At 42.0% G+C, this 244,064-nt stretch overlaps 1 protein-coding gene and 1 non-coding gene across 4 annotated transcripts; both read left to right on the plus strand.

Moving 5' to 3' along the window:
• Positions 1-75,354: 75,354 nt before the first annotated feature.
• On the plus strand, positions 75,355-242,977 carry STAB2 (stabilin 2). Of its 3 annotated transcripts, XM_020982366.2 has the most exons (69): positions 75,370-75,752; positions 82,142-82,275; positions 83,068-83,183; positions 88,763-88,848; positions 90,831-90,900; positions 91,630-91,725; positions 93,603-93,728; positions 93,958-94,154; positions 95,221-95,354; positions 103,899-104,032; positions 105,951-106,033; positions 107,621-107,770; positions 109,308-109,451; positions 111,660-111,716; positions 111,812-111,937; positions 119,324-119,377; positions 120,216-120,296; positions 121,915-122,067; positions 126,540-126,602; positions 127,276-127,371; positions 127,658-127,744; positions 128,947-129,058; positions 131,789-131,969; positions 136,206-136,296; positions 136,699-136,857; positions 139,061-139,156; positions 140,882-140,977; positions 145,953-146,000; positions 147,852-147,988; positions 148,996-149,110; positions 150,392-150,469; positions 156,345-156,443; positions 156,537-156,644; positions 157,906-158,037; positions 159,231-159,359; positions 162,194-162,247; positions 167,837-167,932; positions 170,304-170,499; positions 171,706-171,801; positions 175,725-175,770; positions 177,579-177,655; positions 179,906-180,031; positions 182,210-182,283; positions 184,795-184,866; positions 190,079-190,198; positions 192,709-192,756; positions 193,077-193,160; positions 195,061-195,207; positions 196,571-196,711; positions 197,430-197,489; positions 202,168-202,344; positions 206,287-206,376; positions 207,855-208,001; positions 209,531-209,587; positions 211,348-211,474; positions 212,428-212,577; positions 215,355-215,459; positions 216,826-216,933; positions 217,878-218,071; positions 219,215-219,356; positions 221,281-221,414; positions 226,472-226,637; positions 226,857-226,963; positions 229,174-229,293; positions 231,874-232,014; positions 232,367-232,477; positions 234,041-234,169; positions 237,794-237,910; positions 242,124-242,977. In XM_020982366.2, the coding sequence occupies exons 1-69, from the start codon at positions 75,672-75,674 to the stop codon at positions 242,169-242,171; spliced, it is 7,656 nt and encodes a 2,551-aa protein (XP_020838025.1). In that variant the 5' UTR covers positions 75,370-75,671; the 3' UTR covers positions 242,172-242,977. The 3 variants fall into 3 exon arrangements, with proteins under 3 accessions (XP_020838027.1, XP_020838026.1, XP_020838025.1); XM_020982367.2 differs by lacking the exon at positions 237,794-237,910 and having other exon boundaries at positions 75,367-75,752; XM_020982368.2 differs by lacking the exons at positions 217,878-218,071; positions 219,215-219,356; positions 221,281-221,414; ... (6 more) ...; positions 237,794-237,910; positions 242,124-242,977 and adding an exon at positions 217,264-217,871 and having other exon boundaries at positions 75,355-75,752.
• Positions 132,554-132,659, plus strand: LOC144455266 (U6 spliceosomal RNA). The gene has a single exon (XR_013483987.1). It is a non-coding gene; the product is annotated as a U6 spliceosomal RNA (small nuclear RNA).
• Positions 242,978-244,064: the final 1,087 nt, after the last annotated feature.

Genomic DNA, 244,064 nt, shown 5'->3' on the forward strand with positions numbered 1-244,064 from the left:
CAGAAAAGCAGGTGGGACAGATCCAGAGTGAGAACAAAGGATAAACCAAGGACAGCTCCCATGGTCAACCAATAGCCAGCCAAACAAAGTCACAAGAGCTAGAGGAAAGTCACCAACAGATTGGGAAGAACCAGTGTGGAGGATATGGGGAAGAATCATCGCTTTATTCAGGTTTCTTCCCCACTAAATCAACTCCAATGGTTCCCTCGGATCAAATACAAAATCCTCCATTTGATGTTTCAAGCCCTTCACAGGTAGTATCCAGCCTAGTTTTCCAGCTTTTATACATTATCATTTCCCGTAGCTACGCCTTGGCATTGGCTACTGTCTTCCATACCTAGAATATCTTCCCTCTTCATCTCTACCTCTTAGAATCCCTAGTCTTTTTCAAGACTTAACTCAAGTATCACCTTTCTTGACACCCCCCCCAAATGCTAATGCCCTCTCTTTAAGAAATAATTCATTTGGACCCCTACTCTATTCCAATCAGCATCAGTCCATTTGATACTTTACATAAATCATGTAAGAATAATTAGGTAAGATAGATTCTTATAGTAGGCCTCAAACTTTAATGTAACGTTCACTACTTGTTTACCAGTTATGAAGCTCACTTGCACAATCAGAAGGATGCTGTCAAAGATATCTCCATCCTGTTTTGCTCAAATTCCATGTCCAATCCTAGTATGCGTGACATAGTATGGAAAGTCCCCAATTTGTTTTTGGTATCTCTGTAATGTTATCACAATTTTGGAATGGTGACATGGCTAGGATTTAGATTCAGCATATGTCCATGCAAAGGGTGAATCTGGAAGCAGAAGACAGAGGTTTGAAATTCACAACTGCCACTAACTAGCTGTGAGACCTTGGATATGTCACTTCTGTACTGTAAAGTACACATCTGCTCTTGCTCAACATGAAGAATCTTATGATCAATTAATCAGTAGAGGTATCCCATACTTTTCCCAATGCTATCTGATATTATGTCCCCTTCTGCTGATATGCCATTTTTGGCCCTCAAACCAAGGTCTATCAACCAATGGGATTTTGTATTTTGTTTTAGCCTCTCCTGATTGTCCAGGTATCAAATCCTATAAAAACAAGGTCCTGGGATCATGAGGAGGATCTGAAGTGCACTTCATCAGAGGGAGCAATGGACCTTTTTATAAAGTGCTTTTGGCTTGGAGCTCTGCCTCAGTGGTTTTTCTTGCATCCCTCCCTAAGTACCTTGTTCTGTATGTGCATGGCCTCCTCTGATAGGATGGAAGCTTCTTGAGGGTAGGGACTGGGTATTCCCAATACCTATCACAGTGTTTGCCATATGGTAAGTGCTTAATAAATGCTTGTTGACTGTTGACTGTTGACTGCCAGGATAAGACAGCATGGGTGAATTCCAGTCTGGGCATGGGGGTGGGCAGTGTGGTGAGAGGGAATAAACCAGAACAATGAAATCACAATTCAAAGGATAGAAGTCATAGTAATTCACTCCATTTACCCAAACTGTTAAAGGGAGGTTACATCCGTAATCCCAGTCCTAGAGGATTATTTTGTATTTTATTTACTTAAAAAAAAAAAAAAAAGAATGGGATTAAAGGAGAGAAAAAGTGCTTGAAAGCTAAGGACCTGTGCTAAATGAAAGAGTGTAGTAAATGCAGTTGATACTCTCCTCCACTAAAAGCCTCCTCCAATGCCTCATAGGGATGGGACAGTATGGAGGTAGGGGAGTGTGGTACAATGGAAAGGGCATTGTCTCTACAGTCAGATGACCTGGGTTCAAATCTCACCCCTGATACTCACTACCTGTATGGCCCTGGACAAGTCACACTGTCCCCAGGCCACAGTTTCCTCATTTATAAAATGTGAAGGGTTGGACTAGATGACCTTTGAAATTCCTCGCAGCTTGCAATCCATGATCCTTTCACCACCCTGGGCCTAAATCTCCTGTCTGTAAATGAGGCAATTAGATTAGGTCTCTGAGGTCCCTTTGAGCTCCAGGCCTAGGATTGTGTCACCTCTCTGGGCCTCAGTTTCCTTAACTGTAAAATGAGGGGATTGACCAGATGGCCTTTGAGGTCCCTTCCCATGCTAGATTTGGGATGCTGTGATCCCTCAACTCTAAATCCAGTGTCATTTGAATTGTATCACAGGAGGGATGAAAGAGTTAGTCTTTTCCAGTTGAACTCACTCAGTGGGACTCAGAATGAGGTTCAACCACAAAGCAGCAATGTTATCCAAGAAATAATGAGGCTAAAGCAGTGCCTGGCTTTGGGGGAAACAGGCCAAAGAGAAGATATTCAGAGTGCCATGGATCAAAGGCAGCAAACAACCTTAACTGAAGGCTTGGTCCAAGATCACAAATCGGTCAGGAGGAGATAAACAGAATTTGGGATCAAAGGCTAGGATTAGTGAGCAGCAACAGCCATGGATAAGAGCAATATGTTATGCTCAGTTTAATGGTGTGTGGCCCTGCCCTTTGGATCTAGAGGGCTCAGAGCTAGCCAAACCATCCCATTTAAATAGATGAGACTTGGCTGTGGTCGCTGGCACCTAAATGGTACCATGGATAGAGCACTGGACTTGGAATAAGCCTGAGGGTAAAGCAAGTCCTACCTCCTAGCTGTGTCACCCTCAGGCAAGTCACTTAACCTCTATATACCTCAGTTTCCTCATCTGTAAAGTGGGGATAATAATAGCACCTACCTCCTAGGGTTGTTGTGAGGGTAAAACAAAATAATATTTGTAAAGTGCTTTGCAAATCTTAATGCACTATAGAAATTCTAGCTACTATTATTATCTTCCTTATCTGTCTTGCCCCAATACTTGTAATATCCTATCTTTGCTTCCTTCCTTGCATTAAACTGCAAAATGACAAACATCATAAAGGTCAAAATCTACAAAGGAATGAGGTTCCCAGGTAGATTTCCCAACTGTGACTGAAGGCAATCCCAGAGGAGGAATTCAAGGACTATAGAAACTTGGATCCTCAGAGAGACTCTAGTGGTCCCTAAAAATTCTACAGCCATGATAACAAGACTGAAATTAGCACTTAGTCCCACAAAAAAGGGATGGAGCTTTTTTCTTGTTGGCCCTGAAGAGCAGAACCAGGCTCAAAGGATGAAACTGACATGAATGAGAATTTGAGCTCTATGGACAAGCACGTGAATTGGAAGAAATCGCATTAGATTCCCTAATCTAATCTGTAAGAAAATGGAAATTCCCCACCTTACAAAGCCCCCTGTCATCCATACTCTTCTGCAAGCTTCCTGATGAGGAAGAAACCACTATTTCCCAAAGCAATTCATTCCAATTTTGGATACCTCTAATATAGAGGCAAATCCAAATCTGATAGAGATTTTTTTTCCCTTCATATTCAGACTAAATAATGGATGATTGAATAAAGCATTTATTAGGGATTAACTGTGTGCAAAGCATTGTGCTAAGTGCTGGGGTTACAAATAGAAAAATAAGACAGTCTATACTTTTAAGGAGCTCAGATTCTAATGGGGGAGACAATGTATATGGAAGATTCAGCTACAAATTAGATGGGAAAGTTCCATGGTCCTCAGGGTCCAATGGCAAAAGTAGATTACCAATCCAACAGTAATGCCTCTTCTTCAGTGTCATTTCCATTGATAAAATCATGTAAGTTTCTGATATTGATCCATGTGACAGTGCCAAAGACTATAGTGGCAAAGATTTTCACTTCTAGGTCTATGGTTGTAGCACCTGCAGGAGTGGTTGCCAGGCTACATCTCCATGGTGGTTGCTTCCCAGGATGAAAGCTTTAGGTACTGAGCTGGATGCACTGCTATTCCCCAAGGCTTTTGGGTTCAGGGTCCTGGGCTTTCCCCATGAGGATCTAAGAGGAGATGGTAGTCAAGGTTGTGGTGATGATTTTACTTGCCTGGCAAATGCTTCCTCCTATCTCACACTCAGAATGCCCACCTGCTTTGGCTAGGCTCAAAAGTGGCTTGCCTGCTCTGTGAGTAGCAGTTGGTTACAGTTGGTATGGGATGACTGTCCCCTTCTGGGTGGGTTCCTTTGACGATGTTCTTGCAGGCTGAGATATATACATATATCATGTATCTGTATTGTATATATGACAAATAAGCAGATGTGTTATATGTTTTATTACATAAAACACATACATATGTATGTATTGTGTATACTTGCATGTTTAAGAAATGGTGCTTCAGATGTCTTAAAAGAAACTAGGGATTCTAAGAGATAGAAGTGAGAAGGGAGAGATAGGATATACACACATATAGACATACATATACATATATACACCCATACATACATACACATGCAGCTTTTAAACAGAAGATTTTAAAACTATAAAACACTTTACATGCTATCTCATTTGGTCTTCACAGCAATCCTATCAGATAGGTGCTAGTATTATCCCCATTTTACCAATAAGGAAACTGGCTGAGAGGGAGAAGTGACTTTTCAAAGGTCCCCTTCCAAGTACTGGAGACAGCTTTAAACTCATATTGTCCTAACTCTAAGATCAGCACTATCCATTTTGCCACCAAGCTGCAACTTCCAACCTCTATTTCTTCCCACACACACACACACCATTAATAATATTTTATTTTTCCAATTACATGTTAAACTAGTTTTCAATATTCACTTTTATAAGATTTCGAGTTCCAAATATTTTTCTCCCTCCCCAAGACAGCAAGCAATTTGACATAGGCTATAATGTACAATCATATTAAACACGTTTCCACAAGGGTCATGTTGTGAAAGAAGAACCAGAACAAAAGGGAAAGAAAAAAACAGAGAAAATAGAGTACTTCGATCTGCATTCAGACTACATAGTCTTTCTCTGGATATGGACAGCATTTTCCACCATGGGGTTTTTGGAATCATCTTAGATCATTGTAATGCTGAGAAGAACCGAGTCTATCCAAGTTGGTCATTGCACAATCCAACCTCTGTTTCCCCGGAGTGCCTGAAAGAATAAGTTTAAATCCTCTTTCATGTAGCATCCCTTCAACTTCTTCTAGTCATCAAGTCTCCAGTGTTTTCTTCTCCAGACTAAGCATCCTCAGATCCTTCAACTAATTCTTATCTCTAATGATCTTACAACCCTTCACCATCCTAATCACCTTCCTCTGATAACCACATTCTACTTTCTTGCTGGCCTTCATTAAATGTAGCATTTAGAACTGAATTCAATACTCCAGATGTTATCTGACCAAGGCATGGTACGGTGGGACTGTAACCTTCATAGTCATGGACGTGATGCTTCTCTTAATAAATATTGCCTATAATCATGCGTGGGTCGTTAGGTGGCACAATGGATAGAGTGCTGGACTGAAGTCAGGAAGACTTGAGTTCGAATATGACCTCAGACACTCACTAGCTATGGCACTGTATGCAAGTCACTTAATCCTGTTTCTCTCAATTTCCTCACCTGTAAAATTAACTGCAGAATGAAATGGCAAACCACTCTAGTATCTTTGCTAAGAAAACCCCAGAAGGGGTCATGCAGAGTCAGACATGACCGAAATGACTAAGCAGTAGAAATAAGCATGCTTTCTCTTTTGGTTGCCATTGTATTTGAAGCAACATACCCCTAACACTCCCGGACAGTGACCTAGGATTTTTTTCACACTGTCTCTCCCCTCTTGTACTTATGAGCCCTCTTTCTGTAGAGGTGGTGATCAGGGGCAATTCCCAGGGTAAGAACCATCCTAGAGGACTTAGTGTGACAGTTTGAGTCCTGACCCAAGATGGATAACAGGATGAGACACCAGGTCAAGCCAGAGAATACAAGGTAAACAATTTAGGAGACTGAAGCCATTGGCCAAAGCCGATAGTTGGGCATGTAGAGTAGATGGGGAACCACATTGAGTGTTAGCATAACTTCTCTACCCAAGGTACCATTTCTTAATAGTAACAGCTTGCTGGCCATGTTGTGTCTCAACTCTTCATTCTACTGCACTGACACCATCAGGGACCCAAAAACAATACAAGGAAAAAATGTCTTCACAAGCCACTTATTGCCTGTGTGACTTTCATAATATTACTTCTTCCCCTGAAGAAAAATGAAATAACCTCTAAGGTCCCTTCAAGTTCAAAATCCTATCCCCCATCTTATTACCTTCTTACCTATCATTCTTATCTCTCCCTGAATCATTTGTGAAATACGTAAAGTTATTGATTGGCATCCAAGAAACTTAATACTTTTATGTCTGCTAAATGGAAGAAGCACTTCTTGTTAATTTTCAGTGAGCTAGACCAGTGGGACCAAAGACAAAGTAAGTACTCATCTGTGACAAATATAGGGGGTTAACAGCACTATGCTAGTAAGCAATTCCATTTCCAGGCAGTAGCATCTAGAATCCTGAACAATGACAAATGGGAGAATTTTGGTGGGCTGGAACTCAATACAACAGACCCAACTCTTTTCAAGAAGTAGTGTGGGGAATTTTAAGGAAGAACAGAAGTCTTAAGGAACTTTGGGGAAATTGTCCAACTGAATGTAAATCTATCCAAAATGACTTGTAAAAATTGAGAAAATAATTTTAATTCTTAACCCTAAAAATACAGACACATAAGCATTCCTGGAAGTAGGATAGAATTAGATCCTGGTCATCCAATTAGTTTTAAATCCACTCAACTTTGGTACTGATCACAGGAAACTGAGAGGGATAGATAAGAGGTGTCATAACCAATCAAAATGCAAAAAGATTCTGACAGGCATTGTAGAAAAAATATTGCTTAAGTGCCTAGGTTGGTTTTTGTAAGTTAGTTAGTTTTTCCTGAGAGAGAGAGAGAGAGAGAGAGAGAGAGAGAGAGAGAGAGACAGAGAGAGAGAGAGAGAGAGAGAGGCTATCCCTAGCTTTGATTGGTTCGGGAGGCTATGACTCCAGCCATTGATGCAAATTTCTGATTACCTAGGGCATAAAAAGGCCATCCCACCAGGAGTCAGTGCCCTTCAGACTTGATGGATGTCCCACTGTTAAGTGAATCAACCCCTTCTGACCAGACATTTCTGAATGGAGAAGAGGGGATGCCCCATCTGGCTGAAGCAATGCTATATCCTTGGTGAGTATCCTTGCCCTGTTTTATTAAGGAAACTTCTTTACACTAAGTATTAAATAGCCTACTAATGTTAAATTTCATTTCAGTCTTGAGCCTGATCCACTGGACCAGCCCCGCAGTTAAGCCTGTACCATAATACATCAGAATGAAGCTAATGAGATGAAATTTAATGGGGATTAGATTCCTTCACTTAATTTAATACTTTGAAGGGCATGTGATTTCATCAATGTGAGTTGTATCCACTTATGTAAAATGCCTGCCCCTGCCCACCCCAGTCCTAAGTCCAAATTTAGCCAGGCAGGTTCTCAGATAAGAGATGTACAATCAGAAGATACATGCTTGCAGTTTTTAATCAACTCTACAAGGTGAGGAGGAAATGATGACAACATTGTATAAATATAGCATCCTTTTAAGGAAGGTAGTATTCATACTCGACCTCACTCTGATCAAACCAAGCATCGAGAATTTTGTTTAATTCTGTGGTCACATTCGAAGAGTACCTTGGACAGGGAATTTGATCGTGGGATCATAGATTTAGAAATAGATAGAACAGAAGAGGAAACTGAGGTTCAGTAATGCAGAGAATGTAGGGTCACACTTCAAGTTAAAGCTAGAAAGGAAGTTGGACTTCATGAAATCCAAACCCCTCATTCTATGGAATGAAAGCTCATTGAAAGTAGGGAATGGGACTTCCAGGGCCAAGATGGCAGAGTGAGGAAAGAACCCTCTAAAGCCATCCCAAATTCCCCTCCAGAAAACCACCTCAGAATTGATCTAGGATCAGGGAATCAGCTTACCAGCACAGCTAGAAAGGTCTGTCTCACTGGGGTGAGAGGGGGACAAGGTACAAGAGTAGCAGCAGCAGCCAGCCTTACTGCAGGGGCTTGCAGCAAGGCTCCAAGCCTGGGGCAATCCACTAGTGAGGACCCACCCTTCTGAAAACCAGCAGCCCCTTAGGCAAGTGAGCAGTCTGTGCAGGCCAGCAAGGCCCCACACTCATGACCCCATGACCAGCACAAGCCACCAGTGAGGTCTTGACTCCACTCCTGACCACTGCTGAAGCCCTACCCCAGGGCTGACAAACAGCAAGACTCCATCCCTTCGGCTTACCAATAGACAGGCCTTGCTTCCATAACACCCCAGCAGCATGGCCCCACCCCTGGGACAGGCCAGCAGCTAAACCCAACCCAGAGGGAGGTCAGCGGAAGGTCCTACCCCACCCCCAGTACAAGCCAGAAGGGAAGCCTACCCTCCAGAGAAAGTAAGCAGCTAAACCCTGAAGCCCAGTGAAAGCTAGAAGTAAGACCCAGAGCCCCAGCACGAAAAGCTTGGGACAGTGCAGTACCACAGCCCAACCCTCACATAAAAGCCCCAAGTCACAAAAAAAGGCAGAAAAATGAGCAAAAAACAAAAAGAGCTTGACTATAGAAAGTTACTATGGTGATAGGGAAGATCAAGGCATAAACTTAGAAGAGGACCATAGTGTCAAAATGACTACATGTGAAGCCTCAAAGAGAAATGTAATTTGGTCTCAGGCCCAAAAAGAATTCTTGGGAAAGCTTTAAAAGCTTTTAAAAAGCAAATTAGAGAAGTAAAAGAAAAACTGGGAAAAGAAATGAGAGTAATGCAAGAGAATCACCAAAAAAAAGCCAATAGCAAGGGAAGATATACAAAAATTTACCAAGAAATATAACTCCCTAAAAAATAGAATTGGCCACATGGAAAAAGAGTACAAAAGCTCAATGAAGAAAATAATTCCTAAAAATTAGAATTGAACAAATGAAAACTAATGACTCTACGAGACATCAAAATATGATTAAAAAAATCAAAAAAGTAAAAAAAAAATAGAAGAAAATGTGAAATTTCTTATTGGAAAAACAACTGACCTAGAAAATAGAACCAGAAGAGATAACATAAGAATTATTGAACTATCTGAAAGCCATGATTAAAAAAAAAAGCCTGGACAACATCTTTCAAGAAATTATTGAAGAAAATTGCCCCAATATATTAGAACCAAGAGGCAAAATAGAAATTGAAAGAATTCACCAATCACCACATGAAAGAGATCCCAAAATGAAAACTCCAAGAACATCATAGCCAAATTCCAGAGCTCACAGAGTGAGGAAAAAGTATTGCAAGTAGCCAAAAAGAAATAATTCAAATATCGTGAGCTACAATCAGAATTACAAAGGATTTGGCAGCTTCCACACTAAAGAACCAGAGGGCTTGGAATATGATGTATCAGAAGGCAAAGAGTAAGAATTACAACAAAGAATCACCTACCCAGCAAAATTGAGTATAATATTTCAGGGAGAGGGGGGAAATGGACATTTAATGAAATAAGCAGACTTTCAAGAATTTCTAATTAAAGACCAGAGCTGAATAAAAAATTTGACTTCCAAATACAAGACTCAAGGGAAACATAAAAAGGTAAAAAAGAAACAAGAAAGAGAAAATATAGGAAATTAAGGTTAAACTGTTTACATTTCTATACAGTAAGATGATATCTGTAACTTTTAATAACTTTATCACTATAAGAGCAATTAGAAAGAATATATGTAGATAGAGGGTGTGGATATAAGGTGACTTTGATGTGATGATACTTCAAAAAACAAAATGAAGGCATGAGAAAGAAAACTGCACTGGAAGAAGGACAGGGGAGATTGAATGGAGTAAATTATCCTACATAAAAGAGGCATGAAAGAGCTATTATAATGGAGGGGAAGATGGAGGGGGGCGCAAAGCTCAAACCTTACTCTCATCAAAATTGATTCAAAGAAGAAATAATATACACACTCAGTTGGATATAGACATCCATCTTACTGTATAAGGAAGTGAAAAGGGACAGGGATAATAGAAGAGGGAAGGTAAATGATAAAAGGAAGGGTATATTGGAGATATAGAGAACATTACAAAATGTAAAATAGATGATTTTGATTACATAAAATTGAAAAATTTTTGCACAAACAAAACCAAAGTAACCAAAATTATAAGGAAAGCAGAAAACTGGAGAGGGGGTGGATTTTGCAATAAGTATCTCCAAAAATGCCTCATTTCTCAAACATATAGAGAACTGAGTCAAATTTACAAAAATACCAATCATTCCCCCATTGATAAATGGTCAAAGGATATGAACAGGAAGTTTTCAGATGAAGAAATCAGAGCTATCTGTAGTCATGAAGAAATACTCTAAATCACTGTTGATCAGAGAAATGTAAATTAAAACACCTCTGAGAATAGAAGGTGCTGTGCAAAGCTCTGTGCATGAACTGAGGACTTTCGTTGTATCTTGTTGGAATTTGTTGCTCCTGGAGATCTCCTTTAGAAAATGCTTCTAAAAGCTCAGAGAGACAGTGTGGTACAATGGATAGAGTGCTAGCTCACCTCACACCTATCAGAGTGGCTAATACGACAAAAAAGGAAAATGTTGGATGTCGGAGGGGATTGGGAAAACTGGGACATTAATGCACTGTTGGTGGAGTTGTGAACTGATCCAACCATTCTGGAGAGTAATTTGAAACTATGCCCAAAGGGCTATAAAACTATGCATACCTTTCGATCCAACAATACCACTGCTAGGTCTGTATCCCAAAGACATCCAAATAAAGGAAAAAGGACCTATTTATACAAAAATATTTCTAGCAGCTCTTTTTGTGGTGGCTAAGAATTGGACATCAAAGGGATGCCCATCAACTGGAGAATGACTAAACAAGCTGTGATATATGATTGTAACGGAATATCATTGTGGCACAAGAAATTACAAGCAGGGAGATTTCAGGAAAACCTGTAAAGACTTACATGAACTGAGCCATAGTGAAGTAAACAGAACCAAGAGAACACTGCACACAGTAACGGCGATATTGTTCGATGAAGAACTGTGAATGACAGCTATTTTCAGCAATACGATAACCCAAGATAATCCCAAAGGACAAAGCATAATATCTACCTCCAGGGAAAGAACTGATATTGATTGAATACAGACTGAAACATGCTATTTTTCTATTTCTTTCTTGCATTTTTTTTTCTTTTGTTCAAGTGTTCTTGTACAAAATGACTAACATGGAAATGTTTTATGTAATTGCACATGTATAACCTATATCTCATTGCTTACTGTCTCAGGGAGGGAGAGGGAGGATAGAATTTGGAACTCAAACTTTAAATGAAAATGTTTTTAAAATTAGGAAAAAATGAAAGTAGGGAATGTTTTATTCTTTTATTTATCTCTCTGGTGCCTAGTACATAATGGTCACTTAATAAATATTTTTTGATTGATGCAGAAGAAACTAAGGTTTAGAGGGATAGAAGCATAGACCAAAAGGGGACCTTGGAGGCTATCCAGGCCAATGCTCTCATTTCATAGAGCAGGAAACTGACCCAGAGAGGTTTAGTGGTTTGCTTGATGTCACACAGGTAGATGTCCAAGGTGAGTTTTGAACTCAGGCCCTCTGATTTCAGAGCTGGGTCTCTATCCATTGTACCACACTGCCTCTTAAAAGAAATCCACAAAAGTTTTGATGAAACTGAACTCAAAGCAAAAGAATGTCCAACACTGCAGCCTACAAGCAAGTGAACAAAAGAAAAGAAATGGGGGGAACCAGTTGAGATTGTCCCTAGTCCAGAAGCTTCAAGCACAATCCTTTTCCCCCATGATAAACACACTTACTTGAAACCCACTTGAAGAACAGAATGGGAAGACTTGAAAATGGCAAGCCTTGAAAATGTTACATATTATTCTTCATTTGATGTTGAGATATATTAGAAAAAACCATTCAAGTCCATAGATTTAGAGCCAATCATCTACTCCAAATCCCTACAGCTGAGGAGATTAAGGTTCAGAGAGTAAGAAAATAAGCATTTATGAAGTACCAACTTTGTGTGAAGCTAGTCATTCTACTGTCTTGGGCCAAGGGTCTCCAAATACTTGAAAATAGCTACAATTTTCTGCTTTTCATCTCTAGGGTAAACTTGGCCAGTTCCTTCAAATGATCCTCACATGGCATAGTGCCTAGTCTTCTTATAGTCCTGATTGGCATTCACTCTGCCTACTCTAACTCATTAGATTCCTTCCTATAATGTGCTGCCCAGAGCCAGAGGCAGCATCTAGCCTAGTCTGGGGAGAATACAATTTCTATCAATGAATTATTCTGGATACTAGGCCTCTCAATACAGATTAAGATCACATTAGATTTTTTTTTTTTTGGCTGCCATGTTCAGTGTTGACTGGTATTGATCATGGTGTTAAAAATTAAGAGCCGAAAGGATCTTAGAGGTGATCTTGTCCAATCCCTTCATTTTCCCAGTGAGAAAACTGATGCCTGTAGAGGTTAAGCAGGATGCCTAAGATTGCAAGAGCTTAAAATCCACTAAGATCCCAATTAATTCAGCAAACAGTTCTTATGTGCCTACTGTCTGCTCACTTAAATCCAATTCACACACAAGTCAAGCCATCACTCTTTGGCCTTCTTTGAAAATGGAGCATGAACAAAACTGTGTGCTGGGTGCTATGCTAGGTACTAGAATTATAAAGACAGAATTGAACATATTCCCTGACCTCAAGAATATTAAATTCCATGAAGAGGTTAAGAAGAGAGTTAGAAGAGCGAAAAGGAGGTACCTATTGTAGATGGCCTTCTCAAGGAGTTTAGCCACAAAAGGCAGAAGAAATATAGGACAATAGTTAGTGGAGAAAGAAAGAACAAGGGAGGGGTTTTGGAGGAAGGGAGAACATAGATGTGTTTGCAGGGAAGCAGCCAGGAGAGAGGGAGAGATTGAAGATAAGTGATAGAGTGGAGATAACTGAGGGGGCAATCTATTGGAGGAGATAGGGTATGAGGAGTCCTGTGAAATCAGTCTGTAAAAATTGTTGGAGCCAAATTATGAAAAACTTTAAGTAGCAGGCAGAAAAGTCTAAATACACATAAGTAAATTAGATAATAATTTGAGGGAGGAAAATAAAATTGGAGGGGACAGGTAGGCTTCATGAAGATGGTAGTACCTAAGGAAAAACATGGAGATAACAAGCCATGACACATATTCAAGGCCCCTATGTAGATGGAGCACAAGGTACACAAAGAGGAATAGTGTGAGGTCTCACTTAGAAGCATGGAGAATCAATCACTCGACTTGCAGTTCAAATTCTGCCTCAGAGACTTACTGGGCAAGTCACCTAACATCTGTTTGACTCAGTTTCCTCATCTGCCTCTAAGATTATTGTGAGGATTAAATGAGATAATTGTAAAGTACTTAGCACAATGCCTGGCATATGTCTACCTTCTCTGTCCCTCAGTTTCCCATCTGTATAATTGAGAACATAATCATACCTATCTTGCAATGTGAGAATCAACTGTGGCAACATGTGTAAAGTGCTTTGCAAACCTTAAACGGCTGGTTGCTATGATCACCACTATACAAGTGTTAGTTGTCATTATTGTTGTTGTTATCCTGGATATTGGGGCTTCTTTGTACATTGTGCTCCTCTAGCTGCCTATCCAAAGCAGAACTTCAACTCAGGTCTTCCTTCCACTAAACCAGCTCTACCCACTACACACCGTGCTGCCTCTTATATCTACGTGGACTTTCTTCTGTATTTACTTTTCTATGTACATATTGTCCCACACACACACTGGAATATAAACTCCTGAGGGCAGGGACAATTTCAATTGCATCTTCATAGCCCCAGAACCTAAAACAGAACTTCGCACATAGTATGATTTAATTAATGTTTGTTAATTGATTTATTGATTTAGAACTGGAAGGGACCTTGGAATCTTGGAACCCAGGCTGTTCATTTTATGGACGAAGGACTCAAGGCCAAAGCCCAAGGCCAGAGAAGTGACATGACCTTCCCCAGGTACCAATTTATACCTCTTGTTACCCTTACAAATCATAGACTTTGGCAGTCATCTTTTCCATTCTCCTCATTTTACAATTCAGGAAACTGAGACCCATAGAGGGGATTTAACTTGGCCAAGGATACACAGCTTTTTACAGTTGAGGAAGCTGAGGCCCAGACAAATGAAATAACTTGCCCAAGGTCACATAGAAGAGCTGGATTTGAACCTGGGTCCCAATCCAGTGCTCTCCACTATACCATTCTGGCTCTCCAAAACATCGTCTGGAAAAGGATCTTTGCTTCTAGGTTGGACCTTTTCATTGGCAGTTCCATCTCCTTGCTCTTCCCCCTAGAGCATGGGGACAGGCATGGTATGGAACCAGACCAGTTTCCATCACTGCTCCTGAAAATCATGCAGGACTTTTGATGAAAAGAAATTGAATTCTTTTCAAGCTTAAAGGGAAAAAATCTACTTAATACCTTTATTATATATTTAAAGAAATAGCAAATTGTATATAATAGATTTGCAAATTCCCATGCAATCATCTTTTTATGATGCTATGTTATGGAAATGCTTGTTTTATTCCATAAATTAAAAATAAAATAAATAAATGTGAAAAATAAAATAAAATACTGTTGAGTTAAAACAAAAGAATCACAGGATCATAGCTCAAGAGCTAGAAGGGAACTGGGGGATCATGGGAGTAAAGTGACTTAGCCAACATGACGCAGGTGGTAGGTAAAGTAAGCAGGATTTGAACTCATGTCTTCTTGACTCCAAAACCAGGGTTCCTTCTAATACACTGATTGGACCAGAACATTTTGAAATTCTCTTGCAGCTCCAAATCCTCTGGCCATATGATATTGTAAAAAAATAAAAACCATTCAACACCATTTCCTGGAAGCTCTTTGCAGGGAATAATGGAATAAGCTGTTTGGGATGGTCAAGAGGATGATAATCATTCCAGGAGGGCAAGGAAAAAATGTAGAAGTCAATGGATAGGCAGATTAGGAGGTGAGAGAGTGAACAGGAGAGGGGAAGAAGAAAGTCTGGCAAAGGGCAATATGGATTTGAAACCAAAATGGAAGGAGATGAAATTTTCTGGAAGAGAGAGAGGAGACTAGAAAGATGGAGAGAATGAGACAGAATCAAAATAAATTAATCAAAGTTTTTTAAAAACCAACCACCATTTTTTTATAACCAATGTGAGGTTTCTCCAGTTTCATGGATGAATATGTTAAAATTCTAACTTCCCACCAAGCCTTGAGTGTGTGTTGTGTGTGTGTGTGTGTGTGTGTGTGTGTGTGTATGTGTGTGTTTCTAACTTGTCTTTCCTCCACACTTCGGTTTTTTTCTCTTTCTCTCTCTTTTCCTTGAGGACCAAGCAGGGCCCAGCCAGCGCTATCTCATTTACGGGGCTGATCTAAATGAATACTCCAAATGGGTTAGGGCCCTTTGAGAAACTCATTATTAGACACTAGACGAGGCTAATGCTTCTTTTCTCATTGTAAGTTTGCACAGCGAGGACCCGAAACAAGTTTGAAAAATACAACGGGCCACTATTATAAGCAGCCGGGTACATGCGGCGTAACTTCCACACAATGGCTCGGCCTCCTCGCCCTTCTTTGTGCCTCCGAGCTCCCCCTTTTGTAACTCCCAGGTGTTTGTGGCCGAAAGCCTACCGGGGAAGAGTTTATTGTGAAGAGTTCTTTCTTTGCCACTTGTCCTAAACCTGTTCGAAAAGTGCTACATGCGTTAGACCCAGCTCTCTAAGAGCGAGAAACAAGCAGGCCTCTGTAAGCTTGGCCCTGTAGTTACACTATGACATCAGTTTCGGCAGCTCGGTGACCCTGTATTGTCTGGGCTTCATTCACAAGTCCTCCTCTAGTCCCCCCACCCCCCACTTCTCTCTCTTCATTCTTTAAAAGAAGGCATTTTATCTACTGTAAAATAAAAAGGGGGAGCTTTTTTTTTTAAAGCACGCTATGGGGCAGCTAGCTGTATATGCAGTTACTGTAGCAAGGACTTCCAAAACCACCTGCAAAATCAAATGCAGTTACCATAGCCAACCAGGGGGCTTGGAGATCTTTTTTTTTCCCTCCTTTACCCTTTTAAAGAGCTCTCTTGCTATAATACGGCAAGGCGGTCCGTGAATTTATGTGACAGCTATGAAGTTAGTATTAAAATCGTGAATAGTGGCTAACAGTTTTTTTTTGTGCCCTCCCGAGAAGCCTCCCCCCCTCCCCATTTTGCCACACAGCCTTGAATAGGGTAAAGAAGGGCTTAGGCTGGGTGGGGAGAGGGGGAGGCGGGTGGGGAGAGAAAGGGGAATGGAGGAGGAGATGAATGGGAGGAGTGTGTATGCGAATGGGAGGGGGGCAGGGTAGGCACCAGGGAAGAGTGATTTATTTTTGAAATTCCAGGAGAGAAAGGCTGAGTGAAGCCACCTAAAAGATGCTAAAGCAGAGGGGACACGAGATAAATAATATGTCTGAATACATTTATTCTGTGTCAATGCAAGCTCCAGAAGAGAAGGCTGGAGAGGTTGGGGGAGGCTAGAGGGGTGGCAAGGGGGAAGGGGGGAGGTGAATCTATTTCTCTGGCCTGGGAGTGATTGAATACTTACTGCCAGCAGGGAGCAGAGTGGGGTGTGGGAAGGTGGGGGCTAGGGGGAGGCAGTTGGACATTTATCCCAGCTTTCCCAGTAGAAATAAATCATTTGGCTGGAATAGGGTCGAAGCTTGAAAAGGAGGCCTCCCCTCTGTGTATCTGGAGGGGGAGGTATTTATTAACACCAAATCAGTGTTATTGGAGTCAGGAAAAGTATATGAGGCTGCCAAAATTCCAGAGGAAATTTGTCAGTCGCCCACAGTATGAACGCCTTCTCGCCCCTTAAATTGTCTCTGGCTGCAAGAAGGGAAGGCCGAGGTGCCTGCTTGGGGGGGAGGGCCGCTCTGAGATCGATCTGGGGGTCTCATTGTCGCAGCCGCGCTCGCCTCCGCAGGGGACCATCTGCTCCCTGTCAATGCATCACCTGCTCGTCTGGCCCGTTGCTCCGGCAACAGGGGGATGGAGGGGGAGGGATTAAGGAGCGTGTGTCTCAGTGGGAAGGAGATGGACGGAAGGGCAGGGGGCTTCTCGAGTAGGCACTCCCCCTTCCAGCGGTCATGGAAGGAGCCGGGGCATGGAGCCAGAAAGGGAGAGGACCCTAGTGGAGGTGGGAGGCCAGCTAGGACTGGGTTGTGGAACTTGGGGTGGACATACCCCATGCAATAGCCTCAAGTTTTTCAGTGACTTTCAAGCGTCTCTCCATCCCAGCAGCACCTTGGGTTGGGGAGTAATGTGAAGGATGGAGAGGGACTGGTCCAAGGCAGCAGAAGTGGAGCATCTTTCGGACCAGAGAAGAAGCACAGAAAGAAATGGGGCAGGGTGCAAGAGGAGGAAGACGCCCAACATTCTCTAGCACTAAGAAGTGGACAGCTCCCTCGCGCCTTAATCAAACTGCACCCTTGGGCCATTGGGCAGCAACCAAGATCATTCTAGGCAAACCTCGGTGTCCTAAGGCAATTCAAATGACGCTAAAGTCCAGTTGAGAGCGCTGGTGATCTATGCCCTCCCCGAAAAAGTAACAGATCATTTAAAAGCTAGCAAGCAATGTGGGTTTTCTTTTCTTCTCATTCCTTTCGACCTTTTTATCTTTATCACCAAACAATTTGCTTTGCACCATTTGAACACAGACTTAGAGCTGGAAAGGATTTTAGATACTATTTAGCCCAGGACTCTTTTTTTTACATTTTATATTTCCTTTATAATGTGTGATTTTATATTTATATTTTACAGAGTGAAATTGAGACCTAGAAAAGCTAAGTGACAATAAAGGGGAGAGGCAGGATTCAAACCCAGGTCTCCCTTCTTTCCATCACCTCACACTGCCTTTCTAGGCAGTAGAGATGGGGTAGAGAGTGGGCCTGTGATTTCACTGGCAAAGGGAGCAATTGTTAAAAAAAAAAAAAACCCTGTCTCTGCCACTTGCACATCAGCCCTCTCTGTGCAACTCCAAAGTTGTCCAAAAGTATCAGGTACTTAGTAATTGCTTTCAGAAGGACAAATGAATCATTTTTTTGGTGAGGCAGTTGGGATTAAGTGACTTGACCAAAATTACACAGCTAGTGAGTGTTATGTGTCTGAGGATGGATTGGAACTCAGGTCCTCCTGACTCCAGGGCCAGTGTTCTAACCACTTTGCCACCTAGCTGCTCCTGAATCAGTTTATTAAGAATCAAAACCTGGGGCTGCTAGGTGGCACAGTAGAGAGAACACTGCCCTTGAAGTCAGAAGAACCTGAGTTCAAATCTGGCCTCAGACCAAATGCTTGACACTTACTAGCTATGTGACCCTGGGCAAGTCACTTAACCCCAATGACTAAAAGAAAAAATCAAAACCCAGACTAAGTGCTTCCTGAAAGCCTTTACTGCAAAATTTTGGTAACCTCTTTTTCCCTCCCTTTGCAAACAGAATAGTGCCTATTCATTGGGATTCTGATGTTTTTCAAGTCCCAAAGATCCAGGGACATTTTGAAGACCCTTGATTCCTGCTGACCACCCAATTTCTGAACACTGAGGAGTCTCAGCCCAGTAGGGGCAGCAGACAGTAGGGGTGGGAGGCAAGGAGAGAGAGATTTTTGCCATGGAAAATGGACATCAACTCCCAAAGAACTTAGAAATACCCTTTTTGACTGAAGAAATGTAATAAAAACTGATGGCTTTAAAACTTCAGGAAAGAGGGAAAGAGCCCTCCCTCTTGATCTGAATCTTCCATTTAGCAGCACCGACAAAGAATGGATATGTAGTTCTTTGTAAGGAATCTCAGAAGCATTGGACAACAGCAGTCCTCTACATGGCTTCTCCACCATGAGATTTATATCCATGACTCCCACGTAGGCAACAGTGATGAGGGGAATGAGGACAGTCTGTCCTTGGACCAAAACTGGAGAATTTGTAGCTAGTTTCCTTTCATTGTAAATGGAAAGGAACCTCTCTGGGGAATCACCCAATGAGAAGGGCCCTCAAAAGTTGACCTAGGGCCCCACACTCATCACAACATGAGGCTGGCCCACACCAAAACTGTCTCTAAGCAGATGAGAATCTAGCCTCTTTTAAAGAGCTCCATGATAGGAAAGTTGGGAGTCTTTGTCTGAAATGAGTTTAAAATCCTGCTTTGGACACTTTCCAGCTGTCTGTGGTCCTGGGCAAGTCACTTAATCTCTCTCAGCCTCAGTTTTCTTATCTCTAAAATGGGAACAGAAGGGACCTTAGTGACTTCTAATCCAACCCCCCTCATTTTATAGAGGGGGAAAGTGAAGCCCAGAGGAGTGTAGTGACTTTCCCACAATTGGGGAGTAGAAAAAACACTGCTGGATCTCGAGATAGAAGACCAGGGTTCAAGCTGCTGTTCTGTTCTTTAGAACCTCTGTGATCTGAGGCAAGCTGCTCCTCTTGTCCAGGCCTCAGTTTCCTCCTCTGTAAATGAGGGGGCTGGATTAAATGACTCCTACAGCTCTGGATTTATGATCATGCTGGGGGTGGAGTCAGATGCTTACAGTTCTGCTGCTGGGAGTGCTGAGGCTGGTGAATTACTCATTTGTAAACATCATCATGATGATGATATGCCGATGCTGATCAAATGCTCACCATAATGAGCAAATATTATTGTTATGAGCAAATTCTCATTAGCATTTATATAGTACTTTAAGGTTTGCAAAGCTCTTTACAAATATTACTTCATTTTATCCTTACAATAACCATGGGAAAAAAGTGCTATTATTATCCCCATTTTACAGATGAGGAAACTGAGGCAGAACAAGGTTAAGTGTCTTGTCCAGAGTCACACAACTGTTAAGTGTCTGAGGAAAGATTTGAACTCAGGTCTTCCTAACTTGAGGGCCAGCACAATCCACTGTGCCTCCTAGTTTGGCAGTTCAAAGCTGCAATGGGCTAGTATCAATCCCGTGTCAGCACCAATATGGCAAGCAGCCAGCAGCAGAAGCCTCTAAGGTTGCATAGAGAGTTAACTGGCCTACATCAGAAATAGAAATAGATCAAAGTTCTTGTGATGATCAGCAATAGAGTTGGATGCTTGAGTAGCTGGGGTGCTACCAGCCCAGGGGAGAAAGAGGAGACCCAGCCTCAAAATATAAAACACAACACAGCAAGAAACTATGACCATAAGGGGTAATTGGTACTGCTCCATAATCCTTCAAACATCACCATATAATGTTCCATCACATTTGTGAAAGATTCCTGGTGGATAGCTCTGGCAAAGGTGACTTTGCCTCTCTTCTCTAATTCAGAGAAAGGAAAACAATGAATCAGCTACATTTTCTGACTTGAAGGAAACTAGAAATGATGGAGTTACCTGGCATGAATGATGATTTCTGGTGACTTGTCAGTTGGTTGCATAAGGAAGAAATAATAAAGTAGAAAAAAATTTAAAAATCTAAACTAAATTAATTCAATACATATTTATGAGTGTCCGCTATGTGTCAAGCACTGTCCTAGGTGCTGGGAACAAAAACAGTTCCTGCTTTCAAGAAGCATCTATTCTAGGATCTTGGGTTTAGAATTGGAAAGAACCTGAGAGGCCATTTTACAGATGGGGAACTTGAGGCACAGAAAATAGAATCGATTTGGGCTCACAAAGCTAATATTAAGGGACCTCAAAAACCATCTAGTCTAATCTTCTCACTTTCCATGTTAAAAAAGAGACCTTGCCCAAAGTCGCCAAGTTGGTAAGTAATAAAGAAAAGTTTCAAGTCCAGTACCCTTTCCACTATTTGTACTAATTTAGGAGTTTCCCTTATTAGTCTATGTGCTAAATAACTAAATTTGTAATTGAGAAGGCCTGGGTTCAAATCTTGTCTCTGACACATAGTAACTAAGCAATCCTGGAGTAACCACTTAACTCTTCTATGCCTACTTCCTCATTGGCAAAAGGGGAGTGGTAATAATACCACTAACCTTGAAGGATCATTGTGATAGCCAAATGAGAGAATATATGTAAAGGTTTTTCTGGAAATCTTAAAACACCATATAAATGTTAGCTATTGTTATAGATTTAAACTGGAATGGAACTTAGAGTTAATGATACATTGAGTGCAACCCTTACATTCTATGGATAAATGAACTGAGCCTCAGTGCTCTTTCCATATTACACCATCCCCTGAAATATTTTAAAATTAATCTAAGTCACCAAAGGAAAATCAGAACCTTTATTTGTTACTCAAGATATCTCTCTGTAATTCTTTATTTAAAAAGAGAACAAACATCCTTCTTTATTTTTATTTTTTAAATTTTTATTAATTTTTATTCAAAATTTTATTTTTTAATTTTTTATTCAAATTTTTATTCAAAAATAGTTGCTCTGATATGGTAGTGTCTGTCCCAAACTGGATCTTTATAAAATGCTGGAGGACCACTTCTCAAATGAATTAAGCCATGTTCAGATATGAATTGGATTACCTGATTAAGGAGGCATCTTCTATGGCATAGTGGAATGAGTGCTGCTGCTGGATTCAAAAGACTTTGGTTCAGATCACTACCTCTATGAGCTTGGACAAGTCACTTGCAGACCTATGCAAATTAATTGGAGCAAGCATTCATTTTGATATGGTTTCATTCTATGAAAGCAATAGTCAAATGAATGTGTTTCTACTATCATGAGTCTGACTGAATATCTGATCATGACCAGATGAGAGCAGATCAAACTAGTTTTCCCACCTTAGTTCTCCGTCAGTTGAGTGATGAATTTCATGACATATACATGTGCTTCATTGCTCTTTCTCTTTTGTTGTGTTTTTAATTCTGTGATTTTTTAAGAATGAATGTTATTCTAAGGAAATGTGCAGAAGTTGTAGCTCCGAGCAAAAGTTGTAGATCTTAAAGAGCACTTTTCAGGGACTGTTAGAGATATTGCAGTGGTTATCAGTACGGAGAAGTCGAGCATTTCATAGATCATTCAAGGCTGCAAAGAAGATCAGTCACACCAAAGGGCAGACCTTAATAGTTAAAAATGGAAAGCAATGCTAGAAATTGAATATGAACTATTGCACCACATTCTATTTTGTAGTATATTTGGTGCTCTTATCTCCCCAATGAGATTTTAAACTCTAGTGGAGTTGTGGGGAAGGACTCATGCTATAGCAGAAGGAATGTTGAACTGGCAATAGAGGAGTCAGTTTTGAATCCTGGAGGAACTGCTTACCACCTGTGTGATCGTGGGCCAGTCTTTTAACCTCAACCGGCCTCAGTTTCACTGCTGTGAAAAGGCCCAATTAATACTCAGAAAACAAGCAAAGACCTTCAGCGGAATTCAATGAAACTTGCTTTTTCATTGAAGGTTGTACCAAAATCATTGCCAGAATTCTATGTAAACCTATGAGATCTGGTCATTGATATCAGACTTTAAAACATCTTTTTTAAAATACTTGTTTGGTTTTTTTACCTCCATGGAGCAGGGGAAGAGAATTTGACTAAATAACACCTAAAGAACCTTCCATCTCTAAATCTATGATGTTACAACATATTTACGTGACCTCAGGCAACTGGCAATACTTGACTCTCTAGACCTCAGTTTCCTCACTGGTAAAATGATGACCTCTAAGATCTCCTCCAGCTTTGATCCAAAGTAAATATCCACAAGAAACCAGAGAATCTCAGAGATGCAATGGCCTACAGCAACATCTACTGCAATGAATACCCCCCAAAAGAATCCTCTCTATAAAATACTGAACAAGTGGTCATCTAGTCTCTGTTTGAAGTCACCTAGAAAGGGGAAGCCACAGCCTCTTGAGATGGCCCATTATACTTTTGGAGATCTGTCATGATTAGGAAGTTTTCCCTGACATTAAGCCTGTTTAAAAAAAAATCAAAATAACTGGCTCAGTCCCTTATTTAAGTTCTTAGCTTAAAAAGTCATCATCAGTGGGACTAGGGTGATTTAAAGTAATCTCTGTCAGTGATAGGTTTGGGGGCAGTGAGGCAGGGGGATGACGGGTGGAGAGAAAGACAATCTATAAAATAAACTCCTAGAACTGAGGAAGCAGAGTAGAGAAGGGAAGGAGAAACAACTCACATTATGAGGATCTCTGGCAGAAAGCCCAAAGTGAAAACTATAAATATTAATCAGATGAGAATCAGTGTCACTTTATTTCAAAAAGCCTTAGCAATTAAAAGGCTGGATATCTCATGGAGTATGTTAACACCACTCCCACCAATAACACAAGCATGCCAGCAATCCCCTGGGTGCCAAGGAGAGACAGTGGGCATAGACACAGACTGTCACAATGGCTGTTGTTGGAAAGTTCACAACACAAAAACAGCAGGCATTTGAAACCTGTTCAGATGATGCCTCTATGGAGATGGAAGGAGGAAAATCAAACCCTCTACATTTTTGTGGGTGTTTTAAAGGGACATGAAAGAGTCAAGTATTTCAAGCAAAATCTGTATGTCCTGATTACTGTTGTCAGTTGTTTCTGTCATGTCTGACACTTTGTGACTCTATTTGGGGTTTTCCTGGCAAAGACACTGGAGTGGTTTGCCATTCCTTTCTCCAGCTCATCTTACAGATGAGGAAACTGAGGCAAACTGGGTCAAGTGACTTGCCTAGGGTCATACAGGTAGTAAGTGTCTGAGCTCAGATTTGAATTGAGGAAGATGAGTCTTCCTGACTCCAGGCCTGGCACTCTATCCACTATGGCACCACCTAGCTGACATGTCCTGATTAGGGTCTGTAATAACATGGCAAAGGCACCATATTCTACCTTGTAATATATCTAGTGCTCTCATGTACCCAATGAGATTGCAAACTCAGTGGGCTAGGAAGGAAGTAGGAACATGTGGGAAGGGAAAGAACATGAGACTTGCAGTTAGGGAGTTCAGGTTTAAATCCTGGCTGCACCACTTCCTACCTGTGTGACCTTTAAAATGTCATTTCACTTCTCTCAGTTTCAGTTTCTTGATCTTCGAAAGGAGGCAGGTTGAACTTGATCTCTATGCTCCCCTTGAGCTCTACAGCTCTGCTTCTGTCTGCATGTCTTTGGGCGAGTGACTTTCCCTGCCTGGGACTTAGTGCCCTTAAATAGGATTTGAGGGGGTTGGTTGGCCTCTGGCATCATTTCCAGTTCTCCATCTGTAGATGCTAGCTCTTACCAATGAGGCCCTAGGTAACTCTCTTAAGCTCTTTACCTTCAGGGTCCTTTTCTTTAAATAAAAGAGCCAGACTCAAGGAACTCTACCGTCCCTTCCAGGTCTACATCTATGGTCCTGCTTTCTGCTTTCTTTCCCAATTATCTAATCATTTTATAATATAAATTTTGGGGAAAGGGCTTGGACCCCAAAACAGAAATAACTTTTATATCTGCCGAAGAAGAGAAATGTTTCTTGTTGGTTTTCAATGAGGTAGGCCAGAAAGCTTAGATAAACTTGCCCATGTTGCAGGGTAAGAGGTTCCAGGAGATCTCATTCCCCCTTTATCTGTTCAAATTCATCTCAGCTCTCAACTTTCTATTCATGAGACTATATGTCTTGCGTGAGCAGCTAGGTAGTAGAGTGGATAGAGCATAAGGCCTGGATTCAGGAAGACTTATCTTCATGAGTTCAAATCCAGCCTCAGGGATTTACTAGCTGTGTGACCCTGGGCAAGTCACTCAATCCTTTTTGCCTCAGTTTTCTCATCTGTAAAATGAGCTGGGGATGGAAATGGCAAACCAATCCAGTATCTCTGCCAAGAAAACACCAAGTGGGGTCACAAAGAGTTGGACATAACTGCAAAATGACTGAATAACAACAACAAAAACTTAGCACAGTGCTAAGTAGTAGATGCTTAATTTATTTTTATTGATTGACATTGAAAGAGAAAGCAAGACAAGCAGATGAATTTGATTTCACATATCTTGGCCATTTATCCTTTTTTCTGAGCAATTCAAGTCAAGAAGCCTTTAGCAAGCATACACCAAGCACTGCGCTGGGTGCCATTCTTTCCTTTCTTTGGTGGGGAGGCTGCTGGGAGAGGGGGACCAGACCTATAATTTCACTGGTGTAGGGAACTCACAATATGGAAACTCTCTCCAGCAAGGCAGATCTGTAACTGCTCTGCAGCACGGAGTCCTAGAGAGGGGCCTGGGAGCACCAAGAGGATGACTTGCCCAAGGTCATTGAGCAACTAAATCTCAGAAATAGGACTTGAATCAAAATCTTCACTTTTAAATCCCTTCACAGCCACCTTCATCATATGTTACCTCCCCTTCCACACTCTGCAATACAGCTAAATTTGTCTTCTTTTGGTTCCTTAGACACTACACTCACTGTCCCATCTCTGAGCCTTTTCATTGACTGTCCTCCACACCGTGCAGCACTCCCTCATCATCTCCGTCCCATACAGTCCCTCTCTCCCAAGCACCACCTTGCACATGAAGCTTTTCCTGACATCCTCAATGGCTACAGTTTTCCCTTCTTCTAATACTATTGTATTAATAATAATATTGATCATAATAACTACCATTGGCATAGCACTGACTGTGTGCCGGACACTGTGCTAAGCACTTTTTTACAACAGAATTTCATAAAATGCTCACAACAACCCTGGGAAGTAGATACTAGTATTATCCACATCTTACAGATGAGAAGACTGAGGCAAACCTAAGGAAGAAAAGAAGAAAGGAAGAGAGGAAAGGAGGGAGGAAGGGAGGGAAGGAGAAAAGGAGGAAGGGAGGGAGGAAGGAAGGAAGGAAGGAAGGAAGGAAGGAAGGAAGGAAGGAAGGAAGGAAGGAAGGAAGGAAGGGAAGGAGAAAAGAGGAAGGGATGGAGGGAAGAAGGGATGGAGGGAGGAAGGAAGGAAAGAAGGAAGGAAGAGAGGAAAGGAGGGAAGAAGAAAGGGAGGTAGGAAGGGAAGAAGGGAAGGAAGAAGGGAAGAAAGAAGGAAGTACTGACTTATCAAACACGTTCTACGTTCCGGGTATTTACTTTACTAAGCACTGAAGATAAAAATACAAGCAAAAAGAAATACAGTCCCTGCCCTCAAGAAGTTTATATTCTAATGGGGAAAATAACAGAGCAAAGGGAGCTGAAAAGTTGTGGAAAGACAGAGTTGGAGGTAGCTGGCATGAGGGCATAGTTTTGAAGTCCTAAGGAAGTCAAGAACAGAATGAGAAGGACAAAATGAGTCAGCTTCCACATGTTCACAAAATGGAGGCTGTGGGAGGAGTTTCCTTGGTCAGCGGGAGAAGAGGGACCCCCCCTTGCAGAGGGATGTCCCATGGTGAGTGCTGCCCTATGAATCATGAGCTGTTTCAGAGCAAAGAGGCCTCAGGCCCTGAGGGAAGTCCCAACCCCAGAAGCAGAGCAGGTATGGTATTGAACTATAAAGGCAGGCAGAGCCAGGGCCACGAGGAGGATGAAGGAAAGCGGGTAACCCAACAGACAGCACAGAGGATGCGTAGATGGTGCCAGATGCTGCTGTCCTAGATTCAGTCAAGTTTGGGTCCAACTATGAATCCCCTTCGGCTTAATGCTATCAAGATGCCATGTGCGGCTCAGCCATTTGTACAGGACACAATAAGTCCGAGCAGCGCTTTTGGGCTCTGCTCCCTCCTACGTGCACATAAGAAGACTTTCCACCTCCTAATTTAATTTTGATCTTTAATCTTTCTAAACCCCTGGAGTTCGATGAGCAGAGGTTCCAGGTGGGTGGGTTATTTAGTTTTCCCCCAATCCTCTCAAAGCCACCATTTCATTTGGACACAGGGATAAAATTACAGAAGCACGTGCCCCTTCCCTGGGCCTCTTTGCTTTGTTCTTCGGGATCAAGAGAAGCAAGTGCATAGAAACTAAAGAAGAGTCAACTTCGGTGCCAAATCAATAATCACATTTCAGCCCATCCTCCAAGAGCTGAAGTTTGACTCTTCACTCATCCTCACTAACACACACACAGGTGCACACATGCACACACATACTCACAGGTACATACATGTACACATGCACCCACATGCATGCATGCACACACATACATGCACACCTACATACACTCCTTTTTTTCCCCTTTCTTGCATCATATCCATAGGTACAAGTTTCTAAGTCTCTTCTTATAAGTTTATCTTTAGAGCTAATATTTTAGCATCACAGCTGGTCTAGCCTGACTGGCCAGTGAGACAATCATGAGTATAAAAGGACATTCATCTCAACCCTTCAAGCTAGCATGCAGGCAGTGATGGGCTTGGACTCAATGACCTCTAGCTAGGTTCCTTTCCAGTTCTGGATCTGTGATCCTATGACACTCTGGGCCAGCTTCATTAGAGCAGGGACTTGAAGGTGGGGTCTTCTGACCTGGAATAATACAAGCACATTTGGAAGGTAGCACAGCATAGCAGGTCTCAGAGAGCTGGCCTTAAAACCAAAAGAACCTGGGTCCTAGCTTGTGTCCTGAGGCAAACCACAGCCTCTCAGTGGGCTAGGAGATTCCCTAAGATTAAAAGTTGGAACAAATGCAGACCTTCATTGGTAGAGGGAGTTTCCTCTCCCAGGAAGTAACACATCCAGTTACTAACCCCTATACTGACAGCTAATATTTGCATGGCGCAATAATAATCATATCAATCACCATAATAACAACTAACCGTTAGATATTACTTTACATATGTCATCACATTTGATCTTCCCAACAACCCTATAAGTAGTTTTTTTTATTACCACCATTTTACAGATGGGGAAACTGAGGCTGGGAGAAGCTAAGGCATACAGCTATAAGAGGAAGCATTTGAGCTCAGATCTTCCTAACTCTACTCCCCATTCTACCAACTACTCTACCTAACTGCCTCATAGAAACTGCGTGGAATGAATAGCTATAAAGATTTTTCATAAAGGTGGCCAATATTCACCAAAGACAGGAAAATATCTAAGACAATTACCATAGTCCAAAATGTCTTCTCCCCAAGAGGGTTTGATGCTCTCAGGGACTTGCAACAGATATTAATTATAAACTCTTAAAGCCATGTCTTTTGTTTGCATGAGACAGTAATCAGGAGTGAATAAGGAGTTATGTATTCCAGTGGGAATATGTCCCCCATCCTTATGTTCCTATTTCTGGTGAAGGAGCCATCATTCCCCTAGTCACCAATCTTCACAATCCAGGTCAAACCTACCCCTTCCTTCTCCATCACCCCCTCCCCACATCCAAACATTGACCAAGTTTTAGCAATTCTCCCTCCACAGGGTCTCTCCTATCTATCCCCTGCTCTCTAACTACATGGAATCTACACTAGTTTAGACCATCATTATGTCTTACCTAGACTCCAAAATATTCTCATAATTGGTCTCCTCAAGTCTCTCTGTTCTCCAGTCTGTCCTCCACAAAATGCCAAATTCATCTGTCTAAAGACTGTATCTGAACACATCACTCACCTCCCTATGGCCGCTAGCATAAAATGTAAGTGCCTCTGATTGGCATTTAGAGCCTGTCACAAGGATTGCTCTAATTTATGTTTCCAGACTTATTGCACATTATTCCGCCTCATGAATTCTACATTCTAACAAAACTAGCCAACATTGCTTCTCCTGGGCCATGATATTATGTCTCTCAATCCCATGCCTGTGTAGAGGCTGTCTCCTGTCTTTAGAATACTTTCCTTTCTCACTTCTTCATTGAAGACTCAGCTTAAGTCTCAGTTCCCATATGAAATCTCCCCTGGTCCTTACTCCCAGCAATTGCTTCATATCCTACTTGAATTGTGGAATATTTCATTTTTATAAATGTTGCATTCACCTAATTATTTCCATTGGTGCATCCCTTCAGGAAAACGTAAGCTCCTGGAAGGCAAGAAAGCTTTCATTTTTTTCTCTATATCCCAGTCTAGCCCAGTCCCTGGAACATAGTAGTATGTAATAATTGCTCATTGGATTGAATTAAACTGGGGCTTTTCCCCTGACAACCCCTTTCTTTGTGTTGGGTATTCGAAAGCAGCAAGAGAAAACTGTACATGAATCATAGATTTTTCCCAGGGGACCTTACCCAAGAACTGTCCACCAGAGGGTGGATACCTCACACAGGTTGTAAAGCTTCAATTGGATAATATATGTAAAGAGCTTTGCAAACCTTAAAGTGCTATGTAAATGTTAGCTATTATTACTATGGAATAAGTATATCAAACCACCAGATGGCCCTTCTAGCCTGAGAATCTTTTCCTTGTTTCTCATTTTTAGGATCTCCACTGTCCAAATGACCAGTACCTGGGATAGGGAGGCAGAGTAGACAGGGATGATAGACTATGTTTGACTATTCTCGTCTTTGGGGCAGAGACACAAGACACAAAGCAGCTGCCTTACACTTAGGAACGATTTATTGTTTAAAAACAAAGTTCAAGGCCAGCTTGTTCTTTCATATCAAGGCATGAGATTATTAGTGGAAAGTGACATATGAATGTTTCCTAATTTGCAACAGGGAGATGCCTTGATTTTTTTTTTAACTAGGAGAATGTCATGGCAGGTAAATACAAAGTATTTGGCACAAATCTAGCTTCGGGGAAGGAAAATGTCTTTGAAAGGCTATCTTGTGGGATAATTAAGTGGTAATGAATTCAGGGTCTCACTTGATATCCCACTCCAACACATTGGAGTTGTGTCTGAGCTTCTACAGCCAAAGCCTTCCACTGCTCCTGCCCGGGACAGGTGAAACTCAGAGTTCGGCCTTTGGGCAATCACAGCTGCAAGGGGATAGACATCATGGTGCCCCAATGTCTGATATTTCCAAATAGTCTTCGTTTGAACATCACAGTGCACTACAACACCCTATAGAAGGGGGAATATCGTTCATTAGGAGCCAGAGGGCAAATTAATGGAGCAGTAATCATTTGGATGACTTAACTTATGTTCTCTACTATTCTATCTAGACAGGATTTTGGCATGGCCTAGAAATCTGTGATTCTGTTGTTTTTAATCCTTAAAGAGATTGCTGAGGGGTGTGTGTGTGTGTGTACAGTAAGTTCCTTTACTACTGAGAAAATTGCTCCATAATGGGCCTCTCTACATGTATTCTCTCTGATGTCAATGGCTGCTCCTAGTCTGACAGAGTAGAAGGTACGCTGACAGGATTCAGGGAACTCGAGTTCAAATCCTGTCTCTGCTGCTTACTCCCTATGTGACTTTGAGCAAATCGGTCAAGTTTCTGAGCTTCCATTTCTTCATCAAGTGAGAGGTGGACACTCAGAGTGGGCCTCTGAGGACCCTTCCAGCTCTGGATCTAGGATCCAATTACAGTTTATTCTAAGGGAATTAAGTCATCATGACAGAGGATAAAAAGAAGGGATCTAGTGTCAGGAGTCTTGGATTCAAATCTCAGCTATCATTACCTGTGAACAAGTCATTTGTCCTTGTCCAATGACCTTGGACAAGTTATTTAACTTTCTTGGGCCTCAGTTTCCTCATCTGTAAAATGAGGGCATTGGACTAGATGGCTTCTGAGGTCCCTTCCATCTCTAGATTTATAACCCCATGAAATAAAATGCACTTGAATTCCAAATAAAGATTTTTTTTAACTAAACGTATTATGTTTGAAGAATAGCATGTCATAGTAGATAAAGGGCCAGCCTTTGCATCAGAAAGATCTGGGTTCAAGTCTTAACATTGACAAATGCTGTCATAGCAACAGCAAGATGACACAGTGAGTAGAGTGCTGGACCTCCCATCAGGAAGACTCAAGTTCAAATCTAGTCTCATGCATTGGCTATGTGACCCCCAACAAATCCCTTAACCCCTGTCTGCCTCAGTTTCTTCAGCTAAAATGGAAATAATATCACCCACTTCCCAGGATGTCATGAGGATAAAATGAATATTTGTCAACTACTTTGCAGAACTTGAAGTGCTATATAAATATAGCTAGTAGTAATAATAATAGTAGTAATACTACTCTGCTGATGACTATCATTATTACTGGCCATGTGATCTCATGAACAAATCACTTAACCTCTCATTGCCTCCAACTACTTGTTGTAGAGTTGTGTCTGACTCTTTTGTGACCCCATTTGGGGTTTTCTTGGCAAGGATACTGGAGTGGTTTGTCATTCCCTTCTCCAGCTCATTTTATACATGAGGAACTGGGGCAAACAGGGTGAAGTGACTTGCCCCAGGGTCACACAGCTAATAAGCATCTGAGGCTAGATTTGACCTGGGCAATTAACTAATCCTGTAATTTACAGAAGAATTACCGATCAGCATTAGAAGAAGGAGTTTTCACATACAGAACTTCCAAATACTGGTAAAACCACAGGCAGTCTAGCAGATCAAAAGAGAAATAAGCAAATATACAGATAGATAGATAGATAGATAGATAGATAGATAGATAGATAGACAGATATAGATATATAATGTTTGCAATAAACTGGTGTCAAATGTTAAGAAAATTGAGATTCTTTTGTTTTGAGTTTTTGACATTTGATTCTAAAATGAAAATGCTGGTCAGCAAATGTCTTAGGAACATTTGAAATATTTTAATAGTAATGCAGTGATCTGTAAATATGAAAACCTAATTTTCTTACTAAGACTTAATGAAACTTCTCATATGGCTCAGAATAACTAAGATTTAGGGGACTTAATTTAGATGTGGTATAAGTAAGGGAAGTGGTGATTTGGGCAAAGTAGAAGGATACAAGACAAAGCTTACCAGCTTCACCCCACCTCTCTAGTGAAGTTCCAGGGTAATTTGTAAAATTATCCTGGTGCTTACAGTCAGGGACATAATTGAATTTGAAAGCAATTTACTCACCCCATTGCAAGTAGCAAGCAGATTTGGGAGAGTTTTGATTGAGAGAGAAATGAAATAGTGAAAAATATAGATGGGATGTATGAGGGACTTTTTGTTCTGCTGACTAGGTGTGGTTGTGGGTCATACTCACAAAAGAGCATTAAACACTTCTTGCGGAGAATCAGTAGATGGCAGCAACAACCCAGTGGAGAAGTAACCTAACAGAATTAGGACTTCCAGTTAATATGATGTGGTTTTGACACATTCAATTCAACAAGCACTTATTGAACCTCAATATTTTTTTTTTGGCAGACACTGTACTAGGTGCTGGAGATACAAAGACAAAATGAAGACAGCCTCTGCCCTCAAAAACTTTACATTCTACTGCAGGAAGATAACATGCTCACAGGTAAAGAAATAAAAAATATATACCACACAAAAGCAATGTCATTTCTGGGAAGGGTGACGTGCCAACAAGTGAAGGGATCAGTAAAAGAAAGTAAAGGTCCCTAAGCTGAAAGGTAGTAGGAATTCCAAGAAATGGATGTAAGAAACTTGGGTCACATAACTTTATTTTGGCAGATAATATTTCAGACTAAAGACTATTCTTTAATTTTTATTGAAACTCTTTTCTTCTTTAATGTTAATGTCACTTTCTACTTTGCTTTCCTCTCCCATGCCCCTAAATCTATCCTACATCCAATAGAATCTTCTCTTGTACCGCTAGTCCACGACCTCTCTGTTGAGAGGCAGGAGGCACGCTCATCAACACCTTTCTAAAATCATGGTTGATGATTAAATTAATCAGATCTTCACAATGTTGTTTTCCTTTATATTATTGTGAAAAAAATAATCTTTCCATCATTTCCCACTGTATTTAGCTCTTAAGAAAATAAAAATTCTTATCTTGTGTGATCTTTACCAATACTAAGTACAATTTTTGAACCAGGAAACTCTTCATTATTCTTATACTTGAGAATCATGGTGAGGGGGTGGGGTGGGGAGAGGCATTCCTCTGGCACAGTTCACTGATTTATAGAATCTAAAAGCTGATAGGAACCTTGGATATGATATAGTTAATTTTTTTAATTGTCCCAAAGATAATATAATTCTGTGAATACTTGTTTTATAATTATAACTTAGAAGGATACTATTAGGTACTTATCTTAGTTTTTAGTTCTTTGCAGATTTAGTTACAGAGGTAGATTTTGGCCTAGCCTAACCCAAAAAAAAAAATTAGAGAGGGAATAGTGTGGGGTTTTTGTCTTTTGAGATTTAGATCTATGATTTCATTGGTGAAAGGAATTCCTGGTATGGAAATTCCCTACATTGCTGGAGATCAGCCATGTATCTGCAGCTTGTTGTCTTAGGGGATCATCTGCCTTGCCCAGAGTCACACAACCAATATGTCTCAGTGGTAGGACTCAAACCCAGGTCTTTCTGACTCTCATACCAAACCTTCACTCACTAGACACCTGGTCTGTTGCACATTACTTCTCCTTAGGCATTCTATGGTCTGGCCAAACTGGTCTTCTTATGACTCTCCATTACCACGCTCCATTTTTCTTCACTGATTCTCCTCCGTGCCTAGATTATTCTCCCTCCTCACTTCAATCTCTTTAGAATCCTTGGTTTCTTTCACAGTGTAATTCAAGTGCCATATTCTATATGTGACACTCAGGATCCCTGCCCCTAGTGCCTTTCCCCCTAAAATTATGAAGGAGTTATTTTACATCTGTTTTGTACAGGTCTATAAATAGTCATTAGTAGAATGTAAGGCCCTTCAGGGCTAGGACAGTTTCATTTTTGTCTCTGTATCCCCAGCTCCTAATACAGTGTAAGCAAGGGTGGGGCTTAATAATCACTTATTGATTAATTGATTGATTGATTGATTGGAGGTGTTCAAATTCAAACAGAAGGATATTATGGACAGGATTTATGTATTTAATAACAGAGCTTGGACTGTATGCCCTCCGAGATCCCTTCCAACTTTGATCTTCCATGAGTCTATGAACAGCATTCCATGACCCTTTCCATGTCAGTGGAGTAAGATTTCAGTACATCATTTCTTACTGATGTTCAGCCAGCCTTATGTCTAGCATTTAAGTCTGCAAGGGCCCTGAAGTCCTGATCCTCTAATAGCATCATCTGCTCCTCCTTGGCTCATCTCTCTATGAGTCCCTCTCAATATTTACCTAACATTTCCTGGCCTTTTAGTGAGTTCTACAGTGTGTAACCATCTTTGGACTCTGTGTTTACAAACAGTCCTATCGCTTGATGGATCTGGGAACATTACTTCTGTTAGTTCTGCTTGTTAGCAGTCATTCATCATGAGGCACCCTGACAGGAAGTGACCAGGGGCATTGTGACAGAGGACAGGGAGGAAAGAAAGCGCAATGTACTTAGCGAATTACACATTTCAAATACAGGAAAGTTCTTTGGGGGCCATCACTGCTTCTGCCACTCAGCTGACATTCACTTTGACAATTAACAGCGACAGGCTGGGTCTGTTGCCTGGGTTTAAATTACCAATCACCAATGGTATTTTAAAGGGAGAGTTTGCCTGTGATTAGCTGTCTTCACCAACTAGAATTTGGGACTGGGATCTGTGAAAGGGGAGAGGAATGAAGGGAGATACTTGAAAAGCAGGCTCATATTTTTCCTCATCTCTATGATTGTCATGGCGCCTTTGAAGAACATTCCCTTGAAAAGAAAAGGGTTACATCCCTGCTGCCTTTTTAATTCCCCCCTGAGGGCTTATAGGTCTCCCTGACCTGTAACAGGCTGAGATTGTAAGAGTGAAAAGAGTAGAATAACTCACACTATTCTCCATTCCCTTATTATTTACATTTGAGTTGAATACCATTGAAGGAGGAAAATCTGTTGACAAGAAGAAGAAAAAAAAGAAAGGCGTAGTGTGTGGGGGAGAGGGAATAATAAAAAAGGGGAGTTAAGAAATAAAAAATGGAAGATAGCAGAGAAGACAGGATTTTATTAAATTTGGCTTTTAAAAAAAACCCTACACAGAGTAATTGATACAAATTCACAGAGCTGGAAAGGAATTTAGTAGTCATCTAGTCCAGGGCTTCTTAAACTTTTTCTACTCACAACTCCTTTTCACATTTAGTGGTTTATTGGTGTTGTGTGGCCTGAGGGCATGCACAGTGCAAAGTGCGCATGATTTGTGTTCAGAACCAAGACTGCAGTGAAGTAGCCAATGCAACAGGGGCAAAGCTGCCAGAAACACCTCAGATTCATCATGAATTTAATTTTTAATTAGTTTTTGGTCATCATACATTCAGAAAACTTTTACTATTGCCAAATTTTTTGAGACTCCATATGGGTCACAACCCACAGTTTAGGAAATGTTGATCTAGTCCAACCCTCTTCATTTTATAGATGGGGAGAGTGATTCCAAGAAAGCAGAAGTGATATATGCAGGATCCCACGGGGAGAAGCATTATTCAAAGTAGGAGTAGGATTCAAACTCAGGACTTCTGACTCCAAAACCAGTACCATACTCTCTGAGGGGTAGAGATAAAGAAAACTCCACTGGAGTTTTATTTGACATTTTTTTAGTCATTTACAAATTTGATAAATGTGCCATCTATGTGTTTATCTGAATCATGGATACAAAAGTTAAGCAGAAAAGATCGAGGCACAGATTCTTAGAGGATTCCACTGAGGATTCCCTTCTGAGATGACACATAAACATTCCTTACTAATCTCTGCATTTAGCTATGTATTTGTGAACCTCAGGGCAGTTGTAATCTAGGAATTTAGGGATACACTACACATAGAACTATTTTTATTACCAGACAGATGCATACGCCATGGTATTTCATCAGGTTTGACATTAGATTTTTGCAAATGCTTGGCTAAAAACTAGGTAATTTCCTCCTGATTTACTACTAATGTAGTAACTATTCAAAAAAGAAAATGAGACATGACTTGATCTTAATGGGGCCATGATGGCTCTTTTTAACCACCATTCCCTTTTCTGGATCTTTATTTGTCATCCCTTTAACAATACATTCTAGAATTTTTCCTTGGAATTGAAGTCAAGTTCATTGGCCTATGGTTTCCAGATTCCATCCATTTTGGCAAGGAAATTGGGACAACATTTTCTTTTCTTCAATCCTGTGGACCCTCTCTCATCCTTTAAGATCTCTCCTATCCCTTTGTAGATCACTGAGGCTGAGAAAAAAATGCACCTGCCAGTTCTTTCTATACTCTAGATAGTATTTCATTCATACTAGGTGACTTTAATTCCCCAAGGACAGCTAGGTACCCTCCTAAATTTCCACACTTCTCTGAGGTAAATAAGTGGCCATGTTGCGTCAGACAGCAAGCTTGACAGGAATCAGTAGCTTGCTATAGCAGGCGAACAAGTTTGGGATGCCTAGAAAGGGGCCATTATTGTACACCAGCTTCTTCAGACTACACCAGGAGGATCATGTCCAGTTCTAGGTGCCACATTCTCACAAAGACATCAACCAACTAGAACGTGTTCAGAATGGGAACTCTCAAATAAGGATCTGTTAATGAGCATAGGAATTATTAGCTTGGAGAAGAGAAGATAGGAGAAATGAAAGGAAGAGGGACCGGACCTGTGACTTCATTGGTAGAAAGAACTCCCAAATGAGGAAACACTTTTTGCCAATGCAAGGCAGCACCTTCTCCACAAATTATACTCTTAAAAAGCTTTCTGGAATACTGAGAGATTGACTTGCCCAGGGTTACATAGCCACTCTATGTTAGTGGAAGAACTTGAACCCAGGTCTTCCTACATTCAAGACAAGGCTCTTTATCCACTTCACCATGATGCCTCTCCAAATATTTGAAGGACAGTCAAGTAAAAGAAAGACTGACTTTGTTCTGCTGGACCCCACTGAACAGAACCAGGAACAATATGTGGAAGCTGCTGAAAGGCAGATTTTAGCCTGAGAAGATTTTTTTTTTAGATTCTGACTTCATTGTCTAATATGTCAGGTATTCATCCTAGATTTATGTCATGTGGCACAGGTCTAGGTTTCTCTCAAAATAAAGTGGATGAATATAAGGAATTCAAAGAAACTTTGAAAGACTTGTATGAACTACTGCAGAGTAAAGTAAGCATAACCAGGTCACTATATAACAGATGTGTCAAACCCGCAGCCCACCCACAACACTCCCAGTGTGGCCCAAACCAGAATAAGAAGTGATTGGGAAATATTTAATGAAATAAAACTACAAGATTTAACAAAATAATTATGTATAATATATAGTAATAGAATACAATATTTAAAGAAATATTTATATTTAATAAAATAAAACTATACTATTTAACAAAATATTATATATAGTATATATATCATAAAATACAATATTTAATGAAATATTTATATATAATAATAAAATATTTAATATAATAAGACATAGCTAATATTACATTTTAAAACTAGGTCACTACGTTACCCACAGGGCTCCTCATGTATGGCTTAGTGGTCCCCATTTCTATTTGAATTTAACATCACCGCAATATACAACGAATATAATATGGTACATGAAAAAATGCAAACTGACAGCCCAGCTCTGATTAATTGTGACAACAAACCTCATCCCTATAGAACAGATAATGAAATATGACTCCCTCCCCTTGGAAGACAGGTGGAGAATTATAGGAGCAGAATATTGCATATGCTGTCAAACCCAGTCTTTTTGTCAATAGGTTTTATTTGACTGTTCCTCTCTGTTGCAAGATAGAAAGCACATCAGGGACTAACTATTATGCAAAAACAAAAGGCATTGCTATGACTTTAAAAATAAGCAACCGAATATTAAAAGGGCCACTAGGTGGTGCCATAGTGCACAGAGCCCTAGGCCTGGAGTCTGGAAGACTCATTTTCTTTAGTTCAAATCTGGCCTCAGACACTTACCAGCTGTGCGACCTTGGACAAGTCACTCAACCCAGTTTACCTCAGTTTCTTCATCTGTAAAAATGAACTGAGAAGGAGATAGCAAACCACTCCAGTATCTCTGCCAAGAAAACCCCAAATGGTGTCATGAAGAGTCAGACACAATGAAAACAACTGAACAACAAGAAATAAAAGCATATCCAAGCATCAAAATATGTCATAGAAGGAATAAGTGCTGAGAGAGGCCAGAAAGATCCTATCACGTGATCTGTGTGACTATTGACAAGTTACTTAATGTCCCTGAGCCTGTTTCTTCATATCTAAAATGAAAGATGGATGACATGGCCTGTGAGGTTCCTTCTAGCTCCAAAGCAATAATACTCCAATCCGATGACTGATGAGTAGGAGCCAGCATTTGGGGAGGCTTCTAAAAGTCAGGTAGGCAAGGAGAGGGGGGGAATAGGGGATGAAGAATATTGAGGAAAAAAGCAATGACATAAATTGAATTAAACAATATATCACATGGGCATCTGAGAATGAATGGAATCATGCTTTTGAATTGGATATCTCATACTCAATGTGTCTAAAACAGAATTTGTTTTCTCCCCAAACCAACCCCTCTACCTATGTTTCCTATTAGAGTCGGGGGGAGGACACCTTGGACAGCTAGGTGACACAGTGCTTAGAGCACCAGGCCTGGAGTCCAGAAGACTCATCTTCATGAGTTCAAATCTGGCCTCGGCCACTTAGTAGCTTGACAACCCTGGACAAGTCACTTAATTTTATCTGCCTCTGTCTCCTCAATCTGTAAAATGAACTGGAGAAGGAAATGGCAAACCACATCAGTGTCTCTTCCAAGAAAACCCCAAATGGGGTTACAAAGAGTCAGACATGACTGAAAACAATTGAACAACAACAAAGTCCAATCCCCTGCCAAAAGGTTAGAATACTAGTCATCTCAACCCCTCCCAACTAAAAAAATCACCCAATATTCAAAACCCATGAGACTATATATTTTCCTCTTCCTCTCCCAACTGTCAATAAAATATGAGTTTGGGCTTTGTTTGTTTGCTTGTTTGTTTACTTTCTTTGGCTCCAGCTAATTCCTGAGAATATGTAAGTCTGTAATACTGAAATTGCTCCAAACAAAATATTTGAAATGTACTGACTTCACTTTATCTAGTCCTATAATAGCTATGAAGTGCAGGGTGTTTAAGGACACTTGTTACTAACTGCTTTTGTTGCTAATGAAAATAACTCAGCTGTGCTCCAGCCCCTTATCAGCCCTGAAGCTATTCATTGCCTCAGACAGGCTCTGTGGCAAAAAATACCACTTCCTGGATGGACCATACCAAAGTGGAAAACAATCCACAGGTTGACTTCTGGCAACAGGAAGGGAGGTAGGCAATACATGGCAACATAGAGAGGGAGAATGGAAGATGATGTTCATAAATTTCAATGTCGTCTTAAATGTTATGAATTCCATTCATAAAAGCAACAGCTGCCCAAACCATTGCGTTGACTTTCATGATTACAACATGCAATTTCAAGGTATTTGTTCTCTTTTTAGAGTGTTTAACTCTGCTGTTAGTGGGACAGGGCAGGCTCTACTCTTCAGCATGGGGCTTCCGTACTTTGGGAAAGTGAAATTCTTTCTGATTGGCTCTGGAAGGCAGAATCAGGAGCCATGGGTGGAGGTGGCAAACAGATCAATATAAGCTTGATATTAGGAAAAAACTTGATGATGACTGGAATTGTCCCAGAGTGGAGTGGGCTGCCCCGAGAGATGGTGGCTGCCTGGTCCTTGGAGGTCTTCAACCAAAGGCTGGAAGACCACTTGTCAGGGATACCTTGGTAGGGATTCCCTTTGTCTATGAGTTAGACTGGATGACTGCCGAGGTCCCTTCCAATTCTCAAATTCTGTTCCTTGAGACTAGGGAGTGTTTTGTATTTCTAAAGAAGGGGAAGGGGAAGAAGATGAGGAGGAGGAAGAAGAAGAAAGAGGAGCAGGAGGATGAAGAAGAAGAGATGGAGGAGGAGGAAGAGGTTGAGAAAGAAGGAGGAGGAGGAAGAAGAAGAAAAAGAAGGAGGAAGAGGAGATAAGATAATAGGTAAAGATCTTCAGAGGCCATCTAACCTAATTCCCATATTTTACAGATCAGGAAACTAAGGCTCAAAAAGATTAAATCACTTGCCTAAGGTCACACAGGTAATAAGTGCATTTGACCCAGGTCCTCTGACTCCAGAGTTACACTATGCCTGTGCTCTCTGCTGCCTCCACAGAGGAAGAAAAGAAGACAAGGGTGGAGAGAGAATAAGAAGGAGAAAAAATGAGGAAAGAGGAAAAGAAAAGAAAGAGAAGAAACTCGACAGAAGACGTTCGTGGAGTTTTCCCGGAGGCGTGGCATGTCTTCGTTGGAATCCGACCTGTCAGCAGCACATGGAACCCAGTTGACTTATAAAGAGTTTGATGGGAGAACATGTGGCATTGTGTGAAGGAGGCAGAGGGCGGGCAGGCGGCCAATGTCGGGGGACAGGTCTGCCATCCTTTCACTTTCCCCGGCCTGCCACTGCCTCCCAGCAGGAGCTGACCGAGCCTCGGCAGAGGTTAACTCGCTCAGCAGCCAGCATTTGTGCTGAGTGGGAAAGCCCATGTGCTTCACCCCAGCTTTCCTTTATGAGGCCTAGGGAGTGGGGGCAGGAGCAGGGTTAGGGGCAGCTCCTCTCTGCTGCCTTTACGTTGGCATAGTGCAAGAACCTAATGGGGATCTGCTTTCAGACCCCCAAGGGCCTGTTTCCAGGCAGAGTTGCCAGAAGCAAGACCCAAGACATTGAAACCAGGTATTTCTAAAACTATTTTGCTCATACATCTTTGGATGAGTGTTAGCAAATAACCCCTTTACAAAAATGCCTTCTGCTGGATCTCAGGGTATCAGCTGATCTTTTGGGGTGGGGGGAGTCTCGGCTGATTCAATGAAGGGGTGTTTGAGGAGCTATTGTGAGTCCGTCATCTTGCCAATGTTTTCCCATCAGAGCTCTCATTATGAGGTATGTCAATGGAAAAAATTTGAATTGTCAAGGCAATGCTAGCCAGGAAAGGGAAGGGGGAGCAGGAGCAGCTCAGGCTACAAACAAAGCAGGCCTCCCACCCCAGCCCCCATAAGCAGATATGTTTGTCACAACATTTTCCCACATCTCCCAACGAGTCCCAGGGAACTGTTTCAAAAGGCTGTGAGACACAACACTGTCGAGCACCTTCCTATAAGAATGTAGAGGCACAATCTTTCAAGCCTGTCCCATTCATAATGAGGGTTTTGAATCAGATCATGGGGAAAAAGCAGATTGCAGATTTAGAGCTAAAAGGTGCCTTGGAGACAATCTAGTCTAATGCCCTCATTTTACAGATGAGAAAACTGTGTCCCCAAGAGCAAGCCCAACACATGGCCACACCTTCAAATGTAAAGAGTGTTGTACATGTGCGTTTATGTACAGAGACACTTGGCAGAATAACTTCTGTTGTTTAGTCATTTTTCAGTTGTATCCAACTCTTCATGATCCCATTTGGGGTTTTCTTGGAGCGGTTTGCCATTTTCTTCTCCAGCTTATTTTACAGATGAGGAAACTGAGGTAAACAGATTTAAGTGGACTTGCCCAGGGTCACACAGCTACTAAGTGTCTGAGGTTGGATTTGAATTCAGGAAGACAAGTCTTCCTGATTCTGGGTCCAGTACTCTATCCACTGTACCACCTCAGCTGTCCCAAAATAACTTTAATTTAGTGTTAAAAAATGGTCCATTTACTCTTTAACATTGAGGCTGGAGAGCAACATTGATAAGTTTAGTATTTCCACCAGTTGAGGTTCTTGTTTTATTTCCTTGATCAGCTCTTAACCTGAGTAATGTAAGGGCCTCCTAATCAGATTCCCGGCTTCATCAGTTACTTACTCGCTTGGTGACCTTGGGTGAGTCACTGCAACCGTCTTGTCCTCAATTTCCTCATCTATTGGACTAGATGGCCATGAGGTCCCTTCTAACTCTAGATCTACCATCTCCAGTCTTTGCCCTCTCTAATCCATTCTCCCCCCACCTGCCAAAATAATCTTACCAATAGAGAAATCTGACCATGTCACTCCATTGGCTGAAATGATTCACTGAATTGGGGAGAGGGGGATATATTTGGAAATTAAGGTTACATAAATGCAAAAGAAACTAATAAAAATAAGATTTTTAAAAAAAAAAAACAGGGTTTCAGAAAGTATATTTGGAAAATGAACAGCTGGCTGCAAGGATGAGATCTGAGAATACTATTTGGACTTCTCAACCTCTGGAAGCATCCTTGATACAAATGTCAAGCTGATATTACTAAAACATAGATCTTTCCACATCACTCCCCTAATCAAAAATCTTCAATGGCTCTCTATTGCCCCCAGGATAAAATGCAAGCTCTTCATCTTGGCCTTTAAAATCTATTAGACTCTGATTCCAACCACCTTTCCTGGTCTGCTATATGAAACTCCCCTTCACATACTCTTTTTTGTTGTTGTTCAATAGTAATTAACCCTTCGTGACCCCATTTGGGGTTTTCCTGGCAAAGATACCCAAGTGGTTTGCTATTTCTTTCTCCAGTGGATCTAGCAGATACATTTCATCAGGCAATCAGAGGTTAAGTGACTTGCCCAGGGTCACACAGCTAGGGTACATCTGAGGCTGGGTTTGAACTCAGGTCTTCCTGATCCCAGGCCTAGAACTCTATCTACATTTTTTTCCAGCATGGAGGAGATTTGGACATCTTTGAAGGCAGTGGGGAAGGAATTAGACTTAGTGAGATATTGAAGATAAGAGATAGAAAGACGTTGATGACTGAATAGGGCAATCTGATAGAGAAGAGAGAAGGGGTTGGGATCCAAGACACATAAAGTGGGGTTGTCATTGGTGAGGGAAAAAGATACTTTATTTTCAGAGACTAGAGGGAAGGAAGAAAGAGTGGAGGATGACTTTGAGAAGAAAAGAATGGGAGAAGGATTTCATGGTGGATGACCATAATTTTTTTCAGTGAAGTTAAAATAAAAACCCTCAACTCTAGGAAAGAGGAGGTGTGGGAGATGAATAGAGAAGAGAAGGCTTCAAACATCTCCTCCTGTAGTAAGTTGAATACAGAATATATTCTAGAGGAGTAAGAGAGCCCAGTTGAAACTAGATAAAAATCAATCCACAGTGGACCCAGTTGGCATGATCTTGTGACTTTCTTCAGCACTGTAAGGTGAGTAGGAGTTGAAGGGACAGGTGGTGGGAACAATCTAGACCTGGGGTTTGGCATGGGATGAGCAGTGATGGGACAGAGGAGGGGGCGGGATTGTGCAAGAGTAGAGGGCATTGTAGCATTCAGTTGGTTAACAACTGCGTCAAGCCTTGGAAGGGGGGAAAGTGAAGTCAGAGTGGATGTGATAGCCTCAGAAAGTAGAGAGGGACTGGAGGTCATGATGATCGCTTCAGGGGTCACTGGGTTCCCCTCACTAGAACTAGATGCAAGCAGGTTGACCACCTGTCCAGGATATAATAGAGGATTCTTCATCAATCAAGGGGCCTGTGAGATCCTCCTGCCTCTGAGATTCTGTGGCTCCATTCAAGACAGTAGAGTTCAACAAGCATTTATTTATTAAGTAACTACTTTGAGACAGCCCTTAAGATTGGCCCTGGGTTTACAAAGACAAAAATGAAACTGTCTCTCTCTTTGACAGTATCAAAAACAACATGTACACATGTAACAATTCATTAATAAATCAATAAGCATTTATTGAGAACTTACTATGAGCTTGGCACTGTGCTAGGTAATTGAGTCCCTTATGTTCTATTGGAAAAAACTTGTAATGTATAGCAATCCATTGATAAATCAGTAAGCATTTATTAAGTGTTCACTGCGAGCTGGGCATTGTGCCAGATGACGAGGATACAAAGTTAAAAATGAATCCATCCCTGTCCTCAGGGAGGTTACTTTCTATTGGAAACAACGTGGGCACACATAACAATGCATTGATAAAGCAACAAGCATTTATTAAGTTCTTACAAAGTACTTATATTTATTAAGTACTTACTAAGCCTGGTTCTATGCTAAGTAATGAGGATACAAAGTTAAAAATGAATCAGTCTCTGACGTCAGGGAGCTTACATTCTGTTGGAAACAACATGGGCACATACAACAATCCATAGAAAAATAGACAGGCATTTATTAAGTACCTACTCTGAGCCTAGCACTGTGCTAAGTAGCCCCTTGGAGATACAAAGTTAAAAATGGAACAATCCCTACTGTTTGGGGAAGCTTACTTTTTATTGGTGTTAATTTAACTAAGCGTATAAGTAAATAGAAGTCATTTGAGAAAGGGGGAAAAAATACTGGTCCCTCTATGAGGAGCTGGCTTCTAACATGAGCTTTGAGGAAGATAAAAGATTCTGAGACAGAGAGAAGATGGGAGGGGTATGGAATACTCTAGCCATGGGAGCGAGGAAAGCTATACAGGTGTACACAGACTACAGGAATGGAATGGCTTTTCTTTCATTAATCTATCATCAGTTGAGAAATGTTTGGGATGAAGAGAAAGGAGAAGGACTTGGTGACTAGGCCAGTTTGGTAGGAACACATTATGCGAGAGGGGGATTCATGGGAAATAAGAATAGACTGGGAGGTTAGAACCAGGGCCTGGCAAACCTTAAATACCCAAATAAGACGTTTGTCTTTTATCCTACAGTAAACTAGGGACCCTTGGAATATCTTGAGCATTTTCCATATCTTGCTATGCGTCCTCCACAGAAGGCTAACCACCTTGCTGGATGCAGGCCTCCCTCCGGTTCTTTAAGTATTTCATTAACACCAGTATGTCGGGCATTTGGGCTGTTCCCCTCTTATGCCCCCTCTGCTACATGACTGGCCAATGTCCTCTTCTGGCCAAACATGTCCTCAACACTGCCTTTCAGTTAATGAAGGTAAAATTGGCAGATTACTACACATGGCTACCGGGTCTGAGTGTAAGGACGACAGAAAGATGACCTAAAATATCATGGTTGAAAGCCAGGTACTGATGTGGTTTTGCCTTTATTTTGCCTCCTCCTTTTTTGTTGTTTTTGCCTTTCTTTTTTTGCACCGATAAGTCCAAACTTTATTTAAAACTATATTTTAAGTTTAAAGTTACTAAACAAATAACAATGAAAAAATTAAAAAGGAGAACAGTGTAGCAAGCCTCAAATCTAGGGAGGATCCTGTCTCCAACATGTGACCTACCTGGACAGAAGTGAGCATTACCTGTTCTAAAAGGCAGCAGGTCAAAAGCTAATTATATTTTTATACAGATGGAAACAAGCTTGTTTAGTGCCCATGGAAGATATGCATTGGTAGAGAGGGGCAAGTACTTAAGAACCTTTCCAAGTGGCAGTTAGGTGATGCAATGGTTAGAGCACTGGGTTTAGAATCAGGAAGATTCATCTTCATGAGTTTAAATCCAGCCTCAGACACTTACTAACTGTGTAACCCTGGACAAGTCACTTCCCCCTATTTGCCTCAGTTTCCTCACCTCTAAAATGAACCGTAGAAGGAATGGTAAACCACTCTAGCATCTCTGCCAAGAAAAGCCCAAATGGGGTCACAAAGAGTCAGACATGATTGAACCAAGCAGAAAACAACAACATAAGCCTTTCAAAGATTAAAAAAAAATACATTAAGAAGAGCACAGTCTTAGCACTTCTGACACAAGCTAGTGAATTACCAAAAAATAAACTGATATTGTCACTTGCAAATAGTTTGAAAAACAGAGAACACAATATACCCTACTTGTAGCTAAGGTATGTTGGGGAAGGACTCATTGTGCTTCTAGAATGAGACCCATGTGGTATCAATAATAGGATACCCTAAGGGAAAACTCTGGGCTTACCCTTGTAATTTGTCTCCATGGTGTTTTTCTTTTGATTCCCACATCCACATGGTTTAGTAAATGCCCCTTGTATTTATCTGATGACCCTTGGTACAATATCTGAATTCTCATTGGGACTTAAGTGCCCTCCACGGCAATTATTACAACATTCCTATGAAGAATGGAGGAACCAGTTATTCAAATACAAACCAAATGAGATTTTCATTCTATCCCATCACGTTCACTGGCGAAAGATGTCTTCCTGCTTTGTCATCTTACTAGATATGAAAAAAACATTGTCTTATAAAGTATTTTCAAGATAAATTAAGGAGAACACACTTCTCTTGATCCCTCTGAGTAGAATTCCTTCATCAATCAAACATTTATTAAGCACCTACTGCATACCAGGCACTGTGCTAAGCGCTGGGGAGTCAAAAAAGGCAAGAGACAGTCCCTGCCCTCAAGGAGCTCACAGTCTAATGGGGGAGGTAACATGTACACAAGCTACGTAGAGGATAAATAGGAAATAATTACCAGGGAGAAGGCCCTAGAGTTGAGAGGAGTTTGGGAAGGCTTCCTCTAAAAGATGGAATTTAAGCTGAGACTTAAACGAAGCCAGGGAATATAGTAAGAGGAGTTGGATAGTTGTCCAAAGTGCTGACTTCAGTCTCTACCAAGGCCTTTCCTACTCTCTCAGTCCTCTGTGTACCAGCTAATCTCTGGCTTCTCCCTCCTGGTGAGGTATAGCAGAGAAAGTGCTGGACTTGGATTCTAGAAAGATTTGGGTTCAAATCCCACCTGGAGTCCTAGACTTCTGCTTTTTGGTTGGTGAGATGTCACTATTTTGTGACCAAACTAGACCCACCACACTGATGCTTCCTGACCACCTTCATGCCATGAGGATGCACCCATGTACCTCTTCCCCCCATCCCATCTTCACATCTAGTTCTAGAAAAAAGTTAAGCAAATAATTAAATAAATGCTACCATTTCTAGAAAGCATGTGTCCATTAATTGCCTATGGCTCCACTCCATCCCTGTGATTTCTTTCACCAAAACACCCATGTCTGGCCACCACTATACCTATGTGTGTTATTAAAATGTAAGCTTCCTGAGGACAAGGAAAGGGTGTCTCATTTTTTGTATTTTTATTTCCATCATTCAGCATAGTGCCTGGCATATAGTAAGTACTTATTTTTTTTTTCATTAATCCATTACTAGCCATAAGAAGCTGGACAGATCACTTAACCTTTCAGCCTCAGTTTCCCCATCTTCAAAACGGGAAACAAAATAAAAACTGAATAAAATAAAACAAAACAACCATAAACCATCTCACAGAGTTGGTGTGAGGGTCAAATTCAATGATGTATATAAATCATTTAACAAACCTTAAAGGATATTATAAATGTTAGTTAATATGTATTAAGGCAAGCTATTAAGGAAATTCCTTTGATGGACAGTATTATTACATTAGACTGAGTATGTAGCTATATATGGAACTTTCCCCTTTGCCTTTCTGGTTTCTGGAGTATCTGCATGCTTAAGACCTCAGATAGGTAGGATTTTCTTCTGTTGCTGGCCTGGTGAGCAGATGGCATCCTCTACCATCTCAGCTTCCTAATGAACCAAAGGGTCAGCTTCTGTAGTACAAGAATTTGTGAACCAAACGAGGTAATTTGTGTCTCTGCTCACTTCCCTGTGTATCCATTCATACGAGTAACTCCACATTTCTCAAAATAAGCCATGTGGAGAGGATTCTCCACAACCCCAGTGGGGTTGGAGGAGAGAGCTACTGAAGCGTCTTCCACCTTTGAGATTCTATGATAATAAGAAATTATTATGAAAGTGATAATGACTAACGAGAGCTGATATCTGCACTGGAGAAGCACCTTCACAAATTACCTCACTTGGTTCATAAATTCCTGTACTACGGAAGCTGACACTTTGGTTCATCAGGAAGCTGAGATGGTAGGGGATGCCATCTGCTCACCAGGCCAGCAACAGAGGAAAATCCTACCTGAGGTCTTAAGCATGCAGATGCTCCAGAAGCCAGCAGGGCAAGGGAGAAAGTTCCCAGCCTTTCACCATCCTGTTCACTCTGCCCTAGATGCCGTGCCCAGAATAGAATACGCTGACTGGAGGGTAAAGAAAACCTTCTGGTTCAGTGAGGGTTCTTGGAACTTTGGACTCCAGTTATGTGAATTCTATTATGAATGTTTTGAAATAAAAGCTTTCTCTTCCCCTGCTTATCCATAACTGAAAAGGGGTCATCCAGAGGTTTGAATGGATGAACAAAGACTACACTGACTATACAGTGAGAAAATGGAACCATGAAGGCCATTTGCTTTGTGCCAAGAATGAAATTACAAACTTTGCTTACATGACAGAGGATAAGTTGATCAGGCTTGGTTTTTTTCTTTTAATTTAGAATTTTATTTTCCCCCAGCTACATGTACAAACAACTTTTAAAATTTGTTTTTAAATTTTTGAGTTCCAAATTCTCTCCCTTCATCCCTCCCCTCCCTACCCCCTCACTAAGAAGGCAATCAGTTCGATATAGGATACACATGTGTAGTCATACAAAACATATTTCCACAATACAAATGCTGTGAAAGAAAACATAGACAAAAATAAAGCAAGTAAAAAAAAATCTGTTTCAATCTGCATTCAGACTCCCATCAGTTCTTTCTCTGGGGATGGATAGCGCTTTTCATCATAAGTCCTTCAGAGTTGTCTTGCATCATGGTATTGCTGAGAATAGCTAAGTCATTCACAGCTGATTGTAGCACAGTATTGCTGTTACTTTGTACACAGTACATTTCACTTTGCATCAGCCCACGCAAGTCTTTCCAGGTTTTTCTGAGAGCACCCTGATCATCGTTTTTATATTACAATAATATTCCATCATAATCACACACCACAACTTGTTCAGCCATTCCCCCATTGATGGGCATGCCTTCAATTTCTTGATTAAGCTTGTTTTGAAATACTGTCTTAGGGATGTTCTAAGCCCATAAAGAACTTTTTCACTTTTTTCAAATCACAGGCCCCCTGGATGGGAAGGAACTGCAATTAATACTTCTACTTTTCCTATTTTTCATCTGAATGAAAACAACAACCTCTATAGATATGCATATGGCCTCCAAACAATAATGTTGTTTTATGAGCTCCCTTTGAAAGCTGGGGGTTTGATTTGGAATTAGTGGCCCTGGATTTAAAGGCTAGTTCTGCTTTTTTCTACTTGTGGGGTCTTAGGCAAGCCTCCTGACTTCTCAAGGACTCAGTTTCCACATCTGTAAAATGAAGGGAGTAGAGAATCCATTTTTTTGTGAGGCAATTGGGGTTAAATGACTTGCCCAGAGTCACACAGCCAGGAAATATTATGTGTCTAAGCCCAGATTTGAACCCAGGTACTCCTGACTCCAGGGCCGGTGCTCTATCTACTGAACCCCCTAGCTGTCCCAGGAGTAGAGAATTCTAAGGTTCCTCCCACCTCAGTATCTCTGATCCTTTCTGTGTGGCCTTGGTCACTGAATTTCTCTGGTCCTTAGTTTCTTCCTCCATAAAATTAGAGGGTTGGATTAGATGATCTCTAAGGTCCTTCCAACTCTAAACTTTTAATTCTAGGATCCTAAGCTTCATTACATGAAGCATCATAATGTCTGACTGCATTTCTCACCTGGTTGCTCTCAAGACTTCATCATTTTCAGAAATTCATCATTTTACAAGATGAAATCAACTCTAAAACTCGCATGTCCTCAGTACCCACAGCCACTGGGGTGCCTCCTTCCCTTTGGTTGGGGGAAGGGATAGACATATGAGAGCCCCTCCCTGACCTTCCATAATTTAAAGGGGAGCCCAGAGAATTCTCCTCATAATTCCCACATGGTTTCTCTCCTGGGCTTCACGATCTCCAGAAACTCACCACCCTGCAAAATGAAATCTGCTCTGAAGTGTTCAACAGCTTGGATCATTTCTCCCCCCAGCAGGAGGATTCCATCAAGCCCCCAGCTGGGTAACCTCTCCCTTGCTTTTCAGCTCCCTTTCCTGTGCTGTCTTCCCTCATGAGATTGTAAGTTCCTTGAAGGCAAGGCCTGCCTTAAGCTTTTCTTTGTATCCCGAGGGCCTGGCACACAGTAAATGCTATTTTAAAAAATTATTTTTCTTTATTTCATTAATTACTTCCCAGTTAGTGATACAGTGCATAGAGCACCAGGCCTGGAGTCAGGAAGATTTATTTTACTGCATTCAAATCTGGTCTCAGACACTGACTAGCTACATGACCCTGGGCAAGTCACTTCACCCTGTTTGCCTCAGTTTCCTCATCTGTAAAATGAGCTGGAGAAGGAAATGGCAAACCACTCCAGTATCTTTAGCAAGAAAATCCCAAATAGAGTTGTGAAGCATCAGATACCACTTAAAAACAACTCAACAACAATGATTTTCCAAATACATAGTAAGCACTTCATAAATATTTATTGATCCTGACTTTTTCTAACAAAGGTGTTCTTATCTCTATCTATCCCCAGAGATGAACTCAGGAAGGTGCTTTGATCCCCATTAGAGACTGAATCATCTGTCCAAGGACCAAAGTAGCTAACCCCAGAGAGACTCGCCACAAAACCACCAGGGGATGAATTCTTTAGGCATGGAATGAGCACTGGATCTGAAGCCAGAGGATCTCGGTTCAAATCCTAATTCTGACATATTCCTTTTATGACATCAGACAAGCCATTGAGCTTTTATGAACTTTGGTTTCCTCAGGTACAAAACAAAGGAGCTGGACCAGATGACCCCCAACATCCCTTCCAGCTCAAGAAGTCTACTTTTTGTTAAGTGTGTAACCCCTCCACTTCCACAGTGATGGCTCAGAGTGCCTGAAAAGGGAAGAGGGTACAAAAACTAAAACTTTAGTGCATATATAAAAACAAAGGTAACTGAAGGTCTCTATAAGGAAGATTTTATTCAGTGACCAAGTGGCATACTGTGGAAAGAACCAAGTTATACTGATATTGATACTCTCAAAATCAAATGAAACTAGAAGTCAATCAGCTGACTAGCATTTTTAAGTGCTTACTATGTGTAAAGGGGGCAGTGAGGTAGCACAGTGGATAGAGTACCAAGCCTGGAATCGGAGAGACCAGAGTTCAAATCTGGCCTCAGATGCTTACTAGCTGTGTGACCCTGGGCAAGTCACTTAACCCCAGCCTACATAAAACTGGAAGAGGAAATGGCAAACCGCTCCTGTATCTTTCCCAAGAAAACCCCACGGACAAATTGGTCCATGAGGTCACCAAAAGTCAAACTGAATGACTTCACCACAAATTGGCAGAGCATTATTAATTAATTTAAAATTAATTTAAAAAAAAACATTTCCTGCCCTCAAAGAGGTCACAGTCTAAACAAAAAGAAGATGAAGCTACATTCAAGCATGGCTCTGTAGAGTCTCCTTAGATAGGCAAACAAAGGAACTGATGAAGTTGGTTTTCATCTGGCACCCAAAGGCAAGGAGAACTGTCATTCCTTGGGGCATCCACTCACTTTGTCTTACACCATCCTGAACAAAAGATCACCTTGAAGGTAACTGCAGCTTATGTGGAGACACCTGTTACCAAGGACAAAGAGGTAAATTGATTAGGTCAATATATATTTTCATATTCAGAATATTTAATGTAAAGGGGCGTATGGGAGAATGGAAGAATTATGTTGGAAAATCAGGCTCGGGTTTGATAAACAAATTGGCCAAGAGGCTTGTGGAAGATTAAGGTGCTTCAAATCTATACGTCATGAATATTTCCTTCCTAAGAGTGTCAGAGGCACTGAACATGGTGATGTCATCATAAAAGGACTGGAATTTACTTACAATTTTGGTAAAAGTCAGAAAAAGAAGTTTTATTATTATAAGCTATGACAGGGAGAGAGCCACTGATTGCCAGAATTCCTCTGCCAGCCAAGAGAACTCTGAACACAATTTACTACCTACGTCTAGTATAAAATGAACCATAAGATGTAGGTTCAAATCTCACCTCTAATGATGACTTCCTGGGTGACTTCCTCAGGCCTTGGTTTCCTGATCTGTAAACAGAATTTTAGAGTGTGTCAGGCACTGTGCTAAGCACTGGAGATACAAAGAGAGGCATGAGGGTTGGAATAGATGATCTCCAAAGTCCTTTGTAACTCCAGATTGATAGTCTGGTAAAAGGAAGTGAATGAATGAAAATGGTGCCAAGAAGCCTGATCTCCTGCTCACCAGAAAGAGAGAGGGAAAGAGCCTCTGGCTTCATTAGCCACTGGAAAGAGAAAGGGAGAGACAAAGATAGAATGGAAGAGAGGAAAAAGGAAGCGGCCTCAGCATACCTTTGTCTTTAAGCCTATCTCCTGGTACTCCTCAAGCAAAGTCACATGCTAGGGTCTGAGCCCAGTCAACTCTGATATCTTGAGAATTGTGTAGCTGAGTGTGTTGGCACATGCTTCTCATTCCTGCCTCTTGGGAAATGCTGATGCAGGTGAATTCATTGGGCTCAAGAGTTTGGAGCTAGAGGTCTCTGAAGTCTCTTCCTTTATATCTATGAGTCCATGGACATTTTCTAAATGTTCACATATGATGTAGTGATACACACTTCTTCAAAAGCCAAGATTCTCCCCCTATTGCTTGGACTTTTCCCTTGATACAATGATACCTTCCCCATTCCTTCCATAATGATATTTCCAGCTCTTTTCAGGTCTCTGTCTATGACTAGGATCATGGTTTAGGATGGGAGTAGGAAAGGAGAGAGGATCAGTGTGGGGATCGGAGACCACATATCTTTATGTTCTTACCAATATGTATAAATTAGCTTCTGATGGTGGTCTGAGATTGAGGGGCCAATCCCCTTTAAGATCTGATGGTGTAGATTTGAAAATTTAGGGGATTTTTTTTAGTAATATTCTAAATCTTCAGTGCCACAACAGGCTTCTAAGAAACTTTTCCATTAAATCTATGAAATCAATAAAAGTATAATCAATAAAAACATTTTTTTTTTAAATTGGCATCACTCTTTCTAGAGCTATGAGAGGGAAGCATCAGCCTTCAGGTATTTCATTCTGGTGCTGCATAGGAGCTTACTAGCATTTGTAGGAAAGCTACACCAAGATTTATATGTACTGATATCATGGTATAATAAATAAAATGCTGAATTTGTAGTCAGGAAAACCTGCTTTCAAATCCCACCTCAGGCTACCTGTGTGACCCTGGGCAAATCACTTAATCCTGATAAACCTCAGTTTCCTCATCTCTAAAATGGGGATAATAACAGCACTTACCTCTCAGGCTTGTGAGGATCAAATGAGTTAACATATAAAGTGCTTTATAAACCTTAGAGCAGTATATAGCAGCTGCTATTACTAAAGTACACACCCCAAATGACTATTTCTCACGCACTTTTTAAAGTCTTTCTTTGTATCATGAAAGTGGGGGTGGGGAGGGGTTAGTCTGAATTATTGTCTTTTCCTTCATTGAGTTGAGTCTATGGAGAGAGCCAGGAGGCTGTAGGGTGAGGCAAACGCATTGGATTTAAATTGCATATTTAGATCTCAAGGGACTTTAGAAATTAATCAATCTAGTTGCCTTATTTTTAATTCGGAAAGGAAGCTCAAGAGAGTCTTTAACTTGCCCAGTGACCCCTAAGTAGTAAGGAGCTGAGTTGAGATGTGAACCCGCATTCTCTGACTCAGCCTCATTTTCCTCCTCTATACAACACAGGGTGGGAGAGGAAATGACCCAGATGGCCCCGAGGTCCTTTCCCACTTATCTAAAATGCCGTGACAACCAAGCCCAGCACACTTTCCACTATGCTACCTACTCAGAATATTGGGGTTTAGAGCTATTTCCTACCTGTGTGACTCTGGACAAGGCACTTTAACCTCTGTGGGACTCAGTTTCCTCCTCAGTAAAATGAGAAGATTGAATTAGATGATCTCTAAGGTTTCTTCCGTCTCTAAATTTTATCAGAAGTCAACCTGCTGGAGTTATGAAATGATCCAACCATTTTGGAGAACAATTTGGAACTGTGTCCAAAGGGCTCTAAAAATGTGCATACCCTTTGACCCAGCAATAGCACTTCCCAGAGAGCTCATACAAATGGGGAAAGGACCCACATGTACAAAAATATTCATAGCAGCTCCTTCTGTGGTGGCAAAGAATTGGAAATTGAGAGGGTGCCCATCAATTGGGGAATGGCTGAATAAGTTGTGGTATATGAATGTAGTGGAATACTATTGTGCTATAAGAAATGATGAGCAGGCTGATTTCAGAAAAACCTGGAAAGACTTGTATGGATTGATGCTGAGTGAAGTGAGCAGAACCAGGAGAATGTTGTACACAGTAACAGCCATGTTGCATGATGACTAACTTTGGCAGACTTAGCTCTTCTCAGCAATGCAAGGATCTAAGATATCTCCAAAAGTCTCATGATGGAAAATGCCATCCACATCCAGAGAAAGAACTATGGAGTTTGAATGCAGATCAAACCATACTATTTGCTATTTTTTTCTTCTGTTTTGTTTTGTGCCTTCTTGTGGTTCTTCCTATTGGTTCCAATTCTTCTTTACAACATGACTAATGTGATAATATGTTTAATGGAAATGTATACATAGAGCCTAAAGACCGCACGCCGTCTTGAGGAGGGGGAGAAAATTTAAAACTCAGAAGCTTATGCAAGTGGTTGTTGTAAACTAAAAGTTAATTAATTAATTAAAATGTTAAAAATAAATAAATAAAAAGAAGTCAGCCTGTGTTCCGGCCCCAGGTTTCAAGCTACGTGACCTTAGGCCAGTCTTGACCTCTTAGGGTTCTCAGCTTCCTTTCTTGTAAAACGAAGTGGTTGGGCCATAGAATGTAAGCCCCCTCCTTGAGAGAAGGGGCTGTTTTTGCTTTGTGTCTCTGTATCCCTGGCATCTAGCACTGTGCCTGGTCAATAACGGGATTAAAATGCTTTTTTTCAGATTGCTCGGAAATCCTCTGATTCATCGGTCAGATTGATATGGATTATGTGACCATTACAAGCACCAGCTGCCATAAAACTTCTATTTATATGAGGATTTTTGAGCAACTCACTTTCTTTCCCTAGGCCATAACTGGTTGGCAATAAAGTGAAAAGATTAGATAAGGAGAGCCCCAAAATCACTTTGGCTTTTGGGAGTCTGGCTTGAACCTGGGAGAATGACTTAGGTTTTGCTGCCATCTAGTGGCAAAAAATGGTTGAAACTACCATGAGGAAATAAGGCGGAATCCTTTGTATCAGAGTAATTAAGGGAGAAGTCCAAGCAATAGATGGAGATTCTTGGCTTTCAGAGAAGAGTTTATTACTAGGTGATATGAGAACATCTAGTGAATGTTCACAGTATCATAGGTATGGAGAAGGAAGAGACCTCAGAGGCCACCTAATTAAACTCCATCATTCTCTGGATGTGGAGATAGACACTTCCAGGAGGAAAGGTGCCATGTGTAATGGTTTAATCTGTCCCAGTTTACACAGGATCATAGACTTTGGAGCATTTAAAAGTTATATAATTCGAGCTCCTCATTTTACGAATGAGGAAACTGCGGCCTAGAGAGGTAAAGTTACTTGTCTAAGATCACAATGGCAAAAGCTGAACCCAAATCCTCTGACTCTCAAGTCCATTTTCTTTCCACTGTACCCCGATTATACCAAGCAAACTGAATTTACCAGCATATCAAGTCCCTTTACCTTTCTAAATAACAGCTCTCTCCTCTATTGAGATTGCTTCTAAGATCTATCCCAGCTCAAATGTTTCATAAAATCTATGAAGTTAGGATCATAGACTTAAACTGAAATGGGCTTTTAAAACCATAGAATCTGACCTCCTCATCTTACAGAGGAGTCAGTTAGGGTCCAGAGAAGTAAAGAAACTTGCCAAAGACCGCACTTCAAGTATCGGAGCTTGATCGAAACATGCCTTCCCAAATCACAAGACCACAGATCATAGAATCCAAGATTGTGGAAGATCTGGACTTTAGAGGCACTGAGTCCAAGACCCAACCAACCATTTGGGAAACTGAGACCCAAATGGGTTAACCCACTTTTAATCTCTACCATATTCTTAAGGTCATAGCTCTAGAACTGGAAAATACCATAAAAAGCACCTAATCCAACCCCCTCATTTTATTGATGAAGAAACTAAGGTATGGAAAGGTTAGATGATTTGCCCAAGGTCACCCAGATAAACAAATTACAGAACCAGAACTTAGGGGACTTAGGTTCTGGGACTTCAAATTCCATGCTTTTTCCACTCTACCACATTGCTTCTCCTAAACACTTTCATGTACTTCAGCCCTTCCTCCCGCTGCCCCAGGAAAACTCTCACTATCACCAGCCCTGTCTCACAAGTGAGGATTTGGGACTTCTGTGGTTTGTCTGGACTATGTTGGGACAATGAAGCTTAACTATTCTTAGCAGTTATCAACTGGCATCCTGCTACCTTCTAGCTATTTGGAAAGGGGTTGGATACCATAATGGCTGACTCTTCCTCCTCTTGCCTCATGCCACAACACAATCAGAAAGAGACTGTCTTTTTTTTTTTTTTAGGCAATTGGGGTTAAGTGACTTGCCCAGGGTCACACAGCTAGTAAGTTTCAAGTGTTTGGTCTGAGGCCGGATTTGAACTCAGGTACTCCTGACTTCAGGGCCACCTCCACTGTGCCACTAGCTGCCCCAAGACTGTCTTTTAATAACAGGACCAGAGGATCATTGGCCCAGAGCTGAAAAGGGCCTTGGAGGCCTGCTATCCACTTTATTTACAATATCTGTATTTGTGACCTCTCCAGTATAGGTATGGAAGTGTGGGAGGCATGTATCCCTCCAATGGGTATAGCTCAAAGCTCATTCCTGCTTATTAGCCTGTGTATTTCTGTTCATTAATCTCTGGGCTTGGAGTCAAGAAGACCTGAGTTCAAATCCCATGTGTAAAGCTTACTACATCTGAGATCTTGGCCAAATCACTTAATCCTTCTTAACTTAACTTGACTGACATGGTATAATGTAAGTGGACCAGGCTTGGAGTCAAGAAAACCTGAATTCAAATCTTGCCTTCCACATAAGCTGTGTGATCATGGCTAAGATACTAACAGTCTCTGAACTTCAATCAACTCCAGAGGTCATCTAGTCCAATTCCTCTCTTTTTACAGATGAGGAAACTGAGGTTGAGGAAGTGGAAATCCAGGAAGACTTCCCCAAAGTCATACAGGTAGGAAGTATCAGAAGCAGAATCTGAACCCAGGTCTTCTAGGACCTGAACCCAGGTTTCCCTGACTCTCAGGCTGGTTGACTGTCCACATCACCATGCCTTGGATAGATCCTAAGGAATTGCCTGACACAGGAATTAAGTGATTTGCCAAAGGTGCCACAGGAAGTGTTGAAAGTGGGGTTTGAATCCAGTTCTTTTAGACTACAAGCCCAATGTTCTATCCAGCACATTGGTGGAAAGAACTTTCACACCAGGAGCTCCTCATGCTAACCAAATCACAAATGCTTTGTGCATTCAAATATCTCCTTGACAAAGGTTCCAAAAACAACTAGCATGATGCTGTGCACAGAGTACACCCTTAACAAATGCTTGTTGCACGTTAAATTAATGAATGATGAATTCCTTGAAAGGGCCATTAAGCTGGCCTAATGATACTACAACATGAAGCTGAATGGTCTCCCATAAGATGCACCGCTCCCTTACAGAATATTGGCTATGCCATGCAAGGATTTCTCTGTAAAGCATGCCTGAAGTTCATTTCAAACTGTGATATGCCAAAAGCCAGCACCAATATCTGAGACTTAGAAACCACATGAAACATGCATGTGTGTCTCTCAGAGCCTGCACCACTCGCCCATTTATGCTGACATGCCTCCCAAGAAAAGTCTGCTCCGTCGCAGTTCAAATAGAACAGCCCCTTTGTTTGAGATGATTTCACCCTCTGAGATGCTCTTTTGAGAACAAGAACAAAAAAAAAGCTGGAGAGGCAACTCTCAGAGCCCTAATGTATGAGGGAGACCACCCCTTCCTAGCTGTCTACGTGGCCATCAGCGGCATGTGGCAGGGATGCATTCTACCCAGGGGGATCAGCTGCCTCTGCCCTCCACCTTATTACCATCCAAGTGCAGCCTGGATGAAATGCCTCTCTCCCTCACATGGGAGGCATTCCTCCGCAGAGCAGCTGCAGCTATATCTTAACCCATCCCATAGTCCTTTGGACTTAATTAGTTCTGATCCTCTCCAAGTTTAAAGATGGCAGCTGTAACACCACACTTTGGTGGACTCTTCCATCTTGGAGAAAGTCATCTCTAACTAAACTAAAACCCTACATCGCCAACTCTCTTAGGAATAATAATAATGACTGTCATTTCTACAGTGTCTTAAGGCAGGCAAAGACTTTTGCCTACAAGGAGGATGTCCATGTGGCATGGTGGAAAGAGCATGGGCTCTGAGGTTACAAGAACTCCATTCAAATCGTGCCTCTGACGCGTATTGTCAGTGTGACAGCGGAGAAGTGACTTCACTGCCCTGGGGCTCAGAAGAGGTTGGGCCACTGAGGTCATTTCAACTCTAGATCTGTGATCCTATGATCCCAAGTCCCTTCATCTCCTGGAGCCTCATCCCTTCATCTGTAAAATGGGTGGAAGGAGGAATTTGACTAGATGGACTTTGAGAGCGCTTTCAGCTCAAGATCTGTGATCCCATGAGGTAGGAAAGTTTCATCATCTCTCCATTTTATGAAAGAGGAGACTGAAACTTAGAAAAGAAAATTGGATTAGGGTCAAAGGATTTAGAGTTAGAATAATAGCACTAAGCAGGTATGTGGTACTTTATGGTTTGCAAAGCACTTTCCAAAGAGTGTCCCCCTTTGATCCTTGCAACAAGTGGTAGGTGCCAATATTATCCCCATTTTATAAATGAGGAAACTGAGGCAAACAGCTATTAAGTGACTTGCCCAGCTAGTAATTGTCTGAGGCCAGATTTGAACTCAAGCCTTCCTGACTCCAGGCCTGGTGTTCTATCTGCTGTACCACCAAGCTGCCCAAGTTACCTACAGGAAGGGACCCTGTAGAATAATTTATCTATCACCTTGCCTACGGTCACATGGCTAGTAAATGGACATTGAACCCAGGCCTCCAGATTCCAAATGAAGTAGTCTTGGGTATTTCATGACTACAGTCATTTATTCATTCAGCAAATATCCCTTGAATGCCCAAGGTCACACAGATAGTTAAGTGCCTGAGGTTGGATTTGTACTCCAGTCTTTCTGACTCCAGACCTGGCACTGTATCTATTGTACCAAGCACTCTACCTGTTATCTTATTTAATTCTTTCAACTGTTTCCCTGTTGGTTAGCATCCCCTTCTGAACATCTTTCTGGGTTTTTTTTCTGATACTTTTATATTTTCTTGATTATTTTGAGGAAACTGAGGTTCAAGCTGTGTGCTCAAGGCCACAGAGCTGAGTGATAAATCTGGGGCTCAAACCCCTAGTTTTCTGACTTGTGGCTGCTCTTCTACTTTCGGCCCTTACATATGTTCACTATCCAGTAGTGGGTTTCAGCCAATCTGATGAAGCTCCATGCAAAGCAAAGAGAAGATGGAAGAGCCCCGCCCCCCCCAGCTTCTATGGGAAGTTAATTATATTTCCCCCAGAAGATAAAGTTGAACCGGGGAGCAGGGAAGGGGGAGCTGACAGGCCATGAATCAGAAATGGGGTATTTGTCTCTGGCTACAGCAAAGGAAACAGATGCCATGCCTGCTGACTCTTGGACACAGAAAATACAGAGTGAGGACAGAGGGAAAGAGAGGAGCTAACCTTGAAATGCAGCATTCACAGAGGGGCATGAAACAGCCACACCTGGGCAGAGGTGGGCAATCAGGGGGCAAATTCAGAGAACCAAAGAGGGTCTGTTTCCCCTCTGAACACACCTTGATCTCTCACCTTGTGGGAGATGTCAGCATTTTCTCTTTAGCTCCATCTCAGAAAAATCATAGCATGGTGCCCGGGAAAGAGTACAGGCTTTGGAGTTGGGGGACCCAAGTTTAAAGTACAGCTCTGTTCTTTCCTATTTACAATATTGTGAGCAGGTCCCTTAACTTGTATGAGTTTCCTCCTCTAAAAAATGGGTCAAACAGACTAAATAATTACTGAGGTCCTTTGCACTTTTAAATCCTGTGATGTTACACACACATGCGCATGCACGCGCGTGCGCACACACACACACACACACACACACACACACACACACACACACACAAACAATGTTTTGTTGTTGTTCAGTAGTTTTCAGTAGTGTCTGACCCTTGATCATCCCATTTGGGTTTTTTGGCAGAGATTTGCCAACTAGTTTGCCATTTCCTTCTCCAGCTCATTTTACATTTGAGGAAACTGAGGCAAACAGAGTTAAGTGACTTGCCTAAGGTCACACAGCTAGTGAGTATCTGAGGCCAGATTTGAATTCAGGAAGATGAGTCTTCCAGACCCCAGGTCCAGCACTTGATGCACTATGGCGCCACCTAGCCGTGCCAAGCGACAATATCATCATGGAAAAAGCTTATATTCTAAAAGAAGAAAGTGAATCTGTCCCTTTTTAATTTTTGTTGTTGTTGTTGACACTTTATCACACCAACACTCCTGTCATCTTCCAGGTTCTTAGTTTCCTCATTTGTGAAAATGGTGGTAGTAGTACCTGCAGATTAGTAAATAGATCACTGACACAAAGTAAGGAGGGACTTAAAGCCCATTCTTGATACTTTCTAGCTGTGTTAACTATTGACAAGTTGCTCCCTCTCTCTGAGGAAGTCTTAGTGGAATATTGTGCTGAACCTACAGTCAGGTAGACATGAGTTCAAATCTAGCCTCTGGTTCTTACTAGCTATGTAACCAGAGGCTATATAACCTTTGGCTGCCTCAGTTTCCTCTTCTGTAAAATAAGATGAATGATACCTATAGTGCCTACTTTGCAGGACTGTCCTGAGGCTCAAATAGGATCATTCTACATAGCTCTCAGAGATGTTGTGAGCCAATGGAAAGAACACCAACTCTGGAGTTAGAGGCTCTCTGTTTGAATCCTACCTCTGATTCTTGCTATGTAACCTTGAGCAGTCAGAATAGCTAGGTGGCACAGTGAATGGAGCACTAGCCCTGGAGTCAGGAGGAGCTGAGTTCAAATCTGGCCTCAGACCCTTACTAGCTGTGTGAGTCTGGGCAAGTCACTTCACCCTGTTTGCCTCAGTTTCCTCATCTGTAAATGAGCTGGAGAAGGAAATGGCAAACCAGTCCAATGTCTTTGCCAAGAAAACCCCAAATGGGAGTATGAAGAGTCAGACATGACTGAAATGATTGAACAACAACAACAATACCTTGAGCAAATCACTTAACATCTTTGTGCCTCAGTTTCCTCATTTGTAACATAAGGGCATTTGTCAAAATGGGCTCTGAACTCTACAAGTTTCAACCTAAAGCACCCTATGTACTGAAAAGCCAATCTAAATATCAGTTGTTATCATTCGTACCTCCCAGGGGAGTCATGAACAGAGTGCTCTGGAAGTCTCAGAGCCCATAGACATGTGAACTATTATAATGTGTGAAAAGCTCTTGGCAAACCTCAAAGTTCTGTCTAAATGCCAGTTATTGGGATGAAGATGGTGAATAATGTCCTTAGGTATTTATTCTAGTGTTTTATCACCCAAATAACGATCTCATCTGGCAGCCCTTGGACAGGTGGACAGTGCCCTCTGGCTTTAAGTCAATACAGGGGGACAATACCTCTCCTAAAATAAATATCCCACTGCTTGCTTAAGGGATTATGAAATCACCAACCCTTTTGGTAAAGATGGGGAGCTTTCAGTCTGCAGGAGGGGTCCAGCCCTGGCCTCAAGGTCGCTGGATAGACAGCCAGAGCTGGAATTAGGAAGATGTGAGTTCAAATCTAGCCTCAGGCATTTACTAGCTGTGTGACCCTGGACAAGTCACTTAAACTCTGTTTGCCTCAGTTTCTTCATATGTAAAGTGAAGATAAAAATAGCACCTACCTTCTAGGGTTATTGTGAGGATGAAATGAGATAATTATAAAGCACTTAGTACAGTACTTGGCACATAGTAGGAGCTAATATAAATAGTTGTTGCTGCTGCTGGATAACGGGATGTAATCAATTCTGTGCCTGTTGCTATAAAAACTCAACAGGACTCTGGAAGTCTTCAGGGGTAATATCTTAAGCGGCCACAAGAGGGAGATGTTACTCTGGGAAGTCTGGTCCTTTTTCTCTAGAAAATTAATGCTGTGCCCTTGCTGAAAGAATAACTCAGTGAAAATAAGGAAGAGAAGGTAAGACTAAGGATCATAGCCTTAGAGCTGGAAGGGACCTCGGAGGCCATCAAGTCCAATACCCTCAGTTTACAGGTGAGGAAACTGAGGCCAATAGAGTGGAAGTAACTGACCCAAGGTCACACAGCTAGGCAGTGGTCTAGTGCTCTCCCTGACTCTAATCTCTGCCCACTCCAGTCCATTCTCCACTCAGCTGCCAAGGTGACTTTTCCAAAGTGAAAATCTGACTGTGTCTCTCCCCTGCTCAGTGAGCTCTGATGGCACCCTAGTACCTCCAGGACCAGATCTAAAGTCTTCTGTTTGGCATTTGAAGCTCTTCACACCATAGCCCTTTCCTGCTTTTTTTTTTGTCTCCTTACATTTTACTTCTCTCCCCTTGTCTTACTTGTACCTCCTCCAATAAGACACCATCTCCCAATCACACACCTTTGCATTTCAAACTCTCTGGAGCCTGAATTTTTCCCCCTCACCATTATTTTTTTTTAAATAACTGAAGGAAATGCTAAATTTCAGTCAGAGATTAGTGAAAACAAAGATGGTATTTTTCCTATCCAAGTCCATGGACCCCCTGAAATAGTGGGGATGCTTGTTTTAGATAAGAGATCACCTAATTTATTGCGCGTGCGCGCGCGCACACACACACACACACACACACACACACACACATAATTTACAGAAGGGGAAAGTGACATGCCCAGGGTCTCACAGGTAGAGCTGGGATTTGGATTCAGGACCAGAGACTCTAAGGCACCTCTCAAGGGGCTACAAAGGACTTTCTTTACAATTCTGTGGAGTAGGTAGGTAATGCAGGCATTATTATTCCTATTTTACAGATAGGGCAACTGAGGATGCTTAGAGAAGGTAAATGACTTGCCTAGGGGCACTTACTTAGTAAATCCCAGATGTGAACCAAGCCCCTTACATCAGTGGTCCTCATATTTTTTTAGTCTGTTATCCTACTATTTTGCTTTTGAACTTAACAAACATCAAATAAGATGGGCATGTCTGTATACACAGTAGAACAGAAAACGAGGATTGTGCATGAAACTGCAGCTCTGTTTTCTGTCTGCTGGCTTGTCTGTCCTGCTCTAGATATGCAAGAGGCATAATCAACATTTGAAGTTGGAAGGGACAGTACGGATGATCTCATCCAGCTCATTCATTCATTGGCAGAGCAAAGCCGCAGAGGGCTAATTTGGGATCGATGCCTTCCTGACAAACGAGGCTCTCTGAACATGGCATGAGCTACCTTGGAAGGCAGTGAAGTTCCCAGCTCAAAAGGCCCTCAAGTCAGGGGGAATTCCCAGTCAGTATCCTGTGGTTGTGGGACCAACTCTCTGTATGATCTTGCACAAGGTATTTCAGACCCTTTGAAGCTGTTTTCTCCTTGAGGTTAATGATATTTGCAATATCATCTTCACAGGTTTGTTGTAAAGGGAGTGGGATTTCAATGGGGACAAGACCTATAATTTCACTGACGTATTGAACCACCAGATGAGTGAACTGCCTTTGCTAATACAGGTTGGCATCAGCTCCAACCTATGGTCCTAGAGATTTGCCTGGGGCCCCAAGACGTTAAGTAGTTCAGCCAGAGTCACACAACCAGGCTGTAACATCAGCGTGACTTGATCCCGGGTGTTCCTAGCTTCAAGAGCTCCCTATCCATTATACCCCCCAGCCTCTCTGCTATTGAAATACTAAATTATTGTTATTTGAGGAATCAAAGTGTCCACAAAGCACCATGATGCAGCCCTGTCCTTAGAGGATGAGGAAACTAATTATATTTCTACAGGAGATGGTGTGTTATAAGGGTCAACCTCTGAAAGATTTATTCTTGAGGCAAATTATAGTAGTGTTTAGAGCAGTGGACTTGGAGTAAGAAAGGCTATTTGCCTCAGACATTTCCTAGTTATGTGTCCCAAGGAAAATCATTTAACTGCTCTGGGTCTCAGTTTTCTCAGATGCAAAATGGGGATAATAATAGAATCCACCCAGAATCATCCCAGAACCAATAATAAAATCAACCCAGAATGGTTGTGAAGATCAAATGAAGTAATCTATATGAAGTGCTTTGAAAATCTTAATGTGCTCTGTAAAAGTGAGTTATTATTAAAATAATGACAAGATAATACAAAGAATGAAAGGGCGTGTGAGTAGCTATCATAGTAGCAAATCCTCAACTATTCTGTAGGAGGAAAAAGAGAGAATCATTCCCAGGTTACTCCTCTCCTGTTTCCAGAGATGTAAATGTTACCAAAGTTGCCCTTAGAGGTTTGTAACTCTCCCCAGAAGATCTTTGTTTAAATGTATATTATCCGGAATGGTTAATACAGGAATTCAGGAACTGGGGATTCAGTTTCCTCCTCTGCAAAGTTAGAATGATACATGTCATATTTCCATGTCAGGGCTGGTGGGAGGGTCAAAGGAGATAATGTACATAAATCACTTTTGTTGTTGTTATTCAGTCATGTCCAACTCTTCATGACCCCATAGACTATAATACACCAGGCCCTTCTATCCTCTACTGTCTCCCAAAGTCTGTCAAAGCTCATATTCATTTCTTCCATGACATGATCTATCCATCTCATCCTCTGCTATCCCCCTTCTCCCTTTGCCTTCAATCTTTCCCAACATCAGGGTCTTTACCAATGAGTCCCATATTCTCACGATGTGGCCAAAGTATTTCTGCTTCAGCTTCAATAGTTGACCCTCCAGTGAATAGCCTGAATTAATTTCTTTAAGTATTGACTGATTTGATCTCCTTGCTGTCCAAGGGACTGTCAAAAGTCTTCTCTAGCACCACACTTCGAAAGCATGAATTCTGCAGCACTCAGCTTTCCTTATAGTCCAACTCTCAGAGCCATACTTTGCCACCGGGAAAACCATAGCTTTGACTATATGGATATTTGTTGGTAAGGTGATGTTTCTGCTTTATAGTTTGCTCTTCAGATTTGCCAAAGCTTTTCTTCCAAGGAGCAAGTGTCTTTTAATTTCATGGCTGCAGTCACCATCTACAGTGATCTTTGAGCCCAAGAATATAAAATCTGACACTACTTTCACATCTTCTCCCTCCATTTTCCAGGAAGTGATGGGACCAGTTGCTAAGATCTCAGTTTTTTCTATGTTAAGCTTCAAGCCAGATCTTACATTCTCCTCTTTCACCCTCATCAAGAGGCTTCTTAAGTCCTCTTCACTTTCTGCCATCAGTGGCATCATCTGCATATCTGAGATTGTTAATATTTCTGGCTTTTCTGATGAATTCTGATTCATCCAGACTGACATTTCACACGATGTACTCTGTATGTGAGTTAAATAAATGAGGTGACAGCACACAGCCTTGTAGTACTCCTTTTCCAATCTTAAATCAGTTGTTTTGTGTTCCGTTCTAACCCGCTGCTTCTTGAGGTTCCTCAGGAGATAACTGTGATGCTCTGGTACTCCCATCTCTTCGAGGACTTGCCACATTTTGTTGGGATCCGCACAGTCAAAGGCTTTAGTGTAGTCAATGGAGCAGAAGTTGATGTTTTTTGGAACTCCCTTGCTTTCTCCATAATCCAGCAAATGTTGACAATTTGATCTCTAGATCTCCTGCTTCTTTACAAACCAGCCTGCTCTTCTGGTAATGCCCAGTTTACATATTGCTGAAGCCTAGCTTGCAGAATTTTGAGTATAACTTTGCTAGTGTGTGAAATGAGTGCAATTGTTTGGTGATTTGACCATTCCCTGGCATTGCCCTTCTTTAGGATTGGGACATAAACTGATTCTTTCCAATCTAACGGTCACTGTTAAGTTTTCCAAATTTGCTGGCATATTGAGTGCAGTGCCTTAACAGTATTATCTTTTAGGATTTTAAAAAGCTCAGCTGGAATTCCATCACTCCCACTAGCTTCATTGTTAGCATTTGACTTCATTCTTCAGGACATCTGGCTCTAGGTCAATAACCACACCATTGTGGTTAGCAGTGATGTTAAAAATCTTTCTTGTATAGCTCTTCTGTATATATATATATATATATATATATATATATATATATATATATATGGTGAGGCAGTTGGGGTTAAGTGACTTGCCCTGGGTCACACAGCTAGTAAGTTGACAAGTGTCTGAGGCTGGAATTAAACTCAGGTCCTCCTGACTTCAAGGCTGGAACTCTACTACTACGTAGCTGCCCCTCTTCTGAACATTCTCGCCACCTCTTCTTAATTTCTTCTGTTTCTGTTAAGTCTTTTACCATGCCCACATGAAAATTTCCTCTAATATCTCTAATTTTCTTGAAGAGATCTCTTGTCTTTCCCATTCTATTGCTTTCTTCTATTTCTTTGCATTGCTCATTTAAGAAAACCTTATCTCTCCTTGTTAATTCTCTAGAATTCTGCATTCAGTTGGGTATATCTTTCCCCTTTTCCTTTCGCTTTAATTTTCCTTCTTTCCTCAGCTATTTGTAAAGCTTCATCAGGCCGCCATTTTGCTATCAAGAAATCCCTTGGCAACACTTCAAGAGCAATTAAAATTTGGGCCAGTGATGTTATTATTATAATAATTATAATTGGGACTTGTAATTTCATCAGACTAGGGAACCCCAAGTAGAGAAACTCTTTTACCAACGAGAACTCACTCAGTCTTTGCAAATTCTAATCTTAGAGTGTTGCCTGGGACCCCAAGAAGGGAAGAGACTTCCCTAGAGTCAGGCAGCCATTATGTGTCAGAGGTGACTCTAAGAGGTTGACTCTAAGGCCAGGTTTCTAGCCATATACCAGGCTATTTCTCATTATGGTATTATTATTGTGGGTATTCTTTCACTACCATCCCAGTAATAGACTGTATTTTCAGTCTAAGGACAAGCCACCTTCATTTTTACTGGGTCATGGACTTAGAGCTGGAAGTGACCTTAGACATTACAAACTTCCCCTCCCTCCCTGCCTTATAGATGGGGAAACTATATCAATGCAAGCTGTTATTAAAATAATGGCAAGATAATAAAAAGAAGGAAATGGCAAGAGTATAACATCTTGGACAGACCACTGCGTCTGGCTATCATGGCGAATCCCTTTATCACATTAGCTAGCTACCATCAATAGGAAGCATGAACCCAACAGTATAGCATGCAGGACAGTTAAGTTTCATTAAGTTGCAGGTGATATTGCAGCCCAGAACATTAAAATCTATAGACAGCTCTGGGATTGACAGAAAAATTGGGGAGCAGGGAAGTGACCTCTTTCACTTCTTTGCAGAGGTGGAGGGCTATGGGTTTGGAATAATACATATAATAATGGAGTTGGAAGACACACATTCAAATCTAAACCCAGACGCTTACTAGCTGTGTGACTCTGGACATGTCCCTTAAAAAAAAACACTCTGTCTTCCTCAGTTTCCTCACCTGTAAAATGAGGATAATAATAGCACCTAGCTACTGGGGTTGTTGTGAAGATAAAATCAGATAATATCAGTAAAGTGAGTTGCAAACTTTAAAGCATTACATAAATGCTAGCTGTTATTATTATCATTATTAATTGGTTAATTTTAGTGAACTATTTTTCTTCTTTTTTGTGTGTTATAAGACAAAGGGTTTCTAATCTTTCCTCTGTGATTGGACCCCTTTAGCAATCAGTCTAGTGAAGCTTCTGGACTCTTTTCAGAATGATATCTTTAAATGCATAAAATAAAATACAATAAGATTACAAAGGAAACCCAAAATATTGAAATACAATTACAAAAGTAATTTGAGATCATGGAAACACGGCAACAAAAAAAAATTTTTAAGAATTATTCTCTGGAAGGAATATATTAGGAAATGTAGGTGATATAGAAAACCAAAGATATTAATATAGGCTGACCCCTTCTTTTCCCGGATGAGGAAACTGAACCCCAGCAAAGGGAATCCTAGAAGCATCCACAGAGCTGACAGGCACATCAGAGATCAGGTAGCCTCTTTGGAAAGATGAGGAATTAAAGCCAAGTGAAGGGATTTGCTGAGTTTCACACAGGTAGGATCAGAAGTGGGATTTAAATCCGGGTCATCTGACTCTACACTCAGTGCTCTTCCCCTGAAACAGGTGATAAAGAGCGGAACCGCCCGGGTCCCCAGGGTACAAATCCAGAGCTCCACCTGCTGTCCCGCCCTGCCCACCACCCAGCAACCCTGCTGACTCACCTGTAGGGGAGGGGGGGGCGGTTAAAAAAGAGGGGAAAGAACAGGAAGCCGCATGGAAAGATCTGACCTAAAAAAAGGAAAAGGAAAAGCTCCCTGGAGCAGGGATGGCTCCGGGTGCCTGCAAACATCCTCCGATTTGGAACTCTGCTGCTGCCCTGTCTCCACAAATAACAAATGGCCAGTCTTCCTCAATGAAAAACAGAAAGCAACAGGATCTGACCTGTGGCCAGGAAGTCCCCAAGCCCTATCAGTTCCGAGCAAACTTTCGCTGCATTTTCCCCCCGCTGAACCTCATTGCGCTAGAGAAACAATGAAAGGGTTGCCCTGAGATGGTGCAAACACGGGAAACTAGCTGCTTAATCCCCTTAACAAAGGCTTCTTAATCTGGGGTCCAGGAACTTCTGTCAGATATTTTGCTAACTATATTTCAATCTAATTGGTTCCCTTTGTAATGCCACGTATTTTGCTTTATGCATCTAAAAATATTATTCTTGAAAGGTGTCCATAGGGTTCATCAGACTAGGAATTCTTCTGTGAAGTTTGGATTCAGTCGAAGGGCCACACCTGAGGACTTAGTGTGGCCTCAAGGGCACAGGTTCCCATCCCTGCCCCAGGGGGTCCAGGACACACAAAAAGTTGTGGACCCCTGCCCTAGGGAATTAAGTTGATTGAGAAATAACACCTGAGTTCAAAATCAAGCTACAGGTAGAGGAAAACATTTCACCCAAAATCAGCGTGAGAATTCTTAAACCTCACTGCCCGGCATTCGCCTTGACAATGGCCGTTAAAAAAGATTCTTTAAAACTTATGTGGAGGAATCAAAGGTCAAAAGAACCACACGTTTGGAACTGTACGGGACCACTGAGGCCAATAGTCCAGCCAGGGAAGTGGTAAAACTTAAATGAGATAGTGGATATAAACTTCGCAAATTTTCAAACGTTATATAAAGGCCACTTCTGATTGCTTACCATGTCATGGAGTGGGGAGGGAAGGGAGAGAGGGAGAGATAGAATTTGGAAATCAAAATTTGTTTTTTAAAAAGCAATAGATGTGGAGCAGCTAGGTGGAGTAATGGATAGTGCACCAGCCCTGAAGTCATGAGGACCTGAGTTCAAATCCGACCCCAGACCAAACACTTGATACTCACTAGCTGTGTGACCCTGGGCAAGTCACTCAATCCCAATTGCCTAAAAAAAAAAAAAAGCAAAAGATGTTAATTGTTTTTACATGTAATTGGGGGGAAATAAAATATTATTTAAATTTCTTAAAAATAAATTTAATCTGCATTATTAATGCTTTCTTAGCTCTAGACAATCAACCAGACAGTAAATCAAGTGCTGATTTGTCACAACTACCAATTTCTGAGGTATAAATGATTATAATGAAATTTTACTACCCCTTAGTCCAGCCTCCTCACCTTATGGATGAGAAAAATCATACCAAGAAGGGGAAATTATTGGTCCAAAGTCAAATAGCAACCAGAAGGTAGGGATTACTTCATTCTTTGTATTCCTATGACCAGCACCAACACACAGCCTGGAACATAGTAAATGCTTAAGAAATGGTTGTTGATTGACTTATACTAAATGGCATAGCTGGGCTCAGTTTCTTTATCTGTAATGAGGGGTTTGGACTCGATGGTCCCTTAAAGTTTTTTCTAATTCTAACTCTATGATCCTGTGATGGAGGACTGATCTCTTTGATTTTCTGGGCCTTGGATTCCTCATCTGTAAAATGAGAGGGTTGAACTACAAGGCGTCGGGAAGTCCCTCCTAGCTCAGCGTTTGTGATGGTGTGATCCTCTATGACTCACCCTTGTTCCCACAGCTAACAAGTGGCTGAGTCAGGATTTAATGCTACTTTTTGCAAAAAAAAACAAAAACAAAGACCCCAAGCTAGCTCTGTGTTCAGGAGGTCAGTATGTGAAAGAGATAAGCTAGGATATTGGGTGCTGCCCTTGATAATTTCTGTAGTCTTAATAGAAATAACTAACAGATTGTTCCAATGTTACAATTAGAAGGAAAAGGAAGAAGAAAAGTGTTTTGTACTTTCACCGAGCTATCATGGATTCCAGGAATTTGGTGAAATAAGTGGACAAAATGGATGTCTTATTAACTCTATTACCAAGCTATGTAAATTGGAAAAGTTGATTTATTTTAAAATACCTTCTCTGCATTAGACCAAAAATCTGAAGGAGAGAGAGCTCCAGCCCTCCCCAAGAGAAAATGATTCTAATGGCACTTGGAAAACCTAGCCTGGATGTCAAGTGCCTACAGCTTGGCCAGTACTTGGATTTTCCCACTGCAAAGGAGCAATTTCCATTGGAATCATTCTGCCCTACTCTAGCAAGAGGCTCCTCAGAGTCTGAGACAATTATTCACTCTTGCTCTGGAGTGAATCTGCTTCCAATAGCCTGATGAATTCTTTTGAGCAATATTCATTCATTCAACAAGTTGTATTAATGCTCTGGGCGTTGAGGATAAAACACAAAAAATAAAACAGATCTTATCTTCAAGGCATTTACATTCTATCATAGGAGATGTCATATATGTATCAATCAATCCATCAATCAACAAATATTTATTAAGCTAGTGCCAGGTACTATGCAAAGCACTGGGGGATACAAATTCAAAAAAAGGAACAGTTGCTGCTTATAAAAAGCTAACGTTCTACAGGAGTCATTACAACATAAACAAAAGACATCACCTTGTGGACAAAGGTCTGTAGGGTCAAAGTTGTGGTTTTTCCAGTAGCAATGTGGGGCTGTGGCAGCCAGACTATACAGCCGAGCACCACAGAATCGACACTTTTGAACCGTGGTGCTGGAGAAAACTTTTGAGAGTCCCTTGGACAGCAAGGAGATCAAATCAGTTGATATTTAAAGAAACAAATTAAGACTCTTCACTGGAAGGTCAAATGATGAAGCTGGAACTTAAACGCTTTGGCCACATAAAGAAAAGAAAGGACTCATTGGAAAAGACCTTGATGTTGGGAAAAATTGAAGGCAAAAAGAGAAGGGGATGGCAGAGGATGCAGTGGACAGAAGGAAAAAGCTGAATACTGTAAAATTATAATGACCAAGCTTAGTTCCAAAGAAGAAATGTGAGAAAGCATCTCCCATCCTGTCTTTATGGGTGTGAAACACTATCAATTATGTCAAAGTTTTTTCAACATGTTGGTTAGTTTTGCTGCTATATTTGGGGGAGGCATGTCTCTTTTTTCTCCTTTGTTTTAAAATATGAGAAGCAATTTGGCAAAGTTGCTAAAGAGATAGCATCAGAGTCAGGAAAAGCTGCATTCAAATCCCACCTTTCAGATATACTGGCTATGTGACCCTGCATAGATCATTTAACCCCTCATTGTTCTGGGCAACTCTCTAAGACCATCAGTTTTAGAGAAAAGGCTGACCTGCATTCATAGAAAGAGATTTCTCACCTGAAAGTACCCTATATGAATGAAATCACACTCTAGCCCTTTCCTGTTATAAGGTATGGCTCTCTCTAGAGAAAAAGGGAGGGAAGAAGATCCTTTGGGGAATAAAGATTGATGCAACAAAACCTATAAAAAAAAACACATTTTAGTTTTTAAAAATGAGAGTTAATTGATGACTTCAGAGAAAGTAGTTTAAGTCACGATAGTAGGGTTGGAAGCCAGATTGCAAAGGGTTGAGGAGTGTGAGGTAAAGAAGGGGAGAGAGTGAATATAGATGGTTCTTTTTGAAATTTGGCTATGAAAGGAAGGGAAAATTTAAAGCAATGGCTTCAGTTGTAGGGTCAGGTAATAATAAAGTGATAATAACTGGGAGAGAGTGATAACACTAGAGGTAGAGGCAGGAAAAGAGGAAGTCATGTAAGAAGTAGCACCTGAGTTGCACTTTGAAGCAATCTGGGCTATAAAGACCTGGAAGAGAAATTCCTGATGCACAAAAGAGGAAAATTACTGCTGATCTTCCCTTGATCTCATTCCCTCCTATTTGCCCCAAAATAGTGTTTTAGAAGCCATCCTACACATATATGTACGCTTGCCAAGGTTTGCAAAGGTACATTCAACTCATCTAAATCATCTCTGCCCATGGTCCCATCTCTTTCTTTTCCTGCCCTGAAATTATCATAACTGTGTTCCTTCCCTGACATCCATTCCCTGACTGTCACTTCCCAAGAGCCTCAGAGGCCTGATTTGCAGGGGAAGCAGGAAAGGTCACCTCTTTGGGGCTCGGTTTCCCTGTGTGTAAATATTTTTTAATTCAGATCTGTGATTTCATTGGCATAAGAAACCCAGTGAGACAGTATCTTTGAGAGATGCTTGGGTAAGTGATGTGACCAGGGTAATACAACAGGATGTATCAGAGACCATAGTTGAACTCAAGGCCAGTTCGTTTTGAAGCCAGCTCATCATCCATTAGCCCACACTGCCTCTCAGTGTTTAAAAAAAATTTTTTTAATTTAAAAACTAGGGTAAGTCATTAGCTGGAGGCAGCCACCAGATCCTGTTCTTCCACGGAGGCCTGTGAGCTGTTGTGAAATCACTAATCACTACAGGAAATGGGCCTTGGCCTCTGTCAGCACCCTCAACAGCCTTTGGCCAAAGGATGTACATCACAGCAAAGCTCTGGGCCCTTCTCCAGAAATAATATCAGGCATGATAACAGTAGGTCACATTTCTAAAACTCTTGCAAGTCTGCACTGAGCTCTTCCTATTATCACCCTTTGAGGGTGGGCAGGGCAAGTATTGAGTAGGCTTACCCACCCTTGAAAGAGTTAGACAGCAACCCTTCTGCAAGGAACCTGTGGATTGGACGGATCTCAGCACGTGGGTGTATTATTCTTCAGGGTTTGAGAGCCATGCAGTCAAAAAGAATTTAGAATCCTAGATTTAGAGATACAAAGTATCTCGGGGATCAAAGAGTCTAATACTTCCATTTTACAGTCAAGGAACTTGAGGCCAAGAGAAATAAAGTGACTTGCCCAGAGTTACCCAGACAGTATGCATCAGAGAGGACTTGAACCCAGATCTTCCCAACTCCAAGGGCCACAGTCTAACCACAACATCACTTTCCCTCAGAATTGTGTTATGTTTAGTTATTTTTCAGTCATGTCTGACTCTTCACGACCCCATTGGAGATTTTCTTGGCAGAGAAGTACTGGAAAGGTGTGTCATTTCCTTCTCCATCTCATTTTACAGATGAGGAAACTGAGGCAAACAGGGTGAAGTGACTTGCCAAGGGTAAGTGTCTGAGGCCAGATTTGAACTCAGGAAGATGAGTCTTCCTGACTCCAGGCCATATCCACTGCACCACCTAGCTGCCCTGCTTCAGAATGAATAGATATCTATTAAATTAACATTGAATTTAATCTAATTGAATTTTCAATCTGGTGTTATAATGAAATTTACTCCTTATTCTCTTGGGTAACTTATCTACAAGGGAGCTGGTGGGGCAGAGATGAAACAGAACACAGGGGACTTTTGACCCACCGATCTAAGCCCTCCAAATTCCTTCATGGGTTCATTTTGGCCTTAGGGTAAAATACACAATCTTCAGGTTGGCATTTAGAGACTTTTACAATCTGGGCCCTAGGTAGCTTCACATTCTTATTTCCTGTGACTTCCCCTCATGGATGCTGCTTTGCAGTCAGACTGACCTGCTGACCATTTCCTGTAGACAACATTCCACCTCCCACAGCTGTAACTGGGAGCCGGTGTCTCCCTTTCCCATCAAAAAGGCTCTCCCTGCTCATCTTTGCTGCCATAGAATCCTTAGCTTACTGCAGAGCACGGCCATGCCAACCCTAGTTATTAGAACTCCAGTGAGTTCTTGAAATTGCAATTCTTGAAAAGGAAACTCTTGAAATTCCTTTGTATAAACTATATAGATTTTGGATTTGCTTATTTGTGTACATGGAGGTGGGGTGGAACGATTAAAAAAAAAAGAATGAAATCTCCCTGGGGACCAGGACTGTGTCACTTTTGCCTTTATACTCTCTAGAGCACTGATTAAGTAATCAGTGATCGTTGAATCTAATTGAACTGAGTTGGCTTGAATTCAATTGAATTTGCTTGGTACAATAAAGTGCATAAAGTGTTTCAGCCACAGCATCATTTGAGTTAGGTAAAGCAAATGTTATCTCCAGCATACAGATAAGGATACTATCAGCACACTCCTTTGGCAGCAGGAAACAATTGAGCTTAGCACCAAGTTACCCAGAAACATTAACAGAAGCCACCAGGTGACTGACAGTAGTTTCTCCCCTCTATGGGAGACTGGTGTCCCAGAGTCTCCCCATTCTGATGTAAATTAGTTGGTCTTTTATTTTTTTTTGAGGCAGTCTGGGTTCAGTGACTTGCCCAGGGCCACACATCTAGTAAGTGTCTGAGGTCTCGGGTCCTCCTGACTCTAGGACCAGTGCTCTATCCACTGCACCACTTAGCTTGGTCTTTAAAAGGCTGATGTGAGGGGGAGTTTCATATGACGCTCACCTGGGCACCAAAGCTGCTAGTTATGACTCTGGCATCTAGGAAACATCAAAGCTGGGTTTAAACTGAAGTCCTTCACCGGCCATCTCCAGTGCTTATTCAATAGCAAAGGCTATGCTTTCAGCTTGGGTCCCATCTCCTCCAAAACCCCTTCACTGTCTTCCAAACTGCCTTCTCTGAACTTCTGTTACACTTGAGTCTTTCTTTGGCAAGTCACTGAGCATTCGTTCCTCTTCTACAAAATGTTGGTGCAGTGGGGAAAATGTTGGCTATGGAGTGAAATGAAAGCTTCTGTAGACTTCTTGTTCCCCTGCCATTCAAGGGGATAACATATGGATTTAGAGGTAGACAGGAATTTAGGACATTACTTTGTGTACAGTAAAAAGCAAGGTGGATCTGGAGGCAAAGGATCTGGGTTCAAATCATACCTTTGTCTCTTAATACCTGTGTGATTGTTGGCAAATCACCCTCCCTGGGCCTGAGTTTCCTCATTTGTAAAATGAAGGAGTTAGATTAAATGATCTCCAAGATCCTTTCTAGCTCTAGCCTATAACAATAATGATATGACCTCCGATGTCCTTTCCAGCTCAAGACCCTATAATCTTTTTAATTTTTTCCCAACAAAATTCAGAGACCCTGACAGTTCTTTCTTTCCCACATAGTGCCTAGGACAGGACCCTCCTTTTTGGCACTCACGTAAATGCTGACAAACTCCAAGTCTGGCCAGTTTTATTCCATTTGTATGAGCTGGCATGGAGCCCATGCCTGAAAGAGGGAGATGAGTTATGGGGTAGGCTCTAAGAATTGTGCCAGGGCACAATCACGGGGCAGGTCAGACAGGAGCCTAAGAGGTTGGGGACAGTTCTTAAAAGCTGTGGAGGGCACAGACAAGCCTTGCTGTGGCCCTGCCTCTCAGGATATCCTGTCTTTCAGCAGGGGTAGTGTGGATCCTCCACTGGAATGGTCGTTTTCCCTAAAATCCCATATTTTGGCATTTTTCCTGTCTAGGTCAGGTTTCCCATGTCTGTTGTTTCAGTCCTGAGGTTCTCCACAGGAAGAGAAGGCAACTGACTTAAAGGGGCTTAAAAGCAAGGACTGGACAGAGAAAGAGCTAGTTGGGCTAAGGGAAAGTTAATGAAGGGCAGCTGATCTCTCCCCCTCCACCATTTGGTCGTTAACAAAATTAGAGAATTCTGGAGAGAGGGTGGAAGGAGCAGATATTTCCTCATCATGAGAAAAAGCCTGAAGCCTTCTTTCCTCCTTGGTTTTATCATCCATATTCTCTGTTCCCTGGCTGAAACCCTAGAGCAGGTAAGACAAACTTTCTGTCTGTGGCAGGTAATAGTTCTTCCCCGGCCACCCCCACCCCCACCCCCACCCCCACCCTTCAGCCTTGTTATTTCATCAGTATGAGGAACTCACAGTGCAAGAAAACCCCTCCACTAATGCATATTGGCAATTCTTCAGTGATTGTCTGAGGTACTGAGAGGTTAAATGATTTGCTTATGTTCACACAACTAGGACATAGTATAGTGGAAAGAAGTCAGGGGAACCTGGGTTCACACCCGGCTTCTGTTGCTTACTGTATTACCTTGGATAAGTCACTTAAATTCTCTGCATCTTGGTTTCCTCATTTGTAAAATGGAGATGATAGTAGCAACTACCCCACAGGGTTGTTGTGAGGATAAAATAATACAGTATCTATAATACCTATTATAGATATTATATAAATAACATGTAATAATAATATAATATTATATATAATATATATCTTTTTGCATAATGAACTTATTTGGTGAAGTCTATAGACCGGTTCTCAAAATAATATTTTGAAATGTATAAAATACACAGGATAACAATGGAAACCAATTATGATAAAATTCAGTTATCAAAATATTTTTTGAATCTTCACAGACTCTAAGTTAAGAACCTCTGCCTTAAGCATATCTAAAATCATTAGCTATAATTATTATCTCTAAGGTGAACTAGATAGTCACTGGGTCCCTTCCAGTTTTAGACCCTAACCTCTGGCATCAGAGACGTGACTTCAACCCGGGTCTTCCTGACAACAAAGTCAGCCCTTTCTGCACAGTGACACATTGACGTTGGTTGCTTTTGTCATTCATTTAAGGCTTTTGTTTTCCAATAGAATTCTAAATATACAAGTTAGGTTTGATGAAAGAAATTTAAACTCAGAGGGAGGCTCTGTATTTTCAAAGCTTGTTACTACTTGTGGCTTAGAAATTATGACTATTTTGTATGCCAACATCTACTAAAACATTGTTTTGACATTTTTATGGATCAATGTGTTATCTGATTATGGGTGACCTTTCAGGATGCATTAATGGTCCATTTCTGGCATAGTTATTTGTCATGTTCTCAAGGATATTTTGAGGTCTGTATTTGTAGTTGCAAGGATTTGGCAACTGTTAGGGTTTATTGCAATTTATATTAGATCTTTTTATTTTAAATTATTTTTAACTTTTAAATTATTTTAATTGAATTTTTCATTTTAAGGTCAAATTTTATATTAATTTAAGTCAAATTGTTAATAAACAAAAATCCACTTTCTCTCCTTCCCACCTCTTCTCACCACCTCCTATTCATTGAAAAAGAAAGAACAACAAAATTCCTGTAACAAGCATGTATAACTCAAGTAAAACAAATTACCATATTTGTCATGTCAGAAAAATGTGTTTCAATTTGTACTTTGAGTCCATCCCTTTTCGCCCAGTAGGTGGGTGTTTTATTCATTTATAAAAGATTTCAAGCATCTGATATGTAATTGTGTAATATATAATCTACCAAGTACTCTCTTCCTAATATTTTGGAGGACTTAACTTCTCTAAATTAATTTTATTTCGAGGCATGTTTTTTGTTACACCACTGGTAGGGGGAAGAGAAAACCCTTGTTACAAATAAGTATATTGAAACAAAACAAATTCACAAAACAGAACAAATTCCCGTGATAGTCATGACTAGAAATGTGTCTAATTCCACTTCTTAGTCTGTGACCTGTCGGAAAGCAGGTAATAGTCTTCATCATCGGTCCCCTGGAATTATGATTTATCATCGCATTGATCAGAGTTAAGTTCTTCAAAATGTTTCATTTTTATAATGCAGATGTTATAGTATGGTGCTGAATTTGTATAGTCTATAGTGGTATGTTGCACTGTTTCTATCATAATCTGCTTGGTTAAGAAACTCAGGCTCCTAAAAGATAATCCTTCTATAACTTAGGTTATCATCATCATCATCATCATCATCATCATCATCATTTATCACTTCTCGTCTTTTTTTTGATGGGGTTCATATAGAAAGGATCCTAAAAAGTTTATGCTGCTATTGATCTTTTATATACGATATTCTGTGGACTCTTGCACAGATGGTAAAAAAAAAAAAACAAGTATTACTTTTTTCTTTTTCTTTCTTTTTTTTTCTGTAATTGACTAAAGTATTCAGATGAAGCTCATCTTCTGCAGGCTCACTGACAGCATCCCTGGGGCAACACTAATGGTACGAAGGGTACTATGCACCTCATTTTGTTCCCTTATGATTTTGATCTCTTTAGCCAGGTCTCTATCTTTTGAAAGTTTTTTTGTTCCACATAGCTTGGAGATTATAAGTGCTCAGCATGGTGATAGCTATTAAAAACATTACTCTTAAATACTTATGGATCCATTTCACATCCAGACGATTGTTAGAAATAGTACCATTTCAGATCATTGTCCTGTACTGGTATAGTTTATTTATTGAATTTTCAAGGATATTTTGAAGTCTGTGTTTGTAGTGTGGGAATTATCATTGTCATTAACACCACCACCACCACCACCACCATCATCATCATCATTGTCATTGTCATTGTTGTTATTACAAGGTTTGGGGCACTTAGTTCAATCCAGATCCCAGTGGCTTCAGCTGATATTCAAAGCTTAGTTTGCTGTTCCATTGTACAGAAGTGTCCAAATTTAGAAATACTATATATCAGTCAAATAGTCAGGGTTTATTAGATTCTTGCTCTGTGTCAGGTACTAGAAATACAGCAAAAATCTAACAATCCCTGCCCTCAAGGAGCCTAGAGTAAATAATACATGAAAATAAATGCAAAATATATTCAAAGTAGATACTTTATAATTGGGGAGGGACCACCAACAGCTGGGTAGATGAGGAAAGGTTTCATATAGGGTAGCACTTGACTGAGCTTTGAAGGATGTGAGAGATTCTAATAGGCAAAGTGAGGGAGGGAGTGTGCATTCCAAGAATGCGCACAGCCCAAGACACATGGGAAGTGGAATGTTTTGCCTGAAAAATAGCAAGCAGTCTGTTGTGGCTGGAATGTAGAGTGTGAAAAAGAGAGTGATGTGTAATAAATCTAGAAGCAGAGTCTGGAGACAAATGATCAAGGATGAGGCATAGAGGAGCACCACATTCAGACTTGGGCTTTAGAAATATCACTTTGGCAACTTTATGGAGAAGAGGTTGGAGAGGGGGAGAGACTAGACAGGGGGAGAGCAATTAGGAAACTATGGCAGTTGCCCAGGCAAGAGGTGCAGAGGGTCTAAGCTAGGTTGGGAGTCATGTGTGTAGAAAGAATTAATGTTCGTGCTTCCCTTCCAAGCCTAAGAATTTATGAATTTGCAAATGAGGTTCCTAAGTTGGCAGGGAACTTTTGAAAGCCAATGGCAGTATAAGAAGGGAATGGTAGAAATTTAATAAGTATGGAGAGACATGGAAGGGTGGATTGTGTCAAGTGCCATTTGATACAGTGATCTAAAGATTAAATGGTGGAAAAGCTTGTTTAGAAAAACTAGAATCTGACTTCAAGATCCCAGTTCCACAGATTGTTGATTGGAATCATTCTGAGTGCTATTGCTTTTATTCCCTAGAGATCAAAGGATCTAGAACAGGGGTGGGGAAGCTGCAGCCTCAGGGCAGCCTTTTGACTGAGTCTAAGTTTTACAGAACAAATCCTTTTATTAAGGGGTTCTAGATGCTAGATTCTAGAACTAAGAAAAAACCCTTAGGGATCATATAGCTTTTAGAGCTAGGAGGGACCAAAGCTGAAAAGGGTTGCATCTCCTAGTCCTATCCCCTCATTTTACAGATGAGGAAACTGAGATCTATAAAGAAGAAGAAACCCAAGGTCACAGAGGTCCCCAGGATTCAAACTAAAGTCATCAAAGCCAGTGCTCTTGCCACCATATCATGTATATTTCCATGGCTGGAGCATGTTTCTGTTTCAAATTTGAACCACTAGAGAGATGGACTTCTCTGACCTGTGCCATTCATTGAGATAACTTCACATACAAGCAGAACTAGAGAAGACCTTCAGATGATCTCATAGTAAAATGAAATGTGTGCTGGAATCTGGGGTCAGAAGACCTGGGTTCAAATCCCACCCTTGCTACTTACTACTGCCTGCCCAACCTTGGACAAGTCACTAAACATCTGAGGAGGGTGGACCAGATGGCCTTTGAGTACCCTGGACAGCTTCATCTTTGTCACTGTATCCCCATCACTCAGCACAATACCTCATACATAGTGGACACCAAAGAAGTTCTTGCTGACTTGAATTGAGGGATGGTGGAATAGTAGATGAAGCCTTGGACTTGGGGTTGGGAAGACCTAGGTTCAAATACTGTCTCAGATACTTATCAACCGTGTGACCCTGGACAAGTTACATAACCCTCCCAATGCTCAGTTTCCTCATCTCTCAAATGAGGGTTTTAGATTCAGTGACGTCTGAGTTACCTCCCAACTCCAAATATGTGATATGATTCCTTCTAGCTCTATATCTCTGATAATGTGAATAAAACATTTTTAAGCATCTATTATGTGCCTGGTACTTGCTAGATACCATAGAGGGAAAAACAACAGCAAAAGAAATATTCATTCTAGATCAAGGAGATTAGGCCATCAGAGACATGTGAAACGGGAGAGCTAGGCAAACTGATTCCATCATTCATATGATCATGGAGTTAGGGCTAGAAAGGACACCAAGAAACAATCTGAACTTCCCTGTGATATACTTTATTACGTGCTATATTATGTTGCTATTCAATAGATATGCCTTGTCTCTCCAATGAGATCACAAGCCTTTTGAGGGCAGAGCAATTATATGTCTTTAACTATCATAGTCTCTGGCATTCTGGTGGACATGCAGTAAATGTTCAGTAAATACATGTGGAACAAATGTTGGCAAACCTTTTGGACAACCATTGGTTGTGGTTTTGTAGGGGAGCTTTATTTAGGTATGGCTTGGACCAGATGACCTCTGCAGTCCCTTCCAACTCTGGGTCTGTGATTCTTGAGAACAGCAGGTTCTGCGACCAGTTTCCTTGGAAGATCCTAACTAGAATCCACTCTAATCCATCTTCCACGAAGCTGCCAAAATAATCTTTCTGAAGCCCACATCTGACCTGCTCAAAAATCTTCATAGGATCTCTATCACCTCTAAGACAAAATATAAATGTAAAATATAAATGTAAAACAAAATATAAGTATAGCTTGACATTTGATGTTATTCACAATCTGGCTTCACTCCACCTTTTCAGTCTTATTTTACAATGTTCTTCTTCAGCTAGCATTTATAATAATAATAGCTAGCATTTGCAAAGTATTTTGAGGTTTGCAAAGCACTGGACAGATATCTCACTTTATACTCATGATAACACTCGGAGGTAGGTGCCTTATTGTCCCCATTTTATAGATGAGGAGCCTGAGGCTGAGATTAGTGGCTTGCTGGGTGTCACATGGCTGGTGTCTGAAGCAGGATTAGTACTCGGGTCCTCCTGACTCCAGGCCCAGTATTTGGTATTTTTTCAATCTGGCATCTTCTTCTGTCTCTGAAATTTTGCACAGGCTGTCCCTCCAGACCTAGAATGCAACCCTCTTCACCTCTGATTCTAAGAGTGCTTTCCTCATTGTTAGTGCTTCTTCCCTCTTCAATTTGATCTTAGGTTTTATGTTTGGTATAGTAAGGGAAAACCTCCTGAATTTGGAGTCAGAGAATTCTAATTGCCACTTACCCTTAGTGTGACTGTAGGTAAGTCATTTTATTTCTCTATACCTCAATTTACTCATTTGTTTAAAAAAAAGGATCTTAATCACTTTGAAGGTCACTTCTAGCTCTAAATCTCTACACCTAGATCCCCATATCAAATTTAAGCTCCCCGAGGGAAAAGAAGGGGGTTTTTGTTTTTGTTCTGTTTTTTTTTTTCAGTCTTGGCTGTGTATACACAACATATCATGAGATAGAGGATAGGAAACTGGACTCAGAGTCAGGAAGACCTTGGCTCAAGTCTAGCCTCTGGCACATAGTCATGTGGAAAGGCCCTTACCTTCTCTACACCCTCAGGCAACTCTCTAGAACTATATAAAGTACTTACTGTCCCATACACTGATGAAATTACACATCTGGACCACAACAGAAATAACTAGCACCTGGTTCAATGCCTCACACATTGGTGCTTTTCAAATTCTTTTGGTGTTGAATTGAACTGAACTGAGCTGCATCAGACCAAGCTGAAACATCTCTCCAATTTTAAACAGCTATTTTGCAAGTGAAGTTTGTCTCAATAACCCTACAGCTGGGATCTGGCCCCCACATAAAAAGTTATTTAAATGACCATGATTGATAGTGAGATGTTCCCAAAAGACAGCCAGAACATGAACTGAGACTGTTTCATAACTCTCCCCAGGCAAATAGATGTGACAAGAAAACTCTGATTACCACCAGGACTGAGTGCCGATCGTGCAGTCTCAATCTTCGCATCAATTGTCCAGACGGTTACACTAAAGTGACCAATGGCTCCTCAGGAGTGCGAGACTGCAGGTAAGTACCATGGACAAGTCCTATTGCAGAAATTATCTACAACTGAGAGAATTTCTTTAAACTGAAACTGACCTGCCACAAAGTAGCATCCTGAAATTTTCCCTTATTCTTCTAATGCTACATCAAGAAATCTATGTGTCAAATCTATTCATGTGAATTTTCAAACTACTTATTGCTTTTGATTCAAATCTCATAAAACACCTGTCCTTGAAGGCAGAAAGCCCTGGGTTCAAGTCTCACCTCTTCCGCATACTGGTTGTGTGACCCTGGACAAGTCATTTATCCATACACTGCTTTAGGCAACTCACTGAGACAGGGTTGCAGACAAGGTGTGAACTTGCTTTGGTTGATGAAGTTTCTTCCAACTGTGAGTTCCCTACATTAATGACCACATTGATCTAGTTCTTCTCCTTTTCAAAAAAAAAAAAGTTGAACTTAAAAAAAAAATTAACTCTATTGCCTGTACTACCACTCTTTCTTTTCTCCTTTAGAAATTCTTGGGTTGTTTCCTCTCTACAAACAGGATAATAGGTTATGAAAATAGAATAAGAGCTTGAGAATATGGAGTGTTTCATTTGGGTCATTTTATCCCCAGCACCTAGCACACATAGTAGGTGCTTAATAAATGCTTGACTTACTGATTCAAGAAATAGTCCATCTGTGAGTTATATTCCTTTATCAACATTGGTTTATATAGGATTTCCTCTAAGTAGCTTTCTAGAGTACTTCTCGAATTTTTCTAATGTATGCCTAACACCCTCCCTCTTTTTTTTTTTTTGTTCTGTCTCCAAGATATTCCTTCAAGGTCAGGGATTATGCCCTGTCTCTTCCTGGATGCCGACATATATGCAGAAAAGAATATCTACAGCCCATGTGCTGCCCAGGGTTCTGGGGTCCAGACTGCATGGGTAAGTGCCTCTATCTTTACTTCAGATTTATGGACATTGCAAATGTCTTCCTGGGTCTCCTTCAGTTTTGTAGACAAACAAGCTTTGCAATCAGAAAACTGATGAGATGTTCTGAGCCTCTTCAGCTCAGTCTATCTGCATGCAGACACGTTTAAATTTACAGGAAGGATTTGCTTTTGTGCATGGTGTAATTGAAATAGGGGCAGATCTACATTCAAATCTCCCACCTGGTCATTAGAGTGACATCTGACCCCAGGCAAGTCCCTTGACCTTTATGAGCCTGTTTCCTCACCTGCAAAATGGTGTTAATAGTGCCAGGATTACAAGGCTCAAATAAGATTATATTTGTAAACTGCCTTGCAAATATTAGTGGTTCAGATCCAACATGCAATTTAAAAAAGCATGTTGGTTCGGAGATCTGAGTTCAAATTCTTTTTCTGACCTTTACTGCCTGTATAACCTTGGACAAATAGTTTGAGGCCTTTGAGCCTAGCTTCATCATCCATGAAAGTAGGTACCTTCCAGCCCTGAATCTATAGTCCTGTGAACATGTAACTTGCCCCTCTTTCTCTGACCTTTTCTTATAGTGTGATCAAGAGAATAGACACTATAAAAATAAGATGACCTGAAATCAGAAGCTCCAGCACATATTCTATCCTTTGCATTATGCTATATCTCCTGCCAAGCATAGAAAAGTTCCCCATATGAGATCAAAATGCTGACATCGGTGAAAAAGTTCTTTGAAAGCTCACTCAATTCCTTCTAATTGTTCAATTCAATAAGCATGCTTTGAGATCATGAGACTATGCTGGGTGCTGGAGATACAAAGATAAATAATAATAATAACAATAATTTGCATTTCTCTATAATGCTTTAAGGTTTGAAAAGCACTTTATAAATATTATCTAATTTGACATTCCCCCCAACAACCTTGAGAGGTATGTGCTATTATTATCTCCATTTTACAGATGAAGAAACTGAGGCAGGTTAAATAACTCATCCAGAGTCACACAGCTAGTAAACTAGTCTGAGGCTAGAGTTGAACCTAGTGCTTCCTGATTCCAGGTCCCAGGCTCTACCCACTGTATTACCTAGCTACCTCCAATAAAAGACCTTATTCTACAAGAGGCATATAACATATGCCCAGATCAGCAGGTTAGAGCACAATTAGAGTTAGGGTTAGAGTGCAATTAGGGTTAGGGTTAGAGGTAAGGGAAAATTTCCTTAGCATTTCTTTCCGGTATAAATGTTGGCAACAAACCACAGCAGAATTAGCAGTACCTGTGATTTTGTCACGTGTAGAAATGACAGATATTTTCATATCACATTATTCTTGTTGCAGATAGCTCAAAGCATAGTTTATGATCATCAACCCTATCTCCACATGTAACCGTCAGGTACCTAACCCAAACCCAAGGATATGCTGCCGCCAGCTCATTGTTAAATTTTCAGTGTGAGCATTTGCACCTCAGAGATCAACAGATGCTATAAATTAGAACTTGTTTTAATATTTTTTATTGTCTAGACTTCAGAAAGTGATAGAGAAAATGTTAAGGATGCAAATTAAGCTTAAAAGTGTGTCTAGATACACCCCTGCTAACCCGTCAGACACCTAACACTGATTCTGTATCTGACCTTAACCCATCAAACACCATGAGAAACTATTTCAAAATTACTATAGTTATTAGACTTGCTACTGTATCATACATCATTGAAGTCTTATTGTCTGCAAACCATTTCAGTTTAATACTATGTATCTTATTTTAAGCTCTCAAAACCATGATTCTAAGGAGTCTATAGCCTTCACCAGATTTGCCAAAAGGGTTTGGCGGGGGGGGGGGGGAAGATTTAAGAACCTCTGCACTAGAGAAGCAATTTTCCAATTTACAAACCATTTCAGTTTAATACTATGTATTTTATCTTATGCTTTTAAAAACATGATTCTGAGGAGTCCATAGCTTCCACCAGATTTGGTGAACAGGACAGGAAAAAAAAAAGTTTAAGAGCCTCTGAACTAGAGAAGCAATTTGCCCATCAAAAAGCATTTATTAAGTGTCTGCAGCATCTACAAGATAGGTAGAGAGTAAAGTAGAGCTAGCAGAGGGGAGAGGATGGAAGCAGTCAATCAGAATATTGTTGAAATATCCTGATAAATCTGGAGATCAGAAGAGCACACAGGGTGTGGGTGTTTCTTATGCCTTCTGTCACTCAGTTGAGGGAGGAAGAGCTAGAGAGCATACCCCTTATCTGCTGTTAGTGACATGCTGCATTTGTTAGAAAGGCTTCCTTCCTTCCTGTGACGTGTGGAGGAAAGAGTATCTCTCCTCGAAATTGACAAAGTGAGATTCTGGCTATCACTTAACATTTCCTGAAGAGATAAGGGTTCTGGGAGGGGGGAAACAGGGAAAGGGAAAAGAGCTTACATTTGGAGGAAGCATATTCCCAGGCTCTGCAGCTATAAGCTATGCCAGGCAGAATTCTCTTTCTTCTCAGTAAATCAACCAGATTGTCACCCAAAACCCCTTTAGAAATCGGGCACAAAGTCTGACCATTCACCCATGCAGCTGCCACCCCTGTGGTTCTAATGATTTTGCCCTTATTAAAACTGACAGGGCTAGAATACCTGAGTCTTCTTGGTTTTGCTCTTGTTCATCCTCATTCAGGAATACAGAACCAGAATTCTTTCATCTTGGGGATCATATCACACATGAACAACACAGAATTAACTAGGCACTTAGTAGCTATTTTAAGTCAAATTATGAGATTGCATTAAGTTATAGAATTAAAGTGTGTGTGTGTGTGTGTGTGTGTGTGTGTGTGTGTGTCAAGGAAGAGGGGAGTTTAGGGGGTACTTACATATTCATAGGACCCTACATTTAGTCCTGAAAAGTACCTCCTTTCATAGATGAGGAAGCTGAAGCTCAAAGGCATTAAGCTACTTGCCCAAGATTATACAGGAAATAAAGACCAGAGCCAGGATTTGAACTCAGATCTTTGGACTCCATAGCCTAAGGGAAATAATGCATGCACGGAAATACAAAATGTATTCAAAGTAGATACACTATAATTGGGAAGGGACCACTAACGGTTGGGTAGATGAGGAAAGATTTCCTACGGGGTAGCACTTGACTGAGCTTTGAAGAGTCTCTCTAATAGGCAAAGTTAGGAAGAGAGTGTGCATTCCAAGAATAGGAAGGGACCTTAATGTAACCCTCATTTTACAAAGGAAGAAACTGAAGTCCAAAATAATGCATTCACGTAAATACAAAATGTATTCAAAGTAGATACTCTATAATTGGGAAGGGACCACTAACGGTTGGGTAGATGAGGAAAGGTTTCCTACGGGGTAGCACTTGACTGAGCTTTGAAGAGTCTCTCTAATAGGCAAAGTTAGGAAGAGAGTGTGCATTCCAAGAATAGGAAGGGACCTTAATGTAACCCTCATTTTACAAAGGAAGAAACTGAAGTCCAAAGAGGTGTTGACTTCCTAGATCATCGACTCATAAGATCATAATTCTAGAGCTGAAAGGAACTTCAGAAGTTAGCTAGTCCTTCATTTTGCAGATGAAGAAACCGAGGCACAGAGCAGAAGTTATTAGCCCGAAGTCTGTGAACTTTTTTTTTAATATTTTTGACAAGTCTTTCCATATACTTCCTTTAAAATCCTATCAAGGTCTTTTTTTTCTTTTTGCATTTAAAAACATTCTGAAAAAAGATCTATAGGTTTTACCACACTGCCAAAGGATGCCATCACACACAAAAGGTTAAGAGAGGTCAAATGTCTTGCCTAGGGTTATGCACAGGTAGTTAAGTGGCAAAGGCAGGATTTGAACATAGGTCCTCCATATCTACAAGCAAAAGTATTTGTTTGCCTTTCATTCAAGTTCTTTGAAGGATAGATAGATATCAGGTATGTTATAAAAGGATTCTTTTTTTCAGGCATGCTCTGACACTGTGTGACCTCAGGCAAATCACTGAACCTCTCTGGGCCTCAGTTTCCTTATCTGTAAAATGTAGGGGTTAGGGATGGCCCCTAAAGTCCCTTCCAAAACTCTCAGATCCTATCTTGGTAATATAAGCAGGAGAATTGGTAATACTTCTATTGGAGAGCTGTTACCGAAGCGTCCCTGATGTTGTCAAGGTCACTGTGCTCACTTATCTCTCATCAGGATACACAGTTCCAACTGGGATATAAATGGGAAAACCCAGGAAACATTCCTATTATCTCAAAATCCAACCAGCAAGGTTTTGCACCCAGCCATTGACAATTAATTGGTATTTTCCTTATTTTTGAAAACATAGAATTCCTAGGAGGGCTGTAGCCTCATGCCAAAAGGAAACTCATTATCTCCCTCCCGAAAGCTCCAGAACAATATGATTCTTTGTTGAACAGCTGATAATGGCTTAACCTCTTCATTGAGAAGACCAGCCAAACAGAAGGCCACTTGGGGTCCTGGTGATGACTTGGGGGAAATGGAACCTCTGTGACCCAAAATAGCTTTCTCACTTATTTTCAGTACACAGTGCCCCCAGAAATGTGTCCTGGGAATGAAGGAAGACTATGTCCGATGATAACCATTGCAAATGAGAACTCTGAAAATTGCAGTTCTGGACATTTTATTAAATGAGGGCATGAGGAAAAGAACATAGGAAATTGCTTTGGCTAGCATGAGACATATGCCTTCCGCTGGTTTGTTTTTGGGGGTTTTTTTAGCTTTGATGAAAATGTAACTTGAAGCAGTCTGGTAGGTGCATTGGGCTTGGAACCAAGAAGGCTCATCTTCAAGAGTTCAAATTCAGCCTCATACATGTCCTAGCTGTGTGACCTTGGGCAAGTCATTTAACCCTGTCTGCCTCAGTTTCCTCATCCATAAAATGAGCTGGAGAAGGAAATGGCCAACCACTCCAGGATCTTTGCTGAGAAAACCCCAAGTGGGGTCCTGGAGAGTCAGATATGACTGAACCAACACAACAAAAAAACAAATACTGTGTGCCAGGCAGTGTGCTAAGTACGGGGGATGGTCGGTTACTGTCCTTCATTCCTGAAGAGTACCAAAATGACACCACTATACTAGAGTCAAGTTTCAGTGTGTTGACTGTGACTGCTGGGGATACGGAGGAAGGTAAAAGCCAGTTCCTGCTGTCCAGGAGCTCACGGTCTAATGGCAAAGATAACTGAGCTGGCCAATGATAGAGCAAAAGCTGGGAAGGACCTCAGGAGGCCATTCACTGCAACCACATCGTTTTACAAATGAAGAGGCTGAGGCACTGAGGGTTGCAGTGATTTGCCCAATGATATCTTGAATTTCAAAGGGAGGATTTGAGTCCTTTGACTCAAATCGGAGCCAGGGTTCATCCCGTGGTAGCACATCTCCTCCCCTTGGCCTGCGTTCCAGAGATGTTGGTGCCGTGTGTCTTGTGCAAATGAAGAACGACAGTATTTGTCCATTGAGCTGCTGTGCTTGGGGACAGCCCCCTTCATGTGACAGCCCTCCACCATTTCTGTGAGCATGGCCTTATTTATCATTGTTGTTGTTTGTCGGCAGTTTTCAGCTCTAACTTCTCCATCGTTTCCTCAGAATGTCCCGGAGGAGGGAAGACCCCTTGCAGTGGCCAGGGGCATTGTTCCGATGGCATCGAAGGAAATGGAAGCTGTACCTGCTCTGTAAGTTCCGGGATGAGTCTCCAAGTTTCACACTCTCTAACCTTGGCTACTAGAAGTTCCTCGTATCTTAATACTTCAATGGCTCTTTGACCTCATCAGTCATGGGAAGTCCTTCAATTTGTTGCAGGTCACAATCTATCCATCACTCTATCAGCCTAATTATAACATAGTAATGCTATTTGTAAGAGTACTGGATTTGGAGCCAGAGAAACTGGGTTCAGTCCTGGCCGGGACATGAACTACCTCTATGACCTTAGGCAAGTCACTCATGAGGAGGTCAGACTAGATGAGTCCATTCCATCTGAGGTTCCTTCCAGCTCTGGGTCTTTGATCTTATAATTCTTTGACCTATGAAATCACCTCTCCTCTCTGGGCCTCCGTTTCCTATGCTGTAAAATGATGGGATTTGGACTAGATAGGCTCTGAGGTCCCTTCTCGCTCTAAATCTCTGATAAAATCAACTTGAGCTTTACAACAAGCCTGTAAGGTTAAGTACCATAAGCTCCTTGAGGGCAGGGACTGTCTTTTCCCTTTGTCATATCCCCAGCACTTTACACAGTGTCTAGCACAGGGCAGGCTCTTAAATAAATGTATTAAGTACCTACTATATGCTAGGCACTGGAGGATACCAAGATAGGTACAATGAAGGCCCTGCTCTCCATCTAATTTTTAGTGTAGAACAGTAGATTTGAAATCAAGAGGACCCGTATTCGAATCCCACCTCAACAATTTGCAAGCAATGTGACCCTAGCTAAATTGCCTTATCTGTATGAGCCCTAGTTCCACCTCTTTAAAGTAAGAGTAAAATAAGGCCTTGATGGTGTCTCCAGCTTTAAATCTATGGTCCTGTGACTCCAGCCTCAGACTCTTACTAGTTCTATGACCTTGGGAAAGTCACTTGACCTCTATAGACCTCTACAAAATGAGAAGGGTTGGACTCCATTGGCCCCAAAGGTCCTTTCCAGGTTTACATCTCTAAGCCTATGATTCTAGTCGTATAAACCAGGTCCACACAGGCAGAGCAGAAAGAGCTGGCTTTACAATGAATGGATTTGGGTTTGAATCCTTCGCTGTCACTCGTTAGCTATGCAACCTTGGACAAGACACTTGAGCATTCTGGGTTTCAGTGTCCTCATCAGTAAAATGATGAGTTTGGGCCATATGGCTTTTGAGGTCCCATCTAGCTCTAAAGCTATGGTCCTAGATGACTTGTAGGAGATGGAGACTAGATACGTGATTTCATTGGTATAAGAAACTCCCTAGTGAGAAATTCCCTCCACCAGTGCAGGTTGGCACCTTCTCTAGCCAAGTGTCTAGAGCAGAGAGATGTTGAGTAACTTGCCAAGGTTACACAGCCTAAGTTCATCACAGATGGGACTTGAACCCAGGTCTTCCTCGATTCCAGTCCAGTCCTCTATCCATGCTGCCATATTGTCTCTATGTACAGCACAGATATGTATGATATAAGATAGAATGTATGATATATGATGGAATGTGCAAAGGAGAAACCCAGACAAAAGAAAATTTGAAGTGAAACTTTCAGTTAGGATGGGACATATTAGCAAAGCCTTCATGGTAGAGGAGATGCCTGAATGGGACCTGAAGGAAGAAAAAGATTTCAGCACCCAGAGATGAGGATGGAGTTAATGCAAGATAGGGGGGTCAAGGGGGCAGCTAGGTGGCACAGTGAATAGAGCACCAGCCCTGAAATCAGGAGGACCTGAGTTCAAATCCGACCTCAGGCCAAACACTTGACACTTACTAGCTGTGTGACCCTGGGCAAGTCACTTAACCCCAATTGCCCCCCAAAAAAAAGATACTGGGGTCAAGGTATACAAATGTACCGAGGTCAGAGAATGCTGTGTTTTCTCATACCTTTATCCTACCTCATCAATGAGAAGACACAGTATAGTAAGAGAGCATTCCAAGTGCATTGTGAATACTGTTTAGTCTAGTGACATGTGTTCTATTCTGTTCTGCAGGAAGGATTTGGTGGAACAGCTTGTGAAACCTGTGCAGAAGACAACCTGTTTGGACCCAACTGCACTTCAGGTTTGCCCAGTCACATGAAAGAATGCCTACAAAAAACTTTTCCAGCTTTAAGACATTACATAAAATATTAGCTATTTATTTTGTTTGATAATAAGGGGATATTTATTTTATAATAAATATTGTTTAAAAGGATGAGTCAAGAAGCAAACCAAGCCCTTACAAATAGATGTCTGAGGCAAGATTTGAACTCGGGTCTTCCTGACCCTAAGTCTAGCTCTCTTTCTAATACACTGTACAGGCTGCGTCTGTTTCTCTACCCCAAAAGGGAGCAATGCCCACAATATTTGAGCAGCTAGGTGGTACAGTGGATAGAGCGCCAGCCCTGGAGTGAGGAAGACCTGAGTTCAAATTCTGCCTCAGATATTTACTACCTATGTGACCCTGGGAAAGACACTTAACCCTGTTTGCCTCAGTTTCCTCATCTGTAAGATGGGGGTATACTAGAATCCCTCTGAGGTCCCTTCTAGCTTTAGCCCTTGGACCCTATGATCTCTACTGTGGCACTTACCATCTATGTCACCTTGGACAAGTCACTGACCTTTTCTGTGCCTCAGTTTCCTTATTTGCAAAATGAGGGCTTTGCCTCTCAGGCCCCTTGCAACACAAACCATAGGGCCCTGTGATAGGCACACATTCCCTACTCACCTCACAAGACTGTATGTTGGGAAGAAAGATGCATGTAAGTAGAGAGGGGCCATAGATGCATGGTGTGTTTGCTTCTCTCTCCAGTTTGCAGCTGTGTCCATGGCATGTGTAACAGTGGACTGGACGGAGATGGAGCCTGCCTGTGCTACTCTGCCTATTCAGGCCCCAATTGTGATGAGCGTAAGTGTGGACGTGGCCTCCAGAGCAGACAGGGGCTGGGGACAATGGGGGCTGCCCATGAGGATCAGGTGTGATTCCTGCCCTCACAGAGCTCACAGACTGCCAGATTAGGAAGCTTGGGAAGGGAGCAAAAAGGTGCAGGGCTTGCCACTGGGATGGAGACTTGCTTGCCCCTTGCAGGCAGCTAAGAAAGAAAGGTGTCAGATCACAGGACCTAAAACTGGAAAGAGCAGAACCAGGAGAACGTTGTACACAGTAACAGCCACGTTGTGCGATGACTAATATTGACAGACTTAGCCCTCCTCAGCAATGCAAGGATCAAAGACATCTCCAAAGGCCACATGATGGAAAATGCTAATCACATCCAGAGAAAGAACTACAGAGTTCGAACACAGATCAAAGCAGACTATTTGCTATTTCTTTTCTTCTATTGTGTTTTATTTCCTTTTTCTGGTGGTTCCTCCTGTTGGTTCTAATTCTTACAACATAACTAATGTGAAAATATGTTTAGTAGGAATGTATATGTATAGCCTATATCAGATTGCATACCATCTTGGGAAGGGAGGGGGGAGGGAGGGGGAGAAAAATTTAAAACTCAAAAGCTTATAGAAGTGATGGCTGATAAATCAAAATAAATTAATTTTAAAAATAAATAAATAAAACTAGAAAGAACCTGGAAGGTCATCTAGCCCAGAGGCAGCTGCGGGATGAGGAGGTAGGGGAATGGAAGAAGCCCTGGGGCTAGACTCAGGAAGACCTGAGGACAAATCCAGCTTCATACACCTACTAGCCATATCACCCTGGGCAAGTCACTTAACCTCGGTTTGCCTCAGTTTCCTCATCTATAAAATGAAGATTATAATAGTACCCTACCTGAGAGGTTGTTGTAAAGATCAAATGAGATATCTGGGAAGTGCTTAGCACAGTGCCTAGCACGTAGTAAGTGCTATGTAAATGTTAGCTATCATTATTATTAAAGGCAAAGTGATTCACCCTATGTGTGTCACTAGATGTATGCCCTTGGATAAGTCATTTTACTCTTATAGACTTCAGTTTTCCTGTAGTAATAACTCACATTTCAGGAGGGCTATGTAATTTACCAACTATTTTTCCTTGCAACAATTCTATGTGCTAGGTACAGTAGTACCAGTATTATTCCCACTTTTCAGAAGAGGAAACCAAGGGGAAATGATTTGTCCCCTAGCTGACCGGGACTATTTCATCCAAACTTTTCCTTTCATAGATAAAGAACCTGAGGTTAAATGATTTACCTAAGGTCACACAATCATTGTTAGGATTTGAACCCAGGTCCTCTGACTGTCAATTCCAAGACCTTTTGTTATACCCCTTACTAAGTATCATATCAGAGAGAGGATAGAAGTAGCCATATCAATTTCATCATGTACTTTATAGTGGGAGTTCTTTACCCTGATTGGCTTAGAATAAACATAAATAACAGAAACCTTGAGAGTCTTCCCCTCCCAGATCTATTTTTTTTAAAGAGGCCATTCTTTGCCTTATTTGTAAGAAGCCTTAACCACTGAATGGGTGTTGCCTCAGTTAAACTGAGACCTGTTAAAGACCTCAGCTTGAAAAGGCTAAGGTCCCCCTCTCCATCCTGGGTAATCTCCTGTCATCCTGATCTATATCTGGTTACTAGACCCAGATGGCTCTGGAGAAGAAAGTGAGGCTGGTGACTTTGAACAGCCCTTTCTCACCCAAATCCAATTCACTTGCATGTTATGGTATCACCTCCCTGATGTCATGGTCCCCTTTGAGAACGAAGGACAAACAGCATACTAGGTGAGATCTGGGGTCACTTTCTAAATCCCTTATACTAAAGCAGTCCTTGACCCATCTCTCTTTATTTATTTTAGCAATCCCAGAGTGTGATGCTTTGTTATGCCCAGAAAATTCCAGATGTTCCACTTCCAGCATAGATAAGTCCATATTGGAATGCAAATGCATTCCCAATTACAAAGGAGATGGCCGGCACTGTGAGCGTAAGTAACCCTAATGGGGACTGCTGAGTTGATGGATATATGACAATTTGTACAAGAGGCCAGAAATGTATTTTTCAGTGGCCTTACTCAGCTTTCCTGGAAAACTATTCACCAAGAGACCTGTCTCCTGGGCCTACTAATGTTCACCCACCAGTCCTCATAATTCAAATTCCTTGGCTTATGGCCAGACCTCACCAATCCATCCTTTGTTTTGTCTTTGTCTCTCAAGCTATCAACCCATGTTCGCAAAAGGTCTGTGACGGGAATGCCCATTGTACTTATCTGGGGCCAAATCGACATCGATGTACCTGCCGAGATAGTTACAAAGGGGATGGTCAAGTGTGTGTGCCTGTGGACCCTTGCCAAGAAGACTTTGGAGGCTGCCCCACTCAATCTACAGTGTGCCAATATGATGGCCCTGGACAGGTGAGCAGATGATAACATGGAAGGGGTGCTTCTTTGGATGGGCTGGCCCCAAATGGCAAAATTACGGAAATAAGGAAAATTCCTGTTTATAGAATCGTAGAATGTCAGAGCTGGAAAGGAACTTGAATACCAGCTAGGCCATTGCCTCATTTTAAAGAAGGAGCTGGCCTTAGCTATTTATAGGATCATAAATTTAGAGCTAATTTTGTTCATGAGCATTACTCTCTGCTTAGCTGGATGGACTCAAAAGTTTACAAGCAAGTGGCATGAAGCCTGAGTTGTTTCATGATCAGAGATAGAGAGCCAGAGGGACTTGTAGCCTAAATCCTCCCTCTTATGAACGAGGTAACTGAGATCCAAGGAAGTCCAAGAACTTGTCTGAGGGGCCCCAGAGGCAAAGCCCTCATTTTACAAATGAGGATGCTGAAGCGCAAAGAGGTTCAGTGACTTGTCCAAGTGACACAGGTAGTAAGTGGCACTGTAGAGATCGTGGAGTCCGAGGTAACAAAGGCAGTTAGCATTGGGGAAATTTCAACTCGGGTTCTCTGAATCCTGAGCCATTATTCTTGCACGTGCCAGTCAGATGTAGAGACCAGGCTGAGCAAAGTCAGAAACTATGACGCTAAACACTGAAAAAACAATTTTGAAAAATGGGAGCTCTGGCACTTAGGATTTATGGAAAGGAAGGAAGGAAAAAAGGAAGAAAACAGTTTCTACCCTCAGGAAGCTTACATTCTACAAGGTGAAACAATAGGTACACACAAAATAAATAAAAGGTAATTTTAGCAGTTGAGAAAATATTTGTAAGGTGCTTAGTACAGAGCCTGGGACATAGTAGGTGTTGTTCAAATGCTAGTTATTATTATTAATATTGTTGTTGTAAGATCAAGAAAGAGTCATTATAGACTAAGAGGGTGTTTAAATTGAGCTCTGAAGGTAGCTGGAGACTTGGAGATAGCTAAGAACTACATAAACCTTGGTATGATCATTGTGGAAGAGAAACATTCCTCAATTTCAAATATTTCACTGGATTCTTTTATTTTTCTCCCTCCATTTTCTATCCAAGTCCCACTGTGAGTGCAAAGAACATTACCAGAATTTTGTCCCAGGCCTGGGCTGCAGCATGACAGACCTCTGTGAATCCAGCAATCCATGTCACAAAAATGCCAACTGCACCATGAGGGCTCCCGGCCAAACAGAGTAAGTCTCCCTAATGTCAATCAGCTTCATCTTTCCCCAGAAGCAGATCATGGTAACTCTGGGACAACAGAGAACCTATGATTTTATGGGTATAGGAAACTCCCAGGTAAGGCATTTCCCCACTGCTAATGAAAAAAATCAGCAGTTCCTTTGCAACAGTCTTAGAGAGCTGCCTGGGTCACTGAGAGGTTTGATAAACTACCCCCCTCCCCCACGTCGATCACACAGGCAGGGAGTCAGGGACAGGACTTAATCTCGGGCCCTATGGCCTCAGCACTCACTCTCTGCCCATGCCACAGCTCTACCTCATAGGCATGGAATAAAAGTCATTAGCACTAGAATAGAAACTCCTTAGAGTCAGAAACCCTATCTCTTCCATCATTTTATCATGAGAGCATATATTTACAGCTGAGGAAACTGAGGTCCAAAGAAATTAAGTGACTTGTCCAAGGTTTGAATCAGGATTTGAACTCAGATCTTTCTGAGTTGCAATATAGCCCTCTATCCATTATACTGCAGGTGTCTCTCATTTCTGTCTGTCTTGGTCTGTGTATGTGTCTCTGTCTCTTTGTGTATGTGTGTATGTCTCTGTCTTTGTATGGTGTCTCTTGGGAGTGTCTTAGTGTGTGTATGTGTGTCTGACTGTGGGGAGGAGTGTCTGTGTCTGTCTGTATCTCTTGATCTGTGTGTCTATTTTGGTGTATGTGTATGTGTCTATGTATGTAAGTCTGTCTCTCTGCATACATTTCTGTCTCTCTTGGTCTGTGTGTGTGTCTCTCATGTATATGCATCTGTGTGTATGTATATCTCTCCGTCTGTGTGTGTATCTGTCTCTCTCTATAGGCCTGTATCTCTATCTCTCCGTGTACATGTTTCTTGGTCTATGTCTGTGTATCTTTCCATTTCTCGTGTGTGTGTGTGTGTGTGTGTGTGTGTGTGTGTGTGTGCGTGCGCCCGCGTCTGTCTGTCTATCCACCTCTCTTGGTGTGTCTGTCCATCTCTGTCTGTGTACACACCTCATTTAAAAGGCCCTCAGAGCCCATACCACGCAGCCCCTCCCTGACCCAGAATCCATTCTGCCACGCACTGGGGAGGTGGCTGTTCTGTCATTGCAGACAGACCCCCAGTTAAGACCCCCACCCCAGAGAGCCCACCCTCTTTGGGAGAGCTATCTCGGGCAGGAAGTTTCTCCTTGAATCAAGCCCCAAACTGCCTCCCTCCACTGGGCTTTCCTGCTCCCTACCAAGTTGAATTCAATTTAATCCAACAAACACTTATTAAACACTTGTTATATTTATGTCCCATTTCAGGGCACTATGTCTAGACATTGAGGATGCAAAAAAAAAAAAAGAGTTCCTTCAAAGAGCTTCTATCCTAATGAAGGAAGGAGGAAGTCAATATGTAAACAGATAAATGTGCGTGTTTTAATTGGAAAAACTAGAGGGATCAGGAAGCTTCTACCACCACCCCACCTCCCAGGACCAATGAAAACAAGTCTGATGCCTTTGCTCATGAAAGTCGCTCAAACCTTGAAGAGAATTCCCACATCCCAGCCCCCCCCCTCTTCCCCACTGCAGCCTTCTCTGCTCTCCAGCCTGATAACTGGCATTTCTAGTGTTTTAAAAGTCCCCATGATCTCCCCTCAGCTTCACAACAAACCTCTGAGGCAGATAATACAGGTATTATGAGCTCCATCTTACATCTAAAAAAGGGGGGGGGAAAAGAATCCTGAGGTTCAGAGAGGTAAATTGATTTGTCCTGGGTCGCACAGCCAGAAAGAGTCAAGGTTGGAATCTGACCTCCAACCCTAGCACTCTACTAGGTCACACTATGTGTTTTTCTTTGCCTCCCCAGCACCTTAGCACATAGTAGGTGCTTAATAAATGTTTTGGCCATTCTGCTAGTTCTGGAGTCAGTGAGCCTAGGTTGAAATCCTTATGCATAACCACCTATGTGGCCTTAGATGAGTCACTCAGGTCCTTGCATCTCAGTTTCTCTCTCTGTAAAATGAAAGGGTCCAATTAGACCTCTACAGTTTCTTCCAGCTTTAAATCTATTATCTTAAGATAATAATAATGACAATAATAGCTAATATTGATATAGCCTTACTATGTGCCAGGCACCATACTCAGTGCTTTACAATTATTATCTCATTTAATCTTCTCAACAACCTAGGAAGGTAGGTGCTATTATTATTTCCATTTTACAGATGTGGAAACTGAGGCAGACACAAGTTAAGTGACTTGCCCAGGGTCACAAGCTAGTGTCTGAGGCTGGATCTGAATTTGGGTCTTCCTGATTCCACATCTAGCTCTCTATCCCCTGTAACACCAGCTGTAGGATTATGGCCAAATCACTTAACCAATGGAAGCCTCAGTTTCCTCATCTGGAAAATAAAGGAATTGGACCAGTTGACTTCTAAGGTCCCTTTAGCTCTAAATCTGTGAACCAATGACCTAGTAAGTCATTTCTCTTGCCAGAGCCTCAGTTTCCTCATTTGTAAAATGAAGAGATTGTTACTGAAATTCTTTACAATTATAATTCTTTGACCCCCAATTCTTTCAGCAAATCCTCATGTATCCTAATCTCACAGCCCATCATCACCTTTCAGGTCATCATACTGCCCTCCCCCCAGTGCCTTTTAACCTAGTAAATCTGTGGATTAAGTGAATTAATGAGCCAGACAATCAACAGTGGCATCATTTACCCTGAGTACTAGGACACTCTGGAATATTGGTTCATGCTGCCCACGTAGGGGTAAGCAGAATGGCAGCAGGAGGAAACAGCTGCTGCTGAGGAAACATCTGTAAGGCAAGATTACAGGCCTGGACTCTATAATGTATATAGTTGTTTCCTTATTAGTGAAATATTGGACGTCTGCAGTACAAAACAAGACCAGGGAGAGTATATAAACATCAGTGGGACTTCCTGGAAATTGAGCATGAATGCAAAAGCTTTCATGTGTGCACAAAAAAATCAAAATAAAAATCAAAAAAATAGGGAAAGCTCTATGTGATGGTCTAGTGATCAGGACAAGCAGGGAGAAGGATGAAGAAGTCGGATCTGTCTTCATGCCCTTCATTGGTTTCTTGACGTACTCCTCTCTGCCTTTGCTGGATATTTACTTACCCAGCACTCTCATGATTTCTGCAAGTTTTCAGAATTCCCCCCGCCCTGGGGTTGCTCATCTTGGACAGCCTTTCTAGCCTTTCCTTTTCCCCATCCGCTGCCATCAAAATACATGTACTGCCAGCTAAATGGATCATGTCGTGTGTGCTCATGGAAGAGTGGGTGGTAGCAGGTGATGATACCTAGGTTAAAACATTTCCCCTCTCAGTAACATGTTTGAATTTTAACAAAAGCTTTCTGGAAAAGTTGTTTAAACCAAAGGCGAGACTTTAATAGGGGAGTAAGGGTAAGATTCAAAGGGGAATTGGCAGCACCATGATGAGCTGGGGTAACTAAGACAGTTTTACGAGTAGATAGAGTGATGCTTCACAGAAAAAGTCAGACCTAAATAATTGGAGAAATGTTGATTGCTCATGGTTAGGCCATGCCAATGTAATAAAAATGACGGTACTTTTTTTTTTTAAGTAGAGGAGATAAAGAGCCACTTATATGGCACATAATTCTAATGCACCATTAAAAAGTCCTACTTGCTAGCATGTCTCCCCAACTTGCTGCATGATGTCCAAGATTCTGTCATTAAAGCTTCATTCTTTTAGTTAAGGCTTTGATGTCTGTTTAAATATAAACAATTGTAAGAGGCTTCAGTCATTAACTCCTTAGCTTGAAATCCTTTCTGGAGAACAGATTTTAATAGGGAGAGTAAAAGCCACTGGGAAAAACAAAAAGCCCCGGCTACAAAGAATAGGAGATCCAAAGATAAATGTCACCTTCTTTACAATTTTTCTAAAGGCACACACATGATGGGAGGGGGATTTGGAGAACAGGGAGTCATTTTGGGACTACCCCCTCTTTATGACAAACTTAGATGGTATTATTATCCCCATTTGATAGATGAAGAAACTGAGGCTCACTGAGGCCTTGTTTGCCCATAGTCACATAGTTATTAAGTGTTGGTAGAATAATTCAAACAAGTCCTTCGCAGAGGGAGTTTTCGTCTTTGTTTGTATCCCTGGGGCCGCTAGAGGGCGCCATAGTGCACAGAGCACTGGACCTGGAGTCAGGAAGACTCATCCGGCCTCAGACACTAGCTGGGTGAACCTGGGCGAGTCAATGAACCCTGTTTGCCTCAGTTTCCTCATCTTTAAAATGAACTGTTCAAGGATGTAGCAAACCACTGCAGTGTCTTTACCAAGAAAATCCCAAATGGGGTCACAACTGAAAATGACTGAACAGCCATAACAGTTTGTATCCACAGCACGTAGCATACAGCAGGCACTTAATACATGCTTTCTGTTTGATTGAGATCTTCTGACCCCAAGTCCAGCGCTTTATCCACCACCTCTGAGCACGAGGCTCTGAGCAACCTCTAAGGCTCTGTCGGAGTCGAGAATTCTGTGTTTCTCAGGTTCACATTGCTGGCATCATCACAAGTACCACAGACATCAGTAGATGTGATCAGTCATAACAAAGGGTCTTTTCACAGATTCTCAGAGTTGGACAGGGTCTCAGAGGCCATCTAGGTCAGTCTGTATCCAAACAAGCATCCCCTGTGGCCTCAAGGCCATGTGTGGCCCTCTAGGTCCTCAAGTGCGGCACTTTGACTGAATCCAGACTTCACAGAACAAGTCACCTTAATAAAAGGATTTGTTCTGCAAAACTTGGACTCAGTCTAAAGGCCACACCCAAGGACCTAGAAGGCCACACGTGACCTTGAGGTCACAGATCCCTCCTCCTTGTCCTATGTAGTATCCTTGACCAGGAGGTCAACTGGCCTCTCTTTGAATGATGAGGGAGTCCTTGAGTTCTCAGAATGACCCATTTCATTTGTAGACCGCTGTAGTTGATAGTAAGTTATGCTTTTCTTTCTTTTTCTCAGCTCCCTCCCTATTCCCATTCCTGTCTATGGGGCAAATGAAATAGGTTTCCCCTCATCCCCACGACAGCCCTCCAAATACTGGAAGGCTGTCATCTTAAGTAGGCTCCTAAGTCTCCTAGGCTAAAGCTTCTGCGCTTCTAAGCTTCTGAGCTAAACATCCACCATTTCTTTAACCAACCTTCCCACGTCACGATCATGGGATCACAGAGCTGCTGGCACCAGGGCCCTCCTGGTTCATCTCATGTAAGACATTCACTTACAGACAAGAAAACCGAGGCCACGTGACTAAGCCAAGACCACACAACTAGTAAGTGCCAATGGTAGGCTTTGAGTGCAATGTTTCCGACTCCAGAGCCACTGTTCCTGACCCCATCTGAACTTCTTTGTTTTCTTCTTCGTATTGGTTAGTGTGCTATTACTGCTCTTTTCTCAGGGAGCTCTTTCCAATTCTAAGCCTGTTAACTTGTGCTCCAGAGATATATGTTGTTTTGTTATTGTTCGGGTATATGCCTATATGATAAAACTAAATCAAGAAATTGTAGGACACTAGAGCTAAAAGAGACTCAGAGGGCCCTCATTTTACAGATTGGGAAACTAAGGCCCAGAGAGATCACTAGGGTCAAAGAGCTGGAACGGCCCTCAGAGGCCATCTGGTCTTTGCCAAAAACTGAACTGTGGAGAAGTGTATCGGTCACGGGGTGGGGAGCCTGCAGTCTCTAGGTCCTCGAGTGTGGCCCGATTGAATCCAAACTTCACAGAACAAATTGTTTTGATTCAGTCAAAGGGCCTCGTTTGAGGACCTTGTTGGCCACATGTGGCTTCAAGGCCACAGGTTCTCCACCCCTGGATAGGATAATTATTCTTTGGGGAGAAAAGAGCGTGACATGAGTATTACAAGATAGTCAATGTAATGCTGGAAGGGACCTCTGAAGCCCTCTAGTCCAATCCCCCTCACTTTACATATGGGAAAACTGAGGTGACTTTGTTCAAATTCACACAGGTAGTAAGTAGGCAGTGTGGCATTTGAATCCAGGTCCTTTGATGTCAGAGACACCTCTAATCGCCTCATGACCCTGGCCAGTGGGATCACTAAGAAAAAGCCTCTCAAGAAAACATTAAAATTATGTTCTCCAGAAATTGGTTGATGCTGTGACCTACTTTCACGGAAAGAAAAGAAAAATCCCATGGAATGGCACTCAGTTTCTTGGTTCCTTTAGAGTTGGAGAACACAAGAATATTAGGACAGATTTTCTAGGCTCACTCACTTATTTCAGAGATGAGAAAATCTTCCTAAATCATTTGCCATTATTAGATAGCACAAGGAAAGTAACGCTTTGAAAGAAAGGACCTCTTTCTCCTTTGCCCTGGAAAACAAAGCCGTAACAAGAGTTGGGCAGTCAGTGCTTTTTCCCAGGGCGCTCACATAAAGTGGAAACGGGGCCGTTTTCTCTGGCTCACCTCCCATCTACCTCATGCTCCTCCACCAGCCTGTGCTAAGGATCATGAGCACCAATGCTTTTGCCCAGCTCAAGAACCCCTTACTATGGTACCTGCCTTCCCCGACCAATATGACCCTCCCGTTTCTCTGCTTCCTTCTGAAGTCAACAGACATGTCTTAAGGGCTCACTGGAACTGTGCTAAGTGGTAGGAATGAAAATACAAGCAGAAATAAACAGTCCCTGCCCCCGTGGAGCTTACATTCTAATTGATGGGGAAGTAGAAAGTACTTGTGTAAGGTCATAGTGGCAAAGGAGTCTGGAGGCTAAAACTGAAGGAGGGCTAACATGGACCCTTCCTCAAAATGGAGGTTCTGGGAAGAACTCATCAATGGGAGGAGGGGACCATAGGTGGAGAAGGATCCTTAAGGGTGAGAACGCAGATAATGTAAGTCCCACAAAGCTCTCTTCCAAAGGCTTCATCTCTACCAAATGAGTCATGCTGGCCTGGGGTACCAAAGGACAGGTTTGGGGGAAGGGGAGACACAGGCCAGCCCCTCTTGGGGAAGGGCTGCCTTCCTCCCAATGCAACTCTATTCCAACCAGGCATGTTGCCTTCTGTGCTGCTCCCTACCACCCTCCCCAAATAACGTGCCCCAGGTACAAGAATCCCTAATTCCTAGAAAGACAAATTATTGGTCAGGTAGAGGGTTGTACCAGGTTGTTCTGAGAGCGTGTGGAATTCTGTAACCTCAGCCCAGAAGGTTTCTTCTGTGGGACCTGATCTGAATGGGGAAAAAAAGGGGGAAAGCATTTATTAAACAGTATGCAAATCATTAGTCAAATATAAAAGCAAAACAGCCCCTGCCTTCAGGGAGCTTATATTCTAAGAGTGAGAAAAAGCATATGGGTGAGTACTGATATCTTTAGAGTTATTACAGCTACCTTGGGAGTCTTTCTTCCTGGTCTTTCCTCCTTTCTTCTTCTAGAGGCTGAATTTTCACCCCCTTTACTGAGGATTGAAGAGACAAAAGCCATTCTTAGTCCTGATTGATCATAAGCATTTATTAAGTGCCTACTACATACCATGAAATGGGGTGATGATGTAGACTCATGATGTATGATCATAGATTTAGAGCTGGCAGGAACCACAGAGGCATCTAGTCCAACCCCCACATTTTACAGAGGTGGAAACTGGGGTCCAGAAAGATCATTGCTGTCGTTTTCAGTTGTTTCAATCTCTTCATGACCCCATTTGGCGTTTTCTTGGCAAAGATACTAGAGTGGTTTGCCATTTCCTTCTCCAACTCATTTTACAGATGAGGAAACTGAGGCAAACAGAATTAAGTGACTTGCTCAGGTTCACACAGGTAGTAAGTGTCTGAGCCTGAATTTGAACTCAGGATGAATCTTCCCGATTCCACGCCTGGCGCTCTGTGCATTATGGTGCCACCTAGTGGCCCAGAAAGAGCATAGAATCATAGATACCTAGCTGGAAGGGGCCTCAGAGGCATCTGGGCCAAACCCCTCATTTTACAGGAGAGGAAACTGGGTTCCAGAGGAGGGGAGTAACTTGCCAAGGCTCCAGAGGTAATAAGCAGCTGAGGTGGGACTGGAACACAGGTCTTCCTGCCTCCAAGCCCACCAGTCTTGTGACTACTCCACACTGCCTTTGCATGGCCCTGGAAAATGTGCCTTGAAAAGATCAATTAAAGGAATTGGGACTTCTTAGTCTAGAAAGGAGAAGACTGAGGGACAGGCTAGCCATCCTTAGGCATTTGAATGACAACCACATGGCAAAGAGATTAGGCTTGTTGTATTTGGCCCCAGAGGGCAGAACCCTGAGCAGAAGGTCCAGAGGCAGATTTTAATTCTACATCAGAAAAAAAAAAAAGTCCTAATAATCACAGGTGTCCAAAGTGGAATGGGCTGCCCTGGAATTAAGTAGCTGAAGATCTGCAGGGAGAAGTCAGATGGCTGGCCACTGGTCAGAGATGTCATGAAGGAGATGTCTGGTCAATTGTGGATTGGGCCAGATGACCTCTGGGGTCCCTCCTGCCTCTGAGATTCTGTCATTCTCTCCCATCTTCCCCTTCTGCACAGGTGTACTTGCCAGAAAGGCTATGTGGGGGATGGATCCATGTGCTACGGGAACATTATGGAACAGCTGCAAAACCTCAACACGGAACCCAGAGGACAGTGGCAAGGAAAACTGACCTCGTTCATTTCACTCCTGGGTATGCAGTTAAGTATGCAGATTCCTACAGAGAGGTCAGCCCACTGATTTGTACCACATCCTGCCTAGCCACAAAGTCAGGCCTTGGTTCAAGCCAGGTTGGGATAGAAAGAGGAGGAAAAATATGGCAGAAATTAGGGCTCGTGGCTAGAAAATCACCTGCTCTATGGAGAGATGGCTGTGAGCCCTGTGCTCTTGGGAGGGAATGAAGAAGGAGCAGGTTCTAAGTAAACTGGTCATGGTGAGTGTCTGAGGGAGGGGTCAGGCCCTCTAGAGAGGAAACTTGTACAGTATCCTAGGCTTGGCTTAAATGAGCAGGTTCCCAATGCTGGCAGTACAACTGGGGACCATCAGTCCTCAGTGTAGGACAGAGGTTACATGCACACTCTCTGCCTGTGTGGAGGTAGACAAAGATGGGCAGGTGTGTCCCCTGCAGTCTGAGAGCAACAAGGTTTATATGGAATCTTCCTTAGTGTAGAATCCTGTTACTGGGTGTCCCCGGGGCACCACAGCATGGCATAAAGACTACTAGAACTGGATTCAGAAAGCTTGGTTCAAATCCTGTTTCTGATACTAAGGGTGACCTAGGGCAAATCACTTATACTCTTTTAGCCTTAGTTTCCCCAACAGTAAAACAAAAATAATAATGTCTATAGTGTCCATTTCACAAGATTATTGGATTGGGTATGATGGTTGTCAGATGCTTTACGAACTTTGAAATCCTATACACCTGCCAGCTGTAAATATAGCAACACCTCAAATTCGCCAGCTTACCAAAATATTTTCCTAAGAATAAGGCAGGTCAAGAAGTCAGTGAAAACCGCTACTAAGCAGACTTGCTCTTCTTTGGCTCATTGATATTTCCTAGGTGTCTTTAGGCTATAAACATTAGTGTGCATTGGGCTCCACTTGAATTGGGGGTGCACTAGGTTACTCAGTGGGGACAGACAAGGACACTTTCAAGATCTTTGTTATCCTGAACCTCACAAAATTCCTCTGGACAAGGACTGTGTATCATAGGGGCCATCAAGTTCAATGCTTTTATTTTACAGATAAGGAAACTATGACCTAGAGAGACAAAACAACTTGTCAGGAAGACCTGAGTTCAAATCCAGTGAGAGTTACTTACTAGTTGTGTGACCCTGGGCAAGTCACTTAACCTGTATCTGCCTTAATTTCCTCAACTATAAAATGAAAGGGGGTGGATTTGATGATCTCTAAGGTCCCTTTAGCTCCAAATCTATGATCCTATGACCTCCAATTAGGCTTCCAGCTCAGAAAAATCAATGATAGTGATCTCATTCCTTGTACTAGTGGATTATATCTCTAGAGTAGGAAGGAACTTCATGGTCAGTTCTATAAGCATTTATTAAGTGCCTGCTAAGTGCCAGGCACTAGTCATCTAGTCTAATCTCATTTTACCAATGAGGAAACTGAGGTTCACATGAGGGAGACAACTTACCCAAGATGGTACAAAGAGTAAGTGATAACCAAGATTCAGACCCAACCCACCTGGATCCAAATTCTGTACCCTTCCCACTGTGCCAATCAGTCAACAAGCCTTTGTTAAGCACCTACTATGTGCCAGGCATTATAAACTAGACTGCCTCCTCCCATGAGTTAGCTTGGTATACTGGGAAGAGAGAATATCAGAAAGTTCCAACATGTCCTTGTTGCATTACTGGAGTTAAGGATGCCTTTGAAGCTGCACCTGGCACTCAAAGATGTTTATCAAAAGAAAAACCAGCACAGAGGTACAAGTAGACTCGGCACTCCAGCCATGGGGCCCAGAGAACACAGAGACCCATCATTCCAAAGGTTGAAACCACCCAGCCTCGAGGAAAAGCCATTCACTGATATGTGCTGCACCATCATGTTTGCATAATGTGTTTTGTCTTGTCCTGTTTTTCTCTCCCAAGACAAAGCCTATGCCTGGCCTCTCAGCAACCTGGGACCATTCACTGTGCTAGTACCAACAAACAAGGGGTTAAAAGGAACAAACGTAAGTAGCTGTAGGGGTAAAAATACATGGGATGAGGGAGAGGGGAAAGTTCAGGTCACCAAAGATTACTGCAGCTATCTGCCAAAGTGTTCAGCAGCAGACATTGTTGGTAACAATGGTGGCAATATTGGTGATGGTGGTCATGGTGGCAATGGTGGGGGTGATGGTACTGCTCATGCTGGTTCTGGTGGTGGCAAAAAAAAATACTCCTTATTCAAAACCCCAAGAACCATTTCTCATGCTACAGACATTTATTTTGGCAATGGGGATTTGGGCAATGATTGGTGAGAACTTAATTAAGTTCTAAGTATATGTGATGTATGAGACAGACATAAATCATAGAATTGTAGAGATCAAGCTGACAGGGAGCTGAGGGCTCGCCTGGTCCAAGTATTTCATTACACTGATGAGAGAACTAAGAACCAGTGATACGGAGGTTAAACAGGTAGGAATGAATAAAAAAGAATTTATTTAGCCAGTCCTACTTGCCAAGCACTGTGTGCTAAGATGCAAATACAAAATTATGTACTGGCCTTGCCCTCAAGGAGCTTATGGTGGACCCAAAGCATATGTGGAATGATGGCTAAGGAAGGACATTGAGGTTTGAGAATCTACAGGAACAGCGAAGGGAGCAGAATGGCAGACCTTTTCAGGAAACAGTGGCAGTGTTGATTTGATTACAGATTCAGGGAAGGAAAGCAGGGGGATGGGAGAGAAGGGCAATGTAAATGCCTGGTAGAGTGGGCCATGAGACATTCCCCAATCAAGACAGCAGGGTCCCAGAATGGGTGCTCCAGAGGTGAAAATTCCAGGGAACGGTCTCTGGTCCAAGCGGCAAGGCACCTGGTGAGGAGATGGCCACCAGGAATAAAGTAATAATACGAATTGTGAGGCCTGGGATTTGAATTCATAAAACAAAATGTTTAAGTATTCTTACTAGGGGGAAAAGGAAAAAAACAAACTTCTGCTAAGTGTGCAAAGTGCTTTATGAACACTGTCTCACGTGTTCTCTGGAGACCAATGACTTGCCCAGGGGCACAAAACTAGTCACAAAACTTAGTCGGCAGCCATTTCTATGTGTCAGAATTAAGACTTGAAATCAGATCTTCTTGACTTGAGTTAGGCTCTCTATCCCCTATGTGACAATGGCCAGCTCTAGATCTATGATTATCTAGATCCTATGTAGAATGAGCTGGAAGGGACCTCAGAGGCCTCTAATCCAATGCCCTTTTAATGATGAGGAAACAGCCCAGAGGTTAAATGACTTGCCCAAAATCACACTGCTAGTCAATATCATAAGAAGAATTTGAACCAGGCCTTCAGACTCCAAAGCCAGTCCTTCCTCCACAGAACCACACAGGTTCCTTAAGGATAAGGACTTTTGTTTTTATCTGCATCTCCCTCTCTTCCCCCTACCCCTGCTCCCAGCACAGAGTCTGAATGTACATGGTGTTTAATAAATGATTATTGACTGAATAAATTGTACACACGTGAACATCGATGGGGACCCCTTGGCTCTGCCCAGCTGCAATGTGAGGGTGCGCTTGGCAATAAAGAAGATGGGAAACTACTCTCTGCTTTTCTTAGGTCAAGGAGCTTTTGATGGATAAAAAGAACGCTCAGTACTTTGTGAAACTCCACATCATTGCTGGCCAGATAGACACCGAAGGGCTGAACAGCACAGACACCTTTTATACTTTGACTGGAAAGTCAGGGGAAATACTCAATGGAGACAAGGTAAGAGAACCTGAGGTCTGTCATTCATATTTTTGAGTCTTGGATTTTAACTCATTTAAAGTCTCTTATTTTCATTCATAGGATAAAATACTTCAAGGCAGCAAAACCTGAGAGGTTTTTTTGGCAGCCATTTCTGTGGTGAAATGAAGTACATTTAAGAAAAGGAATTGAGGTACAGGGTCCTGGCTTCCCAGTGGACTCACCTGACATTTTTTGTGCCTGTCTTCTCCCACATATTCATTTGTATGGGAGACCCAGAGGGTCTTTGTGGGGCTAAAGAAAAGCACAATACCTCAGACCCACACAGCCTTTTATGGTTTCTTCAGCAGAAACTCTTTAAATGCTTGCAGAGGAGATAAAAGTTGACAATCAAGAGTTGGAAGAAGCAAAAAGGGACTTTCTAACCCTAAATCAGAAAAAGGCCTGGGATATGGATATGGAGAATAATCTTCAAATAGCTTTTCCTTATCTTCCATTTCACTTTATCATTTTTTTAAACACAGGAATGGTTACAAAGAACGTCTTTTCCTTAATTTTGCCACACTGTGTGACCCTGGGCAGGTCACTTAAAATCCATCAGCCTCAGTTTTCTTATCTGTACAAGGCAGATAATAATGGCACCCACTTCATAGGGTTGTTGTGAGGATGAAATAATAGAATACATATAAATCCTTGTATAAACCTTGAAGTACTACAGAAATATAAGATATTTTTAGTTTTCTCAGATGAAATAGACATGAGCCCTGGGACAGCCTTCTTATCTGTTCCCTGAGGTCTAGCCCAGCTAAGTTTAGCGCTACTCAGGACCTGGTTGGGCTACAGGGGGATGATTGTTTGGGCTGATACAATTCAGAAAGGCCATCCACCAAGAGGGAGAACTTGGGTTGCTACTTAGGGGTATTTGAGTGTGGTGTGTGTGTGTGTGTGTGTGTGTGTGTGTGTGTGTGTGTGACTGAGTGTATGAGTTTTGCCCAAGGCAGCAATCATTCAACTTGGAACAGGAAGGAAGTTGAGCATGAAACCTGTTTCCTGGTAGGATGGGTACAAAGCGAGATCAGCAGTCCTTTTAAGGAAAAGGAAGTAGGCTGTGTTTATTTTAGATTGCTGGAGTTTATCTATCCCCTCTGACTTAACCTTCCATCTTTCCGAATGCTCTTTAAAAAAAAAAAGCAAACTAAGGCCCCCTCCTTCACAAAGGGCCGTTTTTGCCAGCCCCACTTCTCCTGGCCAGTATTATTTAAAGGAAATTCACTGGAGCTGTCATTTTTCAGCTGTCATTATTCCCATGAGGGTTCATTCTACCCATCACCTCCAAAATGTGACTATTTCCTCACAAATATATAGGCAAATAAGTACTAATGCTATATTAGTACTTTATATTTCTACAGCACTTAGTAATATCCAAATGACCAATCATCCATGACCACATAGTTAATGAAGAGCGAAGCTGAGCCTGGAACACAGCTTCTAGGGGTCCTGATTCAATGTTCTTTCCATTACACCATCGTGTTAACAACCATTCCTTTCACTTCTTTAGGACAATCAACTTAGGCTCAAACTCAGTGGAGGAAAAAAGAAAGGGAAGATTGTACAAGGGAACATAATTGCCTCCAATGGACTCTTGCACATCATTGATAAGGCCATGGACAAGATGGCACCCGTGTTTGAGGGCAGCTCAGAGGTGAGAAATCAGAGTTTAAACTAATATTCACTTAGGTATTTTGGTGGTACAGTGAAGAGAGAACAGGGGTTAGAGTCAAGAACCCTGTCTTCAAATCCTGCCTTGACATTGTAAAAGTCACTTAGCTTCTGCCTCAGTTTCCTCCCTTTTAAAATAAGAAAGTTGGACTTGCTGATCTCTAAGGTCTCTTCCAGCTCAAAATTTCTGATCCCATGACCCTCTTTTTATTGCCCTGAAGAGCAACATCTAAATCGAAAGGCACAAAGTAAGAAGGAAAGGGATTATTTTATCATTATTTCTCATTGACCAGATGTGTAATTTCATTGGTGTAGTGAATTCCTAGTGAAATTATTCCTTCTACCACTGCAAATTACCAACCATTCTTTGATGTTACGGTCTTAGAGAACTGACTGGGATGGTTAAGTGATTTACCCAAAGTCTCACTGCGCATCTGTGTCAGAGGCAGGACCTGAACCCAGCTCTTCTGACTTCAAAGCTGGCTCATTATCTACTATCAGCAGACTGCTTCTCATTTTAGGGTCATATTTCATTCAGTATTGAATTTATCCATCCATTCATTCGACAAACATGTTCAAGCCCCTATTGTATGTAATATTCAAAGATAAGATCTGCGGCTTGAAATGACTTACAAATAACACAGGGAGATAAAGCATATGAACAGATCATAGTACATGAGAAAACACAGTTTGAAGTGCTATCAATTCAAATGACAGAGGACTTTCTTCCACCTGTGAAAAATCAGAGAAGGCTTCATGGAGGAGGGTAGGATATCAAAAGGCAAAGACAGGAGAGAAGGACATTCTGGGAGTGAGAAAAGGACAGAACAGCACAGAATGTATGTAGGGGACAAGTGAATATAGTTTAGCTAGAGTGGGATGTATACAGGTTAGCCTAAAGGGGCTTGAAAGCCTCTTCTTTCTGAAATTCTCAAATTTTAAGAAGTATGAAATATGGTAAATTGAAGTCCCAAGGCTAGGAAATTCCAATTATCAGTACCCATGACACTCCTCTTGCCCTAGAGATCATTTTGCATTTATTTTGATCTTATCATCTGCATGACCACTGTTGACTCTCAGTAGACTGTCAGCTCCTTGAGGGCAAGGATTGTTTTGTTTTTATGTCCTTATCCCCAGAACCTAACATAGCATCTGGCACACAGCAGGCATTTAACCAATGCTTGCTAAATCAAATTCATTCAGTAGACATTGGGGAACCATATAGATGTCTCTATTGAGACCAAGAAACCTAGGCTAATAGATTTAGTATTAGTAGGGATCTTAGGAAGCATATATCCCAACTCCCTCATTGTACAGTTGAAAAAAGTGAATCTCAGTGAGGTCAGTGATTTGCCGAAGGTTACATGGGTAGTAAGTGACCTCGCTGGGATTTGAACTCAGGGTCTCTGCCTTAAACCAGACCTCTTTCCAGTTTGCTTCTCATGCTATCCATGCATCATCATTCACAAACCATAAAGAACTCCTCACAAAGCTGACTATCCTTCACAGCCTCCACAGGAGTCTTACAAGAGACCCAAGTAACTCAGGTGCTACAATTGGTATCAGAGTTCAGCTCTCCCAGGTGATAGTAGTATAAGGGCAGCTAGGTGGTACAGTGGGTAGAGCAATGAGCCTGGAGCCAGCAAGTCCTGAGTTCAAATCCAGCCTCAGATACTTACTAGCTGTGTGACCCTGGGCAAGTCACTTAACCCTGTTAACCTCAGTTTTCTTTATCTGGAAAATTAGCTGGAGAAGGAAATGGCAAACCATTCCATGAAGAGTCAGGCATGACTGAAAATGAACAACACCAAGGTGATTCTAGTATTGATGGTGAGATAACGTTCAGTGATGTTTATTGAACAAAGTTGACCTTTTTGTATTTTTCCGTGATGGAGTGGGCTTGCCAGTCACAATGGTACTTGTGGTTACCCACTCCATTAGCCTGAGACTTGGGAATTTACCCAGCATGCTTTGCACAAGAAGGCCAAGGCTGGTCAACATCAACTCAATTAACTCCATCTGTAGAATGACCCATCTGGAAGCTACTTCTCAACAATATTGAAATATTTCTAAAACCAGATGTCTTTTAGCTCTAATACCTTCATGCACAGTGCCTTCTCCTCACTGATTTTTTTTTAAACAAAACCGAAGTGGTAAAATAGTGGTAAAATTGTCTTTTTTTTTTCTTAAGCAAACCATAATGGCGATGCTACAGCCAAGGTACGGCAGATTCAGGTCCCTGTTAGAGGTAGGTTTCTGCATCTCTCTCATGAAGTCCCGGGGAACGTTTACAAATGCATGTCCAAGCTTGACTGTCCATAAGTCTTCCTCTGCCAAATTCAGGTGACAAATGTGGGCCAAGCCTTAGATGAGGATGGCGTTGGTGGACCATATACCATCTTTGTTCCAAGTGATGAAGCCTTGAACAACATGGAAGATGGCATTCTGGACTATCTCCTCTCTGCAGAGGTACTGGGGCCGATCATACTTTGATAGTATAATGTTAACTAGTAGAGATAGTAAGGTGGCACAAAGGATAGAGCCCTGGACCTGAAATCAGGAAGACCTGAGTTCAAATAGAACCTCAAACACTTACTTAGCTATGTGACTCTGGTCAAGTCCCTTGACCTCTGTCTGCCTCAACTTCCTCATCTGTAAAATATGGAAGCCAATAGAGTTATTGTGAGAATAAGATAAGATAAGATTTATAAGGTGCTTTGCAAACTTTAAAGAACTATATAAAAGCTAGTTATTGTTATATAATATGATAATATAATCAATGATAATATAATCTTTGTAATAACTATGACTACATATAATTGTCATATCATTATATTATAAAGAGGAATTATGTAATATTATCATAATTAAAATTTTATTGCCAACCTTAAAGCACTATTTAAAAATTATTATTATATAATATGGCAATTTAATATGATAATATAATCTTTGCATTATAACTGTACATACCTTTTATATCATAATAATATAATTGCATGGTACATATAACACTATATAATAGTATTATATTATTATAGTAATTATAATTGTTTTCACCTAATTATTTGCATATCCCCTCCCCCATTTGAATGTAAGCCCCTCAGGCAGGGACTATGTTTGCAGCTTCAGAGGATTCTGCCTTTCTTTGTATCCCTATCAGGTAGTCCAGTGACTGGCTCATAGTAGGCACTTAATAAATGCATGTTAATTAGAGGCAAAGTAACTTGATCAAGGTCACACAGCTGAGGAAGATGGTAACCAAGAGCTGAAAAGAGCCTCAGAAACCATCTAGTCTAACCTCATTTTATAGAGAAGGAAACTGAGGCCAGAGAAGGTTAAATGATTTGCCCAAGGTCAGCATGCCTGCCTCCAACTGTGTTTACACAATCTTTGTCCATACATTCAGCTCTACTTGACTCCATTGGCAAGATAGTGCTATGTGAAGAACAGAATGACTCCTTGTAGCTCACCCCACCCCATTCTCAAAGACAACTCTTAGACAACACAGCTACTAGGCTGAACTGAGTCTCTTGGCCTAAACAAGTTGTAAGCATTTCTCAAATCCACAGTCAAAGAGATATTGATCTTAGTTTTTCTAACTAGAAAATATTTAATATTTAATTTGGAAAATTTTGTTAAATTAAGGGTTTCCACGAAAAGAACATTGACTCCGGAGCCAAGCAATCCTACTTTTGATATTTTACTAGTTTACTAGTAAATATTTTACTAGACTTAATTTCTCTGGGCCTCAGTTTCCTTATCTGTAAAAATGAACAGATTGGTCTACATGAATACTGAGGTCCCTTTCAACTCTGAATCTAAGATCTGTGATTCTGGCATTTACTTTTTATACTTTCAGTCCTTAAAGAGAAAGATTTTGGACACGTACTTCCCTGCACTTCAGGTCATTACCACCAGGTGACAGGAGCGTACCTCCCAATTCTCGGTTAACCTTCCAAGTCTTGTGCTTTTCTTGAGATACCAGAAGGTGGCGTTCTATTGGAGCAACTATTAAAAAGCCACAATTTTTCTGTATTTGATTTTTTAAAATTAATCCTTTATTAAAAGATAAATGTAAACCTTAAATAATAACTTTACAGATAGTGCTTGGAGTAAGATAGTTAAAGAAATAAATTCCTAGGAAATAAATTGAACATAAAATAACCAATTTGGAAGGATCATTCAATTTTTTCCTAATCTTTTGTTCCTGTGTTCCCTTCCAAAGAGAAGGCCTTAGCTTCCCCAACTTATCTTTGGTGCCCAGGCTTCTCTTGTTGGTTTGTCATTAGCATTATTGCCTTTCAGGACTTCTCACCCATTTTTACACTCCCTCCGTCCTAACCGCAGACATGACTGGCACATTTCTATAAGGTGTAAACCCAAGGAATTTTTGTTTAAAGCAAACATTTATTAAATATTCCATCATAATAAGCAATGTTTTGGGGCAGCTAGGTGGCACAGTGGATAGAGCACAGGCCCTGAATTCAGGAGGACCTGAGTTCAAATCCGGCCTCAGACACATAACACTTACTAGCTGTGTGACCTTGGGCAAGTCATTTAACCCCATTGCCTAGCCAAAAACAAAAAAAAAAGCAGCAACGTTTGTCTTATCTCAAGTACCATCAAGATACTAAATCTGCTAAACTTCATTTTTAAACTTTAGGTATTTTGTCCAATTCCATGTAAAAGCAATTTTAACATGCATTTTAAAAAAAATTTTAGTTCCAAATTCTCTTTCTCCTTCCCTTCCCTCCCTCCTCATTGAGCAGACAAGCAATTTGATATAGGTTATAGATGTGCAGTCATGCAAAACATTTTCAATTTAATTTTTAAACCATATTTTACTTTAAAATTCATAAAGAAACAAAAAACACTAAAACATTTTTGAGACTTTAGAGTGTGTTTGAGTGTATCCTACATGCAAGCCTAATTAATCAGTAAGCATCTATTAAGCACCTATCATATACACCAAGCACTAAGGATATAAAAACTAAACAGAAACCGCTCTAACCTCAGTGAGCTCACATCTTTTGTGGGGAAACAGCCCATTCATAAGTATTCAAGTGCACATAAAATACATCACCAGGGCATGGAGGAGGGGAGGAAGACACTAGCAAATCTCAAGAAACTACCAAGAAGGTAGAAAAAAATGCAGGTCCCTCTTTGCCTTTCTAGTTCTGCCTTTGCTAAGATCTACTCTCACTCGCCACCCTCCTTGGTTACTGAAGATTATAGAATCCTTGATTTGGAGGGAAGAGATCTCAGAGGTCCTTAATCCAACCACCCTCATTTTACATATAAGGAAACTAAAGCCTGGAGAAAAATGACTTACCCAAGACCACACAGCTAATTGTAGCAGAAGCAACATTTGAACCAAGGCCCTTTAAATCCAAATCCCCAGCTGTCTCCACTGTACCCCTCTGCTCCCCACAAGAAAGACCCCCATCTTCTTTCTGCTCGGAATTATAAAGCCTCTTTTCTCCACCGACCCTCAAAGAGAAGGGTGGTGGTGGTTGTAAATTTTTGCTTTAGTTTTTTGGATTCTTGAAGACTTTGACAAGAGAACACAAGCTCTGACAGACTGAAAGAGCTTCCCCTGTGGTGGACTGCCTGTCTGTCACCTGAGGACCAGCCTGGCTAGATTAGGAAAGGCTTGCCACCCTGTTGGAGATGGATGGCCATCTGCCTTGGTGGTAACACTATACTAACTCTAACTCTCTGCATGTGTTTTCTAGGACAGAAGGGAAAGGATTCCCTCCTTCATTTTCCCCAGGTTCAAAAATACCCATTTTAAATTTTCATCCAATGCTTCTCTTCCTTTTAAATTGGTTTGCCTCAGTCAGAGGTTTTAGCTTTCTCTCAAGGACAGCCCACAAGAGAGATTGTTTATGTACCAGTATTCCTGTCTAAGAAGCCCCTGATCCTGTGATCATCAGGTTAATATACAGGGTACCCCAAAAGAATTAGTGTATCTTAAGGCTATGCCAGGACTTTGGGGACCCCCTGTATATGAAAGCTCACTAGAGAACCGAGTCTTGGACTTTGCTCTGGAATCAGACAGAAACAACAGAGTATGAGAGCAATGCTCTCCTCAATCCACAAATTCCTTCTGGAATAAAATGGGAGCTGGTGGATTTATGTAAAAGACTTTGATAGAAATGCCCTCTGTTGCTGCCCTTCCTTTAGTGGGTCACTTTTGTCTCTGGACCACCATTGGGGAAGTTAATGTCATCACTTCAGCAAGAATATGCATGTCAGGGATGTGGTACCAAAGGGCACGTGGGCAATAACAATACCTGGAAATGTATCCTGTGGGTCTCCATGTCCTGGATAAGCCAAAGAGGAGTTTAATATGGTGTTGAATTCAGTCCTGTTAATGGACTTCTAATGATACAGGCTCTGTGGCTTGGTAGCTAGAATGCTGAATGTAGAGTCAAGAAGCCCTGGTTCAATCAATGACTGACACTTCCTTTGTGGCCACAGACAAGGCCCTCCACCTCTCTTAATAATACTGTCTACCTGTTGTTATTACTGGAGACAGTTTGGCATAGTAGATAGAGAGCTGACCTTAGAGTTAGAAAGACCTGAGTTCAAGTCATCCCTCTGACACATACTGACATCCCTCTGAGGCATACTAGCCATGTGACCCTTAATGGTTACTTAAATTCTGTGTCCCAGGTGGTTCTCCAAACTGTAAGTCATAGAGAGCCTGCCTTGAAGTTAGAAGACCTAGATTCTAGTCCTGCCTAGCCATGGAACCCTAAGCAAGTCTCTTAGTCTCTAAATGCACAAGGCAATTCTCTAAGACAATCAATTACAAGAAGGTACCCACTTCTATTGGTGGAAAGAATTTCCTCCTCTGGGATTTCCATAGACCATTGAAGTCACAAGAACAGTCCCTATCACACTCCCAATTACCTGCCTTCACCATGTTGTTGCAAGACTCAAATGAGATAATGTATGTAGAACATCTTAAATCCTACATGAGTATCAGCTCTTACTTTTTTTAATCCCTAACCGAGGAAAGACATAAGTAGAGAGGTGATGGGACTTCAAAGTTGAAAGAGGCCTTACCAGTCACTTAGGCCAAGGCTTCCTCACCTTTTTTGGTGAACCCTCCAGCCATCAATCTGGTGAAGTCTGTGTGGGATGCCACTCAAACTAAAGAACACACAGAGATATCCAAGGAGAAACAGAAAGTTAATTTATTATTATTTTATCAAACCTCGAGATTTGGGTGTCCCTCCACCAGAATACTCTGATGAAAGGAGACCCAGACAGAAGCAAAGGACCTGATTATATACTCTAATGGGCAAATTCCCCCTTCCCACCAACTGTCCACTATTTGGCTCACAATCTCAATGTCCATAGAAACTGAAAACAAAACAATGAACACAATATAAGTGTCTATATTTCTTAGTTTGCTGAAGTAATACCAAAGAAGCAATTAAAGATGTGCAGTCAAGCTAGACACAGGTCACCATGACCGAAATATAGCAGCAGGTGCATCAACAAAATACGGGGGGGGGGGGGGGGGGGCTTCTTCAGGAGTTTCAGGCTTGGCAAACCTTAACTACTTAACAATGGCATGGGGGGGAGGGGTACTTGGGGTTGAATTCCCGTAAATCAAGTGATTTCTAGTAAATCGAAACTTAGGCCTGTCAGGCTGCTATGCTTGCCTTGAGTCTAATACAATTTCTGTTTATTCTTCTAAGAAGTTTTCACGGGACCCTCATCCCACTCAGCCTTATCCCAAACCTTTACACTGAGAAGTCTTCGCTGGGACATCCCATTCAAGTCTATGGAGCCTTTCTCAAAATCATGTTTTTAAAAATACATAAGAATACAAGAGAAATCAATTATATTGAAAACCAGTTATCAAAATATTATTTTAAATTTTTTTAATTTTAATGTTTTTTTTAATTTTAAAAATTTCTTTTACTTTTAAAAATTTTTTTTAAATTTTCAAAACATGTTTATGGACTCCAGGTTAAGAACTCCTGATCTAAACTCTCATTTTACAGATAAAGAAACAGAGAGCCAGGGTCCCAGTAGGAATTAGTGGCAAAGCCTGGCTTCCTGATTCAGAAGATCAGAGATTTCAATCTAGAAGGAATCTTGGGAATCCAAGTCTCCTCATTTTACAGATGAGGAAACTGAGGTCCAGAGTTTAGTGATTTGATCACTGTTAGCCAACCAATAAAGAGCAAAGACAAAATTTGAACAAACATCTCTGATGCTTTTTCTATTATACTGGCAATTCTCAGACATTTTGGTCTCAGGAAATGTTGGCACTCTTAAAAATTATTGAGGACACTCCCCACCAAAGAACTTTAGTTTATGTGAATTATATCTATTGAGTATTATCTTGGAAATAGTTTTGACTTCTGAAAGGGTTTGGGGAGGCAGCACACTTTGAGAAACGTTGTTTCTCACCCCTGAAATTGCTTGAAAAGTCAGCCAGAAACAGAACACTGGATCCTGTTCCTATCCTACAGAGCTTTCTCTCAGCCTGGCTCTGGATGCCATCATGGTGGCCTCCAGAGGAAAGTCTGCCTTTGTTCTGACTTCCTCTATGTTTCCAGGTGGATGTCACTTTGTATAACAATGGGCAGTGAGACTCAGGGCAGCCTCAGACCAAAGGGAATTAGAGAGCTGTGGACACACTCTACAAACCACCCAGGAATGAGTGGAGGGTTGGGAATGTCAGTATTTTCCCACCCACCAGGGAACTCATAGGTTCATAGCTCTAGAATCAGAAGGGATTTTCCAGGCCATCTACTCCAATCTCCTCCTTTTATACAGAAAGAAACTGAGGCCCAGAGAATCTAAGAGACTTGCCTAAGGTCACAAAGGAATTGAGTTGAAGAGGGATTCAAACTAGGTTCTCTGACTCTAAATCTAGTCCTCTTTTCTCAGCAACATTCTTTCATTCAGGACTGTCTAGGAGAGGACTGATGCCCTGTAGGCCTGTATTTCCCACCCAACTTGGCTCATCCTTTCCAAGACTAAATAGTGGGTGGGGAAGTTGAAAGGGAACTTCTCTGTGCTCTTCCTAGTGACACTCCTCTCTACTGACCCTGTTCAGTAATTTATTGCTGCAGGAATTCTTTGTATGGAGCGAATTTTCTCAGATGCAAACATACCTTGATCTTCTTTTGAAGTACACCTTGGCATAACTAATGGACCTGTTCCAAACAGTCTGCCCTTTCAAAGAAGAATGCCGAAGGTGACATGGGGATCTCACCACCAGAGTCACCCAAGCACAATGCATTAGGAATCAAAGACCTAGATTCAATGGCCTCTGCCACTTCATGTCTGTATAACCTTGGACAAGTCAAAGTGTTTGGCAGGGTGACCTCTGGGATCCTTCCAGATGTATGAATACGTTACAATATCACTTTATCTGGGGCAGCTAGGTGGCGTCATAGTGCATAGAGTGCCAGGCTTGGAGTCAGGAAGATTCATCTTCCTAAATTCAAACTTAGCTTCAGATATTTAGTAGCTATGTGACCCTGGGCAACTCACTTAACCCTGTCTGCCTCTGTTTCCCCATCTGTAAAATAAGCTGGAGAAGGAAATGGCAAACCCTTCAAGTATCTTTGCCAAGAAAACCCCAGATGGGGTCACAAAGTGTCAGACGTGACTAAACAACAGAATCACTTTATCTCTGGTTTTCTCATCCACAAAATGAGGGAGTTGAGCCACAAGTTCTCTGAGATCCCTTCCAGCTCTGGCTTGTGATTCAGTACAGAAGAAGGTACTTACTTTTCCCTGCGGTGAGGGTCCTGAGAGATCACTCTGCTTTTTCATCCTTTACATTGTTTGAATAGGCATTCTATTTCTTCTGCACAGGGCTCTCGAAAGCTTCTGGAACTTGTCCGATATCATATTGTCCCATTTACTCAGGTGGGTGTTCCATTTCCGTGCTTGGGGGCAAGAGGAGGGTAGGGGCAAGAAATCTGTAATATTTTTAAAGTACTGAGAGATTTTAGGCCTTAGAAAAGATATTTTTCTAAGCCTGAAACCCCAAACTTTCGCTATTTAGGGAGGGCAACCAGGATAGGAAAAGGCTGTAAGTTCATGCCGTAGCTAGATGTGTTGAAGGGAGGACTGGGAATGTTTAACTTGAAGAAGAAGAGAAGACCGAGTAGGGATGTGATGAGTGTATTCAAGTGTTTAAAGGGATGTCATGTGGAAAGGGGATTAAACAGAGAAAAAGCAGAGAAAAATCCCAAAAGACAAAAATGTAGGCTTAATGAAAGCGAAGACTTTGGAAGTATTGGAACTACCCGAAGGTGGAATGGGCTGCCCTTCATCACTGGAGGTCCTCAAGCTGAGGCCGAAGGACAATTTGGGGGCTGGGTTGCAGACATTTTTCTTTGTGCAAATATCAGTTGGATTGGATGACCTCTGAAGTCCCTTCCAACTCTGAGGTTCAGAGTTGCTGGGAAACTACATTTGGAGAAGGAAAATCTCAGAGTTGGAAGGGATCTCAGAAGCCATCTAATCCAAACCAGCTAAATAATAACACTTCCTGCAACTTTCCCATTGCCGCCATGGGAGATTTCAAGGCCTCATCAGTGGACCCTTCGAGATAACGCATTCTCATCACACCAAAGCGTTAGGACCCATTTTTAAAGAGGAGGAGTGGCCGGCAGATGGAAATGCCCCTTCCTTCCCAATGGCACCATGGATAGAATGTCTCAGTCTTGGTTGCGTGTTTATCATGCTTGACTCATTTCAGCTGGAAGTTGCCAATATCATCTCCAAACCCCGCATCAGGAGCATGGCCAACCAGATCATCCAGTTTAATACAACCAGCAATGTAAGTCCAAATTTTCTTCTCCTGTGATAAGTCCCCTTGACTATCGCATCAATCAGTCATTGGTTCACTGAGTTATCCCACATATGTCTTAAGTCAGTCTCTCACCACCCATTTGATTCTTTTCCCCAACAACCCATCCTCCACATAGCTGTACAAGTGATTTTCCTAAAGTGTTGATCTAACCCTGACACTCCCTCTACTCTACAAACTCCAAGGCTTCCTTATGACCTCTGACATCACCATATCATAGACTTGAGGTGGAAAGACATCATATAACCCAAAGCCTTCATTTTACTGAGGAAACCTATGGAGGCAAAATCATATAATGCCAGATCTAATAATGGAGCCCATGCCTTTGGACCTCAAACCCAACTCTGTACCACGCTGCCTCCCCTTCTTAAAGCTCCTCACGACCACCTTTCTCCTGTCAGGCAGCTAGATGGCAGAGGAAATCTTGTGGGGAGCTTCAGGTCAAATGCTGCCTAAGATGCTTCCTAGATGTGTGACCTTGGGCAGGTCCCTTCAATTCTCTGAGCCTCACTTTCCTCATCTATCAACTAAATGGGATTGGACTCTGTGTCCTCAAAGGTCCCTTCCAGCTCTAATCCATGTTCCTGTGATCTTTTCAGTCTTCCTTACATGTTCTCCCCACCCCCTGTATGCATGTGCTGTTACTTACATACAATGTTCCCTCTCCTGTTTTTGAACCCTTGCACTGTCTGCTTACCTCGTTCTTCCCCCTCCCTTTCACCCCTGGGCTTACCTGGCTTCCTTCAAAGTTCAACTCAAATGTTACTTTCTACAGGAGGCCTTTCCTGGTCTCCCCTCTCCCTCCCAATATGAGATTCCATTGTTTTGAATCTAGGATAATCAGAGGGGAAAGGAAATGCCACACCTTAAGACAAAGTCTGGCTGTGTGATCCTGGGCAAGTCATTTAGTTTTTTAGTGCTTTGGGTCAGACCTGTCCAATGTAGGCTATACCACATGTGGCCCACAGTACTCCCAAGTAGAGCCCAAACCAGATCAAAGTGGAATTGAGAGACATTTAACAAAATAAATAAAAATACAACAAAACATAGATAATGTTGGTTTTGCATTTTATAGGCTAATATGCTACTAGCAGAGGTGTTTACATATGGTTTGATGGTCGCCATTTGTATCTCAGTTTGACTCCATTGCTGTAAACAGTTTTCTAAGACTATAAATTACAGAGCAGGAGGTGTGATCTATATTGGTAGGTATAGGATGGATGGATGGGATGGATGGATGGGTGGATGAACAAATAGATGAATTGGAAGATGAATGGGTAAATGGATAAATAGGGGAGAAGGAAGGAGAAAGAAAAAGGAAAGACAGGAGAGAAAGAAAAAGAGAGAGAGAAATTGTGCCGGGCACTATGATTTCCTCACCAGGAACTCTCTTCACGACTGAAATCCCATTAAAAAAATTTTAATGTATTGTTATCATGTGCTTCCTAACTGTGACAGATTTTTCTTTTTGGGACTGTCTTTCATGGGAATAATGTGAAGAATTATAGGTCCATGACACCAAATAGCTCAGGAAGATCTTTGGTTCCCAAGGAATACTGAAGATGCTCTAATTTTCTTTCTTTTGCAGGGACAAATCCTGGCCAACGAGGTGGCCATGGAAGAAATGGAAGTGGTGGCCAAAAATGGTCAAATCTATACCCTCACCGGAGTTCTCATCCCTCCCTCCATTGTCCCCATTCTTCCCCATCGGTGTGATGAGACACAGAGGGACATGAAGCTGGTAAGGTTCAAAGGATCTCAGATTTGGAGTAGATAGAGAAATTCAGTGACTTGCTCAGGGTTGCATAGCTGAGAAGTGTCTGAGGTTTGAGACTGACACAATACAAAAGCAGTGATTCTCCTTTCAGATAACAGGATACAAACACCTCTATAAGCTGATAATATGGTAGATTTAGAGATAGAAGGGACCTTAGAGGCCACTGAGTCTCACCTCTTGATTTTACAGGCAAGGAAACTGAGTCTCAGAGAGGCTAAGTGACTTTCCAGGGTAAAAGAACCGGTATCTGAGGGGGCATCCTAAGCCAGACCTTCCTGCAAACAAACCTCTCCCAGACATGCTAAACAAGGACCTCACAAGCCTTGCCCTTCGTGTACCAAGGAGCAATCAGCGCTGCTCTGGAGGCAGGGGGAAACTGCAGAATGCCAGACCGGAGGAGAAAAAGCAACCAACAAGTATTTTTCAGCACCTGTGATGTGCCAGGCACTGTGCTAAGTGGTGGGGATAAAAATACGAAGAATGGGGTGATCCTTGATCCCAAAGGGGTGACAAGTACACATGTAAATACATACTCCATAGACTTCTGATTTTATTGGTGTCAGAAACTCCTAGTGAGGAAACTCTCTCTGCTGAGGTGAATCTGTACCTACTCTGTAATTTATAATCGTAGTATCCCTCGGTTTTATCCTCTTTAAAATGGAGATAAAACTGATGCCTCACAGGAAACGTGTGGGTTAGCCAATTAACTAAATGTTCAGTGTTTTTGAAATGCCAAATACTGCTATTCTCGGAGCTTACGAACCCCCTTGGGGTCTACTCTTGTTTCCATGGTAACCTTTAGACTCATCCTGTTGAAATCAGAATGTTTTAAAGTTCCCCACTGCCATATGGATGTTTTTCAGGTTCCCACGGATACCACAAGCCCAAGTTTATTGCAGGAATAATATTTTGTATCAGTGCTGTTCCTTCTCTTGAGTGCTTTCCAGCTGGTCCCTCGTGGGTTCTCACAACAAAATTCTGAATAGTTACTTCTGGTCTCCTAATAGCTCCCATGCGGCTCAGCCAACCCAACTGCCATTTTGTATCTAATCCAATCCCCCTTTTACAGACGGAATTGTCACTGAGTGTTTACTTCCCTTTGGGTTAGCAATACCACTGGGATAATAAGCTTAGTGATGTCTATGGAAAACTGGGTCTCCAAATGCATACAGACAGCTAAGGTCTCTTGATAAGTTCAGTCAAGCAACACAAAGCATCTGCTCTATTTAAAAAAAAAAACCTATTCCCTGACCCCAGATGTAATTCTCAACCTGCTGGCATTCAGCATCTTTCTCAGAGAAAGAACACCCCTGCCCACAGCCACATTCCTGCCTAGAACAGTCATAAGTTATAGCCCACATGTGTGATCATGCCCTGGGCATCTTACCAAGAAGGTCATGGGAGGAGGCTCTGCTAGCCTGGAACCACGGGGAGGATACGAAGGCAATTCCCCCCAGCCCAATACCTGCCCTTCTTACCTTCCCAAATTACTTTTCCTTCCTCATCAAAACACAGAGAGGAGCAGCTGGATCAGCTGTCTGACTCATCTAAGTAGGAGTAGACTCATGGCCTCATCAGGCATTATACCTGCGTGAGGATTGGGATGGGGCCGGAGGAAAGCTTCTTAAAAGGATGGAAAAGTTGGGAAATGGATATTCATTAATTGTGGGGAAATAGTGCTCAAAAGTAGATGAGAAAATATGTTAAGTAGATTTTATGGGGAAGAGGGATAGATGGAGGTAGTCATTGACCTGAGGTTGACAAATAGCATTGTATCCTCAGAGACAAGTGATGGTGGTGGTGGTGGTGGTGGTGCTGGTATTACTACTACCACTACTACTACTACTACTACTACTACTACTACCACTACCACCACCACCACCACCACTGCTACTACCACTACCACCACTACTTCTACCGCCGCCACCACCACCACTACTACTAATAATAATAACGAAACATTTATAAAATGTTTTAAGGTTTGCAAAGTGCTTTTACACGTATCTCATTTTATTCTCACAACAACCCTGGGATTTAAGTGCTACTATTATCCTCATTTTACAAATAAGGAAACTATGTCAGACAGAGGTTAAGTGACTTACCTATGGCCACACAGCTAGGAAGTATCCGAGGACCTATATCAATCAAAAAAACATTTATTAAGTGCTCATGCACCAGGCACTGTGCTAAGCAGCGGGGATATAAAAAGAGGCAAAAGATAGTCCCTGCCCTCAAGGAGCTTATAATCTAATAGGAGAGACAAAATTCAAACAAATATACGTAAACTCAAAGTGAGCTATATATAGGATAAATAAGAAATAATTAACAGAGGGAAGGTACTGAAATGAAAAGGGCTGGGGAAGGCTTCTTGTAGTAGGTAGAATTTTAGTCAGCACTTAAAGGAAGCCTGGAGGTCAGTGGTCTAGAGGAAGAAGAAGAGCATTCCAGACATGGGGGGCAGTCAGAGAAAATACTCAGAGCTGAGAGATGGAGGGTCTTATTGGCGGAACAGCCTGGAGGCTGGTGTCCCTGGATCAAAGAGTATGTGTCAGGGAGTAAGATGGGAGAGGACTGGAAAGGTAGGAGGGGGCTGGGTTATGGATACAGGTTATGGCTTTAAGCTACAGTGTAAAGAACTTAAGTATCACATAGGGAAGTCAGCAGCTGTAGAGAGATGAGTACAAAAGCTGAAACCAGGGGCCAGGACCGTGGTTGGTTGGGAAGCCTCCTAGACCAACCATCAGAGGACCCGAGTTCAAATGCTCACTCTTTCTTCTATTTCACATTCACGTGATGTTAACAAGCCTTTAATCTCTTCTGAGCCTTGGACACCCTTCCCAACTCTAGATTACAATCCCAATGAGTTCAAATGCTGACTCTGATGCTGACTGTCTGGGTGACCTTGGGCAGATCACTTGACCTCTGTCCTAACACAGGTACCACGCAACACCAACAGGGTTGAAAATCCAAGAATGGACGAATAGCCCAGGGAGTTGTTGCTGTGGTACAGTGGAAACATGACTAGATTTGGAGTCAAAGATTTGAGTTCAAATCCTGACTCTGACACTTACTACTTATGTGATCAATTATTAACCTCTCTGGGCTTGGTTTCTCACTACAAAATAAAGTGGTTGAATTCTAGATAGACCTCTATGTTTCCTTCCAGCAGAGATTTATGCTCTTAAGAGGAGCTATGAGCTTATGAATCTCCTCTTCTACTAAGAATAACTGTTATTTGTTGTAGATGATTTGGGAGGATTTTAATAAGTCTTTTAAAAATTTCAGCATTTTCTGGAAAGTGTTCAGAGAGAAGGGACTGGGAAACACACCCGGGACTGGCAGAAGACTGGGAACAACTTGTCTATTTTTTTAACAGCACATCTGGATTATTGTGTCACATTCTAAAAGCTATATTTTAGGAAAGATATCAGTAAGCTGAATGGCATCCAGATGAAAGCAACCAAGATGGTGAAAAGAGTTTGAAATCATGATGGAAGAGAATGATCCAGAAGAAAGAATACTGGCTTTGGAGCCAGAGAACTGAGGTTGAAATCCTTCCAGGGTCACTTACTACCTGTGACCTTGTGCAATTTACTTGTCACATCTCTGGCCTCAGTTTCCTCATCCATAAAATGAGGGGGTTTGAAGGGCAGCTAGGTGGCACAGTGGACAGAGCACCGGCCCTGAAGTCAGGAGGACCTGAGTTCAAATCCAGCCTCTGACCAAACATTTGACACTCACTAGCTGTGTGACCCTGGGCAAGTCACTTAACCCCAATTGCCAAAAAAAAAAAATGAGGGGAGTTAGACTAGATGACTTCTGAGGTCCCTTCCAGCTCTGGATCCATAATCCCATTCTCTCTCTGGGCCTCAGTTTCCTCATCTGTAAAATGAGGGGGTTGGACCACATGACCTCTGAGGTCCCTTCCAGCTCTAGATCTTGAATCCTACAAACTGAGGATGTTTATTAATCCTGGAGAAGAGAAGACTTGGGGGATACATGATAGCTGTCTTCATGTATTTGAAATGGAAGAGGGATTAGATTTCCTGTTTGTCACTCAGAGGGTAGAGCTCAGAGCAATGACAGGAAGTTATAAGAGACAAACAGGAAAAAATTCTACAACCAGAGCCATCCCAAAGGGAAACGAGCCACCTCAAGAGGTGGTGGGCTCCCCGTCCTTGAAGGTCATTCAGTAGAAGCTGGTTAGCACATTGGTTGGGTTTCGTGCGTCATGGATTCTTGCTCAGAGTCTGATAAGGTCCCTCCTTCCTCCAAGATTCTACCAGAGAAAGTGGAAATGAATGAACTGAAGGCTCGCTTTGCCATGGGATCCCTCCTTCCCAGCCCAAAGTCAGCCTTTTCCTTGTTCGTATCAGTCCATGATTCTCAGTGGGCACCTTCCAGAAAGGACTCACATGCCCTTGTTCTCATTTCAGGGCACGTGCGTGAGCTGTGGCATGGTGTACTGGAGCGTGTGTCCCGCCAACTCAGAGCCCTTGGTGAGCAGGAATATTTCTTGAGAAACATAGATAGGCTTTCATGCCTCTTTCTGCTGTCTCTTTTTTGTTTTGTTTTGCTTTTTCATTTAAAACAGGTACCTATCCTAACTGGAATATTATAAGGCTCATTCTTACTCTATTTTTTCCCCTTTATTTTAAAATATGCTCATTTGAAAAAGGACAGGTAGCATGGTGTAGGGGATACAGGGCAAGTCTTGGAGTCAGAAAAACCTGAGTTTTCTATCTCTGATATGCTCTGGCTGGGTGACCCTGGACAAGTCCCTTGACCTCTTAGTGCCCCAGGCAATTGCCTTTTAAGTCTATAAGTTGCAAAGTGTGTGCTGATCGGCATTGATAGCAGGAACTTCCTACATCGTGTGTTGGGACATGGGTAACACCCTCCATCAGCAGTCCTCTGGGATCCTAGTTGGCCACGTGTTGGCTTTTCCTGGAGCAGAATCTACCTCTGTGTGTCCCCTGAAATGGCATAGCTAGTCTAATCAATTTGACGTTCTCTTTCTAATGAGATACAACAAGTACACACCATAGTAATGTGCTTAAAAAAGGCTCGTTGACTTGATTATCACCTAACAGCCCAAATAACGTTGCCAGATTTTCTTTGAGTTACCTTTATATTTTAGTGTATCATGCTTTCTCTCCTCGGTCTTTCCAGAGCCTATTTACATCGAACTGTGTTTACGGTCGCAAGATAGGGGATGAGAAATTTCCTACCAAGGGTTGTGCCAGATACTGTAACTCTACTGTAAAGGTAAGGCGTGAGGTTGAGGGCTTTGTTCCAGCAGCTTGGCCAGACCCGAAGTGTCTTTCATCCAAATGTTGCTTTCCTCTCCGTGCTTCACCCTCCTTGCTTGCCAAAGGGGAGGGACATTACTGAACCCTGGAAAAGCTCTCTGTCCTCTGTGAAAGAAAGAAGATGGTCAATGAGGGGATCTAATCGTTTGTAATAATTGACTCATCACATCTTTGAGCAAGCAAATGAAGAGCTGAGTTTGGCTTTACAGACTGAAAAATGAAAACAAAATTGTGTTTCTCAGATACCCAAGTGTTGCAAAGGCTTCTACGGTCCAGACTGTAACCAGTGTCCAGGAGGGTTTTCTAATCCATGCTCCGGAAATGGACAGGTGACAAGGGAAAGAGATTTGGAGGGGAGGGAAAAGAAAGAAAGGGGAAAAGGGCAGGGGGGCAACAACAAGAAAAGGAAAACAGGTCTATGGTTTGTATGGTAGAAGTGTAGCTTTTCTATGGGAGATGCACAAATTTAGAGACATCTCCACTCCGAATGTTTAATATGGACTATTTGTGCCTGACCTGTGGTAGAGCCTTCTGGGCTCGTATTAGTCTGATCAGCCACAGTCAGACACACTGTACCTTGACCCCAACATAATGATGTCATTTTGGTCCTCTTCAAGAACTAAGGACAACTAACATAACTCTTCCACCAAAAAGCCAAGGAGAGAGCTGCAGTTCCAACTTCTCTCTTGCTATCCAAACAAATGTTAAGTGTTAGAAGGGGGAAACGGGAAAGAAATGTAAGCATAGAAGCCAAAAAGTAGATTTTGGAGAGAATACTAGAATGGAAAACAGGAAGATCTGAGTTCAAATCCAGCCTCTGAAATTTATTAGCTGTTAGTCCTCGGGAAATATCACGTAACATCCGAGAGCCCCATTTCCTCATTTGTAAAACGAGAGGATCAAAGCAGGCAGGTTCCAAGGTGTCTTCCAGCTCTAAATCGATAAGCCCCATGACCTCCCTAGGCCTCAGTTTTCCTATATCTAAAAGGAGAGGGTTGAACTACACGGCCTTCAAAGTCCCTTTTAGCATTCACCCTATGACTGAGGGTTTATTTAGTGACAAAAACAATTTATAACTTCTAGGTCCTCCTAGTGCCCCCTGAGTATTTCTCCCATGAGTCCCTGTAAAGTCCTAAACCCTAGTTTGAGAAACACTCAACAAGCAATGAATGTGACTTCCTCTTTCTTGAGAATCAATACCACACCAAGTTCTAGAAATAGCACCCCATAGAGAGACTACATGAAACAGAGTCTGGATAGACAAAGCTAAGTCAAGAAGTCAAGTAGCCATGGGGCAGCTATGTGGCATGGTGAATAGAGCTCTGGCCTTGGAGTCAGGCAGACCTGAGTTCAAATCCAGCCTCAGACACTTAACACTTACTAGCTGTGTGACCCTGAGCAAGTCACTTAACCCCAATCGCCTCACCAAAAAGCAAAAAAAAAAAAAAAGAAGAAGAAGAAGAAGTCAAGTAGCCTAGGGAATATTTCCCTGGGTGATGCTGACTTACCAAAGAGCCTGTTCCTGTTACAGTGTGCTGATGGGCTCAGTGGTAATGGGACTTGCATTTGTGACAACAGATTCCAAGGCTCTCGCTGTCAATTCTGCTCCGATCCTGGGAAATACGGACCCCAGTGTGAAAAAAGTAAGTCATCCTTTAGTTTAGGCACCACTTCCTTACCTTTGCGAGACTTGATTTACCCCATGCTGTTTATAGCCTCGATGAAGACATGATGTTGGTGGAGCATCAGCTCACCATTGTCCAAAAGTCCTTGTCAATGTGCCTTTAGCTGGGGGTGGCAGGCAACGTTGGCAGACTTAAGTTCTGAATCCTACCTCAAATAGTTACTAGCGATGTGACCCTAGGAAAATCATTTAACCCCAGGCAGGCTTGGAATCTAGGCCCTCTGACTCTAAGTCCAGTGCTTTTCCTACTAGCTGTGTGATCCTGAGCAAGGCACTTAACCACTTTCTGCCTCAGTTTCCTTATCTGTAAAATGGGGATAATAATAGCATCTACCTCCCAGGGCTGTTGTGCTTTGCAAACCTTAAAGCATTATGTAAAAATTATTATTATTATTATTATTATTATTATTATTGTTATTATTAGCTTTAATTTATAATTATCATTATTATTAGCTCATTTGATCAGTTGTTAAAATAGGGACAACAAAAGTATTCACAGGGTTATTAGGAAGCTTAAGTAATATAAAGAGTTATAAAGAGTTTTGGAAACCATAAAGCCTTTATAAATATTAGCTCTTACTTGGAATATTTTGAGGTACATACTCATTTGCCTGCTGTCTCCACCGTTAGAATGGGAGTTCCCTGAGGGCAGGCACCATGATTTTCGCCTTTCTTTGTATCTTTAGCCCTAAACACCATGCTGGATACAAAGTAAATGTTTTTAATAAATGCTTGTGGGCTGACTCCTGAATAACCTTAGGGAAGTCACTTGGACTCTGTAGGCCTCTGCTTTCTTTTCTGAAAAATGAAGGGGCAGCTAGGTGGCGCCATGGTGGATAGAGTGGTCGGCCTCGAGTCAGGAAGACCTGAGTTCAAATGTAGCCTCAGATACTTCCTAGCTGTGTGACCCTGGGCAAGTCATTTCATTCTGTTTGTCTCAGTTTCCTCATCTGTAAAATGAGCTGGAGAAGAAATTGGCAAACCATTCCAGTATCTCTTCCAAGAAAATCCCAAATACTGTCACAAAGAGTAGGACTCAACTGAAACGACTGAATGACAAACATACATATATGCATACATTTATACATGTGCATGTTGAGCTCATGTCCATATTTGAATCTTACTCCTTTCCAATGAATTTTTACCTTTTCAAAGGTTTGTAAGCCCCTCTTTAAAAATCATCATGGGATTGGCTTCTTTCACTGGATGCCCTCTTCTCTTTCCCTTGACAATGGTCTCAAGACCTAGAATGTTGTCCCTCCTCATCTCCACCACTTGGAACCCCTGCCTACCTTCCAGAGTTAGGTTCCATCTCCTACAAGAAGACTTTCCTCCTTCCTTCAGGCATTAGTGTCCTCCCACCCAAAATTTATTTTGTATATATTTCTGTTAATTTCTATTTATATTTATGTGTTATTTTCTTCCAGCTCCTAGGGCAAGGATTGGTTTGGTTTTTTTTTTTTCAGTCTTTGTATCCCTAGCACCTAACCCAGGTGCAAAGAGATTAGATTTATTCAACTTAGCCCCAGAAGGCAAAACAAGGAAAAAAAAGTGAAAATTGCAAATAGATAAGTTTAGGCTTTGTGTTAGGAAAAAGTTCCTAAAACGATGATAGTTGCCTCAAAGTGGGATGGGCTGCTGGGGAGGGAGATGGCTTCCTTTTCACTTGAGGTCACTTGAAAGCTGGATAAGCATTCATCGAGTTTGTTGTAGGCTCTTTTCCAGATTCAAATTAGACTAAATGACCACTGAAGTCCCTTAAACTCTGAAATTCTGGGATCTAGTCCAACCCTCTCTTTTCATAGATGAGGAAACCGAGGCACAGATATCTGACCAAGTTACCCAGCTAGGATCAGAGCTGAGATTCAAACACCTGTCCTCTGGTTTCCAGATCCGATATGCCATACTGCTTTTTATCCTTCTAGGCATCTTTCACAGGATCAGATGTCCACCACCCACCCCACGCCCCCAGAAAATTAGCCATTCATCCAACTTTTTCTCACATATAACAGGAAAGTATGCCATGTACTAAGTAATGAGTAAAATATAGGAAATCACCCTGGAAATTGCTGGTGATACATGCCTCCTTCCTATTGGCAAACAGGCAAACATTGTGAACAATGGGTGCTGAAGTAGGCATATGTTTTCAGAAATGGCCAATATATAGATTTGTTTTGCTTTGACTGTGAACCAATTAAGTAATCTGTGATCTTAATTAAGTTATTTGTTTCAAGGAAAAGTTCAGTCAGGTATGTGTGGTGGGATAGAGGGAGGGAAAAGAGGTGTCATAGGAAATCAACAATGTTTTAAAACAGAAAAAGGCATAAAAAAAAAAGACTTTCTTTTAAAAGAGATGCTGGCATGGGTCCAAAATAAGATCTTCAATTCCATTCATTGCTGGGATTTAACCTATTGATGTTGTAAGTTTCTTTAAAGCAACTGTAACTGATAAGGAAAGAGGAAAAGGATAGGATAGAAACATCCCCTACCTAACCAGGGTAGGTTACCAATCTCTTCTCTGTTTTTCACTTGCTTTTGGATAAACCTATACTATGTCAATTGATGGCCATCACCCTGGGCCATCTTCATGGCTCACTCAGCCCAGTGGGTAACCCAGGTTGTGCGACACTAGACTCAGAGTTTACATTGTACCCCCCAAAACTGAGCCCCAATTTCTCTTGTCTTCTAGAATGTTTGTGTGTTCATGGGAAGTGCGACAATCGAGTAGCTGGCGATGGGGCCTGCCTTCCTGGAACCTGTAAGGATGGATCAGCTGGAAAGTTCTGTGATAAGCAGACCACAGCGTGTGGCCCCTATGTCCAATTCTGTCACATGCATGCAAACTGTGAATACAGCAGCGGAGTTGCCAGGTGAGACAACTATCTTTTAACAATCAAGGATGGACTCATCACCTAAGGAACTTCTCATAGTTCAGAGCTGGAAGGGGTCTTTGAAGTCATCTAGGCTAGGTCTTTCATTTTACAGATGAATAACTTAAGGCCCAGTGAAGAAAGATGATTTGCCCTTTAAATATGAGTAAAATTAGGCCCAGAAAGAAGAGGGACTTATTTTCCATCATCACAAAGGTTTTAATATCTGAGACAGCTAGGAGAATAAAGTGCTGGCCTGGGCATCAGGACAAACTGAATTCAAATCCTGCCTCAGATACTTCCTAGGTGTGTGACCCTGAGCAGGTTATTCAGCCTCTCTCAGGCTCAGTTTCCTCACCTGTAAAATGGCAATAATAATGCCACCTATTCCACAGGATTGTTGGGAGTATCAAATAAGATAGTATATTGAAAGCTGTTTGCAAACCTTAAAAAGCTATATAACATTAACTAGTAACTATTATTAATAAAAGTGAATATACTGACATTTTGTTCATTGATCTATAATCTTATACATTGGTACAGTATGCTATATAATATGCTCTCTGTATAATACACTCTCATCTGTGCTCATTTTGGCAGCACATATACTAAAATTGGAATGATACAGAGAATATTAGCATAGCCCCCTGCAGAAGGATGACACACATTTGTGAAGCATTCCATATTTTAAAAGAGTTAAGTTATGATAAAAGTCCCTTTGTTTCATGGTGAAGCTGGGAATTATTAAAAACGTTGTATACTTTCCTTAAAATGATCCATCCTGTTCTCTTCCTTCTGTCCAATTCTGGGACAGAGTTATTAACTATGTTCAGTGTCTGTCCAAAATTTATGTAGTAACTTGCCAGTTCTATATATTGTCAGTCCATCTATATACCATTGTCTGGACAATACACATCCTTCATCCTCTTGGTTTTTCCCATGTGGATTGTGAAGTCAGACTCTTTTAAACATTAATGGATTCCATTTAAGAGGCTCTGCAATATTCCAGGTCATGATGCATTCAAAATAATGTCATCAGCAAACAGGAGCCTTTAGGGGATCCAACCTCCCATAGAAAATTCCTCTTCCGTTTGGACTCTATGCTGGATAACTTCCACAACAGGGACTACAACCAACTTGAACTTTCTTTAGGGAGCCAATTGTTAAATTTTCATGTGAGCATTTACACCTCGTAATCAGCAAATGCTACAAGTCAGAACTTGAGTTATTGTTTTGTTAATTATCTAAACTTAAGAAGGTGATAGAGAAAATGTTAATGATGTGAATTAAACTTAAAAGTGTCCCTTGCCTTTTTTTTCAGAAAGTTGGTTGTTAAACATTTGCCGGCACACTACTGCTAACAAACCCTGAAGAGCATGTATTTTCCCATGTTGTGCCTCTTAGTCATCATCAAACAAAACCATCTCAGTTATTAACGTCTCACAAGTAATCTTGCGTAATTCTGACATATACACAGGAGACTCCCAACTGGAGAAAGACCTTGAAGAGAATATTTTACTATATAATAAAACAAATGCTTTTTTAATTAACTACCAATAAGCACAAATGGGATACGATTCTGAATTTTTTATACCTTTTAATTAATTAATGCCTCTTAACTTATTTCATTTCTAATTTAAATTTAATTTCTACCTTTTAACTGATTAAAGAACTTTACTTCCCAGCCTCTTTGCTGCACCTTAAAACCTCCCTTCACCAAGAATGCCTTCAATGTATATATGTGTTTCTCATAAAGATTTTCTTGAGATGAGAGAGTAGGCATGTGGGTTGACAGTTGTTTAGATTTTCATGACCATCCTTTTTGCTGAGAAGACCCCCCCCTTCTTTCAGCTTGGAATTATAAAGCCTCTTTTTTTTCCTTTGGTGAGGCAATTGGGGTTCAGTGACTTGCCCAAGGTCACACAGCTAAGTGAGTGTTATGTGTCTGAGGGCGGATTTGAACTCGGGTCCTCCTGACTCCAGGGCTGGTGCTCTATCCACTGCATCACCCAGCTGCCCCCTAAAGCCTCTTTTCTCCACCGACCCTCAAAGAGAAGGGTGGTGGTGGTTGTAAATTTTTGCTTTAGTTTTTTGGATTCTTGAAGACTTTGATAAGAGAACACAAGGTCTGACAGACTGAAAAAGCTTCCCCTGTGGGTGGACTGCCTGTCTGTCACCTGAGGACCAGCCTGGCTAAATTAGGATAGGCTTGTCACCCTGTTGGAGATGGATGGCCATCTGCCTTGGTGGAAACACTATACTAACTCTAACTCTCTGCATGTGTTTTTCTAGGACAGAAGGGAAAGGATTCCCTCCTTCATTTTCCCCAGGTTCAAAAATACCCATTTTAAATTTTCATCCAATGCTTCTCTTCCTTTTAAATTGGTTTGTCTCAGTCAGAAGTTTTAGCTTTCTCTCAAGGACAGCCCACAAGAGAGATTGTTTATGTACCAGTATTCCTGTCTAAGAAGCCCCTGATCCTGTGATCATCAGGCTAATATACAGGGTACCCCAAAAGAATTAGTGTATCTTAAGACTGTGCCAGGACTTTGGGGACTCCCTGTATATGACTGCTCACTAGAGAGCCGAGTCTTGGACTTTGCTCTGGAATCAGACAGGAACAATAGAGTATGAGAGCAATGTTCTCCTTAATCCACAAATTCCTTCTGGATAAAATGGGAGCTGGTGGATCTTTGTAAAAGACTTTGATAGAAATGCCCTCTCTTGCTGCCCTTCCTTTAGTGGGTCACTTTTGTCTCTGTATCACCATTGAGGAAGTCATTGTCATCACTTCAGCAAGAATGTGCACGTCAAGTAGGGGGCCATCTCCAGTCATCCTGATCTATATCTTGCCACAGGACCCAGATGGCTCTGGAGGAGAAAATGAGGCTGATGACCTTACACAGCCCTCCCTCACCTACGTCCAATTCACTTTCAAATCATGGCATCATGTTCCTGATGTCATGGTCCTCTTCGAGAATGAAGGACAAAACAACAACTCTATTTTCTTGATCATCCTTTTTGCTGAGGATGGGGGAGGGAGGTGATGATACTTAAACTCATTCCAAGTCCTTAGCACCCTGCTTTCTTTCAGCTATATTAAGAATCAATGCTCAGTGCCCTCAGAATTGCATCACCTTCTCTCTACTTGGCCCTATGCAGCTGCTCTTCCCATCCTTCTTCTACTTTCTTACATATCCACTTTTCATGTACTACATTTCAATCTATAATATCACAGTCCAAATGGGATAGATTCATTGTCCTCGATAGTGAAAAGAGCTTTTGCATTTTATTTTTTTTTATAAATCTTTTCCATTTTTTTGTGTCTGCTATCCTCTTTATGTTTTCATCATTAAACATCCTCAGAATGATTTTGGGTAGTTGGATCTTTGGCCAAAATATCTTTAAACTTGTTTTTTCTCACTATTTTGTAAGGCAATGTGGCTCATAATTTCCCTCTATCTTCTTTCGTGAGTTTTACAAATGAATATATTCTTAGCAAGCATTCCCATTGTCTCTTAGAGAATGAAAATGATGGTTCTCCAATTGCCTCTCCAAATTTCCAACGTCTTTAGAAACTCTTGCTTTCTAGCCATTAAAGCCTTATTCAGCAAATTATAGCTGGGTTGAATGGGTCACAATACCCTTCCTTTTTACTATGAAATATATTAGAAATGTTTCCTGGAAAGAATTCTTCTTTCAATAAGTGTCCAATTCAAAGAAGGTAATAGTTCCATTATACTCGCCTTGGTCAGAATGTCCCTTGATCTTTTGTTCCATTCTCTGGCTATCACATTTTAAGGTGGATATCTGCAAATTGAATTATGTATAGATTAGCAGATTAGAAGATTATCAAAGTGGCAAAGGGTCTGGGAACCATGTCATATGAAAATTAGAATGGGGAGTTTTTAAATTTTTTAAAGAGATGAATTAGGGAAAATATGACAGTTATCTATTTGTATATTTCAAAAGCTAACATATCAGAATGAAAGTAGATATTGATCACTGGTGGAAGGAGAAGGAAGCAACTTCAACTCATTATAAGTAAAAAATTTTCGTCAAAATACACCGAAATGCAACAAGATGCTTCCAAAGAAGGCATTTCACAATTGGAGGTGTTCAGGCCCATATAACCTATGCTGTGGGTGGATTTCCTGGGCTGGGTGGGAATTTGGGCCGTATGACTACCAAGGACCATCCTCTGATTCCATATCTGAGTGCAATCCCGTTTTTCAGCTGTGTCTGCAAACAATACGAGGGTGATGGGACCACTTGTACAGAAGTAGACCCTTGTGCTGGAATCATCCCAGGAGGCTGCAGCAGCAATGTGAGAATTTGGCTTTATCTCATGTATGGGTTGGAAGTTGTAGGGGGTGGGACAGAGAAGAGAGCAAGGTGGGATTTCCGGGTCTTGGATTTGTTTTTGAGCCACAAGAGCATGACAATAGAGGGGAAATATTGTACTGTATATAGACCTGCCTTAGAGCCAGGAAGACTTGATTTAAAGTCCTTCCCATGACATTTACTGTCTACATGACCCTGGGACAGTCACTTAACCCCTCAATGCCGTAGGCAACTCTTTATGGATCTAAATCACCAAACTACGTTGGTAGAGAGAGTTTCCTTACCTGGAATTCCCTATACCAGTGAAATCATGGGTCCTGTCCCTATCCCTATGACCATGCCAAAGCTTCTAGTGGGTTTTGTTTCGTCTTGTTTGATTCCATAGGCAGAATGTGTTAAAACCGGCACAGGAACCCACATGTGTGTCTGCCAACCTGGATGGACTGGGGACGGAAGAGACTGCACAGCAATTAACAACTGTGTGCTCCCCAACTCTGGAGGTTGTCACGATAATGCAACCTGTTTGTACGTAGGTCCTGGCCAGGTAAGTGATGGGTCAGATGTCAGACAAGAAGCAGGCTTAGAGATGGTACCCTAGGATTGAATGTGCTTTAGTTGTGGGCAGCTAGGTAGCGCAGTAGATAGAGTGCCAGGTCTGGAGTCAGGAAGACTCATCTTCTTGAGTTCAAATCCTCCATCAGACACTTACTAGCTGTGTGACCCTGGGCAAGTCACTTCACCCGGTTTGCTTCAGTTTCCTCATCTAGGGATAGCACCTACCTGACAAGGTTGTTGTAATGATCAAATGGTATTACCTATGTGACCCTGGCAAGTCACTTCACCCCTCTTGACCTCAATTTCCTCATCTGCAAAATGGGGGTCATGATAGCCCTACCTCCCAGAGTTGTTGTGATGATTTGAGTTAATGGGTAAAATGCTTTGTAAATCTTTAAGAACTACATAAGTACTAGCCACTGTTATGGTTATTATTAACAAGGCAGGAGAATAGGAGCCTTGCCCCAGGGCACTGACAGTACTCAGAAGTCCTTTAGCATGGCAGAAACAACATAATTTAGCATCTATTTAACATGAATAATTAGTTAAACTAGGAAGCTACCAGATGGGGGGGAGAAGTGAGCTCCCCCACCCCCACAACCTTGTCCAAGGAGCCTTGGGATGCCGTCTCAGCTCCAGCTGAGAGCACAGTGCTGACCATTTGCCCCAAGTACAGAAAAGTCCCTAGTCATGGCTCTGAGCAGACAGCGTTTGGACTTGGAGTCAAAGGATGGAAATTCAAGCCCTAACTGCTGCTTATGCAAGAATGAGAATTGCTAATTACTCTGAATCTTGGGTTGGCTTTGTTTTCCTCTTTAAACCATAGAGGCCCACGTAGCTGACCTTAAGGACGCTCCAGCTGTAATACGCCATGATGATCTCTCTTGCACTACAGAATTCCACGATGCCTCCAGAATAGGAAATAGGCATTGGTGGCTAACAGCAAATAGCCAGGAAACAAAGGTCTTTAGAAAGACCACCTGGCAGGAGGTGACCAACATTTCTCAAATCTGTCCTGCTTCCCAAGCCCCCAGCACTAAGGAGACATAACAGAAAGAGCACTGGCTTTGGAGCCTGGAAGAACTGAATTCAAATTCTGCCTCTGACAATTAGAAGCTGTGTGACCTTGGGCAAGCCTCTCAGTGTGGCTCAGCCTCAGTGTCTTCATCTGCAAAATGGAGGTTAAAAATAACTGTGATAGTAATCATTGTAGCTGCATTTTTATAGGCTTGTAAGGTTTGCAAAGCACTTTAAGTGCATTATCTCATTTAACCTTGACATAACTTTGTGAGGTAAGTAGGGAATATGGGATGGTAATAATAGTGTTATCTCCAACTCCTTGGCTTTGTACTGGCTATCCCCTCTGCCTGGAATGCTCTCTACCTCTCAGCTTTCCTTGCTTCCTTCAAGACTCAGCCAAGATCCTACCTTGTGCAGGAGCCCCTTCCCCAACACCTCCCCCAGCCCCTCGGAGGTTACCTTCCATTACACTGAATAGATCATATATCTTATATATACATAGTAATTTGCAGGTTGTCAGCCCAATAGAATGTTAGCTCTGAGAGAGGAGGAATCATGTGTTTGTGTTTGGTTTTTTTACCTCTCTTTGTAGCCCCAGACCTTAGCCCAGTGCCTGGCATGTAGTTAGAGATTGATAGATTCTTGCTGATTGATTGACAGAGTACTGGGCTGTGAAGAAGGAAGACCCGTGGGGGAATCCTGATTCTGCCACTTGTTAGCTATGTGACCCTGGAAAAGTCATAGAACTTTTCTGAGCTTCAGATCCATTATCTGTAAAATGAGAATAATAGATTATATATAAGTATAACCTATATCAGGTTGCACGCCATCTTGAGGAGAGGGGAAGGGAGGAAGGGGGTAAAAATTCAGAACTCAAAATCTTATAAAAGTGAATGTTGAAAACTAAAAATAAAATTTAAAAATGGGGATAACAAAACCTTCAGAATCAACACCATAGGCTTGTTGTGAGATATAAATGAGGTAAGTCAGGTAAGGGTTGAAAAGCCCTGAGCACTATGTGATTGTCAAGTATTATTATTCTATGTATTGGTGAAGGTGACTACTATATCCATTGGTGACAATGACATAGCGACATTTTTATTGTGTTTTTAAAAAGCCTGAAGAAACGGATTGTTTAATAACTACTCTCATGCCCCTTTCTGGAATTGCAGCACACCTGTGAGTGTAAGAAGGGATTCCGAGGCAATGGGATGGACTGCGAACCTGTAACATCGTGCTTGGAACAAACGAGGAAATGTCATCCCCTGGTGAGTAGCTTTTACTGGGGAGGAGCAGCAAGGGAGAACACAGGACTCATATGCTCCAATCTTGGCTCTGCCATTTACCAGCTGGGTGACCCTGGCAAGACCTTTTGCAGCTCTGAGCCCAAGTCATTGAGCCTTGGTCATTTGAGCCTCAATTTTCCCATATGTAAAGTGGGGCTAATGATATCCAACTCATAGGGTTGCTTTGAGGATCAAATGAGTCAGTTGATGTAAAGGACTTTCAATGATTCAGCAAACATTTATTAAGTACCTATTATGGGTGAGATCCTGGGAACACAAGGATAAATAATGATAGCAGTTTCTGACTGTGTTCTCCTGGACTCAATCAAGCAACCAACATGCATCGATTAAATGCCCAATGTGTGCCAGGCTTTGGGGGCACAAATACCAAAAATGAAATGGCCCCTCCTCTTGAGGAGCTTATATTCTGTGAGGGAGACAACAAGGACATATGTAAGAAAGTACCAAATAAATAACACATGAAATACACAATAGCTAAGTAACAGTCATTGGGAGGAAGTAGCCATTTGAAGGGGGGTCAGGAAATATTTCATATATAAAGAAGTACTTGAACTGAATTCCGAAAGAAAAAACAAGAGGAATTTTCTGAGGTGTTAATAAAGAGGGGCAAGGCATAATAGGAATGTGTCATGGCTAGGGGAAAAGCCTGGAGGTTAGAAATGAACTCTTCTGTGCGAGAAACAGAGAGAAGGCCATTTTGGCCTGATTGGCCAAAGCAAGGAGGAAGGTAAGGTATAATAAGTTTGGGAACGTAGGATCATAGATTTGAAGGTAGGAGGATTTACCCCCACCCTCTCTATTTCACAGCTAAAGAAACTGAGATTGGAACCAAGTTGTAAGAGCTTTAAAATTCAGACAAAAGGATTTGTTTGATCTCAGAGAGAAGAGGGAATGACTAGAGCTTCTTGTGAGAGAGAGAGAAGGGGGGAACCTTTGAGATGCCTTCCAACTTGAAATCCTATGACTAGATCCTTCCCTCTGGGTCTTAATATCTGTGTGATCCTAGGATATGGGCAGGTGACAATTTCTATATGCTTTATGCAATTCCCTAGGCCTTATCTGCAGCTAGGGGGCGCCATAGTGCATAGAGCACTGGGCCTGGAGTCAAGAAGACTCATTTTCCTGAATTCAAATCCAGCCTCAGACACTTACTAGCTGTGTGACCCTGGGAAAGTCACTTAACCCTGTTTGCCTCAATTTCCTCACCTGTCAAATGAGCTGGAGAAGGAAATAACAAGCCACCCCAATATCTCTGCCAATAAAACCCCAAATGAGGTCACGAAGAGTTGGACACAACTGAAAATGACTAAACAGCAACAAAAAAGAATTGTGTATTCAAATATCGACTAGCTTCAAGCTGCAATGGGCAGAGAGAGTTCCCGTAGTGAGTTCCCCAAGTGAACAAAATTACAGCTCCTTCAGCTGTTTCCTCATACACATGGATATCCTCTGTGTATTTCTTGTACGTACTTCATTATTTCCATGTGTGTTTCCATTAGAATGTAAGTTCCTTGAGGGCAGGCATTGTTTGTGCTTTTTCTTTGCATCCCTAGCACTTGGCATAGCGTCAAGCACATTGTAAATGCTGAGTCAATGGTTCTTCATTGGTTAGAAGTGCCCAGATAGATCTGATATAGACCTTGCCAAGTGAAGGAAAACCATTTCCTGCCACCTTCCTTTTCTCAGGCGACCTGCCAGTCCACTTCCTCTGGCCTCTGGAGCTGTGTTTGCCAGGATGGTTATGAAGGAGATGGCCTGATGTGTTATGGAAATGTAGCTGTGGTAAGTTATCCAAACGAAACCTGTCTTAAAAAAAAAATAGAGAAATAAGACCAAATCTTGGGAAGAATCTCACCAGAAGCCGTGAGATCTTTCATAATAAACTGTCCCAAAGACTCATGAACCAAAGCCAACTGTGCCTGGTCCTGTTGCCCCAATCACACCAAGACTTTCAAACGTGGAGCCAACGGGGTCTGCCTTGAACGAAGGTGAAGATGTTCCCTTTGGGTCCAAACTCTTCACTTATGAAGAGCATCTTACTTAAGATGGGAGTTCCAGGGTGCAAGGAAATACAATTAACAAAATAAACTCTGTGGTTAAGAACAGGAGGAAAGAATGTCATCTACTCGTTGTGTGATAGGAGGAGAAGATGGGCTGGTCAAATGGAATGACAAATGGACAGCCCAGGCATTCCATCGGTGCCCTCTTGAGGTCAGGAGAAATCTAGGAAGTCTTCCCTCACATTGTGTGGAATGTCTGAGGAGGACATACGGGAGAGCACGGACAACAGTGGGCACAGATGCCACCCGGGCATGATGGGGTTGTGATTGGCGTTGCTGAAGGCTACTCCCAAATAAATGAGATCCAGAATCCATCTGTGTATTGGAAAGGTTAACAACTATAATTGTGGTAAGCCCTTCCCAGGGCCACTAGAGACTCTAGTATTAACTTCTTAGCACACCAAGAGAGGATTCTATCAGGAGGAGGCAAGGAAGCGCGTTGACCAGGGAGCCATTTCCTCTTGATGGGCATCATTTTCTTCACCTAGCACTTACCATAATTCCTAATGCCTACCACAGCACCTGGAACATGACAGAAACTTCATAGTTTAAAAAGTTGGTATTTATATGCAGTGAACTCCCCACATTCACTAAGGTTTAGGGAGGGGAGTGTTTTCTCCTGTCTCCCTCTTTGAGACCAAATTTATTCTTTCTAATGTTGCAACATTCATTTTTTGCTTGCTTTTGTGGTGATAGTTCTTTTCATTTACATTGTTGTCATTATGTCTGTTGTTTTCCTGGTTCTGTTTCCTTCATTCTGCATCAGTTCATATAAGTCTTCTCATGCTTCTCTATATCCATCACATTGACAATTTCTCACAATACAGTAAGATTCTGCTATATTCACATAACCACAATTTGTTTAGCCATTCCCAAAAGATGACCATGTATGGACTTTGTTTCCAATTTTTGAGGGTCTTACATTCAAAGGAGAGACATATACATAAATCAATGCATACAAGATACATGTAGAACCATTGGAAGGTAGCATTAGAGAGGAAGGCACCAGCAACTAGGGGAATGAGAAAAGGTTCCCTGCAGAAAATATTTGACCTGAGTCTTGAAGGAAGCCCGGGCTTCCAAGAGGCAAAGGTTAGATTAGATGAGCTCTAAGGGTTATGAAGGATACAAAATTCTATTATTCTCATCTTTTCAAGTACATCAAACTGCGAGTTTCCCATAGTGCATGATGAATATTCATGTATCACAAAGAACTTCTCTGGGGCTGCCATAGAGACCAGCTTCTAAAGTCTCTCTCCTCTCAAATCCCCTTGACAACATCCTTTCTCTGCATTATCTCCTGCCTATTTACCATAATGGGACTACTTTTCCAGATGAGCTGCCTTTAAACTGATTCCATTCAGAATCAATTCAGCTTTACCAACCCTATAATAGTGACTTATCGCAGAACACAAACAGGATCCATGTGTTTGGTAAGTCAGGTTTATCACAAGTGGCCTCTACATCCGTGCCTTCATATTCCTCAAATGACTGTTCTCCAATTTGGGACAAGCCATAGGGAGAATCAATTAGGCTGTTACCTACCTACGCAATCAATCAGAGGATGCTTACAAGCCAATACTTGGAATAATTGGGAAGAAGCCCACTCCATAGAGAAATTGACCTCAGTAGAATTTTAAGGGAGTTGGTGCTCTCTCATACTGCAGAGAGGTCAAATCTTGCCTAGACTTAAAAACAAAAAAAGTCTTCACTCAACCCTGCAGTCTAGTTCTTGACTTCCTATCTAAATTGATAGGAGTCTTCATTTACTCACCAGGCATGGCATCATTTCGGTCTTGCTTCTCCTACCTCTCTGACTCCTCTTTCTCTGCCTCACCTGACTCCATTCCCATGACTTTACCTCCTAAATGTGGGTATTCTCCAAGGGGCATCCTCAGTTTTCTGCTTTTTCCCACTATATGTTCCCTTGAAGATCTCATATACTCAAAAGGCTAAATTATCCTCAATATACAGATGAATCCCAAATATATGTACTGTATATGTTCAGCTTTAACCTCCCAGATTACAGTCAATGAACAAACATTTATTAAATGATTGCTTCATGCCAGGACTTGGGATACAAAGAGAAAAATGAGACAACTCCTGTCCTCAAGGAGCTTATGTTCTACACTCTGAGGCCAGCTCTCTATCCATTGCTCCATCCTGCCCCTCTCTTTATATATATAGATACATATCATATACAATAGTGCTACTTATAAGAGTCAGTCTAGCAAAGTAGACAGAGAGCTGGCCTTAGAGTCAGGTAAACTTGGGTTCAAGTCCTGACCCTGACCCATCCTGGCTGTAGGACCTTGGGTAAGTCACTTCAGCTCTAGTGCCCCAGGCACCTCTCTAAGACTCTAAGCTTCAGAAAAGGTGCCAAACCACATGAGTAGACTAATTCCTTTGTGGAGAATTCTCCACAGGAAAATAACATTTTAGGAATTCTCGAGTTCTCAAGTGTTATGGGCCCCTCTGGAAATCCAGTAAAACCTGTAGAGCCCTTTTCAGAATAATGCTTTTAAATGCATAAAATAAAACACAAAGGATTACAAAGGAAATCAATCCTTTTTTTTTTAGCTAGGCAATGGGGTTAAGTGACTTGCCCAGGGTCATACAGCTAGTGAGTGTTATGTGTCTGAGGCCAGATTTGAACTCAGGTCCTCCTGAATCCAGGGCTTGTGCGCTATCCACTGCGCCACCTAGCTGCCCAAAAGCAATTATTTTGAAATATGGTTATCCAACTATATTTTTTAAGTTTGTACACCCCCAAGTTAAAAACCCCTGATACAAGTATCAAATAATATATAAATTATGTATGTAATATGTGTATTGTGTAATATATACATACATAAATACAGCCTTGTTGCAGTTTTAAAACTAAGACTTTAGGGACAACACAGCATAAATGAAAGGCAAATTCAGATAACCAGGATGGTTATATGGCTCAAATGAAATAATACTTATAAAGTAATTAGCTCAGTACCTGGCACTTAATAAATGCTATTATCCCCTTCCCTACTTGGTACATAATAAATGTGTTTTGTTCTTTTCACGCATTTCCTTTATTCTAGAGAGGTTCTCTGTCTTTTGAGCCTTCCCAATAAGTTCTAGCTGTGCAGTAACATTAAACTGTTCCTCTTGGCAAGGAAAGTATCCCGAGTCATTTCTCCAGATGACTTAACTTTATTACAGCCTGTTTATCCTGGTCCCAGTCAAAAGTGTGTATGAGATCCTACCTGAAGCCAACACCAGGGAATTTTTGAAGTGGGCCAAGTCTGTCTCTAGTTCCTAGGTGCCACAGTGGATAGAGTGCCCAGCCTGAAGTCAGGGAGACTCATCTTCCTAAGTTCAAATCTAGCCTCAGAAACTTACTCGCTGTATGACCCTGGGCAAGTCACTTCACTCTCTTTGCCTCACTTTCCTCATCTGTATAATGAACTGGAGAAAGAAATGGCAAACCACTCCAGTATCTTTGCCAGGAAAATCCTAAATGTAATCATGGAGACTCAGACGTGATTGAAACAACAAAAATTCAGATGTAGGGACAAAGATAGATATTTCCACTTGAATATCCAGGAGACATTCTGGGTAGTGTATGAAATTGCAAGAGGTCTAGAATTTTTTAAATGATGCTATTTATTAATAATTTTTTGTACCTGCGCTTAAATCAGCAAAGGGAGTTCTTGGTGAAGAACCTTCTCTGCCAATGCAAATCAGGACTGATTAATATTCTTTCATATTAAATATTAAAATAAATTGTATTTTATCTATTTGGTATATTTAATGCAATATCAGTAATATATTTATCAAGTTATGTTTATTTTATTATTATTGGTAAATTTATACTTGTTATATTTTATTACTTATGTTTATAATAGATTTTATTTATTTTTATTATTTTTTGCCCTCAAGGAGCTTGTACTCTAAGGGAGAAGACAAAGCAATGCACAAATACCTTTAATGCACATCAGAACATGATAAATATAAGAGCAAAGAGCAAAGAAAAATCCATCAGAGTTCATGGAGGGAGGGAAAGCTTGTTTGTTGGGATGGATGAGAAGAGAGAGGATAGTCAGAGGAGGCTGACTCAGAAAAGGATGGAGTGCCTGAGTTGGGTGTTGGAACTGTTTCAATGACTCCCCCTGACTTTGCTCATGGGATTATTTCTTCACCAGTCTTTGGAATAATAAGTCTGCCAAGAATTAAGATAACGAGCAAATCTGGCAATGGGCAAGTTGTCTAATAGCTAATGAACTCCTTCATGTCTCCATCACGGAGACTGGCAGGCATGAGCTCAGAGCCCGGAAAGTTAAAAATGTACTAAGCTAGAAATATACTGTGATGATGCTTCTAACTGGTCTTTCTGTTTTGTGTTCTCTCTCCCTCTTTCTTTTTCTTCCCCCCTCCTTTCTGGCACATCTCTCTTTTCCCTTCCTCCCTCCTTTGCCCTTGACTTCCTCCCTTCTCCTCCTTCCCTCTCTCTCTTCCCACTCTCTTTTTTTCTCTCTCTCTCCTTCCCATTCTCTTTCTCTCTCTTTCTCCCTCTCTCTCTCTCTCCATGTCTCTCTTTCCCTCTCCTGCCTCTCTCCCCTTTCCTCTCCCCTTCCCCTTTTTCTCTCTCCCCCTTCCTCCTTCTTTCTTTCCCTCTCCCTCTCTCTCTCTCTCCCACTTTTGTTCACATTCACATGAATAAGGAACTGTCTCTTCTGTCAGAAGCCACCATATTTAACCAATGGGTAAATGTAAGTATATTTATTTGAACTTGGGAGTAATTGGACAACATACACAATCCTGGGGAAATTACATTAATTGGGTTTAAAAGGATGGGGATTTGACAGCTGAGCCCTGGAGGATAAACAGGGTCAGATTCTTATGTCCCTTTCCTCCCTGTGGTGAAGGCCTCGGGAGAAGAGGACCAACTAAGCGTAGGAAGCAAAGACCCTGCCTTTGGTCTTCGAGACTCATGTCTAACTCTCAGAATGACACTCAATTAAACAAGCTTTTTTAAGCACCTACTATGTGCCAGGCACTGTGGTTGGTGATAAGGATACAAAGAGAAAAAAAGGAAAGCAGTCCCTTCCCTCAAGGAACTTATATTCTAGAAAGGAAGACTGGGGAGCAGAAGGAAAAACTGGAGAGATAAGGAAAGGACTCTTGCAAGGGCAGTACTTGAGTTAATCCTTGAAGGGGGCTAGAGGTTCCAAGAGGAAGAGATGAGGAGGAAAAGCATTCAGGAATGGAGCACAGGCCTTGCAAGGGCTCAGGCTTGAGAGGCAACTAGGTGGCACAGTGGATAGAGCACAGGTCTCTAGTCAGGAAGACCATGAGTTCAAATCCAGCCTCAGACATTTACAAGTTGTGTGACCCTGGACAAGTCACCTGACCTCTCTCAGCTTCAGTTTCCTCAACTATAAAATGTGGATAATAGTACCAGAGTGGTTGTAAGGCTCAAATGAGATGATACTTATAAAGTAATTAGCTCAGTACCTGGCACACAGTATCTGGCACTTAATAATTGCTTATTCCCTTCCCTAGTTGATACATAATAAATGTGTTTTGTTTTTTTCATGCATCTCCTTTATTCTAGAGAGGTTCCCTGTCTTTTGAGCTTTCCCAAAAAGTTCTAGCTGTGCAGTAAGATTAAACCCTTCCTCTTGGCAAGGAAAATATCCTGAGTCATTTCTCCAAATGACTTAATTTTATTACAGCCTGTTTATCCTGGTCCCAGTCAAAAGTGTGTATGAGGTCCTACCTGAAGTCAACACTAGGAAAATTTACAAAGTGGGCCAAGTCTTTAGTCCTCAGTTCCTAGCCATTCCCCAGGCTGTGAAGGCCTTCATTCTCTCCCACTTCCTACCAAGAACTGCATTCCTATCCCTATTCATATTAACATCTACATGACTACTTACTTCACATGTGGCCTTCCTAGGAATATTTATATTTTGGCAGTAATAAACTTCTGGCATATCTTATTTTTTGATATAATATTGAAAGTCCGAATGGAAATTTCCAATCCAATGCCACCGGTACGTTTCTAATAGAGACAGAGCACTAAGCTCAGAGTCAAGAAGACCTGGGTGAAGTCTTAGACACATACTAACTGTGACTCTGGGCAAGTTGTTTAATCTCTCAGTGCCCCACAGAGGACACTCTGAGACAATAAGCCATGGGCAGAGCAAGTGCCCATGTGCATTAAAAGACGGAATATCTTAACATAGCATTCCCTACACCAATGAAATCACAATGATGCCTCACCCAAGCCAACCACCCAAGCAAAACGTACCAGGAACTCTCCTAGGTGCTAGGGGCACAAAACAAACAAAACGCTCTTTACATTCTTAAAGAAGATTCCTGGGTTATATCCTAGAACCCCTCCCAGGAGAAAAAAAACAGTCTAGAACTCACTAACTACTCTGAATGATCCCCATCTCCCCACTAACCACAACCCAAGGGACCTCACCCCCCAGCCCCAGGATTCCACCTTCAAGACTTATAACCCATGGCCCCTCCTATAACCCACACAGCTACCACTACTTGTAGCCTCTGGTTTCATAGTGTGGAACCCATCTCCTCTTGCTCTGACTGTGATTTAGGAAGCCTCTTCACAAGCAATGCTCGCAGGTGCCTCCAACCTTACGGTCCTGGTGCCTTCCCAACAAGCCATCAAGAATATGGACCAGGATGAGAAGACCTTTTGGTTGTCAAAAAGCAATATTCCAACCCTAATCAAGTAAGTACAGCTCATGTTTAGTTCCCTGACTAAATGACATCCATCGATTGTTGGCTACGAACAGATCTTGAAGGGTGAATCCATTAGCTCCCCATGATACTTTTCTGAAGTGGTTCTACAAGACATACTCTGAAGAACCTGAGATCTCATTAACTTGGGCAGGCTCTCCAATAATTACTGAAGGCAGTAATTGGAGGCACTGGTTCTGGGATCAGGCCTAGGTTTAAATTCCTACCTTTGACACTACCTGTATGACTTTGGGCAAGTCATTTAATCTCTGGGCCTCCATTTCCTTATCTATCAAATGAAGACTAGGCAGCCTTGGAGGTCCTTCTCAGTTGTAGACCTATGAGCCTATATCTGTATGAGATCATAGGTCATCCATACCTTCTCATCCTCTGTGGCATGATACTGACCATGGGGTCAGAGCACACGGGTTCAGTCCCATCTCTGACATATACTCGTTGTATCACTTTGGACAGGTCACTTAACCTTTCTGACCTCAGTTTCCTTATCTGTAAAATGAAGAGGATTAGACTGGGTGGTCTCTGAGGTCCTTTCCAGTCCTACATCTATGATTATATATATATATATATATATATATATATATATATATATATATATATATATAATATATATATATATATATATATATATATATATATATATGACTTTCTCTGTGGCTTCTCATTTTCCATCTACCTCTAGACTCATAATTCCATGACCCATGTCTATGTTCTCCCCTACCTCCTCTCCAGAGGATCCATCCAGTGGCCAGGTGGGCCTTCCTCTAACATCTTCCTCTTCTATTTGGCACAATATCCCATGATATACCAATGGAGCACACGGGCTAACCATCAGTTCTCACCCCATGACCAGTCCATATCTTCTTCTGGTCCCACATTTCTCAATAGCATCCCTTGTGCCCCTTCTCCTGCACAAGATGATGAGTTTTTTTAAATGCCAATGTTGTCTTCAAACCTCACCCCTGTGATCTTTGGTTTTAGGTATCATGCCCTGGTGGGCACCTACAGAACCTCAGACCTGCAGATCCTGTCCTCTTCAGACATGCTTGCAACATCTTTGCAAGGAAATTTTCTTCACTTAGCTAAAGTGAATGGGGTAAGAAAGTTTCAAAAACAGCTTTCATTTTCTTGTATCTCCCTGCATATATTATGTGTATGCCTATTGTCTCCTCCATTAAAATGTAAGCCTTTCGAGCACAGGAAGTGTGTTCACTTTTTCTTCGTATTCGCAGAGCTCAGCATGGTAAGTGTGTCCCTGGAACATAGTGATTGCTTAATAAATGCTGATTGATTGACTGCCTGTCATATAGATCATAAGGTGATAGATTTGAGCTGTAATACAGAGACATCTAGTCCAAACTCTTATTTTGCAGATGAGGAAACTGAGGCCTGGAGAGGTTAGGTGACTTGCCAGCCAACTATTCATGCTATACTCAGAAAACCATGTTTACAAAATGGAGTTTTTTACTTTCTTCTTTTCCTAAGTTTTCTGTGTTTGTTTAGCCTGAATTTATGAATGTCATCAGATAGGGAATTCCCTTATCAGGAAATTCCCCTTACCAATCGGATGGGCCACTCCTCCACGCCTGAAGTCTTAGACAGTTGCCTGGGGTGGCCAAGAAATTAAGTGACTTGTCCAAAGTCACTTGACTATTATGTATCCAAGGCAGGATTTGGCCTTGAGGTCATGTGGGTACTCTATTATAGATAATATATTTGTAGAGGGAACTCCCAAGTTGGAGAAATAAAGGATACTTCAGGTCAGAGGCTCATAGATTAAACCAAAATCACTTTAAATGAAGATCTTCTAGTCTAACTCTTCATTTTACAGATGAGGAAACTGAGGCCCTAAGAGGTTAAATGATTGAAGTCACACATGTATTTTAAGCAGCAGAGCTGAGATTCAAACACGGATCCTGTGATTCCAAATTCAACACTCCTATTCTCATTGGGAACTTCTGGGACAAGATAATAGTAACTGGACAGGGAGAGAAAAGAGAAGTCATAGGTAAAGAAGAGGCCCTATTGCTGACAGGTCCATTTTTAACCTGGCATAGACTCAGTATCCTGTGTGCCCTTAGACCAGTCATTTCATCTTTCTTGGCCTCAGTTTCCTTCTCTGTTAAATGGCAAGGGAGGGGAGGGATTGGACTCCATGACTTTGGAATACTTTGACAATCTTACTTCTGTAATGCTATGATGCCTCCATCTCCACTGTTTCCCCCTTTCACAAAGAAATGGGCAGGATGGTTGGATTAATTGCCTGGAAACCCTTTGCTGTCTCTAATTCCCCTCTGCCCTAGCAGCAGCAGCAAAGCTACAAACCCAGAAAGCTTGTCCCCTCTGGCCCACTTTACTGGTCTTGTTTTTGTTACAGAATATCACCATTGAAGGAGCCAACATTGTGGACAGCGATAATGCGGCCACAAATGGCATCATCCATGTCATCGACAAGGTACCGATTTGCATCTCTCTAATGAAGCCAGGCTTGGTCTTTCATCTCTTTCTCACATTTCTCCTCAACAGGATTTTCCAGGGGGAATCATGGAATCCTTAGAAGTCTAGAGCTGGAAGGGACCTTTGAAACCAACTAGTTCAACCCCCTCATCTTAGAGAGCAGGAAACTGAGACTCGGGGGAAGTGACTGGCCCAAGGTCACACAGCTACTTAGAAGCAGAGCCTAGCTTAACATTTTGGTCTGCTGAGTCCCAGCTGTGTTTTCTTTCCACTAAATGATACTTCCCTCTCACCACAAAATCACAGGGTCCTAGATCCACAGGTAGCTAAGTGGGCAGAGCACCGGCCCTGGATTCAGGAGGACCTGGGTTCAAGTCTGGCCTCAGGGGGGCAGCTAGGTGGCACAGTGGATAGAGCACCGGCCCTGGATTCAGGAGGACCTGAGTTCAAATCCAGCCTCAGACACATAACACTTACTAGCTGTGTGACCCTGGGCAAGTCACTTAACCCCATTGCCTAGCAAAAATTTTTTTTTTATTTAAAATAAATAAATAAATAAGTCTGGCCTCAGATGCTCACTAGCTGTGTGACTGAGGGCAAGTAAGTCACTTAATCTCTGTCTTCCTCAGTTTCCTCAACTATAAAATGGGGCTAATAATAGCACCTCCTTCCCAGGGTTGCTGTGAGGATCAAAAGGGATGATATTTTCAAAGTGCTTAGCATGAAGCCTGGCACACAGCAGGTGCTTAATAAATGCTTGTTCCTTTCCCCTTCTCCCCTAGCTGGAAAGGACCTCAAAAGCTAACTTGTCCAACCTCATCATTTTACAGGGACAGGGAGGGGAAGTGACATATAGCAAAGGTGTCAAACACATGGCCTTCTTCTGGGGGAGTAGGGTGGGAGGGTGGGGCTGCAGGAACCAGATTAAAATCATTGGGAAATGCTTGACAAAAGAAATAAAAATACAGTACAACATAGATGATGCTAATTTGTGATTTTCTAGGCCAGTGTAGGGCTGGCAGGGCTCATTTCTATTTGAGTTTGACACCACTAACTTATAGGCTCATAGATGCAGACCTGGAAGGTGCTGCAAAGGCCATATAGTCTAAACCCCTCATTTTACAGAGGGGGAAATTGAGGCTCAAGGAGCAGAAGTGACTTGTCCAAGGTCACACACATGAGAAGCACCAGAGGTTTGATTTGAACCCAGGTCCTCTGACTCCAGAGACAGTGCTAACCCTTCAGCACCTGCATTCACCTTTGTCCCTCTTTTTCCATTTAAAGAAATTTTTTTTCATTAATCTAAATGCAAAAATAAAACTACCATGCTTCATCCTTCAACTTTTTTCATTTTATTTATTTTTAAACATCTATTTTTTTCTCCCTCCCACCACCCATCACCCTCTTCTGATTTAAAAGAAATGAAAAGCACATTTATACATATAAATATGTATATACACATGTAAAGATAAATGTGTATGTATATATACTCATACACATTGTTTGGCATATCACAGTTCCTTAATAAATACTTATTGATTGATAAGCCAGTCTTTGAGCCCATATTAAATTAACCAAATTCAGATTCCATGGTGGGATCACTGCATGAGGAGAAAAAAACCATCTATCTGCTTGTCTTGCCGATTTTGCTTATTCTTATCTCCATCAATTTCTTTTTCCTACGTGTCTCAAACTCCTTACCTTTCCCCTGATCCTCACAGAATTACAGAATTGTAAGGTCTGAAAAACCCTAGAGCTAACTTAGTCCAATCAATAAACATTTATTAAGAGCCTACTGTATGCCAAGCACTGTGTGAGTCAGAAAGGCCTTATCCAGTGTGTTTCAAAGTAGGTGTCCATCTGCATTTTGGTAGAGGCTGTTCCTCCCCAGAGGCTCCCTATAACAATGACATCACTGGTCTGATAACCAAAAAAAAAAAAAGGTGGGGAGAAGTGCAGATGAACAACCTGGTACTTGGTGTCTATGCAATGCTTGTGTTAACCTGTGCGTTTGTATCATAAGTTCAAATCAAGTAGAAAAGAGGGAGGAAAGATGGAGATGTAGTTCGCTCTCTTCTCCCTATCACAAGAGGGGAACCAGACAGAAAAATGGATAAGATTTTTATCTTCTCCTAAGACTTTGTTTTGAGTGATTAAAAGGCTTGTTAAGTGAAGTCAACAAGCTTTTATTAAGCACTTACCAGGCCCTGTTCTAAGTGCTGAGAATACAAATACAACCAAAAAAAAGACTGTCCCTGCCCTCTAATGGGGGAAGCTGGAAGGAGGGAGGAGATTGGAGAGAGGCGAGTGGGCTTTGTAGGGGAACTTTTGGGAGGAGGGAGGCAGTCAGGAGCACAGCATGGAGAGGAATGAGCCATGTCTGGCTTGGGCATCCTCCTTAAAATGGAGGTTCTGAGAAAACCAGCCAATCAGAGGGAGGAAGAAGTAGGGCACTTCCAGCATGTGAAATCCAGGGCTGGAGAGAGCTTCCAGGATGGAGAGGTCTCTGGGACATCGTGGATAAAACCCAATACAGCCCGGAGAGGAATGAAGGATAGGAAAGAATTAAGATTGGCAGAAATGGAATTTAAGATCTTAGGACCATTAGTTTTAAGGCTGGAAAGAGCCTTAAAGGGCATCTGATCCCGCTTCTTCTTTTTTTTTAACCAGTGAGGAACTTGCCCAGGGCCACCCAGGTGACTGGGACTCCAAGCCAGGTTTTCTGATTCCCAATCCAGCATCCCTTCCACTCCACCAAGAATTTGTGTTTGAGTTTTTTGGGATCCCCAGGATTAGAGATTCAGAGGGCGTAAGGGATCTCTGAGGCCATCTAATCCAGCTTTTTCATTTTCCAGATAAGCAAACATCTCTAAAATAGTAAGAAGGGAAGAGATTTCCTCAAGGTCACACAGATAGCAGCAGTATTTGAGTTTGATTTAAAACTGGAAATAGGACCTAGAGGACATTCACGTCTGGAGGGAGGACAGAGAAAGACATTGAGAGAAAATAAACTAATTAGCTATCTTCATTTTAACTATAATTAGACACCTGATACTTTGCTCGTTGGTTTCTTTTATCATTAGATACTGGGAAAAAGTCATCTATTGTCAACTCAGGAACTAGAAACTATTATTCAGAATTCTTGGGGCAATCTCTTGCACAGATGAGATGTAAGCCATTGTAACAGACTGGCACTGAGCTGCCTGACATTTCTCAGCAGGTGACTCATTATTTCCAGAATCCATGCTGAGTCTGGGCCTGAATATAATGCAAAACCACATTACTTTTATTAGATTTTTTGTCCCTTTCTGATTCAGTCTTTAAAAAAAAAATAAATACTGCAAAAATAGAGACTTCTCCATGATCCTATGATCCCTGATTTTCACATCCTCCATTTTCTCAACTTTTTATGTCACAGTCACAAACTCTTAAGGCTGAAAGGGACCTCAAAAGGCTATGCAATATCTCTATGACCTTAGATAAATCATTGCATTTCCTGAAGCCTCATTTACCCATCTGTAAAAGGAAAGAGGTGAAATTAAGGCACCTCTATGGTCCCTGCCAGCTCTAAATCTATGATCCTATGATTCTAAGAGGTGCTTTACCCTGAAATTACATTCCATCTTCCCTATACATCACGTATGTAGCTGGCTGCCTGCATTATCGTCTCCATGTTTAGACTATGAAGTCTCTGAGGGCAGGGCCTGGTTTTGCCTTTCTTTGTATCCCCAGTGCTTAGCACAATTCCTGGCAATTGGCAAATACTTAATAATATTTGTTAATTGACTGACTGTCATTATAGCAAGAATCCACTCCATAGTATCCCCAACAAGTGCTCATCCCGTTTCCTCTTGATGACCCCCAGTGCAGATAAACTTAGTACCTCTCAGAGCATCTCATTCCATTTTGGACAGCTTGTATTATTAGAAAGCATTTTCCTTGTTTTGAGCTAAAACCTTTCTGTGACTTCCACTTCATTCTGCTGTCTAGAGTCAAGCAGAGCTAGCGGGATCCCTCCTTTATATGAGAGCCCTTAAGTACTACAAATGGCTAACATGGACCCCGAGTCTTTCCTTCTCCATACCAACCATTAGGATTCAGAGCCATCTTTGATTGGAGCAGGATTAGAAGTAAAGCCATCTTTGAACAGCTTGTCAACCCCCACCTTCAAACACTGGCTTCTGCATATATCTATTAAGGCAACCAGGGCATAATGAGTCTCTCTGAACCCTACCCACTCTCTAAGATTCTCATGAGAGGCAGCATTGGGAAACAGAAAGAACCTGGGATTGGAACCATGTTCATATGGCTTCATATTCTGGTTCTCTAAGCCGCCTTTTCTTCGGATATAAAATGAGGAGATTGCAGGAGATGGCTTTGGAGGTTCCTTCCAGTTCTAGATCAATTATTCTAATTAATCTCATTAATAAGATCCATTAGATCCTAAGTCACTTCACTGGAACTTGGTTTCCTCATCTGAAAATGACAAAGACCAGTAAGTTCCCTTCCAAGTCTAGATCCGTGGTTAAATAATCCCAGACAACTTCAATATCAGACAGTGCTTAAGTAAAGTGAATTCAAACTAACTGAAATGAATCAGGTATCTTGAAGAAGAGATAAATTAATCCACAAGTATTTACCAAGCACCAGCTATGTGCCATACACTTTACTGGGCCCTGATCATGCAAAGACAAAAAAATGAAATAAGCCCTACTCACAAGGGGTTTACAATAAGTACCTCTCTAAGCAGAATGAACATAGAAAGAACAAATGCAAATAAATAGAAAGTTTGCCATTCCAACATAGTTTGAGGGAGTCATGAATAGTCAAGGTAATCCAAAAAGGCATCATTTAGGCCAGAGCTTCATAGCCTTGATAGATATCTGGGGTGTCTCTGAACTTGGATGGGAAAAAAAAGAAAATTACATCATTGTTTTCACTAACCTCAAAATGAAATTTAACATTTCCTTCAATTATTTAAAACACGATTCTGAGAAGGCGTCCATGGGCAACCCCAGACTGCCAAAAGGATCTGAGACACAATGAAGATAAAAAAACCATCAAACTAGAACAGGGGTGGGGAACCTGCAGCCTGGAGGTCACATGTGACCCTCTAGGTCCTCAAGTGCAGCACTTTGACTGAATCCAAACAGGACAGCACTTGGGGACCTAGAGGGCCACGTATGGCCTCGAAGCCACAGGTTCCCCACCTCTGGATTAGAAGAATGAGGGGCCATTTGATAGCAAAATCTATAGTGGATTGTTGTTATGTTTTTCATAGCATGCCCTTGATAAATGTACTCACACTACAGTAGCAAGAGAAACGTCAATTCCCTGGTCTATTTCCCAAGACCATAGATTGATCAGCATTGGAATGTGTTCTGCGGGAGAGATTCTGAAATTTCCTCCAGGCTAGGAAGCTTTCAGCTTGAGGCAGAAGTTTGGACTAAAAGATGTCCCAAGGTCTCTTCTAGGCTTACAACTCTAATAGCCTGTGTGATAGATCATGGCGCTAAGAGTAGTCTTAGAAACATTCTCAGTTCCCCAATCATTCAACAATTTGGAAAGCTAGCAGAATCTCTCATTACTACTACTCTGGCTATTGAAATATTTTACCTGCAGGGCAGCTAGGTGGCACAGTGGATAGAGCACCAGCCCTGGAGTCCGAAGGACCTGAGTTCAGAGCTGGCCTCAGACACATAACGTTCACTAGCTGTGTGACTCTGGGCAAGTCACTTAACCCCAATTGCCTCACCAAAAAAAAAAAAAAGAAAGAAAGAAAAGGAAAGGAAGTATATTACCTGGCATGCTGTATCAGCAAGGCAAGTTGCATATTATCCAGATTAAAGATATTCTTGGGATCCCTCCTCTAGGTCCTGTTGCCCCAGAGAAGTATGAGCACCTCATTACCCAACCTTCTCACCCGACTGGATCAGATGCCTGATTATTCCATCTTCCGGGGCTACATCATTGCAAGTATTCATGTTGTCTTGGGGACAGAGTCATTTTGTTTCTGTGGGAAATAAAATCACTTACATTTTCTTTTTTTTCCTCCCTAACTCTAGCAATATAATCTGGCCATTACAATTGAAGCTGCTGATACCTACACAGTATTTGCCCCAAATAATGAAGCCATTGAGAATTACATCAGGGAAAAAAAGATTGGCACACTAGTACGTATTAGACACAAGTCCCATGGCTGTGGGGTCTACTTTTATTCACTTAGGATGTGTCCAGGAATTGAGGGTCACAGATTTAGAGTGGGAAGGGAAGTCAGAAACCAGCTAGTCCAAGCCCCTCATTTTAAGACGTGGAAACTGAGGCCTGAAAAGGTTAAGTGACCAGCCTGAATTTACACAGGTGGTAAGTAACCAAGCTAGGTCCTCTGACTTCAGATCTGGCCCTTTTCCCACTGTCCCTGTGAGCTAATTTTTGTGCATGTGTGTGAATTACCTTGTCCTTATGCTCACAGTTCACATGCTTTATCCCTCTCTGCCTCTGTATCTTTGTTCATGTACTGTGGCATTGGGTGCTATATTTGGGGTCAAGAAGACCTGTGTTCAAGTCACACCTCTGAACTAGCCATGTGACTGTAGGCAAGTCACTTAACTTTCCTAGACCTCAGTTTTCTCATCTGTAAAATGGAAAGAGTGACAGATGGCTTTTGAAGTCCCTTTCAGCTTATCACTAATGAGTCTCTAACCCTTATTAGCTCTGAGTCTATGAGCCTATCATCCTGTCTTCCATCTTCTTTTCTACCTCTGAATTCTGCCCATCCCTCAAGGCTCACCCCAATTCCCACTTCTTGTGACCCCATCACTCTGGCCCGTAGTGATATCTCTCCCTGAAATATTTGGGGATACTTACTATCTACAACTATTCTTTGTCAATTTCATTTTGTCATGTTTATACATCTCCGCCACACTACATAGCATCCTTGCACTGCTGCTATGTAATTGTCTCAAGGCCATTCATTTATAACTTAGCTCTTCAGTTTTGCCATATGATTAGGGCACATTTCTTTCTTTCTCCATCTCTTTGTACTAGATAGTATTAGCCAGATCTCCAAGAACAAGTCAATTCTGTACTCTGTTCAGTCCATTCTTTCAATTCAGGTTTATCTCATTAGACTGGAAACTCTTAGAGGCTAGAGACCAGGGTTTCCTATGTCTTTGGGTCTACCACAATAACTAGAATAAAGTCTGACACTTAGCCCTCAATCAACATGTATTTATTAAGCACCCACAGTTGGTTATATGAGTACAAAGAAATGAAATAATCCTTATTAGCATTCTAGTAATCCTTATTACATTCTAGTAAGGGGAACAATGAGGCATAAAATATATGCAGCATAAGGTAAATAATACAATGCTTTTAAGCACAAGGTAGGCACACCTGCTGCGGGGCTGATGAATCAAAATTGTGTATTGTCAGGAAGAGAGCATACTCCGGTATCATATTATTTTAGAGGAGAAACTCCTGAAGAATGATCTGTACAATGGCATGCATAGGGAGACCATGCTGGGAGTTTCCTACCTTGTTGGCTTCTTTCTCCGAAATGGCCAGGTGAGTGGCACCCTTATATCTCAAGGCTTCCACCTTCAATCACTAGTCTGACTTATGAGCTTATTATAGACATTATAGGCAATGCCCATCTTTCCAGTCTTGGGCACCACATTTTGGGAAGGATATCAAAAAGTGACAGCATGTCCAAAGGAGGGTGGCTAGAGTGAAGGAGCTGGACATAAGAGCATTCAATGACCGCCTACCACAACTAGGAATGCTTGTTCTTTAAAAGAGGTGACTTAGGAGAAACCTGATAGCTATCTTCAAGGATTGCAAGGACTGTCATGAGACAAGGTCATCAAATCCTTTTGCCTGGAACTGGGTAGTACAAATGGAAATGATGGGTAGATGTTACAGAGATGAAGACGTAGGCCTGATGCAAGAAAAACTCCTTAATGATTAGAACTGTCCCAAAGTGGAATGGCTATGTGCTGGAGAGCAGTTGACAGATATGAGGGGTGTTACGGGGGTAGAAGCAACAAAACTTGGCAAGTGATTGGATATGTAGGGTGAATCGGGGATGATACGCAAGTAGTCAAGCTTGGAGACTAGAAAGATGGTATTGTCCTTGACAACAATGAGGAAGTTTGAAAAGTAGGTGGGCTTATGGGAAAAGGTAATGTAACTGGACAGTAGTTCATAACCCATTCATGTTTGCTTGCCTGTGCAATCCCTCTGGACCACTTAAAATGAAAAGAAGAGATTGGCTCTTACTCAGCAGTCACTACCGTGGAACCAGAGCCCATCTTCCAATACGCATCTGTGTCAGCCACGAGATGATCTTGGGGGCTGGGATGGGTATTCTAGGGGGTGTCGAATTTTTTCAATGGCATCTGAGCAGCTACTGCTGCGGGTACCCAGGTGGGGATTCATTTATAATTACCCTAAGGGGCTGATGCCCAGCTCAAAAGAGGGAAGGATGGGGGGTTGCACACTGAAGACAGAGGACAGAGTAAGGAAGTCTTAGGAGACAGGGGTAGGCATGATTGTGATGGAAACAAGTCCCACAGTTGGCTACTGCAGGGAGAAAAGGGTGTGCCCATCTTCCCATTCCCGGCTGATTGGTCACAAACCCTGGGGTTACTGGCAGCAGCCCCATCCTCCCCTTTGGAGACCCTTGGTTTAGAACAACACTCCAGACACCAGCCCTCCAGGGAAATAACAAAATATCCATCTGGTCCTCTTTCTCTCAGCTCTATGTAAACGAGGCCCCAATCAACTACACCAATGTGGCCACTGACAAAGGTGTCATCCACGGTTTGGGGAAAGTCCTGGAAATCCAGAAGAACAGATGTGATAGCAACTACACTACCACTTTACGAGTAAGTGGTCGCCAATTACAGTGATGCTGTCAGTCATGAGAACTTCAGTCCCTCCCCAAAAAAAAAACCATGAAAAATAAATTAAAAGGTTAGAAATATGGATGTGGGGGACAAGGGAAAATATTGCTATTTATCTCATGCAAGCAGTTGGTACCACAGTGATAAAGGACCAGGCATGTCCTTTATCAGCAAGTTCAGATATTTCTCAATCATGTCCTGTACCCCCATTTAGAGTTTTCTTGGCAAAGATACCGGAGTACTTTGCCATTTCCTTCTCCAGCTCATTTTACAGATGAGGAAACTAAGGCAAACAGGGTTAAGTGACTTGCCCAGGGTCACACAGCTAATAAGTGTCTGAGGCAGGAAGATGAATCCTTTGTTTACCTCAGTTGCCTCAACTGTAATAATAGTAACTACCTCCCAGCATTGCTGTGAGAATCAAATGAGATAAAATTGGTAAAGCACTTAGCATCATATTCCCTCCACCACGGTTTGTGACTTAGGATGTCATAGGATTACAGCTTGAAAGTTGGAAGGTATGCTAGAGGTTAACTAACCCAGCTTCTTCCCCCAGTTTCAAGTGAGGAAATTGAGACCCAGAGAAGTTAAGTGACCACACAAGTAAGGTAGTGAGTCAGGATTTGAATCCATGTCTTCAGCCACCAAATCCCACACCGCATGCGTGTTGCCTGTTAAGTGACTCCAGACAAATCAATCCATTTCCCTGGGGGTCAGGTTCCTACTCTATAAAAATGAACATGTTGGACTGGATGGTTTCTGAGATCTCTCTCAACTGTAGATCTGTGATCCTATTATTCCCATTTTACAGATAAAGCAACTGGGGCTTCAACACAGCCACTAGGTAGTTAACTGGCCAAACTGGGATCAATCCAGTTCTTACTCCTGGGTCTAGCACGTTTTCCATAACTCTATTACTGATTTTGGATGACAGTAAATTCATATTAAGCCATGAAGACTGGGCTGTACACAGTCATAAATAAAATCCTTTAGCATTTACAAAGCCCTTTCCCTACAATGAGAGATAAATAGTCCAAGTATTATTGCCATTTTGCAGATGAGAAAACTGAGAGTCAGAAGGGTAAAGGATGAGTGCCCAAGTCTCACAGTTAGTGAGTAGTATATCCAATACGCAAACCCAAGAGTTCTGATTACAAATCCAGGGTCCTTTGTGCCATATCCAACTGCTACTCATTGTCAAAGAGGTGACAAAAAACCCAGATCCTGAGTGGTATAGACAACACCTGGATCCTAAGTGGTATGGAAACTGGCAGCAGAGAGATGGACTACAGCAGTGCCATGCACTCTTTTGATCATAGTTTTGATCATCAGTAAAAAGAATATCTTGAGCTCATACCTCCAGTATGTCAGCAAGTCAGGCTAACAAGCATTTATTAAAATACTTACTTTATGGGGCAGCTAAGTGGCACAGTGAATAGAGCTCTGGCCTTGGAGTCAGGAGGACCTGAGTTCAAATCCAGCCTCAGACACTTAACGCTTACTAGTTATGTGACCTGGACAAGTCACTCAAACCTGATTGCCTCACCAAAAAGCAAAAAATAAATAAATAATAAAAATACTTACTTATGCTAAGCTCTGTGCTAACTAAAAAGGGTAGGTATATTTACTTATTTATAAATCATCTATCTGTGTTATTGTACTAATTATTATGTATATTAGAAAGCACAAAAATATAAACTAAAAAGGATGAGATAAAAATGAAATAATATTTTATCCTTGAGACAATAGAACACTGGGATTTATTAAGCAGAAAAGTAATAGGATCAGATATTTTCTTCAGGAAAATCTCTTTGGCCACTGAGTGGAAGAACAGTTGAACTGGAAAGAGAGGGAAGGAGACCAATTAAAAAACTCTCACTGTAATTAAGGTGAAAGGTAATGAGGGCTTGAACCAAGTTGGTGGCTATGTGAGTAGAGAGAAGGGCCTTCTACCAGAGATATTATTGAGGTAAAAATGACAAGACATGGCGACTGATTAGATATGCAAGAGGGGGAGGTGTGAAGGACAATGAGGAGATGACACCAATGTCGTGAGAATGAATAGAAAGTTGGAGGTGCCATTCACTAATAGGAAGTTTGGAAGAAGGAAGCATTAGGGGGGAAAATAATCTTATGCGATCTGAGGTGCCAATCACAACCCATTCATGCCTTTTCATCCCGTGCAACTCATCTATCCAACCCAAAATGCAAAAGGCATGTGGGTCTTATTCACCAAGTATTGCCCCTAGAGTACAACACAAAACCCATCCACTGATGGGCAATGTCCCAGCCATGAGTGAGGTGTAGGGTGGAGAAAAGGTGAGAACGTGAGGGCAGCAGAGAATTTTGCCTGGACAACTACTCTGCCTGGGTTGTAGTTATGTTATGATGGACCTGAGGCGTCCATACTAGGCATAGCCAAAGGAATCTGGGGGCAGGGGAAGAAGGGGTGGAATGAAGAAGTATTGATCAAAATTAGGTGAAGTGCTGGAAACATGCCCAGTGGAGGCAGGATGTGACCCATATTCTCACTCTTTAACTGGTTGATCACACACCCCTTTTGGTCATTTTATAGCTGTCTTGTGACATCTCCCTAACTTGCCCTTCATTTTGGAGACCACTAGACAAGATGGTATCTTGGAGTCCCTTTGAGTCAGTCTGAGCCTGTCTATAGGCTAAGACACTTTACACAGGGTTATAAGATCTGAGAAAATCATAGATAAAAGGGGCCTCAGAGCCCTCCAGTCCAATGACCTCATTTTTCACAAGAAGCATTAATTCTGAAATATTTCCTTTGTTTTCTGTTTCTTACAAAGGGAAAGTGTGAACACTGTTTTCTACAGCACTGCCCTCCTGGAATGAAACCTGTGGTAAGTATTTTCTAGAATGTTGGAGTCAATTTCTATGGGATTGGTAATGAGGTGCTCAAATACAAGGAAGAATCAGGTCAGGGAAGTAGAGCTGGAAAATGAGGTGCATGCTGGCAATGAGAGAACTTTCACTTGTTCCCTCTCAGGATTATAGCCTAGAACAATAGCTAATTATTCAATACCTTGACTTATATGCTTCCTCCATATCCTACCCTCCCAAACTGATAGTGTGTCTTGGTTTTTTTAATATATTTTTATTTCATTGACTATTTCCCAATTACATGGGGAAATTTTTTTTAACATTTGATTTTTTTAAATTTTGAGTTCCAGATTCTCTCCCTCCCTACCATTGCACGTCCACCACTTGAGAAGGCAAACAATGTGATATCAATTATATATGTGAAGTCATGCAAAACATATTTCCATATTAACCATGTTTCAAAAGAAAACACACAAAAAAGCAAAAAAATAAAATTTCCCCAAAAGTATGCTTCAATCTGCTCTCAGAGTTTACTTATTCCCTCTCTGAGGGTGGATAGCACTTTTCATCATGGGTCCTTTGGAATTGCCTTTTATCACCATCTTGATCAGAGTAACTAAGTCTTTCACAGTTGATCATCCTTACAATATTGTTACTGTGTACAGTGTTCTTCTGGTTCTATTTCCTTCACTTTGCATCAGTTCATATAAGTCTTCTCAAATTTGTCCCTGGTTTTGGTATAGCACAAAAGTATTCCATCACAAGCATAACTTGTTCAGCCTTTCCTCAATTTCCAATTCATTGCCATCAAAAAAACCCAAAAAACCAGAGCCGCTATAAATACTTTTGTACAAATAGGTCTTTTTTCCTTTTCTTTGATCTCTTTGGGTACAGACCTAGTAGTGGTATTGCTAGACCAAAGGGTAGGCAGCTTTATAGCCCTTTGGGCATAGTTTCAAATTGTTCTCCAGAATGGTTGAACTAGTTTACACCTTCACCAATTGTGACTTGACCTTCCCTATCACCATAGCAGATTTTTATGGTCAGGTTCTTTTTGTTGTTTCTCTACTTTTCCAGATTTTTCTTGACTTTGAATTTATGTTGAAGTTAGACTCTATTCCCGGCATGGGGGGTGTGGGGTGAAGGGCACTGTCCCAAGCTTCTGGCTTTTTTGCACAGCTGTTTACAGAGCTAGATCTAGGCTTTGGGAAATTGTCAGTTCTTCCAAAGTATGTGATTTGGATAGAGATGTGGCCATTGTTCTCCTGATCCTTATCCAGGAAGAGCCCCTGATCTCTTGGGATTTCAATCAGTCCTGCCCCTCATGATCCTTCATCCCTTGTGACCAAAAGCTATATTGTTCCTCAGAGCCCTGGTTCCCTTTTAACCAAAAGTCCTCTCTGTACTCGAACTGTGCCCCAGGGGTGGGTACGGGCAATGGAGCTGCCGAACAGTTTTCCATCCCACATCCAGTTCTAGCACAGGGGTCCCCGTAACCTCTTTCTGACCAGTTGCCAGGTCCCCTTACTGTCTCTGACTTGAAAGCTCCTGCTGCTTCTGTCACTACTACGTAGTCCCACCACTGGTGTTACATCCGCATGGGCTCTGAGCCAGCTTCCAGTCCCATGTCACACACATCTTTCTTTCCAACCTCCTAAGTTGTTTTGGGCTTGAAGAATGTCTCATTCTGACCTTTGTTGGCTCTGCCACTCCAAAATTCAGTTTGAGGTATTTTAAAGTTATTTGGAAGGGAACAGTGGAAGAATTTGCCTGAGTGCTTCCTCTACTCCACCATTTTGGCTCTGCCCCTAGAAGTCCCATGCAATGTCTTGATCCCCATTTTACAGCTGAGGAAACTGAGGTGGAGATCAAGTGACTTTCCTAGGGTCCCATAGGTAGGAGATGTCAGAGCCTGGAGCAGAAGTCCAGATGTTTTCATTCTAAGTCCCATGTTCATTTTGGCTACACCACACTGAAGAAATATTTATACACAACAAGATCAGTTCTGGGTTGTGTTTTCTATTAGCCAGATATCCTTTGATAGCAGAAGTGAAAAATAAACTTATCTAGAAATATAAAAAATTTATGATGAAAGAGAGACAAGGAGAAAGGAAGAAAGAAAGGATGAAGGGAAGGGAAGAGGGGAAGAAGAGACGGAAAGGAGAGAAAGTATTTATTAAGCACCTATGATGCTGGCCCTGGGGTACAGATATAAGCAAACAAGACAGTCCCTGCCCTTAAGGAGCTTAAGTTCTAGTGGGGGACGTCATCAAGTAAAAAGGAGTAGCTGAAAGGGAGATAGAAATGGTTTGGAAGTGAAGTAGACACCTGGATGGGACAAGATTAAGGGAAAGTTCACTTATCAAAACCCAGGCTGGGTCCATGGTAGAGTCAGTTGTCCAATAGGGAGCAGATAGTTCCATTATAGGTGAAAGCATCTGTTATGCACCTACCATTTGGCAGGAGTAGAATTAAGAACTAAGGAAACAGAGACAGAAACAAAGTAGTCTCTACCTACAAAGAGCTTTCATCCCAATAGAAAAACTCACATGAGGGCAGTGGTGCCAAGGAAAGGGAGTTTTGCTTTGAGGAATCACAGGTATGATGAGTAGAGCCATAAGGCAGTTGACTGTCATGAGCTTTCCAGGAATTATAGCAGGATTTATTTGATTACCATCCCCAAGATCCAGAGGTGGCGAGCAGAAGGAAAGTTAAAGAACATGGGGGCAGGTCAGATGGCAAGATGGCTTGGGGATATGGGGATGGCCAGATGGGATGGGAAGCTTGATCTGGGAACAGCTGAATATAGTAGGTTGAGTTAGTCTGCTTTCCCTCAAGAGCCAATGAGGATAGCTCAGCCTTCCGGGGGGTGAATTCCAAAGCTGTGTGTATGAACTTCCAGGTGCCGCGGGGAGGAGACATGCTGGACACAACATTTCTGGAAATCCTGTTATAAATAAGGAGAAGGGGGATGAGCAGAAAGGTGTAGATCTGACCTTCTCCTCTGTTGAGGATCTTGGTATTTTGTTGCTATGAAATACTTCTAGTATTTATTTAGTATTTTGTGTCATTAATAAAATAGCTTTTGGTAATGGCACAAGTACCATGATGAAAAATCAAGGATGCTAACATCTTCTATCATGTGATGATTCGATGATAATTCATGTCACATTTCCATGGCACTTGGTATATAGGATCTCATTTGGTCCTCCCCAAAACTTTGATTACTTAATCTCCATGAGTCACAGTTTTCTCATCTATAAAATAATAACATTTTATATGAAATAATTTCATTTGTTATATATGAAGAATCTGTGAGAAGGAAATGGCAAACCACCCCAGTATCTTTGCCAAGAGAGCCCCAAATGGGGTCACGAAGAGTCAGACATGAATGAAATAACTGAACAACAACATATACTAAATATAGCAATCTTATAATAATAGCTAATATTTACACAGAGACTTAAGGTTTTTAAAGTGCTTTACAAATATCTACTTTTATCCTCACAGCCACTCAAGGAGAAAGGCACTATTATTATCCCCATTTTGCAGATGAGGAAACTGAGGCTGAGAGCACTTAAGTGACTTGACTGGGTTTGGACTCAATTCTTCCTGGCTCTAAGTCCAGCACTCAATATACTGTATGTGACAACTATCTGTCCCCATATCTAACACCTCCTTCTCAGGGGTTTTGTGAGGATCAAATTAACTGATATAGCTAGATAGATAGATAGATAGATAGAGATATACACACACACACACACACACACACATATATATATATATACATACATACATATAAATGTACACATACATATAGATATAGATACAAATATAGAGCTCTGGAGCCCTTAAAGCTCTCTAGAAATGTTTGTTTTTATTACTGCTGATGCTTTTATTTCACCTATAGCAAACCGGGCATCACAGATGAGGAAATAAGAACAGCAGCCCCCATCTGGAGTGATTTGACAAACTTCACAAGGCACTTTCCTCACCACTCCAAAGAGATGTAGATACAGCTAGTATTATCCTCTTTTTACAAATGAGGAAACCGAGGCTCAGAGGTTAGCTTGTCCCATATCATCCAGCTAATAAGGAAGTTAGGAGTTGAATGGTCCAACTCCTCCATCAGTGAGCATTCTTTCTATTTGACAGCATCGTTTTACAGTTTCCTCTAGATTTCCACCCATTTAATCCACTGAGTAAAAGTATGTCCTTTAAAGACTCCTTGTTTTCCCTGCTTGTCTTGGTGACCTCCAGCACTCTGTACTTAAATTGTCTTTTAGTGCTTGGAAAGAAATGAATCACTAATCCCCTTCTAGGGACAGCCTTTAAATAGAGACTTCCCAACCCCTCCCCAGAACCAATACACCCAAAAAGATATAGCCTAGTAACCAGGGCAGGGAACCTGCAGGCTTGAGGCCACATGTGGTCTTTTAGGTCCTCAAGTGCAGCCCTTTGACTGAATCCAAACTTCACAGAATACATCCTTCTAGGTCCTCAAGTGCTGCCTTTTGAGTCTAAGTTCTACAGAATAAATCCTTTTATGAAGGGAATTTGTTCTGTGATGCCTGGATTCAGTCGAAGGGCTGCATATGAGGACCTAGACGGCCACATGTGGCCTAGAAGATCCAGCAGATTTCCCCAAGCTAAGATTTGTCTCCATTTCTCCTAGTATTTACTATAGAGAGGTCCCTGGCCCAAGCCAAGCCTCTAAGCTTGAGGTTAAAACATTCCTTTTAACTCACAGGTGCTTAACCTGGGATCCACAGACCCCTATGGAGTACAGATTTCTCCCCATAGGTGACAGACAGACTGCAAGAGGCTCAGGTGGGAAAAAGTTACATCTTTATTTCAAGGAAGTCGGTTTCCTTTATAGAACCTATGTTTTATTTTACGCATTTAAAAACATTATTTGAGAAGGGGGTCCACTGGCTGCACCTGACCATCAAACACGTCAATAATACACACACACACACACACACACACACACACACTCACTCACTCACTCACTCACTCTCCTGTTTTAATCTTGTTAAATCACTGATCAATCTAGGACCCTACCACCTATCTCAGGGACTCCTTCATGTGCTAGTAGAAACACCAGGGCACCCCTCCAACCCCCATTCCACATTCCATCCTTATCTATATTTATTGCTGAGCAACAAAATCATGGAATTTCCAGCTGTTTCCTTCAGTCCAGCACAAATCTTACTTGCCTTTCTCCCTCCAAAAATGGATTCTCAAAGCAAGAGGCTGAAAACAGACAGAGTGCATTATGGTTGTGGTAGCAAGGCAGATTGCAAGATGGCAGGGCATGAGAGGAATGGTTGGATGGGATGCAAATACGGTCTAGTCTAGGACCAGCTAGAGCAAATAATGGGTTAGGTGACTTTGCTCTCATTCACTGCCAATCTCAGCTCTAGTGCTGGGTTCCAAAGCTGGGAAGATGAACTCCTCCAATTCTGGCCAACAGCCTTAATATTGACTCTACAGTTGGCTTTGGACATGAGGACAGGACTGTGCCCCAATATGCATTTACGTCTAGCACTAAGCATTAATGGTCTTGAATCCAGCTAAAAAGTAATGTAAATGCTCCTATTTCACAGGAAGGAGAGATAAAGAAATGTATCTATGTGACTTTCTTCATGGGAAAGAGATCTTTGCATATTGGATGCCAGACGAAATGTGCCAAAACAGTGATTGTGAGTATCTCCCTCCTCACTCCCCATAATGGTTTTCATCCATTTAGTTCCATTCTACCTGCCTACATGCCAGTCACTGTGCTCTGCTTTGGTATTACAAAGATAAAAAAAAAATTCCTGCCCTCAAAGAGCTTCCATTTTAATAGGAAGAATACATGACTTTTCAAAGGGAATATCTCAGCCAATCCCTGAAGCAATAAGGTAGGAATTATTATCTTCATTTGGCAGAAGTAGAAACTTAGGCACAGGCAGACCGAGTGGCCTCTCTACATCAGTGACCACCCTAGCAGCTTGCTCAGAGACTGACTAAATCAAACACATGGCCAGCTGAGACAGTAAAAAGTTCATAGGTCAGATTTAGAGTACAAAGGGACCTTAGAGGCAATCCAGTCCAACCCTCCCATTTTACAGATCTGGAAAACTGAGGCCTTGGATGGGTCAACTTTCCCCAAAGTCAAATAAGGTCAGAGTCAGGATTTGGACCCTGGATCCCTTGCTCCGAATCTGACGTTCATAACACTGAGCCACGCTGACTTACCTATTTTTTCAGGACTCAGTTCGTATTCCTTGGCCATGGGAGTTGTGGAGGAATTTCTCACACCAGAGGTCCTAAGATCCCAGAGAATAAATCCTCCCACCTTGGTCTCTTTGACTGGAGGTCAATGAATCAGGAAGCAAACCTGGAAGATAAAAAGAGTAATTAGCATCAGGTGATAGACAGTTGCCTGGTAGAGAGCAATGCTGGGGAACCAAGGGGGAGATATACACATATGTAGGGTTTATACAGCCTCAGGGTGAGATTACTGGAGGCAAAAAAATCCCGTCAGAGGAGGCCACTCAGAGTTATTCAGTGGGTAATGAATTTCTCTGAGGTTGGTCTCATCACAATATCCTGGTGGGCCTGGAGATCTCCAATAAAGTAAAAACCTCCTTCAAAATAAAATCAGTGGGGGCAGCGAGGTGGCACAGGGGATACAGCACCAGCCTTGAAGTCAGGAGGACCTGAGTTCAAATCCAGCCTCAGACACTTGATACTTACTAGCTGTGTGACCTTGGGCAAGTCACTGAATCACATTGCCCAGTGCCACCCCCCCAAAAAAAAAGCAAATATATATATAAAATCAGTGACCCAGGTCTCATTCTGTTATGAACAAAATACATGCTGTGGGTCTGTCTCTATTTATACAACTCTATAGCCGCTTTTCTTTTACCACTAAGGTTCTTTTTCTTCCCCTGGGGAGAAGATGTTTCCTCCACACTCACAGTCTACCTTCTCCACAGAGTAAACATACCCTATTCCTATTTCTCCACTGTCCACCTTAGGCTGGATAATTTGTGGCCCATGAGATTGATATTAAAAAGCCCTACTTTTTCTCCCCTTAGGAACCTCTTCCTTTTTATTCTGTTTTTTGTTCTTTATTTCTTTTTTATTATTTCCTGACTTTCTCTTCTGTCTTCCTGACTCTCCCATCTTTTCTCGTGTTTGCTTTTTTGAGAAGCATAGATTTGGGGGGGGGGGGCGCGAGGCAATCGGGGTTAAGTGACTTGCCCAGGGTCACACAGCTAGTATCATGTGTCTGAGGTCACATTTGAACTCAAGTCCTCCTGACTCCAGGGCTGGTGGTCTCTCCACTGCGCCACCTAGTGGCCCTGAGAGGCATAGATTTTTTATTTTTCTTTTTTTGAGAACGAGTGTGCCTGGCTCAAGCTGGAAGTACAGCAGCCCCTCACAGGCCGGATCCCAGACTGATGGACACAGAAGCTTTGCCCTCCTTCACTTTTCTGACCGGGGCCAGTTTTCCCCTTCTTACACTTCTTGGCAGCCTCCTCCTCCTGGCGGCTCCCCATGCTGGTTTTGGATTTAGTTTGGACTCATCTTGGCTTTAGCCCTTCTCCAGCTTAGATCTGCAGAGCTCAGGCGCTCCACCAGCCTCAGCAGGGATTCCAGGCCCAAGCGACTCCATCTGGCAGGTTCATACATTTTGAGCTGACTTATGGATCAGCTAGTCCAAGTCCCCTCACCTTGAAGTTAAGGAACTGAGGCCCAGAGAAGTTACTACCATATTCAGCATCACACAGGTACCACGGGATCACACATACACCCCCACTCCTTCATGCCCAAATCCAAAGACACTGGACAAAACTGAGAGACAAAAGTATCACCCCTCTGATGACTTCTACCTGTGTGACCATGGGCAAGTCAGTTGGGCTCTTTCCGCCTCAGTTTCCTCAATTGTAAAATGAGAAATTTGGGCTGAATTGCCTCTGGAAGTCCCTTTGGGCTCTAGGGCTATCTATCATGACCCTATGAGATCCTAGGTTTGGACTAAGGACAAGGAGGCCAGAATCATCCCAACCTTCTCCATTTCAGACCCGAGAATGTTGTGCAGGCTTCTTCGGGCCTCAGTGCCAGCTCTGTCCTGGCAAAGCTGGGAATGCCTGCTTTGGGAATGGCATCTGTCTCGATGGAGTGAACGGGACTGGAGTGTGCGAGTGTGAGGGAGGCTTCAGTGGGACGGCCTGCGAGACATGCACGGAGGGCAGATATGGTTCCAACTGTGACCAAGGTGAGGAGGGCATGGGGACTTTCCTTCCCTGCCACAGGCGGTCTAGGTGACCTCAGAAATGACCTGTCCTTGAAGTGCCTTCGAGTCAGCTGACAAGCCATCAGCAAAGAAGTCAGCACCTTCTCCCCCAAGAAACAGGGGGAAAAGAATTCTTGGGCTGTCGTCATTTTCATAATAAAAGTCCGTGTCACACGCTCTTTGCATATGGCCAGTGTTTTCTCAATCTTTTTCCTTAAATTAAATAAGTAAACTTGCCAGGTACCCTCACGTACATACCAGCTTTATGTTAAACACCAGTCGCCGCCCTAATCATACTCTTATAATAAGAATCACTTACATTTTTATGACGAAACACAGTGAGTCATGATCAATAAAGGGCTGGCCACAAACCCAGGAATGTATGTAAATACCTGTGTATCTACTGCCTGCATGGCCAAGCCATTTAACTTCTAAGACCTCCAAGTTCTGAGCTGACCTACATTTATGGAGGGAATTTGTTCATCTGGGAGTCCCCTATGACAATTAAATCATAGATAAAGTCCGCAGCCCTATTTATATGGTAATTTCTATTTACCTCATCCTTTAAAGTTTGCAAATCCTTTTATGTATAACTTGCCAATTGTTACTCAGTCTTTTCAGTTGTCTCCCACTCTTCCTGACCCCATTCCGGGTTTTCATGCAAAGATACTAGGTGGTTTGCCGTTTACTTCTCCAGCTCATTTTCTTTTTTTAGGCAATTGGGGTTAAGTGACTTGCCCAGGGTCACACAGCTAGTGAGTGTTACGTGTCTGAGGTCATATTTGAACTCAGGTCCTCCTGACTTCAGGGCCAGTGCTCTATCCACTGTGCCACCTAGCTGCCCCCCAGCTCATTTTATAAATGAGGAAACTGAGACAAATAGAGTTAAGTAACTTGCCCAGGGTCACACAGCTAGTAAGTTTCACTGGATTCGAACTTAGGGCTTTCTAGACTACTCCATAGGCATATGGCTCTGTCATGCTTTCAGAGACTCTACTTTCTCTCTGGATGTAAGTATTATCTGGAGGCTTGTCACATTCTATGGTGACCCATGGTTCTCACACAAAGCCAAGGGATTCAGGAATGGAGAGCATGGTGGAAGCTAATGATAGTAATAAACAATACACATCTTGCTGGCCAGAGCTCATAGGATGGGGTTTTGCTTACTTTTTTCCTTTTTTCCTTTAGTATGCAGTTGTGTCCATGGACAATGCAGCCAGGGGCTGGATGGAGACGGATCCTGCGAATGTGACGTTGGCTGGAGGGGCGTGAAATGTGACAGCGGTGAGTCAGTCTGAAGTCTTTGAACAAAAACAGTGCAATCATCATCATCAAGAATCATTTATAATACACAAATCATAATATATATTTTATATATATTATTATATATAATTATATATAATATACAATATATAATATATAATTAGCATATGCAATTATAATTTATCATATAATTAATATAATAGAATCATAATTATATAATTATACAACACAGTAGTTATAAGTATCTAATATAATAGTTGTAATAATTTTATATCATATGAGTATTATAATTATATAAGTATCATTAAATTATATGACACAATAGTTATAATAATTACATAAAATGATTATTATAAGTACATAAACAATATTTTAATAATTCTATATAATGGTTAGTGTACTTATATAATTATCATTAAAATTATATAAAATAATTGTTATAATTATATGCAATATAATGTAGATTATAAATCTAAAATATAATAATATAATTGATCATTATTATTAATAGTAATACTAGATCTACGATCTCATTTATATAAGGAACTTAGTATAAAGAAAATTCCTTCTGCAGATGGAGATTTGCACCTTCTCTTTAACTTGGGGTTTTGGACAATGAAGCGATTTGCCCAGGACCACACAGTCAGTAGGGGTTCAAGACAGGACTTAAACCACCAGGCATCCCTGACTGCAAGGCCAGCTCTCTATCTACTACACCAGGCTGCCTGTAAAGATAATAATGTGCTTTATACACTCTGAGGGGAGTTCTAGAGGCATCTTTGTCCCCATTTTACAGATGGGGGAATTGAGACTAAGAGATATTAAGTGTCTTGCCCAGGGTCACATAGTATCAAATATCTGAGCTAGGATTTGAAATCATCTTCCTGACTCCTGTCCCAGTGCTCTAACCACTGTGCTCACCTCATTAGCTCCTTCCTGTTTCATACCCAGCTGATTCCTTTCAGGCTACTAAAGTACTCATATTCCTGGGCACAATGTTTGCTACGAATACTTGATGCTTACTATTAAAAAAAAAAGTCTATCTTTCCCTTCAGTAGTTTTTCGATGCTCCATCATGGAGTTGAGATGATCTGAGGTCCTTGGAGGTCAAACCAGCAAAATACAACTATTGGCAGATCCCTCAATGCTAAAAAGGGTTGGAGCTGAATGCAGCTAAGTTTGCTCATAGGGACCCTAGGGTGATGAATCTTTTTCAGCCACTGCAACTCCTGAAATATGGTTGCAATCCACCTTGGCAAAGAGTCTACTGACATTGAGGAAATCCTAGATCCTTGAATTAATCAAGTAATATAATGCTCATATGCCTTTAAAACTGAGGGAAGGGGCAGCTAGATGGCACAGTGCATAGAGCACCAGCCCTGGATTCAGAAAGACCTGAGTTCAAATCTGGCGTCAGACACTTGAGGCTAGTTGTGTGACCCTGGACAACTCACTTCACCCCACTGCCTCACCCTCCCCCCAAAAAAAAACTGAGGGAAAGTTTAAAAATGAGATAGTCTAATACCTGGCAGTTAGGTAGCTCGGTAGATAGCGTGCCGGGCCTGGAATCATCTCCCTAAGTTCAAATCCAGCCTTAGATATTTACTAGCTGGGTGACCCTGGGCAAGTTACTTAACCCTGTTTGCTTCAGTTTCCTTGTCTGTAAAATGAGCTGGAGAAGGAAATGGCAAACCGCTCTAGTATCGTTGCCAAGAAAACCCCAAATGGAGTCACAAACAGTTGGACACAACTGAAAAATAACCAAACAGCTGCTAATACCTGCATCTCACAGATAAAGAAAGGGAAGCCCAGAAATATTCAATGATTTGCCCAATATCAGACAAGAAGACAGTGGTGGACCTCGAAATAGACCTTAGGGTAAACTTTCCTAGCTTTTTTCCTGGATTTGAACCCAGATCTTCTGGGCTCCAAGTCCAAACCTCTTTTTTCTATTTTTAATTTATTATTAATATTTTGTTATCAAAGACAATGTCTAGAAACATTAAGTGCTAAAGAATTTGTTCATAGCATTGTTTTACCAAAGTTCCTAATGGACAGTAGATAGTTCATTTCCAAATGTATCCCTCAAGGGGGCAGCTAGGGGGCACGGTGGATAGAGCACTGGCCCTGGATTCAGGAAGACCTGAGTTCAAATCCAGCCTCAGACACATAACACTTACTAGCTGTGTGACCCTGGGCAAGTCACTTAATCCCCATTGCCCAACCAAAAAAAAACCCAAAAAAACCCAAAAGTATCCCTCACTTATTAATAATGAGGTGAAGAATCAATGCAATTACAAGAAACAAACAAAAATACTTGTAAAGAACAGAACATCTAACTTTCGTTCCAAATCTGTTGGTTGGAGTGGGTTGGTGCCATTAAGAACCAACTGTCCCCTCCTCAAGATAGGATTAGGGCTGTGTGCTGTCACATGCACTATCTCATTTGAGCCATGCCATGTGAGGTAGATACAACAAATGGGGGAGATAAACCCCATTTGACAAGTAAAGAAACAGGGCTGTGGAGTAACCCAATGGTTTTCCAAAGGTCATGACAGCCAATCAGAGAGAGATTTCTACTACCAGAATCCAGAGCTCCTGACCCCCTATCCCCATATTCTTTCCACCACACAATAACTTCTCTTGAACACTGGAGACATAACCTCTATTCACAAATATGGAAACCAGAAGCAGCCAAAATGATGATTGATATTTATATAGTGGGTTTCAGATTACAAAGCACTTTATTTACATTATCTCATTCAATGTTCACAATAACCTGGTGAGATAAGCTCTACAGGTAATATCACCTCCATTTTAAAGATGAAGAAACTGAGACTCAAGTGAAGTGATTTACCCATAGCCGCATAGAATAAATTTCAGAGGCATGATTTGAACTTACATCTTCCTCACTCCGAGATGGGTGATCCATCCACTTGGCCATCTTCCCTTTCTTACAACATGACGTTCAGTTCCAAGGAAAGATGCGCACAGTGGCAAGAGCTGGGAACAGAAGGAGATTGAAGATCATGGCTTTCAGGATTTTTGAGTTGCCCATTCTATGTGAGCCAGTGTACAGAGTGGAAGGAGTGCTGAGTTTGGAGTCAAAGGACCTCGATTTGAATCCTGTTTCCTACTTAGTAGATATCAGTTAACCTTTCTAGATCTCTCAATTTTCTTACCTTTAAAATGAAGGGAGATATATTAGATGGCCTCTGAGATCCCTATCAACTTTATATCTGGGATTCTATGAAGTTCAAAGAAGGGAAAGGATTTTTGAAGGGCCGGATTTTTGCCTAGACAATGGACGGCTCAGACTAAATCTCTTCAATCTCTAAATCTAGGCTAGCTCATTAAGAGAGTCTTGTGAGTACCTGCATCTAAAGCCTGAGATACACCAGGTAGGTCAGTTGTAAGCCAGAGGCCAGGGAATCTTCCAAAGATGAGGGAAATGCAGGGAGCTCAGGAGAGAATTTTGGCTGTCCCAGAAGCTCTGCATTCCTCACCTGTGCATGCATTGGGGAACCACCTCCATGGTCCAGGAGGAGCTCAGATCAAAGGATCATAGAACTAGAGCTAGACGTGACCTCAGAAGGCAACTAACCCAGCACTGTAATTTTACAGAAAAGGAAACTGAGTTTTAGGAAGGTTAAGTGACCTTGCATCAGTCATAGGATTATAGATATTAAGCTAGAAGGTAACCACAGGCTGTCAAGTCCAAAATTTTCATTTTATAGGTAAGGAAACTGAGGGCCATAGAGGCAAAGTGATGCCTCTTGTGGAGATTTGTTATGGCTCTATATACTGTTGACTTGGGGAAGACCCAGCCCTGGGCTATATAATAATCAATTGAATTTTACTGGACATGAAAGGGGCCAAAGTTTTCAAAGAGTCCAATCTTCCCAGAGGCCCAGTGGGGGAATTAATTTGTTCTCTTTTCTCAGAGATCAAGGAAGATGACTGTAACAACACTTGCCATACCAGTGCAAAGTAAGTATCTACCCAGGACTCTTTCTGAATGTGTCTTTGTGAGTGAGGAAATGATTTCTTCCAAGTGGTCTCCAGACCCTCCATTGTCCTAGTGAGTACAGGGCAGGGGGCACAGAACTGCTTGGGCTGGATTTAGTCACACTTGATGTGGACAGAATCAGTGCCATACTCCCAACTGCATTACAGTTCCTGAACACCATCCTGGCACAGGGTGTGTTCCTAGAGTTTGTTGTGAGGCTAAAATTAGGACATCCTAGAATTAGGCCACAAGCAGCTCCTCCTATCTCCTTCAGTAAGCTGCCATGTGGATTCATGACATTTAGAGTTTGAAAGGAACCAGAGGAATCCTCTAGTCCAGACCCTTCATTTCATAGATGAGGAAACTGACTTGTCCAAGGTCATACAAGCAGAAAATAGGATCATAGATCAAGCATTGGATGGGACCCCTGAGCCCAGCTAGTCCAAGCCCATCATTGTCGAGAGGAACTAGAGATCTAGAGCATGAATACTTGCCCAAGATTCCACAGCGAAGAAGAAACTGATTTGAGGTTCAGACTCAGGTCTTCTCTCTCCCACACAGAGCTCTTTCCACGGCAATGGGCCACCTTTCTGGGGCATTTGCAGGCAATATGATATATTGTCCCAGTTAAATCCAAATGGCACCAAAAACTTGCCGAAAATGGGAAATATCCCAATACACCCTCCTAATAAGCTTATTTTGCACCAACTCTGTGTAAGCAAGAAGTGTGGTGAGGGGGGAGATAGGGAGGGAGGAAGAGAAAGAGAAAAGGAGAGGGAGGAGGGAGGGGAAACCAGACAGACTTCTATTCAATTCCCTGACTCATAGCCTTAGAGTTAGAAAGGACCTCAGAGGCCACATCTAGTCCAACTCCTCCATTTTAAAGAAGAAGAAACTGAAACTCAGAAAAAAAAAATTGTGTGACTTGCCCAATGTCAAACAGGCAGTAAGAAGTAGAATCATTGACTTATGTCAGGTTTTCCTGGAGCTCCTTCATGGACATAGTATTTCAGTGTAGTAAAATGCAGGGGGTGGGGGGAGTGTTGAATCTGAAGTCTGAGGAGCTGGGTTCAAATCTCAACTCTGTCACTTACTGCCTATGTGACTTTGGGTAAGTCACTTACCTACTCTAAGCCTAGTTTTCTTTTTGGTAAAATGAAGGTGTGCCTCTAAGGCTATAATCCTGTGAGTTCAAGAGGGCTGAGAATGAATCTTTCATAAGTCAGAGCATAGAATAGAAAGGTTTCTGGTGTTCTCTTTCCCTCTCCTTCCCAGTTACTCTAGCTCTTTGCACCTTTCTTCCTCTTTGTCCCTCCCTCCTTCCCCCCCTCTCCCTCTTCCTCTTCTTCTCCCTCCTTCTCTCCCTCCCCCTCCCTTTCTTTCTCTTCTGAGATCCCTTCTACCCCTAGATAGGTGATCCTATGACACCTGTCTGTGCTTCAGTTTCCTCATCTGTAAAATGTGGGAGTTAGACTCAAAAGGTCCCTTCCTGCTCTGACTCACAAACCACCTGATCTGTGAGTTAAACAACCTTGTCTTAACTGGTTGGCAGTGGCTACCCACTGTTGCAAATTGACATCTCCCTGGTTTTAAGCATAGGACAACACTGCCAGGAGGCCCTGCTCATGCATATGTGTTGTTAATGCAAGGATTGTTGTTAGGGTTTTATTTGGGTTTTTGGTCTTTGTATGCCCCCACTCAACACAACGCCTGGCTCAGAGTGGGTGCTTCATAAATGCTCATTGATTGGTTTTCTGATCATGAAACTTTCCTCTCTTTTGTTTCTTAGCTGTCTACTCAATTCCGATGGTACAACTTACTGCAAGTGCGCGGCTGGTTTTCAGGGGAATGGGACCGTCTGCAGAGGCAAGTGGATTTCATTTCCTGCCTTTTCAAAGCCTCCTGGCTATGCATCCTTGAGTTTTGCTCTTTGGCACAAGGGACTAACGGAGATTTCTGGGGACTTTAAGAATTGGAGCCAATGAATTCACAGGATCACAGACCTTAAAGGCTGTCTAGTCCAGCCAGCCCCCTTACTTGACAGATGAGAAATTGAGGCTCAGAAATGCTGAGCAACTTGCCCATGGTCACACAGCTAGCAAGTGCCTGAGATGAGATTTGAATCCAGGTCTTCCTAGGGGCAGCAAGATGGCACAGTGGGTAGAGCACTGAACTTAGAGTCAGGAAGACCTGAGTTCAATCCCAGCCTCAGATACTTACTAGCTGTGCAACCCTGAGCAAGTTACTTAGTCTCTGCCTCAGTTTCCTCATCTGTAAAATGAGAATAATAATAGCACCTATCTCCTAGAGTTGTTAGAATTAAATGAGATAATATTTGTAAAGGACTTAGCACAGTGCCCGGCACATAGTAGGTGCTGTAAAATGCTAGCTGCTATTATTATTATTTTACTAGTTATTATTATTATTTATAAAGTTTGTCACACAGTGCCTGGCACATAGTAAACCCACCTTCAAGTCCAACATTCCATGCATTGAATCATGCTGCCTCTTTAGCCAAATGCACCACATGTAGCCTAATGTCACAAGGGCACCAGATTATGTTGCATTTATTGTGCCCATTCTGAGAGCTGCCATATGACACTGTTGACTCCTACTGACCTTGCAGGTCACTTAACAGTCCCAGATTCCTTTATTCAGCTCTATTCTCTGAAGCAACAGAAAACAAATCTATTTCCTTTTCCACATGACAGCCTACATAATATCTGAAAATAGGGATAGAGGGACCTTCAAAGATGTGTCCACTATCAGGAAATATTTTGGTCCCAGATGGAAGTGGAGTGGATGGGCCTGGACTGTGTCTGTTTTTATTTTCTGCTGGGTCGGCTAAGTTGACAAACTGGTGATCCATATGTAATCAAACTCTGTGTATTAGACTGTTCCTTTAGTGGGAATCCCTTTTTCAAGTCCACAAATATTTATTATGCACTTGCTGTGTGCAGGCCAGTGGATTAGGCACCAAGTCTACAAAGATAGATATGACAGAAGCCATGTTTTCAAGGACTACCATTTGAGGCAGGAAATTGGACATGTACATAAATAACTATGACACAGAGAAGGAAATGTGATACATGGAGAAGTCCAGGCAAAGCCCTGTAAGAAATCTGAGGGACAAGAGACCCTGTTCAATCAATAAAGGAGAAGAAGGAGGAAGAGAGAAGTGTTGGAGAAATTCCAAGGAGGAAACACCTGAGCTTTGTCTTTGAGGGAAAAAAAATAACCTGATCACCTCTCCTCTCCTCCCCAGCCCCAGTGTCTAGCCCCTGGAAATTACCTTACATTTAATTATTTACCTCATGTGTTAATATTCCTATATATTATTGTTATTAATATAATTTATATACTAATTGCCTTGCATGTAATCATCTACTTCATATATTAATATTACTACATACTAATAATTATTAATAGTATAATTAATGTATTATCTTGCATGCCATTATTTATATCCTATATTAATATCACTGCATATTAATTATTATTAATAATAGAATTACTATGTTAATTGCCTTATATTTATTATTTACCTTACATATTAATATTAACAACATATTAACAACATAATTAATACATTAATTACCTTACATTTAATTTGCTGTGTGTGCTATTTTTTTCCAATGGAATATAAATTTGCTGTTGGAATTATTATAAACTTAAATAGAAAAGCAGGTTCTACACAATAGAGATTCATGGTTTCACATGCTATCCTTACCTTCTATTCTCCAAAATAGATGAAAATGCTTATCTTATTTGGTATTTGTTCAGGTCAGATTGAAAAGAAAGGAAAGAGATAAATCCAATGACTATAGCAGTGTAAGCTCCCACATAATCCAAACTGAATGCTGAGAAATTATAAAGAATAAACTTGACCAGAAATCAGAGCCAATGAGATGACTCCTTCCCTCCCCCTCCTACCATCAGATGAGGAGTCAAAAGATATGGGTTCAAATCTTGGCCATACGAGGTTCTGCCTTTGTGACTCTGGCCAAGACTCTGCACCTCTGGGCTCAGTTTCCTCTTCTGTAAAATGAGGGGTTGGGCTAACTGCTGTCCAAGGTGACTTCCAGCTCTCAAGCTCTCATCTGTTCCTTTCTGTAGCAATTGATGCCTGTGAAATCAGCAACGGGGGCTGTTCCACCAAAGCCGACTGCAGGAGGACCACGCCAGGAAAACGAGTTTGTGTTTGCAAAGCAGGATACACTGGAGATGGCATCATATGCCTCGGTAAGTGCAAAGCTGTAACTACGGTGGAGGAACTGGAGCTTGTCCCTGGGCGCCTACATTTAAAGGGCAGCATGAGGACTCTGTTAGCAGCATAAAAACAACAGAACTTAGGAACTAGTTAACAAGAATAATTAGTTAAAATAGGAAGCAGCCAGATGATGGCTTTCCCTCTCTATCAGCCACACCCCAAGGGAGTTCCTCCCCTGATTCTGTTTCCCTTCCTAATCCTCATCCAATTACCTCTCCAATGTCAGCCTCATGGTATTTCCTGATGTCTACTCATAACAGTAAGAATTCAATGTCTCTGATTTCCTTCCTCCAACGAGTTTTTTGAGGTTTTGGGGTTTTTTTGTTTTTTGTTTCTTTGGGTCTGGGGCCTCTCCACATCTTTAATCTTTAAAAGTTGATTTACAGGGGTAGCTAGGTGGCACAGCGGATAGAGCTCCATCCTTGGAGTCAGGAGGACCTGAGTTCAAATTCAACCTCAGACACTTGACACGTACTAGCTGTGTGACCCTGGGCAACTCACTTAAACCTGATTGCCCCACCAAAAAGCAAAAAAAAAAAAAGTTGATTTACATGGATGTTCTTTGTTATACTGATTGTCCCAGGTGTAAATTTCCCAGTTATAGCTCTAGATAGGTACTCTCAGATGAAGAGTTCTTTTCCCTTACCTCAGGGCCTATTCCATTGCTGAAGACTAATACAGATGATGGAAGCTGGCATCAACCCAAGTGTGGCAAAAGAATTCAAGGGCTAAGTAACAGTATATGTGAGTTTGCAGGCAGGTGGTTATATGTGTGATTTCAAAAGTTTATTTGGAGGGGGCAAAGTTTTAAAAAGTAAGAAGCTTAATAGGAAGAGTTTGGGAATGAAAACAGTGTTGTGGGAGACTGAATGTAAAAAAAAATCCCAAGGCTGATAAAAAAAAAATTCAGTTGTGTTCAATCTCTGATCTTTCATGACCCCATTTAGGTTTTCTTGGCAGAGATACTGGAGTGGTTTGCCATTGCCTTCTCCAGCTCATTTTACAAAGGAGGAAACTGAGGCAAACAGGGTTAAGTGATTTGCCCAGGGTCACCCAACTACTAAGTGTCTGAGGTTAGATTTGAACTCAGGAAGAGAAGTCTTCTTGATGCCAGTCCTGGCACTCTATGCACTATGGTGCCACCTAGCTGCTCCAACAACAACAACAATAAAATAATGATTAAAACTAACAATAAGACACATTAAAGGATGGCTCAAGCCCAAAGTCCTTGTCCACCTTGTTTCTACTCATCAAATCATTCATTCAATTGATGAGTATTTATTAAATTTTCTTAATCTGTGGCAGTCGAAGTGATAAGTTCTGGATACACAAAGAAGGGCTGAAATTGTCCCTGCCCTCCAGAAGTTCACATCCTGATGGTGGAGATAACATGGAAATTACTAGGTGCATCTAAAATATACGCAGAGTAAATGGAAGGTCACTTTAGAGAGGATGGCGCTAACAACTATGAGGACTAGGAAAGGCCTCCTGCAGAAGACAGCCTTGGAGCTTGAAGGAGTCTAAAGAAGACGAGGAGGGGAAGAATGCCAGGCAAGAGGGGACAGCCAGTGCAAGGGCACGGAGGTGGGACATGGGGAGACATATACAAGGAATAGTGAATAGACCAATGTGATTGGATCAAAGAGTCCATACAGGGGAATAATTGATAAGAATACAGAAAAGGCAGGAAGGAGAGACATTAGGAAGAGCTTTAAATGCCAAAGAAGGTTATATTTGCTCCTAGAGGTAATAGCCAGTATGGTTTCCACCCCACCTACTTCATTCCAGCCTGATCTAAAGCATACAAACTGAAGGAAATCCTCCCCACCACCGCCTCTCTTTGTCTCCCTCTCTCCCTCTTCCTTAACTTCATTTTTTTTTGAGCCAATCAGAGTTAAGTGACTTGCCCAGAGTCACACAGCTACTAAGTGTCTGAGATCACATTTGAACTCAGGTCCTCCTGATTCCAGGACACTAACCACTGTGCCACCTAGCTGCCCCTCTCTGACTTTGAAACTGTTCCTTGACAAAGGAAGTTAAACCCTTCATACCTTCAGCCTTTGTCACAGTCTTGGCAAACCCAGTTCTCCTAGGACCCCTCCCTTGGAAAAGGAGTTTATCTGACTGATTGTGGTCTTTATGTTTCAAAGAAATCAACCCCTGTTTGGAAAACAATGGTGGCTGTGCCCAAAATGCAGAATGCACCCAGATTGGACCCAACCAGGTAAGCTGTGTTTCCATGCCCCACTGTCCTCACTGTTCTAGACTTTTATTGGCAGTATCCTTGGGCGCCATTGGCTTCTCTGAAGGGAAGAAGAGGCAGCGTGGCAGCATGTGCTGTTGGTATCAGAGCAATGATACCATGGCACCAGCTCTAGAGTCAGAAAACCGAGGTTCAAGTCCAGCCTTTGATGTTTACTACCTATGTGACTTTGACAAGTCACTTAATCTCCTGGACTTAGTTTCCTCATTTGTAAGAAGAGGAGATTATGATCAGTGCAATAACCAATCAGGATTACAGAAGTCCTAAGATGAATGATGCTTCACATCTCTTTGCCAGAGAGCTAATGGACCAGGGGAGCAAAAGGAAACACATTCAGATTTGTTGTGCATGAGTTTACTTATTTATTATATAGGAGGGCTTTTTTTTTTTTGAGGAAGGGAAAATGGAGCTAGTGAAAGTAATACTTGGGGCAGCTAGGTGGAGCAGTGGATAGAGCACTGGCCCTGCATTCAGGAGGACCTGAGTTCAAATCCAGCCTCAGACACATAACACTTACTAGCTGTGTGACCCTGGGCAAGTCAGTTAACTCCAAAAAAATGAAAATTTTAAAAAATTTAAAAAAAAAAAGAAAGTGATACTCAAAAAGGAAAGAAAATGAACCATAAAAATACATAGAAGAGAACAGAAGAAGGATTATTAGGAACCTAACCAGGGTAATGTTGGAATGACTGTGAAATTTGAATTTTTTTTAAAGGACAAGAAGTTGTTCATAAAGGAGATTTCCCAGTTTTGTAGACAGTCCTCTTTTTCTCGTCTTTTTCAAAGAGGGAAATGTTCACATTTATTAATTTTATAATAAGATAGATTTTTTTTTAATGAAGGCATTGAATTGGACGGCCTCCAAGGTCCTTTCTAGCTCCAAAGCTCAGAGCCTATGAGCAGGGGCAAGATGGAGGCCAGCACAAAGACAGACCCAGAGAAGGTACTTTGAAGAACATGGCTCAGGGCCTGATGAATATTCTTCCAGGGCAAAGGGAAAAGTACAGAGAAGCTAGCAGCTGAATAGACCAATTCAGCTACTGCGGACAGCATAATCACTGAAACAGCTCTATTTCTTCAAAGCCTTCCTCAATCAATAAGCTTTTATTAATCAACAAGCACTTATTAATTACTTATCACTATAATAATGTTAGTCTTTGTGTCAGGTCCTGTACTAAGCACTGAAAAATACTACCTTCTCTGATTCTCACAACACTGGCAAGTAGGTATTGTTATTATTATCCCCATTTTGCAGATGAGGAAATTATGGCAAATGGAGGTTAAGGGATTTGCCCAAGGTTGCACAGCTAGTAAATGTCTGAGGCTGGATTTCAACTCAGGTCTTCCTGACTAGCTCCCAGGCTAGGCACAGGCACTGTGCTAAATGCTGTGAATACAAATATAATCTCTGTTCTCAAGGTGCTTACATTCTAAGGGAAGAAGACCACACAGAAAAAAAAATACTGAAAAGTAAGGGAGAAGGGAGGTTACCCATGGAGATATGAAGGAGAAGTCTAAATTGCAGACTGGTGAGAAATGAAGAAATGGTTGTCCTGATGCATCACATGCCAGGCTATGTGCTATGGTACATTATAGGTACACAGACAAAATTGAATGACTTTGCCCTGAAGGAGCTTCCATTCTCTCCTTGCTACAACCACCCTGTGGAGAAGGGAGTATAGATATTATTATGCCCATTTTCCAGAGAAGGAAACTGAGGCTTAGAAAGTGGTTTGGCCATAGATACGTAGCTAATTAGTGGAGCTGTCCAGATTCAAATCAGAATCTCAGAGCTGGAAGGAACCACAGTCCAATCTACACCAAAATAGGACTCCTGTCTATAATTTCATTGGCAGATGGTCAGCTAGCCTCTGTTTAAAGACCACCCTCCAGTGATGGCGGATCCCCTTCCTTCTAAGGAAGCCCCTTCCACTTTGGATTACTTGAATTGTTGAGAAGTTTATTTTCTTACACAGAGCCCACACATGAATCTGCCACTTTTTGGTCCTAGTCAGACTCTTGGGGGACAGTCATGGTTCTTTCGCCATCCTGATGCCCTCCACTGGACTCTCTGCAGTCTGTTAGTGTCCTTAAAATGTAGGACCTAGAACAGAGTGCTCTAGAACACAGACTGACGACTCCAGTGCTCTTTCTACTACCCTATTCTGCCTACTTGATATAACTTCAAAGATGCAGTGAAGGTCCTTTTGTCCCACAAAACACTAACCCAGCTTGATGACATCTGAAATTCCCCAATTAGAGCTTCATTACTTTCCCTTGAGATTTAAATTGCTACTTTTCTTGAGAGGACTCTATTGCAAAGTGTCATCAGTCTTCTGCGCCTACTGTGAATAAGTTTATCATATCCTTTATTGAGGTCAAGGTTGGTGATAGGGAGGTTGTTTATTGTATTACTATTAAAAAGGACCGAGAACTAGATAAAGATATCATGTGACTTTTTCTCCCTGGTAGGCTGCCTGTAACTGCTTGAGAGGATATGAAGGAGATGGTAAAACATGCACGTTCATCAACGTCTGCTTAACGGTAAGGTCTTTGGACAAATTTTTTTTTCAAATATAGTTTTTCAATTTATTATTTTTAACATTCTTTTCTTTTTAAATTTTGAGTTCCAAATTCTCTTCCTCCCACATCCTCCTGTAACCACTGAGAAGGCAAGCAATATGATATCATGTAGAACATATTTCCACGTTAGTCATATTTGAAAAAAAAAAAAGAAAGTGAGAAAACGATACTTCAGTTTGCACTCAGGGTTCATCAGTTCTATCTCTGGAGGTGGATAACATTTTTTCATTATGAGCCCTTGGGAATTGTCTGAGATCATTGTATTGATCAGAGGAACCAAGTCTTTCACAGCTGATCATCATTACAACATTTCTATTGCTATGCACAATGATCTCCCAGTTCTCCTCACTTCACTTTGCATCAGTTCACATAGGTCTTGCCATGTTTTTCTGAAACCACCCCCCTCATCATAGCACAATCATATGGCACAACTATTTTAGCCATTCTTCAATTGATGAGCATTCTCCCAATTTCCAATTCTTTGCCCCCACAAAAAAAGCACTGCTATAAATATTTTTGTACATATAGGTCCCTTTCCTTTTTCTTTGATATCTCTGGGATACAGAACTAGTAGTGGTATTGCTAGGTCAAAAGGTATGGACAGTTTTATAGCACTTTGGACCTAGTTCCAAATTGTTCTCCAGAACGGTTTGACCAATTCACTACTCCACCAATAATTCATTGATGTACCTATTTATCCCTCATCCCCTCTAGCATTTCTAATTTCTGACAGGGGTAAAGTGGTACCTCACAATTGTGTTATTTTGCATTTCTCTAATCAGTGGTGATTTGCAGCATTTTTTTCATATGACTTTAGTTTCTTCTTCTAAAAACTGCCCATTTATATCCTTTGGCCATTTATCATTGGAGAATGGCTCTTATTTTTATAAATTTGATTCAGTTCTATACTTAGTATATTTTTGAGAAATGAGGCCTTTATCAGAAAAACTTAAAATTCTCTTCAAAGTCATACCTGTTACCTATTCTGAATCATCCCTAAGGTTGGATCTAGATAAGTGGGATAAATGAAGTAATTACCCCAGACTTTCACTTGGGGTGTGACTCTAGGAGGACTCAAGGCTATCTGTCTACCAGTCTATCTACCTACCTACCTACCTCTCTATTCATCTATCTACCTACCCTATCTATCTGTCCATCCATACATGCATGATATAAATATGCATGTAAATATGCACATATATTTATATGTAAATATATATATATATTTATGTGTAAATATGCACATATATTTACGTATAAATATATGCATATATATGCAAGCTATATAGTATATATTAGGTATGCATACACACACACACACACACACACATGCAAATTAGTCTTCAAATTTCCCCTCTCTCTGTTCACCTCCATTACCAAATTCAGCAATATCCAAATACGTCCTGGAATTGTGCTCTGTGATTCTTTTTCCATGTTAAATATTTCAACCTGATTTCTCAGATATACAAATGGACATGTGCTATTATCAATCTGGATGTTCTCTCCAACAATGCATATAGTAACTAATCTCTGGCTGCCCATCTCATCCCCTCTTTACAGGTGAAAAAAAAACCTGAGACTCGGACAGATGAAGTGATCTTTCCAGGGTCACACAGCTAATAAATCCCTAGATTGTCTCAACCTTTCCCCATGAAACTATATAACAATGGTATGGCAGAAATTACCTGAAATTACCTTGCATAGATTTTGTATTAACTTATCTGTGTGCATAGATCATAGATTTAAAACTGAAAGGGGCTCTGAGTCTGAGCTCTCCCCATTATAAAGATAAGAAAACAGTGACTCCAAGAGTTTAAATGGTTGGCCCAGAATTGCATAGCTATGAAGTGTCAGGATCTTAGATTTAGGGACCTTAGAGACCAGTGAGTCCCAAACCTTGTGTTTTGCAGATGGTAAAACCAAGGCACAGAAAGGTTAAGTGATTTGCCCAGGGTCAAGCAGCTAATAAGTATCTGGGGCAGAATTTGAACTCAGGTCTTCCTAACTCCAAGGGCATTGCCCTCTCCGCCATGCTGCTGCTCACATTGTTTCCTTTGATGGAATGTAAGCTCCATGAGGGCAGGGACTACTCCATCTTTGTCTTTTTATCCTCAGGGACCGCAGTATAAGTGCTTATAAACAAATAATTAACTGTGCACACCCAGCTACCTCTTATCCAAAGAGACAAGATGGAGGCCAAGACTGATGCCTCGGTATTTTTCTGGGACAGTCCCCAGAGCTCCCCTGAGTCATTCACATAGCTGTACTTGGCACAAGAAGCAGGCATCTCTCCCAAAAAGTTGTGATGCTCCAGAGACTCATTTCTATAAATACTTCCCATCCTTTTATTTATAGTACCAAACACCTGAGCTCCCCAGGGCCTTTTGGAAACTGTTTAGCCCAGAATTCCTGTCCCTGGAGCCCTCTCTTGAGGACAAGGGACTACAATATTCTCTTTGGTTGGCTTGGCAACCTCCCTCCCTCAGAATGCTCTCAAGCATGCTGTCATTCCACAGGGACAGCCATCTTGGCACTGCACCCGTGGCTTTATCCTACCAGTTCTTGGCCTCAGTTCAGTACTCATCACGCTGGTTTTCAGGAGCAGGCTGTCTTCTTGCTGCTTGTAATGAATAACCTTTCTTAAGAATCACAACTTACATTTCAAAAACATCTCGAGGTTTACAAAGCACTTCCTTCCCAATGGCGACTCCACAGTCAGAGGAGCTGGGTTCGAATGCTACTTCTGACACTTACTACTTATGACCTCGGGTCAATCACTGAATATCTTTGAGCCTCAGTTTCCTCATCTGTATAATGAAGGATTTGGACTGGGCGACTTCTGGGGTCCCTTCCAGATCCAGAGTTAGGATCCTTACTCTTCCATATTAAGCTCCAAAGATAAATAAAGAATTGTCTCTTCTCTCAAGGTGCTTACCATTTAATTAGGGTGATAGGACATGAATGGGGAAATAGAAGATGAATTCAAACATGGAAAGGAGGGCACAGGAGAGGCACAAAGTGTGTTGAGCTCTCCACTAGGAAGAAGCACAAACACAAACCTCTTAACCTTAGTTTCCTCAACTATAAAATGAGAAAGTTGGGCTAGATGGCCTTTAAGATCCCTCCCAACTCTAAATCCATGATCTTATGATGTAGATTGTGCATCTCTATAAATGAACGAACGAACGAACGAATAAATGAATGGATGAATGAATGAATGAATGAATGAATGAATGAATGAATGAATGAAGTACTTCGCTCCCAAAGTAAGGACTCTAGAGTCAGGGGAGGGAGGGAGGGAGGAAGGGAGGGAGGGAGGGAGGGAGGAAGGAAGGAAGGAAGGGAGGAAGGGAGGGAGGAAGGAAGGAAGGAAGGGAGGAAGGAAGGAAGGAAGGAAGGAAGGAAGGAAGGAAGGAAGGAAGGAAGAAGGAAGAAGGAAGGACGGACTCCAGAGTCAGGGGGTTCCAGAATGAATGAATGATTTACTGTACATCTTCATAGCTACCTTACCTCTTCCTTCCCTGATCAACCCAAACTGAACATGCTATACTCCATGCCCTCTCATCATCTCTTACGGTCCTTGTTCGTGATGCTAAACAGTGATGCAAGGCACCCAGTGGTGAGGAAAGAGCATTGGACATGGAGTCAGGAAGGACCTCAAATGAAATTCCACCTTACAACACCAAGGAAGGCATTGAATACCTCTAAGTCTCGATTCGCTCATCTGTAAAATGGGCATATTGCCATCAATAGTCCCTATCTCCCAAGCTTGTTGTGAGACTTAATTGATGAAATACATGAAAAGCACTTTGTTTTGAAAGTTTTATACTATTATTTTCTCCCAGAACTAGGATTTGATTAATGTCATAAGCTCCCATGTAAGGAATTGCTTTCCTTTCCACCAGTGCGGATAACCAAGCAGCTATAAAAGTATACATATATGCTTATATACATACATACATACATACATATACACACACACACACATACACACACATATAGTATAAACTACATCTTTATAGTCTTAGAGAATTACCTAGGGCATTGAGAGGTTAAGTAATTTGCTCAGGGTCACACAGCTAGTATGTGCCAACAGTGCGACTTGAACTGAGATCATCCTGACTTGGGGGTCAACTTTCCGTCCATTCCTCCATGCTCTTTCTTATTTCTACATACTAGTCATCCTTAAACATTGTTTATCAGGTATACCTAAGTCTTTCCCTTGTCTCTGTCCATTGTCCTCACCTCAGCTGTGAGTTCTTTAGGGGCAAGGGCAGTACTGGCATCCTCACTCACTTAGCCCCGCACAATGGGCACTCAATAAATGCCACAGATGTCTGATCATGATGCCAACTGCCTTGAAAGCTGCTGCCCCCATTGACTCTGGTGCCCTTACTCATAGCTGGCTCAATGTCTGGGACAGCAAGACAGGGAATGGAAATTGACTGGAAACCATACTGCTCATGAGATCATCATTATTGAATAGGAAGGGGTCCAGAGGTCATCTAGTGAGCCCCCTCATTTACAGATGGGAAAACTAAGGCATACAGATATGAAGTGACTCGCCCAAAGTTACACAAGGAGTAAAGATCAGAGGGGAGAGTTGAGCCTAGGTCCCCTGTCTCCAAAGCCTGTGTTCTTTCTACTTTGCAGTGCTGTTTGGGTTAAGAGCCAGGAGACGTTATATAATAATGTTATATTTTTATAATATTTATGTGGTACCTAATATAAATATTATCATATAACATGAGCTATAATAATAACAGTTATTATGATAACCATCTGAGCAGCCCATGGCATACCCCTCTAGGGCTAGAGATATGTCATGGTGAGAAGGCCATGCTGTAAATCAGGCAGGATGAACGTATCTGCTGCCTACCAGCTTAACCACTGGAATCTATCAATCAGTCCATCAACAAAGCATTTTTTAAGTGTTTGCTATGTTCTAAGTGCTGTGCTTGGCTCTGGGAATACAAGTGCGAAGAATGAACCAAACCTGCTTACACAGACGCTTACAATCTAAAGAGAAATCATAACGTGTGCAAGAATAGAATCCCATCTTTTCAGGTTTTGCCAAATGAATTTAAAATCAAGTCATCACCTGTACTTGTGTTTCAAGTGTGTTTGAAACAAGCAAACTAACCAAATCACTCTTCCATGGCAATTCCACTAGAGAAATGGCGGTTGCAGTGAATTTGCTGTCTGCAATCAAACTGGAGTAGAAGAAAGGACATGCACCTGCAAACCAGGCTACAGGGGGGATGGATTTATCTGCCGGGGGCCCATCTATCTGGTAAGCTATCACCCACTTCTTGGGAGGAAGCATGGTAGCAAAGGCAACTGTCCGTCTCTGGGGAATAATCAAAAGAATGTTTGACTATCGATCTTACCAAGTTTTTTCCTAGGTCTTTACAAATAAATGAGTGAATGAATGAATAGATAAATAGATAGACAAACTGATTAGAGCATTTGTTTGTTAAGCACAATTTGTACCCACCCCCCAATCCTTCTTAATATTGTAATGTGCAATGATCACACATATTTCCATGAAAAGACCACCTATAGCTGTAACAGTACAGAGGGTGGTTAACTCCTCAGGAACAGAGCTAAGTGAGAGTTAGCTAAGACAGAGGGTATTTAGGCAACCAAGCCTGGACAGAGACTAAGCAGAGAAGAGGAAGAATCAGAGTTTTGGGGAAGGAGGGAGCTAGGAGTTAGAAAAGAACGGGCATCAGACTAAACCTAGGAAATCTGTATCGGGATCTATAGCTACCAAAGAAGGGAGGCTGAGCTAGTAGGGCAGTTACTTAGCTGAGGATTGAATTAGAAAAGCAAGGACTGTGCTAGGTTAGTCTCCAGAAACTGGTCTAAGGAGATTATAGCAAGATTCAAAATGTCAGGACGTAGTAAGGTTATATAGTAACGTCTTGTAAATGGTACCCATCAAGTGATCCCAAAGGATGGCTGATGAAGCACGCTGTACTCCCTGACAGAGAGGAGATGGACTCAAGACACAGAATGAAACACATGATGGGGGCATGGCCAATGTGGAAATTTCTTTTGCTTGACTGTGTATGTTTCTTTTTCCACTTAATAGTATTTTATTTTTTTCTAATTACATATAAAGAGAGTTTTCAATATTCATTTTTATAAGATTTTTAATTCCAAATTTTTCTTCTTCCCTCTCTCCCCTCCCCTGTCCCTAAGACAACAAGCAATAATAAAGGTTATACATGTATAATCATGTTAAACATATTTCCACATTAGTCGTGCTGTGAAAGAAGAATCAGAACAAAAGGGAAAAACCTTGAGAAACAAAACACACCAAAAAAAGTTAAAATAATATGATTTGATCTGCATTCAGACTCCATAGTTCTTTCTCTGGATGTGGATTGCATTTTCCATCATGAGACCTTTGGAGATGTCTTAGATCCTTGCATTGCTGAGAAGAGCTAAGTCGGTCAAACTCAGTCATCACACAATGTGGCTGTTACTATATACAATGTTCCCCTGGCTCTGCTCACTTCACTCAACATCAGTTCATTTAAATCTTTCTAGGTTTTTCTGAAGTCCCCCTACTCAACATTTCTTATGAAACAATAGTATTTCATTACATTCATATACCACAACTTGTTCAGCCATTCCCCAATTGATGGGCATCCCCTCAGTTTCCAATTCTTTGCCACCACAAAAAGTGCTGCTATAAATATTTTTGTACATATGGGTCCTTTTTTCTTTTTTATGATCTCTTTGTGTTACAGACCTAGTAGTGCTATTGCTGAACCAAAGGGTATGCATAGTTTTATAGGCCTTTGGCCATAGTTCCAAATTGCTCTCCAGAATGGTTGGATCAGTTCACAACTCCACCAACAGTGCATTAGTGTCCCAATTTTCCCACATTCTCTCCAACATTTATCATTTTCTTTTGCTATCATACTAATCAATCTGATAGGTGTGAGATAGTACCCTACAGTTGTTTAAATTTGCATTTCTCTAATAAATAGTGATTTAGAGCATTTTTTTCATATGACTATAGACAGCTTTAATTTCTTATCTTAAAACTGCCTGTTCATATCCTTTGACCATTTATCAATTGAGAAATGACTTGTATTCTTATAAATTCGACTCCATTCTTATATATTTGAGAAATGAGACCTTTATCAGAACTGTGTATATTTCTTACAAGGGTTTTATTTGTCTTTTTTTTTTCAGTTGGGATGAAGGGAAGGAAGATTGTGGGGGGAGGATAGGAAAAAATTAATATTTCTTAATCCAAAAAGATGAAATAAAAGGAAAGTCATAAAATAAAAGACAAAATTATAGTCACATCTGGCAGCTTCGTATATGAAGTATCTCCTTCTGGCCTCAACCCCATCCATACTTAGAATGTTAGGCATATTCTGATCAAAGGATTTGGGATTTAGTCAAGGAGTTTCTTGGTCAGGCATGGGTCAGGCTAACTAGACTCCAGGGTCTCTCCCAGGGCCGAGAGGCTGAGATGTTGTGGATTGTAGGTAACAGGGTTTGGTTGGTTCCTTCCTCCAATGATATGGTATTCTTTTTTTTTATATATTCTTTTGTTTGTTTGTTTGTTTGTTAGTGTGGTAATTGGGGTTAAGTGACTTGTCCAGAGTCACACAGCTAGGAAGTATTATGTGTCTGAGGCCAGATTGGAACTCAGGTCCTCCTGACTCCAGGGCCGGTGCTTGATCCACTACGCCACCTAGCTGCCCCGATATGGTATTCTTGTGTCCATTCCGGAGACGATAAATCACATGACACTGTTCCATTTTCTGATTACAGGAACTTCCCAAAAATACTCAGGCTATTCCCTACTTCTTTCATCTTCAGGTAAGGAAATCTCAGTGTGTATGGGCAGTCAGACCATTAGTTAGAGCCATCTAGGCTCTATGGGTCTTAAAAGACCTTGGAAGCTATCTAGATGATGATAATGGTGATGGTGATGGTGATGGTGAGGATGATGATGGTGATGGTGATGATGAAGAAGATGATGATGATGATGGTGATGGTGAGGATGATGGTGAGAATGAGGATAAGGATGATGATGGTGATGATGAAGAAGATGACGATGGTGATGGTGAGGATGGTGGTGAGGATAAGGATGATGATGGTGATGGTGATGAGGATGATGATTTTCTTCATTTTGCCAGGAAAATAGCATTAGAGACCTGATGGGTCCAGGTCCCTTCACTGTCTTTGTGCCTTTGAAGGACGCCTTAGAGAATGCATCCCAGGTAAGAAAATCACCCTGGGGGCAGCCTAAAAGGCAGAGTACATGCTCTTTGGCCATAATGCATGAGGTGGGGCCTGAGAAGCCACAAGGAAGCACATTTGGAAGGAGGAACTTGCTAAAAACAAGAGCTACCCAACAACAAAATGAGCTATGTTGAGAAATAATGAGCTCTCCATCACTTGAAGTGTTTGAGCAGGTGCTGGCCACCATTTTGAGAAATGGATAAAAAGCTAGACTAGATGACTGCCAACACCCCTTACAACTCCAAGATGAAGAAGCGATGTAGTTTAGTGGAAAGAGAACCAGGTTTGAATCCCAGCTGTGACACTTACTGGTTGTGCAAACAAGAACAGATCGCTTTTTCTCCATAAGCCTCAGTTTCCTCACATGTAAAATGAGGGTGGTAATACTTCACTACCAACCTCTTCAGTGTGTTGTGAGGGAAAGCACTTTGTAAACCCTGAATCATAGATTTGGAACTGGAAGGGACCTAACTTGGAGATCTTCTGGTCCAGTCTCCTCATTTAACAAGTGAAGTAAGTAAATGATATCCAGAGAGGTAGGCACGTAAGAGGCAGTGTTGTGTAGCAGATAGGATACTAAACTTAGAGCCAGGAAGATCTGAGTTAAAATCCTGCTTCAGATCCTTACCAGCTGGGTGACCTTGTGCAAGTCATCTGACCTCTCTGTGCCTCAGTTTCCTCATCTGTAATATGGAGTTGGATTCACTGGTTTCAGAGTTCCTGCCTTCTCTAGATCTAGAACTAGATCTAATTCCTTCCATCTCTAGCTAACCCTAAGTTGTGCCTTGCCAAGTAATATATAAATTGAATTATACTTATTTTTATTTCTTTTTCATCTTTCTTGAAAAAGTTAGATGATGATAGTTATTATATAATGGGTTAAAATAGTATTAGATTCTTGCTCCCCACTTAGCCAACCCATTTTGCTTTTATGGAGGAGTACTAAGGAGAAAAAGGAAAGAGTATAAGAAAGTAGATGGGAATGAGTGACTATAGGATGTTCCCAGTATTGGCAGCTTGGAAGGGTGGATGGGGTGTTCAAGGAGGACTAGCACATCTGGTATGAGGGCTTACTGAGCCTTTTTTGGGCTGCTCATCTACCTTTGATATCAGTCTTTAACCAACTCATACTGTGGCTTCAAGAAGCTGTAGCATGCACAGTGGCCACACCCCAGTAAAAAGCATCTTGGCAGACGGGCTAAATCAGGTTGAGGGTAACCAGCTGGCCTCGAACCCGTCAATGAGTCAAGGGGATGTCTGCCCCAAGCGTGTGAATTCTTCCCCAGCAGAATGGGCGAATGAGAACAATTTGTTCCAATGACCATGAAGGCAGCGGAAGCAGGGACTGTGGAGCACGGAGAGCTTAGTTAGACATTAAAGACCCCAAGGTCATCCACTACATCCCAGACCATCACCAGTCATCTTGACTTTTGTCTTGCCACTGGACTTCAATGACTCAGGAAAAGAGAGTGAAGCTGACAACTTTGTGCACCTCTGCCTCCCTTAAATCTAGTTCACGCACAAGTCAAGACATCACCCTGTTATGTCCTTGGTCCCCTTCAAAAATGAAGGACAAACAACATTGGCCACCAGGTGGCACAGTGGATAAAGCACTGGACTTGGAGTGAGGAAGACCTGTGTTCAAATTCTACCTTAGCTACTTACTTGCTTGTAGCCCTAAGCAAGTCACTTAACTCTGCCTCCTTTCCTCATCTGTAAAATGGAGATAATAGCCAATAACTGCCTCCCAAGGTTGTTGTGAGGATCAAATGAGATACCAGGTGTAAAACACTTTGCAAACCTTAATGACAGATATAAATGCTGAGCATCGCTGTTGCTGCTGTTATCCTCATTCTCCTCATTCTCATCATAACCCAGGTCAAAGAGTGGACCACCAAGGGGGTCATGCCACAGATCCTTCGATACCACGTGGTCTCCTGCCACCAGTTGCTCTTAGAAAACCTGAAGTTGATTCCAAGAATGATTTCACTCCAAGGGGAAGCTGTCCAGATCACTGTGTCCCAGGTAAGAGAATCAACCTCCTAAAGCCCCCGGGGGGGCACAGTTCTTACTCCTTCCAAACTGGCCTCATCACCTTTTTTCACTGGCTTTTGGATGGGAGGGAACCTCGGGTCCTTATCAAACTCCCCCTATGCCCAACCTATACTGGATTCCTAGATGGCCATCGGTAATAGCTACCTTAGAGTCAATCACTAATAAACTATTACTATTGATTTTTAAAATTTTATACTGTATCTTGTGCTTTTCTACACATGAAAATTGCCTTATTTAGTTCATTTTCTTATCAAAACAGTAGCTAGTCGGAGTTTGAATGACGGGTTTGAGCCCTGCCTCAGATACCTACTAGCTCTTTGACCCTGTGCCTCAGTTTACTCATCTACAAAAATGAAAAGGTTGGACTTGATGGTTCCTAAGGCCCCTTCTGGCACTAGACCCATAATTCTGTGATCACTAATTGACTTCTTGATCTTGCCCCAAAGCTATTATTAGTGAATGTCAACTATCACTGCCCCAGGCAAGCAGCATGGAAGGGGGTCAGTGCAACAGAGCTGAGCCAGAGAGGCACTCAGCCAGGATCTAACCAGGAGTTTCCTATCTTCATGAATAATTCCAGATATCTAGGTGCTAGGCTCAATGTTTCTGTGCTGCCAAAGGGAACTGAGAGTGTAGTTAGCACCCTCTCAATTTCAGAGCCCTGGTCACACCAACTGTCCTTTTGGCTCTGTTTTGCCCACAATTATTGTATGACGAGCAGCTACCAGGTGCTGTAGTGAATGCAGTGCTTGAATTAGAGTCCAGAAGACCTGAGTTCAAATCCTGCCTTATTGGTACAACCCTTTACAACCCACTTAAACTCACTCGGCTCAGAAAAGTTTCCACATTTGTAAATTGGGGCTGATAATAGTACTTACTTCACAGAGCTGTTGTGGAGAGCAAATGAAATAATATACACATATGTAAAGCAGAGTTTAAAATACACGTACATGTGAGCTATACTAATAACTATTAGTGTTAGTAGTAGGCCAAATACTTGGCTGGAAATTAGGAAGATGAATTTGAATCCCACTTCTAGCATTTACTAATGATGTGACAATGGGCAAGTTATTTAAACTCTCAGCTTCAGTTTACCTACCTATAAAATGGGAGTGATAATGCCTATTATAACCGTCTTATGGGTTTTTCATGGAAGTTCAAATGTAATTAAATTACTCTTCCAGCCTTAAAGTCCTATATAAGATAAACCACTACTACTCTTATCATCCTCATCACTACTATTATCATTATTGGTTGTGGCTTTGTGAGTCGTTCAAAATGCCCCATCATCGATTTGGATTTGGTTGTTAAATTTGTTTTTGATTCATTTCAGGATACAGTATATTTAAATGGCAAAGCTAAGATAGTCTCCAGTGATATCATCTGTAGCAATGGGATAATCCACACCATAGACCAAATGTTGGTTCCGAAAAATTTACAAGAAATCCACAAAGATGCCTCTGGGAATAACATGGTGAGTCAAGACAGGCCATGTTAACTTGAAATCTGGGCTAGTTAGTGGCGCCTTGGATAGAACTCCAGGCCTGGAGTTAGGAGTGCCAATTCAGCCTCAGACACTTACTAGCTGTGTGACCCTGGGCAAGTCACTTCACCCAGTTTGCCTCAGTTTCCTTATCTGTAAAATGAGCTGGAGAAGGAAATGGCAAACCACTCTAGTATCTCTGCCAAGAAAACCCCAAATGGAGTCATGAGGAGTCAGAAACAACTGAAACTTGGAGATTCCACTAAATTCAATTAAGCATGTTTCTAATCCACAGGGAGGATTATCTAAATCCTTATTTGACTCAATTCAATAAATGTTTATTAAGCATCAATAAGTATTGGGCATTGTGGTAGGCATTTAGAATACAATAATAAAATTAAAAACAACCTCTGCCCTCAGGGAACTTACATTCCACTGGGAAAGTCCCCCCCCAAACACATTCATTCATTTATTCAACAAGCATTTATTAAGCATCTGTTGTATTATTAAGCATATTATAATTGTATGTTAAGCATATATTATACTTTGCATTTATATCCTCAGATCCTAGCACACTGGCTGGCACATAGTTAGGTGTTTAATGAGTATTTGTTGACTGCCAGATTGAATATTAGAACCCCAAATACATGAATTGTCTACCAACTTGATTCTTGGTCAGATGAGAGGAAACATACTTGTCTCTTTGTAGGAGAATCTCACCTCAGTGGCAATTCACCATGGATACTTGAAGTTCAGCAACATGCTACGGGTAAGAACCACTGTTGTTGTTCTTGTTTGTCTTTCATTCTCAAAGAGGACCATAACATCAGGGAGGTGATGCTGCGACTTGCAAATGAATTGGATATAAGTGAGGGAAGGCTATGCAAAGTCATCAGTCTCACTTTCTCCTCTGGAGCCATCCGGGTCCAGTGGCCAGATATAGATCAGGATGAGTGGAGATGGCCCCCCATAAGAACTGAGGAAGTGAATGAGGGCTAAATGCTTGGAAATGTCTTCTCAGGATAGCTCTATTTTCCCAGGTCACCATGGGGAAAGCAGACACTCTGGAGGACAAGCTAATATTGTCTCACCTGCTTACTACCAGTGGGGACCTCTCACAAGTATTTAAACCTGTTGGCTACTCCATTTCCCTCGTCCAGAAAATGAAAGGATTCAGATTAAATAATCCCTGAGTCTTCGTCCAGCTCTGAATTCATAAAATTCACCATAAATTCAGCAAAATTCCATAGTCCCTTAGGGTTGTATGCACAGTAACAGGATCAGAATGGGACAGGACCTCCATTATCATCTGGTCCAGCTGCTACACAAAGCATGAATCCTTTGCTCACCTACAACAACCCTAATCACCTAGCTTCTAGTTGAAGATTTCCAATGACAGACAGCTCACTACCTCATGAAATAAGTCATTCTATTTTTAGATAGCTTTAATTTGGGGAAAATGGCTTCCTCAAATTGAATAGAAATCTACCCCCCTGTAACTTACTCCCATTATGCTCATTCTGTCTTCTCATGCTTAGAAAATGATCTAATTCCTTTTCTTCATGACAGTCTTTAAAGAGTTGAAGGAAGACATTCATCAAATCCCCTTACCCTTCTCCAGGCTAAAGTTTCTACTCCTTTCCTCTGATTCTTGAATGGAATGGTATCAGATCTCAACATGCTGGCTGCCATCATTTGGGCAGTAACCTAGTTTTTTCAGAATCCTACATCTAGAGGTCATCTAGTCCTACCCCTTTGCTTAACAGATGGGGAAACTGAGGCTTGGTCAGTGAGTTGCCTAAAGGATCACAGGGAGCAAGTGTCAGAGGTGAAATTTGAACCCAGGGCATCTGATTCCAAAGTCAGCGCTCTTTCCATTGTACTATGCCGCTTTATGTCCTCTTTTTAAAAAAATTTTGTAACATTTTTATTTAAAGTTTTAAGTTCCAGATTCTATTCCTCCCCTCCTCCCTCCCTGAGATGGTAAATAATCAGATATAGGTTATACATGTGCAATCATACAAAACATTTTCATATTAGTCATTTTAAGAAGACTTGAATAAAGAGGGGGAATGAATGAATGACAGAAAGAAAGAGAAGAATAGTGTGCTTCAGTCTGTATTCAAACAATATCAGTTCTTTCTCTGGAGGCGGATAGTATACTTCATCATTGTCTTGGATCACTGTATTGCTGAGAATAGCTAAGTCATTCACAATTCACAGCCATCAAACAATATTGCTGTTACTATGCACAACATCCTCCTGGTTCTATTCCCTTTACTATGTATCAGTTCATAAGTCTTTCCAGGTTTTTCTGAAAGCATCCTGCTTGTCATTTCTTAGAGCACAATAATATTCCATTACAATCACATACCACAGCTTGTTTAGCCATTCCCCAATTCATGGGCATCCCTTCGATTTCCAATTCTCAGTCACCACAAAAAGAGCTGCTAGAAATATTTGTCCGTTTCCCTTTTTTTTTTTTTGATGTCTTTGGGATATTGACCTAACAATGGTATTGCTGGATCAAGGGATATGCACAGTTTTATAGCCCTTTGGACATAGTTTCAAATTGCTCTCCAGAATGGTTGGATCAGTTCACAACTCTACCAGCAATGCATTAGTGTCCCAGTTTTCCCACAACCCCTCTAACATCCAACGTTTTCCTGTTTTGTAATATTAGCCAATCTGATAGGTGTGAGGTGGCACCTCAGAGTTGTTTTAATCTTCATTTCTCTTATCAATAGTGATTTAGACAAGATCCTTTTGCCTTTAAGGTGATCTCATTAGCCACTACAGCACACTGCCCCTTCTCTCCTTGCATTGGAGCCTAAAATTCAAGGTGGTTCTACAAATGTGGAGTTCTGTACGGGCACCTGATGGAATTGAGGCTTGTTGGGAAGTTGGGAAGAGTAGAGGTCTGCTTTACTCTCTAAAAACTCAACTTCCTTTTTTTTCGCCACGGGGAGCATCCCTAGGGCTAGAAGACCGGGAATCTGCTGTTCAGGGGCTTGTTGCGGAGCAAAGAAGGGTTGTCTTGACTGTTTATGAGCTCAGGTGTGAGCCCTTTGTGCTTTTTAGTGGGATAAATGAAGCTTATCCTGTAGTTGCTGCTTTTTGTTAGCCTGAATGCTTGCACAAGAACTGAATGTGCCCTTGTTAGGCATCAGAAAACATTAATGTTGAAAGGGAACTCATAGGTTCCCTATTCCAATCCAGACTCAAATCAGAAGCTGTTGTACAACACATCATGTTGTACTTCACTTACCATCAGCTGACCGGCTTGGTTTGGACTTCATGAATATCATGTACCTCCACCACCTCCCTTTTCACCTTCCCTTTGTGTATTGCTATCTCCTCCCCATTATATTGTAAGCTCCTTGAGAGCAGGGATTGCATTTCCTTTTCTTATTGTGTCCCCAGTGCTTAGCACTGTGCCTGGCACATAGTAGATGCTTAATAAGTATTTATTGACTATTGATTATACCCAAAAAAATAGTGATTTAGGGCATTTTTTTCATACAACTATGCATAGCTTTGATTTCTTTGTATGAAAACCACCTGTTCATATCCTTTGACCATTTATCAACTGGGGAATGACTCATATTTTTAAAAATCTGACTTAGTTCTCTATATATTTGAGAAATGAGGCCTGTATCAGAAATACTTGTTGCAAAAATTTTTTCCCCAGTTTTCTGCTTTCCTTATAATTTTGATTGCATTGGTTTTGTTTGTTAAAAAAAACCTTTTTAAACTTTATATGATCAAAATTATCTATTTTACATTTTACAATGCTCTCTATATTTTCTTTGGTCTTGAATTTTTCCCTTATACATAAATATGTCATTGCTATTGCATGTTTTCTTAATTCGCTTATGGTTTCACCCTTTATGTGTAAATCATGTACCCATTTTGACCTTATCTTGGTATATGTTCGTGAGATGTTGTTCTATACCTAGTTTCTGCCATACTATTTTCCAGTTTTCCCAGCAGTTTTTGTCAAATAATGAGTTTTTATTCCAAAAGCTTAGATCTTTGGGTTTATCATATACTAGATTACTATGGTCATTTACTACAATGTAATTTGTACCTAACTCTATTTCTTGACCAGTACCAGATTGTTTTGGTAATTACCACTTTACAGTACAGTTTGAGATCTGGTACAGCTAGACCACCACCTTTCATATTTTTTTCACTGATGCCCTTGATATCTTTGAGCTTTTGTTCTTCCAGACGAACTTTGTTGTTATTTTTTTCTAGCTTTATAAAATTATTTTTGATAGTTTGCTTGGTATGGTACTGAATAATAGATCGATTTAAGTAGAATTATCATTTTTATTACATTGGCTTGGGGCCTACTCATGAGCAATTAAGTTTTTTTCCAATTGTTTAGATCTGACTTTATTTGTGGGAAAAGTATTTTATAGCTGTGTTCATCTAGTTCCTGGGTTTGTCTTGGTGGGTAGCCTCCCAAGTATTTTATGATGTCTTTTTTTAAAAAAAGAATTCATAAATATTTTGTTGAAGTTTTTCAACACCACTTGTCACTTCTTATTGACACACTCTATCACTAGTACAACCTCCCATACCACCAAAGACTTCCTTCAAAGAAGTTAAGCATAATAAACAAATATAATGGTCATCTCTTACAAAGTAGGCCCCATTCACCATCCATAGTCTACTATTTCTCTGCTAAGAGGATTTGTTTCCCCAACAATTCAATGAAGTGGAATTTTTGCTGCGTTAATTAAAGTTCTAAAGTCCTTTAGCAGCATTTTCCTTGACCTTATTGTGATCATTGTGTGAATCATCCTCATTCTGCTTTCTTCACTCTGAGTCAGACCATCCAAGCCTCCCCAAGTTTCCTGAATGCTCCCCATTAGTTCCGGGGTGGGGATACTGCAGCCTTGAGGCCGCATGTGTGCCCTCTAGGTCCTCAAGTGAAACCCTTCGACTGAATCCAAACTTCACAAAACAAATCCCCTTAAGGAAAGGATTTGTTCTGTAGAACTTGGGCTCAGTCAAAGGGCCGCACCCAAGGACCTAGAAGGCCACATGTGGCCTTGAGCCCATGGGTTCTCCACCCCTGTATCAGCGATTACTTCCCATTCATATGCCATAATCTGTTTGACTCTCATTGATGGGCATCTACTTTGTTTATGGCTCTTCGGTATTATCAGACTCACTGCTACAGATAGTTTTGCACATTTAGGGGCTTTCCTTCTGTCTTTGACTTCCTTTGGGATTCATGTGCTCTTCTGAGATGATGTGGACCAAGGGGCCCACAGTCTGATTAACGTCTCTGTGCAACACAGGGTTTCTAGCAAACCACTGAAAGTTATGGGGGAGGGGGAAGCTAGGGTTTTCACATAGGCTCTAAACTATTTCCTCTCTGCTCCCTTTGCTTTGTGGCTGGAGTTCTGAAGCTGATTCACTGTGTGTTTCAGGATGCTGGTTTGCTAAGTTTCATCAATGACCCCATTCACAAACCCGTAACCCTGTTCTGGCCCACTGACAAAGCTCTGGCGGCCCTTCCCCAGGAACAACAGGATTTCCTGTTTGCCAAAGACAACAAAGACAAACTGAAGGATTACCTCAAGTTCCACATCATCAGAGATTCCAAGGTAAGAGCCCCAAGAGTCCCACCGAGAGCTCAATGTTGTCCCAAGGACCAGCACCTCTGAGCCTGAAGTTATACCAGCCACAGACATAGGCAAAGTTGGTGGCTGTCTACTCCGTGTGATCTTACACAAGACCCCACCTGCCCTTGAATTTGCTCCCCCTCCCCTTCCTCCCCAACCATGGTATTTATTTCTAATAGATGTTATTGATGTCTTCTGGTTTAACATCACCTGGATTTCCCCTTTTACCTCTCCCCCTCTTACTTCCAGAGAGTTATCCCTCATAAAAAAGAATCTTTTTTTAAAGAAAAAAAAAGAGGAAGAAGAGAACTAATAAAGTAAAACTGATCAACACACCATAAAAATATCTGATGTTACATGCAATGTTACACACCCATGGACCCAAATCTCTTCCAAAGGGGGGCTCTTTTCATATCTCCCCTCTAAGGCCCAGCTTATTCTTTATCACTTTACAACATTCCATTTCTAGTGTTCTGGGGTAGTTTTCCTTCCCATTTAATTATTTCATATGTTGTTTCCTTGGCTTTGCCTACTTCCCTCTGCATCAGTTCATGTAAATCTTCTCATACTTCTCTGTAATCTTCCTCATCATCATACAATACTATAGAGCATTTTAAGATTTGCAAAGCAGTTTACAAATACTATCTCATTTGATCCTCACAAGTCCCTTATATTGTTGTTGTTGAATTCTTTTTTAGCTGTGTCCAATTCTTGGTGATCTCATTTGGGATCTTCCTGGCAGAGATACTGGAGTGGTTTGCTATTACCTTCTCCAGCTCAGTTTACAGATAAGGAAACTGAGGTAAACAGGGCTAAATGACTTCCCCAGAGTCGCACAGCTAGTAAGTGTCTGAGGCCAGATTAGAACTCAAGTCTCCTTACTCCATACCCGACATTCTATCCATTGCACCACCTAGCTGCCCATAGTCATAATGGTTCATATTTATATAACGTTTACTCTGTCCCAGGCACTGTGTTAAGCACCTTACAATTATTTCACTTGATCCTCACAACAACCCTGGGAGGTAAGTGCTGTTATTAACCCCATTTTACAGCTGAGGAAACTGAGGCAGACAGGTTAAGAAACTTGCCCAGGGTCTTATAGTTTGTAATTGTCTGAAGCAGAATTTGAACTCGGGTCTTCCTGATTTCAAATCCAGCACTCCATCCATCTCACCACCTAGCTGCCTCATTTACAGTCATTATTTATGACAGCACAAAAATATTTCATTCCATCACCTACCTCAGCTTGTTCAACCAACCCCTCTTGGTGGGCATCACCTCAGCAATAACCCAAGGTCATGCTCTCCTCCTGCTTACCCTAAACTCCTGATTTTTAGAGCAATCAGACAACAAAGCCTCTGGAAGGACACTGTTAAATGTGTGTATATCACAGAAGGCCCTCAGGACCTCTTTCCTTGCTCTAGTTAATTAACACTGTAAGGCAGAAGGAGCCTCTGGTGAGTTTTAGTGAGAAAGAGGAAGAATACACGAGAAATAACATACTGGCAAGTAGCCCAGCATGGGGACATTCTTTACCAGATAGTCAACACTAAAGTCAGATTGAGGTCTTCAAAAATCAATCAAATCAGTCAATAAGCATTTATTAAGCACTGTGCTAGCACTAGGCACTGAGGATACAGAGGCAAAAACAAAAGAGCCCCTGCCTTAAAGAAGCTTACGTGCTTGTTATTGTTGTTTGTCCTTCTTTCTCAAAGAGGACCATGACATCAGGGAGGTAATGCCACGACGTGCAAGTGAATTGGATTTAAGTGAGGGAGGGCTGTGCAAAGTCACCACCTTACTCTCTCCTCTGGAGCCATCTGAGTCCAGTGGTATGATATAGATCAGGATGGCTGGAGATGGCCCTGGACGCAGTGGGAGATGTTGGCCTTTTTAAGCTAAGGTCTTTCCCAAGTCTCAGTTTGACTACTACTAAAAACAAGGCAAACAACCAAATATCTAAGATGGCAAGGATATGCTGGACCCAGCTCTAACCAGTCTGATTGTTAAATTTAATTTTATTTTATTATTAATTTATTTATTTTCAGTTTTCAACATTTACTTCCACAAGATTTTGAGTTCCAAATTTTCTCCTCATCTCTCCCCTCCCCACACCCCAAGATGGCACACATTCTGAATATCCCTTCCTCCAATCTGCCCTCCTTCTATCACCCCCTTCTCTTATCCCCTTCCTCTTCTATTTTCCTGTAGGGCAGAATAGATTTCTATATCCCTTTGTCTTTTTAATTTTTAAGTTTTTTTGTTAATTAATTTATTTTTAGTTTCCATGATTGTTAAATTTTCAGTGTAAACATTTACACGTTGGAAATCAACAATCACTACAAATCGGGGCTTGACTTGCTGTTTTGTTGATTATCTAGCCTTAAGAAAGTGATAGACAAAATACTAATAACAATGCAGATTAAACTTAAAAGTGTGTCCTACATTCATTTTTTTCCTTGAGAGAACTGGTTGTTAAATATTTACCAGCATACCCCTGGTTAAGACAAGATACTTTCTGGGATATCAAAGAGGTCTGCCCAGTCATTTGTTAGCATTCTCTCCATCTCTGAATTACTCTGTATCCATTTCTCTGCCTACAAGTTAGCTCCATCCCAATCAGCTTCTGTAGAATATAAGATCCTAGAGGATAGGGAAGCTCTCCCTCTGAGATTTCCCTCTATTTTAGCCTGGATGTGTCTTGTATGTAAATAGTCGTTTGCATGTTGTGTCCCCCATTAGAATCGAGCTCCTTGAGGACAGAGAATATTTGTGGCCCTAGTGCTTAGCACAGGACCTGGCACATAATAAGGGTTCAATAAATGCTTATGATGTGTGGAGTTAAAGGGAAGTTTCATTTTTTTTTTTACATAGGGGAGTATTCAAAATAAAAGCTAAAAATATGATAACTGCTGAAAAGAATACTAGCTAATATCTGTCTGGCACTTTAAGGTTTGCAAAGCATTGTTATCTGATGTTATCTCATTAAATAATAATAATAATAATAGCTAAGATTTATATAGTGCTTACAATGTGCCTGGCACTGTGCTAAGCACCTTAGAATTACTATCTCATTTGATCCTCACAATAAGCCTCCGCAGTAGATGCTATTATTATCCCCATTTTACAGATGAGGAAACTGAGGCTAACAGTGGTTAAGTGACTTACCCAGCTAGTGAACGTCTGAGGCTGGATTTGAACTGAAGTCTCCCTGACTCCAGGTCTGGTGCTCTGTGCACTATGGTGCCCCATACTTGCCTTGGGAGATTAAATGACTTGCCCAGGGTCACGACGCTAGTAAATATAGGGGGCAGAGTATGAATCCAGGTTTTCCTGACTCCAGTTCCAACTTCCTATTCACTGTGCTACATGGCCACCTCAAAAAGAGACAAACTGAATATCTGAGGAGTTCAGAGATGAGAAGAGTCACTTCCAGTAGACAGTTAGAAGAGGAAGCTTTCGCCTGATTATTGAAGAAGCCATAGAATTTCCCAAGGCAGAGATGAGGGAAAGGCATTCATTCCACAGGAAAAGAAACAAAGTCACAGAGAGGCCACTAACAATTTCATCCATGTTATTAATCAGTCAATCAGTAAGCATTCATTAAGTGCCTACTGTTTGCTGGAAGCTCAAAGATAAAAATAAGACATCCTGTTAGTAGAACCACGTGGGTCAACACCTTAATCACCTAACTTTCCCATAATTCTGCTCTAAACCAACCCTCAAAGCTGAGTCTCTCCAGGTAGTCTTTCTTCACTGTCCTCTTTTTCCAGTGTCCAGTTATTCTTACCTTGAATAATGTCAAGCATCTTACTGAAAATATTACAACTCTTGGGAAAGGTGGCCCAAGAATGCTGTGTTTGCCAAGTACCCTGGGGTCCTTCAGGTGCTATATCAGTGGGGCACGTTTCTCTCACCCAGATCTTGGCAGTGGACTTGCCCAGCGTTGCATCCCGGAAGACCCTACAAGGTTCTGAACTCAATGTGAAATGCGGTAATGAGAACAACATTGTAAGTATTCTCCAGAAGGGTTGGGGTGATGGAAACTAGTCTGTGGGGTCATAGGAACACGGATTTCAAGCTGCAAGGAGCCTCAGAGGTCATTTACAACAGCCCCCTCATTTTATAGATGAGTTAATCGAAACCCAGAGACATTAATTAGTTTGCCCAAAGCCACATGGGTTGTTGTTAGTATTCAGTCATTTCAGTCACGTCCAATTCTTCATGACCCCATTTGGGGTTTCCTTGACAAAGATGCTGAAGGGGTTGGCCATTTCCTTCTCCAGCTCGTTATACGGATGAGGAAACTGAGGGAAACAGAGTTAAGTGACTTGCCCAGCTAGTAAGTATCTGAGGGTAGATTTGAACTCAGAAGATGAGTCTTCCTGACTTCAGGCCCAGCACTCTGTGCACTATGGTGCCCCCTACCTGCCCAAGTGTCACATTGGTAGGATAGGGGAAAGCTGGGATTTGAATCTACATCCTCTGATTCGAAATCTAGCATTCTTTTCACTGAACTTCTTCAGACACACAAAACAAAGGATTTTGTCAATCTGGCTACTTTGTCCATACTATTATTATTATTATTATTATTATTATTATTATTATTATTATTATTATTGTTGTTCATTGGCAATCATTATCCATAATAACTTATTATCAATAATAATAATGATAGCTACAATTTATATAGTACTTTAAGATTTTCTTTTGGGGGGGGGCCTAGGCATTAAGTGACTTGCCCAGGGTCACACAGCTACTGTTATGTGTCTGAGGCTGCATTTGAACTCAGTCCTCCTGAATCCAGGGCCGGTGCTCTAACCACTGCACCACCTAGCTGTCCCACTTTAAGATTTTCAAAAGACAAAGATAATTCCATTTGAGCCACACAACCACCCTGGGAAATGGGTGCTATTATTATCCCCATTCTACAGTTATGGAAGTGATTTGCCCAGGATCATACAGCTAGTAAATGTCTAAGACAGCATTTGAACTCAAGTCTTCCTGATATCACAGATCATAACTTAATCAGACCTTAGCAAACAGTGTCCATTGGCCCAGAATGTCATCACTTCATGGCCAGCCTTCTGGTGTTGAGGAGGTGAAGTGGATGAACAGAGCAAATCCCACCTAAGACCCTTCCTAGTTGTACAAGCCTGGACAAATCACTTGGGGTCTCAGTTTCTTTTTTTGTTAAATACAGGGGCTGTACTTGATGACCTCCATGGTCCTTTGCAACTCTAGGTCCTCAGACAATGGCCGTGTGGTTTCTCAGCAAGCCTGTACTCAGGTCTTTCCCAGCCTTGGGCTCTGCTGCCCTAGCCTTTAAGCATCCAAAGTCACCTCCACATCGTGATAAAGCATCAAAGAAGGATGTTAGTGGAAGCTGGTTGAGTCTCTCCACCAGTGTCACAGCCTGGGATGGAGACGAAAGGCTTGGGAGGGCTTGCAGGCTGACTCACTGGCTTGCTCCCCTTCCTTCCTCTTAGGGTGACCTCTTTGTGAATGACCAGAAGTGCCGGATTGTCCAGCGGCAACTTGAGTTTGAGAGCGGCGTTGCCTATGGGATTGACTGCATGCTGATTAACCCTAGCTTCGGTGGCCGCTGTGACAGCTTCGTTACCTTCAATGTCTCGGTTGGTCCCTGCTGTTTGGGTGCTAGGCTGGCTTCTAGCCCATGCATGTGTCCTGTAATCTGCAGTGGGGTAAATGTAAAAGCTCCAGTAGTCTCAGTGTCGGTCTGGTGGCCAGTCTACTCAGAGACAGGCCTGGAAGAGTGTGGGAGGGGGTAGTGATTTGGTGGCAGTGTTATTCAATCACCAAGCATTTTATGAAGCATTTGCTACATGCCAGGTAGTGGGCTAAGCACTAGGGATAAAAAAAAAAAAGTAGTTCCTGCCCTCACAGAGTTTATGTTCTTATGGATGAGCCAAAATGTACCTCAGCCAATCAAGAAGAATTTATCCAGCGTTTACTATGGATACAAAGCAAAAGCAAGGGCTTGTCCTCAGGGGGCTTCCATCCTAATGGAAAATGGATATACAAGCTGCCTTTTAGGGGAAGTGTTCCCTTTACCCTAAAAGGGGAAGGTGTAGCTGATGGGGATATGATGGGTGATGGGAAAGGTCTTCTGCCGAAAGTGACATGTGAGCTGAGACATCAAACCAAGGATTCTAAGAGGAAGAGGTAAAGAGGGAGGGCATTCCAGGTATGGGGGACAGTCAGTGCAAAAGCACATAGGTAGGAGATGGAGAGTCATGTTCAAGGAATAGAAAGTGGGCCAGTATGACTGAATAAGAGAGTGTGTGGAGCGGACTGACCTAGAAAGACTGCTTCCATGAAAATGTGCATCTCTGGTCTTTCCAAGGGTTAAAGAAGTCCACATACAAACCCTCAGGATGACAGCCCACTGAGTTGACAGGGAGACAGGAGGAGGGAAAGAACTCTAGCCCAGCAATCATCTCTAGATGTGAAGTGTTAACCTTCAGTATAACTGAAAAGGACATTTGATCAACAAACATTTATTTAGCCCTCACTATGAACCAGGCCCTGGGCTGAGTGCTGGGGAAGGGGTAGGGGGGAGAGAGAGGTGGGAAGAAAGGGAGAGAAAGGGGGATGGGGAAAAAGGGGGAAGGGGAGAGAGAGAGGAGGGAGGAGGAAGGAGAGAGGGGAAGAAAGAGAAGGAAGGAAAGGAGGAAAGAAGAAAAGAGGGAAGGAGGGAAGGAAATAGCCCATACTCTCAAGGAACTTCCATTCTAATAGGAGAGACATGAAGAAAAGTAGGTGTTGGCAAGAAAAATACCAAGTAGGGGGCCAGAGGCCACATCCATAAGAATGCAAATTAAAGCATCACAAAGTGGAAGGAAGGAGCAGGAAGAGACAGTAGATTCTCACTGTAACGATGCTCTCTGGGTTTTCTGGCCATGGGAGCAGTGAATGTGTGAGATCATCTTCTAATGAGGCATTTTGTTCTGTCAGTAACCAGGCGAATCCACCCTACCTCATTTCCTCCATTAAAATGGCCAAGTTCTTGTGTCTTTTAATTCCTTCTCTATGACTACCTCATAATAGACGCTCTTGATCAGTCTCCCAAGGTATGAGTCATAGAAATGCCCCTTATTTCCCAAAACGATCTTTTAAAATAAACGTCTTTTTGTCGTACCAGGGAAACTGTGGAAGCTGCTACAACATTCCTCGCTGCCCAACATGGAGTAAACCAAAGGTAACTGTGAATGCGGGCATGATGTTGCAGAGGGAAAAGCATGTTTAGTCTTAAAACTTCACATTCTTCACTGTGTGTGTGTGCATGCATGTGAGTATGCATGTGTGTGTGCACGTGTGTGTGTCACACATGTAGTTGTGGAGGCCAGGGAACCAGTCAGCATAGCAGAGAGGATGGCTCTTCATAGGCAGCAGATACAGCGAGAGGCAGTCCCACCCCCTGGGCTGGACCAGCATCGCTCACAGGGTTTCTAATGAGGAAACTAGCAGCAGGGAGGCTGTTAGTGATTTTGAAGTTGGCCTGTCATCATTCTGTAACGCACACAAGACAGGGAGCGACAGAGAAGGAGGGAGAGAGAGAGAGAGAGAAAGAGAGAGAGAGAGAGAGAGAGGAGAGAGAGAGAGAGAGAGAGAGAGAGGAGAGAGAGAGAGAGAGAGAGAGAGAGAGGGAGAGGGAGGGGAGGGAGGAGAGAGAGAGAGAGAGAGAGAGAGAGAGAGAGAGAGAGAGAGAGAGAGAGAGAGAGAGAGGAAATGCTGAGCATAAATTAGTTGGAGAAATAAGATCATAAATCTAGTGCTGGATAAGACCTCTGAGGCTCCTCTGCTCCAAACCAACTGAGGAAACTGAGGACCAGATGGTTTGATGTCTTGCCCATGGTTACACTGGCAGTGTCAGAGGCAAGATCTGGACCTCGAACCTCTGGCTCCTGGGCCAGTGCTCTGAAGCTTCCATGAGCAGACACTTCCGTGGTCTGTGGGGAATCCGGGTTTCCCACCCAATAATGTGTGAATATTCTTTGTTCCTCTTTAGTTATATTGTTGGGGAGCTGGGGGGTCTTCCGCTCCACTGGACATTGGGGGCAGGGGGCATTTATGTGTGTGTTCCCCTTCGGAGACTGTCATCCAGGGGATTCTGCTAATCATGTCCATCTGGGACTTGAGATTCACTCAACTAGCACTAGATGGAAGCGGAGGGGACGGAATGAAACAAGTATTTATTATGCACCTACTGTGTGTCAGGTTCAGTACTAAGTGCTTCTCAAATATTAACTCATTTGATTCTCACAACAACCCTATGAAGGGGGTGCTGTTATTATCCTCATTGCACAGATAAAGAAACTGAGGTAGGTAACAGCTAAGTGACTTGTCTAGGGCCACATAGCTAATAAGTATCTGAATTCATATTTGAACTCAGGTCTTCCTGACTATATGTTAATAACAAAATAACATTTCAGACTCAGCTATATACTGCCAATCTGAAACAGTTTTACCATGGAAGATCACTTGTCAAATAGCAGCAGGTGTATCAGAGGCTTCTGACATGTGTGTGTGTGTATGTGTGTGTGCGTGTGTATGCACACATGTTCTCATGTAACATAATTGGCATTTAGGTCATTGTTCAGGAAAATGAATGTATGAGGGCAGAGAGAGAAAAAAAATGCTACCAAGCTGCTGACCCATCCACCCCTCTCTTAAATTACCCAGACAAGGGAGCTAGTAGGATAGCCAGATATGCCAATACTCAGTTTGGTTTCCAGAGGGGGAAAAAAATCCAGTCCATAGCTGGGGTCGGGGGGAACTAATTCATGCTCACTCAGTACCCAGTGACCACTGCTAACCAGATAGTTGTGATGGAGATAGCAATTGAGACATCAGTGCAGGAACCCCACTATATGTTCCATTCACCTTCCTGATAAATGTCTTATCTGGGTCTCTTCCTTCTCCTCTTATGCTCTCTGTGGGGGCTTGGAAACTCTTCAGGGAGTGAAGCAAAAATGTTTTTACGACCTGCCCTTCAGGAGGAACCTGGAAGGCTGCCAGCAGAAGTGTACAATGGTTATGAGGCTGCCTAAATGTTGTAAGGGCTACTTTGGGAGAGACTGTCAAGGTGAGATCCTGCCCTCTTTCCATCCTGCCCTTATGACTGGGACATGTGCATGTTGTCTTGTGTATCCCCTGCTAGACTGCAAGATCTTGGAAAGCAGAGACTTGGTCTTCTTTATCAAGGCTTCTCCTTAAGCATTTAACACGATGCTCAAATAATAGCTTAATAAATATTTGAACTGAATTGAATTGTTGAGAGGCTAGAGTAGGGTCCAAAGAATTGCCACCTCCTGATGCCCAAGGGGTTTATCATTCAATTGCTATTAATACCATCCCTGGCAAAGAAAAAGATGGTAAATGTGACCACTCCTATATGATCACTGAGGAAACTGAGTCACCAGGGACTTTTGCTAGAAGCTCACACAATGAACCAGCCAAGACCTAGGCCAGGGATTCTTAACCTAGGGTCTGTAACTTGGTTTGTTTGGTTTAATATTTTAATAACTGTACTTTAATATAATTTATTTCCTTTACAATCCTATATATTTCACTTTATGTACTTAAAAGCATTATATGGAAAGGAAACAAGCATTTATTAAGCACATGCTGTATACCAAGCATTGTACTATGCCTTTACAAATATCTCATTTTGATCTTTACAATATCCCTGTGAGACAGGTACTTTATTATCCCCATTTTGCAGTTGAGGAAACTGAGGGAGACAGAGGTGAAGTGACTTGTCAGGGTCACATAGCTAGTAAGTGAGGCCTTCCTGACTCCAGGCCCAATGCTCTAACCACTGCACCACCAAAATGCCAGAGGAGTTCATGACCCACAAAGTGAAGAAGCTCTGACCTAGGCAGATTGTGAGGCCTCTCTGACCTCGACTACTGGGTCCACTGCCCTTCATGGCTAACGTCTGTCTGATCCCACTGCAAGAGGAGTTTTTTAGCCGTCTACTTCACAACCATAAAATGCTAAGCTCTAGATGGTTCACCTGTGTTCAATTTCTTCCAGCCTGTCCCGGAGGACCCACGACCCCATGCAATAACCGGGGTGTCTGCATCGATGAATACTTTGGGGGTGGAGAGTGCAAATGCAACACTGGGTTCAATGGAACGGCGTGCGAACTGTGTTGGCCTGGAAGATATGGTCCAGACTGTAAATGTAAGTAGTGAGCCAACTATTCATCTTCACCCCTTCCCCAGAGCCATGAAGCTTTGCTGTCCTGCACCACACTGTCCCCTGCGCCTGTTCTATAAGGTGAAAAGATCTGATTTGTTATTGTCTTGGGTCATATCCCCAGAGCTTAGCATGTGCCTGGAATGCAGTAGGCAATTAATAAATGCTTGCTGGCTTGGTGTTTCTAAGGTCACTTCTAGCTCTAAAGCTGTGGTGCTACTTGAAGTCATTCACACCATGGACTCATGTCTAAAGAGCATTGTAAGTTGAAGTTCTGGGGCTGATCAGAAAAGTGAGCCTCATTTTACTCATCTGTAAAATGTTGAACTAGAGAGAAGAAATCAGGGTACAGTGGGAAGAATGCTGACCTTGACAGACTTTTCATTTCAGCTCTGTCACTAACCTATGTAACTCTGGGTAAGTCAAGGCCACCTAGACCTCAGTTTCTCCATCTGTAAAATGGGGAGGCCTGAGTAGATGGTCTCTTAGGTCCCTTCTAGCTCTGTATCTATCACTCTGTGAGCTCAAAGTTCTCTTTCAAGCCTAAAGCCTATGTCAGAAAAGGACCCTTTGTCCTTCCTCCATGACCTTGGGAAAATTACTTCATGCCCTGGACCTCAGTTTCCTCATCTATAAAATAAAGAGGCTGGAGCAGATGGCCTCTATGGACTCATTCAGCTCTGACTCTATTACCCTAAGCATCTTCTCTGACCTGGGACTCCATTTCTTCAATAACGATGATGATGTTTAGTCATTTTTGGCCTTGTCCAACCCCTCATGACCCCATTTAGGTTTTCTTGGCAAAGATACTGGAGTGGTTTGCCATTTCCTTCTCCAGCTCATTTTACAGATGAGGAAACTGAGGCAAATGGGGTGAAGTGACTTGCACTTCTCTCTGAAAATTAGTTTCCACAACCATAAAACAAGCCTACAAGCATTTATTAAGTGTCTACAATACTCTAATGAGGAGTTGGCCAGGTGGCCTCTGAGGGGCCTTGGGTTCTCTCATCAGCTCTTGGGTATTTTTCCACTAACACAGAGCAGAGCCCTCCCCCAATTTCTTATTCTGTGTAATCTCATCTCTTTTCTGTGTTCCTCTAGAGGGAACTCATTCTTTTCCCTCTTGCCTCTAACTCGATGATCATCCACTCCCCAGGCAGGAAGGGCTCACTCAGATGTAGCCTTCCCGTGGTACACATAGCCCACATGTAGATGAAGGCAGTAGGTGCTCACACCAGCTATGAGAGCCTGAGGCCCGTCTCTGTGCCCTTCCATGGAAAGCTGGGGACTCCTGGGCAGGATGCTCAGCAATCTCACCCATGTGCCTGAGACCTGAGCCCAAAGGGCTGACTCGGAGCCCGTCACTGTCTTGTTCCCCCCTCCCCCAGCCACTTTGCTGGGACCCAGTGAATCATTAAAGCAGGACAGCAGTGATCAAGAGTGCCGAGGCCATGTCTTTGTGGATGTAGGAGAGAAAGACCAAGTGGGAAGAGTCTGAGGCAGCCCCAGGCACTGCTGCTCACTAAAATCACTCCCATAAATCCAACTGGTGAACATGTGGTCAAAGCAGATGATTGGCCAAATAGCTCTACGGGGCTTCGAACAAAGGGAAGAGATTCCACAGGGTTTGCAGCCAGAATGAGCCTTAGAGAGAACCTCTGGTCCGACCCCCTCATTTTACAGAGGAGGAAACTGAGGCATAGGAGGTTAAATGATCTGCCCAAGGTCAGGACCAGTGGCAGAAACCCAGACCATTGAACTCTAAATTCAGCCCTCTTCCCTCCATCAGAAGCATTAACAAAAACTTTGTGATAAAATGCCATGGAATCAAGAAGAAATTGCTATGTCAACCTTGAAATACCAAAAAAATGTGAGATGTTTTCATTGTGCAGTGAAGGGATAGGGACAGTGTCATTTCTCTGGTTTTGGTATTCCTCCCTTTCCCCAACCTGGACCCTAGCTGTGCTTAGAATGTAGTAGACACTCAGGAAGTATCTGATGAATGGATGAGATAACTATTTATACCTAATCCCAGCCTGATTCCCAAACTTCTTTACTTGTACTCTGGAAGATTTGGGTTTAAATCCTCTCCTGGAATACTTACTTGCTGTGGGATCCTGGGCAAGTCATTTAAATTATCTGAGACTCGGTTTCCTCCTTTGTAAAATGTGAATAATACCTGTAATGCCTACATCACAGGATTGCAGTGAGGTTTAAATCATTTGTAAAGCAATTTACAAATTTTTAAATATGTACATTTCAGATATTATCATCATCATTCTCATTATTATCCTCATTATTATTTCCTCCCATCTACTTCACAATCCAGTGACACGACCCTCCTTGCTGTTCTTCTCACATATTACTTTATCTCCAGACTCCAAGCATTTCCACTGACTGTGCCTCATGTCTGGAACCCTTCTCTCTTGTTATCTCTGCCTTACAACTCCCCTGGTTTCCTTCAAGGCTCAGCACAAGTCCCACCTTCTGCAAGAAGACTGTCCCAGTCCTCCTCAATCCTGAGGCCTTCCGTCTGAAATTATCTCCATTTATCCTGGCTCTATCTTGTTTCTACACTGTTATTCACAAGATGTTTTCCCCATTAGGCAGTGGGCTCCTTGAAAGCATGGACTGGTTTTTTTATTTGTTTGTCTTTTTAGGGTTTTTTTGCCTTTCTTTGTATCCCCAGCCCTTAAGTAGGTGCTTGTTGACTGACTATTATTATTATTATTATTGATTTGTTTTATTTGTTTGTTTTACAGCCTGTGAATGCTCAGAACATGGGATGTGTGATGACGGCATCACCGGCTCTGGGGACTGCTTCTGTGAAGCAGGCTGGACTGGCCAATTCTGTGACACTCAGCTAGGTCCGTCCCTAAATACTGCAATCCAATGCAGAATGGGAGGAGTCACTTTACTGTGACTCATTTACCATAGGGGACTCACTGAACCAAGATGAAGAGGAAGGTGTTGGCAACCTTCCTGTACAGGAAAACATGAAAGTGGCTGTTGGATCTAAAGGAGGTTTGCCTCTTTTTGTGGTAGCAGAGAACTTCTCTGAATCACATTTTTAAACGCATATAACAACATGCATGGAATTATAAAAGAAACTAATTATATTAAGACAGTTACTAAAATATTGAACCAACTTCATAGACTCCAGGTTAAGAACCTCTGATTAGCACAAACCCCCTTATTTCATAGATGAGGAAACTGAGGCAAATAGAAGCTAAGTGATTTGTCCAAGAGTACATAGGTTACAATCATCAGAGGTGGGATTTGAACCCAGGTCCTCTGACTCCAAAGGCAATTATTTTTATTCCTACTATCCTGCAGATTTACTGCTGAGCCAGTCAAAATAGCTATCCATTTCCTTACCAAACTGGAAAAATCAAAACAAAAATAATAAAGTATGGGAAAAAAAAGATTGAAAAAGACGTGGGAAAGAATATCAAGGGACTCTTTGTAGAGAGGGAAAGAGATGAGCTGGTAATGAGCAATCTGCCTGTCCCCTCCCAGCTTTAGAACATTATAAAGTTAACTTTCATCGAAAACCATCTGCTACTAGATAAAAGACAGAGAAAAGCAGAACAGAAAAGAGATTCCAGAAATACAACACTTTCATGTCCCTCTGATCACGTTCCTGCACCTGCCCAGATAATGATGATGATGATGATGATGATAATAATAATAATAATAATAATAATAGTTAATGTTTATATAGCTCTTACTATATGTGGCCAGACATGGTGCTAAGCACTTTACAACTATTATCACTCTTGATCCTCACCACAACTGGGAGGTAGGTGCTATAATTATCTCCATTTTACAGATGAGGAAACTGAGGCAATAGAGGTTAAGTGACTTGGTCACACAGCTAGTGTCTGAGGCCAGATTCTAATTCAGGTCTTCTCGACTCCAGGCCCAGCATCCTATCCACTTAGCCACCTCGCTGCCCCAGATGTAGCATTGGCATTGAAAATATATGCATATGATTGTACTTGTATAATCTGTATCAGATTGCTTGCTGTGTTAGGGAGGTGGGAGGAAGGGAAAAAAAATTGGGACTCAAAATCTTACAAAAATGACTTTACATGTAATTAGAAAAAAATAAAATACTATTAAGAAAAAAAAGAAAGAAATTCTGGATGGAACACCTAGAAAAAAAGAAAAGAAAAAGAAAATGTATTCATTCCAATGTCTCACCACCAAGAGTGATGTCTTTGTTAACAGTTTTGCCCCCTGTGTGCACCCCTCCATGTTCCAAGTATGCCACCTGTAAAGAAAACGGCACGTGTGAGTGTGACCTGCATTATGAAGGGGACGGGATAACATGTACAGGTGAGTTCCTCTACTGTCTGTTTAGTATCTGTAGCTTGATATTAGACGGGATAATTTGGCCAACTACTAGCTTTCTTTGAGGCCTGAGAAAGAGCAGTGGACTAAGAATGGATGGGTTATATGTCCCGTTCTTAGCCATTTGCCTCTTTCTTCCAGAAGCCAAGGCCAGAAAACAAAATCTGCTTAACTCTTCATAGGATTATAGATTAGAGCCAGAAAGGAACTTGGAGGTCAACTAGTCCATCCGCCTCAAATGAGAAAACTAAGGCACAAGGAGGCTGGGACTTGGCCAAGGTCACATCGCTAAAATAATCTATTTAAAACTGGCAGGATGAAGATACTGAAGCCCCAGAGTGACCTGCCCAAGGTCACACAGACTAAGCCACCTTACCCCCTTCCCACGGGAAGTCTGAGTCAAAAGCCTTGTTTCCACTGGTCCTTTGTGTCCAAGAGAGCTCAGATCTCCCAGCAAGCTCCATGAGGTCTGTTCTCGAAGAGGACCAATGACATCCCAAGGGCGATGTCTTGACTCGTGCACAGGCTGGATTTAAGTGAGGCAAAGCTGCATACAGTCGTCAGCCTCACTCTCTCCTCCAAGAACCTCTCTCACACATCTCTGCATCAGCTACAGCACTCAGCCCAGCGCCTTACACGTAGCACGAACTGGGTCCATTGTTGCATAAAGTTGTATAAGCGGGATCACTAAGAACAGGGAATGACTTTCTCTCAGAATTTTCCAGTTGCATTTTCATGACCGCCCCAACATACTCGAAATTCCTTGACCAAAGCAGAGCTCTCAATTGAAATGGAAATGTCAGAAGAAATAACTCAAGGACGGATTCTTGGGACTGTCCTTGTTGGGGGTGGGCTGGGCTGCACCTCTCCTCTCCTGTGTTCTCCTGGCACAAAGTCCAACTTAGCTAATTGTGTCTTTAATTTCACAGTTGTGGATTATTGCGAGCAGAACAATGGGGGCTGCTCCAAGGTTGCCAAGTGTTCCCAGGTGGGCACGATGGTGGCCTGCAGCTGCCAGAAAGGCTACAAGGGAGATGGGCACATCTGCACTGCTGTGGACCCTTGTGCAGATGGGCTCAATGGAGGATGTCACGAACATGCAGTTTGTACCATGACGGGGCCGGTGAGTTTCCTGTCCCTATTCTAGGTTGTCTTACACTTAGACCTGATACTCTGAAAAGAATCTACTCATTTTATCTGATTTAATCAGTGGAGGGAACTTCTGGTATGAAATAAATCCCTCCCCTCATGCAGATGGAAATTCATCTGCAATTTATAACTGAGGAGTTGTGACTTGCCTAGCACCACAGAATGGGTCAGAGTGAGGACTGGAGCCTGGATCTTACTAAGTTCCACTGTTCCCTAAACCACTCTCACCTATATTCATAGAATTGTGAGCACTAGTTTCCTTTACTGCAAAACAAGAGGGTTATACTGAATAATTTCTCATGTCCTTTTTGGCTCTAAATCTGTGATCTGCTCATCCTTCCAGTTTGTAAATTTCCCTCTGAAAATGTTTCAATTCCTATATACCAATCCATTAGTCAAGCAAGACTTTCATCATCTCTTGGCCTCAGTTTCCTCACTTGATAAAAGAGGGGGTTGGACCACATGGTTTCTAAGGTCTCTCCCAACTCTCCATGATTTTATGATTATAGATAAGTAGATATATGGATGGAGAGATGGATGGATTGATAGGTGAATAGATGGATAGATGGATGGATAGACGGGTAAATGGAATGATGGATAGATGATGGATGGATGGATGAATGGATTTATAGATGAATGGATGGGCAGATAGAGCATTTATTAAGCACTTACCATGTGTCAGGCACTATGCTAAGCTCTGGAGATACAAATACAAAAGCAAAGACAGTTCTTGCCCTCAAGAAGCTTGCATTCTAACAGAGGAAGACAACACATAAAAGGAGGCTGAAAAAGGGAGTATACGTGAGATAACATGGTTTAGAAATGGTGGCCAGAGGTTCCAAGGAAGATGAAGGGAAGTTTAGCCAATCAGAGCTTAAACATGGTCCAGGGCCAAAGTTCAAGGTCTCAGTGAGAGGGGGACAGGAAAGGAATGGGGATGGTTGGAGTTCAAGAGACATGGTTTGGAAATGGTGGCCAAGAAGTGGCACAGAGGCCTGGTTTGGGATAAGAAGATTAATGCTCCCCATCCACGTCTATGGATATACATTTTTTCCTGGGTGGAGCAGGGGAAGACAGGTGCTGATTTCAGTGCTGCATTTTTTTCTCTCCCCAACAGGGCAAGCACAGGTGTGAATGCAAAAGCCACTATGTGGGCGATGGCTTGGACTGCGTTGTGGAGCAGCTGCCCATCGACCGATGCTTACAAGACAATGGGCAGTGCCACACAGATGCCAACTGTGCAGACCTCCACTTCCAAGGTCAGTGCTCTGGAGACTTGGGGGGGGGGGGAGAAAGAAGAGATGAACTATGAGCACAGAACTCTCAGATGAAGGATCCGTAAAGATGTCACCAGAGTCTGGTGCCCAGGGGAAGCAGATTGAAATGCCCTCAAATGAACAAATGTAGTTGTGATGGTGGGGAGGGGGAGGGAGATGTCCTTAGGACACTGCTGTAATAGAAGACATAGCCCTTGGGCTCCGGAAGGGCTGCTTCTGGGGAGTTTAGGGGAGGAGGTAGAATCGGGGGCAGGAAGGAACCCACTTGGGAGTGTAGACAACCAGCACTAGTGAGATGGGAGAGGGGGCCCCCATCTGGTCATGTCCTACATCAACTAATCATTCTCGCTAAGTAGGTGCTAAACTCAATTGTTTATACACAATCAAAGATGCAGAAGTGTGGCTCACAGCCTGGTTACCAACCTCCCTATTACGACTCTACAAGTGATTATCAGTTGTATCTGACGCACAGCATCAAACAATCTAGACTTCCAGTATTTATTTCTATTATGATCATATGGAAAACGAGGGAGGGGAGAATTGATAATGTTGATGAGATGGGTTTTATACTTAGATAGTAGGCATTTGATGGAGCTATTGATAACAATTACTACTCAAGGGACTCTGGGAACCAAGTCATGTTCTCTGCCTTCAAGTACCTGACAGTCTGGCTGGGTGGAAAAGACAAGCACATGTGAAATGGTGTTGAATTAAGGGCTGGAAGGAACCTCAAAGGCCTTATAGTCTAGTCCCCTCATTTTTCCCACGGAGAGGTTAAGTGACTTGCTTCAGGTACGAGAGGGAGTAAGCATCTGAGGTGAGATTTGAACCCAGGTCCTCTGATCCAGAGCCAGAGCTCCTTCCCCTTTCTCCTGTGATTTCCTTGGTATAAGCTCCCTATCCTGAGAAAATTCTCTGTACAAAAGCAGATAAGCCTGTGGAATGTAAGCTTCTTGAGGGCAGGTATTATTTCATATGAGTATTTGTATCTCCAGTGCCTTGCAGAAACACCTGGTTTAGAAAAGATGTTTAGTAAATATTTGTTTAATTGAGTTGAAGCTTATAAACAACCATAGTTGGGGGTCTCTCCTCTGGATACCTTTTGGCATTGTTATGCTTGTCACAAAGGCCAGCTTCCCAGTGCTACAGTCATTCAAGAGTCCAGGGAAGATGCCATCCCAAGACATAACCAGACCTAGCCTTGGCCTTGACTCCCCCAAAGCCTGTTCTGACTGTTCCCTGCTAAAAAGCATCATCCACTCACGTCCCATTAAAGAGCGGGTCCTACATGGTACAATCTTATATGTGTCGTCTCCCCCCATTAGAACATGAACTGTTCAGGACTGCTCCCTAGGTCTTAGCACGGTGCTTTGTATGCACTTAACAAATGCTTTTTCATTCCTTCATTCCTTCAATGTAGGTTTAAAGCCAGAAGAGACCTCAAAAATCATCTTGTCCAGCCTCTTTGTTTTACAGAGAAGGAAACTGAAGCCCGCAGAGCAGAAAGGCCTTCCTTCCACTCAGATCACAGGCAGAAAGTATCTTAGGGTTTTCTAATCCAATCTTCTCATTCTACATATAGAGAAACTGAGGCCCAGAGAGAGGAAGGGACTCACCCAAAGACACACAGTTAGAGGCAGTGTGGTATGTTCTGGACTTGGAATCAGACAACTTGGATTCAAGTCTTATTTTTCCACTTACTACCTGTGTGATTATTAGACAAATCACTTTACTGCTCTGGCCTCAGCATCCTTGTCAGTAAAACAACCTTTGAGATCTCTTTCAGCTCTAAATCTACGATCTTAAGGCTCTAAATGGAAGAATCAGGATTCAAACTCAGGTCCTCTGACTCTGGACACAGCGCCATTTGCCTCTCAGTAAATGTGTTTTCTTCTCTATCGTTCAGACGCAACTGTTGGCGTCTTTCACCTCCGCTCCCCCCGAGGCCAGTACAAGTTGACCTTTGATGAAGCCAAACAAACATGTGCTAAGGAAGAAGCCACGGTGGCCACCTACGTTCAGCTCTCCTATGCCCAGAAGGTTAGTGAGTTCAGCTGCTAAGACTCTACACCTCTATCTAATCTTTCTGGGTAACATCAAGAGAGGAGAAAAAAAGAACCATGTAATTTGCCAAGCACCATTAACTAATAAACCCAGAGAGGTAAACAGATGTCAGTGACAGCACCGATCGCCATTTGTAACTAGGGCAGTTTAAGTAAACATGAGTTGGCCAAAGTATAATTTTACCCAAGGTCCCAGGGCAGTGGAAAGAGCTAAAGATCTGCCAGGGTTTCGAGTCCCAGTTTTCTGATTTGCTCCTTAAATAACCTTGGGCAAGTTGCTTCAGTGAAGTGACCAAGTCACTTGGTATCTTTAAAATGAGGGAGCTGTAAGGGATGAGTTCTAAAGTCCCTCCTAGTTCTGGGTCCTATGATTAAGAGTCAATAACACCAAGGAGAGGAAGCTATTGAGGACAAAATCCCTGTGCTTTGTTTATTTTACCACCTATGCATTATGGAAGGGAGAATAAACAAGAAAACATCACAGGCTCAACCACTTCTGGAAGCCCTCTTCTTTAATTTCCTTTCAACTTGTCCTAATAGAACAAAAATCATCATTGCTACCAGGTATCAGCTCTCCTTCTTCAATGGGAGATGAGCTGTGAATTCTCATTCCCCATTTCTGGATCTCTGTAGCTCTTTGGATCTTGTCACTGGCCACGCTTGCTTGCTGGCTGGCTGGCCCCTTGGTATACAGCCTAGGTAAGCATGACCTTGGTGAAATTCACCTTCTACTTCAGGAGTTTGTCACTTTTTGTATGACATAGGCCTCCTTTGACAGTCAGTCTTGTGATGTCCATGAATCACCTTCTCAAAATAATTTGTAAAGGCATAAAATATACAGGATTAACTAAGAAAACTAATTTTGTTGAAATAGTTATCAAAGTATTTTTTTTAAAACTTCACAGGCCCCAGCTTAAGAACCCTTAATCTATCAATCTATCTAAATATTACTATATAATACACGTTATATATTCAAAACCCTTATTTTACGTGTGTGTGTGTGTGTGTGTGTGTATTGGCCCCTTTTCAAAAATTTCAGGAATATTGCTAAGAAGGAAGAAGCCTCACAGATGTATGTCCCCAGTATTATATTTCTATTACTGGGGATACAGGCAAGGGGAAACTCCTATAGTGTTTGTGACTGCATTAAAATAGCAAAGATTTCCTAAATTATAGGGTAAAAGAGAATGTTTATAATTCTCTCCACTCTCATGGCTACCAACTGAGTTCATCCTCATCACATCTGACCTAAATTATTGCAGCAGCTTCCTAATTCATCTCCCTTCCTCAAGTCTCTCCCCTCCCCAATCCATCCTCTGCCATCAAAGTGATTTTCCTAAAGCACAGATCAAACCAGGTCATTCCCCTGCTCAATAAGCGTCATGACTCCTTATTGCCTCTAGAATCAAATACAATCTCCTCTGTTAAGTCCTTCACAACCTGACTCCTGGCTACCTTTCTAGGCTATATTTTCTATCACTCCCCTTCATTATCTCCCCGGTCTAGTCAAGCTGGCCCGCTCACAATTCTGCTCATACAACAGTCCATCCCCCACTTCCATTCTTTTGTACAACCCACTGTGTTGTGTTTCCTTCTCACCTCTCACCTCCATTCTTAGAATCCCTAGTTTCCGCAAAGTTCACTTCAAACATCACCCCTTCCTCCAAGAGACTTTTCCTGATACCTCCAGTTTTTAATGCCTCCCCCACTGCCCAAATTATCTTTATTTTGTGGATGTTGTAAATCTGTGGACATGTTTTCCCTGAAGCTCCCTGTGGGGAGGGATTGTTTAATTTTTGTCCTTGTGTCCTTAGAACCTAGCACAACTTATGGCACATACTAGGTGCTTAATGAAGGTTTATAGATTGATTGATGGCCATTCTAAAGGGGGAAGAGGGTGTTATCACTGGTGCTCACCTGTAGTTACAGGTGGACTATTTGAACTTTCCACTCGATGGAGTCCAATTTAACAGTGAGTCACCTTTGGGACATTTTTTATCCATCCCAACGTTAACACCACCATGCACAGGGTACCATGTTACAGAAGAGACATACAAGGATAGAAACAAAATACTCTTGGTCCTCAGGCAGCCTGCATTCTACTGATCATGTATAGAAATGTCTCTCATACAAATAAAGTTGGAGAGGGGAGGAGTATTATCAACTCAGGAGAATGGGAGAAGTCTTCACGGACAAGGCCGTGCTCGGGCTGAACCCTGAAAGAAAAAAAAAAAGGCTTCTGAGAGGTAGCAGTGAGGAGGGAAAATATGCTAGGCACTGGGATGATTTATCACATTGTCCTCAAGGAAGCAATGGCCCTCTGTGATGTCACGCCCAACGCTGAGTTTTCTTGAAAGCCAGTAATAGAAGCAACTTCTCTCCCAGCCCCATTTCTTTACCGAGGCAAGGGGATTGTGGGTCTGGACATTTTATGTAATGTCAGAATTTTACAGTGTAAGTTTTACAGAACTTTTTTATTCTTTATTGTTTATCCCTTTGGGAGAGAGGAAGGGGAGGGATACAGTAAGCAATGGCAGTGATGGAAAAACAAAAGATAGCAACAAAATTGATTTAAAAAAAAAGGAGAAAGCAACTAGTGTCCTGGGGCTTTTGTACTTCTGTAGTGGCTAATAGCATGAGCTAATTAGCACTGAGCTAGGAGCATTACTGGAATGTGGCCTATTCCCTGAGACAGAGAAGGAAGGGGTGGGCTGGCTGTTCTCAGCTCCTGCTAATCTCTGCCCCCCAGCACACACACCCCTCTTTCTTTTCTCTTCTCCTTCCCCTTCCCCCTCTTCCTCTTTCTCTCTCCCCCTCTTTCTCTCTTCTTCCCCCCTCCATCCTCCCCCCTTTCTCCCTCTCTCTTTCTCTAACTCTCTATTCCTCCCCCCCTTTCTCTCACAGTCTCTTTCTCCCCTCCCTCCCTCCTTCCACTGCAGGCTATGGGAAAAAAAAATGTTGTCTCAGTGCAGAAATTGTCAGGACACTTTTCAACATAAAAAATAATAATGTGAAATGTATCCCCAGTCAGCATCTTTCCACCTTAGCTTATCCTTGGCACATATGGGGTAGTTTCACGCCTGCTATTTTTAAAGCGCTAGGAGGCATTTCCAAGAAATGCAGTTAATGGCTTTCTACGTGCTGGGAAGCTTATGATACTCCATTTGGCCTCATAGGCTCCAGCAAAAATCAGCTTTGAGGGCGGGGGGGGGGGCATGCTTACATTATGGCCTTGGAAACACTAGGGCAGAAAACATCACTTGAGGAGCCAATAACCTCTGACAAAACTCCCCTCCCATTCACCAATCCTATGTGACATCCTCCACTCCAGAACTGCCTCTTTCCCAGAAAATATTTCCCTAGCAAGAAACTCCAAAGGATCACAGATTTACAGCTGGGAGGGCCCTTAGGTGCCATCCCCTCATTGTGCAGATGAGAAAACTGAGGCACAGAAGTGACTTGCCCCAACTCATGGAGATAGGGATAGGGCCTGGGTCTATGATTTCATTGGTAGAGGGAGCTCTCAGAGAGGGGGGCTTTCTCTACCAATACAAGTGGGCACCTTCTCAGCAAGTGCAGAGGAGGGCCAAAGACTTGTCCAGGGTCATACAGTCAATAAGTGTCAGAAGCAGGCTCAAACTGGGGCTTTCCAAAGCCAACTATTCTCACACTCATCCTAAAGTCATATGAGCAAATCGGAGTAGCAGAACTAGGATTTTTTTAAAATTTTACTTTTTTTTAAAAACATCCATTTAAAAAAGAGTTCCAAATTCTTTCCCTCCTGCCCCTCCCCCACCCACAGAGAAGGCAAGCAATTTGATATTAATGCTACATGTGAAATCATGCAAAACATGTTTCCATAGTAGCATGTTGGTAATAACAGTAATAATAATAAAGTAAAAAAAGGACACGTCAGCCTGCACTCAGAGTTCATCAGATCTCTCTCTGCATTTTGCATCATGGGTCCTTTGGAACTGTCTTGGACTGCTGTATTGATCAGAATAGCTAAGTCTTTTACGATTGATCATCACAAAACTAGGATTCCAACCCAGATGTTCGGACTCCAAAGTCAGCACTCATTTTATCGAACCACAGTTAACAGATGCAAGCCTGCCCAGCTCACTGTATATAGCAAGCAGCAAAGCTTTTCTCCCCAGAGTGGGGCCTAGGATTTCACTTTAATGACAAGGAAGTTCTGAGGGGGTTTTCCTCTTCCTCTCTCTTTCCTTTATCTTTACCTCTGTTCTTTCTTCCTATTCCCCTTTGTTCTTGTCTTTCTGTCTTTCTACAATGGCCAGGCTAGAAGTGCGTCAGCTGTTGACGTACTAAATCCCAATAGAGATCAACACAGAAGCCTTGACCAGTCTGCCCCTCCTTTGGTGGCCTCCCACTGCTGGGGACACCCCGTATCTTTGCAGAAACGTCCTCGGCAAAGTCTGCAGCAGATCTCAGCTCTGAGATCCTGCAGTCTGCCAACCTCCCTCCTGGGGGCAGGGATAATAGGCAGGCAAAGCTTGGGGGTCTCAAAGTCCATGCTTAGGACCTGTTCTCACCACATTAACTGTTGTCCCAAAGCTCAATAAGGCATGACTATGGCTGAGCCTTTGGTAAACACAGGAGGAGCTGAGCTGCTTTTGTCCTGATGGGAAGATTGCCAGAGTGATGAGTCAACAAGCAAAAGGCGACTGCTCTCTGCACATAAACAGGAGGGCTTTGTGCTACCTTGCTATTCTAGCTTGGACAACGTGGACTGCAAATAACACTGTCTGGCTGCCCTCATATCTACCACCATCTGGCAGCCAAAAATGGGACCAAATGACCTTGAGAATCAGAATGGTTTGATTCTTCATATACGTATTCCCAGCCCCGAGCTCAGTGCCTGGTATACAGTAGGCATTTAATCAGTGCTTGTTGATTAATTTGGGTAGGGGGAAAAACAAAACTGAAAAAGAACAGCAAGTGAATTCATTTCCACTCCACGAGGTGAACGGCAGTTCCACCTCTGACAGCAGCCATGTGTCCGCCTTTTTGCAGGCCAAGTACCATCTCTGTTCGGCTGGTTGGCTCAATGATGGGAGGGTGGCCTACCCAACTGCTTACTCCTCCCAGAACTGTGGTTCAGGCTTCGTTGGCATCGTGGACTACGGGTCAAGGCCCAACAAAAGTGAACGGTGGGATGTCTTCTGCTACCGGGTGAAGGGTAAGAACACCAGTCCAGTCTCCAGGTATGGGACCTAAAGGCTGCTGAGCTGTTCTCAAGCCATTCTCCCAGGATGATGGTCAAGGACACCTCAGGCATCCTGTCCTGAGGAAGGGCTGGTGGCTGCACCATTCTCTGCCCTGAGAAAAGGGCGGGAGTGGGTGGAGCTATCTAGGCTTCCTGGCTTCTCATTGGGAACTTTGTACTTCTGACCTCCAGATGTGAACTGTACCTGCAAGGTGGGCTACGTAGGAGATGGCTTCTCTTGTAGCGGCAACCTCCTGCAGGTTCTGATGTCCTTCCCCTCCCTGGCAAACTTCCTATCGGTAAGTATGAGCAGTAGCAGAGGCGGCTCCTTTCCTTGGCCCCACCGTGGGGACTGTTTCGTGACAACTTGAGCATAATGGAAAGAATGCTAGACTTAGAGCCAGGAGGCTAGGGTTCTAAGCCCCAGCTGGACCACTTCATAGGTGTGAGACTTTGCACAAATCACACTTTGATACAGTGGCAAGAACCCTGTACAACCTTTAACTATTCCACTTGGCTGCAAGATCTGAACCCAGTTCTTCTGACGTATTTCAATTCAACAGATATTCATTAAGTAATTAGTAGCTAAAGCATAGAACAAATAGAAGAGAGTAGTATGTAATAAGACTGAAAGATCAAGATGGTCCCAGGGCCTTGAATATCTAGCAACGTGAGTTAGCGTTACTCACGGGGCAGTGGGTGCCACTGAACATTTTTGAGCAGAGGAATAATTTCACTAGGTCAAGGCACGAAGACCAGTCTGGAAGGGGGAGGAGAACAGGTTGGAACAGGTTGGAACAGGGAGTAAGTAGATTCAGGAAGAATCTATTTCCTGATAATGGAGCTTTTGCAATAATCCAAGCAGGTGGTAATAAGGCCCTTATTGGATTAGGGTTCAAATCTTACTTCTGTCACTAGGGAGTGGTAGCATACGAGAGATGAAAAGAATTGGTGAAGCATTGGTGGTAGAATGTTACTTCTAATCTCACTTAGAGTGAGAAAGACCTGAGTCTGAAACCTGCCTCATACACTTACTAGCCATGTGACCCTGGACAAGTCACTTAACCTCTCTCTCAAAGTTTCCTCATCTGTAAAATGGGGATAATAACAGTAGCTACCTATTTCCCAGGGTTGTTGTAAAGAACAAATGTGATAAGATATGTTAAGTGCTTTGCAAACTTTAAAATCACTATATAAATGCCAGTTATTATTATTGTCATTATTATTAGGGACAGCTAGATGATCCATTGGATAGAGCACTGAGACTAGAGTAAAGAAGACTCAAATACTTGGTAGCTGTGTGACCCTGGGCAAGTCACTTAACCTTGATTTGCCTCACTTTCCTCATCTTTAAAGTGGGGATAACTGCACCCAGGGTCATTGGGAGGATCAAATGAGATAATCCGGCTATGTAATAAGCTTTTTAGAAATGTTAGTTATCATCACCATCATCATCATCATCATCGTTACTTTTATAATTAGAGAGATCTATGATTTCATCAATGTGGGTCTCCCTTCCTTTCCAGTGCTTTCCTTACACCCTGTGCAGTAAGTAGCCCTTATTCCCATTTTAAAGTTAAGGAAACTGAGACTCAAAGACCTTACTTACAGGATTTGCTGAGGATCATAAGATCATAAATTTAGACCTGGAAAGGACCTCAAAGACCATCTATCTAACCCAACCCCCTGGTCCATTTTACAGATGAGAAAACTGAGGCCCAGGAGGGTTGCTTGACTTGCCCAAGGTTACACAGGAAGTAGATGTCAAAAAGCAGGATTTGAAGCCAGTTCTTCTCACTCCAAAGACAGCGTACTATGCTGCCTAACATAAGTGGCATAGTGGACAGAATGCTGGACTTGGAGTCAGAAAGACCCAGGTTCCCTAGAGATTCTACCACCAGGCATATACTTCCTGGAGGTCACTGAGAAAAACAAAGTCCCCATACCCACCACAATATTTATAGCAGTATTTTTTGTAGTAACAAAGAACTGGGGGGGGGGGGAAGTAGATGCCTATCAACAGGGAAATAAATAGCTAAACAAATTGTGGTACGCTAACAAACAGGATATTGCTTTGCTATAAGAAAGGGCTAATGTGACAGATGCAGAGAAGCATGTAAAGATTTATATGATCTGATGCCGAGTAAAGCAGGTACAGAAAGAAAGACCTACTATCAATCTCACCACCTATACTGATTAACTGCGTGACAAGGAACAAATACCTTAACCTCTCTGAGCCCTTAGCAACTCTCTAAGACTGTTCTAAACAAGCGGTCTGATCATCCTTCCCTTAAGGGGAAAGTCACTGAACCAAAACCCAGGTCTTCTGATGTCAAATCTGGAGTCCACCATACCAAACTGCCTTTCACCCAAGGTAGGATGGCCAATCTCAATGACTGCCATCATTGAAAATCCAAGCCAGGTGAATATGCCTGGCCTTCCACACGTCCCAAGCTCCCTCAGTCCAGAGGCATGTTGGTCAACCCAAACTATTCCATCTCTTCCCCAGGAAGTCCTGGTATACTCCAATAGCTCATCCAGAGGCAAAGCATTCCTGAAGCACCTGACTGACCTGTCGACTCATGGTACCCTATTTGTACCAAACAACGATGGACTCTGGGAAAATAAGGTAAGTTCCCAGCACCTTTTCACCCAAGTCACTGTATTCTGTTGCTTTAATCCTGAGATAAGTGTCTTACATATAAGACAACTGAGGAAACGTCTAACCATTCATTCTAACAGGAAAAGGCAATACAATCGTAGATTTATTAATGTTGATTGACCAACTGATTTAGCACTAGAAGGTACGTCATAGGCCATCTAATCAATCCCCCTATTTTACAAATGAGAAAGCTAAGGCCCAGGGATGGATGATAGGTTCATACACAAATTTAGAGCTAGAAGGGATGTCAGAGGCCACTGAGTCTAGGGGTTCTTATTCTAGGGTCCATGAATTTGGGTAAGGAAAACCTAACATCCTTATTTTCACTAACCTTTGGGTGAAATTTAGCATTTCCTTCAATTATTTAAAAATGTTATTCTCAGGAGTCCATAGGCTTCACCAGACTTCCAGAGAAGTCCAGGGTACACAACATACAAAAAAGTTAAGAGCCTCAAATCTACTGCCCTCACTTTATAAATTTATGTACGATCCTATCATGCCATCCCTATGCCACAATGAGGGACTCTGGGAAAAGAAGGTCAGTTCCTAGCATCTTATCACCTGAGTCACTGTATTCTGTGGCTTGAGCCCTGAGCTAATGTCTCACATATAAGACAGCTAAGGAACCATCTAACCTAACCATTCATTCTGGTATAGAAACATAGATTCATAAATACCCAAAATCATACAAGAACAAAGTATCAAAGGTGAAATTTGAACCCAGGCCCCATAACTTCAGAGCCAGTGTTCTTTCCAAGATGTCATGCTTTGCTTACTACTAACAAGCCTAAAGACTTCCAAAAATCTTCACCCATTTCCAGTGTTGGCATAAAAGAAAACACACCAGAGCCCAGGGAATGTTTTCCCAATCCTTAAAGTAATGTCACACAGCCCAAAGGAGCCAAAATGGGTAGCTCTCCTCCCTAACTGCTCAAGGAAGGATTTCTCTAATGCCAAGCCTTCTTGGTTAGTGACATGTAAAGCTTCCCTTGTAGTTTCATCTATAACCTGACTTGGCTTACCTATAGAATTTGTTTGATAAAGTTCATTTCTTGATGGGATCTTTTTTTTTTGCTTTCTTTTTTCTTTTTATTTAGTATTTTGTTTTTCCCTCAGTTCCATGTAAAAACAATTTTTAATATTCATTTTTAAAATCTTAACTTCCAAATTCCCTCCCTTCCTCTTGCCCCACTCTTCTCCCATCGAGAAGGCAAGCAATTTGATATAGGTTATACATGTGTAGTCATGCAAAACATTTCCATAATAGTCATGTTGTAAAAGAAAATACAGGTTAAAAAAAAACCCTCAAGAAAAATTAAGCAAGTTAAAAAAAGTCTGCTTTAATGTGTATTCAGACACCATCAATTCTTTGTCTGGGGATGGATAGCATTTTTCATCATAAGTACTTCACAGTTGTCTTAGATCATTGTATTGCTGAGAATAGCTAAGTTATTCACAGCTGATCATCACACAATATTTCTGTTACTTTGTACTCAGTACGTGTCAATTTGCATCAGCTCATGCAAGTCTTTCCAGGTTTTTCTTAGAGCATCCTCGTCATTGTGAAGTTCATTTCTTTAGGGAATGTATGAGATTATGACTGTTTAACTTGGCTTGTTCAAATTTTATGACATTTAAGGAAGTATGGGTTTATGGGTCTATATCCTCTTTAACTATTACAAGACTGCAATATGTAAAAAAATTATTTTTCTATAACTATGACATAATTTTGCCTTATTAGAGACCTAATTAGGGTTCAGGCATTCTCCAAGGCCTGAAACTATGCTTAAATATACTAAAACCTAGGGTTTTAACCTTAGTAAATTCTGTATTGGGGGGGCATATGCATATATGTGTGTGTATGTATATATACATACACACACATATACATATACACACATACATTTATATATATTTAATAGCAGTTACCTGCCACATGAACTCAGAGAGATATTTCTTCCTTAATAAAATCATAAAGATCTAGGGGCAGCTAGGTGGTGCAGTGGATAGAGCACCGGCCCTGGATTCGGGAGGACCTGAGTTCAAATTCCGCTTCAGACACATAACACTTACTAGCTGTGTGACTCTGGGCAAGTCACTTAACTCCGTTGCCAAGAAAGAGAGAGGGGTGGGGGTGGGGGAGAGAGAGACAGAGAGAGACAGAGAGAGAGAAACAGAGAGAGAGAGAGAGAGAGAGAGAGAGAGAGAGAGAGAGAGAGAGAGAGAGAGAGAAGAGAAAGAGAGAGAGAGAAAGACAGATAGAAAGACAGATAGATAGACAGACAGACAGACAGACAGACAGACAGACAGACAGACAGACAGACAGACAGATAGATAGATAGATAGATAGATAGATAGATAGATAGATAGATAGATAGATCTGAATTAAAATCAACCCCTAGCACTCACTGGCCATATGGCCATAGGCAGGGCACTTAACCCTTCTGTAAGACTTTTTTATGGACTAGTTGCTGTATCAGCCTCCTGTTGAAGAGAAAACCATTTCTGTTGTTGAGGCCATTCTTGTGTTCCATCTTGTTTTTTCAGACTCTTTCTGGAAGAGACATCGAGCACCATCTCTCCAATGCCAGCACTTTACTTTATGAAGATCTGGCCAATGGCACCACCCTACAGACCCGGCTAGGTGGCCAGCTGCTCATTACCTATGGGCAGGATGCACTTCATACAGTAAGAAAAGAAAGGCATTTAGGTGTTTTATGGTTTATACAGCTCTTTCGTTGTAGGCACTTTCTAAGAGCCGTCATCTAAGTGTCGTGATTCCTGTTTTATAGAGGAACAAAGTGAGATTCAGACAGACTAGGTGACTTTGGTCAATCTGCATGCATTTATTAAGTACTTTTGATGGGTTTTTTTTTTGCATCACCATAGGAGCTGGGAATACAAACATAAAAGGGAGACAGTCCTGCCCTCAACAAGCTTACAATCTACCTTGCCCCAAGCTGTAATAATATTTACAACATAAATTCATTTGAGAAGAAAAACTTAAGGCCAACACATATTTCCCTTCCCTTTTTCTTAGAACAAAACCAGATTTGTTGATGGACAAGCTATCCTCCAATGGGATATTTTTGCTTCCAATGGAATAATCCACATAATTTCAGGGCCTCTGAAAGCACCTCCTGCACCAATTGTAAGTACCTTTTTTTTTCCTACTATGAGATCCATTCTCTGTAAACCTACTCCTCTCCTAAAGTCATTTTCACCCTATTCTTCTGCTCTGAAAAGAACCAACTATCTTTGAAAAGAACTAGATTTGAGGGACAGCTAGGTGGTGCAGTGGATAGAGCACTGGTCCTGGAGTCAGGAGGACCTGAATTCAAATCTGCCCTCAAACACTGACTGTGTGACCTTGGGCAAGTCACTTAACCCCAATTACAAGAAAGAGAGAAAAGAACTGTATTTGTCATAAAAGAAGGTTTCATTGGGTGGACTCCAGTTGGGTAGGAAGTAGACATGATGTGACCAGAGAAAAGAGTATCAAAACATTCTACAAAGGAAGAACTAGATTGATAATCAGAAGACCTGAGTTCAAATTCCAGCTAGGTCACTTACCAGCTATTCAGCCTGGGACAAACCACTTAACCCTTTGTGGTCTCAGTTTTCCCAGGACCTACCTATTCCTTGATGCTTCAGGAAATAAGAGTTAACATTTTGATAGTTCTTGAAGGTTGGCACAGCTCTTTACATTTTGATCCTCAAAACACACCCTGTGAGGTAAGTATTCTCAGGATCTCATATATGCCTAGGGTCACACAACTAGTAAGTGTCAAAGGCAGGATCTGAACTCAGGTTTTCCTGATTCCAAGCCCAACGCCCTATCCATGATACCATGCTATCTCTAAGGAAAACCCAACACTAGCTCCCTAAGGGGAATAAGATTCATACCATCCCTCCACGGCATTTGCTGTTGTTCAGTCATGTCTGACTCTTTCTGACACCACTTGGGATTTTCTTGGCAGAGATAAATTGGAATGGTTTGTCATTTCCTTCTCTAGCTTTTTGACAGATGAGGAAACTGAGACAAACAGGGTTATGTAACTTGCCCAGGGTCATATAGTTAGTGTCTGAGGCTGAATTTAAACTCAGGTCTTCTTGACTCCAAGCCCAGTGCCTATCCACTATGCTACCAAGATGAGCTCTCCACAGCACAGCTGGAGAGAAAAGCAAAAGCTGGGATTGAAACTCACCCCACAACAAAAGCCCTTCCACAGGTCCAGCATGGGGAATGACAGCTCCCCCTGCTCACACACACTCCTCTTTTTAAAATAACATTTGATTTTTTCCCAATTACATGTAAAAACAATTTTTAACATTTTTTTTTAATTTTGAGTTCCAAATCCTCTCCCTCCCAAAGACTGTAAGCAATTTGATATAGGTTATACATGTGCAACCATGCAGAACATATTTCCATATTAGTCATGTTATGAAAGAAAACACAGACCAAAAACAAGAACAAAAACAAAGAAGGTGAAAAATAATATGCTTCAATCTGCATTTAAATCTTTCTCTGGAGGTGGATAGCATTTTTCATCACGCCCTTCAGAACTGTCCTGGATCACTGTATAGCTGAGAATAGAGGTCATTCAAGGTTGATCCTTGTTACAATGTTGCTGTTACTGTGTACAATGTCCTCCTGGTTCTGCTCACTTCACTTTGCATCAGTTGATATAATACCTATTCCTTTCATGCTCAGGTTTCTGCTCATGCTGGTTTGGGAGCAGGAGTCTTCTTTGCCATCATACTGGTCATCGGGGCCATCGCATTAGCTGGGTATTCTTACTTCAGGATAAATCGGAGAACAATTGGCTTCCAGCATTTTGAGGTAAGAAAGTAAAAAATGGGCAAGGGAGGCTCTCTGTGGCTACCTTAATGGAGACACAAGCCAATCTCCAGTTCCGGACTGTCACCATTAGCTTGGGGATAGTGGAGGCAGCAAAGCTGTGCTCTGTGTACTAGTCAAGAGGAGGGAGCATCTTGAAGATCTGTGGCTCCTCTTACTTCTTGGTCATGACACCTTGGTCCCTGATAAGTGCACAGTGCCATCCCCTAGATCACATTCCATGTCACTGTCCTCATCTACAAAATGAGGCCTTCGATCCCTGAACAATATTGACACTGTGAGCTCAATGGAAGGCATTTAGCACTTAGCCCTAATCACGTTCCTGCTACTTAAAATTGGCATCAGAACCTGTGATTTCATCAAGATGAAATAGCGATCTCACGGAAGTACCAATATTGTCTAGAGTCAAGTCCCCTTAGGAGAGTCCATAGTCCAGGTTAGCCCTTTGGAAGATGCAGACAAAGTGGCCATTATAAGCAGCCTCTTTCTACTCAAATGAATACTCAAGGGGCAGAGTGGAACTCTTAAGCAAGCAAGGAGAGGTAGCTGCTGCCCTCTAATTAGGGACATTGTCGAGAGATAACATCTGTGAGTATGCACACACAATAGTGAGCCCTTGGAAAGTCTAGTTTTAGAGTCAGGGGATTTGGTTCAAATCCTGGCTCTGTTACTACTCTGGACAAGCTAATTTACTCCTATGGGGCCTCAGTTTCCTCTTCTGTAAAATAAGGGGGTTAGATGCAGAATTTCTGTTCTCTAGTATCCCATGAAATCCCGGGCCACACATTTTCTCGGTTCCCATTCTATAACAACACACACACTTGCCCATATATCTGAATTCTAAGAATACCTTATTTAGTTTCTAAATTGGGGAGCATCCCCTTAAGAGAGTTCCTCACAGCACTAGGGAAAGGCACTGGATTTATTCCCAGAACACCATTCACTCTACTTCTGAGTAAGTAGCATGACCCCAGACAAGTCACTTCAGCTCCATGATGAAGCCTCCTTTTATAAAAGAGGACAAAAATGTCTGAACTTGGCCTCGATGGCCTCTGAGGTCCTCCCCAGCTCTAAAGACACTGGGAACTGGGTATGTCCTAGCTGCACCCCAACACAAGTTAACCAGTTAGCAGTGGTCTGGTCATACCTCCCGGAGTCTGAGAGAAGGAAGCTCAGCCTGACAAAGGGAAACTCCTCAGGTTATGGTCCCTTTGTAAACAGCTAGATAACGCACGTACTAGAGCATTTACCTCAAATTCAGCCTCCCAACAGCTCTCCTCCGGGACAGTCACCTGACTACAGCCCTTGCCAATTACCTCCAAGGAAAACGGCCCCTTGGACACCTCCTTCAGCTGAATCTGACCCCTGCCTCAATCAGTGCTGAGGGGCCAAGATTCTTTTCCCACCAGAGGGCCTGCCTAGAAAGGGTTATTAGCATACAGCTGTCATTCAGGCTTCAAGGTACAGTGTCTAAAAGTCAGTGGCTGAACTGGGGGCCTGAGTCAACTGGTGACTCACCATGGACAGAAGGCCTTGATAAGGCAGCCGACTCAGCAATCCTCTGTTTTTCTTTGTTACACAAACTGGCAAGGGACCAATATTTAGCTGTTCATTGATTGACCAATCATGACAATCTGAATTGCCTGCAAAGGTTTGAGATGCAATTGTGTGTTCCCTGGGGAGATAACAGAATAGAGTCAAAAGAACGCGGGAGGAAATAACCAATAATGGAGTCATTGAACTGAAATGAACCCCAGCTCTAGAGTCATTATAGGGTCTGGGTATGGCAGCTACTGTAGAGGCTGAGTTACAGAATTTTAAGTGTGCTGAGCCAATCCGGTGTTGGACCTTGAGTCAGGAAGACCTGGGTTCAAAGCCAGGCTCAAACACTTCCTAGCTGTGTGACCTTAGGTAAGTTACTTACCTGTTTGCCTCAGTTTCTTCAACTGTAAAATGGGAAGGATAACAGCCCCTCTCTCCCAGGGTTGTTATGAGGATCAAGCAAGATAACATTTATAAAGTGCTTAGCACAGCACCTGACACACAGTAAGTGCTTTATAAATATTATTATCGTCCAAACAGTCTAGCACCATTATGGCAAGCATCTAAAAGCAAAGGGAGACCAGGCTGCTTAAGGGCAGCCAAACTGGCCTAAGCAGGAAATCTGTCACTATCGAGTTGTGTCGGACTCTTTGTGACTCCATTTGACGTTTTCTTGGTAAAGATCCTGGAGCGGTTTGCCATTTCCTTCTCCAGCTCATTTTACAGATGAGGAAACTGAGGCAAACTGGATAAAGTGACTTGTCTAGGGTCACCCAAGCTAATAAATGTCTGAGGCCAGATTTGAACTCAGGAAGATGAGTCTTCCCAACTCCAGGCCTGGCACTCTAACCCCTGCACCACCAAGCTTATACAGCAGGTCAAAGCTTCTGTGTTGATCAGCAGAACTGGGTCTGTGAATGGCCACTGCACCTAGAGCCTGGGTGAGAGAGAGAGAGACTCAGTCTTTAATTAAAAAAAACTCTGCTCCCAGTATGATTTCAGACAAGTCTCTTAACCCCTGTAGGCCTCAGTTTCCTCATCTGTAAAATAACAGTTTAGATGAGACAGGCCCTGAGATCCAGCTCCGGTTCTATGATCCCTGAAGCTCGACTCTCCTATTCTGCTTTCTCAGGGGCCCTGGTACATCTGGTCCCATTACCCTACCTCCCACCACTAAGCAGCTTTCTATCCCACCATCTCCTTCCCCTACTATCCCCAGGGCATAACCAATTCCCCATTAAAGATATGCCAAGAGTTGGAGTTTTAGAGCTTCTACTGTGGTTTCTACAAAAGAAAATTGGTTTCCATGGTGTTTTCACAGTTTTTATCAAATCTCCATCCACAGAGGTAGAATCAACTGAGCTCATTTCTAGCAAAACCTTTTTCCTCAGAGCCAAACCTTTAACAATCCAGGTTGGTGACAGCAACTGGAATGGGGTGTGGTCACTCCCTCTCTTTGTACTGAGCTTTGCAGAGAGCTGAAACTAGGACAGGGTGACCAGAGCTTCGCCTCAGGACACAGAACTTTAAAAGGTGTCAAAAACAAACCACGGGAGGCCCCATCCTACCTGCTCCTCCTCAGGGACTGGCCTCTACAGCAGTGGCCTGTCCGTGTCCCCAGGTCTCTATCTCCCCATCACATACTGGTTTCAGGATCACCCAGAGACACAGTTGATTTGAGAATACTTTTGATGTTACTGGCTAGAGGTGCCATTTCATCTCACTACTCCAGGAGATGAAAAATTGGTAGTTTCAGGCTGTATTCTGTCTGCCTTTGAGGCCCTTAGATGGAAGGGTCCCTGCAGCTCCAAAGCAACAGGAGGTGCTTTACCATCCAGAAAGGAGAAAATCTGCATCTTCAAAAGCTCTTGCCTCACCACTCGGGGCAGGGGCTGCCTGGCCCTTTCATCCCTCCCTTGGTTCTTCACTTTAATTAGGGATCAGGAAAAGGGAGGTGGAAGAAGGGGCACACTTTGGTGATGGCCCCACAGCACAGATGTCCCATATCCTGCCTCCCTAATGATCCCCGCCCTCATTGAGTGTGTTCCCGTGTGCTCTATGCAGCCAGAAGAGGATATAGATGTCACAGCCCTGGGCAAACAGCCGTCCTCGAATATCTCCAACCCCATGTACGAGAGCACGAGCACGCAGCCTCCAGAACCCACCTATGACCCTTTTTCGGTGAGTTGGCACCTTCCGAGGTAGCTGGTACAAGCCGGGCCACCCGATATCCTTCATGGAATCTGAAAGCTAAGCACTTCGGAGGGGAAGCTCATTTCCCGCCCCCTCATGCCAGAACAGTAATTAGAACTCTCCATAGAACAACCTCACACATGGTCTCTCATTAGGTCAGCAAAGCATTCCGCCTGCCAGAGTAATGGGAAAGAATGATGAGATGCTGTGACTCAAGAGCTGCATGACTGAGCCGGCTGCCAGATAAGAGGGCATGAGCCGCCTCTCATGTTGCCGTGTGACCTTGAGGGAGGAGTCCCTTTCCCTTTCTGAGCACTCAGACATAGGGCCTGGGAGGGGAAGGATTTCATTAGCATAGAGAGCTCCCAGACCAGGGGTCCCCTCTGTCAATGCAGGGGGGCACCTGAGAGTCTTAGAGAGTGACCCAGAGCCCTGCCAGCTTAAATAACCTGCCCAAGGCCAGGCAGGCATATGGATCAGAGGTAAAAGTTGAACCTAGGTCCTTCTCACTACAAAACTGCTTGTGCCCTTCATATTTTCAGAGATTTAGAGCTGGAAAGAACCTCAAACATCATCTAATCAAACCTACTCACTTTACAGATAAGGAAACTGAGGCCCAGAGTGTTTAAGTGAAGTTATGCCTATGGTCACATAGTAAGTGGCTTAGCTGGAGTCTGAAACCACATCTGGCTTCAAATCCAACAAACTTTTTTGGTTTAAAATTGTTTTTCAAACATCAGTTGAATGTGTCAATTCTCTTTTTATCAACTGATTTTATCTATTTTTGATTTAGCAATTCAATCATCAATTGAAACTATCAATTCTCTCTGCCCCTTCCCCACCCCACATTGAGGAAGGAAAACAAAACCCTGTGACCAATTCGTGTAAGAAGGTTGGATACAGAGTCTCTGGTCCTTTCCGGCTCTAACTTTCACTGAGAAAATCGAATGATAATAAAAGAAAATACAATTGACATTCCAACCAGTATTATATGCCTCTGGTTTCACATTAATTACTTATAGAGATTGAAGGTTGAAATGATCCTATACAGAAGTCAGCATCCTAGGGCAGCGGGGAGGTACAGTAGATAGTGCACCAGGCCTGCAGTCAGGAACACCTGAGTTCAAATCTGGCCTCAGACACTTCCTAGCTGTGTGACCCTGGGCAAGTCACTTAATTTTTCAGTGCCATGCCACCCTGGGATTCTCCTAAGGTTTAGGCTGCTGAGCAGGTACCTCATGGCACTGGCAGAGCTGATCTCCTCTTTCTCTGTACCCAGCACATTACAGGTCTGAACAACAACCAAAAAAGGGCCAGTAAGGGAGAGAAATAGACTCCAACCCTCTAGGTCACTTCCTTTTCTTGATAAGGGCTCCTCCACGGTACCTTCTCAAATGTCCTCCTTTCTCTATCCTCCCCTATCTCTGCCATAGCCAGCATGACGGAGCAGGCACAGGGCTTGGCATACAATTGCAATGCCACCTCAGTTAGTATCTAGCTAAATGAACAGAAGCAAATCATTTTTATTCCTCTGAGCCTCAGTTTCCCCACCTTGAATACAGGGGTAACACCCCCTGAAGTACCTATCTCGGGGGCTGTGGTGAAAGCATTACATAAATGTCAGCTGTGATTATAGTTTGAAATGTCCAACAGGCAGTGGGTGCTGGGACACTGGGCTCAGACACTGCTCAAGTCATCCACAAAGATGTTGGTCATTGAGGAGAGAGAGTCAGAGAGGAGAGAGCCCAGGGCAGCTGCTTAGGAAACAAGATATGGCTAGTGATCTGACCAAGGAGATGGAGAGAGGGACTCAGGTAGGTGGCAGGAGGAGAGACGAATGCCCCAGAGGTGGGGCAAGGAAGATGGTGACAGAGAAAGGGCCAAGAGATTTAGCTGGGAAGAGATTACTGGTCATTACTGAGTGGTGAGATTGAAAGCCAGAATACAAAGGATTAAAAGTGAGAAGGGAAACACTGAAAGACTTCAGAACACCAATCCAATCACGACACTGAAGGATGCCACTGCCTTTGTCCAAGAGAGAGCAGTTCTGGAAATGGAGAATGAGGCACACCCTGAAAGCCACGGCCAATGAGTTGGCTTCTTTCACTTAACTATATAATAGAGACTTAATAACTTAGTTGTAACTCAGTAACCTGGTTGTTAGAAGAAAGTGTTCCATCAAGGTTTGGGGAAGTCTGTTGGGTACTTACAGTGATAGAAAAATCATACCCATAAACCATTTCTTTAAATGAAAGGAGAGATTTAGTATAACTAACTGCTCAAGAGGATGCCAGGGTAAAAAGAGAGAGATTTTGCAGCAAGAAAGGAACCTCTAAAGATGATCAGGTTGTAACTTACAAGAACAGTGCTGGCTGCAGACTCACGTGGACTGAGTCTGATTTGGGGCTGACCCTAAACGATTAAATTTTCATAACTGCCCACACTGTGGAAAAATCTCCAAATGTGACCTCAGTCTGGCTCATGCCTTGTCCAACTCTTTGTGACCCTATCTGGGGTTTTCTTAGCAAAGATACTGGAGTGGTTTGCCATTTCCTTCTCCAGCTCATTTTACCTATGAGGAAACAGAAGCGAATAGGGTTAAGTGACTTGCCCAGGGTCACACAGCTAGCTCATGCCTGGGTTTCTCCAAATGTAGGTAACAGGGTCCTAAGCTCTCAGGAAAGTAAAAAACCAAAGAGATACATTTGTCGCGACCTTTAGTGCTGCCACAAGGCTACCCACAGAAGATTCAGAAAACACAAAGGAGTCATGGGAGCCCAGCTGCAGACAGAGAAATCTAGCCCTCCAATGGAGGTATTTAAAAGCTTGTGGATTCATGTGAAAGAACACCAGGTGATGAAATTTCACAGCTATTAGGAAAGGGCCAGAGCTGAGAAGCAGATCTCCTACAGAGGTGACGACGTTCCCTGCTTCTAAAGGCCCAAGCACAAAACAGAACATGTGGTACCTTAGAACACATGGCTGTTTCAAAGACATTAAACAAGTCTGAGCCCCACATGTCTCTACTGGCTTTTTCCTATTGCTAAGTTACGTGTAATATTTCCTTCTGTGAAAAAAAAGTAAAAAGGCCTGAGAGGAAAACTCAGAACAACACAATACAGCATGTCAGAGCTGGGAGGGGCCTTAGAATAGTCAAGTTAGTGCGGACGTTAGAGCACAGAGGATTAGAACCGGGGCCTAGAATCTCCAATCGGGGAGGGTCCCACTTTACAAGAGAGCATTGGAGGCAGTAGGGACCTGAGAACAATGTCACAGCTGGCAAGGACCCCTTAGAATAGAAGAATGCAGGCTGCAGAGGTGGGAAGAACTTTAGAGATCAGCTTCTCTAACCCATTCATTTTATAGATGAGGACAAAGGGCAAGTCACTTGCGTCAGATCACCAGATAACTAATAGCAGAATAGGGACATAAAACTAGGTCTCCTAACATTCTTTCTACCTGCCTCTCTAAGAAATGGATTTACCTTTAAAAGCCTCTGCTAATTATAATAGCTAATGTATACAGTGGTTTAAGATAATGGTAACTCATTTGATCCATACCACTAGCCTAAAAGGTAAGTATTATTAATTATGCCCATTTTACAGATGAGGAAACTAGCTGAAAGAGGTATGTGACTTGCCCAGAATTATACAACTTAAAAGTATCTGAGGTAGGGGTCCTAACTGAGGTCTGCCTCCAAATTCAGCACTCAACTTCCTGCACCAGTTACCTGCCTCAGTTTACCTTAAGATACAAACCTGCTCCCCCAATCCTACAAAGTGCATCTAATCATCTTCAGATAGAGAATTGCAATTCCTGCCCTTGTAAAATGGCTTCCCAATTGTATGACTGCAGGAGAGAGCTTGCTAACTAACCTTTTTTAGACAAGCAGGGTTTGTGGTAGAAGAAATCTATTATGAGTAGAACATAAGCTCTGTCGATTACAGCTCTGTGTGCATGGCATCGCCTACCCTGCGTAATGTGGCGTTCCAGCTCAGCCCGCAGGGACTGCTAATGGATTCTCAGCCCAAGATAATGCTTTTCATAAATTACAGTCAGATATGAACAAACACACTCATATGTGGGGGAGGACGAGATTTCCATCTTGGAATTATTGTTGGCAAAAAAAAGAAAAAGATAATCTATCCTGGAGAAATGAAAGCCTGGTAGGCTGATTTACTCAGTAATAAATCTCTTACAGGAATCTGATGAACAGCAACTTGTGACTAGCGGTACCCAAGACCTTTAAGCTGATCGGGAGCTGCAGGGACCAGCTGTGAAGTACCCCCTTTGGGGCTTACAGAGTAGCCCGCAACCAGCCGATGTCAACTGTGAATACTTAGGGCCAAGCCAAGTCTCTGGAACGCTGAAGTGGGAAACACTCCAATGTCATACCTCATTGCTCTGTCTGTTCTGGGGCTTTTTGGTTTTCACCTTGGGTAGGGGGGGCAGGAGCAGGGGCAGAGAAGCATGCATTTCCTCCTATGCTACATTTCAGCCCAATGAGAAGGCTAACCGTTTCCCTGACCTCAACATTCATGAAGGCTACCCACATTGCCTGGAATAATAAGAGCTAACATAGCTCTTTCAGGATTCCAAAGTCCTTTCTACACATTATCTCATTTTGTCCTCAAAATGACCCTGGGAGGTAGGTGCTGTTACCATTATCCCCATTTTACAGATGAGGAAACTGAGTCAGACAGAGGTTAAGTGACTTGCCCAGGGTCACACAACTAGTGAGTGTCTGAGGCTGGATTTGAACTCAGGTCTTCCTCCTCATCTTTACCTTTCAGAAATTCGATTTTCCTTCAAGGACCAGCTCAAGCCTCCTTATACTGCCCTCTTCCTTCCCCTCCCTGTCCAAGTTTTCCTGGACCATTTTGTCTGGATCTCTCATTCACCTCCTGCCCTCTTTTATACTTATCCGCATACAAGCTGTATTTCTTCTCTCCTTGCCCCAGCTAGAATGTAAGCTCCTTAAGGGCAGGAATTGTAATTTTTTTAAAAAAAATCTTTGCACATAGTATGCACTTAATAAATGTTTTTTGAATGAAATGCTCACCAAAAAGCAGGATTTCTACTACTTAAGCTTAATCTCCTGTTTGGCTAAAAAACTTCAGTGAGTAACTCTGGCAGGGAAATGAGGGTCCTGTCCCCCAGCTGGAAAGGTCAGGGTTAGACAAAGCATCTATATTTCAGACTGAGGCAGCAGCCTGCAAGTGTAAAGTCTCTACTACACATTTTAATTATTTTGGTCCAAATCTGTGATTTCCTTGGTGTCAGGAACTCCCTGGTGAGGACATGCGCTTTACCAATACAGGTGGGCACTCACCTGCAATTTTTCGTGTTGAGAGCTACCTGGGGAACTAAGAGGTTAATTGAGTTACCCAGGGTCACACAGCCAGAGTGTCAGTGTCAGAAGTGGGACTTGACTTGAACCCAGCTTTTCCTGACACCGATACCTGCTCTCTCTACCTACGAGCCTAGGAGTAGCATGGATTCCTCTCTGGGCTGACAGATCAGCCTGAACTCACACTAGCAGGTTGGTATGCCACATGGCCACAATTCAACCTCTCAGAATTCTGGGGAGGTTACCCTCGTGCGGGCAGGATATGTTCCTAGTACTCACCCCTGTAACTCTTGAGGACTGCTATACTTCCCATCTACAAGAAATCATTCACCATGACAGCGTCAACTAGAATATTAAACAGAAACAATAGTCCTCAATAGAAGGCAAAAGCAGAAATCATCAGAGCAGCCTATCCATAAATCTGGGCCACTCTTTCTCACCAATGCACACTGTCTGTGGGGAAGAATGGACAGGGCACACTTGTAAAAACCTAGCAGGAAGTGTGGAAACTCATGTAGCCAGGGGTCATTCACAGCTCTGGACTATAGGTCTTGACGAGGTTGGTACCATACCTCTTTGCTAGATGGTCTCCTTCTGGACAAAGCTAGAACTCTTCTGTTCTCAAGCTGATGAGAGTGACAGGCTCTTACTGCTCACAGCCACCCTGAAAGGGCACTGAGAAAAAATGTCACACTACTTCAGTAACAAACAATTCCCTTAAGCTGGAAAACCACCAGATCTGCAGGGAGGAGGTGATTCTGCTTTGTCCAATCAGCTTCAAGCCCCTTCTCA

This window comes from Phascolarctos cinereus, unplaced genomic scaffold, assembly GCF_003287225.1.
Source record: "Phascolarctos cinereus isolate Bilbo 61053 unplaced genomic scaffold, phaCin_HiC Scaffold_1;HRSCAF=81, whole genome shotgun sequence".
Taxonomy (NCBI): domain Eukaryota; kingdom Metazoa; phylum Chordata; class Mammalia; order Diprotodontia; family Phascolarctidae; genus Phascolarctos; species Phascolarctos cinereus.

What these genes read in the sequence shown, in the direction of transcription:
- STAB2 (XM_020982366.2), top strand. Translation starts at nt 75,672, where the DNA reads ATGAGAAAAAGCCTGAAGCCTTCTTTCCTCCTTGGTTTTATCATCCAT. An exon ending in CCTTAGAGAATGCATCCCAG is followed by an intron (nt 193,161 to 195,060) that starts GTAAGAAAATCA and finishes ATCATAACCCAG; the next exon opens with GTCAAAGAGTGGACCACCAA. An exon ending in TGCAGACCTCCACTTCCAAG is followed by an intron (nt 219,357 to 221,280) that starts GTCAGTGCTCTG and finishes TCTATCGTTCAG; the next exon opens with ACGCAACTGTTGGCGTCTTT.